General features: G+C 42.5%; 3 protein-coding genes across 4 annotated transcripts; 1 reads left to right on the top strand and 2 right to left on the bottom strand.

Annotated features, from left to right (window-relative positions):
• The first annotated feature begins 123,476 nt into the window (after nucleotides 1-123,476).
• HDDC2 (HD domain containing 2) lies at nucleotides 123,477-145,613 on the top strand. Its single transcript, XM_084624117.1, has 6 exons — nucleotides 123,477-123,849; nucleotides 132,215-132,336; nucleotides 136,831-136,933; nucleotides 138,859-138,927; nucleotides 142,886-143,024; nucleotides 144,634-145,613. Exons 1-6 carry the CDS (start codon nucleotides 123,778-123,780, stop codon nucleotides 144,729-144,731), a joined length of 603 nt encoding a protein of 200 aa, XP_084480243.1. The 5' UTR covers nucleotides 123,477-123,777; the 3' UTR covers nucleotides 144,732-145,613.
• A 2,168-nt stretch (nucleotides 145,614-147,781) lies between these two features.
• Nucleotides 147,782-233,387, bottom strand: TPD52L1 (TPD52 like 1). Of its 2 annotated transcripts, XM_084624801.1 has the most exons (8): nucleotides 233,223-233,387; nucleotides 207,131-207,246; nucleotides 196,821-196,969; nucleotides 169,154-169,255; nucleotides 160,139-160,153; nucleotides 157,422-157,460; nucleotides 154,875-154,935; nucleotides 147,782-149,219 (listed from the first exon to the last, which is right to left on the bottom strand). In XM_084624801.1, exons 1-8 carry the CDS (start codon nucleotides 233,326-233,328, stop codon nucleotides 149,085-149,087), a joined length of 723 nt encoding a protein of 240 aa, XP_084480927.1. In that variant the 5' UTR covers nucleotides 233,329-233,387; the 3' UTR covers nucleotides 147,782-149,084. The 2 variants fall into 2 exon arrangements, with proteins under 2 accessions (XP_084480927.1, XP_084480928.1); XM_084624802.1 differs by lacking the exons at nucleotides 157,422-157,460; nucleotides 160,139-160,153.
• A 3,392-nt stretch (nucleotides 233,388-236,779) lies between these two features.
• LOC311518767 (uncharacterized protein) lies at nucleotides 236,780-284,229 on the bottom strand. The gene is made up of 8 exons (XM_084624803.1): nucleotides 283,842-284,229; nucleotides 275,043-275,133; nucleotides 274,766-274,844; nucleotides 269,872-269,986; nucleotides 261,637-261,821; nucleotides 259,520-259,674; nucleotides 252,585-252,745; nucleotides 236,780-243,512 (listed from the first exon to the last, which is right to left on the bottom strand). Exons 2-7 carry the CDS (start codon nucleotides 275,129-275,131, stop codon nucleotides 252,658-252,660), a joined length of 711 nt encoding a protein of 236 aa, XP_084480929.1. The 5' UTR covers nucleotides 275,132-275,133; nucleotides 283,842-284,229; the 3' UTR covers nucleotides 236,780-243,512; nucleotides 252,585-252,657.
• Between the last annotated feature and the right edge of the window lie 4,129 nt (nucleotides 284,230-288,358).

Genomic DNA, 288,358 nt, shown 5'->3' with positions numbered 1-288,358 from the left:
CAGTAATCAGTTTCTTAATGTATTCGGCTTAGACTTGCGTGTTTTTGCTTGGTGACTTACTTTGTTCTGTCTGATATTACTTGAAACCACTTAAATCTTACTTTTTATACTTAATAAAATCACTTTATTAATGAACCCAGAGTAAGTGATTAATACCTGGGGGAGCAAACAGCTGTGCATATCTCTTGATCAGTGTTATAGAGGGCAGACAATTTATGAGCTTACCTTTTATAAGCTTTATACACAGTAAAATGGATTTATTTGGGGTTTGGATCCCATTGGGAGCTGGGTGTTTGGGTGCTGGAGGCAAGTAACCTGTTGAGCTGTTTTCACTTAAAGCCTGCAGCTTAGGGGGGCATGGTCCAGACCATGGGTCTGTGTTGTAGCAGGCTAGCGTGTCTGGCTCAACAAGAGAGGGTTCTGGAGTCCCAAGCTGGCAGGGAAAATGGGTTCAGAGGTAACTTCAGCACATCAGGTGACAGTCCCGAGTGGGTCTCTGTGACTGAACCCGTCACACTGTGCTTTCGTGTGGAATTAAAAGTTTGCAGAGTTCAGTGTCGTCTTGCTAATATGCCACTGATACACAAAGTTTGAGGTGGAGCAAGAAGCATTGTCCCACTCCTGAGTCCCAATCCAGAAAAGCACATAAGTCCATGCCTAAAGCTAGGCATGTGCTTAAAGTCCTCTGCTGCATCAGGGCACTGCAGAGAAGAGGTTGCCAAGGCCAGTTCCAAGGAGGATTTGTTCCTTTTTTTCCCCTTGGTCCTCAGATTCAATAGGACCTGAGGGAAGTATTAAAGTCTGCACTGTAGACGGAGAATGAGTATTGTATAAAATATGCATGAGAAACTCTTCACACTGGCTTTACAGGAAGGTTCTGTGATGGGTGCCTTACTGTTTGGGGGGACTTGATAGCAAGTGTGCAAACTTTAAAAACACATTATTACAAGGCTGTTTTAAAAAATCCTACATCCAGACCTACAGATCACACTGAAAAATACATATCCTTCTTTTTAATTGTTCTAAATTTTAGATAAAGAGATTGTGCTGGCAGTTGTCTGTCATGAGAATTGATTTTTCATTCCATATTTTTGCTCTTCTGCTTCCTTTTCTTTCTGGAAAAAGAAAGTGCAGAGATGTGTGAACACGAAGAATGAAGAAGCAAAACCTAACTTTTTTCCCAAGAACAGTTCAAAAGAGGTTGGGATAGTTCTGAGACCTGAATAATGTTTGGTCTGCTTCTTATGTTATCTGATTTCAGTGGTGGTGTAACTGAGAGAAGAATTTGGTTCATGATTTTTAACTTGATGCTAAATTAAGCAAAATAATAAAGTTTTCAAAAGCAAAACCAGTTGATTTCATCAGTAAATCCTGCAAATCTTATGGCTAATGCTCTAACATAAAGCAAATGTTTGTAGCTTGATTCTGCAGTCCTGACCGGGGAAGAATTCCCATTGAAGTCAATGGGAGATTTACTGATATCCGGGCTATGGGACTGGATGCAAAGTCTGAGATTTTTAAAGCTACATTAGGGGATTGGATCTTGGGCATTTACATCCGTTGATTAGCTTTGAAAATCTCAGCTAAAGATTTTCAAGGAGCATCTTGCAATTCTTTAAGTAATATGTTACATTACTAATAGATGGCAAGGAGAAAACTGTTCTGTAAATGGACAATTTCACTCAGGTTGGCTTGAGTGATTATTGTTGTGGTTGAGTCAACAGAGCCTGATATGCTGCAAATTAAGAACTAAATCCAGAGGAAGCCTGTCTGAACTACCCCGCCTAGTGTAGGTGAGGACAGTGGAGAGAAGACTGAGTGAGTGTTTAAAACAATGACGCCACCAGAAGAAGTATAAACAAAAATAAATCCTTCTGTATCCTGTTCAGAGTGAACTAAATGCCTGGCACAAGTAGAATATTGCACTGAAAACTTCTGAATGCTTAGTGGCTCTATACAAAAACATGCCATTTGTACAGTTCAAATATCTCTCTCTTGACCTGTTTATTATAAGGGACAATAAATTACTGAGTAATGAATATTCAGTGCCTGAGAGATTTTTATCAGACATTAAATGGTGCTTAAAAATGTGAGATTTAGCAAATTTTATGTGATCTAGTAGGTTGTGGGAAGAATTGCACGTTCAGGTCTCCCATACATCAGCTGACTCTCTTCCTTTTCTAATGCCACATACAGTTTCTATTAACACTCTGCCAATCTTTGGGGAAGTCTGTCAAACAATAGTTTGTAACGTGACTTGCACAGATTGCTGACTGCCTTTCACAGGCTGGACATTTTATGAAGTCCTTCATGGATGACAGTGTTTTGTTTTTTAATGTATTCCATAGTGGAAGAATACTGAACTAAGTCACTGTGATCGCACTTAATCAACTTGCAAACAATTCACAGAAAAGAATTCATTATATAACTATAGAGAATTCAGGCCATTTAAGGATAATGCCGTTATGAATGGAGCTTATTGAAACCAAAATGCTTGAATTTATTTATAGATCTCATGCACAGATGAAGGGAGTAAAAGGGTTTGAAAATGGCCAATGTACTAGCAGCCAAGGCTGCTCCAGTGGAAGTTAGCTACAGCATGTCATAGAGATAAGTCACTAAGGGTGAGATTTTCAAAAGCGCTCAACATTTGCCTAGTTCTGTGCCTGTTTCAGTCAATGCTAACTCTCCCAGAATTAAGTCAAGGCCTACTTTAGACCTTAAGAAGACTGAACTAATATTATGTCTGTTGATCCAGCTGAACTAAGGCCATGTCTACACTTCCAAGCTTACAGCAGCACAACTGTACCAATGCAGCTGTGCCACTGTAAGAGTGATCGTGTAGCCACGTTATCCTGATGGGAGAGAGCTCTATAGTCAACGAAATGAAAATAGCACAACAACTGGTGGTAGCTTTGTTGGCAGGAGAGCATCTCCAGCTGATGCAGCGCTGTGCACACAAGCGCTTATGCCGGGAAAACTTATGTCGCTCAGGATGTGTTTTTTCACACCCCTGAATGACAAAAGTTTTGCTGACATAAGTGCTAGTGTAGACATGGCCTTACACCCAACATTTCAGAGTTCTGAATGTTGTGCCTTTGCGGTTAAAGAAAAGATGCTTTAGACTCAATTGTCAAGGGACTGGCTAGATTGGTCATGTACCTACTTACACATGCAAATACACAAGACAGAAAGTGAGCGTTGCCCCATGCTCAAATGAGTTACTGTTCCTCAGATGTTCTTGTCAACTGCTGGAAATGGCCCACCTTGATTATCACTACAAAGTGTCCCTCCCCCCCCCCACATCCTGCCGGCAATAGCTCACCTTACCTGATCACTCTCGTTACAGTGTGTATGGTAACACCCATTGTTTCATGTTCTCTGTATATAAAATCTCCCCACTGTATTTTCTACTGCATGCATCCGAAGAAGTGAGCTGTAGCTCACGAAAGCTTATGCTCAAATAAATTGGTTAGTCTCTAAGGTGCCACAAGTACTCCTTTTCTTTTTGCGGATACAGACTAACACAGCTGCTACTCTGAACCCTGAAAGAACTACGTAAATCATTATGACAACTATTTTTTATTTATTATTATTTACTTGCTTAAAGTAGCACCCACAATCTGCTAGTCATAGTACAAGGGTAGGCGTTGTGCTGCCCTGGAACTTACAACATGTGGTCTTGCTCCTGCACTCATTGGCTTCAAAGAGAGCGGGGTCAAACTCACATAGAGCTACAGGGAGCTATTCACTTGAGGGTCACATTATAGAGTGGGATCTATTCCAAGCCCAGCTGACTTATGATTTTGGCTCATCTGTGCCCTGGCTTGCTGTGGCTAGGCCATAAGTTTCATGATGGCAACTGAACAGGAGAATTCTCCATGGAATCACCAGAAATGGTTCACACTGTCCTAGATGCAGCCTGGAGCCAATATGACTGCAGAAACACTAAGGCAATTGTCACAGAGTCCATGGGCGATGCTCTGGAACTGCTCCCCATGAAGCCAGTCAGGACTCTGGGGAAATCTCCTTTCTGTGAGCAGCCTGTCTTCAGGACACACAGCTCACACGGCTTCCACCTTCCTGGGTCTGACCTCAGAGCATTCAGCATCCTCTGCCCCTCCTTGCGCTTCCCACAGCGAGTCCGCTCAGGCGGGGCTCCTGGGGAAGCCAGAGGGTCCTGCACCCTAACTTCGCAGTCAGACGTGACTCTCAGCCAACCAGTAAAACAGCGGTTTATTAGACGACAGGAACATGGTCTAAAACAGAGTTTGTAGGTGCAGAGAACCGGACCCCTCAGCTAGGTCCATTTTGGGGGCAGTGATCCAGACAACCACGTCTTCCCTTCATTCCATGTCTCCAGCCAGCCCCAAACTGGAACTCCCTCCAGCCCCTCCTCCTCTGAGCTTTCCCGGTCCAGGAGGTCACCTGATTCCTTCGTTCTCCAACCCTTTAGCTCTCACCTTGCAGGGGGGAAGGGCCCAGGCCATCAGTTGCCAGGAAACATTCTCTGTGTCCAGACTCCTGCACACACCTGCCCTCTAGGGCTCTGCAATGATCATACACCCTTACCCCACCACCTAGATACTTAAGAACTTCATAGGGGAAACTGAGGCACCCCTACAACACTCAGAGGAAACATCAAGAACAGTCCCACCTCGTCACAGCAATATACGCAATGAAATCACTGTACCACACTTTTCTTAGACTGTGGAATAACCTGCTGGGAGAGGTTGTGAAAGACCCATCACTTGAGTCATTTAAAACTGGACAGGACAAAACACTTCAGGATATATTGTAAGAACAATCTTGCACTGGCAGGGGTTGTTCTAGAAGATGATGTAAGAGGTCTTTTTTCAGCTCTAAATTCTGTGGCTCTGAGTGTGGTTTTTCTGTTTGGCACTTGTGGATGGAGGCATGAGCATCAGAAAGACAGACAGAGAAGGGAAGATATGAAAGAAAAATAGCTATTTTATTATTTTCTATTTATTTGTGTAGTCTTTGTCTTTGAGCTGGAGCTTTAATTTCTAGCTCAGGTAAAAGATGTGAGATAGCTCTGATCAAGCTAAGAGCAGAAGCACAGTTGTAGCAATTCTGGTGTTGGGCAGCCTAACTGCCCTGAGTACAATCCCTCCTGGGACCCTAGGTACCTACTTGGGTGGCTAGCCTGTCTCAATGCCTGTGCCACTGTGGGTACACTGCTATTTTTAATGCAATCAAAGCTAGCATTTTGATGGTGACTGGATGTCTAACATAGTGAATGTTCATGAAAATGAGTTAGGATCAGAGGCTAAAATAGGAAAAGAACAAGTTAAAAATTACTCAGACAAGTTAGATGTCTTCAAGTCACCAGGGCCTGATGAAATGCATCCTAGAATACTCAAGGAGATGACTGAGGAGATATCTAAGCCATTAGTGATTATTTTTGAAAAGTCATGGAAGACAGGAGAGATTCCAGATGACTGGAAAAGGGCAAATATAGTGCCAATCTATAAAAAGGGAAATAAGGACAACCCGGGGAATTACGGACTAGTCAGCTTAACTTCTGTACCTGGAAAGATAATGGAGCAAATAATTAATCAATCTATTTTTAAACATCTAGAAGATAATAAGGTGATAAGTAACAGCATGGATTTGTCAAGAACAAATCATGTCAAACCAACCTGATAGCTTTCTATGACTGGGTAACAAGCCTTGTAGATAGGGGGGAAGTGGTAGACGTGGTATATCTTGATTTCATAAAGCTTTTGATACTGTCTCGCATGACCTTCTCATAAACAAACTAGGGAAATGCAACCTAGATAGAGCTACTATAAGGTGGGTGCATAACTGGTTAGAAAACCATTCCCAGAGAGTAGTTATCAGTGGTTCACAGTCATGCTGGAAGGGCATAACAAGTGGGGTGCCGCAGGGATCAGTTCTGGGTCTGGTTTTGTTCAATATCTTTATCAATGATTTAGATAATGACATAGAGAATACACTTATAAAGTTTACAGATGATACTAAGCTGGGAGGGGTTGCAAGTGCTTTGGATGATAGGATTATAATTCAAAATGATCTGGACGAACTGGAGAAATAGTCTGAAGTAAATAGGATGCAATTCAATAAGGACAAATGCAAAATACTCCATTTAGGAAGGAACAGTCAGTTGCACACGTACAAAATGGGAAATGACTGCCTAGGAAGGAGTACTGCGGAAAGGGATCTCAGGGTCATAGTGGGCCATAAGCTAAAAATGAGTCAACAATGTAACGCTGTTGCAAAAAAAGCGAACATCATTCTGGGATAAAAATAGCAGGAGTTTTGCTCTACACCCACGCTGATTAGGCCTCAGCTGGAGTATTGTTTCCGGTTCTGGGCACCACATTTCAGGAAAGATGTTGACAAATTGGAGAAAGTCCTGAGAAGAACAGCAAAAATGATTAAAGGTCTAGAAAACCTATGACCTATGAGGGAAGATTAAAAATATTGGGTTTGTTTAGTCTGGAAAAGAGAAGACTGAGAAGGGACATAACAGTTTTCAAGTACATGAAAGGTTGTTTCAAGGAGGAGGGAGAAAAATTGTTCTTAAATCTCTGAGAATAGGACAAGAAGCAATGGTCTTAAATTGCAGCAGTGGATGTTTAGGTTAGACATTAGGAAAAACTTCCTAACTGTCAGGGTAGTTAAGCACTGGAATAAATTGCCTAGGGAGGTTGTGGAATCTCCATCATTGGAGATTTTGAAGAGCAGGTTAGATAAACACCAGTCAGGAATGGTCTAGATTATACTTAGTCCTGCCATGAATGCAGGGGACTGGATTAGATGACCTCTCAAGCTCCCTTCCAGTCCTATGATTTATGTGTGCATCTACCCCAGCCAGACATTACACTTCTAGGTCTAGATGGACCCTGAGAGAAAGATTAAAAATTGTCAGAGCTATGAGAACAAGCCTAGTGTTGGTCTCATCTTTTGTCTACTTTTCCTGTAACAGTCTTCCTGCTTTTTGGGATGCCACTTTCTGTAATGCCTTCCTTCAATTAGTGTGTAAGGTGACTACCCGCTCTTTCTTCAGATCCCTCCTCAAGATCCATGTCTACTATGACGTCAGCAAGAAATTGTCAACTAATAATAGCTAGGGTTGAGGGAACTGAGAATAGTTCTGTGTGTTTTTTTTAATTGATAGAAATTATACTATCTATCAATATAAAACTGAAAAGAAAAACATATTCTGTACTGAGACATAGTTACAGTGAGCCACAAAAAATATTTAGAGCTAATCACATGTAATTTTTATAAGTGTTTAGCATTTATTTTTCTAATTCTTGCTAATCGCTATCATTCTCTTTTCTGCAGCAAGTTTTTCATTAAGCAAAAGGCATTGGGACAGATTCTGTTCTCATTTATGTTGTTGTAAATTGTGACAAGTCAATGGAATTACTCCTGCTTTACACCAGTATAGCTGAGATGAACATCTAGCCCATTGCCTTGGGGCTCAATACATACTTCCCTGTTTCCACTTTGAGACCTTTTGGAGAAAATGCTGAAAAACTGAAAGGGATGTTTTGAGGCCTAATTCCCTCTTCCTCTTTGTTTCTCTGCTGCCCATGCGAGGCTCCTGTCACTTTCCCTGACTTCCAAAGAAAAGAATCATGATGATTCAGTGAGTTAATCTGGAAATATTTCTTGCATTCCAGCAACTCTGTGGCATAAATCTGAAATACCCACCAGTTCAGAGTTTGTATGGTGGTCTACCTATTCATTCAGCCATCTGTTCATTCGCTTGCTCACCTATTCACTCGCATGCATGTCTGTTCATATGCTAAAAATCCCTTTTGTCAAAATAATTTGATAGTTTTAAGATTTATAAAAGAATGAAACCTGAGACTCCTATAACACCACCAGACTCAAATAGCATGACCTACATTCAGTTTTACTCATTACAAAACATAACCTTGAATTATTTTCTTTTGTATCCCAGTTTTGGGGAATAAAGTATTTGTTTGTTACTCCCTTCTGATCAGCTCTGGGTGTGAAGTACAGTACCATAGCTCCTGAATACTGTAATGCTATTACAATTATTTAAATGTCCTCAATATTTCTATGGAATGCCTGAAAACCTGGGACCTCAAAGATATTGGTTTAAGGAGGATTGGTAATAGATGAGGGGATAGGTCTATGCAATTCACTGGGTAATCATTACGAAAGATGTACCTTAAAAGGGCCTTAAAAAGTTATATTAAATAGCTATTGTAGACAGTGCCATAGAATCCTCTCATGTGGAACCCTTGGTTCCAGTCCTGATTAAGTCTCAAATAATATCCAAATTGCCAGTAAATACTTGTCAAGATCAGTACCATAAAGCCACTGCATATTTGGCACAGTTGGTAATCTCTCTGCAGCAGCTGCCTAATATAATAGTAATTAAAGTTGGAAAAGACCTATAGTATTCTCTATATCCCATGTGGTATACTAACCTAGTTTAAAATTTTTACAAAGTGCAAGGTGATATAAGCTCTTTTACTTGGGGGGAAAGAGCAGGACTGAAGCCTCTAGCATGATCTCTCAATAGTACTTGCAGATAGTTAGGCCCTTTATGAAGTTGGGGTATTTACTTGTCAGCTCGCGCCTAAGAAATCAGATTGCCTTATTGCTGGAAGTTATAGCAGCCTTAATTCTTTTCCCTTCTTGTGCTCCTCATAAACTGTGTAGTTGCTTTCTCTGTCACCCTTACATTTTTCAAGGGTCTCAGAGACTAAGCCAAGGACCCCAATTCCTGCAAAACCCTTGGCTTACCCCCTGCATTTCTTCCAAAGGGTGTAGGAGCCCTCCCTAACCTCTTCACACCTTATAGAGACTGAACTACATCCACCTTAAATTGTGCACTCTCTTATAATTTTCATTACACAGCTAAATTAGACACACAGAGACACGCACACACGTAGCACATACCTTCTTTAGCTGCCCACTCCACTTTTATTGGCACTCTTAGTTTTCTGGTAACCCTTTCATAGTTGATGCAGTATGTCAATTCAAGCTGACAGCTGCCTTATTCTCTTATAAGTAATTGATTTCTGAATGCCACTTACATTGCATGGTCCTCTGGTATAGGCCAGCCTTACTCAAACCTGCCATTGTTTAAGATTGGAGAATGCAGTTTGAGTGTGCATGTTCTTTGTGGACTAATTAAAAGTAGGCTTCCAACATTTTTTCATCTGTGTAGCCCAAGGCCATAGGACATTGCCACGCTTAGTATTTAGTGGATGATAAAGTAATGTTGAAAAAGTGCTCTGCGTTGATTGCTATAATTGCCGGCACATTCCTGTGGTACACTTGATCATTGGAACAGCTTTCTTAAAACAATATTTCCTTTATAGAAAGGAAGTCAGTAATCGAGTTGTTATGCTTCTCTGCTTTGCATTCTGAGCCTTAATATTATGTTGGCATACAGTACATGATTTTTGCTTACCAGAGCATGCTGACTCAAATTTCCAATATCCAAATGCAAGTTGACTTTACTGGATTCCTTTAACCACTTAACTGCTGCAGCATTTCATGCATGAGGCCTTCTAATTTTAGTCATATACATGGTGGGATATTTGAAAATGGTGTAATGTTATGCTACTCTGTGATAAAATGGCTCTGAGACTGATTACATTCTCTTGAATGTATACCAAGACTCAATTACCAAAATTAATTAATTGACAAGTATATAAAGTAGTCCAAACCTAGATGCAGAAACCAGAGTTTTGCCCAGAAAGCATTTTACTGGCTGAGGCTGAGCTAATGTTGAATTATTGGTGAGGTTCAAATGTCAATGGTTATGAAGTGTATAGTGATAGTAGGAGACTGATATATGCTGCTATTAGTGATCTCTTCCTGAAAAAGAGTAATAACAGGAAAAACACAGCTTTTCCTATTCAGACATTAATAGATAATAAGGCCAAAAGGGACCACTAGGATCATCTGCTCTGACTTCATGTATAAAGTAGGCCATAGGACTTCACTGAATTAAATCCTGTTTGAACTACAGAATATCTTTTAGAAAAACATGCAGTCTTGATTTCAAAATTGCCAGTTATGGAGAATCCACCACAACCCTTGGTAATTTGTTCCAATAGCTAATTATTACCCTCACTGATAAAAGTTTGAACCTTTTTTCTTGTCTGAATTTATCTAGCTTCAGTGTCTAGATATTGGATCTTGTTATACTTTCGTTAGATCAAAGAGCCCTCTTATCAAATTTCCATTCCCCATTTAGGTACTTATAAACTGTGATGAAGACACCCCCATAATCTTTTCTTTGATATGTTAAATAGATTGAGCTCCTTGTATCTATCCCTATAAGGCCTGTTTTACAATCTTTTAATTATTCTAGTCTCTTCTCTGACTCCCCAATTTTTCAGCATCCTTCTTTAATTGTGGACACTAGAAATGGACACACACAGTATTCCACTAGTGGTCGTAACAGCGCTAAATACAGCAGTAATATAATTTCTCTTCTCCTACTCGATATTTCCTTGTTTATACATCCAAGGATCGCATTAGCCCTTTTGGCCATAGCATTGTACTGGGAGCTCATGTTCAGCTGATTACCCATCATGATGCCCAAGTCTTTTTCAGATCACCACTTCCTTGGACAGAGTTGCCCATCCTGTAAGTACGGCCTGCATTCTTTTTTTCCTAGATGTATGACCTTACATTTGGCCGTACTGAAATGCATATTGTTTGTTCGTACTCAGCTTACCAAGAGATCCAGATCGCTCTGTATCAGTGACCTATCATTATTTCTTCATTATTTACTACACCCTCAATCTCTGTGTCATCTACAGACTTTATCAGTAAAGATTTTGTTCTCTTCCAGGTCATTATGTCCACCTGGAGTTCTAGGTAAACAGCTTATGCAGATGAAGAGCTCTGTGACAGTTACCCTGCTTTCAGTTGTTCATAATTCTGCTGAAATAATTCTGTTCATAATGGGCTGAAATTTTCCATGCTGGGTGTCTGCCTCAGTCTGCAATGTTTGGAAATATCCATCAAAACTGTTTGCCACTTCTGAGAGTGAAATTTGGGGAAAATATGTTGCTTTGCCATTTAAAAAAATTCTAGTGACCTTTTCTTGTCTATGCCTATTTGACATTGGTGAGGCCTCATCTGGAGTACTGTGTCCAGTTTTGGGCCCCACACTTCAAGAAGGATGTGGATAAATTGGAGAGAGTCCAGCGAAGGGCAACAAAAATGATTAGGGGACTGGAACACATGAGTTATGAGGAGAGGCTGAGGGAGCTGGGATTGTTTAGCCTGCAGAAGAGAAGAATGAGGGGGGATTTGATAGCTGCTTTCAACTACCTGAAAGGGGGTTCCAAAGAGGATGGCTCTAGACTGTTCTCAATGGTAGCAGATGACAGAACGAGGAGTAATGGTCTCAAGTTGCAGTGGGGGAGGTTTAGATTGGATATTAGGAAAAACTTTTTCACTAAGGGGGTGGTGAAACACTGGAATGCGTTACCTAGGGAGGTGGTGGAATCTTCTTCCTTAGAGGTTTTTAAGGTCAGGCTTGACAAAGCCCTGGCTGGGATAATTTAACTGGGAATTGGTCCTGCTTTGAGCAGGGGGTTGGACTAGATGACCTTCTGGGGTCCCTTCCTACCCTGATATTCTATGATTCTTTGAGAACCTGTAATGCACTCATGCTTTGGAGCAGGGACTTGAAATTTGGCAGGGGGGGTGTCAGGTATGTGCCTTGTGCTGTTCCTCTGAAAATTTACACAAATGCCAAGTTATAAGACTTTGAAAAATACCACTTTGCACATGCTCAGTAGAGACTTTTCAGAAAAATGTAGCCGCTCAAATTGCCAAAGATTCCATTTCACTGAGCATGCTTAAGCCATTCACAGCTAGAAGTGCTGACTGGACTGCACATCTACCATCCCCACATGGCAAAGGACCATGCTCCATTTCCTCAGCACTCCTCCATGTGACTGGATTATGCATATCTCATTCCCACAGAGCAACTGAACATGCTGCACCCCAGAGATACAGAGGTGAAATTGGATTTTCCCTGTAATTGCTTCTCTTGGCTATTCTGGGTCAGGGTGATGCTGGGCACTGGAACGGATAGAAGGGAGCCTGTCTCTGCTGTGCTCTCCATGACCCCTGCTGGTGCCTGGGTAGCATGGAGGAGGAAGCCACCTGACTTGCAGCCAGAAAAAAGCTGGACTGGAAGGAGTAGATTGTAACAGTTTTGGCAGTATTTGCCCAGTTTTCCTGAATATTTATATTCTGTCATATAACTCTTTCTTTCTTGTTTATCTGAGATCCAATATTCATTTTATTTTTATATTTCCTTATAAATTCTGTTTCTTTATATTGGTCAATTAAAAATCTCATTGACAACTCAGGAGGGGTAAGTGATGAAGGCTCTACAGACATGGCTATAGTGACTGAACCATGTTTCTAATTAGGGAGGTTTAACCAAAGAGCAATCTGCTGCTAAGAACTATCTGAGCTAAGGTTTGCTAAAATGAATAACAGCGTCATGTGAACGAATCTTTCTCAGCCTTTTGAATGCATCACATTCTCTGGCTATTCCTCCAGTCTGAAAAGCATTGCACCAGCTACCTTTTTTCACATAAATAAACCTTTTTACTGCCATAAAAACACACCATGCTCTCCTTGGAGAAAAAAAGATCCCTGCCCCAATCCTCCAAGTGTTGCTTGTTCTGCAATACAGTGTTTATTGTAAGCTGATATTTTGTAAATGCTACATATTTAAGGCTCCCAGAAAGCTGCTACAAGTTATGAATAACTAGGGAGTGGGATTTCAATGTAATTCAGGAATGAAAAGTCCCTTTGCACAACAAAGAGCAGAATATTCAATCTTTTCATGGAAGGACTGAGTATTCTTTTCAAAGCCATATATCAAAAACCCACATACAGTGAAAACATTTTCCCTTCCTAGAACATAAAAGGCGAGGGAACTTACGCATTCTGAAATGATCCCTTTTCATTACAACTTCAGACTTTTCTCTCCAGCGATCACTGACTGCAAACCATGAGGAGAAGGAGAATCGACATCATACCGTTTCCATTAAAAGCAACCATGCATAGCCTATGGTTTTTTTCCGTTAGTCTTTTTTTCCTATTTCACAACAATATTTGCATGCCAAAAAAGTGATTCTCCTTTTTTGGTGCACTGAGGTTAAGTCAATGAGTTCAAAGCTGAGGACATTGTTCATACCGCTTGTGCCTTCTTTGTTTTGAGCAGGCGACAGAGAAACCAGCAACATTCACCACAGAAGCTAAATTTGTATAAAAACTATTAGGAAACAACGCACTCCATCTTTCTTCATTTGGGCAGATTTTCCTTGTTTAGCTTAGTTAAGTCACAAGTGAAGTATCTAAGCCAAAGAGAATACAGAGCTCTTACTCCTGCATAACGTACATTAGACTTGATTAACCATATAGCAAGCAGTAGTAATTGTACTCTTATGCTAAGTTCAGTGCTATGATTATCTCGTATACAGTTTATCAGGTGAACCAATGGATAGAAAAAAATCAAGACGGGGCAGAGGAGAAAGTAACTCTGAGAGATAAAGGGAGTATGAGGAAAAATGAAGGTGACAGTTTCATTAGAAATGTTAATGGGTTTATAAAAATAAAAACCAATATGATCTGGGTTGTATACAAAGGAACAAGACAATATGGTCCCAGTTGATGATGGTCCTTCTCTTTCTGGGTCTAGTGAGACTGCAGCTACAATATCAGATTTAGTTCTAGGCACCTCAATATCAGAAAGCTGGCATTAAAACAGAGAGAATTTAGATAAGAGAGGCAAAAGGGATTGTTAGAAAATTGAAGAAAGAGTTGGAGAGATCAATACTTTGCTTTGAACACAAAGTACAATATAAATACAAAGTATAGACGTTAACTAATGAATCATAAGAACATAAGAATGGCCATACTGGGTCAGATCAGTGGTCTGTCTAGCTCAGTATCCTGTCCTCAGAAACTGGCCAATGACAGATGCTTCACTAGAAACTAAGAGAACAGAGCAATTTATCAAGTGATGCACCCCCTGTCGTCCAGTCCCATGTTCTGGCAATCAGAGGTTTAGGGACACCGAGAGCCTGGGGGTATATCTACACTATGAAATTCGGTGGATATTATAGAAGTCTATTTTTAGAAATCGATTTTGTACAGTCGATTGCGTATGTCCACACTAAGCACATTAAGTCGGTGGAGTGTGTCCTCGCTACCGTGGCTAGCATTGACTTATGGAGCGGTGCACTGTGGGTTGCTATCCCGCAGTCTCCGCCGCCCATTGGAATTCTTGGTTATGCTCCCAATGCCTGATGGGGCAAAAACATTGTCGCGGGTGGTTTTGGGTACATGTCATCAATCGCCCCTCCCTCCGTGAAAGCAATGGCAGACAATCGTTTCGTGCCTTTTTTCCATGCAGACGCCATACAGCTTTCAGCAGACGGTGCAGTAGGACTGCTAACCATCATCATCCACCACTTCCGCTGCAACTCTGCTCTGCTGCTATTGTCTCAATAGCAAATTTCTCCATGTTGTCTGTCATGGGCTCCCGGGTATGTGTGTTCTTCCTCTGGAAATGTGCCCAGAGCTAACCGTTGTCATCCACCGCTTCCACTGCAACTCTGCTCGCCTGCTCTCATGAATCCACCTCGCAGGTCCTCTCGTCGTTCTCTATAAATATCTATTCTTGTGGCATCTGTCGTCAGCCACTGCTTCGGCTGCAACTCTGCTCTCCTGAAGATGCCATACCACAGCAAGCATGGAGCCTGCTCAGATCACTGCAGCAGTTATGAACATTGTAAACACCTTGCACATTATCCTGCGTTATGTGTAGAACCAGAACCTGCAAAAGCAGGTGAGGAGGTGACGGCAGCATGGTGATGAGAGTGATGAGGACGTGGACGTAGACTTCTCTTAAAGTACGGGCCCTGGCAATTTGGACATCCTGGTGGCAATGGGGCAAGCTCATGCCGTGGAACACTGATTCTGGGCCCGGGAAACTAGCACAGACAGGTGGGACCGAATACTGTTGCAGTCTGGGATGATTCCCAGTGGCTGCAAAACTTCCGCATGCGTAAGGGCACTTTCATGGAACTTTGTGACTTGCTTTCCCCTGCCCTGAAGTGCAAGAATACCAAGATGAGAGCAGCCCTCAGAGTTCACAAGCGAGTGGCGATAGCCCTCTGGAAGCTTTCAATGCCAGACAGCTACCAGTCAGTCAGGAATCAGTTTGGAGTGGGCAAATCTACTGTGGGGACTGCTGTGATCCAAGTAGCCAATGCAATCACTGAGCTGCTGCTATCAAGGGTAGTGACTCTGGGAAATGTGCAGGTCATAGTGGATGGCTTTGCTGCAATGGGATTCCCTAACTGTGGTGGGGTTATAGACAGAACGCATATCCCTGTCTTGGGACCAGACCACCTTGGCAGCTAGTACGTAAACCGCAAGGGGTACTTTTCAATGGTGCTGCAAGCACTGGTGGATCATAAGGGACATTTCACCGACAGCAATGTGGGATGACCGTGAAAGGTTCATGACGCTTGCATCTTCAGGAACTCTGGTCTGTTTGAACAGCTGCAGGAAGGGACTTACTTCCCAAACCAGAAAATAACTCGTTGTGGATGTTGAAATGCCTATAGTTACCCTTGGGGACCCAGCCTACTCCTTAATGCCATGGCTCATGAAGCCAGACACAGGCACCCTGGACAGTAGTCAGGAGCTGTTCAACTCTTGGCTGAGCAAGTGCAGAACAGTGGTAGAATGTGCATTTGGACATTTAAAAGCGCACTGGCGCAGTTTACTGACTTGGTTAGACCACAGCGAAACCAATATTCCCATTGTTATTGCTGCTTGCTGTGTGCTCCACAATATCTGTGAGAGTAAGGGGCAGACATTTATGGCGGGGTGGGAGGTTGAGGCAAATCGCCTGGCCGCTGATTATGCGCAGCCAGGCACCAGGGCAATTTAGAAGAGCACAGCAGGGCGCGCTGCGCATCAGAGAAGCTTTGAAAACCAGTTTCATGACTGGCCAGGCTACAGTGTGACACTTCTGTTTGTTTCTCCTTGATGAAAACCTACCTCCTTGGTTCACTCTACTTCCCTGTAAGCCAACTGCCCTCCCCCCTTCGATCACTGCTTACAGAGGCAATAAAGTCATTGTTGTTTCAAAATCATGCATTCTGTATTAATTCATCACACAAACAGGGGGATAACTGCCAAGGTACCCCGGGAGGGGTGGGGGAGCAGGGAAGCACTGGGTGGGGTGGTGGATGAGGGGAGGAGGGAAGGACAAGGCCACACAGCAGTTCAGAACTTATTGAATGCCAGTCTTCTGTTGCTTGGACAGTCCTCCGGGGTGGAGTGGTTGGGTGCTCAGAGCCCCCACACCCCACGTTCTTGGGTGTCTGGGTGAGGAGACTATGGAACTTGGGGAGGAGGGCAGGCAGTTACACAGGGGCTGCAGCGGTGGTCTGTGCTCCTGCTGCCTTTCCTGCAGCTCCACCAGATGCCGGAGCATATCAGTTTGATCCCACTGTAGCCTCAGCATTGCATCCTGCCTCCTCTCCTCTTGCTCCCGCAACCTCTCATCTTGCTCGTCCCTCCTGTCCTCGTGTTCATTTTCTGTTTTCCTGGACTCTCCCATTGTCTGCCTCCATGCATTCTGTTGAGCTCTTTCAGTGCGGGAGGACTGCATGAGCTCAGAGAACATTTCATCGCGAGTGCGGTTTTTTTCGCCTTCTTATCTGTGCTAGCCTCTGGGATGGAGATGATAGGGGGAGCGTTGAAAAAGGGAGAGTAGTATTTAAAGAGACACATTTTAGAGAACAATGGGTAGACTCTTTCACGGTGAACCAAGCTGTTAACATTACATAGCAGATGTGCTTTCGGTACAAGGTTGCATTTTGCCTCTTATATTGAGGGCCTGCCAGTTTGGTGTGAGCGATCACACACGCAGTGCCGGGCAACAGTATTCGGCTTGCAGGCAGCCAAGGTAAGCCACAGTCTTTTGGCTTCTTCAACCTTCATAACATGTGGGAGTGGTTTCTAACACCAGCTCCCTCCTTTCCCATACCAAGCACCCATTGGGTTGGCCATTTAAAATGATGGCTTCACCTCTCCTTCCAACTAGTGACTAGTATCAGAAAAGATCCCTGCCAGCCAAACGCAAACAGCTCAGCGTGAATGTCCCCTCCCCACCCCGGCCCCACACCCTGTGGTTAAAAGCAGGGATAATTTCTTTTCAGCCACAGGCAGACAGCCCAGCAGGAACAGCTACCTCTGAATGTCCCCTTAATAATGTCTCTGGGGATGGAGCAGAAATCTTCCAGACATGTTAACAAACTTATCCAGTAGCTGTACTGGCTGCGAATGCATCCCAAGTCTTCAGGGCAAATTAATCATTGAACACGCTTCCTTTTAAACCATGTATTATATTTACAAAGGTACATTCACCAGAGGTACCTTCTCCGGCTTCATGGTCCGGGAGCCCTCCTTGGGAGGGTTGGGAGGGTATTGGCTCCAGGGTGATAAACAGTTCCTGGCTGTCGTGGAGAAGGGATTTTCCACTTGCCTGCTGTGCGCTATTCTCAACCTCTTCCTCATCATCATTTTCCTCATCTCACAAATCCTCGTCTCTGTTGCGTGAGACTCCCCATTTGCAGGTGTCCACGGACAGGAGTGGGGTAGTGGTAGGGGCACCCCCTAGAATTGCATGCAGCTCATCCTAGAAGCGGCATGTCTGGGGTGCTGACCCGGAGCGGCCGTTTGCCTCTTTGGTAGGCTTGCCTGAGCTCCTTAATTTTCACGCGGCATTGCTGCGGCCAGGTCCCTGTTACAGCCTCTGTCCATCATGCCCTTGGAGATTTTTTCAAATATTTTGGCATTTCGTCTTTTGGAACGGAGTTCTGATAGCATGGATTCATCTCCCCATACGGCGATCAGATCCAGTACCTCCCATTCGGTCCATGCTGGAGCTCTTTTGTGATTCTGGGACTGCATGGTCACCTGTGCTGATGAGCTCTGCATGGTTACCTCTGCTGATGAGCTCGCCACGCTGGCCAAACAGGAAATGAAATTCAAAAGTTCCTGGGGCTTTTCCTGTGTACCTGGCTAGTGCATCTGAGTTGAAAGTGCCGTCCAGAGCGGTCACAATGGCGCACTCTGGGATAGCTCCCAGAGGCCAATACTGTCAAATTGCATCCACGCTACTCCAGATTCAACCCAGTGATACTGATTTCAGCGCTAATCCCCTCGTCGGGGAGGAGTACAGAAATCGATTTTAAGAGCCCTTTAAGTTGACAAAAATGGCTTCGTCATGTGGATGGGTGCAGAGTTAAATCGATGTAACGCAGCTAAATTAGACCCAAACTCATAGTGTAGACCATTTTAGCTGATGGCCATTGATGGACCTGTCTTCTATGAATTTATCTAATTCCTTTTAAGCCCAGTTATACTTTGGGCATTCACAACTTCCTCTGGCAATGAGTTCCAAAGATTAACTGTGCATTGTGTAAAGAAGTACTTCCTTATGTTTGTTTTAAACCTGCTGCCTATTAATTTTACTGGATGACCCCCTGGTTATTGGGTTACGTGAAGGGATAAATAACACTTCCCCATTCATTTTCTCCACACCATTCATAATTTCATAGACCTCTATCATATCCCCCTTAATCATCTCTTTTCTAAAATGAACAGTCCCAGGTTTTTTTAATCTCACTTCATATCAAAGCTGATCCATACCCCTACTCATTTGTGTTACCCTTCTCTGTACCTTTCCCAATTCTAATATATCTTTTTTGAGATGGGGCAACCAGAACTGCATGCAGTATTCAAGGTGTGAGCATACCATGGATTTATATAATGGTATTATAGTTTGTATGCTCTATCCCTTTCCTAATTGTTCCTAACATTCTGTTAGCTATTTTGACTGCCACTGCACATTGAGCAGATGTTTTCAGAGAACTATCCACAGTGACTCCAAGATCTCTTTCTTGAGTGGTAATAGCTAGTTTAGACTCCCTCATTTTGCATGGATAGTTGGTATTATGTTTTCCAATGTGCATTAGCTTGTATTTATCAACATTGAATTTCATCTGTTATTTTTGTTGCCTTGTCCACCAAGTTTTGTGAGATTCCTTTGTAACTCTCCCCTGTCAACTTTGGACTTAACCATATTGAGTAATTTTGTATCATCTGCAAACTTTGCCACATCACTGTTTACCCCCTCTTCCAGATCATTTACGAATATTTTGAACTGTTCAGGGGAACCCTGGTATTTATCTCTCTCCACTCTGAAAGCTAACCATTTATTCCTACCCTTTGTTTCCTACCTTTTAACCAGTTTCTGGTCCTCCTTATCCCATGACTGCTTACTTTGCGTAAAAGCCTTTGGTGTGAGACCTTATCAAAGGCTTTCTGAAAATCCAAGTACACTACGCTATATCCACTGCATCATCCTTGTCCACGTTTGTTGAACCCTCCCCCCCACCCCCCGAAAGAATTCAAATAGATTGGTGAGGCATGATTTCCCTTTAAAAAAGCTGTGTTGACTCTTCCCTAACATATCTTGTTCATCCATATGTCTGATAATTTTCTTCTTTACTATAAAAGAAAAGGAGTACTTGTGGCACCTTAGAGACTAACCAATTTATTTGAGCATGAGCTTTCGTGACCTACAGCTCACTTCATCGGATGCATACCGTGGAAACTGCAGCAGACTTTATATACACACAGAGAATATGAAACAATACCTCCTCCCACCCCACTGTCCTGCTGGTAATAGCTTATCTAAAGTGATCATCAGGTTGGGCCATTTCCAGCACAAATCCAGGTTTTCTCACCCTCCACCCCCACACACAAATTCACTCTCCTGCTGGTGATAGCCCACCCAAAGTGACAACTAATTAATTAATCACTTTAGATAAGCTGATGATCACTTTAGATAAGCTATTACCAGCAGGACAGTGGGGTGGGAGGAGATATTGTTTCATATTCTCTGTGTGTATATAAAGTCTGCTGCAGTTTCCACGGTATGCATCCGATGAAGTGAGCTGTAGGTCACGAAAGCTCATGCTCAAATAAATTGGTTAGTCTCTAAGGTGCCACAAGTACTCCTTTTCTTTTTGCGAATACAGACTAACACGGCTGTTACTCTGAAACCTTTCTTTACTATAGTTTCCACCAATTTGCCTAGTACTGATGTAAAGCCTGTAATGCCAGAATTGCCTCTGAAGCCTCTTTAAAAAATCAACATTACATTAGCTATCCTCTAGTCATCTGGCGCAGAGGCTGATTTAAGTGCTAGGTTACATACCACAGTTAGTTGTTCTGCAATTTCATATTTGAGTTCCTTCAGAAGTCTTGGGTGAATACCATCTGGTCCTGGTGACTTATTATTGTTTAATTTATCAATTGGTTCTACAACTGCCTCTATTGACACCTCAGTTTGGGACAGTTTCTCAGATTTGTCACCTAAAATCAATAGCTCAGGTGTGGCAATCTCCCTCACATCCTCTACAGTGAAGACCGATGCAGAGAATTCATTTAGCTTCTCTGTAATAGCCTTATCTTCTTTGAGTGTCAATAAGCACCTCGATCATCCAGTGGCCCCACTGATTGATTGTTTGGCAGGCTTCCTGCTTTTGATGTATTTAAAAAAAATTGCTATTTGTTTCTGTGTCTTTTGCTAGTTGCTCTTCCAATTCTTTTCTGGCCTTATACTTGTACACTTGACTTGGCAGAGTTTATATTCCTTTCTATTTTCCTCTGTAGGATTTGACTTCCAATTTTTAAAAGATGTTTTTTGTCTGTAACTGCCTCTTTTACACTGGTATTTAACCATGGTGGCACTTTTTTGGTCCTCTTGCTGTTTTTTTTTAATTTGGGGTGTATGTATAATTTGAGCCTCTGTTATGGTGTTTTAAAATAGTTTCCATGCAGCTTGCAGGCATTTCACTCTTGTGACTGTTCCTTTTAATTTCCATGTAAATAGCCTCCTCATTTTTGTGTAGTTTTCTTTTTTGATGTTTAATGCTGCTGTGGTGGATTTCTTTGGTATTTCCTCCACAAAAAGGATGTTTAATTTAATTACGTTTGTCAAGGTTCCTTCCCCACTCTGAACTCTAGGGTACAGATGTGGGGACCTGCATGAAAGACCCCCTAAGCTTATTCTTACTAGCTTAGGTTAAAAGCTTCCCCAAGGTACAAACTCTTTTTACCTTTTGTCCTTGAACTTTTATGCTGCTACCACCAAAGTGTCTAACAAAAATAACAGGGGAAGTGCCCATTTGTAAACGTCTCCCGCCCCAAAATATCCCCCCAAGCACTACACTCCCTTTCCTGGGGAAGGCTTGATAAAAATCCTCACCAATTTGCATAGGTGAACACAGACCCAAACCCTTGGATCTTAAGAACAATGAAAAAGCAATCAGGTTCTTAAAAGAGAATTTTAATTAAAGTAAAAGAAAAACTTCTGTAAAATCAGGAAGGGAAATACCTTACAGAGTAGTCAGATTCAAAACATAGAGAATTCCTCTAGGCAAAACCTTAAATTACAAAAAGACACAAAAACAGGAATATACATCCCATTCAGCACAACTTATTTGATCAGCCAGTTAAACAAAACAGAATCTAACGCATATCTAACTAGATTGCTGGCTAACTCTTTACAGGAGTTCTGACCTGCATTCCTGCTCTGGTCCCAGCAAAAGCATCACACAGACAGAGAGGACCCTTTGTTTCCCCCCACCCCCTCCAGCTTTGAAAGTATGTCGTCTCTTCATTGGTCATTTTGGTCAGGTGCCAGCGAGGTTATCTTAGCTTCTTAACCCTTTACAGGTGAAAGGGTTTTGCCTCTGGGCAGGAGGGATTTAAAGGTGGTTAGCCTTTCCTTTATATTTATGACAACATTATAGTCATTATTAGCAAGGAGTTCATCTATGTTCACCTCTTGGACCAGATCCTGTGCTTCACTTAGGACTAAATCAAGAATTGCCTCTTCCCTTTTAGTTTCCAGGACTAGCTGCTCCAAGAAGCAGTCATTAATGGCGTCTACTAATTTTTATCTCTGCATCCCATCCTGAGGTGACATATTTAATAGTTGAAATCCCCTATTATTGGGTTTTCTGTTTTTGTAGCCTCTCTAATCTCCATGAGCATTTCACAGTCACTGTCACCATTCTGGTGAGGTGGTTGGTAATATTCTTATTGTTATATTCTTATTATTCAAGCATGGTATTTCTAGCCACAGAGATTCTGTGGTACAGTTTGATTCATTTAAGTTTTGTACTATATTTGACTCTATGCATTCTTTCACATATAGTGCCCCCCCACCAGCATGGCCTATTCTGTCATTCCTAAATATTTTGTACCCTGGCATTACTATGTCCCATTGATTATAATCATTCCACTAAATTTCTGAGATGCCTATTATATCAATATCCTCATTTAATACCAGGCACTCAGGTTTACCCATTTTAGTATTTAGACTTCTAGCAGTTGTATGCAAGCACTATGAAATTTGTCAATATTCAGTTGTCTGACTTCATGTGACTCTTTTTCATGGGATTCTTTTTTCTTTGACTGTTTCTCTTTAGTTTCTACCTATACATTATCAACTGAGAATCCCCATTCATAGATCCTCCCCCAAGGGATTTGCCCCTCTGTGCTATTCTGCACCTGTCAGCTTTACCCCAGCCCTCTATGTCCTTTCTAATTTTACATGCCAGAAGCTTGGTTGTGTTGTGATTTAGGTGGAGCCCATTCTTCTTGTATAGGCTGCTCCTTTCCAAAAGGGTTTCCCAGTTCCCAATAAACCTAAATCCCTCCTCTCAATACCATGATCTCATCCAGGCATTGAGACCTTGTAGTGCTGTCTATCTAAAACTGGCCCTGCATGTGGAACTGGAAGCATTTCAGAGAATAATACCATGGAGGTCCTGGACTGTAATCTCTTACCTAGAAACCTAAATTTTGGCCTCTAGATCCTCTTTTTTACCTGTCCCAATGTCATTGGTACCTATATATACACCACTATGACCAGCTCCTCCCCTTAAGTCTGTCTAGATGTCTCAAGAGGTCTGCAATCTTCATACCCATGCAGTTCTCCTAGTCATAACAAACCCAACTATCTCTGTCTAATAATTAAATCCCCCATTATTATTACCTGTGTCTTCCTAATAAGAGGGCTCCCATTCCCCAGAAGGGCATCTTCAGTGCGAGAGGACACCATGACATCATCTGGAAGCAGTGCCCCAACTATGGGATAGTTTCCCTCCATTCCAGCTTGACATTCTCCTTCCCTGAGACTTTCCTCCTCCTCAACAGCACAGAGGCTGTCAGACTGGGAGTGGGACTATTCCACAGTGTCCCAGAAAGTCGTCTCTATCTACCTCTCTGTTTCCCTTAGTGCCTCCAGTTCAGCCACTCTGATCTCAAGATCCCCTACTCAGTCTCTGAGGGCCATGAGTTGCTCGCTCTGAGTTCACATATATGCCAGCTGCCCACAAAGCAGGTAATCATACATGAATAGCCCCCATTCTGCTGCTGGACTTCCGTCTGCGTTATTTTTACTTGTACAGGGTTTTTTTTTGTGTGTCTGGAGGGGAGTGTTCTTTTAGGGGTGGGGAGGGGCAGTACTGGCCTAAGTTTGGAGAGTGCTTATTAGGTGTATCTGGTTCTCATGCTCGGTCTCTAAACTCCCTCGTAAAATGCCCTTGTTTGCTGCTCCTGTTTGCTAGCTCCTCTGGTCAGGGCCGGCTCCAGGCACTAGCGAAGGAAGCAGGTGCCTGGGGCAGCAAATAGAAAGGGGCGGCGCTCCGTCCGTCATTAGGGCGGCATGTCCGGGTCTTTGGTGGCAATTCAGCGGTGAGCCCTTCATTCCCTCCCTTCCTCTTTGGCAGCACTTCGGCGGCACTCAATTGGGTGTTTCTTTTTTTTCCTTTTTTTCTTCGCTGCTTGGGGCAGCAAAAAAGCTGGAGCTGGCCCTGCCTCTGATAACTTATAAGTTGGCTTTTTAAAACTGTGTTCTCTCTGCATTAACCGCCACTGGCTTGTCAATGGATCCTAAAGGGATTAGGGGTCTAAGTATGGGAGACCAGAACCTCGTTAGAAAGCTCTCAGACTTGTCTAGCAGGCCCCAAGATTGAGCTCACAGCCCCCTAGAGAAACCACATTATAAACTTCAATCAGGCAGACACAGGGCAACGAACAAGCACACAACAACAGACAACACACTCACCCCAATGGTCATGTAGTTGCTTCTCCTTCACCTAGGAAACTCCCTTGCTGCTCCTGTTCACTAGCTACATAACACCTCTCTGAAGTATGTGGGTATTTTTATTCCCGTTCTATAGATTAGGAATCTAAGAAAGACAGAGAGGTAAAGTGACTTGCCCAGAGCCACACAATGAATCCGTGGCTGATTAGAATGAGAACTCAGGCCCTCCTGTGCTCTTTTCTGCAGACTGTACTGCCATTGATTAAAAGTGCTGACTATGTTTAATTTAGGCAAACTACAACAATTTAGAGGGCTGTGATTGTTTATGAACATCTGAAAGCTGTCAGTCATCATGGAGGGAAAGAAATTGTTAAGGATGGTATAATGGGGTGTGGGATGAAACTCAGCAAAAGAAAACAGGCTGAACAGCAGAATAATGTTCCTAAATGTGAGGCCTTTTGCACTGTGGACTAATCTCCCAAAGAATATAGTAGTAGTTCCATTCAATCATTTAAAACTGAACTAGATGTAACCCTTCTGCCAGGCCAAGTTGATAGCAGCAAGGGCCGGGTTTAGTACACAGGGGTTCCCTCTCATCAAAGCAAATGCAAAACTGGCTCGAGCCCCCACCCAGTGACCTGGGAAAATCCTACACACCCTCTGGGCACCTCAAAGAGGCAATACTTCCCCTCTTGCAAGCACAGGGTTCCGGTGTAGCAGAGAATCTGTAATAACATGAGGTAAACAACATCAGCATTAAATTGGGAAAACACCACAACTAGTGTTCATTAACCAAACCATGAGCAAAGACCTACCCCAGCAAATTGGGCCACATCCTTTCCCTCGGGTTCTTGAGTCCCACAACCCAAAAGTCTCTTGAGTCCAGCAATCAAAAAAATCACCCAAAGTCCAAAAAGTCCAGCCCCAGAATTCAAAAGTTCATCTGCAGAGTTGATCTTCAAGATCTTCAAGAGTTCATCTGCAAAGTTCATCTGCAGAGTTAAATTCCCCATTCTGGCTAAAAATGTGCCTGGGGGCGGCGGGGGGGGGAAGAAGAGGTAAGGGGCACCTTACGTGACCTGAAACTGACTGCCCCACAGCTCCACAGGGCTCCGCTCCGCCGTCTCACGAACAGCTCCGATCTGCTCAGCTCCACTCGCCCTCTCACGAACGCTCTGCCAGCCTATCCACGAACAGCACCACTGCACTCTAGATCTTCCGGCTCCCCACTACTTGACACAGCTCTCAGTGATTTCAGCTCATAATAGTGGGAGCCTTAGTGCTGGTGTACCATAAGGCCAAAGTGAATTCAGCACAGCACCTGTAGCAAGACTCTTAATAGACCCAAAATTAGCTCTGACATTCCACAGTAGAGAGAGAGACAGAGGTGCAATTGGTGCTTCAGGCCCTCACAAAGGGGCCCACACCACCAAGTACTAATGCCTGTCTCAAGCTTCTCACAATTCACAGAGTTTTGGAACCCATGTCCCTTGCCTAGCGAGTGCTACTTAGTTGATGGTGAGTACCTCCATCATAACAAAAGGCCAAGTACAGTTCCCATAATCAGGGTAATAACAATTTATTCTTCCTGCCCCAATAACAGAGACTCTGGGGATCCCACAGCAGCCAAAGTGACTATTTGGGCAGCTATAGCCTCATTCTAGGCGGGGTGGGTGTGCCTATGCAAATGAGATCAGCCCCTGAAGTTCTTTTCCACAACTTGCCACACCTCACCACCAGATGTCAGGGTGGAGCTCATCCTGACTCTGCTTACATCGACAAAGCACTGTTAGGAATATACTGTGCAGGACAATCATGCATAGGCAGGGAGATGAGGCATGTGATCTACTGGGTCTCTTTTCTACCTACCTATACTAGCAAAAGTGCATGAATCATATATACAAGGATCAATGCACCGAGTATGCAAAAATGTCTTTAGCTAAGCTATCTCTTTGTGCGTGACTTGCATTAATCATTGCAGCATCCATGTGTGATTCTTGCAATTTTGCCAGTATTCATAACTAAGAAGATTCTAAGAAAGGAGCCTGTTCACGAAAATGGAAAGATATGACCATAGACAGGAGAAGCTGCTCTTAGGTCATAAGAGAAGACCAGTGGGTTGTGGTATGAGGACTGGTTTAATGTTAAACAGTGCTTTGAAAATGTAGAACTCCATATAAATATTCAGTATTAGTAGTGCTATCTAAGAGTATCAAGAACAAGACACTGGCAACACTACGTGGACCAAGTTAATCTGTAAATATTACTTTCGCATATACTCTGCTAAAATAACCACATAATATAACAGCACTAAATCTACATCACCATCACATGAATTCGGGAATTGAATGTCCAATTCTGACAACACTTCAGTTTCTTCATGGTGTTTATAGAGCTAGTCCAATTATTTATCGAGAACAAATTATCTCATCAATTTAGGCCTTTTGTCTGTTGCTGAATCATTCTCAGTTCTGTCCTGATTTCTGTAAATGTGTGTTCATAAGTATTCACTGAATAGCCTAAGGTAACACTTTGAACATAAAGTCAGTTGGATGTTCTTTCTTCAGTTTAGGAATGTTGTGCTGTAGTTTATTCCCGTCCTCCGGAGTGTTTACAATCCTTCCCAGCTGCACATCGGTACATCCAATTAATGTGCTCTCTTTCAAGTCATTCAAGCCTTCTCCCAATTTAACACTGGATCAGTAATAATTATTCTCTTCAGATTTTATTAAAGTTGTGTACCTATTCCCATAGCTACACATTATGACAACAAACAACTGAGATTATGATCTGAGTCTGAACAAGCAGGAAGGACATATGTTCTTAGAGGGCGAAATCTCTGACTCTCAATCTCTCAGACTACATAGTGATATTTTCAGTAAAGTGAAGAGTGGAGAACCTCAGCAAAAGCCTGAGCTTTAAATTGACTTATTTTAAATGCTACTTCCCCCTCATTCAAAAATATATACTTGGTCCAAATGAAAATAGGAAATGGATAGCATGAGACCCAGTCAGACATAGTGCAGGCCAGGTGAAGTGCGTCTGTTACTCAAATAGATCTCTTCCAATGCACCTCAGTGTTGCCATCTCTCATCATTTAATCACAAGTAACAGCTTTTGGCCTCTGCTGCAGGCAGCCTCTTCGTGACCTGAAAAGCTCTGGCTCTCACATGATTTTCAGACCGCCAGAGGAAAGCCGCCCCCATTAGGCTGCCTCCTTACTTCCCTGCCTCTTAGGGAAGAGCAGCCAATCACAGCAGAAGGCAGCTAGTGTTCTCTCTCTTCCATTTGGAGCCAACAGAGATTTTTTTGCTTGAGGAAGGAAGATTCTAGTCAGTAATACTCCTGCTCACTTTGATTACCCTCTTCCAGGGAACACTGAAGGAGGATGTCTTGTAGGGAGAGAAAAGTATAGTTATTCCCCTAGTAAAACTTTCACTGAATTGTTCTGTCCAGGGGTTGGGGGAGCCACAGGATGATCAGGGTGTTAGTTCATGAAACCCCTGGATGTGCTGAGAGTGTTTGGATCTTGAGGAATCTGCTGGAGGTACAGGGCAATCTGTGGTGGTCTTGGGCCTCTCCACATCTGATGTGAAGCCCCCTGCTCCAATAGAGTCTCACTGCCAGGACTACTGCCCATGGCTGCCCCAAATTTGCCTAGGCCAGGCTTTTAGCCTGTGTTCTCACATGCAAACGGCTAATGCATTAATCACCTAATCACCCAAACAACACCATTTGAAATGATCATTAATCATAAAAAGTTTCTATTTTATTAAAAATACCAATTATGACACTGAGCTTTAATATTGTTTTAAGTTAATCCAGAGCTGCATGTGGACTAAAGAAATAGATTATTTTAGTACTGTAATGGAGCATAGCCAGAGGGTTAGGTAGAAAGCTCTCCTGAAGGGTCTGGATCTCAAACTGTCATTTTAGTTACAAAACTTATATGGTGTCTGCGGGGCGGCGGGGGGGAGGGGGGGGCGGGGCGCGCAGGGGGTGAGTCTCCTCTTCCCTGCAGCTTTATAAATCAAGAATGACTTCACTGGAGTCAATGGAGTGTGTGAGAGGAGAATCAGGTCCTACATTTTGAGGGTGAAATTTAAAATAACCCTCTTTTATCTACCCCTCAATCCAAATTTCTAAATGAATCCCCCTTCCTATCCTTTCTCCCCCAAAATCCCCATGTGGTGAGCACTTCCCTGAGCATTTTGCTTACCAATGCACCACTGGCCAACAAAAAGACCAGTGACTCAAACTGTCACGGCTAACTTTCAACCAGTTTGCAAACAGAAGTCTTTTAGCTAGTTTGAGCATCCTTTGCTTCCAATAACAATAGCCAAAGAAATGCACAACAACAACCACAAAGAAACAATTGCCATTGTTAGTAAGGATTTGCCTTTCCCCCACACAGTCACACCTGCAAGTAAACTTTATTGTTTAAAATTAGTGTTGACCCTGAAAGAAGCAAAGGAATGGAAAATGGACTGAAGGTGCAATTGGTGGAACAAGGCAGAATAATGAAGTCTGAAATGTACTTTTATCTTGTTTAGCTACTTGGGAAAATTCTCATCATCTACATAAAACCCAAGAGAATATGAACTTTTTGACACAAATTCCAAACACATCCTAACACTACGTATATACAAAACCAGAGTAATAATTAGAATTTGTACTTTAAATAACATAAACCCTTTTAAAATATTCATATTAAAAATGTTCTCAAATTAAAATATCAGTGAATTGCATGCTTAAGCATTTAATTCACTTCTAGCTCCATTCAAAGGAAACAATTGATTTGATACAAGTATTTTTTAATACTTACAGAGGAAAGCGATCCTAAGACAGAGAAATACTTAAATTCTGTGGTCTGATCCTATATTGTCCGGGGATCTAAAAATATCATTCTTAACATTTCCCCTGAATGGGATTCATTCACATTGAAACCAAAAGGCAAGGAAGTGGTAAGTGGTAAGGTCATTGGGCAATGCTTATTTTTTGTGAACATACAAACACAAGCTAATGTTGGCTTATTGGGTCCGATGATTCTTCTTCATATGAAGGAACATCTTTAAGAAATTAGGAACATCCTTATGGCTTTGTATGAACATTCCATTTGTATTTGAATGCATTAAAAACGCATTTTCTTGAGAAGCAAAAGGCAACTCCCCTCCACTCCAGTCCTCTGATGTTTAAAAGTTTTCCAAGAACATATGGTTGATATGCTTAGGACTTTTGAAGTGATAAAACCAAAATAAGAATGTATCACTATGATCTCATGAATGTTAGGAGATAAAAGAGCCTATTGTTAAGAGGTATTGGTTGATCCAGAATTCTATCTCCTGTACATGGCTATTTAATACAGTAACAAGACAAGGATATTACTGTCACACATCACTGTATGAAAGTGGGGTCAGCAATTCGTATGCAAATAAGTAAAGTGGATGTACAGAGAAGGAGACAAAGAACACATGTGAAATATAAATAAGTAAAAGAAAAACATAATTTTTAACTAACCGAGAAAACTTTCTTCCCAAATCCCAGTTTCCCATTCAGGCCATTTTTCAGACCAATTTTAAAATAGGCTTCTCTGAATAATAATTATACACTCAATCCAAATGTTTCAGACAGCCCTGCACCTTGTTCACACGTTGACAAATACTTAATTCTTTTGCTAGGAAAATAACTTTAAACCACTCAAGACACCTCTATTTGAAATTTGCCTGAAGGTTGCATGGGTTGGAGGAAGTACAGAGGTAGCAGATGGTTCTAGTCATTCTTTGCAATTGGGTATCCTATCATAATGAACCATCCTGTAGCAAGCCTGGAATTGGGCTAGCAGCCTCCAAAACAGCTGTGCCTTTGATTCCTATTAATGAAATATAATAAAAGGTGTTTTTAAAGCAACAGTGGACTTGACTGTCACTCAAAATGTTTCCAGTTGCATGGGGTACACCAATAGTAGAAAGAGTCATTCAGTGGAAGCAGGAATGCTGAAGCACAGATGCGCACGGGTGGGAATATGAAACAAATCACTGGTGCTTCCCACAGTCATGGATGACTGCTGCCCACTCTTTGACCTTTGCTGATTATTTTTCATGTTATACACTTTTCAGCACACCCATTTGTTTATTTGAACAGCCACGTGTTTTCTGAGAGAGCAGGTTTTCGTGGGAATCAAACATGAGAACACAATGCCTCTTGTGTCAGAGAAATGCCACTAATTTCGCTAGGAAGATAAAACTGGACTGGATGAAAATGTTCTATGGTTGTTCATTGGTTAGGGTGGGAGAAGGGAGAAATGAAGGGAGCAAGTCAATGGGGTGGCTGTTACAAAACATCAGTTTTTCATCTTGCCTGCCTGTGTGAATCTAGTTTCCTGTCCTTGATCCTAGATTATTTTATCCAGTCAGCAGACAGCTGGTTTGGCAGAGCCATGTGTTGTTCAGCAGACAGCTCTGGGGGGTACAGGGCGTGGGGTGGGAGGACGAAACCCTTGAAGGCAGCACAGCGCTAGCTGCAATTGAAGCTGCCTCTGGGTTAGCAGTGGCAGCTAGAGGTCCTGTGAAAAATGGCTGGGCGGCCTCTGTTGGCGACTCTCCAGCAAGAACTGTTCACAGGCCTTTTCTCATACTTGCCTGTTCCAAGGGGCCTAACTGGGAACAGAAAATGAATTGCTTTTTTATTGACCTCAAAGAGGTCCTTTTATGGGCAGGCCTACGCCTGTCATTTTTATTTGATCCCACTTGAGAAGCTGACCTCCGCTGCCCGCAGTGCTTGCCCTCAACAAGGCAACAGGTGACATTCCCAGCAAGTGTCAGCCTTTCACGTCTGCTCCCGCCCCTTGTGCTTCGAATGAACCCCAGACAACCTAAAGACAAATGGGCTTTCAGCCTCCACCACTGACTGAAATGCTACCAGAATTGCCTTTGTCACTGCACTGGTTACAGTTGTGTGTTTATAAGGTAATACTTGCCTCCAAAGCAAAGCCTTATGTACTACACCAACTTCTTGTAGAAGTTGCCCCACTGTAGCTATTTAGGAATATGGTGAGTAGGATTTGGTCAGTTATATTGTATTTACCCACGTATTTTTCACTGGCTGATTTTTACTTTCATACAGTAGCAATTAAGGGTGTGTGACTACCCTTTTGAGAGTGCTTGTCTGTCCTACAAGTACAGCAGTTTGCACTATTTCACTTAGCTCTGTAGGGCAGACAGACCTTGCTCCTTTCAACTATAGTTAGAAGAGAGAGTAGTGGATCTTTTCCTTCCATGCCAGAAAGTCAAGACCCAAGATATTCATCCCTGATGCACGGTGTCACAATCAAGACCTCACAGCAGCAGTCAACAAAGTGGTTGACTGGGAGAAGGGTTTGTTTTAAATAGTGTGGTGTCTGGGTTTTGTGGTTGGGTTTTGGAGACTATATATCTTAGCTTTTGTGCACCTCAAGAAAGCAGCAGGGATTAACTCAAGAAAAATAAATGTGGACTTTTAATGTCATGTTTATTTATGGACCTGCTTTCATGCATGCATCTTAAGGCACTTCACATAAAACATAATTAAAACAAGCATCATGCGGAATCTGATTCAGAAAATAAAAATGTCTTTAAATACAACTTAACTGCCAGCAATTCAACATACCTCATTCCTCCCGGGAAGGAGTAACAGAGACATGAAGCTGCATAACTATAAAAGCCACAAGGTTTGGATATTTTTAGGCAATGTACAGCATAGGGAAATAACTGACCTGTAACAGGAGTTCAATGCAAGTAATGCCCTTCACACATCCACCCTCTTAGGTCACATAGTGCAGGTTCCCCATGTGGAAGTTTTTTCTAGTGGTTAAAGCATGCAGCAGGGAGCCAGGGCTTGTAGGTTTTATTCCTGGCTGTGCCCTTGGGTAAGTTACTTAAACTTTCTAAGACTCAGTTTACCCATCTTTAATGATAAATTAATGATAAATCTTTAATTAATGATGGTTTAATTAATGTATGCAAAATAATATGAGATTTCAACGGTTCTAATAATGTTCTTTCTGAAATACTGAGTTTGAATCGAAATGATAGAAGTTTCCAGAGAAGTTTTCCAGACTGAGAATCTAAAAAGTCTGGCACCTTTGGAGAGAGGGCTCCAGTGTAAGGTGAGTAAATCCATTGGTCCTGATTCTCCTCTACCCTACACCAAGTGTTGTCATTTGCCAGTACCATTGTACTACCAAGAAATCAGAATGATTGAGGTTTACACCCACTTGGCATAGGTGTAGGTGTCCTATAAGGTATAAAATCACCACAGCAGCTAATGTCAATTGTCAGTCTCGTTGAGAGTCTCAAAAGTTAGGGTCAAGGATTGATGGGCATGGAGACTAAACTACCCCTATTCTGCATTTTTGCATCTTTCCCCAGCTCCAGATCCTCTTATTTGCCAAGAGAGGAGAGACGCTTCTTTCTGATAATAGATGCATGTTTACTGTCCTCCTGTGCGCAGGTGTAAAAGTGAAGGGGGAGTGTGGTGCTGCCTGATGTATGTCTCATTTTACCAGTGCCCAAAAGCTCTCCTGTGACCTTTTGAAGGCTTTTTGCTGGCATTGTTTCCACTAGACATACCAAGACAAAGCTGTTTCTCATGTCATTTCAACTGTGATTCTTTTTTAAATGCTCCTGACAGTAAACATTCAGTCTGGTGCTGTCTGTGGTTTTCCCGCATTCTTCACAGTAATAACGTGGGGAAGTTTCAACCTTTTCCCCTTGTCAACTTTGGGCGGTTTTTCAGTAGCTGAGGACACTTTTTAAAAAAAAAAAAAGAGAGAGACTGTTAGTTTGACTAGAGCCATAGCTCTACTGCTGGGGCAAGATGAATATTAAAGAGCTGCTGCTATATTGTGGAAAACTGAAACATTCTGAACAGGAACAAATTTACTGATAGTCTATATTTTGGGGAGGAAAGGGTTGTGACGTTTCACCCCATAGTCTTTATGAAAATATTCTTACAATATGAATATGACATATCTGAGATGTACTTTATGCAAGATGGGTCTTGTAAGATATCATTGGAAAGGTTATAATTTACTGAATGTGATTATCCGATGTGTATGCCTGTATCATTTCTGTACCTGAAGTTAGGAATATTGACTGTGTATCTGTATTTCAACTATGCTACTTTGGGTACTGCTAACACTTCAGGTACAACAATGGAAAAGCCAGACAGGGCTGATGGTCCATCAGTGAGGACAATGGACTGTGAAAAGGTTTGGCCTTCCTGCGGCCACTCCATACTGCCACTGACTCATGAACGCTGTGATACTACAGAGTCAGGCGGTCTTATCACCTGATACTAGACATTACCTGGGACTTCTTGTAACTTTCCACTGGAAGGGAAGGGGGGGGGAGGGTCAAGTTTGGGAAACAAAAGATTCCCGCCTTATGTAAATCCTATTTAAGGGTGGGGAGAAAGGAAATGAAACTCCTCCTCTCCATGGCCAATCTGCCCAAGAAGAAAGACTGCTGAAGCCACCTGAAGGGAAGGCAAGGGGGGAGTCCAGACTGAGATGGGTCCAGTCTGAAAAGGAATATAACTGGAACTGTAAACCACAGAAAATTTGCAACCTGCCTAAAATAACATTTAGGGTGAGAATTTACATTTTGTAACCTATTTCTTATGGATATTGAGCTTAGCATGCATATTTTGCTTTATTTGGTCAGTAATATGCTTTGTTCTGTCATCTCTTATATTCACTTAACATTCACCTTTTGTAGTTAATAAACTTATTTCTTGTTTATAATATAACCCAATTTATGTAATTTCTAACTGAGTCGGGGGGAGCAAGAAGTTGTGCATATCTCCCTCCACATTGAGGGAGGGGGCGAATTTAATAAAACCTTTGGGTTTCTACCCCTTAAAGGGAGTGGACACCAGAGCATTGGGGCGAGCCCCTAAGGCTGAATCTTTCCCGGGTTGATGTCTGTCTCTCTGTGCAGTTGGGTGGAGACTGGCTGTGTGCTTGGCTGGAAGAGGCTTCTGAGCCTAACCCAGCAAGCCAGGTAAAGGGGACCCAGGCTGGCAGAATAGGCTGACTCAGTGGCATCCCAGTACATCAGATGACACCCCAAAGGTCCCAGACCCATCACAGGGTTCTTTTTTAGTTTTGTTATCATATGTTATAAGAACATATGCAGAACAGTAGGATCTTTTTAAACTTTCTCATTGGTCTTGCTCTTTATTGCCCTGCCCTTTCTCAGTTTGTGGTGTCCTAATTGTCCCCATAGCAAACATTAGAAGTATCCCAATTGCAACCAAGAGATAAGCAAGCAGCAGAGGTAGGGAAAGAGTTTGAGAGAAAATACCATTCTGATATTGCTCTTGCTCCCTTTGAAGTTAGTAGCAAAACTATCATATCAGTGAGGCCAGGATCAGGCCCTTAATTTTAATCTGCATTTAATTGCAGAATGTTAACATCTATCAAGCAACTCATACTAATGAGAAAATCAAGCTGAAGGCAGAAAAAAACTAAGGTACTGCCTCTATTAAGTATAGTTGGAGATTCTTGAATATTAGGCTTCCTTATTTGATGACAAAATGTGTTTAATGTTTTACCTGTATTTCTTAAGCTACCCTGTAACTGGCTGCTACAACACAATTCTTTCCCAAAAAGTAAATTGTCGGTGCATATATAAGAGTGATCGATTTTCAATAAACTTGACTTCAAGTGTATTGAAAAGATACAAGTCAAATTCTGATCTCACTTATATTTTTGTTCTTCTCCCTATTTAATTTTATTTGTTTTTGTAATTTGTGGCAGGGTTGGTCCAATACTTGGATAGGTGCCCCCTTTTTTATTGCATAAATCTAAACAAATAAACAAGTGTATTTGATTCCTGAGTAACCCCGTTGACTTTCACAGTAAGACTCTGGATTTCAACCAATATAGCTAAAATCAGACTATGGCCCCATACAAAGTATATGTACATGTATATAATACATATGGAGATACAACAAGTGTATTTTTGTGAGGTGATCTTTCCTCTTAGATTTTCTAATATATCAGGGCATCAAATATGAAAATCAAGGATAAAATTAGTGGCAGATCCTACTCTGTTAATGTCAATGGGAGTTTTAACACTGATTTCAAATACAGCACAGGATTGAACCCTGTCTTTATCTAAAATGCCTAGGGTTGACCTTGAACAGCTCAATCAAAGTTAGAAGGTATTAACTTGTGTCTACATGAGGGGAAATGTTGTGGTTAGGTCAAGGTTAGCTAACATGTTTTTGCTAATTTAGAGAAACCCAATGGGAAGAGTCCAGCAAATCTGCAGATATCCTCAGACCATGTTTGCGGATCGAATGCAGATACAAATTTTGTATCCGCGTAGCGCTCTACCAATAGGTGGATATGAATGATTATAGAGGATGACTGGGAATGGGTGTGTGGGTTGTAAGATGCCAAGGCCCTAGGATGTCTTATCTCTGTGGTGTTGTCTGCTTGTGGGCATGAATGGGTGGCGAGTCGGAGATGAAACCGATATTTTGCTAGGGTTGTGCAGAGAGAGGGAAGACATGGAATATAGAGAAGTGGGGGAGAAGTTGTGTAGTTTATCAAGAAGGAGTTTACATTTCTTGTTACTTGGGGTCCTACCGAGAAATTGTTACAGCCATGTCCATGGGAGTTTGGTGGGATGGACAAAGGTGGTAGGGGAATTTGATAACATGCTTGGTATCCAGTAGTACCTTTTGCAGGTGTAACCCACTTGTGTAGGACCTGACACTGCACCACAATTTAAGAAGCCATACTACACTGTATGCTGGTCTCAAAAAAGGAAATCCTTGTGACTCGGTATGACAGCCACAGGGCCCGTATTTCAAAATTAAGTGTGTAAATGGACACTTGGGTGTCTAAATCTTGCGGTACCTCAATGCTGATTTTTAGTATTTATATTTTTGGCTGAAAATAGTTTCCTGTTCTTTACTGATTCACCAAATATCCCAGCTCCATGCCAGAACATGGCTGTGTTTCTCCCATACCTTGAGGGGGTGGACAAAATACGATGCGGAACCCCAGAAGGAAGTGGAGGATCAAGTTACCGTCTGGCCATAATAGCGTGCTGTGACAGAACGTATTAGTCAATGAATAGGTGGTGACAGAAGGGCCTTTTGCTTTGGAATTCACATGATTTCTGAAAATGTGCATGTTTGCTGGGGAGCTGGGGTGGTCATTGCAGTGTTCGGTGTAATCATTTTAAGTCCAGGCTTCCCCCTCCGTCTGCTTTATCTTAGGGGAAGGGAAGGACAGTTATCTATGTTAGATCTCTCACTCACTCACTCACACACACAGAAAGTCCAGTATATTGTGCGTGTGTGTGTACGTACTTACGTATTATAATATATATACACACATACTACATATATATGTATAATTGCAACTGCTTAGACATTTCCTGCTCAAATTTCTCACGTAAACCACCTCAGCCCAGTTCACCCTAAGGAAACGCTTTTTACATTGAGGGCGTGCATTGTGTGGGTATTGGCAAGTGCTCATTAGTTACACAGAGAGGGAAGCAGCAGCTGAGTCAGAGTTGCTGTGGTATCAGTTGGGCGATGGGTAGTCAGCAAGGAAACAGCAGAGAGAAAGCTCTGGTGGCAGCATCTGGTTGCTAAAAAGCTTTCTGGTGGCAGTGCTGTTCTCATCAGCGCTATTTGTTTTTACAGGCCGTCCATTGTTGACTTTAGGCTTGTTTTCCTTATCCTGCAGTAAAAATATTCTCAGGCGTTAAGCTTTCCTTGCCCTGGCTGTCTCCTTTTCATCTGGGACTGTGTAGGAGCTAAATTTAAACTTGATTGATAGCATTTAACCCAGAGAGGGTCAGGATGCTATTTTCCTGTTAAATGTTCTCCAGTCTGCTTCTTTGTTTACAATAGTTTCTTTAAGACACTGCAGTCAGTCCTCCTTCACAATGAAAGCTCTCCTGCTTTTCTTGCCACAGTGGGCAATGTTTTTTTGTTTGTTTATGTTATAAAACCTCATGTTGCCTACATCTGATCATTGATGGAAAAGGGTAACAACTCTGGATCTTTAAACCAGATGATACCATAATCCACTCTCCTTACTTTATAATGGATAACAGGCTCTTCAACCTACTTTACTGAATCGTTCAGATGTTGAAATCAGAAAGGAGTCTTGGCTGTGCTTTTTCCCTGCTCTGGCTGTCCTGGAGAAACATCTCACTTGGGTAACCACATGTTCCACATAACCATCTGAGTTCCTTGTTATAGCTCTGAAGAAGGCAACATCACTGTCAGTCTCAGCACTTCTTTCCCCATTGAATTTTGCCTGCATGGTGCTACGCAGAGGGAAAGGGGTAAAGACAACACCATTCAAAAAGAAGAGAATCATTTCCTGTAGGGCAGAGGACACAATTTCAACAGATGAAAAATCCAAGTGACTTAACAGATGTAAGTGAAAATACTCTTCCTCCTTGATGCCTGTACAGTCTTATTATCTGAAGCTACTCCAAGCACAAGAGTCCTATTGACTTCAGCTAACAACATCTAAGCTTTCATTGACTTTAGTTAGCACAATAGCCTTTCATTGCCCAATCATCATAAAATGGTTGTGAAGACCATACGGGAATTCCAGGATTTTATCAAACTATGGACATTTGGTGGGAAAGCATCTGGACACTTTCTCAATGATGGACTAGGGAGGAATTCAAGATCTGGACCACAGGCAGAAACAGGACAACCAGGCAGTTTGAATTTAACTACCAGTGGCACAGTTACAGAACTGGGAACTGTTACCTACTGTCACCCCAGCCCCAGAATGAATAACTGTGCTTTCACTGTCATTCAGCTCAGAGATTGCTTGCCAGGTTTGGAGTCTGCTCCCAACAAAGTCATCTTCAAAATGACATCATTCCAGAAAAGGAGGAAGGTGAAATGGGGAGAGAGAGAGAGAGAAAGTAGGCAGAGGGAGAGGTAATTTAGCTAAGAGAAGAAAAGATGAGAGTAAAAATGTAAACAGTGAAAATAGAAAAAAAGAGAAAACACTAAACTGCAGAAGCAGAAAACTGGAGGTGGCAAAACACGGAGGACAGGTAAAAAGATGGATGGTGGAGAAAGAAGAGGCAGAGGGTTTCAGTTTAGATTTTGTTCCATTTTCATATTTTGCAGTGCCGGTAGAGTGCATTCTTGAATACAAAAGCTACATTTTAAACACTTTTTTAAATGCCTAGAGCTATTTTCCCAGCCACTCTGGACTGAGTGATTAAAAAGCAATAAGCTGGACCATAAAATAAAAACTGAAATTCCTCTGATTTATATTTTAATTTTAAAAGCTTTGTGTTTGGGAGAGGGTGGTAATCATTGCATTCATGGGAACTTAGTCCTTTTCCCAGATGCCATACTCTTAGTAATATTTTTGCAGTGTTCCTCAAAGTAGAATCCTCCCGGTGGCAGCCATCTGAGTGTAGTTAACTAAGATAATCAGCACCATTCAATGACTTAGTCCATTGGTATTATAAATTAGATTTTCCAGGTTGATGACATACCTATAGTATAAACACATCTACTGACTCAGACTACTGTCACCTCCATTTAGTTGTACTGCACTAAGAAACATGATTTAATTGACATTTAATTTAACATTATCTAATGTATTCACCAATGACCTACTGAACACCATCTCCAGGAAATTCAGGCACACTGACAATATCGGTTTGGCCTCAAGTGACTGTGACTTCCAAAGGATTGAAGAGAACCTGAACAATGATGTGGCTGCCATGACTGACTGTTGCAAGAAATGGAGACACAAGCCAAGTACATCAGACATGTCAACGTACTTCGACTTACACCATGCTCATAGCCAACTTGAGCTTAACTTCTGTTTGAATGGTCAGCAGTTGGCACACGATCCTAAGCCAGTGTATCTAGGAGTCACCCTAGATCTCACATTCCCACGCAAATACCATCTCACTAAAGGAGCTCAAAAGATCAAGAGCAAAAACTGTCTACTGAATAAGCTGGTAGGATCCACCTGGGGAACCAATGCACAAACACTACAGTTTGGGGCTCTTGCGCTGCTACTCATTTGGAGATATTGTGCCCCAATTTAGTTAAACTCTGCCCACACTAGACTAGTAGACACACATCTTAATCATACCTGGACAGGCAGGTTGAAGCCAACAAAACTTGTATGGTCACCAGTCCTTGCCAATATTCCTCTACCTAACATCCAGCATCAGAATGCGACCAACAAACTGATCACCAAGTACAGCATATGCCACACTTGCTACTGTTCAGAGATACATGGGATGTGATGAACCCTGCCACTGACTGTGTAGCAGTAATTGTATCTGGACAGTGTTGCACAATCTCCAACCAGCTGATAACTACATCAGCTCACTGTGGTGCGGGGGGAGTTGCTGCCACTACCAGGAACTCCCACATCATCACCAGACGACATGAACGGCTATCTGGCTTTGGGCTCCCATACTGATTCTGGAGGCAGCTTAACAGGTTCAGGTGTGGCATGGTTTGCTGTGTCAAGACCGACCACGTCTGGAGCATCTGTCATGCTGTGGAGGATGCTGCACACATACTGGATGGTTGCACTTTTTGTGGTGAGCTCCCCAGAGGTCTTCCCAAGCTGAACACTGTTGACTCAGAAACCATTGACTGTCTCAACAATTCAGCTGTTTGGTTTGTTAAACCTTGCCTTGTCCACATGCAGTCGTTTATATGATTGTCACATGCATTCAGAGTATAGCGTACCTTTAAAACAGATCACAGCACAAAGCCTAATCTCAGCAATGTTACAATTTTCTGCCTTCTGGAGTCAGAGTTGAGGGTTTTTTTTAAGTTGTTGCAGAGGAATAAAAAAAACCCCACAAATAATAACAGGTCCTATAGTGACTTGTGTTTTCCTGCATACCTGTACACACACACCTGTACCACAGTCAGAGTGAACACATGTTAAAACCAATAATTATACTGTACCCTGAGTAATGCAGCTGTATTCCATAGTGCTGGGCCACAAATAAGGAAATAAATGGTGTCAGGCTGATTTGTACTTAATAAAAGATATAGGGAGTAGTAATATTTGCCAGTTGGAAGTGAAAAGTTTAGAAAGAGAGTTACTTTTCTGAAATGATTAAACAAGGAAAGTGAATTAAGGAATTGTGGAAAACAAACTTGACAAAGACCCTATAAGCAATAACATCAGCTTGAAAATGGAGGAAAGATCAGCCTATTTCAAGGTAAAAATAGCAGAAAGTAGATAAGCAAATCTCAAATACTATTGTGATGAGTGTTCACCCCACTCCAGCCCTGAAGGGATTAAGGTGGCCCAGAAGAGGCCAATTAACCTTTGCAGTTGCACCTGATGGGAGGCCCTGGGATTTATAAAAACTAATTCCTGATGGAGCCCAGCTGGGGGAAAGCTGGGTAAGGAATATAAAGAGTAATAGTGAGGGGACTACAAGGGGAGAGTCTGTAGTCACTCTCTGGGAGCAGAAAGGTGGAGGGAAGAAACCCAGGAGGGAGAATAAGTCTGGGATCCTAGCCCTGGAACAAGGGTCAACCCCGGAGGAGTTGTGAAGAAAGAAATCGTGAGAAGGAAGGGTAGGAAGCAGTCCAGGGAACTAGCAACATGGAGGGTGACTGTGTAGACCTTGGCTGCTGGTTATAGGGTCCCTGGGCTGGAACCCAGTGTAGAGGAAGGGCCTGGCTTACCCTACCAGCCACCGTGAAGTGGTGCAGGACTGCTGGAGGTGCCATCTGGACAGCTGGTTTGGTGACACTTTGATATCCCAGAAGTGGGAGCAATATAGTGACCTATCCGGAGGACAGAGTCGTAAAGAGAGAGCACTATGAATTACAAGAAGAGAGATCACCACAGCAACAGACTGACCATCGGCACAGGGCACCATACCGAAAGAAAGCTGCTTTCCCATGCTTGACCAGGTGGTGTGCTCTTGCAGTGAGTGGAAACCCATTACAATCACCCATACCAAGAGCCTACAAAGTTCCTGAGGCTCCTTCAGTCAGTTGGAAAAGCAGCAACAGAAGCCAGGGAAAGTTAAGTCACCAGTTGCTGAAACATTTAAAAAAGAAAAGGTGGGGGAATATATGGTGAGACACTGCTGTGGTTTGTGTCTCTCTGTACACTGACTGTAGAAGTCATTTGGCACCAAGGGTATGAAATGGATTAGGGCTGTAGATTAATTGCAGTTAACTCACATGATTAACTCAAAAAAATTAATCACGATTAAAAAATTGAATTGCGATTAATTGCAGTTTTAATTGCATTGTTAAACAATAGAATACCAATTGAAATTTATTAAATATTTTGGATGTTTTTCTACATTTTCAAATATATTGTTTTAAATTACTACACAGAATACAAAGTGTACACTGCTCACTTTATATTTATTTTTATTACAAATATTTGTACTGTAAAATGGTAAACAAAAGAAACAGTATTTTTCAATTCACCTCATAAAAGTACTGTAATGCAATCTCTTTAGCATGAAAGTGCAACTTACAAATGTAGATTTTTTTAATTACATAACTGCATTCAAAAACAAAACCATGCAAAATTTTAGAGCCTACAAGTCCACTCAGTCCTACTTCTCGTTCAGCCAATCATTAAGACTAACAAGTGTGTTTACATTTACAGGAGATCATGCTGCCCACTTCTTATTTACAATGTCATCAGATAGTGAGAACAGGCGTTCGCATTGAACTTTTGTAGCCGGCATTGTATTTACATGCCAGATATGCTAAACATTCGTATGCCCCTTCATGCTTCAGCCACCATTCCAGAGGACATGCTTCCATGCTGATGATGTTAGTTAAAAAAATAATGCGTTAATTAAATTTGTGATTGAACTCCTTGTGGGAGAATAGTATGACTCCGGCTGTACTGTGCCCACATTCTGCCACATATTTCATGTTATAGTAGTCTCAGATGATGACTCAGCACATTGTTCATTTTAAGAACAGTTTAGCTGCAGATTTGACAAAATGTGAAGAAGGTACCAATGTGAGATTTCTAAAGATAGCTACAGCACTTGACCCAAGGTTTAAGAATCTGAAGTGGTGTCCAAAATCTGAGAGGGATGAGGTATGGAGAATGCTTTCAGAAGTCTTAAAAGAGCAACACTCCAATGCGGAAACTACAGAACCCCAACCACCAAAAAAGAAAATCAACCTTCTGCTGGTGGCACCTGACTCAGATGATGAAAATGAACATGTCTGCACTGATTTAGATTGTTATCGAGCAGAATCCGTCATCAGCATGGATGCATGTCCTCTGGAATGGTGGTTGAAACATGAAGGGACACATGAATCTTTAGCATATCTGGCATGTAAATATCTTGTGACGCCGGCTACAACAGTGCCATGAGAGCGCCTGTTCTCACTTTCAGGTGACATTGTGAACAAGAAGTAGGCAGCGTTATCTCCTGCAAATGTATACAAACTTGTTTGTCTGAACAATTGGTTGAACAAGAAGTAGGACAGAATGGACTTTTAGGCTGTAAAGTTTTACTTTTTTTCATTTTTGAATACAGAGGTTTTTTGTACATAATTCTACATTTGTAAGTTCAACTTTTGTGGTAAAGAGATTGCGGTACAATACTTGTATTAGGTGAACTGAAAAATACTATTTCTTTTGTTTTTTACAGTGCAAATATTTGTAATAAAAATAAATATAAACTGAGCACTGTACAATTTATATTCTGTTATAATTGAAATCAATATATTTGAAAATGTGGAAAACATCCAAAATATTTAAATAGATGGTATTGTATTATTGTTTAACAGTGTGATTAATTTTGATTACTTTTTTTAATTGCGCGATTAATCACGATTAATTTTTTTAATCGCTTGACAGCCCTAAAATTAATTTATATGGACTAGATTTAGGTTAGTAGCTTTTTTTGGTCTCTAATTTCCTTCAGTCTTCTTCCGTGACTTTCATTGTCTCAAGGAGTTCAGGTGGGACAATGCCCTTTCCAATGCGACCAAACCAGCAAATCTAAATGGTATGGAAATAATTTCTTGAGGATACGAGAGCTATTCCATCATTCACTGCTGCCTTTTAGTAAATTACAGTAATCAAAATGGAGACCGCTTCCCAACAGTAGAAGGTGAAAGAGAATTTTATGTAGACTCAAAGGACAGGATTTTCTCATTTAGGGGTTGATTCAGTTACCCCTACTCATAATATTTTACTATTTAACACAAGCAATTCCATTATAGTCAATGGAATGACATGTAAACACTATTAAGTTGCTAGTCAGTGAGGATAAGGGTAGCAGAATTAGGCCTTTAATTAGGTGAGCTGACAAAATACACTGCCAGGCAGAATTTATAATTAATTCACTTGAATAAAACCATTTTAAAACGTATAATCTAATTATTCTAGTGATGCCCACTGGCACTGCTTTGGTTCAGGATCTAACAAGATGAAGAAGTACCTGCTACACTCTTAAAGTTAAAGCTAGATTCTTATTAAGCCCAATTTTTAATTCCTCTGAAATGTCACCTGCCTGATCTTATCCTAGGGTCGAATTTTTCTGGGGCATTCAGGAAGAGAAATCAGCAAAGGAGTTTTGAAGTTCTGCAAGGCAGCTATATATCGTGTCATCAGTGGCAGAATTCCCCATACCTGCAATAAGACACCATAACATCAATTATAAAACTCCCAAAGACAAACCTTGTGCCATACTTTGCACTTCATTATGATAGAACATTGTTTCATCTCTACTGGGGCAGATCTCTGGCTGTGGTGGTTATCTGTGTGAGGTTAATACCTTTTTGAGAAATGCAGCTTTAACCCCTTGTTTTCTGGTTTTCTATTTTATTTTAATTCAGATGTTCTTAAAAGGTAACATACACTTAAACCACAGATAGGGCCCAGTTTAATTGCAGTATAACTATTTTTAAAAAACTGAAGAGGTTTTTTCTTTAGTTCATCAAATTGGTAAGTTTCAATCTGAAACAATTAACTTTTATTTTTCAGTTTGTCAAACCAAAAAATGAAGTTTTGGCACAGGTCTATTGGTGGGTCCCTCACCTTTGCCTCCCTGCAAACCAAAAGATGTTCTTCACAGCCCAAGTAGATCCTTCCCTCCCTTCACCGTAAGTCGTAGGCAGCTAGTTAATCCACAGTGAGCTACATGTCACAGTTCAGGGCAACTGCACCTTTATTTCTCCCCAATGGTCTGGCACGGGCACCCACTCTCAGGCTTCTGGGTCCCCTGGCCATTGCTTCTCTTGCGTGGAGACATGCATCTCTCTCCATCCTGACCACTGTATCGCAGGTCAGGACCCAGGCAACGCAGGTCCCAGCCTGTTCTGTGTTGTTCCTCCATAAAACAGATTGCCTAAGCAGGTCTGCTTGCTTTCTCTTCAGAGGCTAGTAACAGTGTGATTGCCCACGGTTTTAAATTACTACACAGTTAACCCTAAGCAAGCACATTTATTTTTAAGGTATAAAGCATTACAAGGAAAACATAAACAATAAAAGAACCTACATGCATGCTAATAAGCTTTCCAGAGATCACCCCCTTTACTAAAGTGACAAGGGCTCTGCTTGGTGATTACTCCTTCAAACCTCACTCAGATCTTTTCCTGTGGTTTCAAGTTCATAACTTCCTTTGCTCTGAGCAATAAGTCAGTTTCATGGGGCCTCAGTAGGCCTAAGCCTTGCCAACTCTTCTCTAAGGATTGGGGCCCTGCATGGACCACAGGTCCTGTCCATTTGCTGGGTCAGGAAGAAGGCCCTGAAACAGTTTAAAAACAGGTTATTTATACCAAAGTCCTTTCTTTGTCTGCTGGTCTCTAGAGAATCTTTTGAAGAGAGTGAATAGGTAATCAGCCAGACAATGTGTCTCCTCCTCAGTGTGAAGCTTCAGGATTTCCATTAGTGTACCCTCTCCTAGAAGTTACATGCAGTCTCATGATAACACAAACAATTACATTTTTAATATAATGGACCCCAAAGTTCTTTAAACTTAATTCAATAAGGTTTAATTTAATTCAGTAACGTTTATCCAGGATATTTTAGGATTGTCACACTAAAATTGACAGTCAGCCACCCAACAACCCTAAATCAATCACTGCATGATCCTGTTTAATCTTTCCAGGATCTCATGACACTATTTAAGTTTTTTGAGACCCGCTAAACCTAATAAAGCTCCCATTGGATGAAGCTGTTTGTTAAGAACCTCAGTGAGCGTCTTCAGGCTTCAGTTTGTGTGTTTGTGTGTGCGCACGCACGCATGCACAAGGGGTTTGGAGAGGCATCAAGTCTACCTAGGGTCCATAGAGGAAGTCCCATCTTATTGACCCCCTTCTCTATGGGCCCACTTTCTTTTGGCACCTTCCATGCCCTCCTTCTCCACTGACCTCCCAAGTTCCATGTTCTCCCCAGCCTACCACCACAAGTCATTCCCACACACATCTCCTGCTGACATCTGAAGATCCACAGGAAGCATGCATTTTAAGGGGTCCACAGAAAGGGGATACAGAGGCTATCACAAGACTCTGAAGTAGAATCAAGAAATCTCAGTGTTGGGAGGGACCTCAGGAGGTCATCTAGTTCAACCCCCTGCTCAAAGTTGGACCAATCCCCAACTAAATCATCCCAGCCAGGGCTTTGTCAAGCCTGACCTTAAAAACTTTGAAGGAAGGAGATTCCACCACCTCCCTAGGTAACACATTCCAGTGTTTCACCACGCTCCTGGTGAAAAAGTTTTTCCTAATATCCAATCTAAACCTCCCCCCCCTGCAACTTGAGACCATTACTCCTTGTTCTGTCATCTGGTACCACTGAGAACAGTCTAGATCCATCCTCTTTGGAACCCCCTTTCAGGTAGTTGAAAGCAGCTATCAAATCCCCCCTCATTCTTCTCTTCCACAGACTAAACAATCCCAGTTTCCTCAGCCTCTCCTCATAACTCATGTGTTCCAGGCCCCTAATCATTTCTGTTGCCCTCTGCTGGATGTTTTCCAATTTTTCCACATCCTTCTTGTAGTCTGGGGCCCAAAACTGGACACAGTACTCCAGATGAGGCTTCACTGATGTCAAATAGAGGGGAACAATCGTGTGCCTCGATCTGCTGGCAATGCCCCTACTTATACATCCCAAAATGCCATTGGCCTTCTTGGCAACAAGGGCACACTGCTGACTCATATCCAGCTTCTCGTCCACTGTAACCCCTAGGTCCTTTTCCGCAGAACTGCTGCCGAGCCATTCAGTCCCTAGTCTGTAGCGGTGCATGGGATTCTTCCGTCCTAAGTGCAGGACTTTGCACTTGTCCTTGTTGAACTTCATCAGATTTCTTTTGGCCCAATCCTCTAATATGTCTAGGGTCCCTCTGTATCCTATCCCTACCCTCCAGCATATCTACCTCTCCTCCCAGTTTAGTGTCATCTGCAAACTTGCTGAGGGTGCAATCCACACCACCTTCCAGATCATTTATGAAGATATTGAACAAAACCGGCCCAAGGACTGACCCTTGGGGCACTCCACTTGATACCGGCTGCCAACGAGACATGGAGCCATTGATCACTACCCGTTGAGCCCAACAATCTAGCCAGCTTTCTGTCCACCTTATAGTCCATTCATCCAACTCATACTTCTTTAACTTACTGGCAAGAATACTGTGGGAGACAGTGTCAAAAGCTTTGCTAAAGTCAAGGAACAACACGTCTTCCGCTTTCCCCTCATCCACAGAACCAGTTATCTCGTCATAGAAGGCAATTAGATTAGTCAGGCATGACTTGCCCTTGGTGAATCCATGCTGACTGTTCCTGATCACTTTCCTCTCCTCTAAGTGCTTCAGAATTGATTCCTTGAGGACCTGCTCCATGATTTTTCCAGGGACTGAGGTGAGGCTGACTGGTCTGTAGTTCCCAGGATCCTCCTTCTTCCCTTTTTTAAAGATGGGCACTACATTAGCCTTTTTCCAGTCGTCTGGGACTTCCCCCGATCGCCATGAGTTTTCAAAGATCATGGCCAGTGGCTCTGCAATCACATCCGCCAACTCCTTTAGCACTCTCAGATGCAGTGCATCCAGCCCCATAGACTTGTGCTCGTCCAGCTTTTCTAAATAGTCCTGAACCACTTCTTTCTCCACAGAGGGCTGATCACCTCCTCCCCATGCTGTGCTGCCCAGTGCAATAGTCTGGGAGCTGACCTTGTTCGTGAAGACAGAGGCAAAAAAAGCATTGAGTACATTAGCTTTTTCCACATCCTCTGTCACTAGGTTGCCTCCCTCATTCAGTAAGGGGCCCACACTTTCCTTGACTTTCTTCTTGTTGCTAACATACCTAAGAAACCCTTCTTGTTACTCTTAACATCTCTTGCTAGCTGCAACTCCAGGTGTGATTTGGCCTTCCTGATTTCACTCCTGCATGCGCAAGCAATATTTTTATACCTGGTCATTTGTCCAATCTTCCACTTCTTGTAAGCTTCTTTTTTGTGTTTAAGATCAGCAAGGATTTCACTGTTAAGCCAATATGGTTGCCTGCCATATTTACTATTCTTTCTACACATCAGGATGGTTTGTTCCTGTAACCTCAATAAGGATTCTTTAAAATACAGCCAGCTCTCCTGGACTCGTTTCCCCCTCATGATGTTCTCCCAGGGGATCCTGCCTATCAGTTCCCTGAGGTTGTCAAAGTCTGCTTTTCTGAAGTCCAGGGTCCGTATTCTGCTGCTCTCCTTTCTTCCTTGTGTCAGGATCCTGAACTCGACCATCTCATGGTCACTGCCTCCCAGGTTCCCATCCACTTTTGCTTCCCCTACTAATTCTTCTCGGTTTGTGAGCAGCACGTCAAGAAGAGCTCTACGCCTAGTTGGTTCCTCCAGCACTTGCACCAGGAAATTGTCTCCTATTCTTTCTAAAAACTTCCTGGATTGTCTGTGTACCGCTGTATTGCTCTCCCAGCAGATATCAGGGTGATTGAAGTCTCCCTTGAGAACCAGGGCCTGCAATCTAGTAAATTCCGTTAGTTGCCGGAAGAAAGCCTCTTCCACCTCATCTCCCTGGTCTGGTGGTCTGTAGCAGACTCCCATCACGACATCGCCCTTGTTGCTCATGCTTCTAAACGTAATCCAGAAACTCTCAGATTTTTCTGCAGTTTTATACTGGAGCTCTGAGCCGTCATACTGCTCTCTTACATACAATGCAACTCCCCCACCTTTTCTGCCCTGCCTGTCCTTCCTGAACAGTTTATATCCATCCATGACAGTACTCCAGTCATGTGAGTTATCCCACCAAGTCTCTGTTATTCTGATCACATCATAATTCCTTGACTGTGCCAGGACTTCCAGTTCTCCCTGCTTGTTTCCCAGGCTTCTTGTATTTGTGTATAGGCACTTGAGATAACTTGCTGTTTGTCCTGTTTTTTCAGTATGAGGCCAGAGCCCTCCCCTTTAGCGCTCTTCTGCTCATGCTTCCTCCCAGTATCCCTCGTCCCCACTTACCTCAGGGCTTTGGTCTCCTTCCCCCGGTGAACTTAGTTTAAAGCCCTTCTCACTAGGTTAGCCAGCCTGCTTGCAAAGATGCTCTTCCCTCTCTTCGTTAGGTGGAGCCCGTCTCTGCCTAGCACTCCTCCTTCTTGGAACTCCATCCCCTGGTCAAAGAATCCAAAGCCTTCTCTCCGACACCACCTGCTTAGCCATTCGTTGACTTCCACATTTCGATGGTCTCTACCCAGGCCTTTTCCTTCCACGGGGAGGATGGACGAGAACACCACTTGCACCTCAAACTCCTTTATCCTTCTTCCCAGAGCCACGTAGTCTGCAGTGATCCGCTCAAGGTCATTCTTGGCAGTATCATTGGTGCCCACGTGGAGAAGCAGGAAGGGGTAGCGATCCGAGGGCTTGATGAGTCTCAGCAGTCTCTCCGTCACATCATGAATCCTAGCTCCTTGCAAGCAGCAGACTTCTTGGTTCTCCCGGTCGGGGTGGCAGATAGATGACTTAGTCCCCCTGAAGAGAGAGTCCCCGACCACCACCACCTGCCTCCTTCTCTTGGGAGCGGTGGTCATGGAACCCCCATCCTTAGGACAGCAGAGGAAGTAGAAAGCAGCAGAGTGGAGAGGAGACACTCCCGCCAACCCCACCCACACTTCTGTCAAATAGATGAATCAGCTAATCTTAACTTGAAATGCCTCATAATTTATCTTCAAGATAAGGAGCTGGCAAAAAGGTGTTAACAAATGTAGTTGTGGTGACCTCAATTGTTTTAATGCCTGAATTTGCAAATTCCCATTTTGGTGGAAATGTTTCCTGTTCTTCATTGATGAGCATCTGCAGGGGATCAGCTTACACTCTGAGGTCTCTCTCTCTCTCTCTCTCTGCAAGGAATAGGGTTCGGGACTGACTTTTAACAACAACTACAATTTAGCAGCCTTCTGATGCTCCATTTTAAGCCTATTGGTATTAAGGCCCCCACAACAATGTTATTTAAAATCTTAATATGTTTGATAAGTCTGTGGCTGAGGCAGACTTTTTGTAACCTGTCATTTTTAAGGACAATATTCCTTTGTTTGCAGATTTTTAGAGAGCTGGGAAAGATCTAAGTTTCTAATGGAAACTCAGCTGTAATCTTGATTTTGATATACAGCAACTATACGTGTATGACCAAAAGTTTCTTATATTCGAGTAATAAGCATTTGAGTGATGACTGTCAGACAAGCATGCAACATACTGGCCTTTTTAGCAAAACTTCAGTTTCTTTGGCCTTTATTAAAACAAGGAAATTGAATATGAAAAAATGGCATTTATGTAGGGCTAATGTTGAGCTACCAGCAGACAAATGCAGGAAATATCACAGCACATGAGTCTTGTTTTCTCAGAGCAACATGTGTTAAGCACAGATCTATATGTCCTCATTTTGAATTTCCTGATTTTAGTCTCTCGTGTTTTAAATGGGGACTTTTTTTTTTGGTCTTTGGCTGCAAGTGCCTAAGCTGCAGGAAAGCTCTTCCACTAGAAACCAAATGTACTGTGGCTGCAATGGAACTCCATTATCCCAGCTTTATGCAGTCTTCTTCCCTCCTATCTAAAGTATTTCGTTTAACAGATGTTTTTTTCCCCAGTCATGACTGATGGATAGAGCATATCCTGGAAGTAAAGGCCTGATCTTGTTATCAGTGGAGTCAATGGCAAAACCCCCACCCGCTTCAGTGTGCAGGGTCAGGCAATAAATGACCTCTGTCCCTTAACATAGCTGGTCATGAACTGCAAACAATCCCCCTTGTTGATTATTTATTGTGAGACATGGTTGATCCTCATGGAGTTTGAGGTTTTGTAATTACTCTCCACATAAATTAGATCTACATAGTAAGGTGCATAGGGCCTGATACAGAAGCCATTGAAATCAATGGAAAACATCTCACTGATTGCAATGGGCTTTGGATCAGGTACTTTGGGCACTTCAGAGCATCTTCTGCTCTCCCTTCCCTAACGTAGGAAGCTGTGCATGGAGTATTTCTCTCTATCACTTTCCATTTTTTAATATTCTGGCCATGGCGGGAAAGCTTAATCAAAGATGAAGGTCTTGCAGTGTGTCCTGCAGCTGGTGAACACTGGATTAGTCCGATTTCTTCTGGAATTTCATACCACAGCCATATGCCATTGTCAAAGTCAGATTCAAGGCTCACAGAATTTGTCAGACCACTCTGTTTATTAGCAAAGTGCTTTGCCAATGCACTCAGGTATGTGAGCCCCCTGCAAAAGCTCAAGCTAACTTATTTATACAGATAAGCGAAAGCCAATTTAACATAAGAGACAAAAGGAAGAGAAACTGACAAATATACATACATATCTTATTTGCATACTAACATTTACCAATCTCCTAGCTCAGTAGGAGCTCTAAGTTAATTAGTTTGAGGACCCATTGTCTCACACTCCTTAATGTTTCTCTTCCTGACAACTATATTTCAACAAACCCTTCAAGCAGCATTTCTTTAATGAATTATAATTTAAATATAATTCATTCTACTTTCACAATCCCTCCTTTTGATCAAGCTATGCAATGACCAACAATTACTGGGTTCCACATATCAATCGTTCTTTATCTCTTTGTTCATCAGTGATATTTAATCATCAAATTAGCACTCTGGTTTAGGGCAGTTATCTGTGTAGCATGCCTGACACAATTTTGAATACAACAGGAAAGTAACTGAAAACATACAAAAATTAATAGGATTCCAAACAGGAGAGTTAGGGTTCCCTGAAACAACCAGTTTCCTATGCCAGAGAAATTGAAAAGGTTACTTAGCCACTTCCATAAAGAACTTGGCTCTTCGTGGGGAAGATATGCAATTTGTTCTAAGTGGCTAGCACGATCTATTACCTCATTGGTGTTGTCTGGTATATGCACACAGCAGTCTCTTCCAATGAGAGCACAAGTCCCTCCTTTTGCCACCAGCGCTATGTCCTCTGCCTGACGGTTTTGGAGGGCAATCTGTCGGATTGCCCCTGTTTCTTTGGCCAGGGCTCTTAAACTTTCTCCGGTTTCATTTGCCATTATTTCAACTACTGCTTGTAACCTTAGGAGCCTTTTTGCATGGTGTATTACTCCCCCTAATGGTATGAAGGAGCTGCCAATGGCCTCTTCCCAGGTTAAGGGGTTTATATTATTTACATACCATTGGGCATCTGTTAAGTCCCTTCTTTTTCGCCTGAAATTGCGGAGGCGTTCTCGAGGGAAGGTTCCTAGCACTCGGAATTTCGGGAAGAGTCGGGCGGGATAACAGATTCCTGACCAATTAGCTGGTAGTGCGGTATAAGCTCTGGTCCCACACACCCAGTGATGGCCTATTAAGGCCGGGAAGGGTCGGTTGCACCCATTTGTCATATAGGTGTTTGCAAAGGAGGAGGAGTATCCCCCAAAGGGTACAGGGTAATTCTCCTTACGAGGAGTGGTGTTATTTGCATGACTGTAGGGGGAACATGAGATTAATTTCTCTGTTTGATCCCAGGTTGAGAAAAAAATTCATATCTCCATACCCGGCCCGCCACTTTTTAGTTTTGTTTGAATAATCCCATACACCATTGGCCACAATATGCTGAAGGCAACGGCTTTTCCCCAGATCCAGCCCGTCCCATTACACACCCAACACCAATGACCTTTTCCCTCCACCACACTTATCCATTTAGATGCATTTATTCCCACTGCTTCCCAAGTGTCATTGCTGTTCCATATTTTGTTAAATGGACGAGGCCCTCCAGTGAGGTCTGGGGACTTGAGTGGGATAGCCAGGACAGGAACACCAGTTTGAGAGTGGGCTGGGATGTGGCTGCAGACCCAGCAATTAGAAATATTAAGGGTCTGAGCTATCCACACCTGCTGCTGGATAAAAGAATTGTCATCATGGTCTCCCCAGACCGTAAGATACCAGCCGCCAAGGAACAGGAAGAGGTGCATGTTGGAGGCAAGGCTCTTCTGGTTCTGACAACCTCAACTGAGGGAACTGCAGTCACAGTTTTACGCCCACCAGGCAGTAGGCGCTAGGCTCGCTACTGCTTTTTTTTGTTCGTAGTCTGCTTCTGGCAATCCTTATGAGAGCGTAGATTGTAAGGTATTGCAGACTGTTCCTCTACATCTTCTTCTGGAGTCAAAATTGACTCTGTGTTGTCCTGAGGTGATGATTGGTTCTCTGGGGATGGTGCCTTCTCACACTATGAAGCATGTATCCACGCTGCGATGCCAGATAGTTTAACAGCCGTCTGTGTAGTAAACAGTACCTGATGAGGACCCTTCCACCGGGGCTCCAAGGCGTGCTTTCGATGATGGTGCCGTACGTAGACCCAATCACCAGGCTCGAGGTTATGGCAAGCGTCGGCGGTGGGTTCCGTGGGCCAGGCGGCTCGAACCTGTGAATGGAAGAGACTTACAGCTTGCATTAGTTCCTTGTAATACTGAAGGAGCGCACTGTGAGTCAAGTTCAAATCTGGAACGGGAGTAATGGTAGTCATAGCTCGCATAGGGCATCCCATAACAATTTCAAAGGGACTTAATTTATGCCTTTGGGATGGAGTGGGCTAATGGTAAGGCTACTGGCCAGCTTAATCCTGTAGAGTCACAAATTTTAGCAAGCTTATTCTTAAGTACACCATTTCGTCTTTCAACTGCACCTGCACTCTGTGGGTGGTAGGGACCGTGCAACAGGTGTTTGATATGCAATATACGGTCCAGGTGTTGAACAAGTTGTCCAGTAAAATGTGTACCCCGATCACTGGACAGAGTAGCAGGAATTCCCTTGGTAGGCATAATATGATTTAACAAACATTTGGCAACAGACAGTGAGTCAGCCTTGTGACAAGGAAAGGCTTCAATCCAACCAGAGAATAAACATACCATAACCAATATAAATTCATATTGTTGACACTTAGGCATTTGTACAAAATCAAGTTGCCAATGCACGAACGGTGTTTGAGGCAGGCCCCGGAACCCCTGGGCCACTTTTACAGGTTTACCAATATTATGGCTTTGGCAAATGGTACAGGCTGCACAGTGGCGGGCTGCAAAAGAGCTAAAATGGGGGGCCCACGATCCTGTCTTAGTTACAGCAGAGACCATCCCCTCCTTTCCGACATGCGAAACACCGTGTAGCAGGGCGGCCAGAGATGGGTAGAGTGAAAAGGGGGCTACAAAGGCGCCAGTAGGCGAGCGCCAAAGAGAATCGGGATGTAGAGAGCAAACTTGGGCAACCCAGGATTCTTTCTCGGTTTCTGGGACAAAGTCTTGGAGCAGGGTGAGGTCAGTGAGGGACGGCGGTGGTATAGAAACAGAAAGGGAACCTAGAAATGCATCTGGGGAAGGTTCTATGGCAGCAGCATGTTTAGCAGAGGCGTCAGCAAATGCGTTACCCTTAGCAACATCAGTATCCGCCATTGAGTGGCCAGGGCACTTAACAATAGCTAGGGCAGACGGAAGTAAAACTGCATACAGGAGGGCAGCGATGTAGGGCCCATTTTTAACAGGGTTACCAGCAGAGGTAAGGAAACCCCGAGTTTGCCAGAGGGTACCAAAGTCATGTACAACCCCAAAAGCGTAGCGGGAGTCAGTGTAAATGGTGGTGGAGCGTCCCTCCGCCAAAAAGCAGGCACGGGTGAGGGCAACTAATTCAGCGACTTGTGCTGAGGTTCCAGAAGGTAAAGGCAAGCTTCCAGGGTTTCAGAGAGTGAAACTACAGTGTATCCTGCAAGGAGACGACCTTGGTCGTCTTGAAAACAGGAACCATCAGTAAATAAAACAAGGTCAGAGTTAGGGAGAGGGACATCAGAAAGGTCAGAGCATGGGATGGTGACAGCTCAGAGACAGTTGCAAGGCAGTCGTGGGGATCACCGTCATTAGACAAAGGAAGGAGAGTGGCAGGGTTTAACTGGGAACAACGCTTTATGGTGATATATGAAGCTGATAGTAGTAAAAGTTCGTACCTGGTAAGGCGGGCAGAGGAGAGGTGGCCTGTGTTATGTTGTAGCAGGAGAGTTTCTACAGAGTGAGGGACCAGGAGGGTAAGAGGAGAGCGGAGAACAAGGGAATCAGACATTTCAACTAGGCCAGCTGCAGCAGCCACAGCACGCAGGCAGGGGGTAAGCCTTGGGCAACAGGGTCTAAAGTGGCAGAGAAATAAGACACTGGGCGGTTCTTTTCTCCGTGCATCTGAGTGAGAACTCCAAGTGCACACCCAGATTGTTCGTGGCAGAAAAGGGTAAAAGGCTTAGAATAGTCAGGCAGCCCTAAAGCAGGGGTAGAAGCCAAACCCTGTTTGAGGGAAACAAAGTCAGAACTGGCCTCGGGGGCCACGGCATGGGGTCAGGCACAGAGAATCGAGTGAGTTCCTGGAGAGGTTTTGCAAGGGAGGCATATTGGGGAATCCACTGTCTGCAAAATCCAGCCATGCCTAAAAACTTCCGGACCTGGCATGGGAAGCGGGGTCGGGGAAAGCTAAGGATAGCTTGGACACGAGTGGGAGAAAGTGCACGGGAACCCTGGGAGAGGAGAAAGCCAAGGTATGTGACAGAAGCTTGACAGAGTTGTAGTTTAGAGTGAGAAGCTTTGTGACTCTTATTTGCTAGGGCAGTAAGGAGCACTAAAGAGTCAGTTTCAGAGGCAGACAATGAAGAGAAACCGAGGAGTAGATCATCTACATATTGGACTAGTGTGGACCTGGACGGGAAAACAAGGTCAGCAAGGTCTCGGGCTAATGCTTGGGAAAAATATGATGGGCTTTCAGTATCCCTGGGGCAGTGTGGTCCATGCGTAGTGTTGCCCCTTGTAAGAAAAGGCAAACAGGAACTGGGAGTCAGGGTGAACCGGGACAGAAAAGAAAGCAGAGCACAAATCAACAACAGTAAAATGAGTTGCATCTGGTGGGACAGAAGCCAGAATCTTTGAGAGAGGCAAGTTTTGATTCTGTTCACCTATGATTTGCCTCTTCCCACCACTGCATGAAACAGTCAACCTCTCCTTTTGCCAATTTAGTTTTAGGTTGGCCGAGTTTGTCTTTTAAGACGTCTACTCGGTCTTTGTCCCAAGATCCTAACAGTGGCCACTGAATTTTGGGATTCTCCTGAATTAGCCTAGACCATTTTTTCAGTAATTTACAGGAGTCCGGACCCTTCCTAAAAATACATAAAATGAGCCGGTGTTCCTTTAGGGAACTGTCCCGACTTAGACATCTGGTTACCAATACAGGAGGACATTACACACCAATCACACTAGAAGGAAAGTCGGGTTTGTCAGAGCGATGCCCGGTGCAACACACAAAAGGAGCCCACAGGCTACTGCCTCAATCACCCTTGCTTTCATACCAAGGATTTTACCCAAGGCGCGGTGCGGCTGCGATTGTGCAGATTTCACTCACTCAGACCGTGGGGACAGGAACCCTTTGGTCAGCCGATCCCTGGACAGAGACGGTGCCCAGACTCAAACACACCACAAGGAGGACAGATAGACACAGAGACAAGACAGTCCTCAGTCCGGACAAAACACAGAAATAATTACCTGACCAGATTCCTGATGTCAGATCCCGGGATCCCTACCAGAACAGAGTGGGAACCAACAGGTTCGATGGCATAGACTTCACTGTGGTCATGCACCCTTCCGTTCTGGTGGAGGACCGCTCGGGCCAAATGCTCAGGTGCCGGCTTGCCACGGCCGTCCTAAGAACGGTCAGGAGTCACACGGCCCCAGTGAAGACGGTTGCCATCTCGGTGGGACCTCCAAATTGTCAAAGTCAGATTCAGGGCTCACATATCTGGGTGCATTGGCAAAGCGCTTTGCTAATAAACAGAGTGGTCTGACAAATTCTGTGAGCCTTGAATCTGACTTTGACACCATCAACTGAGAGCGGTCTCCAGTTCTCATGCACTTCATCCTGGGTTTTATGAGCTGCATAGTCCCAGAGGATCATAGCTGTCTTGGCTTACTGTGGATGGAGAAGTGATCACTGATGTATTTGGGTCTGATCTGATGAGGTCTTTGAAGACAGGAGAAAGGCCTTGAACCGGTAACAAAAGCAGACTACAGCACTGTGGGGATGTGTTCATGGAGGCCCATCCAGTTCTAGAGGTGTGTTGCCAGATTCTACACAATCTGGGGCCTCTGCATTGCTGCCACCTTCAGCTCCAGACATAGTGTGTTACAATAATCCAGTCTAGATATGAAAAATACATGGATCGCTGTATTAGGGAGAGCAGACAATGACATGAGTGGGTGCCCCATATAAAATGTCTATATTGTATGTACATTACATAGACACATACACAATCCTTTTTCATTGGAATTTTTCTCTTCCCCTTTCATCTCAGTCCCTCCATTAGCACAATGCAAACTCAATATAATTCAAATTGAAATTTAGAACTCATGAAGTTTTAGGCTGAAATTAGTTAAAATAATTCCGCCCATTTGGTACAGGACATGACATGGTAAAAATATAAAGGGAGACTGAAGTAACTAACTTTTTATGTGCTGAAATGTTAAAAGCTGGATTGCATGTTGTTAGGGATGGAGTGGAATGTTTGTAAGTAAGTGTAAATGTTTATTATGTTAATAATATGAATTATTATTTCTTTATTGTGCCCAATCCCAAAATTGCTTTCCCAGACCAAAATATGATTGACTGCTTTCACTGAGGGTTGTGTCTGAGTAAGGAGTTCAGGACTAGACCGATTGTTGTTATATGATAATTCTACAAACAGATACCTAGAGCTTTGAATGAAGTCAAGCATCTCTCAGAAATCTGCACTGGTAGCATAAAGTGTTGCCTTCTGGGAATATTAAGCATGAATGTCAGGTATGGTTTCCTAGTTCTCTATGGATATTTTCATACATCTACAATGTGTTGGGTGACAGGCAGCAGATTTTATTATCATTATCCTTTACTAAATACAGTAGCATGCTTATATATCCTCAGTAGGTAGGATCTGGAATTGTTTTACACTTCCCTAGTTTCTCTTCTCTTAAAATTAATTTTATTATGAGGTTTTCATATCTTTTAACATATGGGTACCTAGGGCTTTGAAACCAATGTGGAACAGAAGACTGCGCTGGGAGCATGTACTACATTATCTGTCTCTCCTTGTAGACAAGATGACAGCTGGGGTCTGTGTGCCAAACTGGTGTCTGACACTGGAATGCTTACTGGCAGAGTGCCATGCCACAGGCTACAGTAAAAGGCTTTGAGAAATGCAATGAAAGAAAACATGTTAATATGTACAAGAGTCTTAAAACTTAAGGAAAGGAAACTTTGCCTGTCTTACACAAAATACTTATGAAAAAATGGTTTAGACAAAAGGATTTTCAAAGTATTCTTAGTAGCCTCAAAGGGAAGATTTCCAAAGGGTAATTTTCAGAAATAGTTATCCATAGAGGAACTTGATTGCTTAGGAAATTGACAGTGGGCTTTTCATCTCGGTGTACCGTTCAAATCCATCCCATTTCAGTAATGACCAAATGTCTATTGTACTGCTCTTATTCAGCAATAGAGACAAGCCATCCGCAGAGACGTAGAAATGTTTGGTTCAATAACACTATAAAGATTTTCATTTATGTTTTCTATATAACCCCTTGCAGGCTGCAGAGATATGTGTACACTCACACACACATCTTCCTATGCATTTATGTGGCTGGCAGTTTGGAAAAGCCAGAGCTTTAAAATAAGATCTGAAATTGATTCACTTTCTTCTTGGGCCTCATCCAAGTTCATTGAAGTCAATGTGAATCTTTCCATTGACTTCAGTAGGCCCAAACTTGATCAGGCTCTTAGAGAAGACACAAAACTTTATAGTAATCCTGCATCCTCTGTTTTCTTATACAATATAAAGGGTATGAAGTATTTTGTACAAAATTTAAATCTTGTTTTGCAACCTAATTTTTTTCCTAGACAAGCAACATTAAATAAGGCACCAGACAAGACATTCTGTGTCAACCACTGTATGAAGTATACTAAAAACAACTTGATCAGATTTGATCAAGGGTGAAGTCCTTCTTTAATCCATTGGAGAGGATAGCGGAAGCTTAAATGCTTTTATTAAATAACAAACACACAAAAATATCAGTAGTATTTCCCATTTAACTTTTTGGCAGTCATTAATAATAGCACGAAGGACATTTTCACCACTTGGTGAGTTTTTTCTTTTGAAGCATGTCTCTGTCAAAATGCAGATTTCAATTTCCTTCAAGGGTTGCAACATATGCAGCTCCTTTCCCCTTCCTCATTGTGGTTAGGGGGTTATTTTTCAGTAATAATAAACTCTTTAAATAACATTTAATCTATGTTTTGTTTGTGTTAGGAATGGAATATAGAGGTCATATATTTTCAGCATGGTTTTCTATTGGGGGAGTGGCTAATGGTCACAAAGTGGTACAGAAATAAACCTAAGTTAGGCTGCTATTAGCAACTACACCTACTAATGCAGAGAACATAAAAGAACTACAGGGACTGTTGTATAGAACTGAGACAGGCTTTTACACAAGATTTTTTTAGTTTTAGTTTAGTAGGGATGTGAATTGGAAGTACCAATGGTTTTGTGGTTAAGACACAGAACTCAAAATCAGCTGATCTGGATTCTATTCCCAAATTTACCACGAACTACTTTTGTGACCTTGGACAAGTTATTTTACTTCTCTGTAGCCTTCTGTACACTAGGAAAATTTTCTAAAATGTTCTCCCTGTTGCTAATCTTGGTGATGCTGCAGTGATGTTAGCGATGTTTGGAGCCCTGATACAGACAAGGCTCCCATGGTCATTTTTTTCTACTGTAATTATGTCATATTTATATTCAGGCTCCATTTGATCTCATTCATGGTATCTACCTCTGTAAGTCAAATTTTGCTGTTGCTAGCATGCATGCAACTCACAATGACTCAAGTGAGAACTCCATGCATACAACCTAGGAGAGAATTTGGTGGCAGTCATTAGTATGGCTCATTAATGAATAAAAATGGGTTTGATTTTTTTTTATTGTGTATAAAAGAAGGGCTGGATTTTTTTCTTTATTTTAAGGTGTTGTTTTTTTTCTTCATGTGTTTCACATTACAAATTCTGGACTGGCCTATCATGTTTTTCTTGAAACAATATGTAGTTGACTCGAGAACAAATAGAATTATGACATCACAAAATGAAATCTGATGAATTGAGAAGGAAGGTGATTTTCATTCAGAGTGTTTAAAACTTGGGGGCGGGGGTGGTGAGAGGGGAAGAGAGGATGGTGGTGTTTGTTGATGTTATTTATTTATTTAACTCAAGTGCTGTATAAATATTTGAGAGAGAAGATTAATTTGTTAGAGCCATTCGTTTCTCATTTCAGTGAGAAAGCACCCAATCCGCGCCAAAGAAGACTTTCATCAAAAGCAAGGGAGGCCTATTTTTCTGATATACTATTATTTTTAAGATAAAAATGATCAGGAAGCAAATGTGTGTGGTGTGTGTGTGTGGTTAAAAATCAGGCTTTCTTTCTTTCTACATACCAACAAGCAAAACACATTTTTCCTTTCCATGTCACCTTTTAAGGTGTTTGGGGTTTTTTTCCTCTTTGAATTATTATACATGTTGTGACTGTTACTGGTTCTAAGTGAACCGTAGCAGCAGTTCTGCATCTCTTCATCTCAATAAAAATAATTTGTCTTTAATCTTTCCACCTGGTCCGTCTGACAGTCATTTTCATGTCTCAAGTAATTGTTATGGATTTCATATTGTTTCCCTGTGCAAACACTATCCTTTGCATTTTTGTGTCTATTTCCAGAAATCCCAGTCTCTGTTGTTTTCTTAAATTACTTTTCATCTCTAATTTTGGTCCTTGCATAATGAAAGAGTACTTCAATGGGCCATTTGTACTTTACAGTTGCCAGGTCCATTTTACAACATCATGTCTATTACTTGGTATTTCTTCCTGAGCATCAACTTCAATACTTGTCACTGATGTGAAAACCTGGATTGTTTCATTGTTTTGCCTCTCTCTCCTTATCACTGTCCAACCAGTTAGACCATGAAAATAGGATTCTTCTTGCATATGGTTCTTAACTTTGCCTTTTAATAAAAGTCTGTTCTCAGCTGTACATCTCATCTGCATCCTATTCTGGGTTAATTAAATTCATGTTTCTACAGTTTTTTTAAAAAAGCAAACTAATTATTAATTAATATGAGGATTCAGTTTCCTGGAATGTTCATAGAATATCAGGGTTGGAAGGGACCCCAGGAGGTCATCTAGTCCAACCACCTGCTCAAAAGAGGACCAATCCCCAATTTCCTAAATGGCCCCCTCAAGGATTGAGCTCACAACCCTGGGTTTAGCAGGCCAGTGCTCAAACCACTGAGCTATGCCTCACTGTGAGTCTTCCTGCTACCACATTTTATTGTATATTTTCAATGCAAACAAAAACACACTAAAATATAGAATTTAAATGTAATAAATATGATATGATTTCAGAATTAAAGTTTTTAGCTTGCTAAAGGCTAACATATTCCCTTGAGTCCTGTTAGAGAGCCAGGCTGAGGGATTATATGATATGAGCAACAGACCCCAGGATGAATATTTTTGTACATGGAGACAGATTCAAACCCACATTCTGTGAAAGTTTGAATCTAGATCTGAATTTTGTGGTTGGTTTCTATCTTTATAATGGACTGAACCAAAACTCAAGATCCAAACAACTTCAAGCTTTGGCAAGTATGGGTCTGGGATGAATTTTGTCCCTTTGCCCGATTAGTAAAAATAGCGTTTATGAAACCTTATTATCAGATCTAAACTATCTGCTTCTCAACTTTTGGGATTGCATCTCATATGCTAGATTTGTAATTTTTCAAAAAACAAATTGAGGATAATTGCATAGTTAAAAAGAAATAGGGATGAGGAATAAAGAGCATCTCTAAAATCTGTTCAGGTTTCCAACAATAACTGGAAAATTTTGTGTAAAACACAGAATGACTAAATATGTAACTAACAGAAAAATACACATTCTTGAATGGAAGGTGCTACAATATTCAAGATATTTTTAAAACTGCCAGTGCATATTGTAAAAAACATCTATGTCACAGGTAAATGTGGCTTGGTTTACATGATATGACGCTACAATTCTAAGTTACATCAGGGACAAATTTGGCCCAAGATGTCCTTCCTGTGACAGCCATATCCTCCTCCCATGGTGGTGTGACAGCAGTCCTCTGTTGCTGGATAGCTTCCTCAGCCCTGGATGTCTCCATATGAATACTCTTAAGGAATTCCTCTTGGGCACGGATGCAGGGGACTGGACTAGATGACCTCTTGAGGTCCCTTCCAGTCCTATGATTCTAAGTTTTGAAAATTATTTATCTAATCCTTTCCTCATGTCATCCTTGAGAGAGTGTGATAGGAGATACCTGCCCTTCACTGGACAGGAAGGGGTTAACCCCATACTATGGGCTGAAGAAGCCATGGTCCCTCACCCCTGCTGGGCAAGCTCCAACTGGAACCATAGTATAAAAGGTAGCAGTCTAACTCAGTCCATGCTGACTGCTGAGGAGAGAGAATGCGTGTTGCAGGCACCCTCCCAGGAGCTGCTGGAGCCCAGACCATGGAGGCCAGACATGCTGAAACCCAAGTGGATACCCAGCTGCCCACGAAAGCCCATAAGGGGAAGGAGTCATTGGGAGCTTCACCGGCCAATGACCCAGAGGACCTGTGGACTATGGCCCTGGAAGATAGGGTAGGAAGTAACCCAGGGGAACTAGACATTGTTCCAGTTGTAGAACCAGAAACAGAGGCAGTGGGATTAGGACGGATCCCTGCTGATCTAGTGGTGAATACATTCACTGCTGACACGTCCCTTGGCTGGGACCCAATGCAGTAGAGAGGGCCCGGGTCCCACTACCCAGGATGCCAACCCACCCCTGGATAGCGGCCTATCCTCTACCTGACCACAGGACCCTACTGCCCTGCTTAGAAGGGCCATCTTATTGATTCTGGCCACTAGGCCCCATTGTCCACACATAAGGATGACCCCACTGACTCTGGCCACTAGGCCACACCACCCTGCATACAATGGCAACCCTATTGACTCTGATCACTAGGCCATACTGGCCTGAAGTCATCCCATCATGGAGTAGTCTGATGATGGAAATGAATTTCTGTGGACAGCCAGATCTATACAGCACCTTGCATAGGGCATCATGATTGATAGACTCAAAGGCCATTGGTTAGGTGAATGAATGCCACGAACAGTTCCTGGTGTTTCTCTCTGCATTTCTCCCTGAATCTGTCGTGCCACAAAGATCATGTCAGTGCCGCACTGTGATTAGGGGAGGAGTTCCTCAGCAAGGGGGAGGAGGCGTTTAGTAGGATCCGGGCAAGGATCTTCCCTGTGACAGAGAGGAGGGCAATACCTCTGTAGTTCCTGCCAGAAGATTTTTCCTTTTTCTTGAATATTGTTACAAAGTTGGTGTTCTTAAAGTCAAGTAGAATTTCTTCTCAGGTCCAGATTTTGTCAAGGAGTTGGCAAAATTTGTGCTTTAAAAATCTCATCTGGGCATGGTGCCTTGTGATTTTTTGTCTAGGTGATGGCATGCTGGGCTTCCTCAGAAGATGGTGGATCAGCAAGGTGTTCCATTGCTGAGTGTTGTAGAATAAACTCGATGGTGTCTTCAGAGACCGTGGATTCATGGTTTAGTAGGCTTTCAAAGTACTCCTTCCAGTGTTGTTTAGTGGCTGCATTGTCCTTGAGGAGGGTGAAGCCATCCTGGGAATGCAAGGCGGTTGGGCCTTTGGGAGCTTGGCCCATATATAGCTTTTGTTGCCTGAAAGAAGCTTCCCATATAATCCTGGTCTATGAAACCCTGGATTTCAAAGGCCTTCTCTTGCCACCACTTGCTTTTGATATCACATAGCCTCCTTTGGACTTTGGCTTTGAACAGGTGATAGGCCTCATGTTTTCGTTGGTTAGAGGAATCATTTTGCCAGTTACAGAATGCATTTCTTTTCTGTTGAATTAATTCTAGAATTTCCTCATTGTTTTCATCAACCCAGTCTTGGTGCTAGTGAGTGGAATATCCTATGGTTTCATCACATGCACTGTGAATGGTATTTTTAAGTTCATCGCAGTGCTCTTGAATATCATTGATGTTGTCAGGCAAGTTAGAGAGTTTCTCAGACAGGTGTTGCTGGAACGTCTCGTAGCTGGCTTGGTCTTGAAGTGCTTTGACGTTGTACCATTTTCGCTTAGTCTTTGGGTGTTTGCAGTGTGGTGGAGCGAGCTGCAGATACACGATTGATCATACTAATGGATGGTCTTTCCAGCAGTGATCTGTACCTCTCATAGCTCATGTTATATGGACATCAGTGTAATCTCTGGCTCTGACTAGTCGAGGAAGTGCCAGTGTTTGGACTGAGGATGGTTTCCAGTGGTCTTAAATGTGTTATTCTACCTAAAGATGGTATTTGAGATGAGCAGGTCATCCTCCACACATTTGTGGAGGAGGAGAATACCAGTGGGGTTTACATTTCCTACCCCATCTTTGCCTATTGTGCCATTCTAGAGTTGGGAGTCCTATCCAACTCTGGTATTGAAATCTCCCAGGAAGATGAGTTTGACTGTGAGGACTGCATCGAGAGTGCTATAAAACTGCTCCTTATTGTCTTCCTCATCATCGAGTGTTGGGACGCATGCGCTGATGCCTGTGGCTTATTGGTTGTTGCTGAGCTTGAGCCGAAGAGTCATGAGATGCTCGTTGATTCCCATGGGAAGCTCCAACAGCTGACTGGTGATCTTATTTTTGATGTCAAAGCCAATCCTGTGAATGTGTCTCTCTTAGGGTGGTGCTCCTTTCCAAAAGAAGGTGTAGCCACCTCCATCCTCTTTTAATTGGCCCTCATTGACCCGGTGGGTCTCACTAAGGGCTGCAATGTCAATGTTGAGTCTTGCCAGTTCTCTAGCAATTATGGCAGTTCTTCTTTCTGGGCATTCACTGTGCTGAGAATCCATAAGGGTGCGGACATTCCAGGTGCTGCTGCTGCTGAAATGCACTTCTGTTTCATCCAAGCACAAGATGACCATCACATGGCTGCTGCCTGCATGCAGATTTGTGATTAAAGACTCCCAGAGATCACTGCTCCTGTCTTCACTGCCACTCATCCGTTGTGGCAGGGCTTTGTGCGAGTGTGAGCCCTTTGGCAGAGGCTGCATGTGAAATCTTTTAACACGGGGAAACTGGTGTGCAGGCGGTAACCACATGAGACTTGACAGGAGGAAAAGCCTGACTCAGTGACAAGGAGATCCAAGACAACCAGGGGCCTCTCTCCTGCTACAGTTCTCATCTGCCTACACAGCCACAGAGTACTAGAAGGTCCTCTGTATGCGCCTGTTCCACTGTTGGGGTCTTGTGAAGTTTGGACCGCAGTTAGTCAGGAGCCTTGCCTCAGACCTGCTCACCAAGGGTGACCCTACCAGAAATATGAAAGCTCCGGACAGTATAGCTCTGAGGGTCTTTAGCCCACGCAAGCCTCTCCACCATGGCAAGGTTGAGATCCATCAGATTACTTCATTATGGGACGACCGCCACCATTCTGTGCAACGGCTCAGAGACCGAACCGTTCATCATTCACACTGGTGCCAAGCAGGGCTGTGTCATTGCTCCAGTACTGTTCTCCATTTACCTTGCCATGATCCTGATTCTCATCCATGACCACCTTCCTGATGGAATCGAGATTGAGTATCATATGGCTGGCCAACTCCTCAATCTCTGACATCTCCAAACAAAATCTAAGATCATGAGAACTGGCATCACTGACCTTCAGTATGCAGATGACTGCATCATTCTCGCACACACAGAGGCTGATCTGAAAAGCACCCTAAATCTTTTTTGCAGATGCCTGTCACAGCCTGGGTCTCTCTCTGAAGGTACTCTACCAGCCCTCACCTGCACAAACTACTATTCGTACTCCACAAATCACCATCAGCGGAGAACCTGTGGAAAATGTGGACCATTTTCCATACATTGGCAGCCACCTGTCCCAAATAGCCAGCACTGACACAGAAATCGAATACAGGATCCACTGTGCCAGCACATCCTTTGGAAGACTACTGAAACAAGTTTTCAATGATAGGCATCTGCAAATAGGCACCAAGATCTTGGTTTACAAGGCAGTTGTAACCCCCAGCCTTCTCTATGGGTGTGAGACCTGGGTAGCCTACAGACAACATCTCAAGCGGCTGGAGTGGTTCCAGAAGCTTTGCCTCAGGATGATTCTCAGGATCAGCTGGGAAGACCAACGCACTAACATCAGCATTCTCTCTGCAGGCAACATCAACAGTGTAGAAGGACAGATTATGAAACATCAACTCCCCTGGGCTGCTCACTGTGTACATATGCCTGACACTTGCCTCCCGAAGCAAGTACTCTTCTCTCAGCTAAGTCAGGGAAGAAGGGCTCACGGGGGGCAGAAGAAACGTATCAAAGACATACTGAAAGTACACCTTAAAAAGGGAGGCACCAACCCAACAAACTGGGAGGACTTGGCGCAGAACAGAACAAGTGGTGCCACACCATACACCAAGCCACAGCTCACTTTGAGGAGAACAGACGTGCTCATGAGACAGAGAAGCGACAAAGGAGGAAAGAAAGGGTACAACACTCCAGCCAACAACTATGTCTCCTCCAAGATTACACATATCACTTCTGTGGGAAAATCTATAGGGCACGAACTGGGCTCCTCAGCCACCTAAAAACCGATCAATGAACCCCCTTGGCAGACATCATCCTCACGTTAAGGAGTAGCCAAAGATTGCCCTGAAGCTAAAGATAGCCCTACTGATCCTGGCCACGGGGCCATACTGCCCTGCATTGATAGGCGGTCCTGTTGACTCTGGCCATTAGGTGATACTGCCCTGAGACAAAGGCCAGTCCTACTGACTCTGGCTGCTGGGCACCACTGCCCTGAATCTAGGGGCAGGCCCATTGACTTTGACCATTAGGCAATACCACCCTGAGGAAAGGAGCGGTTATTTGGACCCAGCCACAGCGCTATACCACCCTTCTCTCCTCCCCCAAGGGGTGACGGGGTATACCTGCCCTACAACAGAGAGAAACTAATGATTATAAGGCTGTTCCATATACAACATTTGCCCTCAGAAGGTTAAAGTAATATGATTGGGGAAATGTTCTGTCTGTTTCTTATTGTACAGCAACTGGGCACAACAAGCTCTTTGTACTTTGGAAAACTACCTTTTTTCACATCAACGCTACTCTTTTTTTTGTGTGTGGGTCACTTGGAATTGAAGAAATTGAGACAGAATTTGTTGTGTATGTTGGACCAATTCATCCTTAGTGTAACTTCATAATGTGTGTGTGACGCTGGCAGACTAGGTCATGTCAGTGTGTATTCAGGCCAATTCACTTGTGTATTAGATCAAAGCAATTGTTAAATGTACATGTGTTTTGAGTGTTTAAACGTTATAAAACTAATGGGATGTTACATGCATTGTTTTTACTTATCTGTGTCCTGTCATAGTGTAATAGCAAACGTTTGCACTGTAAATACGCCTGTAACTCAATAACTCATCGGACATCAAAGAAGCCTTGTGGACTGCTAATGAAGGACTTTATGAGAAAAGGAGCTAGTTCCAAAGCAAATGGCCACTGTGTGTGACGACCTGAGGTCAGAGGCTCAAAGTGCATTCCTCACGCAGCCCCATCAAAAGAAAAGCCCCTCGTGGGTCGAGTGACTGTCGGCTTGTCTTCTGTGAGAAGAAGATATAAGAATGGATCCAAAGAAAGATCCTTCTTCTCTGAACTGTTTGGACTCTTACAGGGAAGTGCACCAGATGCATAGTGGAGATCCCCAGAGACGAGTTGGGTACCCTGAAAGACTTTTGGGAAACTGGCAGTTTATTACAGCATTAACACCATTTGGAGCTACAAACTGTGATTCACCTGTACATATATTTTACCTGCTTTAACCTCTCAATAATTCTCATACTTTTTTTTTTTTTAGCTAATAAGTCTTCAGATAGTTTACTATAGAATTGGCTGCCAGTGTTGTCTTTGGTGTAAGATCTGGAGTATCAACTGATCTGGGGTAAGTGACTGGTCTCTTGGGACAGAGAGAAACCTGATGTGGTGTGATTTATGGTTTAAATAACCGTTATTACAAAGTTCAGTTTGTCTGTCTGGCAAGATAGGCTGGAGAGTCTAAGGGGACTGTCAGTGACTCTATGGTAAGATTGATATAGTGGTCCAGAAGTTCACATTTGTTACTGGCTTGGTGAAATCTAATTATAGTTTAGGGTGTCTGCCCTTGTTTTCTGACAGTCTGCACTGAGGTAGCCACTCACAGTTGTGAGCCACTCCAGACAGCATGACCGTGTGTTCATGAGGTAAATCTGGCTCACTGTAAATTAGGTTTGCTTGTACTAACAGGGAAAGCTTTGGATTTCATTAGAGTCTGGCACATGGAACTTTTTGGGAGTAAATATTCTATTTAAATAAAAAAGAGCTGTGATCCTGGATACTAGAAAAATAAAAGGAATTCAAATATGTGAATTAAAGTGGGTTGCAAGTCGGAGGGACTCAGAGTGACATAAAGAGGAACATTTTCTAGAGCAGGGGTTCCCAAACTTGATGTGGTGTGGGAGCTGTGAGCAGCTGTACCTGCGGACGCTCAGGTAAACAAAGTGTCTCGCAGCCCGCCAGGGGCTTACCCTGAACAAGCTGCAAGCCAAGGTTGGGAACCCCTGCTCTGGAGGGATTACTGTAAATTAATCTGCAGCTCACTTTAGTCTACAAAGAAATGCAAGGCCTACAACTGAAGGAAAAGAATTATTGATGGTCCATACAATATAACTACTGAGATCATATAATCAAGAAAGTACTTTCATTTAAATTCTTGATTATATTGCACTGAAATACAAAGTGCATAGAAAGACTGAAGCAAAGCTGAAATTCACTGAAAGTTTGTTTGTTAAAGAATCAAATCCTGCAGTCCTGTTTTTATATAGTCCTTACTCAGGCAAATGCTGATGGAAATTAATGGAAACTTTGACTGAATAAAGACCGAGTTAAAACTAAGAAATAACTAGGGTTAGACAATGAGACTTTCTATCATAAACCTGAGATTTAGTCCACCCCACTTCCATATCAACTTTCTTTAAATATATATTTCCATGTCTGGTCTCTTGCCTGAGGAGACATTTTAGTAAACTTAGAGGCTAATCAGAGATCAGTTTATACCTGTGAAGCATTTAAGCCATTTTATTTCATTTCAGCCTATGTGGACTCACACTCCTGAGTTTCATTTTGAGGCTAAGTTTAAACAAACTCTCAGTTTCAATGTAAAACTCAGTCAAACCATGTGAAACAGTGAATCTTGCCTGATTTCAGTGCAGACCTGTAAATTCAGACCAGGTTCTCTTGCAGTTTGGACTAGGTTTGCTCAACAGCTTGCAACGAACATTTTGCACAGCTCTGCTCTGAGGATGCTCTGATTCAGTGTAGCCTGCTGCAGCCTTTGGTGGGGAGGTTTCTATGGAGCCCTTGGCAGAAACTGAAGTGTTCTTTCCCAGTGGAATAACTAAGGAGAGCAGTGCTAGAAACACTGCCTGCCTGCCTTGGAGTAAATGCCCTCCAGGACACAGTGAGAGGAAGACTATAGCTGCCTGTTCTTACAGCAGTTAATCTGTGCCAGTGACAACAACATATAACACATGACTATGGAGCTTGTAATATGTAATAATATTGCCTGTCTGAGGAGCAGTAGCAAATGTTTGTGGCCTTGCATGTTGGCTTCCCAGTGGAGGAGAAATCTGTGACACAGAGTTTGGGTATGTGCTAAGTGTTACTTGTTTTACTTACACAGGAGCAGAGATGGTCAACGAGTAAGCAAGGCAATCCCTTCTTCCAGAAACCACGGCCCAAAACCATTCAAGAACTGATTCTAATCAGAGACCAAGGCAGAAACTCTCCTGCCACTTGCACAATTGCTTTTCCCAAGAACCTTGCACAACAAAACTAACACCACCACCCAGCATGTCTTTCCAAGACTGAGCCTTTGCTTGCACACTAAGAAAAAGACATTAGAAGACTGGTTTCAGAGTAGCAGCCGTGTTAGTCTGTATTCGCAAAAAGAAAAGGAGGACTTGTGGCACCTTAGAGACTAACCAATTTATTAGAGCATAAGCTTTCGTGAGCTACAGCTCACTTCCTCAGATGCATATCGTGGAAACTGCAGCAGGCTTTATATATACACAGAGAATATGAAACAATACCTATTCCCACCCCACTGTCCTGCTGGTAATAGCTTATCTAAAGTGATTTCCAGCACAAATCCAGGTTTTCTCACCTTCCACCCCCCCACACAAATTCACTCTCCTGCTGGTGATAGCCCATCCAAAGTGACAACTCTTTACACAATGTGCATGACAATCAAGCTGGGCTATTTCCTGCATAAATCCAGGTTCTCACATCCCCCCACCCCCATACACACACAAACTCAATGGAGCCATCTGGTGATACCTATCGTAATAATATCTATGCATATAAATGCTGCAAAGGGGATCCAACTAATCCTGCATTGCTACAAAGTAATTGCTAAATTTAGTTTACTTACAGCAAGCAAAGCTTTTTTGGAAAATTGGTCGCTCCACCCCATTGGTTGGTTATAACCCATGCTGGGTGCTCAGGATAGAGGCCATGTTGAAATAATCAGTACTGAGAAAAATGCTAAGTTTCCATCAGTAACTCCAAGCCTTAGGTTATTGACTGCTATCTTGATGTTTTTCAGCAACCTCTTGCTGCATGAGGCCACAGTTGCATCATTGCTGTCCCAGAATACCTGAGTATAATTAAAATGTAGTAAGAGTTCTTGGTTGTTGTTGCTGAGGACAATCTTGAGCACGAATGTGGTAATTTTGGAAATGTTTAAGTACGTAGTTTCCTTCTGAGTTGCCCTAAATTAAAATTTGGGGAATTTTAGAGAGCCGTGTCACCTTCTGGAAGGCTGAAGTTTTGTCATCTCTTTAAAGCAGTTACTCTAAAAATAGGTTTTTTTTTAAAGCTTACTAATAAATTTCACGTCAGTGTACTATAGGAGGTCCTGTGACATTTACTACATTTTATGTCTAGTTTTAGATTGTTCTTTCTGTCATTCAGTACAAACTGCTACTATTCAGAGGGAGAATATTAAAGATGTGATACAAATAACTGAGCCAGGAGACTCAAAGTTACAGCTGCCACTCTGTGCCCGATTCATCATTGCCCCATGATCCCTTTGTACAAGTGCAGCCATTGGGCAATACCTTAGTGCAAAAGGCTCTCTCTACCATAATCTGCCCACAGCAGGTCCCAGCAAAGGGGGCATTGTTGGGTAGGCTGGGGTTGGAAAGGGGAATATCTAAGGGATTCTTATGCCCCAGTGATTCTGCATAGGGCCAGTGCAGAAGCGGTGCAAAGTACAGCAGCCATCAAGGTATCAAACTGGTCCACAGCAGCCCCTGAATAATTCCCTTCTGTTAGCAATGGCACAAAGATAAATTTCCCTGTCTGTAACTTAAGCTGGCGTGGAGGGGAGACCACAAAAGGGTGAGGGTCACAGCTGAGGCACTTCTGTTAACTTGCGAAAGTCCTGTTTGTGTGCGTCAAAAGAAAAGTATATTAAACTGGATTAGCCATTCGTACAAATAGAACAACATGAGCATTTATTTCAGCTGGGATAAAGTCATAAAGGCGATCAGTTCTCATACTTCATATGTGAAAGAGAACTCACAGAAGGGACAACTTGCCCCAAATATTTAGATACATGTATTGTAAGTATGCACATTAGTTTCTTGAGCCTTCAGACACATCACGGTTTACAAGACCAAAGCTTTCAGTGTTTGAACAGGCCACCAGAAACCACAGCTTGAAGGAAGGAGTAATGATTTTACACTCCCAGTTTACTCTCTAAACCCACTATTTTTGTCCAAGTTGGGATTCTTTTCCAAATGGTTTTAAATCCCTTTTACATAATAACACAAAAATGACATATTTACCCAGTAAATTCCACATATTGTGGAACAAATGTTGGCTTTAGAGTAAACCAGTATTCAGGCGTTTCTCCAAAGCCTTTTTTTTTTATTGTAAAATAAGTTCAATGGTATAGAGCTGTTGCAATTTAGTATGTGAATGACACATTTTTTAGCACAAGGACTTACACTAATACATGTGTGTCTACCATGTTTCGTACCAGCTCTTTTCATTTGCAGATTGTTGACCAAATAGAGACTTTACAGGCTAGTATATTAGTCTTATTGCCATAGGTGATGATGATGGTGATAATAATAATCATAATACTTTGCACTTTTATTGGGCTTTTTATCAGGCAGGTCTCAAAATGTTTTGCAAACATTAGGTAACCAAGCTTCAAACATCCATATGTTAGCGGTAGCATCACTTTACCCACCTTGGAAATGCAGACTCCTGACTACAGTGGAGCGTGATGGTTGTCTAAAGGCTCAAAGCAACACCACACAAGAGGAATATAGTAGAATGTTGTTTCCAACTGAAATTGCAGTGGAGAATTGAAGTGGGCAGAATCTGGGTACCTAAGATGAAATTTGACCAGGACTAAGGTTAAGACCCCTAGTCTTACAAAAACTGCCATGTAATAGCCATATACATGGTCCGACTCTCAGCTAGGTAGATAGCCAGTAGGAATTACTGATATTTATTTCATTTATCTGTTTTTAAATCTTTTAAACATTTACTGAGAAGGATATGGGTGTATACAGAGGGCTTGTCTATACAGTGTGTTAATTCACAGTAGGGGTGTGTAAATGGTAGTCTGCACCAATGGGTTGCATACTAACTGGCCTGTTTGGAACCTGCTGGCGCACACTAAAAGTTCCCTAGTGCATGTTAATGTAGTCCTGTTGCAAAGAGTACGACATTAATGTATACTAGAGAACTTTTGGTGTGTGCCAGCAGGGTCCCCACAGGCCAGTTAGTGTGTGATATGCTAGTGCAGGCTAGAATTTATACACCCCTAATGCAGAGAAGCCTATAGTGAGTCTATTCCCTCATCTTCCTTCCACCATTCTCTCTGACTCTTTGATACACCCAAGTGTTGTCTGGTCTTAAATTAGGCCCTGATCCAGCAAGTTGGATCAGTTCCCATCAGTTGGGCTACAAGTAGGTGCAGGGGTTTGCCCACACAGAACAACTTGCAAGACTGGGACATTCATCTGTTAAACCCTTCATGTCAAGGACTGTCATATTTGGACTATGTGTTTTTACAGTATCTAGCACAAAGGGGTTCCGATCCTGACTTGAGCTTCAAGATACCACTATGGTATAGATAAGAAATATTAATAATCTGCACCTCATGCGAAATATACCATTTCCACCGGCATGGTACCCCCAGACCTTATGCTGGGGGATTAGTTTACTACTAACAGAAGGAGACAGTACCACATCTTGCACCACTCTGGTGTTCTTGGAGGTCTCTGAGCCAAGTATTCTCAGCCCAACCCTACAAAATATGTGGACTCTCATGTGAGCACAGCACAAGGTGGCAGCCTACAGGTAGAGTCGGTGCCTAATCCTGTTCCCGTACAAGCCAGTTGGACTTTTGCCATTGACTTCAATAGGAAAAGGATTTGGCCCTTGTTCTACTTGCTGATCATCCTTATGCACAATATCTATTTCTAAATATATTTAACTTGGGCATTTTGGGGTGTGCAAAATATGTACTTTTTGAATTTCAGAAAAAAAGAGAAGTGTTTTAGTTATTGGAACTTAAAAATCTCTCAGTGATCACTTTTTCTGTGTTGCTTTTAATTTGAAAACAGACAGATTTAATAGAGAATAAACATTATTATTCCAGTTGAAATCTAATATGAGAAGCTTTTTGCATGGAGTAAATTGTCCCATAGAAAATAGGTTTGTACTGGGAACACTGACTCAAATGGAACTAGAACACTGTGATCAGATGAGTGCTAGAGATTAACATAGCATTAAATCCTTATAGTTGTAAAGAAGATACAACAATAAAACCTCTTCTGCCCATGACCCCCTCCAAGGCCAGTTGCCTTACATTTCTCCCTTCTCACATTGTGTGTGTGTGTGTGAAAGAGAGGAGAGGGTGGTGTCAGGCTTTACTTTTGATTGTGCTCTGATTCTGCCTGCTTTCCTCTTTGATGACTACACTGCTGTGCCTTCCAAGAACATCCATACACACTCAGTGAATTATGCAGAGCCACCTTAAGTGCCAGACTGGGAGACGGCAATTGATGAACATCTTTCCCTGCCTGACAGGATATATAGAAACAGCCCAACTGGACAGATAGCTCAATAGTGAAGGAGATTTTTTTACTTATGGGGTTATGTTCAGAACTTTAAAGCTGGGTGTATTCTTGCCCAACTCACTAGAGTTCCAATGTGCATGAAATCCTATGAACACGAGAACAGGCCTTAGAGAGAAGTTTATTTTGCCATCCCCTATTTTTCCATCTATATTACAACAAGCAGAGTGTAGTCAGTTTTAGACTGGGAAACGAGAGTAAAATACACCTTTAATTTACTGGCTGGCAACAACTTGTAAGATGGGTTGGTTTATAGAGGGAAGCAACAGACATTCAAGTTTCTCCAAGTCTCTGTAGGAAGCGACAATAGAAAATCCATGCATGTAATGGAACACAATTCTGGTGGTTCTGAGAAGGAGCACCAGAAACTTCTGCTATCTCTGGTTATTATTAGAACTGTGCAAATAACTGATTTTCTTAGTTCAGTGGCTGAACCAAAAAAGTTTTTGAAAAATTTCATTTGGGACCAAACATTTTTTGTTTGAGTTTTCTTGACCCTTTTAAAAATGAAATTGAGGTAAAAGTTGAAATGAAAAATCCTTTGGAATAAAAAAAGTTATGTTTAGAAAATATAAAAATGAATTTTTTTGATTTTATCAAAACATTTTTGTTAGATGACAACTGTTTTAGGCAAATTTGACACAAATTTGCAAAATGTTTTGGCCAGTCCAAATCTGCATAGGGGGAGAGGGCAAAAAAAGTTTTAGTGGGAAGAATTTTACCCATCTCTAGTTACTGCAAAGGGCTTGTTTTTGGAAAGACAGTCTCTCATTTTGCATGTGCAGTTTTGCACCAGCAATGACTTGCACCTGTGTTTCTGCACTACCCAATAATTGTCAAGATGATAGGATTTAGCTATCTAACTATCCCACAAGTCAGGGATTAGGTAAATAGTTAAATTCCATCTTGTTTGTTTACAGTTAATGGATGCTAAACTGAATTTGCAAAATTAGAAAACCTAGATTAGATCATTTGGAAATTTAGCCCTTGATGTCTACGTTCTTAAAATCAATGGATGTTGTTAATATCACTGCATTATTTTTTTAGGCCCTGGTTTGGGGCCTAAGCTCCAGACGCAACTTCAAAGCACTGTCTACACAGCTATTTTTAGAGCGCTAGCACAAGGCCTGCTAGCCCAAGTCTGTCGACCCCGACTGGGAGGTTTGCTGCGGCAGGCTACATAGACATACCCTGGGAAAAAGGAGTGTGTTCTTAACTCCAAGTTAGCTGATGCATGAGAGCTAACTCGAGATAAAATTCTGATGAACAAAAGGTGGTTTGTAGTTTTCACATGAGTTAATAGATCAAGGTGGACCCTAGACTTCTTCACCATAGTCTTGCCTTCACTTGCTAACTCTTTGAAAAATACAGTCTACTTTGTCTTTACTAGGATTTTATCTAGTGTTAGCTAACTTGAGTTAAGAAAACACCTCTTTCCTAATAAAAATGTGCTGTAAGAGGGGCAGCACAGAACACACAGCAAGGGTAGGGGTGGTGAACCCCCTTCAGAGATGCCCCTCTTAGGGTGTGTTTTCACTAGGTGTGTTCTTAACTCAAGTTAATTAAGGGCCCCCAGCCTAAACTGAACAGTCTTGAGGGCCTGTATTAAGTTATGTCAGCCTCCCTGGGCTACTCTATGGGCTGTAGTACTGCCTGGAATCACCACAGCTTCATTCCCTGGCAAACCTCTCCCATTCCCTATGCCTGAGTTTGCAAAGGGGTCCTCAGTGAAGCCTTACAGATGTCCCTGAAATGCCTGAGATGGGCAAATCTTCCCCTGCAATGTTATAGGGGGTTTTATGACCCCTTTATGCCATTTCAGCTGCTTTACTTGGTGTAAAGGGGCTGGAGTAGCCGTGAAAACCTCACCCCCTGTCTTGATTAGTTCACTGGAGAGGAGCCGAGGGAGAGGGAAGTAAATTGCTGGGAAGGAGCCTGGGTGTAAACTTGGAGGATTGTTGGGTATGGGTGGGAAAAGTATGGAACAGGTCTCCTTTGGGGGGGGGCAAGGAGGGATTGTTAGGGAGCTTCCCCCATGCAGACCCTGGCTGACCCCAGCCTCTCCCCTTCAGTCAGGCAATCTGCCCCGTCCCCATGTGTTTCTGCACCCCCATGTATCCTTGTACCCCATGTCCACATGTGTCTCTCCACCCCCACTCAGACATCCACTACATCCATCCCCATGTGGCTCTGTACCCCCTCCCCCTGTCTCCATGTGGCTCTGTGTCCTTACCCAGCCACTCCCCTGTCCCTATGTAGCTCTGCACCCCCCCATCAACATGTGGCCCTGCACCTTCCTCCCCCTGAGGCCCTGTGCCTCCACTCCCTTTCATCCTCTGCCCCAGTCTCTCCTCCCCAACTAGCCCTTATGAGCCCCTCTCTGACCCCCCCCTCAGCAACCCACACTGCCTGTCTCCCCATAGCCTCTGTCTCCTGACCTGGCCTGGCAGGCAAAGTGAAGAAGGCAGGCTCTTTCTCTTCCCTTGCTGGTCAGGAGTTGCTGTTGTATTTTATTGCCAAAGCTCCCGCTGGTGGGCCAAAGGCAGAACTGCAGCAACATTTCAGCAAAAGCTTTTTTCTGCACAAAAAATTAAAAATATGTGTGTCTCATTAACTATGCACACACTCAGTAGCACAGAATCCCCCTAGGAGTAATAAGTGTTCACAGGATGGGACTTTATTTGCAGCTAAAGGTTGGATCACTAATGTAGCTCTTTTTAAGCATCAGTTCTCAAAATCAGGCCATGAGTGAAAGCCTGACCCCATAGATGTCAAAGGCAAAACTCCCATTGACTTCAATGGGACCAGGATCTCACCTCACCTTTTTTTTTCCATATTGACTTATTGACTCATGTTGGTAATGTCTACAATAAATCTTTTCTGCTGCTTTTATTATCTTGTTTTATTTTAAAATAATTTTAAAAAACTCTCTAAGTTGAGGAAAAGCCCAGATGGTTTCTTGAAAAATCATTTATTATCATTTGTTACAGATGTTTACAGTTCACCCCATCCCTTGGCCACTTTTCCAGGCTTTAGTATAACAGTAACAACATTTCCCAAGTAGACTGTCTGTCCTTTTGGGGCAGTAAGTGTATTTTCGCAGTGTCCTGGAGAAAGCTGAGCACATTGTCGGTGTTTAATAAATACTGATATAAGGAGACAAGTCTTCCACAACCTATTGAAGCAACATCACTTTAGGAGACTGACAGGAACACCTTGCCAGTAGACCAGAGGCTAGGGTCTCTCCTGCTGGTAATAGCTTATCTAAAGTGACCACTCTCCTTACGATGTGTATGATAATCAAGGTGGGCCATATCCAGCACAAATCCAGGGTTTAACAAGAACGTCTGAGGGGGGGAGGGTGGTTAGGAAAAAACAAGGGGAAATAGGTTACCTTGCATAATGACTTAGCCACTCCCAGTCTCTATTCAAGCCTAAGTTTATTGTATCCAATTTGCAAATGAATTCCAATTCAGCAGTCTGGATTTGGAGTTTTTTTGTAGTAATATCGCAACTTTCATGTCTGTAGTCGCGTGACCAGAGAGATTGAAGTGCTGTCCGACTGGTTTATGAATGTTATAATTCTTAACATCTGATTTGTGTCCATTTATTCTTTTACGTAGAGACTGTCCAGTTTGACCAATGTACATGGCAGAGGGGCATTGATGGCTCATGATGGCATATATCACATTGGTGGATGTGCAGGTGAACGAGCCTCTGATAGTGTGGCTGATGTTATTAGGCCCTGTGATGGTGTCCCCTGAATAGATATGTGGACACAGTTGGCAACGGGCTTTGTTGCAAGGATAGGTTCCTGGGTTAGTGTTTCTGTTGTGTGGTATGTGGTTGCTGGTGAGTATTTGCTTCAGGTTGGGGGGCTGTCTGTAGGCAAGGACTGGCCTGTCTTCCAAGATTTGTGAGAGTGTTGGGTCATCCTTCAGGATAGGTTGAAGATCCTTAATAATGCGTTGGAGAGGTTTTAGTTGGGGGCTGAAGGTGACGGCTAGTGGCGTTCTGTTATTTTCTTTGTTAGGCCTGTCCTGTAGTACGTGACTTCTGGGAACTCTTCTGGCTCTATCAATCTGTTTCTTCACTTCCGCAGGTGGGTATTGTAGTTGTAAGAACGCTTAATAGAGATCTTGTAGGTGTTTGTCTGTCTGAGGGGTTGGAGCAAATGCGGTTGTATTGCAGAGCTTGGCTGTAAACAATGGATCGTGTGGTGTGGTCAGGGTGAAAGCTGGAGGCATGTAGGTAGGAATAGCGGTCAGTAGGCTTCTGATATAGGGTGGTGTTTATGTGACCATTGTTCATTAGCACTGTAGTGTCGAGGAAGTGGATCTCTTGTGTGGACTGGACCAGGCTGAGGTTGATGGTGGGATGGAAATTGTTGAAATCATGGTGGAATTCCTCAAGGGCTTCTTTTCCATGGGTCCAGATGATGAAGATGTCATCAATATAGCGCAAGTAGAGTAGGGGCGTTAGGGGACGAGAGCTGAGGAAGCGTTGTTCGAAGTCAGCCATAAAAATGTTGGCATACTATGGAGACATGCGGGTACCCATAGCAGTGCCGCTGATTTGAAGGTATACATTGTCCCCAAATGTAAAATAGTTATGGGTAAGGACAAAGTCACAAAGTTCAGCCACCAGGTTAGCCGTGACATTATCGGGGATAGTGTTCTTGACGGCTTGTAGTCCATCTTTGTGTGGAATGTTGGTGTAGAGGGCTTCTACATCCATAGTGGCCAGGATGGTGTTATCAGGAAGATCACCGATGGATTGTAGTTTCCTCAGGAAGTCAGTGGTGTCTCGTAGGTAGCTGGGAGTGCTGGTAGCGTAGGGCCTGAGGAGGGAGTCTACATAGCCAGACAATCCTGCTGTCAGGGTGCCAATGCCTGAAATGATAGGGCGCCCAGGATTTTCAGGTTTATGGATCTTGGGTAGGAGATAGAATATCCCAGATCGGGGTTCCAAGGGTGTGTCTGTGCGGATTTGATCTTGTGCTTTTTCAGGGAGTTTCTTGAGCAAATGCTGTAGTTTCTTTTGGTAACTCTCAGTGGGATCAGAGGGTAATGGCTTGTAGAAAGTGGTGTTGGAGAGCTGCCGAGCAGCCTCTTGTTCATATTCCGACCTATTCATGATGACAACAGCACCTCCTTTGTCAGCCTTTTTGATTATGATGTCAGAGTTGTTTCTGAGGCTGTGGATGGCATTGTGTTCTGCACGGCTGAGGTTATGGGGCAAGTGATGCTGCTTTTTTATGCAAGGTAACTTATTTCCCCTTGTTTTTTCCTACCCCGCCCCCCCAGACATTCTTGTTAAACCCTGGATTTGTGCTGGAAATGGCCCACCTTGATTATCATACACATTGTAAGGAGAGTGGTCACTTTACATAAGCTTCAGAGTAACAGCCGTGTTAGTCTGTATTCGCAAAAAGAAAAGGAGTACTTGTGGCACCTTAGAGACTAACCAATTTATTTGAGCATAAGCTTTCGTGAGCTACAGCTCACTTCATCGGATGCATACTGTGGAAAGTGTAGAAGATCTTTTTATACACACAAAGCATGAAAAAATACCTCCCCTCACCCCACACTCCTGCTGGTAATAGCTTATCTAAAGTGATCACTCTCCTTACAACGTGTATGATAATCAAGTTGGGCCATTTCCAGCACAAATCCAGGTTTTCTCTCCCCACCCCCACCCTCCCGCACAAACCCACTCTTCTGTTGGTAATAGCTTATCTAAAAAGAAAAGGAGTACTTGTGGCACCTTAGAGACTAACCAATTTATCTGAGCATAAGCTTTCGTGAGCGACAGCTCATTTCATTGGATGCATACTGTGGAAAGTGTAGAAGATCTTTTATACACACAAAGCATGAAAAAATACCCCCCCACCCCACTCTCCTGCTGGCAATAGCTTATCTAAAGTGATCACTCTCCTTACAATGAGTATGATAATCAAGTTGGGCCATTTCCAGCACAAATCCAGGCTTTCTCCCCCCCTCTCCCCCCCACACAAATCCACTCTCCTGCTGGTAATAGCTTATCTAAAGTGATCACTCTCCTTACAATGTGTATGATAATCAAGGTGGGCCATATCCAGCACAAATCCAGGGTTTAACAAGAACGTCTGAGGGGGGGAGGGTGGTTAGGAAAAAACAAGGGGAAATAGGTTACCTTGCATAATGACTTAATCACTCCCAGTCTCTATTCAAGCCTAAATTGAATACTCTGAAACCTGTTCCTTACAGTGAGTAGGAGCTCTGGGTGCTTGGCACATTTGAACATCAATTCCAAATTAGGCACCCAAAAATTGAGGCACCACAAATCAGTGGCTGCTTTTTGAATATTTGGCTCTAAACAATTTATCTATGGCTACAGAGTCAGTGGCACAGCCAGGATTGGAACTCAAGAACTCAGACAGGATTAGGGTGAGTATAGTCAACTAGACCACACAGCTTAATAGAATTCTAATTATATTACTTTACTGTATATGTGCAGCGAATCTTTTATTCCTTATCAAAATCTAAAATGCCACTGTCATTTTAGTATGCCACTTTTCTCTTAGATGTTTCCCTGCCTGTTATATGTTCGGGAATTGTGTCATAATGGAAGATTTTAACTTCCCAGATATAGATCGGAGAATAAACGCTACTAATATTGGTAGGGACCACTTATTCCAGGATGTGATAGATGACAGTTTTCTTGATAAAATTGTCACTGAACAAACAAAAGGTGATTCAGTTTTAGACTTGGTTTGGGTAAGTAGTGAGGACATCAAAGAACAGCTGGTTGTAGTAAATAACCTTGGATAGAGTGATCATGAGTTGATTCAGTTTAAATTAAATGGAAGGATAATCAAAATCAGGTTGTCCACTATGGTTTTTGATTTCAAAAGGGGAGACTTTTGGAAATTAGGAGAATTAGATAAGGAGTCAATTGGACTGAAGAGCACAAGAACTTAAATGTGGAGGAAGATTGAAATTACTTCAGGTCAACTATAAAAAAACTATCTGAAATTTGCATCCCAACAGAGGAAAAAAAACTTGTAGGGAAAGGCTCCAGACCCAGTTGGATGAATAACCACGTCAAAAAGGTTATTAGAAGTTAGCAGGAATGGAAAAGGGGGTTGATCAGCAAATAGTTGGAATAAAGGGAGAATTGCTAAAAGTCAAGATGAGTTAGCTCTTGCCAAGGAAATGAAAATAAATAATAAGAGGTTTTTTAGTTCTATTAATAAAAAAAGGAAGGATGGGGTTGGGTCATAATGCAGTGTGTATGGGAAAGAGATTAAAGATAATCTAAGCATGGCCCAAAAACTAAATGAATACTTTGCCTCGCTTTTTAATAAGGATGATAATCTGGAACATGTGCATGCAGTCAGGACAGCTGATGGAAATCAGAAATGGAAATTACCACATCTGAGGTAAAAGAAAAACTTAAAGAGCTTAATACACTCAAAGCGGGGGTGGAGGTGCGGGTGGATAATTTCCATCCCAGAATGCCAAAAAACTGGCAGATGAGATTGCTACTCTGGTAGTGAAGATTTTTAATATATCTATAAATTTGGGTGTAGTACTATGTGACTGGAGAACATTGTACCAACATTTAAGAAAAGGGAAAAAGGTGATCTGGGCAATTATAAATCTGTTAGTCTGACTTCAGTAGTGCAAGGTTTTAGAACAAATTGTGAAAGACAGAATAATCAAATTCATGGCAGTAAATGGTAAAGGGAATATAATGAAACATTGGTTTACCATAGGTAGTTCATGCCAGACTAACCTGATTTCCTTCTTTGAGAAAATAACTGATTTTTCATAAAGGAAGTACACTAGGTCTAATTTACTTGGATTTCAATAAAGCATTTGACATGGTACCACAGGGGAAATTATTATTTAAAATAGGGAAGATGGGGATCAGTACAAGAACTGCAAAGGTCCCAGGTGCTGTAAAGGTCCCAAGAACTGTAAAGTAGAAAACAAACTAAAGGTGAGATGGCAAGCAGTTGTTCTGAAAGGAGAATTATCTGACTGGAAGGAGGTTACTAGTGATGTTCCTCAAGGATCGGTCTTGGAACCAATCTCATTCAATATTTTTATTAATGACATTGGCGCAAAAAGTAGGAGTGTGATAATGAAATTTGCTGATGTTACAAAGTTGGGAGGATTGGAATATTATACAGGAAGATCTGGATGACTGAAGAAAAGAGTGATAGAAATGGGATGAAATTCAGTTGTACAAAGTGCTCTGTCATGTACTTAAGGTCTAATAAGAATTTCTACTACAAGCTTGGGGCTTATAGTTGGAAGCGACTGAGGAGAAGAGAGACCTGGGCGTGTGGGTAGATCAGAGGATGAGTATGGGTCACGAAAATGTTGCAGCTGTGAAAAAGGCAAATGTGATCCTTAGGGTATGTCTACGCTACGAAATTAGGTTGAATTTATAGAAGTTGTTTTTTTAGAAATTGTTTTTATATATTCGATTGTGTGTGTCCCCACACAAAATGCTCTAAGTGCATTAACTCGGTGGAGTGCTTCCACAGTACCGAGGCTAACGTCGACTTCCGGAGCATTGCACTGTGGATAGCTATCCCACAGTTCCCGCAGTCTCCGCCACCCATTGGAATTCTGGGTTGAGATCCCAATGTGTAATGGGGCAAAAACATTGTCACGGGTGGTTCTGGGTACATGTCGTCAGGTCCTCCTCCCTCCTTCCCTCCCTCTGTAAAAGCAATGGTAGACAATTGTTTCGTGCTTTTTTTCCTGAGTTACCTGTGCAGACGCCATACCATGGCAAGCATGGAGCCCGCTTAGCTCACTGTTACTGTATGTCTCCTGGGTGCTGGCAGATGCGGTACTGCATTGCTACACAGCAGCAGCTTGTTGCCTTGTGGCAGCAGGTGGTGCGTGCAATAGGCCTGATAACCATCATCATCATGTCCGAGGTGCTCTTGGCTGCCTCAGTAAGGTTGGTCAGGAGCGCCTGGGCAGACATGGGTGCAGGGACTAAAATAGGAGTGACTCGACCAGGTCATTCTCTTTAGTCCTGTGCCATCTTCTGCCGAGCAGCCAGGAGATGAGGATGGCTAGCAGTCCTACTGCACCATCTGCTGCCAGCCAAAGATGTAAAATATAGATGGAGTGGATCAAAACAAGAAATAGACCAGATTTGTTTTGTATTCATTTGCTCCCACCTCCCTCCCTCCGTGAAATCAACGGCCGACAATCATTTTGGTGAGGTCTGTCAGGGCACCTTGAAAAGTTTAATGGAGATTCAGTCCTGCCTGGAATACGGGGGGGGAGGGATAGATCAGTGGGTTGAGCATTGGCCTGCTAAACCCAGGGTTTTGAGTTCAATCCTTGAGGGGGCCATTCTGTGTGACAGTTGTTGTTTTTTCTCCTTGATGTAAAGCCACCTCCTTTGTTGATTTTAATTCCCTGTAAGCCAACCCTGTAAGCCATGTCATCAGTCACCCCTCCCTCTGTCAGAGCAATGGCAGACAATCGTTCCGCGCCTTTTTTTCTGTGCAGACACCATACCACGGCAAGCATGGAACCTGCTCAGATCACTTTGGCAATTAGGAGCACATTAAACATCACGCACATTATTGAGAAGTATATGCAACATCAGAACCTGCCAAAGCGAAACCGGGCAAGTAAGCGACATCAGCGTGGTGACGAGAGTGATGAGGACATGGACACAGACTTCTCTCAAAGCACAGGCCCTGGCAATGTGGGCATCATGGTGCTAATGGGACAGGTTCATGCCATGGAACGCTGATTCTGGGCCCGGGAAACAAGCACAGACTGGTGGGACCGCATAGTGTTGCAGGTCTGGTACGATTCCCGGTGTCTGCGAAACTTTCGTATGCGTAAGGGCACTTTCATGGAACTTTGTGACTTGCTTTCCCCGCCCTGAAGCACCAGAATACCAAGATGAGAGCAGCCCTCACAGTTGAGAAGCAAGTGGCAATAGCCCTGTGGAAGCTTGCACCGCCAGACAGCTCCTGGTCAGTCGGGAACCAATTTGGAGTGGGCAAATCTACTGTGGGGGCTGCTGTGATCCAAGTAGCCAACGCAATCAAAGATCTGCTGATATCAAGGGTAGTGACTCTGGGAAATGTGCAGGTCATAGTGGATGGCTTTGCTGCAATGGGATTCCCTAACTGTGGTGGGGCCATAGACGGAACCCATATTGCTATCTTGGCACCGGAGCACCAAGCTGGCAAGAGGGTACTTTTCAATAGTGCTGCAAGCACTGGTGGATCTCAAGTTACGTTTCACCAACATCAGTGTGGGATGGCTGGGAAAGGTACATGGCGCTCACATCTTCAGGAACTCTAGTCTGTTTCAAAAGCTGCAGGAAGGGACTTTCTTCCCAGACCAGAAAATAACTGTTGGGGATGTTGAAATGCCTATAGTTACCCTTGGGGACCCAGCCTACCCCTTAATGCCATGGCTCATGAAGCCATACACAGGCAGCCTGGACAGTAGTCAGGAGCTGTTCAACTACAGGCTGAGCAAGTTCAGAATGGTGGTAGAATGTGCATTTGGATGTTTAAAAGCACGCTGGTGCAGTTTACCGACTCGGTTAGACCTCAGCGAAATCAATATTCCCATTGTTATTACTGCTTGCTGTGCGCGCCACAATATCTGTGAGAATAAGGGGGAGATGTTTATGGCGGGGTGGGAGGTTGAGGCAAATCACCTGACCGCTGATTACATGCAGCCAGAACCCAGGGCAATTAGAAGAGCACAGGAGGGCGCGGTGTGCATAAGAGAAGCTTTGAAAACCAGTTTCATGACTGGCCAGGCTACAGTGTGAAAGTTCTGTTTTGTTTCTCCTTGATGAACCCCCCCCACCTTGGTTCACTCTACTTCCCTGTAAGCTAACCACCCTCCTCTCGCCCCTTCAATCACCGCTTGCAGAGGCAATAAAGTCATTGTTGCTTCACATTCATTCATTCTTTATTCATTCATCACACAAATAGGGGGATAACCGCCAAGGTAGCTCAGGAGGGGTGGTGGAGGAGGGAAGCACCACGTGGGGTGGTGGAGGAGGGAAGGACAAGGCCACACAGCACTTTAAAACTTATTGAATACCAGCCTTCTGTTGCTTGGGCAATCCTCTTGGGTGGAGTGGCTGGGAGGCTGGAGGGCCCCCCTCCCCCCGCGTTCTTGGGCATCTGGGTGAGGAGGCTATGGAACTTGGGGAGGAGGGCAGTTGGTTACACAGGGGTGTAGCAGCAGACTGTTCTCCAGCTGCCTTTCCCGCAGCTCAACCATATGCTGGAGCATATTAGTTTGATCCTCCAGCAGCCTCAGAATTGAATCCTGCCTCCTCTCATCACGCTGCCAGCACCTATCAGCTTCAGCCCTCTCTTCAGCCCATCACCTCTCCTCCTGATCATTTTGTGCTTTCCTACACTCTGACATTGTCTGCCTTCACGCATTCGTCTGTGCTCTGTCAGTGTGGGAGGACAGCATGAGGTCAGAGAACATTTCATTGCGAGTGCATTTTTTTTGCCTTCTAATCTTTGCTAGCCTCTGGGAAGGAGAAGATCCAGTGATCCTTGAAACACATGCAGCTGGTGGAGAAAAAAAAAGGGACAGTGGTATTTAAAAAGAAAAGGAGGACTTGTGACACCTTAGAGACTAACAAATTTATTTGAGCATAAGCTTTCGTGAGCTACAGCTCACTTCATCAGATGCATTCAGTGGAAAATACAGTGGGGAGATTTATATACACAGAGAACATGAAACAATGGGTGTTACCATACACACTGTAACCAGAGTGATCACTTAAGGTGAGCTATTACCAGCAGGAGAGCCGGGGGGGGGCACCTTTTGTAGTGATAATCAAGGTGGGCCATTTCCAGCAGTTGACAAGAAAGTCTGAGGAACAGTGGGGGGAAAGAGGGGGAAATAAACATGGGGAAATAGTTTTACTTTGTGTAATGACCCATCCATTCCCAGTCTCTATTCAAGCCTAAGTTAATTGTATCCAGTTTGCAGATTAATTCCAATTCAGCAGTCTCATTGGAGTCTGTTTTTGAAGTTTTTTTGTTGAAGAATTGCCATTTTTAGGTCTGTAATCGAGTGTCCAAAGAGACTGAAGTGTTCTCCGACTGGTTTTTGAATGTTATAATTCTTGACGTCTGATTTGTGTCCATCTATTCTTTTACGTAGAGACTGTCCAGTTTGACCAATGTACATGGCAGAGGGGCATTGCTGGCACATGATGACATATATCACATTGGTAGATGTGCAGGTGAACGAGCCTCTGATAGTGTGGCTGATGTGACTAGGCCCTATGATGGTGTCCCCTGAATAGATATGTGGACACAGTTGGCAACGGGCTTTGTTGCAAGGGTAGGTTCCTGGGTTAGTGGTTCTGCGGTGTGATGTGTAGTTGCTGGTGAGTATTTGCTTCAGGTTGGGGGGCTGTCTGTAAGCAAGGACTGGTCTGTCTCCCAAGATCTGTGAGAGTGATAGGTGGTCCTTCAGGATAGGTTGTAGATCCTTGATGATGCGTTGGAGAGGTTTTAGTTGGGGGCTGAAAGTGATGGCTAGTTGCGTTCTGTTATTTTCTTTGTTGGGCCTGTCCTGTAGTAGGTAACTTCTGGGTACTCTTCTGGCTCTGTCAGTCTGGTTCTTCACTTCAGCAGATGGGTATCTGTAGTTGTAAGATCGCTTGATAGAGATCTTGTAGGTGTTTGTCTCTGTCTGAGGGGTTGGAGCACATGCGGTTGTATCGTAGAGCTTGGCTGTAGACAATGGATCGTGTGGTGTGGTCTGGATGAAAGCTGGAGGCATGTAGGTAAGCATAGCGGTCAGTAGGTTTCTGGTATAGGATGGTGTTTATGTGACCATCACTTATTAGCACCGTAGTGTCCAGGAAGTGGATCTCTTGTGTGGACTGGTCCAGGCTGAGGTTGATGATGGGATGGAAATTGTTGAAATCATGGTGGAATTCCTCAAGGGCCTGTTCCTGTCTACCTGGCCAGTGCATCTGAGTTGAGAGTGCTGTCCAGAGCAGTCACAATGGAGCACTCTGGGATAGCTCCTGGCGGCCAATACTGTTGAATTGCGTCCACACTACCCCAAATTCGACCCAGCAAGGCCGATTTCAGCACTAATCCCCTTGTTGTGGGTGGAGTAAAGAAATCGATTTAAAGAGCCCTTTAAGTCGAAAAAAAGGGCTTTGTTGTGTGGATGGGTGCAGGGTTAAATTGATTTAATGCTGCTAAATTCGACCTCGACATCTAGGGGAGACCAGGACTTAGATATATCAGGAAAGGCATTCCCAGTGGATATAGAGAAGTATTAATGCCATTGTACAAAACAGTGGTAAGACCTCATTTAGAATACTGTGAACAATTCTGGTCATCCATGTTCAGGAAAGATTATTTAAACTGGAACAAGTGCAGAGAAGAGGCCCTAGGATGATCAGGGGAATGGAGGGCCTATATTATGAGGACACTAAAAGAGCTTTGCTTGTTTACTCTAGCAAAAACAAGGCTGAGAGGGGATGTGATTGCTCTCTATAAATATTAGGAGGGGAATACCAAGATGGGTGAAGAGCAATTTAAACTAAAGGACAGTGTTGGCACAAGACCAAATGGATATAAATTGTCCATGAACAAATTCAGAATACGGTGTCTAACCATCAGAGAGGTATGGTTCTGGAATAACCTCCCAATAGGTGTTGATGAGGCAACTCTAGGGAAGGGAAGAAGGAGGATCCTGGGAACTACAGGCCAGTCAGCCACACCTCAGTCCCTGGAAATCATGGAGCAGGTCCTCAAGTAATCAATTCTGAAGCACTTAGGGGAGAGGAAAGTGATCAGGAACAGTCAGCACGGATTCACCAAGGGCAAGTCATGCCTGACTAATCTAATTGCCTTCTATGACGAGATAACTGGTTCTGTGGATGAAGGGAAAGCGGTGGACGTGTTGTTCCTTGACTTTAGTAAAACTTTTGACACTGTCTCCCACAGTATTCTTGCCAGCAAGTTAAAGAAGTATGGGCTGGATGAATGGACTATAAGGTGGATAGAAAGTTGGCTAGATTGTTGGGCTCAACGGGTAGTGATCAATGGCTCCATGTCTAGTTGGCAGCCGGTATCAAGTGGAGTGCCCCAAGAGTCGGTCCTGGGGTCGGTTTTGTTAAATATCTTCATTAATGATCTGGAGGGTGGTGTGGATTGCACCCTCAGCAAATTTGCAGATGACACTAAACTGGGAGGAGAGGTAGATACGCTGGAGGGTAGGGATAGGATACAGAGGGCCCGAGACAAATTGGAGGATTGAGCCAAAAGAAATCTGATGAGGTTCAACAAGGACAAGTGCAGAGTCCTGCACTTAGGACTGTAGAATCCAATGCACCGCTACAGACTAGGGACCGAATGGCTAGGCAGCAGTTCTGCAGAAAAGGACCTAGGGGTTACAGTGGATGAGAAGCTGGATATGAGTCAACAGTGTGCCCTTGTTGCCAAGAAGGCCAATGGCTTTTTGGGATGTATAAGTAGGGGCATTGCCAGCAGATCAAGGGACGTGATCGTTCCCCTCTATTTGACACTGGTGAGGCCTCATCTGGAGTACTGTGTCCAGTTTTGGGCCCCACACTACAAGAAGAATGTGAAAAAATTGGAAAGAGTCCAGCGGAGGGCAACAAAAATGATTAGGGGTCTGGAACACATGACTTATGAGGAGAGGCTGAGGGAACTGGGGATGTTTAGTCTACGGAAGAGAAGAATGAGGGGGGATTTGATAGCTGCTTTCAACTACCTGAAAGGGGGTTCCAAAGAGGATGGATCTAGACTGTTCTCAGTGGTAGCAGATGGCAGAACAAGGAGTAATGGTCTCAAGTTGCAGTGGGGGAGATTTAGGTTGGATATTAGGAAAAACTTTTTCACTAGGAGGGTGGTGAAACAGTGGAATGCGTTACCTAGGGAGGTGGTGGAATCTCCTTCCTTAGAAGTTTTTAAGGTCAGGCTTGACAAAGCCCTGGCTGAGATGATTTAATTGGGGATCGGCCCTGCTTTGAGCAGGAGGTTGGACTAGATGACCTCCTGAGGTCCCTTCCAACCCTGATATTCTATGATTCTATGATTCTAACTCTGCTTAAGCTTCTAAGTTTCATTTCCATCTCACTTCAAGAATTATGCAAGATGACTGAGAGAATTCAGAGGCTGTAGAAACTGATGCGAAAAGCCTTTCCTTTCATCTATTTTAGTAAAACTTGCAACTGCTAAAAATGTTTCCTCTTTCCTGAGATGATAATTTTGTTCCTCTTCCTGCATGATCGAGCTCTAGTCCTGTAAGGAGGAAGCTATTTATTTCAGTCCTCTTGTTTAAAGTTGCCTCAGCCCTTGAATTCCCCTTCTAATCCAGCCTTTGCCTCATCTTTCACCAGCCCTGGCACTAACCTTCCTCCATTCACACAGCAAACAGGAACAGAGGACTCAGCAGTCTGAATGGCAACCCACACACAATGGGCTGACATGGGCGCAAAAGTCAGGCTTATTTGTTTGACACCATTTCCACAAGATCAATGCTGACAGACAGCCTCCCACCAGCCCCCTCAGGCAACCAGCATGCTCTGACACTGAGTGTAAGCAGCTGAGAGGATGCCAGTGTGCTGGATCTATTACCTGTTGCCTTAGAAACAAACAAAGGGATGTATGCTTTATTTATTCATAGAGTGATATACTGTGTGCCAAGTCTTTTCTGAAGCTTGGGGGAAGTATTTAAAAAAACCCACCACAAGTTAGAATATCAAATTCCGGGAAACAAGTCAATTCTGCAAGCAAATACGAAAGCAAGATGTATAAAGATAGCTACTGGGTTAGATCACTGACTGTTGTCTTTTTGTTACAAATTTTATTAGGTCATGATTGCTATATTCAGAGCAGGTTTCAGAGTAACAGCCGTGTTAGTCTGTATTCGCAAAAAGAAAAGGAGTACTTGTGGCACCTTAGAGACTAACCAATTTATTTGAGCATGAGCTTTCGTGAGCTACAGCTCACTTCATCGGATGCATACCGTGGAAACTGCAGCAGACTTTATATATACACAGAGAATATGAAACAATACCTCCTCCCACCCCACTGTTTCATATTCTCTGTGTATATATAAAGTCTGCTGCAGTTTCCACGGTATGCATCCGATGAAGTGAGCTGTAGCTCACGAAAGCTCATGCTCAAATAAATTGGTTAGTCTCTAAGGTGCCACAAGTACTCCTTTTCTTATATTCAGAGCAGTTTTCTCTATGACACCTGGGTTACACTGAAAATACATAGGGAATCTTAATGCTGGCAGTGGACTGTCAAGGTTCCTTCCCCACTCTGAACTCTAGGGTATAGATGTGGGGACCTGCATGAAAACCCCCCTAAGCTTTTTCTTACCAGCTTAGGTTAAAAACTTCCCCAAGGTAGAAACTTTGCCTTGTCCCTAAACCCTATGCTGCCACCACCAAGCGTGTTAAACAAAGAACAGGGAAAGAATGCACTGGGAGACGTCTTCCCCCAAAATATCCCCCCAAGCCCTACACCCCCTTTCCTGGGGAAGGCTTGATAAAAATCCTCACCAATTTGTACAGGTGAACACAGACCCAAACCCTTGGATCTTAAGAACAATGAAAAAGCAATCATGTTCTTAAAAGAAGAATTTTAATTAAAGAAAAAGTAAAAGAATCACCTCTGTAAAATCAGGATGGTAAATACCTTACAGGGTAATCAGATTCAAAACATAGAGAATCCCTCTAAGCAAAACCTTAAGTTACAAAAAGACACAACCACAGGAATATACATTCCATTCAGCACAGCGTATTTTACCAGCCATTAAACAAAAGGAAATCTAACGTGTTTCTAGCTAGATTACTTACTAACTTTACAGAAGTTCTGAGTCTGCATTCCTGATCTGTTCCCGGCAAAAGTATCACACAGACAGACAGACCCTTTGTTTCCCCCCCTCCAGCTTTGAAAGTATCTTGTCTCCTCGTTGGTCATTTTGGTCAGGTGCCAGCGAGGTTATCTTAGCTTCTTAACCCTTTACAGGTGAAAGGGTTTTGCCTCTGGTCAGGAGGGATTTTATAGCACTATATACAGAAAGGTGGTTACCCTTTATTTTTATGACATGGACAATGTTTGTTTTCTCTTGCTTGAGCAACAACAAAAAGAAGGTTAAGGGGTGACTTGATGACAGTCATGGGGACTGGGGAACAAATACTTAACAACAGGCTCCTCAATCTAGCAGAGAAAGGCATAACATGATCCAATGGATGGAAGTTGAAGATAGACAAAATCAGACTGGAAATCTTTAGCAGTGAGAGGAATTAACCATTGGAACAACTAAACAAGGGTGGATTCTCCATCACTGACAATTTTTTAATCAGGATCAGATGTTTTTCTAAAAGAAACTCTCTAGGAATGACTTTGGGGAAGTTCTATGGCCTGTGTTATACAGAAGGTCAGACCAATTGATCCCAATGGTCCCTTCTGGCCTCTGACTTTATGAATCTACAAATCCTAATCAGAGATTTAATTAAAGAAAACTCAGAAATGTTTCCCAGCTCAAATATCAGGCAGGGCTGTGGAGGGTCAGTGTGTTGTTGGGTTGTTCCAGGGAAAATCAGATGTCCAACACTCTCTCTCTTAGGTGAAGGGTTGATTTATTGGTGCAAACAAACAGAAGAGCAGAGGTTAAAACAACAAACATGTGGATTATACTCTACAGCTATCTACAGTTATTCCTGTGGGTAGTCCTAGTCACCCAGAACGAAAAGTAATACCTGAGAATTCTACTTTCTGGCACAAACCCACTTTCTTCCAACATCTCTATAACCCTAGAGTTGCCTAATCTCCCCTTATTTTATGTAGGCTCAGTTCCATTAGGGAGGGATTTTCTGGCAAACACAAGTTGAACCTTGAGCTTGTTTCATCAATCCCAATATAAGGCAGAGATGGCCCATTCCTCACCCTTATGCAAGTCCTAGCTGCCGCTGTGCTGCTGCATCAATGCCAGCTTCTGAGCTTTCCTCATTAGGGAATGTGTCATCAGGTAATTATAAGTCTGGATAAATTCTTCAGACCAGTTCATAAAAATTCTAATGGTTACTTCCAGCTGGCTAATATCAGCAATAACAGAATAATTGTGAATGCACCACAGCTCCAGAAACCTCCGTAGACTTCTCTTAACCCCATTGAAAGTGCAGTAGCAGATCTACTTGGAACAAACAAAGCCCCAAAGTGACCACATTAAGTACACCCTGAGTATACATTGCAGGGCACTCCTCCGTACAGCTGCATCTGACACAGGCAGCCCGGAGAGGTTCTCTGTCACAGTCAATCTGTAGGAATAACTAAAAATTGGAAATCCTATGCAGAAAAGTAGATACAGCAGTGTGGTATTGATCACAAGAGCCAAAAGAGTGAAAGAGTTTATAATACTTTAACTGTCCAACACTGGAACAGCGAAACACAGGTTGAGGGGGACAGAATACTACAAAGACCTTGGTTTACTCTGTTTCTTAGCAATCATGGAAAAGCATTCATTTTAAAGTTGAAAGTTTATTGAGCAAACATAAGAACATGAAATTAAAATAAGCATTCATATTGAAACCAAAATTGAGTGGTTATCCAAAACAAACTTAATCAAAACCTATTAAAGTCTCTATCCTTTTGGAGGAAAAATATCAGTGTCTTGTTTTCGTTAACAACCTTTTTTGACGAAAAGGAAAGGGTAAATTTTACTCTGTTGAAGGGTATTCTCTTCTTCTGTTTTTAATAAACAGAAACAAGGTGAAGGAGAGACAGGATAGAAAAGGTGGGGGAAATACAGCCTTTGTGGATGTTTTTGGAATGCTGGGTGGCTGGTCAATTGCAAATAGATTCTTTGGCTGGCAAATCAACCACGACAGCTGTTGCTTGGACCCTTGTTCACATTCCAGTCAGGGATGTCATCCAGTTGGGTCATTTCTTCTTAGACAGGGCAGGATTGTAAACATCTCATCTCTCTGTGCTGATCCAGGACAGTAGACTTCAGGATTCGATGAAGTGTCAAGAGGCAGAGAAAGAGGTGAGAAGGACAGAAAGTAACAACAGGGAAGGGAGACAACAAGATCTTACATGCCTCTGGGGTGCTGGCAATTAGGTATCCCCACTGATGGGCTGAGGACTGAATGTCATAATGATATGATGACTTTTGGGACTTACAGATGAAAAACAAAGTTCTTAAACACGAGCAAGGCCTGTTGGTCTTCCTCTCTGGAAGGAAATCCTTCAGTTTGGTCTGCTCCTCTGTCTTGGGGAAGATGAGATCAGTTGGGATGAGACAAGAGCACTCAGATTCATTGAGATGTGTTGGGATGAGTTTTTTTTCAAAGTCTATGTTTAAGAACCCCCCAAAAGGAAAAAGTGGGTGGCATAGTTCATCCCCTCATTATTTTGTCCACCAGTTAGGCCTAATATTTGCTACACCAATTTTAGTCCATAAATTTCTGGAACCATATCTTATTGTTTATGACGTCCAGCCTTGACATGGTCCATGAGTCATGTCAGTAGGCCATTGTTTAGACTAATTCAGCCTTTCTGTATCTTTTCCCCTCAACATTTGTTATTGTGACATCTTATGAACTTTCACTTATTTTTATAGTTGAGCTCACAATTAGAGTAAATTTATTGGCCCAATTATCGCAACAGGGGATACTGATTCACAAAGAACAGCATTAAATGGCTTAAGAATAATGGATGCCATTGAGACTTAGATTCATAGAATATCAGAGTTGGAAGGGACCTCAGGAGGTCATCTAGTCCAACCCCCTGCTCAAAGCAGGACCCATCCCCAATTTTGCCCCAGAACCCCCTAAATGGCTCCCTCAAGGATTGAACTCACAATCTTGGGTTTAGCAGGCCAATGCTCAAACCACTGAGCTATCCCTCCCCCCGACTTCTCTGGCTACTAGTCATGGGACACCCATGCGTAGAGTGCCCAGTAAATGCATAGAGAGACAAGGTAAGTGAGGTAATATTTTTTACTGGACAAACTTCTGTTGGTGAAAGAGACAAGCTTATGAGCTTACACAGAACTCTAAGTTTGTCACTCTCACCAACAGAAGTTGGTCTAACAAAAGATATTACCTCACTAATGTCCTGGGACCAACATGGCTACAACAACACTGCATACAGTTAATGCATAGTCTGTTTGTTTTGTTTTTACGTGTAAGTTCCATAACAGAAGCAAGATAACTTAGTCAGGGTTCATTATTTACCTTCTCAGGTGGCTAAAGTCAGGCTTGGTGGCCTCTAAGGATATGTCTACGCAGCCTGTGCCAATGAGCCTCCCACGCCAGACTCAGGTTAGTGCAGGGTTGTGCTGGCGCTCTAAAATGGGTTGCATGGAGAGCTCTTTCAAATGGTAGCTTAGGCTCTAAAGACGAGGGAAGGGAGTGTAAACCTGCATCGCCTTGTAAGTATGACTTTGACAAAATTACTCTCACTTGCATGCTGCTAGCACCAGACACCTTAAGTAAAATAGGCCTTTGACTTCACTTCAGTAGGTTTTGGATCAGGCCCCAAACTGCTTTCTCAGCAGTGTCGTTACTCTCATACTAATGAGGTGTAGCATGAGAAGCAATAGCAGTGGTAGCTTTTCTTTTTTAAGCCTGTCACATGCTAAAAGGAAAGCATGTCCTTCTGCTGTGGTATAATCAACATTGCACAGCACACTTAACCCAATGAGTTCTTTCATTTGATTTTAAATATATCGAAAGTATTAAAAGAGAGAGCATCCAAAAGTAACAGAAGGAGAGAAGTTATACCTACACACAGAACAATCTGATACACTGAAATTTTTAACGTATAGGGATATGGTTGACTTAGACATATACTTGACCTTTGGAAAGCTCTCTTAGGCAAAATACCATGAGAAAATGGGTTTTCATGACGCTGCTACTGAAAACAATGCAAAAGGCTCCCGCCCTTTCTCACAGCATTTTCAGAAAAAAGGCTTCAGGAATGCTCTTGGTCAGGGAGTTTCCAGCAGAAAGATTCTCAAAACAGCATTTTTTGTGGGTTCAGTAGAAAACTGGGTGACAAATAAAATTCATACGGGATCCTTCGCTCCATAGCAGCACCATCTTCAAAGGCCAAGGCCGGCTGTGGAGTGAGTATGACAGTGAACTGTCACATGGGGAAAGGGGAGAAAACCAACAAAATCAAATCAGCTGACTCCAAATAAGCTGTCCTCTCAGAGGCTGCCGGAAATGGGAGGAGTCTGGTCCTATGGAATCCAGACCCAGATCATTGCAAGGGGAGAAAGAGAAGGTTGAAGTAGCACTCTAGAAGACTGCGAGGCTGAAATAGATCCTAAGAAGGAAAACAGCTCTAGAAAGGGGCAAGATACGAGACAAACACCTGCTGGGAAAAGGGTATTGAGTCTGGCGGGAGTTGAGTACAGACTGGGGCCTCCCTCCCCAGGAAACTGTAGGCTTGTTTTACATGTATGAGGACTATGGGGAAATGGGACTAAAGGCTTTTTGGTGTAGATGATGATAAATTAAATTCTGACACACCCCTTTATAACACTTTATATACCTCTTCTGGCTCCATTTTTGTTTCCCTTTTTTTTTTCCTGTGGTGGTTAGGTCATTCTGGCCCACTAGGTGATAGTTTAATGCCAGAGAGGCAGATGTAAGAGTAAGTCCATATCAAGGGCCTGTCATGTTGGAGATTGGGTGACAGCTAAGTCTGGGTGAAGTTTTTGGCAGAAACTTTTTTCAGACCTCCCAAAATAAAATAAAATAAAATAAATGTAGATTTGGATCAGCCAAAACATGTTGTGAATTTGTTTTACTTCACTAAGTTGTTTAGGTCAAAAGACAACAATAAAACAAACTGAAAACACAAACATATTTTTAAATGAAATATTTTGTTCTATGTGAAATCACTTTTAATTTCAAAATTTGCTTTTATTTTATTAAAGTTAAATTTCAAAAATGAAACACTTTGTTTCAAATGAAATGTTTTGTTTGACCTTAAACATTTTTTCCTTTTTGGTTTGACAAAAACTTTTTTAAAATTTAGTTTTAGGTAGACAGAAAACATTTTTTTCTGAATTAGACTGTGAACCAAAAAAATCAGTTATTCACATAGCTCTAGTTACAAGATGATTGTTCCCTGATATGGTTAAAATAGAGTTCTGTCTTGTGGTGAACAGCAGATAGGACTCACGTGTTTTAACTATGTATACAGTTTGTGCTACAGCCTTGGGCCAAACAGGGCTGTAGTGCGGTCCAAGGGTCTGGTTGAAATAAACGTAAGTTCTTTCCATGCTACAAGAGGGTGCTGTGTTTTAACTGTGTCAAGGGATAATTTTGTCGTACCTAGGTCTCCTCAATCTTATAGTGTAGATGGAAGGCAGTTATGACTAAATATACTGTACAGAAGACAGATACAGCATATTTCTTCCCTTTAAGGCTTTACAAACTAAATATGACAAGACAAATCAAAGACAAGACTTAGGACAAATGTTCTAGAGAGGTAAGAGCTGGGGACTAGTGATGAAAAGAAGGGAGGAAGGAATTTGCCTAGAAGGTGATATTTAACGGGGGAGGGGGAAAGAGTATTTTAACACATCCTATCCCACCCCAAATGGTAAGATATTACATTCTCTACCCAACTAGAAAATACAGAAAGGCCTCTCTGAGGGTGCCACTTCTGATCCTGTATGTCACAAAGCCAAACTGTGGCCCTGTTGTGTAAACGGGGTTGGTTGCAGGGACTGGGCCCAAATATTTTCTTTTCAATATCAAGGTTCTGTTAGGTGGGGAAAATGTGACTCTTGTAACCACCAGACCTATTTGCCTCACTTTGTATTTTGACATTGATAAGCTGTCCTTACCCATTTTCTGGGATTTTTCCCCTCCGATTCTTACAGCTCTAACTCTTGAGACACAGTGCTGTCCAGTGAAGAGGGCACTGTCTGGGGTCAGGAAACTAGCATTTTATCCCCTTCCCTGCCTCTCTGTTCCTCTTTTATTCCCCCACACACCCCTCATCTGCCTGGTCTGTTGAGGTAGTAAACCTGTGGGACAGGGATGTCTATTACTACATATACATTTCATTAATAAAAACACACACACAAAATCCCAACCCCAATTTTTGAACATACATCCACTGCCTTTCCTCCAAGGATGTCAAAGCACTATGCCACGTTGGGCAAGTCTTATTATCCTCATTTAGATAGGGACACTGGTGCACAGAAGGTTACAAGATGTGCCTAAAGTGACACAGTAGGTTAATGACTGGAGAACAGAACCCAGTTCTGACTTCTAATCCCCTGCAGTAGGCTGAAGTAATACTTTCTCCTAAGGAGGAGCAAGCAAAGGCTTATATCTGAGATACAGCTTTTGCAGTAGGATGGATGACAGATGCTACAATGTTCATGAACATCTTTTCTGTAACCAGCCTGCCAGGTTAGTTCATAGCATCTGGCCAGATGGAAAAGTTACAGCTTTTCACAGGCCTGCAGCTGACATCCAGAAGCACTACCATGACGACAGCCTGCTTTAAACCCTTACCTGTGCATAGACAAGGTTTGCTGCTTCCCAAGATTAAAGATGTCAAATCAGGACCCAAGGGTTGTATTGTCAGGGGCAAAATATACACACGACCCAGCCATTCTGAACTACTGCTGGGCACTCTGGATACCCATGAGAAACTCTGCAACGTTAACTTCTCTGCGTCACAGCAGCGTGCAAACTGGAGGCCAGGACAGTTTAAAAATACTGCAACTGCCACAGATTTCCCAGGCCATATATAGTTCACACATCTCGCAGTAGCAGGAAGGAGTTACAAAGACACACAGAGAAACAGAGGGGAGAAAGCAAGGGATGTGACTGTCAGTGTGCAACAAAATGGACTAAAAATAATCTATCACCAAAACAGCTCCGTAGAAAGCTGCAGTAACTCGGAGGCCTTTGTTACTCATCTGCTGTGTCAGACAAACCAAGAGAGTGCCCGATCTTCTGTTATAGGCAGAGGACAGGAAGGAAGATCTTGTTTCCTGTAAACAGAGAGAGAGAGAGAATTATAGCTATTATTGTTTTGACAACGGAAGGGCCCTGTGAAGTTTGCACAGCAATTCATTCCTGATAGACACCAAGTCTGAGCTGCTGGCTCTCTAGAGAAATATCTCCTAAGGTGGTAGTGTGGGAGGGGACACTGAGGAGAGCTGAAAGCTTTGATGGCCTTGCGTTAGGTGTCTAACAGTATAAAATGTAATCCTGAGCAGTCTGATGCCATGTTACCAAAATGGAATGCAGCCCATGCTTTGATGAATGCTCTGAAACAAGTCTCATCTGCCTGCAGTGAGCAGGTTGCATCTTGACCTGAAAATAAACCAGATCTGTCCAGCCTTACTTTGGTGAAACAAGAATGTTTATTCTGTTCACCCCTCCACCTCCCAGCAGCCCACTGTGACTTCCAGATGTGTTTTTAAACTGGCCTTTCTTATATCCACTGTGCAGGGAAAGCAGCAAAATGCCAAATGTTATGTCTCGGCATGTATATCCTCATCCACTTTATACTAGTTTTGGTCCTTTGCAGTGACAAAAAGAACTTGTCAGAGTTTGCCATGATAGTGGATTGTTTAACCTTGGCCTCCCGGAGTGACTTTGCCCATCAAGATTTTCAAAAGCCAAGAGAGCACCATTTAATTTGTGGCTGGAGTAAAAATGAAAAAGTGATGCTATTCACCTAAAAAAAAAAAGCCAGTTAAAAAAATTAAGTACCAAGACTTTTCTTTTACTGTTTGTCATTTATATCCTGAAGGCCTGGCTTTCTGTGCTGCGAACAGCCTCTATCACCTTCTGGGATCTGATGTGAGAAATAGAGAGGGGCCCAAGTCAAAAGCTCAGATGCCAAACATCTGAGCTTTGAAGAAGTTCAGATCTGAAGTTCTCTAGTGAAAAGAGGAAGGCTGTGACATAATCCCAGTGCTGTGCTATAGAGATAACACTAACTAGTAGTCTGAAGGTGACTTCCAGAATATTCAAAATGGAGCAGAATGCTAGAAAAGAGGAAATGTATTAGACATTTCTTAAACTTTAAAATGCAGTAGGAAGAAATCAGATAGGTGTCCTCTACTTGAGGATAAGGAGGGTTTCAAGCAGCTGAGAGGGTAGTTGGAAGGATCCGTGAGACTAGAATCTGGGTTTACAGAGCCTGGGACAGCTGACGTTTCCACATTCCCACGAGGAGTCCATGCAGAGCTATATCTAATATTAGTGTGGAGATTAGGCACTGCAGGAAGCACCACTCCAAGGGACCAGAGTGACAGCATCCTGCAGCTTTTTGATTGGCCCATGCTTACTGTTTAACCCTGGAGGATGGCCCAGGAAGTTGTCTGGGCAACCATGCAGGCTTCCGGCTTGTTGCGACTCCAGCCCTTGCCTTGCTTTCTGATCTCCAGTCTCTGACCCCAGTCTGACTCTGACCTTGCCTCTCGCCTCCTGATTCCAGCCTAGTAACTACCTCTGGATTCTGACCCCAGCCTGACTCTGACTCTTGTCTGCTGATCTCTGCTCGCTGACTGCCACCTTATGGCTGTGCTTGACTGGTGTATCCCAGCCCACCTGTGACTGCTAGGCCACACGCCCTAAGTTCCAGTCCCTTACTGTAATAAGTATGTGAACTTTGAATGGCGATAAGAAGGTATTCTAGGATCTGGATAGGAGTGTAAGAAGGTGGTTAAGAGAGAGCTGAAGGATCAAGGCCACCAGGTCAGGTTGAGATATCCTGAAGTGCATTATCTGAATGTGTGTGATACTAGGTTCTGAAACTGAACATGGCATTCAGGCTCATAGACTGACTGCGGTGAAAGCTTCGTATAGAACCAAACCCCTTTTAATACATTTCAGTTACAGTTCTGTTTTCAGGATTGGAGTATCTCTAACCTGAAGGCATATACTATTCATGGTCAATGGGGTATACAAAGAAAGAACAGCAAAATTCCCTTTGCATGCTGTGGATTATGTACTCCTCAAGAATCTAGTATATAATGGAAGTCAGTGCCTTGTCCTCTCAGGTACAGCTTGTGTTGCATGATATGGGTCTATTTCTCCACTACCTTGCATCTTGTCTAGTTATTTACACTTGTGAAAAGGGGGGTAGCACACTAACACTCTCAATGGGTGATTTACACTCAAGCTGTGCAGGCATCAATTACAGGGTGCAAGGCAGTGACTAATCAAGCCCTATGTGTGAGAGAGAGAATGCGTGTGGGGGTCTGAGTGTGTGTAGGTGAATGTATGTGTGCACATGCATGTACTATAAGCATGTGCCAAAATAACAAATTCTTTGAGATATTCAGCTTCCCTTCTGCCTGCTGCCAGTAGTTTGGATGGCTTTTGTGCCATCCCATGACACTGTTCACAAAGAGTAAAAGACAGCTTCCTGGATTGCACTGCCTCATTTAATGAATACCACCACTAATTAACTGATAGTAACATGTAGCTCTTCTTGGCTGTATGTGGATCTTACTGAGGTCATAATGACTGTTGGTAATATAATTTATTGCTCTGTAAAGCACTTTGGGATACACTGCATGAAGACCACGCGGAAAGTGCCAAGGCAATAATACAAGTCAGGATTTTCCCCAGTAAGATAATATGTTCCATACTTGCTGTGCCTCAGAGAAATAAAGCATCAAAGTTACATTGGTTCCAGTGGAATGCTGTAAAGATTTCCAAATACATCTGTTGAAACAGAGAACTACTGTGTTAAGGAGGTGGGGTCTTTCTTTTGACAGAAAAGTACAATGTTCTTTCTTTCTTTCTTTCTTTCTTTCTTTCTTTCTTTCTTTCTTTCTTTCTTTCTTTCTTTCTAGAATTGCTAGGGCCAAAATTGCATCTTGAGAAAGAAAATTCATGAGCTGAATAAAGGAGTCTAGCTTAGGAAGGCATGCGATTTTCTGCACGCAGCAGCTGGGGTCACACAGTCAAGCCCACGTTAGGACTTGAGTTGTACTCTAGGTGAACTCTACTAAATTAGCTGTATGTGATGCTGCATTCCCTTGTTTCTAGGAAGATCAAAGTTCCTGGATCGAGTCCCGACTTTCTGTAGATAACCAGGTCACAGGATAAGTTTGCACCAATTTGCTGCTTGTAATACATCATGTTACAGATTCCATTGTATTTCCTAGTTTGGACCCATATACAGGGCACTTGTACTCACATTTTTTCCTTCAGTCATCTGAGCTAATCTAGTGACCTGAGATCATTTCTGTGGACTCCACCCTTATTACAGATACTCTAATATTGTGGAGTATTTGATCTTTTATATAAGGCTATGGCTCCCACCCAACCCCTTTTTTATTATTACTTATATATGTAAAAGTACTATATTGTAATGCCCCAGATGCTTGTCTCACAAGTATAGCATTACAAAGGCAGCGCAGTATGTCATCAGTCTGACTTTGATTAAGCCACTTCTGAATGGCAAAAGACGAAACCCTGGGGTATTGAGTTTGGGTAACCAATGAGGCATTCATAATTCCCAAGCAAAATGCCTGATAAACAGGGAGGAATAATGAATGGGAATCAATTCCAGTTGTATAAAAGTGTTAATTAGTTTATCTGGACACACTGCAGGCTTCACAAAGGCACACAAAAGGTATGGGTAATGCTATAGAAGTGTTTGTGGCAATTAATTACTATTAGCATCTAGGATCCCTCTCTGTAACTAACATTTGTGTCAAATCAGCACCAATAGATATAATATTCTCTGGACAATTCAAAGATGAATGATAAAATATTGCTATTTCAATAAAATCTACCCACCTACTACAAAAAGGAAATACGCAATAGTGTCTGAAAAATTTCAGATTAGTTGAAGTCTCTTTGAGATGGGACAAATGAGTGGCACACTTCTAATACGCAAACATAAGCAACAATGTGCTCCCACAAAAATGTCATTCCCTTTAGTGTGTCAGAGAACCCTGCTCACAGAACTGCATGCATTTGCAGAGGATGAATTACAGACTGGAGAATCTATTCATTTATTTTCCCATTTAAACAAATATTTTCTTATAAGAAAAATAGAAGGCAGTGCCACTGGGCAAACAAATATATTACATAGCATTTTACAGGAAATGTTTATACTTTATTTCTGAAAAATACATGGAGTATATTAATAGTTCTGAGTTCAACTTGTGAAATTCTAGTGCGGTTGCAGACATTATGGAAAGTCTGGCATAGAATTTTCCTTTGTTACATTTTTGAAAATATGACATTTTGTGCAACATGGTTTATTCCATGGCTGAAAAAATGCTCCTCAGAAGTATTTTTATGAGTCACAAGGATAAATAACTTCTAGCGAGACTGAGTAGGAGAGCAGTGAAAATGATTTGCCATTAATAATTTATTTGATTCATGGTGCCTCTTTTGGTGTTTGTGAATTGTCCACAAGAGTTTGCAATTTTCTCAAATATATTCATCAGTTGAAATTATTCAGACTCATTTCTACAAATAACTTTTGGTCTGTAGATTGTTCAAGAGCAGTTGTGAAAATTTGATATTGTAAATATGAACTGATGATTTGACACATAGATCACAGAGTATGCTTCTGTTCCCTGACTGGACAAGAATAACACTTACAACCAGGCTTCGGGGTGAATACTAGCAATGATTAATTCAAATTTCCCTTTCCACCTTTATTTTCCAGTAGTCACTTAATATGGGCTGTTTTTGTGAACCAGTCAAATGGTTTGGTAGAATATTTTGCCAAAGCAAACAAAAAAGTGATGTGAGCAGAGTAAAATTCCAACTAATGTTTGCAAAATACATGGTAGTGTTCACTCAGTTTTATTTAGCAGTGTGCAGAGATGGGTCAGTTCATCTCAGACACAAAATCATCCCAACCTTCTCTTCTATGTGGTGGCAAAATACTGTCACAGGGCTCCTAAGAGCTCTCTGCAGCACAGCACAAGGGTGAAGACAGCTGGGGTAGCAATTAGCCCTATCTGAATGAATGATTTACGGCTATGAATATACCACCATATAAAAGGCGATCTGTTTAGAAAGACTGTCCCTCTCATATGTGACATGCCACAAATATGAAGCTAAAAGTAGGATGAACTGGAGCTGCAATTCTATAACTCTTCATAAGATTCCCCCATTGTTTCCTTCTCATTCACCAAGTCACCTGAATTCATAACATAAATATTTGGGGCTAAATTCAGGAGGGACATAAATGGTGATAGAAGGGCAGGGTGGTAGCATGAAAAGCAGCTGACAGGAGGGTGTAAAATAGGTTTTCTGTGGGTGGGTGCAGTGGGGATTCAGCTTGCACTTTCCTACACCTTCCTGTTAGTTTCTTTCCCTGCTACCCCATTCTTCTGCCCCTTTCAAAAATAAATTAGACAATTTTACCAAAGTGTAATTGACACCATTGTTTAAGTCATCTCTGAGGTAGTACTTGTTCCTTAAACAACTCAAAGAACAGAAAACTTCTATAAAACCAACAAGCGGAATCATGGCTTTATGTGCTTGCTTTGGACAATCAGTTTTTGATTTAAAGCTCTCCAATAAAAATCTCCTTTAAAAATTAGTAAAATGAAATGCTTACCATCAGTAGAACCAGAATTCAGTCCAGGGAGGGCCCGAAACACTAAGCCATGAATTCTGTCTGCCTGACATAGTTTAAAAAATAAAATAAAATCCATCCCTCAGTTAGCAAGTCTGAACTGGTGTCAGCTACCAGAAGACGACTCTGTTAATTAAATTAGACTAACAGAACTATCCAGCCTCCTAACCATCTGCAATTCTTTAAATTGTCATATTTGGTTTGGTTGAAATTTTCACTTGTTCAAAATGAGAGCATATTCTGCTTTTAGGCAGCAGGGATCTTACTGACATGGTTTGTAAAAGTCTATCCTATTGGAAAAGTGTAACACAACGAAGCTAGTTTACGGAGAGTCAGAGGTGGTGGGCTTTATCACATCTTGGATTTAATAGTAACTAGTTGACAAAAAGTCAGCCAATTGTATTATCTTAGACAGTTATGAATGTCACTGAAAAAGCTTTATAATTTGACCCTTGTGTAACACTATTTGGAATTGTCTGCAAGTAACTACCAAGCAATGAATATTTTTCATGTTGGATCATTCTTCAAGCATTACTATCATCTTCCTAATGTCACCACAGTGACCTGTCAGTACACTGTAATGAAACATGTTTGCATGGCAGTTTATCAAGGAGTGCCTTGCAATGGAATACCAGCAGTCTTGAAATGCTTTCTTGAGTCTTTGTATATTTGCAATGCAATTTAGCACATTCAAAGGTCCCAACACTGTACTCCCAGCCCATACTCATGATGATATGCAGTATTCTTATTCCTTTGCAAAATGCACAGACATCCAAACCAAAAACCACAAAATACATATTATTTTGGAATAAAATGTAACTGGCACACACTAAGGTACATGTGCAGCACTCCAAATTTTGTGACCAAGAAAGCACAACTCCTAAGTGTACATATGCCCACGCAATCTGTCCAATGATTTTAAACTTACATTTAAAATTACAATACCAAACAAAGGCTGGGAAATGGAAGGCAATCAATATAATAGAGAGCTTAAATTATTTTGAAAAACAAAGTCTCTTTCGGTCTCTGAATACTTGTTCCATGTAAAGAACCTTAGTTTTAAAGGCAGATAAATTAAAATTAGGTGTAAATTTTTAACAGTGAGAGTGATTAAGCATTGAAACAATTTGCCAAGGTTTATGGTGGATTCTCCTAAAAGATCTGCTCTAGAAATTATTTTGGGGATACTCTATGGCTTGTGTTATCCAGGGAGATCACACTAGATGATCACAATGGTCCCTTCCTGCCTTAGAATCTATGAAAATCAATAGCTTTCTGTTCAGCAAGAATTTTTGGTTGATATTACTGTAGTTTATTTCCAACATGAAACAATTATCCTTTAAACCTGCTACAAAAGACAATCCATATTCTGAAATTTCTGGGAATTTCTGTTTTATATGGCTGTATATCTTAGCTTTAAAAGCAAATGAAAATGTATGATCCACTTGCAAAGAAACGGTAAAGAATGTCGGTATAAGAAAGCTCTTCAGAAAATTCTTGCATAAAGTTTTACGTATAACCCAAGAACATGGAGTCAGAAAAACAAAATGTCAAAATGTTTGAAATCTTACTATATCTCATCTGATCCTGAAACTTTTTTTTTTCTGAGTAGGGATGTAGTGGAGACCCCTTTTAAGGATGACAGTAGGAGTTGCTGCTACTTGTAGTCTTTAAAGCCCTCATTCCTTCGATTGTTATGCATGTGCTTACTTAAGCATGTGCATAATCCCATTGACTACATGTATTTGCAGAAGCAGGGTCTACAAGGCTGTGGGGGGGTGAAGTGTGGGCGAGGGAGTTTTCGTTTTTGTTTCCTTTCCCAGACAATTTGTGAAACAAATCTTGTTCAATTTACCCATCGTCACCACTAGACTAGAGTTTAAAATACATTAACTGCATAAATGTCTGATTTTTAATACACTAGACTTCCAAATAAACATTACAGAGTGCATGCATCCTGACTATGTTCTCCACCCATCCTACTCATATCTCTGTACTCAACTGAAATAAGTTTAAGTGATAGTATCCTGTGTGGCTGGCCCCTGCGGGAGTCAAGCACCCAGCCTACATGTGACAGGCTGAATGAGCCAGTAAGAATGAGCCAACCCAGTTCCACCTGTGATAGTTAATTGCCTAAGTAGTTGGATGGCAGTTATAGGTAAGGAATGTGGGCCTAATAAAGGCTTAGGAGGGGAGAGAATCTTTAGGGGAGCTGGTTAGGAAGCTACTCCCAGAGTTCCAGTGGTATCTACCTGGATAGCAGAGCCTCATGGAGAGAGCACTTAAAGCCCTTTTCCGATTTTAGTCTGAACTTACACAAAATTTCCCCTGATTTTTTTGTAAGCTTATTTGCTATGGAAGAATGGTGAAAACAGAAGAATGAGAGGCAAGTTTACATTTTTAAAAGTTGTATTTCAGGACATCTCATTGTTGGCTGATTAACTTACTTGGAAGTTATACTCCAGTCAGTCACTTATTTGAGTTTGTCATGCACACTGTAGTTCTACTGATGATGAATGCTGAATAAGCTGTCTTGGATTTTCCTCACACCTCAAAATACATATATCTATATTTCATGGCTGTGGTATGGCCATACAAATTACAGCCCCCTGATAACATCCTGGCATGAAACATATATGTAACAAAAACCCCATTGGCAGATAGTAACAAAAGACCATAATATTATCTGAGAGATATAATTCATGACCTGATATCATAGTAATCAAATATGACTCTTTAGAGCATATGAAATCAAGACAGCTGTTGCCAAGCATTTCAACCAATAGAATAAGTACAGTATGCAAATGAACTAAAGTTAATTAAATGTGATTGACTGAGTTACTGCTGTCCACATACATACGGATCTAATATAACTGTCCTGAAATAACTTTTTTTAAAAAATCTGTCTTCCTCTTCAATGTTTGTGTCTATCTGTGTGTTTAACAAAGGAGAATTGAACAAAACAAACATGCAGATTCTCACCCAAAGCTTCGCCACAGACTCTCGCTGGTGCCTTTTCACTTCCATTGTCTGAATTCTCTTGGCCAAAGAAATACAATTTAGATATAAGAACACAATTCAGGAGGTTTGTTTCAAACATTTATTATTTTCATTGTCATATAGGTACGGCCCTTTGTTATTAGTATTTACTGATTTCCTTTCATCTGCTCCCTCCTTATCCTTCTTTGTCACATGCTAACAATTTGGATAAAATGAAATTTGAAGATATGAAGATGATATTTTTAGGTTTTGCAAAACCAAAATTGGATTCTCAAATTTTGTACAAATCAAAACCCACCCTTCTTGGCTCATCTTGGCTAAAAATGATACCTTTTCCACTTCATTCCCTTCTGTCTCTCTCATACCATCTCACACATTCATTCTTTACTTTTATCTCCATTTTCTTTCTTTCAACATTATCTGGACCAGATTTTCTGGTCCACTAAGGGTATAAGCTGGATGGGTAATTTCCAGGTCAGTTGATGTAACCACACAAGCACTGGTTGAGCTAACATCCTTAAAGCAGAAAAGTGGAATTTTGGTGTGAACAGTGGGATGGGCAAGTGACCCTGAATAAAATTCCATCTGAGTCCCTAGGCATATACTCAGAATGGCTAGCCAATCCCGCCACTCATGCCCCCACAGCTATACTTCTAATTTTAGCATGCCAGTTCAATCAGAACTAGCATGTGTATGTCCACCTGAGCTGGAAACTACACTTTCCAGCTGCAGTGTAGACGTACCCAAAAGTGGTCTGATTCTAGCCATAGCTGGAGAATGGAGAATTCGCTTTGCACAGGGGAACTCTCAGATGGTTTAACACTGCAAGAGAAATTCTGTCTCACTCAGCCCAATTCCTGCTGAGACTCCAGAGGAAAAGCATGCTGAGGTGGAAACTGTCAGCTTGTAAACAGGTGTGACATGTGTCACCCTCTTTCACCAGGCAGTTGGCTTATTCCTGCCTTATTAGAAGAGGTTAACACCAACAATGATGCAGTCTAGCACAGCACCTGCAGTTCCTAGCCATATTGGTAGTTGCCCCTGGCTATGAGTACAAGAAGCCTTTTCTCCCCGTTCCTCAAATGCTTGTGCCATGTTGTCCCATGAACTTTTAAGCAGAACTCCTTGCCTTTTTTTTTTAACAATCAAGAAATGATTGGGAACCATTTTGTTGCTCTGGTTAGTTTCAGAACTATTGAGCTGCTGTCTGAAGTCATTGACTTACATTGGACACAAGGGCCTGATTCTGGACAGTGCTAAGAGTGTTCAGCTTCCCACTGCAAGCTGTAGACACAGAGAACTTTGCAGGATTGGTCCCATGTCAGCAGTGAATCTGGCCTTTGTTTATACATTTCTTGGACTGGGATTTGTAATTACTGATTTTTATGGTGACCGTTCTTTTTCTATGAAGTCTTTATATACCCTTTGTACTATATATTGGTTGCAAAGTCAAATGCTAAATGAAGTAGAGTCTTAGAGTTTAAGGCTAGAAGGGACCATTAGGTCACCTAGTCTGATGTCCTGTAAACCACAGGCCATTACATTTTACTCAGTTACCCCTGTAGTGAGCCCAATAACCTGTGTTTGTGTTTGGTTAAAGCATAGCTTCCAGAAAGGCATCCCACCTTGATCAGAAGGACTCTTGCTGCTCTCCGATGTGCATTAATATAAGAGGTTTCAGAGTAACAGCCGTGTTAGTCTGTATTCGCAAAAAGAAAAGGAGTACTTGTGGCACCTTAGAGACTAACCAATTTATTTGAGCATGAGCTTTCGTGAGCTACAGCTCACTTCATCAGATGATGCATCCGATGAAGTGAGCTGTAGCTCACGAAAGCTCATGCTCAAATAAATTGGTTAGTCATTAATATAAGACTATGCAATACTTACCATGGATTGTAACTGTTAAGTTAAATCATTCTGAATACTCCTCTGGCAGCTTGGAGATATATTTCTACGTGAGTAAAGTTGTTTCTCAACTGAAAAAAAAGCCCACACATCCATTTATCACTGAAAGGAAAATGAGCCCAGTAGGAAATCTCCATGTTGACATATTCACATTGGTGCCACTATTTTGATCTAATCAGGAAAGGAAATGACCTTACAAGTAAGATTTACAAGCAGGGTCAGCAGCCTCAGTGAGGCAGCAGTCAGGGGTGTTTCCATGCTTGGTAAGGATATTCACATCTTTATAGGGCTTTCAACCAGTCAGTCAATCATTCATATTTTTATATAGCACCTATAAAGCCTCCCAGCTCTATTACAAAAAGCAACACCAAGGATCAAATTAAGAAATATATATTCTAATGAAAGTTAACTAAAAGCTTATTGTCTTCCCCCACTTTTTTTGCCTAGTCTCAGGTTAGTACTATTGAGTTAGATTAATAAGGATTTTCTAACCACCTTCAGCAAAGTAAGTTATGCAAAAATTCACTGGAAATAGATGAAACAAACAAATCTCATAAGACTTGATGCCCTTAAACAGGTAAAGGGTGAGATGAAAGCCACGTATTTTATTAGTAAACCACATAAATCTTAAGTATATGTTAACAGATCTACATTTATGTATATAGGGTTTGTATATGACAAGAGAGACTTAGAACCAAAAAGGCCCCAATAGTTTCTAGCGATTAATACTGTAACCTTCTAAGTGATGTTAATGTTGTGAGGGCAAAAGATACGTACAAAGCTATATCTAGAATAAGGTGTGCAACCTACACCCGGATATCCCCAAATACTCATGCAAATGGTCAAGATGTAGTAGGCGGTGATATGCTGCCAAAATTTTAAGACTCCCTGAAAAACTGGCACTGGCCTAGTCAGCAATAAATGTAGTATTTCTTGAATAAAATACTCTTCTGCCCACCTCAGCCAATCCCACCCATAGTCCACCCTCAATAAAAATCTCCATCAGTGCTATAGTCCCCCTTCTACAAATCTGAATCCACCAATTCTGTGCTTCCCCCACTCCTCAGCATCAATCAGTTCCATACTCTGATCTCCCTGTGTGAGTGAGAGGGAAATCAGGACATATATTGCTAAAGGTAAAGAGATATGGTCTAATTCTTATCTCATTTGTACTTGTGTAACTCCATTGACTTCAGTGGAATGACTCCTGATTTACACCCATATGAGAGAAGAGTCTGATCAATAGATGTTTCAGAATAACCAAGACTATGAAATATAACGGTCTAAATGACTCCTGATTTAAGTGGGTGCAACAAGCTTTTTCACTGGGAAAAATAAGTATGGTAGGTTGTTGTCAGTTCTGCTTTATTCCCTTACAGGCTCAAACAGGTCTGCATTGTCCCTTTTATACATGTTGTTTCTTGCTTGTTTTTACAGCCTTCTGTAGATCACTAATACTTTACTTTCTAATCAAGTGTCAGCTTTGGAAATGCTGTCACCTGCTGATTATTGACATTAATTACCACCACCATGTCAGTCACCAAAATTGAGCAGTGGAGAATTTTTTTTAAAGTGAAAGACAAAGTTGAAAGTGGCAGCCCAGCAAGATATCTAAAACTGCCACTGTGCCAGACTTTGGGGAGGAGGCAGAGAATGACGGAGGGGGGGTCTACAGAATCCTCTGACACTGTCAATAATAGTAACCCACTAATTGACTAATACTGTAACCCACTGAATGTACAGTGTATATTTTAGATAGCAAAGTGCTGGCATCCTACCTGAAATTGAACAGCATACTATGCTTCATAGCCCTATTTGTAGCATCAGGTTTTTCAGTGAGCGCAATTGGTCACTGTCTCAGTTAAAGATGGCAATTTAGCAGCCCAGTGCCCCCTAACACCATGATGGGCATTGGTTCTACATTAACTCAGCAGAGCTGCTACCTCCTGAGGGCAGGGTTAAGCTACAGCTTAAGTCAATCTAATTTACGTCGCTCAAAGGTGTGAATAATACACCCCCCCCTCCCCCGAGCAGTGCAAGTTACAGCGACCTAAGCACTGTCCACACCGGCGCTATGTCAGCAGGAGATGCTCTCCTGCTGACATAGGTTCCGCCACCCAAAAAGGTGAAGTAATTATGCTGACAGAAAGGCGCTCTCCCATTGGTATAGAGCATCTCACCTGATGCACTACAGTGGTGCAGCTGCATCGGAGTAGCAGTACTTCTAGTGTAGACCAGCCCTAAGTCACTAAAACCACTTCCTGAAAGACCATGGAATTCTCCTTTGAAGTTACTTACTGCAACTCCTTGGGTTTTCCTTGGAGTTTGAGCACTGAAGTTTGAAAATATGGAGAAGTTAAACAGTTACTTTACACCCTGAAATGTTAGAAGAAAACCAAAAATCACCAACTCCAACAGACAACAGGGATGGGATTAGCCAAACATCCTATACAGGGTTTCTCTTTGTAGCTGTCATAGAATCATAGAATCGTAGAATATCAGGGTTGGAAGGGACCCCAGAAGGTCATCTAGTCCAACCCCCTGCTCGAAGCAGGACCAATTCCCAGTTAAATCATCCCAGCCAGGGCTTTGTCAAGCCTGACGTTAAAAACCTCTAAGGAAGGAGATTCTACCACCTCCCTAGGTAACGCATTCCAGTGTTTCACCACCCTCTTAGTGAAAAAGTTTTTCCTAATATCCAATCTAAACCTCCCCCAGTGCAACTTGAGTCAGTTTAGAAATGTTTTTCTTAAGGAATTATACAGCACTAATTGAGCCAGAAACAACTGTTTAAAAGTTGTTATAGTGCGACAATTTTGTTTGACCTAACACTGAGCTCTGTATGGCTTAAATGCCAGCAAAACTAATTACTACATAGGCCCCGCATGATTAGTTCAGTGTTTCAGACTACGTCTACACTACTGACCTTACAGTGGCACACAGGGGTGCTGGAATGTGGGGCGGGGCAAAGGGCCATGGCCCTCCCACTTTTGAAAGTAGACGGACCTGTCCTAGGGTTGCCAACTTTCTACTTGCACAAAACTGAATACCCTTGCCCCGCCCCGCCTCTCCTCAGAGGCCCCCCCAGCCCTGCTCCTTCTCTGAGGCCCTACCCGCCCACTCACTCCATTCCCCCTCCCATTGTCATTTGCTCTCCCCACCCTCACTCACTCGCTCATTTTCACTGGGCTGGGTCAGGGGGGCAGGGGTGTGGGCTCTGGCTGGAGGTGCAGGCTCTGGGGTGGGGTCAGAAATTAGGAGATCAGGGTGTGGGAGGGGGCTCCAGGCTGAGGCAGTGGGTTGGGATGCAGGAGGGGGTGAGGACTCTGTCTGGGGGTGTAGGCTTTGAGGTGTGGCCAGGTATGAGGGGTTTGGGGTGCAGGAGGGTGTTCCAGGCTGGGGGGGTGGAGCCGAGGGATTCAGAGTAGGGGAAGGGGCTCCGGGCTGAGGCAGGGGGTTGGGGTGTGGGAGGCTGTACAGGCTCTGGGCTGGATGTATGGATTCTGGGGCGGGGCCTGAAATGAGGGGTTTAGGGTGTGGGAGGGGGCTCCGAGCTGGGGCAGGGGGTTGGGGTGCAGGGGGTGAGGGCTCCACTGTGGGGCCAGGGATGGGGGATTTGGAGTGCTGGAGGGGGCTCCGGGCTGGGGCTGAGGGGAACCTGCCTTAGCTCTGCTGCGCTGCCGACTGGACACCTAACAACCCTAGCTTGTCCTATCCGCTTTTTGCCAAGGGCCCAGCCCCCTGCCCCTCCTCTTCCCCCAAAGGCCCCGGCCAGCCTGGAAGCTGGAGCCTGCCCCAGGTAAGAGCGGCCCAGGCACACCAAGCACAATGGGGCCCTGTTTCTGACCAAGGCCTCTCTGCACTACATTAATATTTGTATTAAAGACAAATAATATATGTAGCATTCCTATTGACATAAATGGGAGTTGTGCTCAAAGACTGTGGGTAGATCATAGCCCATAGTTTGCATGGCTTATACAATGTGAGAATAGACTATGAAAATAATATGGCATATTGATGTTAATTCACCTGAAATGCTAACTTGCATTACTCTGTGAACACATTGGGGTAGGATAGAGGAACAAACAGAATATTTTAGAACAGGCACTTAAAGGGCATTATTATTATTATTTGTATTACCTTGGTAGTGACTAGAAGTTGCTACTATCTGAAAGCGACCTGATGATCTACATGAAATTAATTTGATTCTTTCCAGCTCATAGGGGGCAAGTGCACATTAAAAAAAGAGACAGCACAAATATGACACACACCCATACACACATTACCACCACAGTTGACACTGTTAATGGCAGCCTTAGCAGAGAGATGAAGGACTGAACAAAGCAATGGGACTGAACTAACTTTTAAGTCATAGAAGCTACCCCTATGTCAGGCATGTGGGTGGGGGGAAGGGGTTTGTACATTTCTGCATTGAGCTTTTTCCTGTTGATAAAGAACTTCAGTTTCTAGTGCTGCTAAACTGGCACATTTCACCAGGAGTAAAGGGGAGATTTTGAAAGGTACAAAGTGCAGTTAGGCGCCCAAGTCTCATTGACTTTCAGTGTCAGTTGGGCACTTAATTCCCATTTGTGCCTTTTGAAAAGCTCCTTCTAAACTCATTTTAAAATGTAACTGGTGAAAGGACTATAGACTGCACAAGGAGACCTGGCAAAGGATTTGTTGTTGTTCATAGGTAAAGGAGGGCTTAAATTTCCTTTAAAGATTTCTTACTGCTTGTTTTTATCTTAGAAAAATCAATAATGGCAAGTGTGTTCTCACTTGGTTTTACTTGGAGGCCTATATAATGTTTATTGTCCAAACTTAACTGAAGGGATGATGGAGTTGAAGCTCTAACAAAGGCTTCCTTTTTTCAAAATGTTAACTTGTAATTAACATTTAGGTATTATTTAAAAACAAACAAACAAACAAAAAAAAACCCTATCCTGATTGACACAAACTTCCTTCCTTCTCAATTGCGCAACTTTTACTCTCTTAACAAAGGTTACCAATGGACTAGTTCTCCAGGCTTCATATTCTTGTGGCCCATACAGGACTAGATCTTTTTGTGTGTTTAATAAAACAAGCAATAAAATAAAGAGAAAGCAAAAATCTAGCCACCTCTGTACCATAAAGAAGGAATCACACATGCAAACATTTTCCTTCCTTGCAAGTCACCTTTTAAAAAAAATAAGGCAGAGAGACAAAATCTTCACAGATTGTGAACCTCGCAGAGATTGACGTTTGAGATGCTTCCATTCAGCTTGTAACCTCTATTTGTCATATCAAAATGCAGAGGCCTTCTGTGTTATGATTTGGATGCAACCTCTCATAGCAAAGAGAAACTGATCATTACTGAAGCAAGGAGAGTTGTTTTCAGTTTAGCAGTTTTCTTCTGTCAGATTTGTAGTTTCATTTAAAGTGTGCTTGTTTCCATCCTGTGAGAAGCCCAGTGGCTTAGAAAGGCATGGGACTTTTTCAATAGCTGAAGATCAAATGATGTTGATCAGGCAGTGTGACCTAATCCTTTAATTCAGCTGTCTTTTTACATTAGAAACTTTCTGAGCGTGTAGGATTGATTTGCTCTTGAGTTTTGGGTTCTCTTTTCTCAAGATCTTCTGAGAACCTCACCTTTTATCCACTCCACTGTTACTCCAATGTATTCATAGGAAATGACAACATTTTTTTTCTTTCATAGTTCATGGTAACTTACTCCTTAACTGTCCTGATAAAATCAGAGGGATAGAAACCCCATCTATTCTCCCCTCTCCCCCTCCATGTGGCAGTGATCAGAAGGACACTTTGCTCCATGCTAATTATCTTGCATGTTTCTGTTACTATGTCACCGGCAGGTAATGCAGTTTCCTAAATGACTGTTGGATACAATAACACTACATGCAGAAAGTCTGAAATGCAGACAAGGATCTCAGGAAGATGTTAAACAGCAGCCAGGGTTGGCGAGTTATATGGGCCCGTGGTGCCCATGGTCCAGCAACATTCAGGGCCCAGGGGCCTGGGTCCACCAATGTTTGGGGTCGGGTCTCTCCCCCATCCCCTCCTGCCGCCCTGCTCATCTCCCCCAGAGCGTCCCCCAGCCCCGCCTTCCGCCCCCGGTCGCCTCCCCGGAGCATCCCTGCCTGTGCCCTGGGCAGCGGTTGGCTGCCCTGCCGTTCCACGCTGTGCTCCCTCACTGCTGGCAGCAGGCTGAGGCGGCCGCTGAGCCGCTGCCTGCGGAGGGAGGAGGCGCACATGTGATGGCAGCCCTCCCCCTGGGCACCCACCACAGGGGAGGCGAGGGGGCTTCCTGGACCTGAGAGGTGCCGTAGGAGCATGTGCAGTGACAGAGGTGTGGGCTGAGTGTGCTGCCGGGGAGGAGAGGAGGGCCCCTCCCCCAGAGCTTGCTGCTGCCAGCAGGGAGAGGGCTGGGGAGAGTCCTCCTCTCTGGCCCCAGCCCCCGGGCAGCCTGCCTGCACCACAAACTCCTCATCCCAGGCCCTGCCCCACAGCCCACACCCCTAGCCCTCATCCCCCCACACCCCAACCCCCTGCCCCAGTCCTGAGTCCCCTCCTCCACCATAAACTCCTCATCCCTGGCCCCACCCTGCTCCCCAACCCTCTGCCCTAGCCCTGAGCCCCTCCCACACCCCAAACTCCTCTCATGGGGGTGAGGTGCGAGAGAGTGGGCCTTGGATCTGTTCTGGGCACAACCAAAAATTATACAAACCTGCCACCCCTGACAGCAGCTATAGAAATTAGGCATTTTTAAATCAGCAGGTCCAGACAACTTGCATCCAAGAGTTTTAAAAGCTGGCTGTAGAGCTTGCTGGAATACTAATGTTGGTTTTCAATAAATTTTGGAAGACTAGGGAAGTTCCAGAAAGTTAATGTTGTGTCAGTATTTTAAAAAATGGGATGACCCGGGTAATTATAGGCCTGTTAGTCTGACATTGATCCTGAGCAAGATAATGGAGTGGCTGATATGGGACTCAATAAAGAATTAAAGACTGCCAGTATAATTAATGCCAATCAACATGGGTTTATGGAAAATAGATCCTGTCAAACGAACTTGATATATTTTTTATGAGATTATAAATTTGATGGATAAAGTTTTGATTGATAAAAATTTGATTGATATTAGTGCAGATGTAACATACTTAGACTTCTGTAAGGCATTTGACTTGGCATCTCATTTTGATTAAAAAACTAGAAAAGATATAAAAACACATGAAATGGATTAAAAACTGGCTGATAGGTCTCAAAATGTAATTGTAAATGGGGAATCACCATGGCAATGGGTGCATTCCTTGTGTGGTCTTGAAAGGATCAGTTCTTGCCTACACGCTATTTATCATTTTTATTAATGACTTGGAAGAAAATATAAAATCACTCCTAATAGATTTTGTAGATGACACAAAAATTGGGGGATTGGTAAATAATGAGAGGGCAGGTCACTGATTGCTTGGTATGCTGGCCACAAGAAAGCAATATGCATTTTAATATGGCAGAATGTGAATGTATACATGTACATATGTTGGCAATACTTATACTTACACAGGTCTAAATGGTATATATCACCTATATACAGCTTGACTGTACTGAAGCACTGCACAGGATCTTTGACTATCTTCAGCCCTAGCTTTAATGGGCAAAACTCCATGGAAGTCAATGAAGTTGCACCCATCTATATCAAGACTGAACTTGGCCTGGTATCCACAAAAGGCATTACATTAATGCTCTGCAGCTGTTTTATGTGGCATGGATATTTTCCACATAGTAACAGTAACTTTGCCTACCTGCCTGCCGTGCCACCCTCCACCCCCATCAGAGGAGTCATCATAACAGAGTTATGCAGAAGTGCCCTCAAAGGGAAGAGCCAATACATGAAGCACCACAGATGTAAGGCCAGCCATGCTACTAGCAGTAAGGTGCGGATAGGGGGAGACCAGAGCCACATCACTTATATGTGTAAGGCCTGGTATCCATATTACTTGGCCTGTCTCCACCTGGGGATTATTGGAATAATCAGATTTTGCATTAATCTCTTATGCACTGTTGCTGAGATTGCCTCACAGAGGGAATAACATAGCACTACTGTGGGGAGTAAAAGACTGCGGTGAGTGTCTTCTTCAATGCTTTTTTAAATGCAGGATGAGAGGCTATTGCCTCTGGTTATTAAAGCCTATGAAATGTCATCATAGCATGATATATAACGAACTAGATAACCTCCCTTTCTGTCAACTGGCAACAAATGATTCCAAATGCCTTTTCATGAATCTCATCAGCGAACAGTTAAATATATCCATAATTGCAGTAAACGAGGAGTTTTTAGCTTCTGGCTTTTGGGCTTCCATGTTATTGTTTGAAATGTGTAAAGCATACACCAAACCTATTTTGTTACAAGGATTAAAAATTGATTTAAGCCTGGTAGTCTTTTGACAGCTAGTAGGTGTCTGAGGTAAAGATCTGTTGGCAGAGAGCGCCATCTGTCATCATTAAACAGGAATTACCTCAGCACAAAGCACTGGGTTAAAAACTTGAATATTGCATTTTGGTATTTTCTTTATCTGATGTTCTCTTTATTCAAGAAGAAGCAAAAAATAAAAAAAAATGGAATTAAAGAAACAAGAATGAGCCTTAAACCTTTCAATTATCTTGACTGCCTGTAGGGAAAGCTTTAAAGTCCACTGTCAAGGTTTCTGCATTAAGTAGCACAGTAATCACAAGAAACCAGAAACCCTGACTGTGTTTCTGTTGTTGGGTTACCCAGCTCAGAAATTGGGTTTCACATGAATAGGGGGCTGTCACATGCAGAGAGGAGCGCATGCTGTGCTCAGTAGATAATGCAGCATGTACACTCTACTACACACTCTGGAGTTCGGAGAGAGGTTGTGCCTGCCCAGCCTTCTTTACACTAGATATTTTTCTTAATATTTCCCACAGGTGCTGGTACCAGTCCCCTGAGGGCTAGTGTAGTCAAGATGCTAATAACCACAGATATTTTAACCACCATGTCATCCTGATTGAGCAGGTTTAGACGACATAGTAGTTAAAGTGCTAGTGGACAGTCAACACTAGCGCTCTCATCATCACTACCATTCGTGCAGTGGTAGCAATGAAGAGGACTTTAAAGAAAAAAATGTCTAGTATAGACTCATCCCCCAAAACACAAGTCCTCCTGGAACTTAGCCCCAGCATTAGCGTAGGTCAGTGCTTTTCATGGCAAATTCAGGGCCTGTAGAATTAAATAAGGGTAGCTTAAAAAGAAAAGAAGCTGGGGATTTTCAAAAGGATAATGATTACTGGGGAAAGAGTCTACATTGCCTTTCTCTGAATACAAGTACAGGTCCTGATGCTGCAAAGACTTAAGTATATGAGCTTAATTTTAAGCATCTGAGAAGTCCCATTGAGTTAAATGGAATTACTCACATGCATAAAGTTACAGACTTGCTAAAATCTGTGTGATTTGGCAAAGAGCAGATCAAAATAAAGAATGGAATTTTGCTTACATACAAGTTGTAAAGAATATTAATTCTTTTACATGCTTTTCAAGGTAATTTTATCCCACATAAGTTGCATATGTGTTTTAATTAATACAAACTTTGAAAGACTAGTTTCATTAAACACTTTTAAAAAAATCAGTGATTTTGCTGCTTAAAGGGAATGGATTTATCTCCTCCTGTAAAGTGATGAGAGAAATTGGTCACAGCAGTGACAGTCCTGTTAATAGCTACCCTTAAAGATAAAACAGGGTTGAATGGGACACCTCATCCTGGCCAACCTCATATTATTAAATTCCCATGTCACTTCATAACAGCCTAGAATTCAGAACATACTTGACAAGTTTACAGAAAATTAAGCCAAATATGATGGCCTTTGGGTCTATGACACATGGCCTCTACTTGCTGGAGTCCTGGTGACAGCATTTAAAGGATTGACTCTGAAAAAAAAAATAAAACTTGGATTTTATAATTCATTTAGGAGTGCTGTTTAAATATGCAAGCAAAAAAAAAAATGCTTTGCCATCTGTTGATGGCTGGATGTTTAGAAAAAACAGATCCAACTTCATCAAACTGTTCCAGAAAGCTAGTGGTGTTCTGTTTTAAAACTCTGAAAAAAATTGCCACGTGCAAATCATTTTCTGACATTTTAATTAGCAATGTGAAATTTAGCAAAGAAATCTGAGGGCTTAAAACATATTGAGTGTGAAGTAAAATAGTGTGTGTATTTATTTCAGTTTATAGAAGTGCTAAAAAGGATGCCTGTAAGGAATGTAGTGTAAGGAAACAAACAAGGAGCACTTGCTCACTTACTTTTTTCCTTTATGTCCTAATTTTTTATCTAAACTGTTTTAAGTTCCCCCATCAATACTGTCTTTTCCCTTTATTATTATTAACTAGGTGCCAGCGTATTTGATGCTTGACACTGTACAAAGAACGTAAAGAGATATTGTCCCAGCTCCGAGAACCTTACACTCAATACTGGCAGTTTTAATCATCCACTTGCCCTTTCTGATTTAGTGGTCTATTGTATAGTCCCCCAGTAATTTGCTTCAAACAATACTACCTCTAACTTCAGTCCCACTCTCCTTCCTGGATGCTGTCCACCTCTGCTCCTTCTTTCTTTGACATGTAAAGATTTTCCCCTTTCATTTTGTGTCCCCAGCGTTTAACTGTACTGGACTCCAACATATTTCATTTTTATGCTCAGAATAACAGTACAGTTCTTATTTTTTGCATACATATTGTAAGTAAGGAACCTTAACTCAAATGACAAAAGCCAGTTAGTTAAAACAATAGGATCAGATCTACAAAGGGATTTAGATGTCCAAGTCCCAGTTTTAGTCACCACTGTGATCTACAAAACCCCTGCTCAGTTGCCACCTGAAACTGTACATGCCTAAATTGTTACTGTAAAAGTCCCTGGGCACCTAAGTTTCTGCCTCTGGGTACGCATCCGGACACCTGTCTCCTGCCTGAACCCCAGCGTGACCCTCTAAGCAGGGGAAGATAGGAATTCCTCTGTTCAGCTTGTCTGCGGGGCCCAAATCCTGTAGGAGTGCTCAAAGCATGCCTAACTCCACACAAAATTACCCTAACCATTGAGCTAAACTCCCCTCCTCCTGGCCATTTTGTGTGGAAGTGGGCAGGTGCCTATGCTGTTTCTTGCAAGGACTTAGGTGCAATCATCTGACTCTAGGGGAGGGGCTCCTGGCTGTGGATCACAAGCAGAGATAGGTGTCTCCCTGCAGCCCAGATATCAGGTTGCCAACAGTCCTGTATTATAAGGGATGTCCCTTGTTTAAATAAAAAATTGCTTGTCCCTTACTAAATCAGTATGGGCTGCCATTTCACCCGTATTTCAGCCAGGGGTGTTTTGGTACTGGAGCATCGAGCTGGCATCTGAAATCCAGGATGGAGCAGCAGTCCGACACTTTGCAAAGTGCTGCTAGCTGGCAACTTGACGATGGCACATAGGGTTGCAACTCCACTCAATTTGGCCCACCAGCCCCTTCATCCCTGGATCTCCACTGAATGCCCCTGTCCCCCACCCCCCGAAATCTGAAATGGTATCCCTGCTGGTTGTTGCAAAGCCTCCTCCAGATGCTGCCTTCCTCCAGTCTGCAACCTTCTTTCAACCCCTAATCCTCCAGCAATGGACAGCACTGCGGCAGAGACTAGCAACTGCAGCCTCCAGCTCCGCTCCCAGCACCTGTACAGAACTGAACAGGAGCTGCAGTGGCTACCCAGCCCAGTGCCTGAGGCCCTGGGTTCACTGCAGATCCTAGAGCTGGAGAGAGAGAACCCTTAGGAAGGATGAGAGAGGAGAAGGGACTTGCCTTCAGAGGCTCACGTCAGGACATCTGAGGTCTGTCCCATATTTCGGAAATACAATGTTGGCAGTCCTATTTAGGCATAAAGAAAAGGAGTACTTGTGGCACCTTAGAGACTAACCAATTTATTTGAGCATAAGCTTTCGTGAGCTTTCAGAGCTGTAGCTTACGAAAGCTTATGCTCAAATAAATTGGTTAGTCTCTAAGGTGCCACAAGTACTCCTTTTCTTTTTGCGAATACAGACTAACATGGCTGTTACTCTGAAACCTATTTAGGCATCTAACTCTATGAGAGGGGTAGGGTTTAGGACATAACTCTCTCTTCGGAATCTACCACTGTCTGGTTTAGACAGCTAGTTTGCTGGCTTTTATGGATCCCATTCTACGGCTGAGTCAACACTACTTTGGGATCAATGCTCCAGCAACCGATGCACTGGTGGTCAATTTACCGGGTCTAGTGAAGACCCGCTAAATCGATAGCACAGCACTCTTGGGTCAACTGCAGTACACCACTGGGAACTAGAGGAATAAGGTAAGTCAACAGGAGAGTGTTTCCTATTGAACCAGTAAGTCGACTTAAGCTATGTCAATTCCAGCTATGTTATTCATGTAGCTGGAGTTGTGTAATTTAGGGCGATTTACCAAGGTAGTGTAGACATAGCCAAAGTCACCTATATCTCCCTATGCATTGTATAGGGAGCCTGTGTACACTTAACTCAAGCTTTGTGGATCCCAGTGACTTTCAAGGTGCCTAAAAGCATTGCAACATCCCTTTGTGGATCGAGGCCTTAGTCCTTAAGTCAGCCTTGACCACAGAGACTCCTGAAACAAGCTTCTAGATTTTGAATCTCTGACCAGATGCAAGAACATGTATTCCCACAAGGGTTCTGCTATTCCCCTCTAGTCCCACTACAGCAGAGGTGGGCAAACTATGGCCTGCGGGCCATGTCCGGCCTGCGGGACCCTCCTGCACAGCCCCTGAGCTCCTGGACGGGGAGGCTAGTCCCTGGCCCCTCCCCTGCTGTTTCCCCCCTCCCCCGCAGCCTCAGCGTGCCACTGTTGCAGAACCACGGCCTGACCCAGTGCTCTGGGCGGCGCGGCTGTAGCACCATCAGCCACCGGTGCTCCAGGCAGCGCAGTAAGGGAGTGGGGGCCGGGGGGGAGGGGTGGATAGAGGGCAGGGGAGTTCAAGGGTGTGGTCAGTGGTCGGGGTTCTGGATAGGGGTCAGGGCGGTCAGAGGGTGGGGAACAGGGGGGTTGGATGGGGCAGGGGTTCCGGGGGGCAGTCAGGAATGAGAGGGGCAGGTTGGATGCGGCGGCAGGGGGCAGTCAGGAGTGGGGGGTCCGGAGGCAGTCAGGGGACAGGGAGAAGGGGTGATTGGAAGAGGCAGAGGTCCCAGGGGGAAGTCAGGAATGAGAGGAGGGGTTGGATGGGGTGGGGGGGGCAGTCAGGGGTTGGGGGTTCAGGGTTGGTCAGGGGACGGGGTGGTGGATGGGACAGGAGTCCCGGGGGGGCTGTCAGGGGGTGAGAAGCAAGGGGGTCGGATAGGAGGCAGGGGCCAGGCCACCCCTGGCTGTTTGGGGACACACAGCCTCCCCTAACCGGCCCTCCATACAATTTTGGAAACCTGATGTGGCCTGCAGGCCAAAAAGTTTGCCCACCCCTGCACTACAGGGTTTGATATAAATCTTCCCTACTTAAACACAAGGATGACCTTACTGATAACGTTACCTTTCATTGTATGTGAAGAACACTAACCACCACCAAGAATACCACCAATATGCTAATTTCAATATTAAATAACCAGTCCCAAATCTAAAGTTACCCCCTTTCTATTGTCCCAGTTGTCTTCTGCCAATTTAGATGTTCCCAGGCTCCCAGCAGGCCTACTTATCATGTAGTCCAGAGTCAATTAATTGTATAGCCACTCCTAAAGTATCCAACACTGGACTATAGTTTGAGGATTACACCCCACACTTAATGCTGACATATACTAGACTGTCATGAGCTTCTCCCCAGTCTTGGTGCCAACACTACAATGTAGGGCAACCATACATGAGAAGAGTCCAGTTTTTCCCCATATCCTGTTTGAGCCAAAACTCTTGACATGCATAGAATCCTAAATATTTTAATGCCTGGGCATCCTGACTGGCTTAAAGAAACAATGCAGTAATTACCCTCACTGGCACAAAGATGAATTAAGCCCTACCTCTGCATTTCTGTCTATTAATGCCTGGTGGGGTTGATTAAATTAAAACAATGTATGTAATTAATTTTCTCAGCCCTTTTTTGTCTACTCTGCTTCTTCATGTTGTAGCTTTTTTTTAAGAGCAAACACACACTAAGTAATTAGTAGCTAGTTAGTTGCAATTAACTCACTAATTAACCATGAGCAAGAGAGAGGGTGCTGAAACTTCCAAGGCAAAACTGTACAGTATTTCCAAAGCAGCATTCTCCACAGGCCTCACACCACAGCCAAAGTAAGAAGTATGTCCCCAGTTCTCCATCCTTGGACATTCTGCAGTGAGAGATGAGGATCTGCTCTGACTATGGCTTCTAGCCGATTGACCATTTTCTCTTCAGTCATCTGGCCTGACTCTTATTACCCAGGTTTCTAGGGATTGTATTCTGGAGACAGGTTTCAGAGTAGCAGCCGTGTTAGTCTGTATCCACAAAAAGAAAAGGAGTACTTGTGGCACCTTAGAGACTAACCAATTTATTTGAGCATAAGATTTCGTGAGCTACAGCCCACTTCATGGGATGCATTCAGTGGATTCCACTGAATGCATCCGATGAAGTGAGCTGTAGCTCAGGAAATCTTACATTCTGGAGACAGTTCACTTTGGTTTAGTTTAGTCCATTCGCCACTGCTCCGAGCTGCATGATAACGCTCCGTTATTACACCCTGGCAGCTTTTCTGCAACGTTCTGCTTTGGTCAGGGCTACAACCTCCCCCCCTTGCTGTTCGCTTTCCCGGCAGATCGGGCAAAACGTGCTCAGCCACTTCTCAGGGCCGGGAGAGCGAGCCCGGAGGCTCACCGGCCCGCCCCATCCCTGCACGAGCGCTTGGCGCGTCTCGGCCATTGCTGGGCTCCCCTCCTCGGTACTCAAGGCAGCAAGGTCCCGCCGCAGGAGGCGGCTGGGCCAAGCGCCCTTCAGCGGGAGCGCGGAGAAGGCGCCGGCGGGTGCTTCAGCTCGCCCGGAACAAAGCGGCAGGGGCGGGGCTCGGTCCCCGCTGTGCAGCGCGGGGAGGCGGGTCCCGGCAGCAGCAGCAGCCCCCGGGAGGCGGCCTCCGCGAGCCCCGCTGCTTCTTTCTCGGCCCGCTCCGCCGGCAGCCCCATGGCCGCGGCCCCGCTGGGCGGCGCCGCCGGGAGCCTGCTGCAGTTCCTGAGGCTGGTGGGGCAGCTCAAGGTGATGGGGCTGAGGGCGACGGGAGGCCGTGAAGAGCCAAGGACAGGCCCTGGCCACGGGGCGGGAAGCCCAAGGGCCGGGGAGGGGCCGGTCGGGGGCGAGGTTTAGCTCAGCCAGCCGCCCACCCACCCGGGCGCGGGATGAAAACCAAACCCAGCCCGCCAGGTACTGGCTGCGTGACTCGCTGCCGCGCCAGGTGCCCGCTGGAGTCAGTGTGCGCGGTGCGGGCTGTCACCCCCTTGTAGCAAAGCCGGGGCCGGGGGCCGGAGCTGCCCGCCAGGGGGGCGCGGAACTGACTGGGCCAAAAGCCCCAGAAGCGAGTGGGGGGCAGAGCTGAGGCTAGAAATCGGGAGCTCTGGGTTCCCAGCCTTGTGCTCAGTTTACCAAACCCTGGTGCCTGCTTTCCTTGTCAGTTAATAGACCCCCTGCTGCAGGATCACACTTGAGTCCACATCGCTTCCTCCATCGACTCCCATTTTAAATGTCAGTAGGTGGGTCTTCTCTAGAGCCCTGGAGCTAAATGTCAGTGCAAGTCTCTGGATAAAAAACTTAACTCAGCCTAAAAAGAAAAGGAGGACTTGTGGCACCTTAGAGACTAACAAATTTATTTGAGCAGAAGCTTTCCTGAGTTACAGCTCACTTCATTGGATGCATTCAGTGGAAAATACAGTGGGGGGATTTATATACACAGAGAACATGAAACAATGGCTGTTACCATACACACTGCAATGAGAGTGATCAGGTAAGGTGAGCTATTACCAGCAAGGGGGGGGAAGGGGGAGACAGAGGGGCATTGCTGGCACATGATGGCATATATCACATTGGTAGATGTGCAGGTGAACGAGCCTCTGATAGTGTGGCTGATGTGATTAGGCCCTATGATGGTGTCCCCTGAATAGATATGTGGGCACAGTTGGCAACAGGCTTTGTTGCAAGGATAGGTTCCTGGGTTAGTGGTTCTGTTGTGTGGTGTGTGGTTGCCGGTGATTATTTGCTTCAGGTTGGGGGCTGTCTGTAAGCAAGGACTGGCCTGTCTCCCAAGATCTGTGAGAGTGATGGGTCGTCCTTCAGGATAGGTTGTAGATCCTTGATGATGCATTGGAGAGGTTTTAGTTGGGGTCTGAAGGTGATGGCTAGTGGCGTTTTGTTAGCAAATGCTCACAAGCAACCACACACGAGAACCACTAACCCAGGAACATATCTATGCAGGGGACACCATTATAGGGCCTAATCACATCAGCCACAATATCAGAGGCTCGTTCACCTGCACATCTACCAATGTGATATATGCCATCATGTGCCAGCAATGCCCCTCTGCCATGTACATTGGTCAAACTGGACAGTCTCTACATAAAAGAATAAATGGACACAAATCAGACGTCAAGAATTATAACATTCAAAAACCAGTTGGAGAACACTTTAATCTCTCTGGTCACTCAATTACAGACCTATTAGTGGCAATACTTAGACAAAAAAACTTCAGAAACAGACTCCAACGAGAGACTGCTGAATTGGAATTAATTTGCAAACTGGATACAATTAACTTAGGCTTGAATAGAGACTGGGAGTGGATGGGTCATTACACAAAGTAAAACTATTTCCCCATGTTTATCCCCCCCTTCCACTCCCCACTTTTCCTCAGACGTTCTTGTCAACTGCTGGAAATGGCCCACCTTGATTATCACTACAAAAGGTACCCCCCGTACCCCCCCCACTGGTAATAGCTCACCTTACCTGATCACTCTCGTTACAGTGTGTATGGTAACACCCATTGTTTCATGTTCTCTGTATATATAAATCTCCCCACTGTATTTTCCATTGAATGCATCCGATGAAGTGAGCTGTAGCTCATGAAAGCTTATGCTCAAATAAATTTGTTAGTCTCTAAGGTGCAACAAGTCCTCCTTTTCTTTTTGTGAATACAGACTAAGATGCTGCTACTCTGAAACTTAACTCAGTCTGTGATCTGTTAGAGAAAATTCTGCTAGAGAACCCCACTGCTGCTGTATCTTATTTTGTATGTTAGTTTGTTAGCTTCCAGCGAAGGCTGAGTGCAGCAGCTCACCTTCTGTTCCTGCAGGAGTTTACCTGCTTGAGCCTGCCTGAAGCATATGCTGCTCCTGTGTTTCCTTGACTCATTTGTGTTGCCTGTACCACTGGTCTTGTGATACCTCAGGGGGTTATAGGACTACAGCCTTGATTCAAGTCCCTATAGATGGCTACACACACACGTTTCTCTGGACTTGGCTTTAACTACCATGGTTGTGTTAAGATATGAGAACAATTGAAAAATTCTTTAGTCCCTGTTTTAATGTTTTTAGCCAAAGCCAAAGATTTTTGCTCCCAGTGGAGAACAAAGTGGTCCTGGCAGAAACCGTTTGAAGTAGAAACACTGCCAGTGGTGCAGGTTGGCAGACAGCTGAGGGATGGAAGGCTGATCCAAAAAATGTCATTGACTGAGCCTGGGGCTTACCTCAGAAGCTCTTGCATCTAATTCTAGTTCCTCTGAGCAAGTACTTTAACTGTCCCTAGTATCAATTTCCACCTCTGTAAAATGGGGATAATACAAATTACACCTACATTGCAGAGATAAAGATCAATTACAGTAGTTAATGTGTGACCAATGCTTTGAAGAAGTATAGTGCTATTTAAATGCTGAATATTATTTATTTATACTGAATGCGTGTGGGCAATCAAGCTGAAATGGTCTCTGAAAGCTGAAAAGGACAGATTTTCTGGTGGTGTGTGCTATGACTGTAGTATATTGCAATAGACTCTTGTCACAGGATCAATCATCTGTACTTTCAAACTAACTCTGGCTTTGTAACATTTATTTTTTCACTAACCTTGAATCATAGAATCATAGAATATCAGGGTTGGAAGGGACCTCAGGAGGTTGTTAGGGGGCTTATTCCTTCACCCACTTACTTCCCTGGTCCTTCTCGCATGAATAGAGAGCAACAATACCCGAAGTCCAAAGGTGCAAACAATTCGATGTTTATTGGGGTGAACTTCCAGCAAGCATGATTCCAGTTTCCTTCCTTAGTATCCTCCTTCCCAGCTCTGACACCACAGAGCCTTACACCTGTGTCCCTGTTCCCATTCCTACCCTTAGCCAAACATGATTCCAACTTCCTTACTCCCATTCCCTGTTCCCATTTCCCCCTTTAGCAAAACATGATTCCAATTTTCTTACCCCCATTCCCTGTTCCCATCTCACACACCCACACGCCCACCCCCACCCACACCCCCACCCAGTCACTTCCTCATTGACTACAGATTATATAGTAAAACTTGAGTTCTGCTTAGCTATACCTTAACCAATCATTCTCCTGAAATTTAACTAACCAATCCTAACATATTGTAACATGATTATGTAACCAATTATATCCCACCACCTCAATTAGTTTACACCCAGCAAAATTAATTATACAGCAGACAGGAACAATCACAGAACCAGACAGAGATTATACAGACAAACAACAGCAAAGTGGGAACTATAATGACAAAACAATACAGAAGTGAGGATTTCACATCCCAGCTATTGATAAGTGAGTTCTTGCCAGACAGGATGCTATCAAACTAAGTTTCCTTTTACATTTTCTAGGCACTTCCCTTTCTCTGGAGGTGATAGGAATACAATCCTGTCCTGATAGTGCCTAACAGCCCAATAGCACCTTATTTCAATGTGACTAGTTTGGAATGTGAGGATGTGACCGGTCGCTTCCCAGCTTATGGCTGCCTCTGCTGCTTAGCCAAAGGCCTGAGCCTAAGCACAGGGCCACAAACTGTCACAGTAAGAGAAGGCCCTTACACTGGCAGACAGTGGTTTTGATTCTTTCTTTTATACCTCTATCACTAGCCAAGTGATAAGAATACACCTAAATTCTTAGAGTATAGGCCTTTACAGACAGGCCTGAATATCTATATCCTAACACTCCACCCCTTTTTTTTCCTTTTCTTTTGGGATCCTCCTGCCCAGGTATCCCTGGAAAAGCATAGGACATATGGCGACACATTTCCTGATAGGGCCAGGCATCAAGGTGGAAGGTGTCGATATTCCATTTGTCCCACTGCCCCTTGTGTAGTATTGTGCCCTGCACCTTCTCTCATACGGGCATACCACACCTATTCCAATTAGTGTTCCAGACTTCCCATTAGAGTGGGCCTGAGAAGGTTGGGTCCGGGTTGTCTAGTACACTGCAGGGTTTGGAGGGCTTATTACTTATAGGTTATCTTCCTATGCAACATAACACAAGTACAGTTAACAATACAAAATCCACAGCAACACCGAGTCCTGACCACTGCAGTATGGTCCAACATCCGAGACACCCCCAAAATACTGCCTCTCCTCCTTCGACGGGGTCACGATCTTGTGTCCAGTTGCTGGCACTTGCAACAAGCTGCTCCTTCAAGTTTTGTATGCTTTTGTCTATATCACAAGTCCATTGAATGTTCACAGAGAAATGGGATATTGTCCAAACCAGCTTGACCACTTGGTATGGAATCAGGCAGTAAGCCCTGGCTTATTCACAGCAATAAGATTCACAGATCCATTTGTGCACCAAAGTCCATATAGCAGCATGTAGATGTGTGTAGTTTGGTTATGGGCTGGTGTAATTGTGCCCCCAGTAATATGTACATTCCCAGCAAAACCCCTTATACACAGTACACCCAATTGTCCACCCCTTGCATAGGCCATTGATCCTGCTCCTCTATAGTCATAGGAGAGGGGCACATCCAAACATCTTCTATTGATTTACACTATTTTACACACACCTCCATTAATTCCCAGTGAGCTCCTCCCCTTTCCATTATTTCCATAGGGCTTGTGGGGGCCACCTTAGTTGCCATTCCATTTCCAGGTACCACGGTAGCTATTACACAGGTGCTGGCCTCCTAGTTGAGCATTTTGCATTCCCATACACATCTTCCCCCCAAAGGCCAGCCTTTGGAAGCCATCCCCCACCCACATCATGAGGTTTTCTGTTCATTAAAACACAACAATGCTAGCAACAAGACAAACACCACAGACAAACAACACAAAACATAGATCCATGGTATTCTGGGTTATTTTTCCGCTGGCGCCAGCTTGCTTATAGAGTGTCTGAAAAACAAAAGAAACAATTTCCTTCCCCATGGTAGGGACAGATTATTGCTTAATAATAATACCACTTTCTTTTACAAATGTCCTTGCTACTTGCAGGAAAAACAGAAGAATTACCTCCAGCCTGTCCTTATTTTGTTCTATAGTCAGGCTAGTGAATTACCCCACTCACTGGTCATTTATGAAATTCATGAGATGGTGTACCTCAGTTTCCCTTCTTGTACAACAGACCAAGTTTGCAGTAGTTTCTCTGCTGTACCAAGCTTTAAGTTTATTCTCAGGTAATAGCTGAGACACAGCTTCAGATTTTAGCACTGTACACACACACACACACACCCCTTAAGGTTAACCTGTCCCCCTTATTTTCAGGCTTGACTTGTGGTTTTTTTTTTTTTCACCTCCCTTTCCTGAAGGGCCATAATCTGAGTCTTCTAGTAGCTTGTTTGCTGACCAGATGTATTCAGTTATTTGCAGCTCCTTTGTGCCCATCAGCTAGGTAATTTGCATTTACACACAGAGGCTTACTAGCTTGCTTTTGGATCCAAAGCTGTTAGCAGCTCAGACACTGTCTTAAAAGGGAAGCATTTTACTTCCACCAGAGTTCTGATTACTTTCCACTTTCATCTCCTGCTCCAAAACACAGCGATCTGAAAAAGAAAGCACAACCTATTGTGGCTCCTTTTGGAGCCCTATTAGGATTTTAATGAAGTACCATGTTTTATTTGCATTTCTTTTACTCCTTTTCCAATATACACTGCACATGTCCTGGGAAAATGCAAATTCCTTCCATATAGTTTAACCTCCATAACATCATATTAGCCAAATTAATTTTACACAAGGTATAACTGCCTCCCCCATGCCTACAGAGTTTTCATGCAGAACCCACCAAAGCAACAATCTGATCCCCCAGAGCAATCCCAAGGCTCAGTGTTCCCATCATTCCTCCCCTTTTCCTTTTCTTTTACCTGTGCACACATACACACAAAATTCTGTTTTGCCTAACATCCCTTGCACTGTAATTACTCTTTTTACATAACTGTACCCCGATTACACTTCCATCTTGTACAACTATACACAACCAGGGGCAGCCAAGTTAAGTTCCAAAAGAAACCTCTTCCATCCTTTAGTGATTTTGATTACATTACCCAATAGTCAAATAATTTTGCTCGGATTCTCTCTCTGCCTGCTGCCTGCAGCAGTCCCTTATAGACCATTTCTGTGGGAAAAGGGCCCATTTTCCCTCAGAATAGCTATAAAGGCTCCTGTGGACAGAAGCATAGTGGTGATAGTAGCCACTCTACCTGACCCCCTTGGATAATTTAATTACCAAGCTTCCATCCAATGTGACTGCACAGAGTTGCACATACAGTTACATGTATATAACTGGGTTTTATCATTAAACAAAAACTTCCTTCTTGACATCTCACATAAGTATCCAAAGTACCCTCCATTAAAACTTCAGAAAAACAAAAGAGTGTGGAAAGGCAGGTTGCACTTTGAAACTTTTATTTTTTTTTTTTCCTCCACTCCCCCAGGACCAAGTCTCAGATCCAGTCTCTAAAGGTGGTCTGTTAACTCTGCTTTTGACCTTAAACCCTTTTGTGCCAAATCATCTTTCACTATCCCTAACTAATTTACAACCCTTCAGCAGCCCTTGCTGAAGCAGCACCAAACTTGAAAGATTACTGGCAGCTTCCCATAATGCTGCCCTTACTTCAAACCTCTCAAGCAGACTGAAGTGCCTCTTTTCCCTGGGAGACATTCAGTCCCCATGGGCAGGGACCTTCTTCCCCTACCCATATACCAAGGAGGGTGGGCTCCTCAGCCACCCCCCATACCTCTGGGTCCCCTAACACTTCCTCCATTTCCTTTTTAATCTTATCCCAGGTTGACCCCTGTACCTGGTATGGGCCCTGGTCCTCCCTTATCCATTTATCCAAAAAATCCTTTACCCTGGCTTGCCAGAACCCGCAACTACCATCACGAGAGTTCGCGATACCCCCTCCAAGCAGCTGCGCGGACTGTTGGGGAGGGGGACTTACAGGCTGCCACTCACCTATCCAATGCGATGCATCCGAGTCACCGGCACCAAGATGTTAGGGGGCTTATTCCTTCACCCACTTACTTCCCTGGTCCTTCTCGCATGAATAGAGAGCAACAATACCCGAAGTCCAAAGGTGCAAACAATTCGATGTTTATTGGGGTGAACTTCCAGCAAGCATGATTCCAGTTTCCTTCCTTAGTATCCTCCTTCCCAGCTCTGACACCACAGAGCCTTACACCTGTGTCCCTGTTCCCATTCCTACCCTTAGCCAAACATGATTCCAATTTTCTTACCCCCATTCCCTGTTCCCATCTCACATGCCCACCCCCACCCACACCCCCACCCAGTCACTTCCTCATTGACTACAGATTATATAGTAAAACTTGAGTTCTGCTTAGCTATACCTTAACCAATCATTCTCCTGAAATTTAACTAACCAATCCTAACATATTGTAACATGATTATGTAACCAATTATATCCCACCACCTCAATTAGTTTACACCCAGCAAAATTAATTATACAGCAGACAGGAACAATCACAGAACCAGACAGAGATTATACAGACAAACAACAGCAAAGTGGGAACTATAATGACAAAACAATACAGAAGTGAGGATTTCACATCCCAGCTATTGATAAGTGAGTTCTTGCCAGACAGGATGCTATCAAACTAAGTTTCCTTTTACATTTTCTAGGCACTTCCCTTTCTCTGGAGGTGATAGGAATACAATCCTGTCCTGATAGTGCCTAACAGCCCAATAGCACCTTATTTCAATGTGACTAGTTTGGAATGTGAGGATGTGACCGGTCGCTTCCCAGCTTATGGCTGCCTCTGCTGCTTAGCCAAAGGCCTGAGCCTAAGCACAGGGCCACAAACTGTCACAGTAAGAGAAGGCCCTTACACTGGCAGACAGTGGTTTTGATTCTTTCTTTTATACCTCTATCACTAGCCAAGTGATAAGAATACACCTAAATTCTTAGAGTATAGGCCTTTACAGACAGGCCTGAATATCTATATCCTAACAGAGGTCATCTAGTCCAACCCCCTGCTCAAAAGCAGGACCAATCCCCAATTAAATTGAGGCTTCATTTATGCATGAGAAGGAAATGGTTACCCTTAATGGAACAAATTTCCATTGGTATCTCTTAAGCTAAATTCTTCAGAACATTTATTCAAATGTTTTATATTATTGTTAAAACTTTCTCCAAGCAGAGAGTACCACGAACAGGCTGGGTGTACAGGAATGTAGAGAAACCAGAGAGTGTATCGGATCATATGTACAGGATGGCAGTCATGGCTTTGGTAACTGAAGATAAACAACTTAATAAAGACAGGTAAGAATACTGATGGTGATGATCAGGCCTGTCTCGAGATTTGGGAACTGAGAACTAAATATTCATCACACCCTGGCAAGGAGTTTTAGAATATGGAGGGGGAATCAAAATTGATATTTTTTTCCATTCTTTCACAAGTTGCTATGTGCCTTCTGGAGTTGAGGACTGAGGAATTGTTTTATTAGCTAAAAGTGGAGGCTTGGACAGGCTGCTAAAACAGAATAGCTTCCAGCTTGATTTCTCTCAAGAGATGTACATAAGAAGGCTGAAGAATCCCGTTCAAAGAGGAGTTTGAAGTGCATGGTGAAGCAAAATCCATATTTTATGTAGCTTTTGATAGAGATTCTATTAACACTTGAGAGAAATAAAAAAAATGTAATTAATTTAGCGTATAAAGGAAAACATAATTAGCATTGTATCACCTGTCAAGAATGGTACAGTATCATATTTGCTTTGTCACCTTCCTGAAGTGATGATAATAGACTTCTATAACTTGGAACTCATCTTTTCTAATGAAGCTTCAGGAAGTATAAACCACTTTAAATCATGTTACTGACACTGACTCCTGCACTGTCCACTACAATGGTCCATTGGCCTAGCAGAGAACATGCATGGCTACTTTCATAACTCAGAAACACAGGGCCTGATTGTCTACTGCCTTATTTGTTGTGAAGTTATTGACATCAGTGAGAAGTGAGATTGAAAAGGTTCTAAAACAATAGCATCATAATAGTAGCATTTTAGACTTGCTTTGCACAGGTGTCAATAACTTTGAGGTGCAAGGCACTGTAGAATCAGGCCCAGAGAGTTGAATGACATGGCAGAAGTTCCATAGCCAGTTTGTGGCAGAGGTGGAACAGATTCTTGATTTTCTCTTACGGGCTGGGGGAGAGCTGACAGATGCAGAAGAACACACCGTGTGGACAGAGGCATCCCTTAGGAGACACTCTGTTAACGGGGACACTCCACATCCTAGTGAAGAGGAGAGGATAGTAGTTGACAAAATACAGATAGGAACTGAAGAGAAACAAAGGGAAAAGTCCCATTCAATTACATCACATGGAGGCAGACAACTAAATATTGACAAATTTTATAAGTGCTTGTATACAAATTCTAGAAGTCTAAATAGTAAGATGGGTGAACCTGAGCGCCTGCTATTAAATGAGGATATGGATATAATAGGCATCACAGAAACTTGCTGGAATAGGATGTGGTAATACCAGGGTAGAAAATATATAGGAATGGCAGAGTAGGTCATGCTGGTGGGAGAGTGGCACTGTATGTGAAAGAAAGCATAGAGTCAAATATAGTTTAAAAAAAAAAAAACGGTAAATCAAACTGTACCATAGAATCTCTATGGATAGACATTCCATGCTTGAATAATTAGAGTATAGCAGTGGGAATATACTACAGTAGAACTTCAGAGTTATGAACTGACCAGTCAACCACACACCTCATTGGGAACCAGAAATATGCAATCAGGCAGCAGCAGAGAACAGAACCCCCCCACCCCCACCCCAGATACAGTACAGTACTGTGTTAAACATAAACTACAAAAAAAAGGGGGGGGGAGGGAAGCAGCATTTTTCCTCTGAAGTAAAGCTTCAAAGTTGTATTAAGTCAGTGTTCAGTTGTAAACTTTTGAAAGAACAACCACGTTTTGTTCAGAGTTATGAACAACCTCCATTCCTGAGGTGTTCGTAACTATAGGTTCTGCTGTACTGACCACCTGACCAGGGTAGTAATAGTGATTGTGAAATGCTCAGGGAGATTAGAGAGGCTACAAAAACAGAAAATGCGACAATAATGGGGGATTTCAACTATCCCCATATTGATTGGGAACATGTCGTCACCTCAGGGTGGGATGCACAGGTGAAATTTCTAGACACAAATAATGACTGCTTCTTGGAGCAGCTAGTGCTAGAATCCAAAAGGTGAGAGGCAATTCTTGATTTAGTTCTAGGTGGAGCATAGGATCTGGTCCAAGATGTGCAGTAATAGTGACCATAATGTAATTAAATTTAACAACTCTAGGGTGGGGAGGTGGGAAGGGGAGATGTACCAAAGAAACCCACCACAGTAGCATTTAACTTCTAAAAGGGGAACTACACAAAAATGAGGAAGCTACTTAAATGGTAATTTAAAGGAACAGTCACAAGAGTGAAATGCCTGCAAGCTGCATAGAAACTTTTAAAAAATTCTATAATAGAGGCTCAAACTAAATGTATTTTCCCGCCTCTCTTCTCCTGCCCCTCCCAGGCCCCAAAAAAGCAAGAGGCCAAAAAAACCCCAAAACCATGGCGAAACAACAAGAGTAAAAGAGGTGGTGAGACCAAAAGACACCTTTTAAGAACTGGAAGTCAAATCCTACTGAGGAAAATAAAAAGGAGCATAAACTCTGGCAAGTCAAGTGTAAAAGTATAATTAGGTGGGCCAAAACAAATATGAAGAGCAACTAGCTAAGGATACAAAAACTATTAGCAACATTTTTTTGACTGGCAGACTTCCTGCTTTTGATGCACTTAATCAGTGGGGCCACTGGATGATTGAGGGTACTAAAGGAGCACTCAGGGAAGACAAGGCCATTGGGGAGAAGCTAAATGAATTCTTTGCATTCGTCTTCACTGCAGAGGATGTGAGGGAGATTGCCATTCCTGAGCCATTCTTTTTAGGTGGTAAGTCTGAGGACTGTCCCAGATTGAGGTGTCAGTAGAAGAGGTTTTGGAACAAATTCATAAATTAAACTGTAATAAGTCACCAGGTCCAGATGATATTCACCCAAGAGTTCTGAAGAAAGCCCAATATGAAATTGCAGAATCACTAACTGTGGTATGTAACCCATCACTTAAATCAGCCTCTGTACCACATGACTGGAGGATACCTAAAATACATACTGATTATTAAAAAAGGTTCCAGAGGTGATCCTGGCTGGTAATTACAAGCTGGTAAGCCTAATTTCAGTACCAGGCAAAAGAAATGACTAAGGGGGAGAGGGGAGTGATAGTGGTCTATAAAACCATGAATAGTGTGGAGAAAGTGAATAAAGAAGGTTTATTTACTCCTTCACATAACGCAAGAACCAGGGGGGGTCATCCAATGAAATTAATACGCAGCAGATTTAAAACAAACATAAAAAAGTACTTCTTTGCACAACTCACACTCAGCCTGTGGAACTTATTGCCAGGGAATGTTTTGAATGCCAAAAGTATAACTAGGTTCAACAAAGAATTAGATAAGTTCCTGGAGGATAGGTCCATCAATGGCTTTTAGCCAAGATCATCAGGGATGCAACTCAATGCTCTGGGTCTCCCTAAACCTCTGACTCCCAGAAGCTGGGACTGGATGCACTTGATAATTGCCCTGTTCTATTAGCATGATCATCACAGTAGTATCTCAGTGCATTAAGCAACGTTACTAACATCGGTCACGTTTTTCTTCTCATTCTTTCCCTGGGGGGAAGACCGTGCTGTGGAGTGTTTTGTTTTGGAGTTTTTTAAAAATAAAATATACATTTTTCCCCCTCCTCTTCCTCCACCCCTTGCCACTATAGGTATATGCTAGAGAAGGCAAAGTGGGGAAAAAATGTGCCTTGCATGTAGACTGGAAGGTGGTGAGGTTTGTGATCATTCTTAGATTCTGGGGGAGTTCATTCCACAGTCTTTGGTTGGACCCTGAGAAGCTCTGTCTCCTGCAGGAACAAGCTTCACCCTTATTTCATTGTGCCAGAGGAATGAATGAACTTGAAGCCAACTGAAAAATCAGACTAGTAATACTTACCCACCATTGTAAAGTGCTTTGAGATCTACAGGATAGGGTCAGAGCACAAAGCATCATTGACAGCCAGATTTTTTTGGATGAGGTTGCTACGGCACAGAGAGGTTCACTGACTTGGCTGGAAGCCTGTGAGCCCTAGTGCGTTCCCTAGATCTGTGTTCTAGTCTTGCAACTTGCACTTACCTTGCTGATTGCTTTTAATGCTTTTTACTGCACTCTGTTAAAGAAAGCTGGGCTGTGCCACGACCATGAGTTGCTAACTTAGCTACATAATATGTGTGTATTTTATCAGGTGGCATTTTGAATTTGTCAGGGCTCCATATATCTTTATACTTAGTAAATGCAAACATTGTTATCATCTGAGTAGTGTATAATGTCCTTAGCTTTTATGTGGTAGGAGTTGGTAAATGATCTGCTAGGTAACTACACTGTTGTCACTTAGTATCTTTTGCTTTCTTCCTCCCTCCTCCCCCCCAAAAAAAACAAAAACAAAAAAAACCCAAGGCTTTTTGGTTTTGGATATCTATCCAAATATCTTTTCATACATAACAGTAACTAGCAACTGGGATTCAAATATACTATGGGATAGAAAATTATTTCACTAATACCGATCTATTAAATACAAGGGAGAAGGGAGAGTTTATCAATACTGCTTATTAATAAACAAAGTGTAACTATAAAGTTTATTGGCTGATCATGCAGTGTTTCTCTCCTTATCAGATGTGTACGACTAGCTCTGGTTCATGATATGGCTGAATGCATTGTTGGAGATATAGCACCTGCAGATAACATCTCCAAAGAGGAGAAACATCAGCGAGAGGAGGTTGGTACTCTGTAGAACTTTGTAAAGGCTTTGCATTTTATTTGTAGAGGTGAACAACTAGTTATTAGGGAGACCCTCAAAACAACAAAATACAGAACATGTATTTGTGCATGTATGCCAAGGAGTAGCACTACAAACGCCTGCTAATTTGACTTGTCTAAGTAACACCACAAAGTGCAAGATAATAAAAAGGAAGTTTTTTGAAAGAACCCAAACATTAGGCACCTGCCAAATGAATTGAGTGGATTTTCAGTAGTCTGAGATGTTAGTGAAGTTGCTCGTGTATGTCCATGCTTATTTTCTGGGGAGCAGAGGTACAGATCAGAAGAGAGAGGGACAGATAGTTAATACTTGACACATGGCACTAGACCAGTGGTTTTCAAACTTTTTGTATTGGTGACCCCTTTCACATAGCAAGCCTCTGAGTGTGACTGCCCCTTATAAATTAAGAATGAGGTGGGGGTAATTTAATGTAATGGGGGATCGGGGCTGTCAGCCCCTCAGAGCTGACAGCTCATGACCCCCATGTAACTGCCTTGTGATCCCCTGAGGGTCACAACCCCCAGTTTGAGAACCCTTGCACTAGACACTTCCAAAGTATCATACACACTTTACCTGATTATTCTTATTGTACCCCTCTGTGGCAGGTAATCAGTGAGCCTGACAAACAAATGCAACTGTCTGAGTACATAATCTTTGACTTTAATAATGGCCACAAACATATCCATTAATCACAGTTTTGTCAGTTCTGGCTCTCTGTGTTATTTAAAGCTAAAAGAAAAGTTTTCCTACAATTACAGCTAGAGGGCACCACCTTACTTGATAATCTTTTCCAATGGACAAATAAGTTGTTTAAAGAGTCTAAAAGAAAAACAGTCTTACAGTGAATTCTCTGCCACTCTTATGCTTAGATTTTTAAAAAAAATTCTAGCAATATGTTCCTGGTGAAAAGAAGATTGGACTTAAAAGATTAAACGGCTGTTCAGAGTTCTTTAAATGCTATCTTTATTCACTGTAACATTGACTGTTCTGTTCTACTGTGTACCTGTTTGGAGTGTGCTTTTTAAAAAAAAAAAAAAAAATGGTTTCCCTAATGCCTGCTGGGAATGTTTCTCCACTAAGGGCCAGACTTCTTAATGGCATTTAGGTGCTTAAAGAGGCAGGTAGGTGCCTAATGGAAGTTTCAAAAAGGCCTAGGAAGCTGTCTGCATCTTTAGAACACCAAATACCGATAAAAATCTGGCCCTAGGTGCCTGTTGCTCATCCTGGTCCCATTAAAGCAAATAGGAGTCTTGTCATTGATTTCTTTGGGAGCAGGATTGAGCCCTAAATAGTTATACTTCTGAAGTGCTATCTTTGTATAAAATAACACCTTGAGTGGCAAGTTTCAACGTAACTGTATATTGGCATAAAACTTGGTCTTTCTTTTATGGTTGTTTGTTTTCAATTAGGACCTAAGTATTACTGGGGAAACAGAGTAGGACTCGAATGAAATTGATTAGTTGGAACAACATGCAAAGAGGATTCCGCTGTTCATACCAATAATTTGGTATTGCATCAAAACAGTGTTAAACTGTATCTGGTAACTGGGGTCAGTGCTCTAGCATCTGAGTTTGTTCATTTTGCTCAGAGGTCATTTCTAGATTACTGGAGTCAGTTATTGGATGGTGCTTTAGATTATTTTCTGCTGCTTGGGGCTAGTCCTCTACAATTTATTGAGCAGGTCTGGTGTGCAGAAATTATTTTGTACCCATTGCTTTTATTGTTCCATCAGCGGAGTTAGTACTGTACGTGTGCAGCTGTGGAGCGAGAGATGATTCAGTGTTTATGCAAAGGTGGTGGTGGACAAATTGTTTTCTGGAAAACAAAGGGAAAGATATTATATTCAGATAATGGCCAAATGAAAGCAGGAGTCTGTCTTTCAGGCAGCTATGAAACATTTGACACAGCTGCTATCAGAAGATCTGAGAAAAGAAATCTATGAACTTTGGGAAGTAAGTATACATCACTTGATGCATTTATTCCACATTATTGCTTGCAACAGGACCAACAGATTGTCTTATATTCATGGTATTTGGTGCCTACTGAAGTTCATAATCTTTATTCTAAAACCTTTAGAGCAAGATGGGTTTGGAATTTTTCTTTGGGGGTATGTTTATATGGCAGCAACTTTCTGAACTCTTTTTCATAAAGAAAACAAAATAATTCAGTATAATGACCCAAATTGTGCTCTTATACCTGTGTAGCCCCACTGCATTTGAGGGATTGATTTACATAACTGAGGGTGGGATTTGTCCCAGTATGTATATTTACCTGGTCAGACAGTGCTGTTCCATAAGCAACATAATCTTGAAAAGGACTATGGTTTTATCTTTGACAGTGTCTTAAATGAGAATTTCAACTAAATGAAAATATGAATTGGGAAGTAATACAGTGAAATAATAGGTGATATTTGAATTAAATTAAAATTATGGATTAAATTGAAAAATGATCATGTTGACCTGAAAATATCTTATCTTTATGCTAGAGTAGTTGTTCCCAGACTTGTTCCGCCGCTTGTGGAGGGAAAGCCCCTGGCAGGCCGGGCCCGTTTGTTTACCTGCGGTGTCCGCAGCTTCGGCCAATCGCAGCACCCAGTGGCTGCAGTTTGCTACTGCAGGCCAATGGGAGCCGCTGGAAGCAGCAGCCAGTACGTCCCTCGGCCTGCCAGGGGCTTTCCCTGCACAAGCGGCGGAACAAGTTTGGGAACCACTGTACTAGAGAATCTGTTATACATACAGAGGTGATCTGCTAGGATATTGTGATCTTGCAAAGAGACCTCTTGCTATTTGGCTAAGATCTTGTATTATCTGCAAGTCAGGAAACATTAGGCTGCTTTCTCCAAAAATTTGTGTTTTAAAAAAAAAAATAATAATAATGATATATTTCCGCCAACATATGTTTCCGTTATATAGTAACTTTCCCTCACCAATTTTCTGCTTTTGTGTATTTTATTGTAAGCAGGTAGCTGTGAAGCCTTGACCTCTGTAACCTGAGGCTGCATTTAATACTGACATTCTTACCTGTTCCACTTGGATTGTATTTAAATAGGTTTCCAGATATTTGAAGACAAATTCTGCCCGCAGTTATATCTCCATTGACTTTAATTGAGTTGTGTTGGTTTAAGTGACAGCAGAACTGGATTTTTAAAGTTACATTCCAAAGTTAAAATAGTGAATCTGGGAAAACTGTAGTTAGTATTCATAAAATTAGCCCTTTCCTTTAGCCTTTTTCACTGGAAAGCTCCTCTAGCAGAGAGGCAGGAAGCCATTACAGAAAGAGTTAAACTATACCATGGGATTTCTCGCATCTTTTTTTTTGCCTTGGGCTCCTGTCCCGACTTGTACAGGAGCTGATTCCCCATCCCCACCTAACCTAACTACAGCACACATTAGCTTTTTACCTTTCTCATTAAATATCATTTCTCATATGCACACTTTTTAGTTCATATTGTTAGTTGTATTATTTATTTTTGTTTCTACCTTCAGGGTAACTTAATCAGCATGAGGTTTCTTGCATAGGAGTGTCAGTGTATCACACTGAAAATATACACAAACCCTAGCCTTCACTGCTGTTAAGCAGCTAGTTCTATTTAAAAAAAAAATAAAAAATCTCTGAAATATTCAATCAAAAATCTACTCTCAATTACACAAAGGCAATACCATGGACTTCAATGTTCCCTATGGAAAGTGAGAACGAATTAGCACAGGTTTGAGCTGGGGGTAGGGTGGACAGGGTCTGTGGAAGATCCTCCCACAGCTCTGACAGTACGGTTGGTACCTGACTTGTGACATCCTCATTAGTTTGGTCCTTGAACCGACCGTCGCTTGTTTCCATTTGTGCCAACCGGGTGGATGGTTTTGAAGCGTGAAGAAAGGGGTACCAGAAAGAGACCACCAAAGCTGTTTTCACTTTGTAACCTAATTTAAGATGTGAACGTAACTCACTGGAGGCAAATGAGGACATTAGCACACTGAGTTACTTCCCTCTTTACCGACCATGATAAAGTTATCATTTATGACGTTGCCAAACAAAAATGTGAACTTTACTGACAAACAGAATGGATAAAATGCAGAATATGAAAATAATAGGATTAAACAGATTCACGAAAATAAGAGGCAGTGTTGAACAGCATTTTAAATTAAAATGTAAATTGAAGAAAAGCCCTAGACTTCAAAAAATCTTTTGAAAAAAATGTTAAAATGAAGACTTCAAATCAACTAATAATTAAAGCTTAATTGAAATTTCAAAATGTAATTTGAATTCAAATTGATTCTTACACTAGTATTTCACTGCCGTCAAAATCCAGATCCCCGAATTTGGAACCTACAGCAAAGAACATAATAAATGTGCAGATTTTTAGCAATATGTCACACATCCAGGTAAGCATGACAAGTTCATTATCTGAACACAACTGTGCTGGAATTACAAATTAGGATCTTGCCATTAGGCATGACAGCTCTACTATTATCTTGTTAGAGGCAGGAAATGATGTATATTAATCAGTGTTCATGCTTCCCAAATCATGGGAACTAGAAGTTCTATTTTAAGGGCTGAGAGTTCCAACAGTAGCCCACTTTCCTCTTTGTTTGTTTCAAGGCTCTGCCAAAATAGGCACCTATTCTCTGGTCAGTAGGTGAAATTCTGCTTTCACTTGTGCACAGCTCTCATCAAAATCAGTGGGAGTTGTTGCACGCAATTGAGAGGGGGCGGAAATAGCAAGTAAATCAAAGGACTTAAAAGGAAAAAAATAGGAAGAGAGAGAATAAGCTAAAATGATCAAGAAGGAATGACAGGTTTAAAAAATACCTTTTGAGAACAGTGACAAATACAAGGAGCTGGATAACAAAATGGAGGACCTAGAACCACTGGTGCAGGAAGTGGACCCAGATATTACAGGGATAACAGAAACCTGATGAAATAGTAGTAATGACTGGAGTACAGTTATTGAAGAGTATTTGCTGTCCAGGAAAGACAGAAGTAAAGGTGGTGGAGTGTAATGATGAGGTAGACTGTAAAAAAATTAGAAGTGATGGAATAGATAAAAGGGTCTGTTTGGGTCAAAATCACTGGGGAAGAAGGCTGCCAAAGGCTCCCCTAGGATAGTGCTTTGGATATGTTACAGACCCTCAAGATGTGATTTGGATATGGATAGAGATCTCTAATGTTTTAATTAAATAAATACTACTGGAAGTTTTATAATTATAGGAGACTTTATTTCCCAGCAATAGATTGGAGGGCAAGTGCTACTAATAATGGTAGGGCCCATATTGTCCTGCATGTGATAACTGACAGATTTTTTCACCAGATAATCACTGAACCAACAAGAGGTGATGTCATTTTAGATTCAACCTCGTAGAGAACTAGTTGTGGGGGATAATATTGGTCTAAGTGATCCTGAGCTAATTCAATTTAAACTAAATGGAAGGATAAACAAAAATAGGTCTGCAACTAGGGTCCCTGATTTCAAAAGGGCAAACTTCAAAAAATTAAGGGAACTAGTTAGGGAAGTGGACTGGACTAAAGAAGTCGAGGATCTGAAAGTGGAGGAGGCATGGAATTACTTTCTCAACGTTCCAGAAGCTCTCTGAAACCTGCATCCCAAGGATTTTTAATGAATCTGTAAATTTTGGGGTTTCTTTATATGAGCTCAGATTCAGCAAAGCATTTCAGCATGTGAATAATAATATCCCTACTTAGTAAAGCACATAAACAAGTGTAAAGTCTCATGGAACTTAAGCATGTGCTGAAATGTTTTGCTGAATCAGAGCCTTAAAAAGACATGAGGTCTACTGTACTCTTGAATATCTGTGATACAGATGAAGAAATGCTAAGTCTAAGAAAGGCTTTTAGTTCTGGCACTGTGTGTTCCAGCATAGCAAATCAAATCTCTCTAATTGCACATCTGTTCAGGAATATGAACACCAGTCTACAGCAGAAGCCAGATTTGTAAAAGAGCTGGATCAGTGTGAGATGATACTCCAAGCATCTGAGTATGAAGAGTTGGAAAAAATGCCTGGAAGACTGCAGGACTTTTATGATTCAACTTCAGGTATGAAATCTGATTTTTGTAAACAAGAGAGAGGAGTGTCTGAATACCAGTGGGGCCTGATTCTTGGATTTAAAGTGGCAGATAGGTGTCTGAGTCTCCTTTACATTGCTGTCAGTGTAAAGAGGCCTGAAAGTGGGGATAAACTACATTGACACATTTAAAGGCTCTTTACATTGTAAGAGCGTGTGAAATAGTCTTAATATAAATGAGAATCGAGCCTAGTGAACAGGTTGCTTCAGATGTGCTTGTATTGTGTTTGGTTCCCTTCTATAGTATTTACTATTGTTCATTTTACTTAATCTCTGCAAGATAAGGGAAAATAGATAATTTTATATACAGAGTTTAACAGTAATGAAGGGTTGTGTTCAAAAAGAGAGAGAACTCAACTTGTCTTGAAAAATAAGAACACAAGAATAAAAGAAACGGCACTATATAGTGTCAGTGGAAAGACTCCCATTGGATCAGTATATAGAAGGGGAACATCAGAATGAAATATTTGAAAGTGTAAGTGGTAACTATATCCCTAGCTGTGATCTTACTAGTGTTCCTACTTCCAAACTCAATATTGTGAAACTGGAGATGCTACCCCTCACCGCCTATTTCAGTGAACCTGCAGTTTGATCTGGTGTTTCTCTTTCCAGAAATGAAATAGATTCTTATAATCAAATATTCTGCCCAATCATCAGACAAATTTTAATTTAAGCTTTTGCTGCCAAGCCTTTACCCAAAGATTTAATTTTTTCTCCTGCCAGGGAAGCTTCAGAAAGTCTGTATGCAATGAGTTTTCTTGGCAACTGGCCTGCATAACATACCATGAAACATGCCTGTTTTACACTTTTACATGTCATTATAGCTCCAGTTCAGAAAAGAAATCATGTACTTATGCCATCACGATTCATAGGTTCTCGGGCAAGAAGGGTAATATTACCCCTGGTAATTGTTCCAGTGATTGATTACCCTCGGTGTTCGTAAATTATGCTTTATTTCTAGTCTGACTTGATCTAGTTTAAACTTCTAACCATTGCATCTTGTTATACCATTTGCTCCCTATATCGGTACTTACAGATGACCAAGTGACCCCTTAACCTTCTCTTTGTTAAACTAAACAGATTGAGCCTCTCACTGTAAGGCATGTTTTCCAATCCGTTAATTGTTGTTGCGGTTTTTCTCTCAACTCTCTCCAGTTTATCTTCTTGAACCGTGAGCACCAGAACTGGACACGCTTGTCCAGTAGCACGAGTTCCAAATCCAAAGGATAAGATGGAACGAATGCCCATTGACTGCAGGGAGATGTAAACATGAGCCTTAAGTTTAAATACGATCTGAATCAGGGTCCATAGCATGAATTTTTCATATTCAGACTCTTCCTCCCTCCAAATAGTGTATGGAACAGGACATACTCTGGGGAAATACTTGGATGAACTGTTGAACAGTTGCTCTTCTATAGTTATTGCTGAAACATCATAGATAGTGTTCACAATTAAAGGGAGAACATATGTACTAATGGTTTCTTTTGTGATATAATAGTTTGTGCCTGGAGAAACAGTATAATCTGTTACGTAAAGGGAAAAGCATGATAATGAATTGTTTCTCTTCTTTCGTTTTACAGGAAAATTTAATCACCCAGAAGTAGTCCAACTTGTGTCGTCCATTAATATGGAAAGAAATGCAAAAATAGCTGCTACAACAAGTGAGCCACCCTCTTGAGGCATTTTAAAACTTCTGTAACTAAAATTTATTTTACTCCTTCTAGTGTTTTGCTGCTACAGCATCACTAAGTTTTTTACAGTTTTTTTTCTTTCCATTAATTGCTTGGAATCTATGGAAAAATCTAGATAAGCAAAATAGGATAAATTTTACATTTGATATCATAGCCCTATTTATACATCCTGTATCTTTTTTTATCTTTATGTTTGGCATCCTGTATCTTTTTTTTAATTTGATGCAACCTGTTTAGTCAATTGCTTGATTCAGTTTTGGTTCATCATGAAATACAGTAGAACACCAGAGTTATGGACTGACTGGTCAACCAGACACCACTTGAGACCAAAAAAAAAAGGCAAATATGGTACTGTGCCCATATTGCATCTTAAAGGTAGGCACATCTGGGCTGCCTGTCCCCACCCCTATGTGTGGGGCACCTACTCCCAGGTAGGAGTTGAGATGTGCAGGCAAAGCTGTGAGCCCCTGCTGCCAGCCCAAGGCAGCTGGAGCAGAAGCAACATTGGGGTCTATGCTGCTTTCACCAGCATCCTTTCCTCCCCACCCCCAGTCGGGAGGGGGACAAGCTGGCCTGGACAAGACGCTGCCTCTGGAACCTGGCCTGGAGTGTGAACTGCTGGAGCCAGAGCTATGAACACCCTTTATTCCCAAGGTGTCCGTAACTTGGAGGTTCTACTGTATCCTCAAGAGATCAAATAACCAGTGTTAGTCCGGTTTATGGAAAAAGGTTCCACATGATACCAGTCTCCAAGAAGCCATCTTATGTGGCATTGTTACATTTACCTTACACGTGTGCTCCCAAAGTTACACTCCAAATGCTATCTTTTTATACATTATTTACAAGTAAAAAGGTCATCTAAAACTAGATTTAACCAAGCTGCTTTCTACCTTGTTTTTCCAGTACCATGGTGTACCCCTTAGCTCTGGCCACATGCATTCCAGATACCAAAGGGCATGATGGCACCACCTGGGTTTGTACTAGCATAGAGCAATCATATGTCTTGTCCTATTCCCTTGGGATATTCCAGTACTGGTCTGTGAGAATAACTCCCTACTTGTTCCTATGGTAAAATGATCATATGTCCTGACCCTGACAACTTTTCTACCTACTTAAGCCAAAGTTTACTCTATCCTAAAATACTTCAGCATTAGAGAAGAGGATTATAGTATGTAGCTAATGTAAGGGTATAGGCCAATTTAGGCTATATAACTGTTTGGTGCTATTGTACAAAACATTCTTAATAACCACTACTTGTTATCTTAGAAACAAAGTCATAATTTCCTTGTTTAGCATGGTACGGCTGCAATACAGTCACTTTGTTATATATTCAGTGGTACCCATTCTGCTGAGAGTAAGTTAAGAAAAAGTTAACAGCCACAAAACACGTAAGGTTGACTGGTGCCCCTGCACAGTCTACTGAAAGGGTTGTGAATTTTGACTGGATGTATTCCTTGAGCCTTCTGGCCAGTGCTGGGGATGGTATAGGTGTACATATAATAGGTTGGTCCATGCACGCTTCTATCTTTGGTGTGCACTTAGTGAGGCCAGCATAATCAGAACCACTATATGGGGGGATAAGGCCCCATATGACTTTTTTTTGGCTGTGGCCTATTCAAGAATTTTTTTTTTTTTTAACAGAGCTGGCAAAGTGTACTCTGCCTTCTCCTGTGGCTTTGCTCAGTTTCTGAAGCCCTCAAAACTTTGGTCTGAGACTGTGCATGGAAAATTTTTAGGCCAAATACATTCATCATGCTAAATATTTTTGATGAGTTTAACTTGATTAATCATTTCTAGTGTGGGAGTGCCTAGGGGACTCCACCAGGTTGGAGCCTATTTTACTAGTGAATGGCAGCAGTTCCTTCTGCCAAAGAGCTTGCTGTCTAAAAGAAAAGATGTAAGTGGATGAAACAAACAAGCGGGTTTGGAGAGGAACCAATGAAAACAATAGGAAGTTTTAAGACTAGATAAGGTGGGTGCACACTTTGTAGCCAATCAGCAGCAACAATCCCTCCCCCCCCCACCCCAAATGTAGCCTAAATAACTATCCAGGGTAAGTCTGAAGGAATTCTGATTCCAGCCACAGATATCTCAGAGTCTAGCAAAAGAGGAGTCTACCTTTGTAACAGTTCCTAACAATAATTAGGAAGCTAGGGGTATTTTTTCCTTCTTTCCCAAAGATGTATTACTGTCATAAATACACTGAATTAGAAGAACGAACTTAACTCCAGCCTGAAGGCCTACAGCAATGTGACCCTGTCTTCTACTTACTGTTGCACTGCAAATCTTGTGACTCTCTCTTACAGTCCAGACCCTAGAGTCATGAGAATACACCAGAATCTGATTTCAAGCACTCATAGTTGGAGGGGAAGGCTTGAACATGTGAATCCTGAAGTTGAAAAATGAGGAAGTAAAATAATTAAATCCAAATGGATTTAAAGAATTTCATTTTTTTAAATCTGGTGGGTTATTTTTTGCTTTTAATTTCTGGAATGCTTGGGGTAGACAATACCATAGGGATGTCTCAGTTGGCTACCACTCTTTGTTAATAGTTAGGAAAAGAGGCTGGGGAGATGTTTTTAAATATGCTGTTGAAAATCCACAAAATTTTTGGGTATAAAAATGCCATTCTAGAACTCTTGCACACTGTGCAGGTAGCAGGTACAGTCCTATTTGAAATGGCTATAATAAAGCATGAATTTTATTATCAGGTTTATATGTTTCTAACTATCGATGATGGGGGAAAAATAAACCCATTTCAGATAGATATTATAAACTGTGTGGCTGGCCCAAACCATCTGTCTGCAACTTTTTTTTTTGTATTTCCATTGTAACATCTTATTAGAACAAAACTATTACAAGGGGCATCTTGCTAATAAAAACACACAAGGCAGACACACATTTTAAAAACTCATTTACACAAACTAGAACTTTTTTTTAAATAAAAATTAATGCTGCAACAGAAACTTGCAATTTGTCACAAAATTTTTTTAATGTGTTACACAAAAAGCAAATTAAATCACATTAAAGAGGCATTTGAGATGCGTTCAGAATCAACTTGTCACATGGGAGAATTTTAAGTGTAAGAAATTAAAAACATAACAAAAAAAACAGAACACCTGTAAAAACCATTTTGATACAGGATTTTCCTGACAAGCTTTTAGCAAAGCTTTTAGCAAAGCCTAGGATACTAGAATGGCTAAAGTTGATTTGAAGCTTTGCAGTATGATGAAATTAAAGAGGCCTATTTTAAAAGCAGGCTAAATTCCTCCCTCCCCTCCCCCACATTCATGTTCATACTTGATAGGCTTGTGCTCATCTCAGTCTGGGGAACCAGGCTGCAGATTAGACAAAGTTTTCTTTTGCTGCCACCAATGGCTGGCTGGCAGACAATACTATAATAACCTTACTGTTCCTTCTCTTAAAATAATGCAACAAATCATGCTGCATCTAATCCAAGAGGTTTCTTGGAGATTAAGCAATTAACATTCAAGGATCTGAATTATGCCCTGAAGTTCAGTAACCCAGGATAATTTGGACTAGTCTGAAGCACATACTCATCCAGTGAGATGGTATGGAGGCAAACAGGTAGTTTGTGTTTTTGGTTTAATACTGAAATTGGTTCCCAGCATCAAAAGTCTTATCAAACAGCAAGTAACAGAACATGTTTTTCAACTGTAGCGTTTCCTGCTCTGGGACAGTAACTGTGATCAACTTAGTCTGCATCTGAATAATTGGGTTCCTCTTTAGGAGAGGAAATTCAAAGACAGACTGCGGAAGTGAAAAAGGAATAGAGGCTCCAGTATAACAAGAAATGATTCTGTTTGACTCCTTAAGCAGCTCAGGTCATGTTTGTATTCTTCTCAGTAAAGAGCATAGTATAATTTGGTGGACAGGCTATTGCTGGCAACAGAAATCCTTACACAGTCCTAGACCCATCTGTCTGTTGTGTCACTGAGAGGGGTTACATCATCAGTGGAAACATGCATACTAAAAACACATTCAGTCCTTTAATTAAATAAATAAATAATCAAAGAAATTAACAACTGGACCAGAGGTGTGGAGAGAAAAATACCATAAAGCAAGAACTGTTTGGTTACATTATAGAAATTGGAACATTAAGAAATGATGGTGTGTGCAATTTCTATGGAGTATAAAAGTGCTTAATGGTAAAAATACCAATACATTTGGAAGAATGACCACAGTATCACATGGGTAAGGCCGTTTTCAAGAGGTTACAAAGCCATATGTCTCAAGCTGGCTGTAGAAAGGAAGCATAGAAAAAACTATGGGGCTAAGTCTCACCAGGTAGGATACAGCTGGCCACAAGGGGCTACAGTCTAACACTGAAGTTCCTCCTCGTCGTTCTCAGGAAGCGGAGTGCCTGTGATAGAGCCCCGAGTGCTGGCGTGGGCAGTAGAACTGAGAACTTCTTCAAAACTCCCCCCACTGTGGCTTGTCCCTCCAACCTTTGTCTGAAATATGGCAAGTGAAGAAAACAGTGATTTTTTTCTCATTCCATTCTGCTTATTTCCCCTCCCCTCACACACTGAATGTTTTGTTTTAAAAGGAAGTTGACTTACTTTTCTATGGAGATAGAGGAAGTGTATGTTCTCATACCCTGCAGAGTAGGTAGCACTTCAAAGCATACAATGGGGCTTGTGTTCAGAGCTTTTGATACTTTTGTTTTTTTAAAAACAACATTTTAAATATCAAGGCTGAGTTCTTCAAAGCTGCCTCTGGTATTTGGAAATTAAGTGCCCATTACATTAAATGGGAACTGAGCATCCAAATCATTTAGGTGCTTTGAAAATTTCAGCCTTAGCATAGGGGTGTATGTCGTTGTTTTAATGAGTATGTTTTGTTTATTGTATTTCTCAGTAGGACTAGATTCTTCCTCCCTTTAATATGTTGAGTTGCAGCTCACTGTGTTATTAAAGCAACGGCTCTCTCTGCAAAATAAGGTACCATTCAATGTAGGTAACGGTGGCAGAATTGGGCAGTAGTGAGTAGATGTTGTTACCCATTGAAGTCAACAGAATCAATTTGATAACTGGAGAAATTTAGGCTTAAATAGAGACTGGGAGTGGCTAAGTCATTATGCAAGGTAGCCTATTTCCCCTTGTTTTTTCCTACTCTCCCCCCCCCCCCCACACACAGATGTTCTGGTTTAACTTGGATTTAAACTTGGAGAGTGGTCAGTTTGGATGAGCTATTACCAGCAGAAGAGTGAGTTTGTGTGTGTATGGGGGTGGGGGGTGTGTGAGAAAACCTGGATTTGTGCTGGAAATGGCCCACCTTGATTATCATGCACATTGTAGGGAGAGTGGTCACTTTGGATGAGCTATTACCAGCAGGATAGTGAGTTTGTGTGGGGGGTGGAGGGTGAGAAAACCTGGATTTGTGCTGGAAATGGCCCAACCTGATGATCACTTTAGATAAGCTATTACCAGCAGGACAGTGGGGTGGGAGGAGGTATTGTTTCATATTCTCTGTGTGTATATAAAGTCTGCTGCAGTTTCCACGGTATGCATCCGATGAAGTGAGCTGTAGTTCACGAAAGCTCATGCTCAAATAAATTGGTTAGTCTCTAAGGTGCCACAAGTACTCCTTTTCTTTTTTTGGAGAAAACAAAACGGTGTTAAGGGCTTTTAAAAAAATCAGATCCAAGTTTGTTTAAATTTACTTTCTGAATAAATTCTGAAGTAAGTCCCATGAATGAGGCACCTGAGGGAAATGCACAGCATCAACCTGTCTGCAGAGACATGGATTATGGAGAAACAGTGAGTGTAAGAACTAAAAATAAGTAACTATGTATAAAACTGCTTTGAAGCAGCATTTTCCTGACAAGATTTTAGCAAAGGCTAGGATGTTCAATCTGTAAATAAAGCTTTGGCAAACCCTAGCACATTTGTCCCCTCATCTCAGCCAAGCATTTGCTTTCTTTAACTACTCCTCCGCTGGACAAACAGCAGATTTAGACTTAATTAAACTAGTAATTGCTGCCTTGAATTAACCTGAAAGTGTCCCTTAGTTCTGAGTTGTGGCCGTGGCAGCACTTCTGCAAGTGGATTTAGGTCTGTGGATAGAGTGGGATATTTTTACCCCTTTCTACAGCTGAAACAGCATTTCCAGACACTCAGCCACGTGAATGCTTCGGAAGATGATTATAATTAAATGTACTCTGTGTCCTTTGTCTCCAAAGGGTTAATCCCATGTAATCCTTTGTTTCATTTGCTGATACATGATGATGAACAGGATCAGCTTGTCTAGTTTGAGAGAGCTATAAAATAAGGTACAGGATTGTAAGTACCTTGCCCAGAGCAATACAGGCCACAGCTGGAAAATCTCTATGAATTCTAGGAGCATTTACAAAACATTCCCTCTTTATTGATATTTGCAAATGGAAATAGATGATGTTTTAAGAAAAAAACAACAACATTGGCTGACCATAGATATGGAGACATGTTATGAACAGGCAGCAGTTGCTCCATGATTAAGCCTGCAACTGATTTTCCATTATAAGCCTTATTTTGGACCCATTTGTGAAAGCCACAAGTCACGTTGGCCTGAGATCTAGGACTGATGTAGCAGTTTTCTGCAAAATTTAAAGCAACTCAGACAATGGGGCACCTGAATTTGGACACCCTAAAAACGCAGCTGTTAAATCCAGTTACAATTTTTTTCTTTTTTTGGCCCACAATAGCTAAAACACAGAACTAAGGTGACAGATAAAAGCCGCTTTACTGGATTCCCCTAGCTGAGATCCAGTGTGTAGTTCATAGAACCATAGGTTTAGAAAGGACCACAAGTGTCATCTAGTCTAACCCCCTGCCAAGATGCAGGATTTGGTGCGTCTAAACCATCCAAGACAGATGGCTATCCAGCCTCCTTTTGAAAACATCCAGTGAAGGAGATTCCCTGACTTTCCTGGGCAGTTTGTTCCATTGTCCTGCTGTTCTTACAGCTAGGAAGTTTTTCCCTGAAATTTACTCTAAATCTGCTGTGCTGTAATTTGAACCCATTGCCTCTTGTCCTGCCCACTGTGGCAAGAGAACAATTTTTCTCTCTTTTTTAATGACAGCCTTACAAGTATTTGATGACCACTGTCATATCCCCCCTTAATCTCCTCTTTTCCAAACTAAACATACTCATTTCCTTCAGCCTCTGCTCATATGGCCTGCATTTCCCATCCCTTTGATCATCTTTGTGGCTCACCTCTGGATCCTTTCCAGTTTCTCTACATCCTTTTTACACATTGGTGACCAAAACTGGACACAGTACTCCAGCAGAGGCCTAACCAGCGCGGCATAGAGTGGTTTTATCGCCTCCTGTGGTTTGCACGCTATGCCTCGGTTAATGCAACCCAAAACTTCATTTGCTTTTTTTGCAACAGCATCGCATTGTTGAGGTTGTGATCCCCCACAACTCCCAGATTCTTCTCAGCAGTGCTGCTGCCAAGCCAATTATCCCCCATTCTGTATTTGCACATTTAATTTTTCTTCCTTAAGTATAGCACTTTACATTTGTGTCTGTTCAATTTCATTTTGTTGTCTATAGCCCACATCTCCAATTTATCAAGATCTCTTTGAATTTTAACTCTATCCTCCAAAGTGTTAGCAACTCCAACCTCCCCCCACCGCTGTGTCTCATCTGTAAATTGTGGTTGATTTTCAAAGGAACTCCAGGGAGTTAGATACCCAGCCCCTATTGATTTTCAAGGAGAGTTAGGCAATAACTCTCAGGCCCCTTTGTCCAGCCTAAAGTCTAATTTCAAGGTTATTAACATTTGATTTAGTGAGATCACCAAGGAACATCAGCTCTGGCAATCTTACAACAGGACATCATCAGACTGCTGGAGACCAGTGTTTGCTTTTTAAAATACAATAAAATAAATGCCTCCATCCCCTTTCTTTGCAGGAAGGCTTATAAGGAAGTTCTCCCCTCCTCAAGACCTCATTAGGTCACTCTTCATGGGAGAATGACCTCTGCTCGCCTCCAGACCCACTCCCTGGAAAGTCTGCTGCTGTTGAAAGTAGAGGAGTTCTGGCCCCTTGCAGGCCTTAGCCTTAGCCTTATCTGAAGAGGTAGGGAGGCTAGAGACAGCAAGATGTATGGGAAGAGAGGCACTTGATACTGAGACAGTGGCCACAGCTATCACCACCATCAACCTCCCTGATCACCATGGTGCTGAAAAATCATGACTGTTTTTTCCTCTTGTTCCTTGGTGCCAAGGGAGAAAAACAATGCTGAGTTACAATGTACGTGAAAGTCGCAGTAGGTTTGCCATGAAGGCTTGGCATTGACTTCAGTGTTTCTCTGGATATAGGAGCTGATCCCTTACCCATGACTCTGGGGTTAAGGACCTCAGTTATGAGACTGAAGAGCTCCTAGATGGTGGTTTACTTGCACCCTCAGCACTCAATAACATGGGATGATTTAGCTAAGACCCTGTTTGCCTACTTGTTCCAAACTTAGCAGAATGAGACCAGGATCTCAGGGTCCGTTCCGCAGGCAGATCAGTGTCAGAGGCTGATGCCTTCAGAACGGCCTCTAAGAAGTGAGCTGAGGTGACTTGCCTGCATTCATTTGGTGTAGTTGACACACTGGGCCCTGACTGGGGACTTGCCCCTTGCTGAAGCAGACCCTGAGTACATTTGACAGTGATGGAGCAGCAGGAGGTGCACAGCTTTCAACCAGTAGACTTGGCTTTGGCCATCTTAGGTAGGCCCTCAACATTGCAGGAAAGGCTTAGTGAAGCCTTCACAAGGAGTATAAATACCGAACAGGACTAAAAAGCCTAACACTAGCTCTAGTAACTACCCTCACTATAAGCAAATAATTATGTACAAAACCCACTCGATGGATAAGGGGGACTGACATGAGAACAATGGAAACCCCAGAGAATCCTGCTATGGCCTTTGGGGGTCATGGGAGCCCATGTGATGGTTGCACCTCCTTATACAGGTGTGTATGCTGGGAGCAGTGCTTAATTTGTGCCAGGGCTGAGCCCTGGCACCTCTAGGCTTGCTGCATCAGCTATGAATGTAAAAAAAATTACTTGAGGCCCTGCAATTAATTGCTTGAGCCTTTCATTATAAATTAAGCATGTGGTCAGGGAGGATAAAGATTAAGCAGGATGCGCACACAGCCCCGACTAGACAGCAATTCCAAGCTCATTCATGCATAATGTACAATTTTAAAAGGGTTTCTTTTGGGTGACTGTGGCAGTTGAGCATAGAGAGATAAGTGAAAGTGTGGTAGGAGTGAAGGAGGTGGGAGGATATTTAAGGCACTGGCCTAGGAGCCTGGCGGTCTGACTTCAGTTCCCAGTGCTGACTGTATGCGTCTTAGCTTCCCGCTTGTGGAGTGAGGCTGGGACACTGGCACCCATGCAACAAACATTTTCAGTTAGTCTCAAGACTGAAGGTTGATGAATATAGCTTTAGTCAGCACAAAGAAAGAATGCACTTTGTGATCCTACTGAATCTTTACACCACACTGAACCAAGCAGCATTTTTTATGCACACATTGTCATCAGAGGCACGAGACAGCTTGGAAGATGGCCTCTCTGCTCACCCTCCGCCCGGTGCAAAGGCTAGCGCCTTTCAAATGTGCCCGGCTCTGCTCTGTTCGTGTGGTAACACTAAAAGGTGCTACTGCCTCAAGTCTGATCTCTCAAGGGTTAATCATTGGGGTAGCTCAAGGTTGTCATACTTTACTTTTCCTTCAGTACAGACTTTTACACAGTTTTGAGGCAATCCAGAGAAAAGACTGACGTTAGCTGGGAAGTTAGTACTTGACATTCAAAACTCTGGGCCAGATCCAACGCTGGTGTAAATCGGCATAGATCCATCCATCAGTTCACCCCATTTAAGCACCTGACCTTCCCTGTTTCAATGGGGGCATTGGTTGAGACAGTTTATTTAAGCGGACAGACAATTTAGTTTGTTACTTGGCATTCCAGAAGCAAAGAAAGAATATTTCTCTGCATATTGCCTTCATTTTCTTTCCTTGCACTACAGCTCCATGAAATCCTTCATGGAAGGATGAAATCCAATCTGCCTTTGGCACAAGTGACAGTGATGACTAAGCTGTCATTTTAACAAGCACAGGCTCCTAATCATTACCTTCAGGCTTGTGATAGTGGTCTCAACCTTCTCCTCAAACGATTTGAAAGTTGGAGAATTCCTAGGAGGAAAAACACGATAAAAAGAAAAGTGTCAGTTCTGAACCTGTGTACAGTAATGGCATGGTTTATTTTCCCAATTTCTGCTAGACAATGATCCCAGCACAGAGCGAAGACTGGTTATCAGTGTGCAACCACACATCAGTAGTGTACTACTAGCAGATGCTTGTGCTGCTGTCATTCAAATCCAATTGCACTAATCTGATGAGAATTTTTTTAAGTTACAAATTTGCAAGAGCAGAATCTGTGTAATAATTTAAACTGAATATTTACTATTCTATGACAGCTACTCTATGCTGTGATACATTTATAGTATCCTCCTAAGATCCAAGGGACTGCTGGCCTTAATTCTGCATTTCCTTGATTTTAGCCATTTGTTTTGTCCCCCTGAAATAAACTTGTCTGTGAATAGTAGGAAATTCAATGAAAATGACTTTTTAAAATCATTGTAATTTAGTGCCTGATCCTTCAAAGTGCTGAGCGCCTTCAATTCCCATTGCTTTCAAATGGAAACTGGAGATCTCAGCCTTTCGCAAGATCAGGCCCTTGGGTCTAGAGAGACACAAAGAAGCTGAGGCATGGAAGCACTGAACATTGCCACACCTAACTTTTAAGCATCTAGAAAATCACTGGGATTCACAAATCTTGGGTTAGGTTCCTTGGCTTCCAATACAATGAATGGGAACAGACAGGCACCTCATGGGGTTCACAAAAGCCAGCATGCTAGGGAGCTCCTTGACTAAGCTAATCAATGGGAGATGCCAAACCGAGGTGTGTGCTAAACCCTGCCCCCTATAGAAAAGGGGCACCTAAGTTCCAGCTGCAGAAAAGTTCCTCCTTCTGCTTGTGATTCGCAGCGGCAACTGTCTCTTGGTGTTCGGCGCCTGTGCCATTTTGGCAATAAGCTGGAGGGAAGAGAGAAGGAGAACCTCCTTCATAACTTTTGTGTAAGTTCGTTTGTGGGGGCTCAGTCCAGTAGATGAGCGCTGAGCCTGCTCACTAGATCAGGGCCTGCAGGCACGTTAGCAGAAGAATGCCTATTTCCCCTTGGTCGGTGCATCACTGGTAGGGCGTCGGGACACATGGCATGCGGCTGCAGCATGCATGCACGCACACAGACAGAAACACCGGCGCCTATGGAACTTTTAACAAACATGTAGGTGCTGACCAGTTTTAGACACTTGCATTGTTTGGAAGCAGCTGAGCAGGAGGTTTCTGAATCCCAATGGAGCCTGATTCTGGGATTTAGGCACCTAAAGTGCCTAAGTGGCAGTAAGCCCTTAGTGTGCATCTATCTACACCCAGTTCGGCCCCTAACCAAATCAACTGATGTTCTGTCTCTGACTCCAAAGAGGGTAGAAATGAGCCCTTTGAGTGAGAGTCATGGGTGTGAAAATACCTTAGAAGAAATAAAATGAACATGAGGAGTCTGATTTTTTAGTCAGCACAAGTGACAGTCCTCTTGCCAGCCAGCCTATTTTATTCAAAAACTGAACATAGCTTTTTTTTTAAATGCTTTTGATTTTTAATATTGCCAGCGGAAAAGAAAAATGTATTGATCACAATCACGCTGTGGGCGTAAGAGATGTGATAAGCATATGCTCTGTCTTAGGGTGAGACCATGGATCACAGTCACCCAAGCAGAGGGATTAAGGTGCTCCCTTGATCTCCTAGTTGGACTACTCCCATCATGGTTACAGCAACATCCCTGGGGCTACTACTCCCTATCCATGCAGATAGGTGGGGTATAGGCAAGCAGGCCTGGGGAGTGGGAAGAAACATGTTGGCCTTCACAGCTGAGCCAGGAGATGTAATCCTGGAGAAGTAAGAGAATGGCACAGTTAGTGCCCTCATTTTCTGCTCCTAACTCTACAACTTAGCCACCCATTTACAGTGTTCTGATTTATTAATCATGACCCACTGTCTAACAGACTCCTCTGGCATCACTACTTTCCTTTGGGTACATATTGCCCTTCTTCATTTACTGTAACAAGTGAAGAGGAGACATGGTCTATTGATCCCTGTAAGTCCAAACAATACTGAAGCAGATATCTGATCAGGTATTTAGTCCTTAAGGTTTATTTTTTCATTTCTATTTACTGAAATTTGTCTAATAAAGATACTTAGAAAGAAAAGGGCCAGATACTGCTCCCATTGACATGATAGCACAGTTCCTAGATGCAGTGAAAATATTTAAATTTCACATTCGATAATATGGATCTATAAACATCCACTTCTTCAAATTCTTCTCAGCTCCCTCTCATTTGTCCAACAGCCTGTACAGTACTTGAATAGTTAATAAATTAAAAGCCACCAAAGGGCCCAGTCTTGCAGCCCTTACTCAGATGAGTAATCCCATTGATTTAAACTAGCCTACTTATGCAAGTAAAAGCTGAAAGGTCAGGACCAAGAAAAGCAAATCCCCAAATAAAGTATATATGGTTTTACTTCAGCTTAGTGTATACAAATAATGTTGGCACATTATTACCTCATAGCAGGCATACTTATGGAATGGCGAATAGAGTAACTGCCATGTGAAAGCAAGGGAGAGGAAAGAGAAAAGACAGCACTATAAGCAACAGTTTGCAACATGATCAGCACACAGTCTACACGGCAATTTATTAATTCAGAGCGCTGGTACTCAGCTCCTGCTGCAAAGAGCTCTTCTCCTCACTTTGATCACAGAACATCTGTGCACCACCACCTCTGCACCTGATCAAGAGGCTGAATAGGGCTCAGAAGAACTGCACAGAGTATCTCCTGCTAACAATCCAATAATGGAATCAAACCTTTTCAGTTCACAAAAGCAAGGCATGTGCAGTCTAATATCACGCAGAGGGGTATGAAAGTGCCTTTCTAGTCCATGTGAAGAGTAAAGCCTGTAAAGAACTCCGTAGGTGGTGAATAAATGAAATTCTAGGATTTAAGAGTGAACATAAAACTTTCTCTTATTTGAAATTAAGAATGGCTCCCAACTACATTTAAATATGCAGGCTAGGAGTACTTCATATACTGGAAGAGTATGTACTATACCAAAAATCCATTTATTGCTACTTTCACTATTGATTGACAGCCAAATCCTGGTCTTACAATGGGTGCTTTGCCTTAAGTGGCACCAGGATTTGAGCCTTATAAACCAAAGTGATTATAACAATTAAAACACAAAAACAGTCACATAAATTGTACATTATAATGTTCCTTATAAATTGGACATGCACTTACATAGTCTATCTATGAAACTGCTGTAAGTGGAGGGGGAGAAATCACACACACACGGACATAAAATAAAAAATTAGACGTGGAAAGATCTATTTGGGCATATGAACCCATCTTCCTGCCAATGCAGGTATGTTCTCTATTGTATATTTTCTAGTTAAGATCGTTTAAAAACCCTAACATACTGCAATACACCAATAACCATTCAGTAATAAACGCAAAACAAGGTTTTAACATTCAACTATTTCACACTGCTTTCAACCTTAAAAAGTACAAACCCTACAGCCCAAGCATTCCACAAACGCAATGGATCACATACACTTTTCCTGATCCCCCTACTAATGCCTGCAACAATTAACAATCCAGGTTAAATGAAACAAGCATATTTTCCATGTTGTTCTTGTGCCACATAGCTCCAGTTTTCTGCTCCTTTCCTATCCGAATAATTTAGAGCAGGCTGCTCATCAACTATCATAGACATGTACCAAATATAAGCTCTAAACAAAAAGATTATTTAATCCAAAATTACATTAAAACAGGATTCATTGGGAGGGGCCATGTAATGGATGCCATGAGTATGGAGAAAATTTGCTGAGTTTCTCATACCAATGCAATTTTATTTTCTTTAAAGAAAAATAAGGAGAGCGTATTCGTGCCACTCCAAATTATTGAATTTATAGGATGAGAGAAGCTCTGGCCTAGAATGGTGACTGTTGCAGCTGTTAACGTTACATGAGACACCAAAGAACTCTAGTGAGTTTATTAAGAAGGGGCCTGTACAGCTGTGGGAGCTTCAACCCGTTAGGTGCTGAGCAGAGTTCAGTGGAGAATGGTAATTCTGTTTCCTAAAGGGTTTCAATATTTGGTTCCAGTCTGATTCAGAAACACTCCCCCTGCCCCCAAATTTTGATATTTGCTGTGAAAGGGAACCCAACTCTACTGGAAGCCCTTTGAACATTTTGAACTTAAACACAATTGTGTGTGTTTTGCAGGCTCAGCACCTGCTTATTTTTATTAGTTAGGGCCATGTTCTACCCTTGAATGTGTCTTCAGGACTCATGTGGAAGGCAACAGGAGTTTCTCAGTATATCTTAGGACAGGACTTGGGCATTATTGTTTCACTTAAAAGGTGGTAATTAATCAGTGATATGATAGTTACAAAACTCTGCTGTCCAAACACAATTTGTACTGAGCTTTTGCTGTTTATACGCCAACCTCTACAAACAACAAGGGACAGCTGAGATAACAGAACTGTATGTAAATGGATTTGCCTGAGAGAAACAATGTTTTGAACTCCATTATGTGAATTTTGAATCAAATCCAGGGGTCTCAAACGCGCGACCTGCCAAGCTCCCCTCACCCCCCAGAGTTATTTTCTGTGGCCCGCAAAGCTCCCCTCAACCCCCACTCTCCCCCCTGGAGTTATTTCCTGCGGCCGCCAAGCTCCCCTCCCCCCACAGCGCACCATGTCCCTGCTCCTCCACCTACCTCCCAGCACTTGCCCGCCGCCAAACAGCTGTTTGGCACGGCTTAGGACTTTCCAGGAGGGATAGGGAGGAGTGGGAACACAATGCGCTCAGGGGAGGAGGTGGAGAAGAAGCAGGGTCAGGGCGGGGATTTGGGGAAGGGGTTGGAATAGGAGCGGGGAAGGGGTGGGAAGAGGCAGGGCCTCATGGAAGGTGTCAGCGATGTGGCCCTCGGGCCAATGTACTAGTCTTCATGTGGCCCTCGTGGTGATTTGAGTTTGAGATCCCTGGCTAATCTATCCAAGAATGTGTAAACAACATTCTGAATCCAATCTGAAGGTCTTTTCACATACTCCAGCCATAAACCCACTAGGTTGATCACACTATAAAAATCAAGATGTTGTGGCTGATCTGGAACATGTTTTTATCTGGGATAATAATGTTAAAAGGAAAGAGGGCACAGTGTTAAACAAGCCATACCAAAGACAGCGGCAGTATTTATGAAGGGCAATACACATCTTACCCAGTCGAATGTGACCTAGGAGGACAGCATAAAGAAAGAAGAGCAAGAGTTAAGAGTTGGTATATTATGAAGCAAAACATAGGTAAAAAAAATCCAAACAATCTCCCATTAAAATGCCAAACAATCCTTGGGAGAAAAAGAGTCATATGCATCCATTTCTTGACACTTGGAGAATGTGGATCAGTTGAAAGTCCTTCAAATATACCTTCTTTAAATAAACTTCACCTATCTCTGTGTTACATAATCAAATACTTGGCATGTACCAGAGTTGAGAGCATTAGTCCACTAAACCTTGTGCTGGCTCGGACTGTTTCATCTTCATTTTAAATCATTGTCTGAACAGACTTTCTTGGGTTCAATGAGACAGCACAGTACAACACACTTACAGCCAACAAGACTGGGTTATAGGACATATTTTTTACTGAGAAGAAAAAAGAAATTTTAAAGGATAGTAAAATAATAATAATGAGCATTAATGTTAAGAAGCTTGTGTTTTCAGAACTACCAGCCAGAACAGTGCTTAGGAAAACAGGAATATATCTGCAGTCTCTAAATCCACGAAGCTGCCCTAAATACTGTTGGGAGCTGATCTGGCATACAATTGGTCCCAGGACAGGGGAGCAACATATGGCTCTCTTGTGCCCTGTGCATATGGGGCATAGCTGAGAATCTAGGGCCATGTCTCCTCATTCATATTTATTCTCCTCCTACAACCCAGCCCTTTTTTACCATGCCCTCATAAGAGTAAGGAAACAGGTATGCAAGGGCCTTCATTCAGCATGGAGGGCTGTGACCAATGCTTAACTTTACTCTTGTCACTACACATAGGTTACCCTAGTGCTCCTTGTTGTGTGCTGCACAGGGACTTCCAGAATCAAAGCCTTTATATTTTCTCAAAGGAGGTGTTTGATTATCCACTTTCCAGATAGTCAAAGCAAAGAGCAACTAAGTGATCGCCTTCCCAAAGCCCTTGTATCCTTTAGGGACTCTCTCTCTTCCCTAGATGTATCATTCACTATCTGAAAGTTCTGGAAGATATCCAAATATCAGCTCTACCAACACACATTCACAGATATTCCAATTAACCCCTTAGCACCAAAGGGAAGAATTTCTGGGATTGAGTGCTCGAGTTTTAAAGACTTCAAGGAGATCCTGTCTGAGACAGTCGAGATTTACATAACCTAGTTTTGTATCATAAAACAAACTCCACCAAGAGGTTAATATTATAGAAACTATTATCCACAGAAAGTTTGCAGTATATATAATTGTGTCTCTCATTTGCACTTAACATAAGCATCCTGAAACACAGCTAGTAAAAAGAAAAGGAGTACTTGTGGCACCTTAGAGACTAACCAATTTATTTGAGCATAAGCTTTCGTGAGCTACAGCTCACTTCATCGGATGCATACTGTGGAAAGTGTAGAAGATCTTATTATATACACACACAAAGCATGCAAAGATACCTCCTCCCACCCCACTCTCCTGCTGGTAATAGCTTATCCAAAGTGACCACTCTCCTTACATTGTGTATGATAATCAAGGTGGGCCATTTCCAGCACAAATCCAGGGTTTAAACAAGAACATTGGGGGGGAGGGGGTTAGGAAAAAATAAGGGGAAATAGGCTACCTTACATAATGACTAAGCCACTCCCAGTCTCTATTCAAGCCTAAGTTAATTGTATGCAATTTGCAAATGAATTCCAATTCAGCAGTTTCTCGCTGGAGTCTGGATTTGAAGTTTTTTTGTAGTAATATCGCAACTTTCATGTCTGTAATCGCGTGACCAGAGAGATTGAAGTGTTCTCCGACTGGTTTATGAATGTTATAATTCTTGACATCTGATTTGTGTCCATTTACTCTTTTACGTAGAGACTGTCCAGTTTGACCAATGTACATGGCAGAGGGGCATTGCTGGCACATAATGGCATATATCACATTGGTGGATGTGCAGGTGAACGAGCCTCTGATAGCGTGGCTGATGTTATTAGGCCCTGTGATGGTGTCTCCTGAATAGATATGTGGGCACAGTTGGCAACGGGCTTTGTTGCAAGGATAGGTTCCTAGGTTAGTGGTTTTGTTGTGTGGTATGTGGTTGCTGGTGAGTATTTGCTTCAGGTTGGGGGCCTGTCTGTAGGCAAGGACTGGCCTGTCTCCCAAGTTTTGTGAGAGTGTTGGGTCATCCTTCAGGATAGGTTGTAGATCCTTAATAATGCGTTGGAGGGGTTTTAGTTGGGGGCTGAAGGTGACGGCTAGTGGCGTTCTGTTATTTACTTTGTTAGGCCTGTCCTGTAGTAGGTGACTTCTGGGAACTCTTCTGGCTCTATCAATCTGTTTCTTCACTTCCGCAGGTGCGTATAGTTGTAAGAATGCTTGATAGAGATCTTGTAGGTGTCTGTCTCTGTCTGAGGGGTTGGAGCAAATGAGGTTGTATCGCAGAGCTTGGCTGTAGACGATGGATTGTGTGGTGTGGTCGGGGTGAAAGCTGGAGGCATGTAGGTAGGAATAGTGGTCAGTAGGTTTCCGGTATAGGGTGGTGTTTATGTGACCATCGTTTATTAGCACTGTAGTGTCCAGAAAGTGGATCTCTTGTGTGGACTGGACCAGGCTGAGGTTGATGGTGGGATGGAAATTGTTGAAATCATGGTGGAATTCCTCAAGGGCTTCTTTTCCATGGGTCCAGATAATGAAGATGTCATCAATATAGTGCAAGTAGAGTAGGGGCGTTAGGGGACGAGAGCTGAGGAAGCGTTGTTCTAAATCAGCCATAAAAATGTTGGCATACTGTGGGGCCATGCGGGTACCCATAGCAGTGCCGCTGATCTGAAGGTATACATTGTCCCCAAATGTAAAATAGTTATGGGTAAGGACAAAGTCAAAGTTCAGCCACCAGGTTAGCCGTGACATTATCGGGGATAGTGTTCTTGACGGCTTGTAGTCCATCTTTGTGTGGAATGTTGGTGTAGAGGGCTTCTACATCCATAGTGGCCAGGATGGTGTTATCAGGAAGATCACCGATGGATTGTAGTTTCCTCAGGAAGTCAGTGGTGTCTCGAAGGTAGCTGGGAGTGCTGGTAGCGTAGGGCCTGAGGAGGGAGTCTACATAACCAGACAATCCTGCTGTCAGGGTGCCAATGCCTGAGATGATGGGGTGCCCAGGATTTCCAGGTTTATGGATCTTGGGTAGTAGATAGAATATCCCAGGTCGGGGTTCCAGGGGTGTGTCTGTGCGGATTTGATCTTGTGCTTTTTCAGGGAATTTCTTGAGCAAATGCTGTAGTTGCTTTTGGTAACTCTCAGTGGGATCAGAGGGTAATGGCTTGTAGAAAGTGGTGTTGGAGAGCTGCCGAGCAGCCTCTTGTTCATATTCTGACCTATTCATGATGACAACAGCACTTCCTTTGTCAGCCTTTTTGATTATGATGTCAGAGTTGTTTCTGAGGCTGTGGATGGCATTGAGTCTACAGCTAGTAGACTGCATTTAAGCACTGCCTTGGACTAAGGGTGATGCATAAATTACACCATTCCAGTCTCAGGAGGCATTGTGCTTCAGAGATACCCTTCTCCAGGCTTTACACTTACTTCGGAGAGGGTGGGTACAAATATGTTGCTGGTCTGTATCGGTAGAAGACGATAACACCCTCCCACCAATTCAGCCGATATGCTGAGCAACCACAGTTCCCACTGAAGTCAGTGAGAGTTTCAGCTGTTCAGTACCTCTGAAAATCAGGCCACTTATTTAAAAGCCTAAATATGGATGCAGGTGCCTCACTTTGATCATCCATATCGGGAGATGTCAATTGTAGCTAGAGCTGCTGAAAAGTGAGGATTTTTCCCCTCAAAAAAATTTTTTTCCTTCCAAAAATCCCCTTTAAAAATTTTCCCTGTACGAAATTTAGAAAATATGGAAAACTGTTTCAGTTCCCACTTTCCTAAATTTTCTTATTGTTTCCCAACTTTTTTCAATTGGGAAACAGTAAGAAAAACGAGAGAACATGGGGACTTTGCCACTATATGCATTTTGCACTTTGTTATAGTTTGTCAGCTGGAAATGGCTTGGAAGCACTAAGACAGTGGGGGAAATTGTGGAAAAAACAGTTTTTGCTTTTAAAAGTAACATTATCAGCAATTTTACTCCTTTCCAACTGGCAAAATTTAGGGGACAGTAACAAAATAGTGGATTTCCCCTGAGTTTGACTGGTTTCTAACTGGCAAAAGTTGGAAAAAGGCAATTAAATTGGGAAAAACCTGTAGTTTTGAAACAACAACAAAAAATCCACAAATTAAAATAAATAAATAAATAAATATCCCCCCCCCCCAACATATTTCATTTATAAAATAAACTGGAAAATGAAAAATTTCCTTTTCAATGACACCCTATTATCTTATGAAAACCTTATCAACCAGAAATGGTTTTGATCAGCTGTACCTGGAGCTTTTAGTATAAAAAGTTCACACATCTAAATGTAAAGTAGTATACGTCTTCTTTCCCCTCTTTACATTCCTGCCTGCCTTCATTTTTTTTTATTGCCATTTTTAATACTGTGACAATTTGAGTGAACTTTTTCCCTGTATTGTAAGGGACTATTATTCAGTGTTGAACCTCCCATACACACAGTGATTATGATGTTTAAAGGCAGACTGAATAGAAACAGGTGTGTTTGAACGAAGATGAACATTCACCATTCTTTAAGGATTTAAAAAGTTGCACATTTTTTCCTTATTTCTGAAATGCCAGTTTATTCTAGGCATTTGTGCAACACCTAACACAAAGCGGCCCTAACTTAATCCTAAGGGAGAATTGTAATAATTTTTAAAACGCTAAAAAAAGAAAATTAATTCTGCCAAAACCAAAAAAAAAGGAAAAGGAAAACTGCTCCAGAAACGGCTATAATTCTTCCACACTGATGCAGGATGTAAACTCCCAAATCAATTAGTTGGGATATTACATTCTATAATTAATGAATTTTCAACTGGAAAAGAGAAATACATGCCAGTTTCTTGTCAGTGGTCTTAAAAATCCAATGTATTACTCTAAATAATTCTGTACAACCAAAATAAACCCTGTGGTGAAACAGTCTGCTATATACTAACAACACAGACTTCTCAAATGATCTCTGCTGGCTTTATGATTAGGGACGTGGCTCAGTGCATGTTATTGGGCTACATGTCTTGTTTCACTTTATGCAAAATTTTAAAGGACGGACTCTACCATCCCATCAGTCCATACCCATGGCTAGTGTACAAACTAAGGGCTAGATTGCAATTTGGACTACATACCCCTGACACAGCACAAAGGGGAAGTAAAAGCATGCCTATGCTCCTGAACATGGGCTAGCCATATTGTGGGTGTGGGCGTGCCAGGAGAAGCAGCATCTGCTACTCCTCCAGTTCACAGCAAAGGGGATTGGGATGGCATGGTCCTGGAGTGGTCGAACTACATGCTATCCCTTGCTATGGGCTTTTTCCTTATGGCACAATCTAGTGCTAAGTGACACAGGGGCTAGATGCTACAAAGAGTACATAGAGTTGGTCAGCAGCAGGAATCAGCCACACTATGCCTTACAACACTGAATGTACTGCATGTACAATACAGCAGTCACACAACAGAATCCAGTATTGCTAGAAATATAGGCAGAACAATTAAAGACTAGGTCATTCATTGTCACACTGAACGAAGCCAGGACAGTTAAAGATAACACACATGACAAACCAACCACTGCTGAGCTCATGGATTTGGGTGTGTTATTGAACATGACTGCCTGGGAGTTACTGGCATGTGATATTAATGTCACATATCCTGACCAAATGTATGGGCTCTGGAGTCTCTTGCTGACGGATTTAGTAAACAATCACTCTATAGCACTGGTTTAGCTGCCAACACCAGGACCTGCCCACAGGATTCTTATAGTAGCGAGACACCTACCTACCATGTATCTATGCAGTAGGCACTATTAACACAGTCTGATCTCCTGCACATTGGGGAGGTGGTGTCCATTACTGTTTGTGTTATTCTATGGCTTCTCCACTCTTCTGCGGTTTAACAATTGGACTCCTGACCTTGTACTACCATACGGACACAGGCGCTGACTTATATTTTTCCAGATGGGTGCTCCACCGCTGCTCCACCCCCACTCCACCTTTTCCTGCCACACATGCCACATACTACACAATGCTGTCCTTCCCAGTGCTTTCTCTGAGAATTCAGCTTCTTGAGGACAATAATGGAACATGACTTAGGGGAGAGTCTAGCACAGACCTTGCTCCACTTTACATGCTATTTGCACTACTTTTGATAGGTGACTTTTTTTGTCCATATCATCAGGGGTAATCATGGTGGAATATTCTTTTGGATTATCTACTGGGACCCTTCATCTTCAGGGGGAAAAAAAAGAGTGGGTGGGGGCTTCTGACAATGCCATGCAAAATGATCAGTCCACACTGGGCTCAGGAAACCAATGGGAGGCATGTTCTGCTAATATGAGGCATTGTGAACAAAGCCAGGACAGTTCAAGATAACACACATGACAAACCCTGTCAGCCCTGGCTGTGGAGATAATTACTGGGTGAACATTAGCCATTTGTATCTGTAGTGCAGAAGGCCAGATTCACTCAGCCAGATTCACACATGGAGAACAGTGACTTGAGAGACAAGGAGGGAAGAATGTGTGAAAAGTCATACGGTGCTGAGACCTGACAAGATTCTTGCATTTTACTGTAGAATCTCCAGTACTCTAGACTCTACCCCTATGAGACTAACTTCAAACCCAGTGCAAAGCACAAGGACAGGGATTTTGACTGGGAGGTGCTGAGTGGATGGAATCTTCCCTACCTGTGATCAGGTGCCAGTGCAGAGACTGGCATAGTCACACTACACCACTGTTCTACGTTCTGGATTATAACAGGGGCAAAGGGCTTGTCCATTATTCGGAGGTTGTGCCCAGACCCTGGCCATAAGCCTAACATGCCACAGCCCCAGCCACAGCAAAGCAGAGCTCAAGGGGTACAGATTCCCCTTACACAGCCTCTGGCCTCTCCTCTCTTCATGCTGAACAGCAGCAGTGGTTCTGGTGCTTGCTAAACCTTGCTGTGCTGGGAGGGGGCTGAGAAGGGAGTATCAGGATTTATCAAGCTTTCAAATTTAACAAATAAGTAGCAGAAAAACAAAAATAAAACTCCTTATTCGGCTGCAAAGAATTATACACAAAACATTCACAGCAAAACCTGCCTGCATTTGAAATACTGTAAATTGGGTTAATGCTGCAATTTAATTATATTTGCTTTAGTCATGCATTGTTCAATTACCACAAAAATATTTGTGTGGCTCTTATTCTGTAATTGCATCTGTGAGGGTTTAAGCATCTATGTGGATCCAATGGCAGGACTGGAGCCTTGAGCAGTTAAGCATGAAATCTGGTTGCACTAGTCTACCAGCAATTGAGAAAAATATACTGCAGACTTGATTTCCCCATTGTATAGTGATTCAATTTTTAAAAATAGATCTATTTTGGGGTTTTCAATAGTGCTACCTTTTACAACTAATATACAGCAAGTGATTCAAAGTACAAGAGTATCTTCTACAGAGCTCTTCCCCCTGTAAATATCTCAGTGCTGGTGAACTGAGTTGCTATCAGATCTTTAGCCTTTCTGCTCAATTATGTGATTTGCGCACACATTTCTTTTGAGTTAGTCCACTAACTTTCCCTTTGAAAGGACAGAACAAGGCTTTTTGTGCTAGGACTCATCAAATCTAAAGTGTTAAGAAATTTAGTGTCTGCAATACAGAAAAATACATCACTACAAAAAGCCTATTAACTAAAAATGCTGGAGGAGAAATTCTGTGCGCCTACCCTTTTTAAAAAAAACACACTTCATATTGTTTATAGTTTCTTCCTTTGTTCCTTTATTCTGAGAGATCCTAGTGAAATTAACCTTTTTAAAGATACACTTGTCAGGTAGCTAAAGCCCAACACTTTGCTGGTAAAAAGCACAGATCCTAACATTTTCATAATATTTATATTTTCAATTAAACTTCTTTGGATCTGAACACTCCCAGCAGTGTTTGCAACCAAAACTTTACAGACTTGTGCTAGCATGTGAAAACTGGAAAGTGAACCTGAAATTAAAGTCTGGTTTATATACTGATTAAGCCCAATGAAATACAAATAATAAGCAAACAGTATTTTAATATTCTTTGTTTTAAAAATCAAAGGTACCACTAGTAATTCTTAACGGGTCTGAGGACCAAGATGGGCAATATGAGGTTCCGCACTAGTGGCAAGTGTCAGACTAGGTGCCTTGTTGCCCTTTAGGGCTAGAAAGAGGAGTTTTAGATCAGTGGAAAGGGAAGATTCCCAGAATCCCAATGGGTCAAACAGTACTTGCTTCTAGCTCTGGAAAGGCCCAAGATATCAGATACATTTGGGATTCTTTAATTTTAAATTCAGGCTAACGTCTTGACCTTGCAAAGAGATCTGTGTGCATGTGTGTGTCCTGCAAAGAGTCCCACTGAAGTCAACATGACTCATGTGGAAGAAAGGGTTTGTACCTTCACCTCTCTGCAGGCTCCATATTTTTTTATATAACACCCACTGTATTTCTGGAGTGAGCTGATGAAAGTGCCCAAAATGCTTTTCAATTTATGTTTCCAAGAATAGTTCAGACTGAGGCCTGTGTTCGTAGAAAGAGGTCTGTCTCTAAAATCCCATTTGTGAATAAATTAGAGTAGTGAAAAGTTAGCTGCATTTCCCCCCACTTTTATCTATACACCTCCCTAGGTTTGCAAAGTTATTTAGAAGGGATTCCAAGTTGCAATACCTTTTCTTTCTACCAGGATTCATAACAGAAATACATTTTAATACACAATTTTTTCCTTTAGGCTGAAAAATGTATAAAAATCACCACAACAAGCAGTCTCAGTAGTAATACTTTAAACCCTAATTTTAGAAAGGCAGACAAAAACCTGCCATGTGTTTTATCTCCCTCCCTGCAAATAAAATCAGAAGTGAATTTCTGTACCTCATATCTCCAAATTTCTTGCTGATGGCTGTTCCTACATTGCTGATAGCTGCTGTTGCCTTCTGTCCTGCATGGCTCAGAGTTTCGTGTGTTTTCTTATAACTAGAAATAAAAGCAAAATAGTGGTAAGTTGGTCATATAAAAAGAGACAACAGATGCTCATCTGTGCTGCAATTCATTTTCATTCTCCATATTTCTAAACTTGAAAACCATTTCTACGAAGGGTTAAGAATGGAGATGGTTTGTCAGGTTAAGGTGTGCAATGCATGATTCTTACGCAGCTTTCCAAATGCAGGCTGGCCCTAATATGGCCATATTACTCTCCAGTGGAGTGAATCCCTCCCTGGGTCCCCCTCAGAGACCATATCCTTTAAGTGGGTTGGTGCCATCCATTTAAAGGTGAAATGCAGTGATTCATTATACACCTTAAATTCTGGAATATATTTTAATATAATGAAGATCAAAACAGTTTATAGAAATATCAGACACTATTTCACTAAATCCATCATTGTAAAGTGAGGGGGAAATTGTCCCTCAGCAGCAGCTGATATAGTATTGTACAGATATACATCCCAGCAAAAGTCTGAAGATACAATGTAGGTTTCTAACCATCAGAGGAGTTCTGGAATAGCCTTCCAAGGGAACCAGTGGGGGCTAAAGACCTATCTGGCTTTAAGATTAAACTCGATAAATTTACGGAGGAGATGGTATGATGGGATAACATGATTTTGGCAATTAATTGATCTTTAACTATTCATGATAAATAGGCCCAATAGCCTGTGATGGGATTTAGATGGAGTGGGATTTGAGTTACTACAGAGAATTCTTTCTTGGGTATCTGGCTGGTGAATACTGCCCATAATGCTCAGGATTCAGCTGATCGCCATATTTGGGGTCGGGAAGGAATTTTCCTCCAGGGCAGATTGGAAGAGGCCCTGGGGGTTTTTCACCTTCCCCTGTAGTATGTGGCTCGGGTCACTTGCTGGAGGATTCTCTGCTCCTTGAAGTCTTTAAACCATAATTTGAGGACTTCAGTAGCTCAGACATAGGTGAGAGGTTTATTGCAGGAGTAGGTGGGTGAGATTCTGTGGTCTGCATTGTGCAGGAGGTCAGACTAGATGATCATAATGGTCCCGTCTGACCTTAATATCTATGAATGTATGACTCAAAACACATCTTCTGTTTGAGTGCATGGGAAAAGCAAGGAATCTCAAAAGCTGTTGTAAATTTTGCTACAACTTGACTTATAATTTATATTCCTGGACACATCATCATCATCAGAGCTGATCAAGTAACAAAAACAATTGAGTTGAAATTTTAGCACTTTTTCTTGCATTTTTGGTCTAAATACGAACCTATGAAAAATCAAATTTTGAAAAATGTCAACCAATATTATTAATATTGCAATAGAAAACATAAGGTGTGTCGGCACTACACTTACAGGAAGATACAGTCCCTAGCCACAAAGAGCTTGTACTTTGCCTTTATTAAGTATGTCATAGCCAGTAAAAATCAGGGTGATGACCAGCACATTTATTGTTATCTCTGTACACACACACACACTCCCTACATGTGTAGTTTTATATATACACACACACTCTCTATATAAAAACTCCCCTCAGTTGCTCATATACACAGTCATTGTCTGTGCAATTTTTTTTTGTTATCTGCAACTATTAATTTTGTAACCTGGTATTTAATCCTTACATCTTACTTTTTTAATTCAAGTGTTGCTTACTTAGGGCTTGATTCTGCTCCACTAAAGTAAATGGCAGTACATCATTGACATCAATGGGAGTAGGCACAAACACTTATTGCTTCGGAAAATTAGCTTAATTCTCTCAGTCCTACTCTATATCATTGGACTATCAAAATAACAGCTTCATATTTGACTTTTATATATGTGTGTATATATACACACATTTATTTAAAACACACCCTAAAATGTTTTACTTATCTTTTCAATTAGGTAAAGTAATGCCAATCTTTTGCGTTGCACTTTCTGTTATTCATTAGATACTGAAGGAAATAAAAATGCTAGTAAGATGAAAAAAGGCTCCTGAAGTAATCTGGACAGCAGATGCATATTCAAAGCAGTTCTGAAATCTTTCTTAAATCACTCATGTAATGTATGGCATGTGTGTTCAGACACAATCGTCTTAATTCACATACTGCTGATTTATAGGACATGCTTTGACTTGTCATGCTTTCATTCCCTTTCAATGCTGTTTAACCTACGAATTGTGAAACAGTTTATCATTCCACTTTTCTGCACTGACAATTCTTTTGCTGAGCAGACAAGTTCTGATCACATTAAAGCCGCCCTCTCTAGGGTATAACAGGACGTTTTCAGTGAAGCAAAATAAGCCCCAAATTAGGAATGATGACCTAACAACAAATGAAAGCACTTGCAATAAATTACCTTATACTCTGTCTATGTTGGTGGACAGGAACATGAAAGCATTATTTTGTTGGTCTTATTTATCCTTTCAGCACATGCAACAGAAAAAAACATAGAAAACCATACACTGGAGACCTGTTGGGAAACCTCATTGCCTAGTTCCTTCAGCAGAAAATTGTTGTCTTACTTCCTATACATATGAAAATAATATAGCTTCGGCAGGTGGGGGCCAATGGGGACAAAAGAGAAAAAATAAAATAAAATTTATTCACATTTACCATATAGTATGTCATATATATTACCCACATTACCTCCATGCTATGTCTTTTATAGCATATAATGATAAAAGAAGCAGAATTAAGAATTGCCAGGCAAATCGTGCTCCTTACTCTGGTAAAATCTCAAACTTGATTACTGCATTTTTTCCCAATGAACACACTTTGGTTATATATACTCTGTCCCCCCAAAGACAAATGTTTGCCAGACGATTCAGCAGGTGACAGTTCTAGAACTTCAGTGCTCTGCTCCTGTTCTCAGTAAGTGACTTTGCTATGACGACTGCAAGTGCTGGAGAAAAGAGCGACTTGCAAAGGAAAGAACAGGGATTATGCCTGGTGGTGGTTTTCTGGGGTTTTTTAATGATATGTAAAGAAGGCGCAAAAGTTAGTGTGTTTTTAAAAGGGTCTCATCTCCCCTTCCCACTCCTGCTTGTTTTTCACCTTAGAAATATCAAGAATGTCACATTTTTTGGTTTGAGTCTTACATGTGTATTGTGAGCTCTCTCAGCACTGTATTGAAAGGAGGCGGGTGGGAATGTTGAATCTTTAAAGCAATCTTTTCTCCCAGCTGCATATTTAGATATTGGAGTAAAATGGGTGTTACCAAAAACATACAAAAGCCAGAGAGTTTTAAACATTTTTAACAAGAACTACTTCCCCTCACATTTTATTATGTTTAATTGCTTGGTATCTCTAATACCATAATCTTCCCAGCACTTCTCCACAGACCTGCTCCAAAGTCTATGGAAGTCAAAGGAAGGTCTTTCCAGTAACTTGAATGGGCTTTGGATAGAGCCCCAGCTGTTTAGAAAGCCTTTCAGGGAAAAAAGGTAGACAATGTTTTACTTTTCAACATGATAAACAATTTGGGGGTGAAGGTGGACCATGAAGAAACCTTTTAGGCCTTCTGTATACAACCAAGAAGCTTTAAAAAAAGGGGGGGGGGATACAAATCCATTGTTTTCCCTCATTTTTAGGTCATCTTTCAAAGGCACATTCAGGAACCAGGCTTGCTAAGCAGACCTGGTATCTGGCCTTTCAACCTCCAGGTCATCAATTCAAATCCACTGCAAGTTGGTGACAGAAGGTTTTGACAGTTGATTGATAACATCTGCCAAATAAGTTGGAGGTCTCATTCAAATTCACAGCAGACAGATGCTCACCTCACAGAATGCCATCAAAACTGGCTCCACAAGGGGGTGCCCCAGCAACGAGAGCAGGACTGAATAACCATGGTGACTGAAACCTCATCTTAACAGGGTTGCCAACTTTCTCATTGCAGAAAACTGAACACCCTTGCCCCACCCCTTTTCATAGACCCTGCCTCCTGCCGCCGGCCCCAGAGTTCCCATTGGCTGTGGTTCGCGGACAATGGGAGCTTCAGAGCCGGCGCTCAGGCAGCATGCGGAGCCTCCTAGGCCACCCCTGCACCTTGGGGCCGCCAGGACATGTCACCACTTCCAGGAGCCACGCAAAGCCAGGGCGGGCAGGCAGCCAGCCTTAGACCCGCTGCACCACCAACTGGACTTTTAATAGCCTGGTCAGCAGTGCTGACCACTACCCTTAGGTGGTGCCAAAGCCAGGGGTTCTAGCACACTGCTGGAGCAAAGTAAGGAAGCTCCACTTAGTGTGACAAAGCTCTGTCCTTGCCTCCGTGAGTCCTGCATTTCCTGGCGGATTTTGCTAGCCTCAGAGGCTCACTGTGACCCTCCACGTAACCCTTCTCTCTCTCTAGAGAGAGAAGGGTCACAGTCTAGTGAGCCATTTTCATCATAAGCCAGCGAGGGAGGTGAGAAGTTATCCTTCCTTGCACAGTCTCTGTTGTCTCCCAGTCTCAGTGATTAATGAGGGGGCAAAGTGGGGGGGGGGGGGGGAAGCCCGGGCCCACCCTCTACTCCGGGCTCCAGCCCAGGGACCCTAATAGTATCAGCTATGGTAGCTGACCTTTTAGAAACATGACATGTACAATTCCCTGGGCTACTTGCCCCACAGCAGCTCTCAATTCCTCAAGCTCCACTTCACCCTTACCTCAGGGCCTCCTTCCTTGTGACCGATATGGTGTGTACTACTCAGTCTCTCCAACAGCACAACTTCCTCCCACAGCTCCTGACATGCACACCCACCTGACTAACTGGGAGGCTTTTAACTAGTTTCAGTCAGCCCCTGATAGGTTGATTGGGACACCTGAAGCCAAGCATTCTCCCTGCCTTCTGGAAAGTTAATTGGCCCCAGGTGTCTTAATTGATCTGGAGCAGCTGCCATTTCACTTATCCTGGTACCAGGGATTTATTTAGCCTGGAGCTAATATATCTATCTCCCACTGCTCTTCTATAGCCATCTGGCCTTGCCCCATCACATTAGCTTGTAAGCTCTTTGGGAGCTGGGACTGTCTTTGTTCTGGTTTGTATAGCGCTTAGCACAATGGGGTCCTGTCCATGACTAGGGCTCCTCAGCACTACTAAATAAATAAATAAAAATTGCTGCTTCCTGTGACAAGATTTTTTCTTTAGATAACTGGAAAGTTCGATTCTTTAGCGCTGACAATCTGGCACCTTTTACAAAAACACCCAGGTCTCATTAAATGATAGTATGTGTTTAAAATTGAGAGATGCTATTTTATTAAATTATTCTTTCTAATTTGCCTTATTTTTTTAAAAGTGATTCTCCCATCACTAATGCCAGCTTTATACCTATGTAATTCAAATGATATCAATGAACGTTCTCTAGTGCAAGAGAGAGCAGGATGGGACTTAAAATAACTTTTTACAGCTCTCAGCATACAGCTATGTGGATTGTCTTTATTAAAAAAATCAAATATAAACATTTTAGCATCATGGAAAGATTCATTCTTTCACAGTGGAAGCAAAATATACCCCAAAAGAATGCATTTTTGCACATTGTGGTTGAAATCTTGGCTCTGTTAAAGTCAACAGAAATCTAAATTTCCTCTCCAAGGCACTGCTACTGTGTGCTAGGTTGATGCTGTGAGTGACCAGTATGTTTCCCCCCATGCTACATAAATACCAAATGCAATGGATCACATGTATCTAATGCTCCCCCCACCCTCAAAACAAAAACACACCTGCCTGCCACATGGAATTCACTCTAACCCAGGGGTGGGAAAACTTTTTTGGGCCGAGGGCCACATCTGGGTGGGGAAATTGTATGCAGGGCCGGGGCAGCGGGTTGGGGTGTGGTGTGCAGGAACGGGCTCAGGGCAAGGGATTGGGGCAGAGGAGGGGTTCGGGGTGTAGGAGGGGGCTCAGGGAAGGGAGTTGGGGTGCACAGGGGTGCAGGGTGCAGCAGGGGACTCGGGGCAGGGAGTTGGGGTGCAGGCAAGGAGTTGGGGGTAGGGGCGCAGGAGGGGTGAAAAGTGGCTCCGGGGTGGCAACGGCATGCACTGGGGCCAGGGCAGACTATGTGCAAGCCTGCCCTGGCCCCACGCAGTGCCACTCTGGGAAGCGGCTGGAACCACATCCCTGTGCAGCCCCTCCGCGAGCTGCCCTTGCACTCCTCCAGGTACCTCCCCCGAAGCTCCCATTGGCCGCTGTTCCCTGTTCCCGACCAATGGGAGCCGGGGGGGGGGGTGTGTGCCTGGAGGCAAGGGCAACGCACAGAGCTCTCTGCGCCCCCACCCGCAGGGGCTGTGCAGGGACGTGGTACCTGCCACTTCTGAGAGCGGTGCGGGGCCTGCGGCACCACAGGGGGCAATCCCTTGGGCCGGATCCGGCCCGCGGGCCGTAGTTTGCCCACCTCTGCTCTAACCTCTACTTCTGATCTATCACATACACCGCAAAAGCCCCTGGAAAGTTGATAACATTTTATAAATATGCTGCTGATTAGAGACAAATTCAGAGGCTACAACCCAAATTCGTCAGATTCACACACAACAATTGATTTGTATTTCTAGGGATTAGAGGTTATCCCAAACTGACCAGCCAAAAGCAACATGCAATTTGATGGCTCTTTTCAGTAGAGGTAAAATAAATTCCATTCTCTCTGCCATCAACTTACCTTGGTCTTAAATGATTACATTTTCCAATGCTAAGCTCCATGCTGTCTTAAATAGGAATGCTTGAATAAATCAGGGCCATAATACAGATGAGCATAATTACAAGGTCCGCACTTCCTGATAGCCATATAAGGAGCATGTCACAAGGGAATTCATTTATGGGTTTAATGTAACTGGAAGCCAAGGCAAGAAATCTCTAGGAAATAGCAAGTGTGTTATTTAACAGAGAGAGTGACTGTACTCAAAAAAAATCTCACTGTTATAATTTAGAGCTGAATATTTGAACAAAACAGCTAGTACACGCCTTTTCTTTTTCACATGAGTATAAGCAGCTCTATGCCACAAAGCACCCAGGTGTCTTATCTATGTATGTATTGCAAGTTCTACACATGGCACTGAAATGTTAAAAGGATAATCCCCAAATGCCTGTGTCCAGCAGAAAAGCACTTTAGTTAACAAACATAAATACATAGAAGACGACAAACTCTCATTTGTGTCTATAAAATACTACTTTGCTTAGAGCACACGTTCATTCCAGGGACTAGATGAAATAAGGCAGATTGTCAGTCTGACGAATATAACTTTTTGTAGATCCCATAAGTACAATGTTTCTGTTAGGAAGAAGGCAGAATTTGTGTTCCTAATACTATAGATGTTATATAACACTAAATCCATCTAAGACGGTTATACAAATAGTATTTTTTGAGCTAATGACACCACCAACTCTCTGGAAAGCTGAGCTCAGATGTGGAAAAAATGGCAGGGCTGGAGTAGGAAAGCTTTGTGAAACTGTCAAACACTAACGGGAACAATAACGAAACAATAAATCAACAAGACAACAGGCAACATTGGCCATTATGGAGACAGGAACTTTAACTTGGACTCTGCTAAAATTACTTCAGGGTCAATCTAACACAGGGATGAAATCAAAGCTTTCTCCCCTCAGATTTTTATCCTCCTTTCAGATCACTAGGAGGCATGTAATATTTTTCACAAATGACAAGTCCACACAGTTTAGTGGTTTTGCCTCATTATACATGGTTACTGAATTCTATGTTAACCGTGCATTTGTTAAACATTATTTGTTCAGATGCTTTTGGCGCCTCATATTTATATGCATAAAAGTCTTTCTTTTTAGACCATGTCAATGATACTGGTAAGTGGTGACCTCTTTAGCAGTGTTTCTGACTTCTGGGGACATTATTACATCTCATCAGCATTAATAGCATGAGCCAACTCTTTTCAAATTCTCATGCAACATATACTTACTTGCTGTTTTTTTTAAATACGCTCCACAATTTAAATGATTTTCAGAAGCCTCTAAGGGTAGCAATGAAATTCAGTATTCAGGTTAAGAACTACTAAGGCGAATTCAAATTTGCTCTGAGAAAAAAAGTGTAGAATAGACAGTGTTTATTAATTACCTCCTCGGACCGCCGAATGCTCATATCTGCTGAGTCATGTGATCTATAACAGCTTTTCACTATTGGCCTTCAAGCGACCATTATTTATAATTACTTGGTAAGCACTGACAGCATGGGATCCGTGAACATAAATGATAAGGTCTTAAATGGTCAACAGCTGGCTGAAACAGGGCCAAATGACCCTGAGTCTTCAGATTGAGAAGCCTAAGATGCATTTAGAGTGAAGATATTCAAGAACATTGACTCACTTGTGTTAGTTTCACACGGTAAATTTATTAGGCCTCTCTTCATGCTCACACTGATGTAAACCCACTGAGTTTAATAGTTGCTCCAGATTTACACTAGCCTATGTAAGAGGAGAATCAGACACTGATTTCAATAGAATTACTCCTGAATTACATTCAATTATAAAAATCAGGCCTCCTGTATTTAAGGCATCTACATTTATTTCATGGTATCAGAGGAGAGGGAAGAGGGGATGCATGTCGGGGAGGGGGAGGTGGGGTTTTTTTGTTTTTGTTTTTTTAAATTGTCCATTTTTCACTCTGCTTGCTTTATCCAAAAAGGGGTTAAATAGAATTTGACACCTGAGCAAATATGGTACATGAACCACTACCAGGATTAATCTGTAATTTAAACTGAACTGCCTCAATCTGAGTATTTCTAGTATTTACCTTTTGTTACTTTGTTACCTTCAGCTGTAGCAATTTAGTTTAAAACTTCTTTTTTAAATGAAATTCTCAGCTCATTTTTCTCTGCAGGAGATAGTACTTAGTGATTCCAATAACCTTCATGATGATATTACTGGAGGCAATCTTACAGCAGACATGCACCATGTAGTTAGATGATTTTTTCACAAACTATGTACAGTAAAATAAACTTCATGAATTATTGTGCCACTGTGGTGCTGGATAAACTTACCTCCCAGGGAGCTAAGATATCCTCCATACGTAAAGTAGACTTACAGTATATTTTGATCATATCACCACCTAACAAGCTTGAACGTTATGTAATCCTTCTCGCCTATTTGCATTGTCTTGAATGATGAGAACAAGGCACTACTGCTGATTTTTATGGCAGACTTAATTCAACCAAATAAAGGGAAATATTGCTTCACACAATATGTAATCAGCAAAAAATACTGCTTCACACAATGTATCGTTAGGCTGCACATATTTATGAGGTCATCAAGTTAGATACTGTAACTGGATACTTAAATGACCAACATTTGCAATTACACAGAATAAAACTGGATAATCAAATCTCATGCTTCAAAGTACCAGCTGATCTCATGTCAGGAAGGAATTGCTCAACTGTCAAATGAAGTTTGACCTTCCTTTGTAGACTCAAACATAAGCCAGTAGAAAAAGGATATCAATATATTATTTCTATCTCATATGGCAAGTCATGTATTTGATATGACATTTTGATTTAAAAACTTGCATTCTATAGAATTAACAACATATTAGTTAGATTAAGAATTGGCTCATTGACACATCTCAAATACAGTGAGTGTGGCTTTTCTAATGGGTCTCCCAGGATTGGTTCTTTGTCCAATGCCATTCAATTTTTTTTTTTAAATCAATGATATAGATGAAATCTTTGTTGATAAAGTTGGCAGGTGACACAGATTGGTGGGACTGTAAATAAAGAAAACAGCTTACTGTTACAGAATGATCTGAAATTGCATGGTTCAGTGGTCACAATCCAACAAGATATACATCTCATCATATCAAGTCCCTGCCATTACAAGTGCCTCAGGAATTGGTAACACCTTGGTCTCTCCTGTTCTCTTCCTGTGGCACACAACAGTTCGGTCTCCTGAGGACTGAAATGCTTAGTCTAACCCAATTTACTGTACAGGGGTAACTGAGTGAAATTAATGGCCTGGGTTATGAAGGCTTAATGAGCTAATGGTTCCTTCTGGCATTAAATTCTATGAAACTATGAATAATAGTGTATAATATTTTAAAATCAGCTTCAGTAAAGTGTATGACAACATATACTGTAAATTAATGTACCTTCATTTTGCTAACGACATTCAATGTTGTTCCGTTTCGGTCTTTTCTGGCAAAGAATAATCCATTAGGAGCTCTCCTCCATGATAAAGCTTTCATGAGATGCAAGATGACTCAAACAAACAACAAAACCATACAAGAACAGAGCCTGGTGGCAGAAGCCACGTCTTACAGAGCTTGCTTCTTTTTCTGTTTAAAGCATTAGTCAGCTGAAGAATGAAATGTTCTAGAATGAATGTAAAGCAGCTGCATTTCTGGAAAACACTTGACTTTATAGATATTTTGCTGGGGATTTCATGTGAAAGCTGAGGGCTGACTAGAGCATTAACTAACATTTCATTTGAGCTTTAAAATGCATGTAAATGATATATGTTGCAAGAGTAGTCTATTCTAATAATCCACAGTTAAGAACATGTTCTTAAGAATGTCAGTGACTGAGCTTGTATCTTGCCATCTCATCCATGCAGATAAGCACAAAGGTTTATCAGTGACCTGAACTTAATTCCGACTCTGCAATTGTGTGACAGCAGTTGCAGCTTTCTCTCCTCTTCCTACCTGAAACCTATTATAGCATTTACAGTAACAGTGAAGCCAAAATGTAACTATTTTGCCTAATATAGCATTGTAATTGTCTCCAGTGATGGCCAGCTCACTAAAATGACACCCAGAAGCATCCCATCAGGGATTGATTAAAAAAAAAAAAATCTATATTTAAAGAAAAGGAAAACCCTTTTATCAGCATTCACTGGCACTGCTCTAGTTAAAGCTGTATCAGCACTTTCAGGATAAACCTTTATTTTCAGGGATTTATAATTTGGATCAACACTATCAAAGGTCAAATTTATAGCATCAATTGAATTAATCCATTTGTACCAGGTCAGAATATAGTCCTTCAACTGTAATTTGGAACAAAACAAACACCCCCCCCCCAAAGTTATGCCTGACAGGATTTTTGTTAACAATGTAGCCTCTCTCCAAATATATTAAGACAAATGGAAATTACACAGGCACTCTGAAGGGAGAATACCACCTCAAATAATTCCAAGGAATTATGCCCCAGTTTGCCCTCACCCATGGAGAAATCTAAAGAGCAGGCCAGAGGGTCTGGAGACTTATGTATGAGGTGTGCATACAGCAACCGAGTGTGACTGAAGCTCAGGCACACATCTCCAAGCTTGCTTTGTCTTCCTGGCTTAGGTGGCGGATCAGTGAAGCTGCAGCAGCGCATGCTTCAGTGTGGTCTGTACAAGACTTCCCAGAACCCTGGGTAATTCCTTGGCTGGCTTGCCCAGACGAAGTGCGTACCGCCATGGCCTTACAACTCTGAGCAAGTTACATTAAAGCGAACAGTACAGACACCCTGTGATGTTCTCTTGGTACAGTTCCTTTCCCTTGTCCCCTGTAAAATGGGCAGAGGGCTCTGCCCACAAAACCTGCAGATCCTGGGAGATCTGCCAAAGGCTAGTACTGTGCATACAGCACTCTGCGCTGCCTCTTGGGTCTCCTGCCTCGGCTCCATGACTACACTGAAGTCACTGAATGAAATTCCAGCCTCACTGAAGTCAAAACAGTTTTGCCATTGACTTAAATGACCAAGATTTCACCTATTACATCTGTCTGGATCTCCACTCAGAGCAGGAGGGAGGGTGGGGAGAGAATCTACAGGATCAAGAAGGGTCCACTGAGACATTAATACTGACTGTTATATGTAATACTGTCCACTGTCCTGTCATATTTAAAACTGTGAAATGTTTTGGGAAAACAATTGGAAGACGCAGTTGGCCATCAAGGCACAACTTATATCTAGTCAGACTTGCAGTGAGACACACCAGAAAGAGAATGTGGGTAATGTACAAAAAAAGTCGAGTGCTGTGATTAAGATTTCTTTGAACAAAAGTCACAAAAGGACGTGATCTGCTGTCGGACCTGTGCAACCTTGCAGACTTCAACAGGATTGAACAGGAGTAACAGAGCAGAATCTGATCCAGGATCTATACTCCATACTGTGAACATCATTTTAAAAGGGGTTAGAGTGAGTTTATGCTTGCGATTGATTTTCACCTGAAGTAACAAGTAAGTTCAAATGCCTTTGGTGATCTCATTCGCATCCCCGTTTGTGCTTCATCATATTTGGCACAACTCTCAGATACTATTCAAGATTGACTAGAATAGAAAGGGGGAGGCAAATCATGACAGAAGTGAAGCTAAAGAGGAATAGAAATATAGGGGCAGATACTGCCACCCTCACTCATGCTGAATAGTGCCTTGCTCCATGAGTAGTCCCTTCTGATTTCAACATGACTACTTCTTAAGTAAGGCACTGTTGTGTTGTGAATAAGGATGGCAGAAAGTAGCTTACAGAAAGGTATGAACAGCAGCTGTCTGCATTATGGGCCTGATGCAGAGCTCACTGAAGTCAGTAGGAGGACACCCATGACCGTACTGGGCTTTAGAGTGGGATTCGTGCTGGTGAAACCAATGTTGTTATTCCATCACTTTTAAGAGCACTATATTTACTTGCAAATTTTAAAGAACACTTCTAAAAGCAGTGACACATAGCTAGCAAAAATTCCCATGTAACCCCTTGGGGTTTAGAGAGCATAGCCCCTTTAAATCTTTTTCCTATTGGGAAGTGGGAGCAGAGAGAAAGGAGGGAAACTTGGGGCTGCAGCCGGGAGGCCCGGGACAAAGTGAAGGAGAGAGAACCTGCCTGAAGCCTGGGAAGGACAGGGTGGCCGATCAGGGATACCCCTGGACAGGAGCCAGGGGGAGCACTGTGCCAGGGAGGAATTGCCCGAGAAGGACAGGCTGAGCTGGACCCAGCATCACTGCTGCTCAGAACTGCATGGGGCTGTGAGTACTGGGGCTTGTGACTCTGCACTGGGAATAAGGAGGGAAGCTGCTAGTTAGTTAAGTGGGGAGGTTGTCGCTCTGTGTGGCTTTGCAGAGAGCAGCAGAAGACGGCACCGGAGGGGTTTGTTGGGGAAAGTTCACTGGCGCTGAAGATGACCAGGAGCACCCAAGACTCACCACTGCACTTGAACTTTGCTCAGGACTCCTGAACTCTGTGTGCAGACATTGCTCAGTGTCTGCTCTTTCAAACTGTGCTACCACTGGGCCTGTGGGGCCTTGGTTTGGATATAGCCCTGTTCTACCGCTCCCCCTACATTTCCCCTTGTTGTTTTTCTCCTCTCATCTCTCTGTAAATAAACATCTCCCTTTGTTATATCCATTGTACTTACCCTGTGGGTAAGTCTGTTCACTCTGGGGGCTTTGGAACAGGTGCCCCTGTGGTGGAAGGAATTTTTCCTGCTGCATTCCTGCGCGCGCCCTCTCTTGGCCGGAGCTGTCTGCAGAGCAGACTCCATCTTGGCCACGAGGGTGCTACAGTTACACCCACATTTCCATTCTAATCATTACTTCTGCTTGTTATTAGTCCTGTGTGGGAATTCAGAACACTGCATTCTCAAAATTCCACAGCAGGACTACAATTGCCCATAAATTATGGCTGACTGTTCTAGAGTATCAGAATTCTCTCTCATATTACTGTATAGTTACTGTCATATTAATAAGGACTCCATGTATTGCAGATTTTAAATCCTACAAATGCACACAGAACACCGTGTCCTTATGTTTTCACATTAACTGGTGGAAATCTGCACAACGAAATAAAGGTTCCCACAAGTAGTAAGGTCTGACTCACCCACAGGATTATTGAGAATTCTCCTGAAGTTCCCTGTGAGCAGAGGAGACCTTGTCCACATGGATTCTCAGTAGGGTTTTGGGGAGGTATCCTTGTTCCATCTCTGCAGGTGGGGGTAAGGGCCAGAGGCGTCTGTTGGATTCTCTAATCCCTGCCCAACTCACAAGTAAGTGGCATAAGTTCCTTCAGAAAGACAGTTAAGTCATCCTTTGCACATGCAACACCCCCTGAGGTTTCAAAGGACAGTTAGCATTTGAGTGAGGCCTTGGCACCATGTCTCCTATTGGAACCATGTTGGCTATGGCAACAGTTAGCTAAAGGTGGTGAGCACAGTTCCTTGATTGTGGTAGATCTGCTGAGATGTGTGCACATCTTGGGTAACTCTGGGTTTGGAGGGGGGTAATCCCTTCACCTCTCGCCACTTTCGCAAGACGTGAAAACCCTGCCCCTGCTGAGAGAAGAAATACAGGAATTCTTGGAAGGCAAAACCAAGGGGGCCAATCCTGGGTGGCACTCTGGCAGATCTACACGAGCACAAAGCAGCCCTACACTGGTGGATCCAGCCCTCAGAGGATCACTCCTGAGTAGGGGTATCCTCTGGTGATGTCAAGCCAAGATAGCTGCTCCTAACACCAACTCTAAAGTCGCCCTCATAAGTATCCTAAAGTTGCCATCTGGCCAGTTTTTCTACTGCTTTGCCAGTCACCAGTCAAAAGATGCAATATGCCACTTTTTTTTTTTGCGCTGCACACATGCAGCCACACACATGGTGATCTTAACTACTGGCTGCATGTCTGACACCTGGGAGCACACCATGGCCCAGCCAGTACCCAGGTCCCATGCTGTGTGAATTCTGAGCCCTCACCTGCCAAAACCACAGCAGTGCTTCTTGGCACTGGGGACTGGCCAGGAAGTTGGACGGACGCATCACCTGAGGGCGAGGCTGACCAGCCAGGAGGATAAGCTAAGAAGAAGGGTGGGGAAGGCAGAGGCTTCTGGGCGGGGACAGTAGGCAGACTTCCCTGGACTGTGCTGTCAGAGGTCTCAGTGCCAGCCTTAGAAAGGCTGAAGCAGAGACTATTATGGCAGACCACAGAACTCATATGGACATAGATGCAGTAGGTCTAACCCATACAAGCCTGTTGTGACTTATACAAGCCTGTTGAGTGGCTGTCGGTACAGTCTTGTGCCCTGGCACAGGGTTGCAGAATGATTTCAACTCCCCTTCCCCTAGGTTGTTTGGGGCTGGAGCTGGCCAGTGGCTGGTTTTTCTGAATCTCAGGAGGTGTCAACCCAAAAGGGACATGGCCAAAGCTTTTTGTGCTTTGTTGTTACTATAACAGCCCCTTGGCATTGACAGCCATTGTAGATCATAGCAAGACTCTTTACGCTTTCCATCCTCAGCTGCACTGAGCAGTCCTCATTCTGAATAGTGAAATATCCTGAGAAATTGTTTTTTCCTTGTGAGGTCCAATGTAGGGGAATGGCATATAGATGCGCATATGGAAATGCTATATAGCAGTATTTGCTATTAAATAGCATCCTGGCTCAGTATTCAAGCCACAGATCCTGTCCATGCTAAGAGCCATATTTTCCAAAGCTTAAGTTATTGACATTCATAGCTATGCCCCTAATTGTTTTGGTACAACTAACCGGGGGAAATATAGGAACAGAAGGAATGGTGAAAGCAGCTCTGTGTTTCTCATTCAAAAGTAGGGCTGGTGGAAAATTTTCCATTGAAACCATTTTTGACAGAAAACTGGGTATTAACTATAATTTTTTTTTTAAAGTTGGCTCTCTATATAAAAAACTGAAATTTTCCACAAACACCCCAAATGCCTGAAAACTGAAATATTTTGATTTGGATAGCTCACCCATGGTGCCTCATGGGCATTGTACTTCTGTTTACTCATGTCTTCTCTATGGTCTGTTGTCCTCAGCCAGGCAACATCTCCCATGATGCAATCAAAGTTCCCTTGCCACAATGGCAGACTATGGTGCATCATGGGAGATAAAGTCCAGTCAGGGAGCCTTGCTTATAGAGGAGAATGGGAGCATGAGGTACCTGAAATACAACTCCCAAAAGACACCACAGCTGCATTAATGAATCTAAATGTTTCAGTTTTCAGGCAAAAATATTTTGGTTTTTTAATTTCTGCCAAAAAGTTGAAAATTTCCATGGGAGGGCACGGGGGGAGGGGGAGGGAGAGGGAGCGGGATCCCATTTCACTACTAACTCTAGTCAAAAGCAATAAAACATGAAGAAAGGTTATGAGGCATCTGCAAGAGAATAGGCGTGTAACTTTCAGTCACTTCCTAAAGAACTTGTCTTTCAAAACCCTTCTCTAAAAGTCATTTTCTGTAGTTTTCTGTACTTGCAATGAGAAATACATACTGTAAATTGTCTTTTAGTGGTTAAGGGGAGGAGTCAAGATGAAGCTGGGATTCTACGGTGACATTTTAAATAATTCATTATTTAATAATTTAGTTTATAATCACTGACTTGGGCTTTTAAAACAGTATTACTGCTTTTTATTTCAGTTTCATAAAATGCAATAAATCACCAATATTCTCTATGAATCTCCATACATGTTTTGCTACATGACCTATGGGTTGACTTGCTGTCCATTTAAGAGGAGCTGATTTGATGAGCGGTTTAGGTAAAAGGAGGTTCTGTGACAATTGGAGGCATCATAAGACGGAGTAAAACTGGGGTGTTCCTTGGGAGCCATCAGACTACACTGTGACATGAAAGAAGCTACCACCACATCATCATTAGGAAAAGTTTGGGTATAAGAAATTATTCCCTGGTAATTTACTAGTCCCGATGCTATTGCTACCCAAGATGCTGGAGTGTCCTGCTGCTGCTGCTACCAGAAAGTCCCAGAAGGGCACTGATGGGCAAAACTGCAGGCAAAGTTACCTCTGACTGGATGACCACGGTGAGGATAAAGTGTGGACCAGAGACCTAGGAATCTTTTTGAGATATATTCAGTGCTTCATGAGAGAGATTGGTGTTCACAGGCATAGCAGGATAAATTAACCTGACATCTGTAGTTTTCATCATATGAAATTTAATGGAAGAAACAACACCAGCAAGCACTGAACTCTTTAGAGCTGTTTTTCTTCTCTCTCTTCAACGCTTAGCCAGACAGTTGGCCGTAGTGATCGTTCACCATTTGGTCCATTTCTGCACAACTGTGAAGGCTTGATGGCCTCAGAGTCCAACATCGGAACAGACTTGATGAACCCATATAACAGGTGGTCTGCCTCTGGGACACCTCCACCCCTCGATTGGTGGGATTTTATCCTGGGATGTTACAAGCCACCCAGAGAATGGCGTTTGCTGGCACGTCTTGTGGCATTCTTGCAACATGTCAGAAAAAGTAAGGCGCCATCTGCAGACAATGGCCCTAGTAGTCGGTAGACTGGAGCAGCCATAAACACCTGCATTACAGATGAAGTCATTCCACTTTATGCCCAATGTATGATGTTGGCATTTTGGGTGGAAAGCCTCCAACTTTGCCCAGTCTGAGTGGCGTAGTGTCCATGTTTTGCAGCCATACAACAGTATAGGGAGGATACAGCTCGAATAGATCCTGAACTTGGTTGTCATGCTGAGATGATGTTGGTTCCATATTCATTGTAAACGACCCATGGCAGATGTTGCAATGCCAATCCAATGGAGAACCTCCGTGTGAGAGTTGGAGGAACTGGTGAGTATAGAACCCAAATAGCAAAAGCTGGAGACTGCTTTGACAGTTTCATTATTCAAAGAGATTGGAGTCATGGGTGAATAGATTTTGCAGCTTTGTCTTTGACCGTAAAACATGGAGGCCAATCTTAGCCCACTCCTCCTCCATTTTCTGGAGTGCCTCATGAAACCTGTCGGGGTTCTGTACTAGAAGATCATCATCAGCGTAGTCAAGGTCTGAGATGCCTAGGACCTGACTGAATGCTGCATTATGAAATCTATTGCCTGACAAAAGAGCGCAGGGCCAAGATACAGCCCTGCCTGACACCAGATACTGATTTTAAAAAGGTTCTGACATCCGATTCCCCAGATGTAAATGGGCCGTGGTTCCATTATGTAGCTCTCTAATCAAGTCCAGCAGAGTGGTAGGGACACCTATGCCCTTTAAGGCCTTCCATAGTACAACAGTCAACTGAATCAAATGTAGCCTTAAGATCAATGTATGCTACGTGCAGGGCCTTCCTGAACTCATGGTGTATCTCCGACAACAAGCGGAGGACCAAAATGGCATGGACCTGTTCCTCGTAAAGCCCGACTGTTGGGGGCAATTCTTCCAATGTAGCAGAGGCTCCAAACGTGCCAGCAGAACATGCGTAAACACCTTCCCTGGAACAGACAGCAAGGTGATCAGCCTGTAGCTCTTACATTCACTGTGCGGTCCTTTGCCTCAGAGTGAGATCACAATACCGTCCTTTCAGATGGCTGGCAAGGTTCCTGTTCTCCATACCAGATAAAAGATGGACAGATGTGATTCTGCTATAGGGTCAATAGCACATTTTAGCAGCTCTGAGGGGATGCGATCAGCACCGGCTTCACGATCATCTTTCAGTTTATAGATGACACTCTTCATCTAATGTTGGTGCATCAGTACAAATGTCTGGGTCTGGAACCGCAGTGGGCTGCTCTGAGCAAGCACCAGCCAGAGGGTGGTTCAGGGCACTGTGATAATGTTCCACCCAGCATGAGAGGATGTCATCATTGATTTACATGGATGGCCTTGGCTGCCGTTCAGGATGCTGTTTGTAGCAACTACCTCTTGACTGCTGATATTGCGAATGGCGTGGAATGCTGGCTTCAAGTCGCCCCTGGCTGAGCCAAATTCAACATCCCCCACCACTTGATTATAATATGCCTTGCGATCACAGAGTGCCAGGGTGCTAAATTTTCACTTCAGCTGGTTACGAGCGCGCTTATCACTATGGCAAGCTGTGGCCTTCAATTTAATTATCTGGAAGACCTCCTCTGATAGCCATGGTCAACATGTTGAATGCCTACAGCCAATAGTCTGCTCAGCAGATTGGTAGGAAATAGAAGAGAACAGTGACCAGGCAACCTCCATGTCGTCCGGCAAGTTGGCTAGTGCTGAGAATCTATTGCCAACGTCAATATAAAACCTGTTGACTAAACCTGGCACTTAGCGTGTCAATGTCAAACCTCCTCTTCATCCTCCTCCTCCAAGGGTTTACCTGCTCATCAGAGCGTCAAACACCATATTGGCAACCACTAGGTGGTGATTGTGTCCTCAGCACATTCCGCACCACGATATACTCTACAGGAGGCGAAGAGACGTCTGTCCCATGTGTTGATGTGGTCCAGCTCCTGAGTGATGCCATCATGAGAGATCCATGACATCTGGCATATGCGTCGCCACTTGAACCATGACTCAAGAAGGGAAAGATTCTAGGAGGCGCAGAATGTGAGCAAGTGGCAAGAGTTACCATTGAGTGTGCTTGAACCATAATGACCAATGACCTGTTCAAAACCCATTCACAAGGGGCCAGTATGTATGTTTAGGTGACCCAGGATCACAAGATTGTCATGTGGAGGGACTGTGCATAATAGATGTTCCAATTGATCGTAAAAATGATCTTCAACTGAATCAACAGATTCCTCTATCAGCACACAGACTACTATGACAGTGAGGTAACTGTGCCAACGTTTAAGATGTGCAATAAGTAAACGAGAAGACATGGGCACTGGCAAGGCATCTACAGCTGAGAATAAAGCAGGGGCTTTAACCCTGGTGCTGAGTGCTAAGTTATTCATAATCAAAAGCAAGAGCAAATTATTGTTCTCCCCCACCACCCCAAAAAATATATATATATATACACACACACACACACACACACACACACACCACCTCTTCCCACTGCGATGAGACGGATGCACAGTAATGTGACCCTTTTCTTGGTCTAACAGTAATGCCTTCATGCTATGCAATGCGAACTGTTGAGTCTTTCTCAGCAATTTCCTTCACTTGGGTAGCTAGGTGCAGTTCTGTCCTGCATCTTTGCGGCATGTGCATTTTCAGGGTTCATGTTGGATCTATCCACCTTGCATAATGCCCAAGGCGATATTTCAGACAAGCCTTCATCGCTGATGGCATAGCTCCAACGAGCAATCCCCTACTTCAGATGTTACACTCGCTCCACCACGATGGGGTACAGGTCAGACTGTTTCATTGCATGACTTATGTTACAATATGGAAATGATCAGTGTGTGTTTCTTATTGCTTAGTATCGTATACTGGGAACTGCAAAAAATTCATTTCAAAACATGAAAGCAAAAGAAGTTCACCCACCCAAATGCAAAGCAAATACCTATAACCAAGCAAGAATTCAGATTACATAAGCCCCTTTCCTGGGTAGCAAAATACTAATTAGGAAAATAATTTTAAAAATTATCAGTGGAACATTGTAAATAAAAAAAATTATACCTTAATCCAAAATTGTTAGCTTTGCCTTTAAAACCCACCAACATTGTCCTGCTTCATTAAAAAGTGCAATTATTTATACTTAAACAAAAAAATAATCGCACATACTGCTCTAAGCTAACCAAATTCCTGGCAATCTCTATTCACTGCAAACCTGAGCTCAGGAAAATCATCTTTCTATCTGAATGCCTCCTCACCACCACAAATATGAAATGAATGAAGTTGATTAACTATTCTTTAGGAAGAAAAGAGTACTTGTGGCACTTTAGAGACTAACAAATTTATTTGAGCATAAGCTTTCGTGAGCTACAGCTCACTTCATCAGATGTTTTATATAGGCAAAAAGGCCTGTGAAAATAAAGCTCACCTCCCCAGACATGTAGGTTATGCTAAAATCAACCCATTGTAGAACAACAGAGGAAAAGAATGAACAAGAAAATTGATTATGAACAGATTTGAAATAATTCTAGTCATGACAGAAATCATAGAAACTGGAAGGGACCTTCCTGTCCATCTGGTCCAGACCCCTGCACTGAGGCAGGACTAAGGATTATCTAGACCAGAGTTTCTCGCAACAAAATTTTTGATGGACTCAGAGTGCAGCCACCAACTCTTGCTGACAATTTTTCCGAAAATACTTAACTTTAGGAGAAAAATAATTGTGCACATAAACACATCCAAATCACTGTAATTTATTTACATTATTTTTTATTATGGAGTCTGCAAAAAAAACCCAAAACCCTATGTACAGTCATCTCTATTCTTTACTGGACCTCAACATCATAGAAACACCAATAAGGTGCTTTGCACATTGTCTTTTTTGTTATTGTTTCTTTTGCTTTTTTAGTAAAATGGGGATGTCTGTACAACAGTTCTACCTGGAATTTGCTCCTATTCTTGTGCTCAGCACATGAAATGGAGCAGGAGCCCCTCACTCTGCCCGGGAGCTGCCAAACCCTGCAGCATGCGGAGGCCACTCAACTGCTTGCAACTCTAAACAGCAACTATAAACAGCGAGTGTGGCCCCAGGAGGGGGAAATGCTGACCTCTTTCCGTCTGTCCCTGCCTTCTGCAGCCAGTCAGCGAGACACAGCCCCAGGAAAGATGAGTTGGGAACTCACTGGCTGCCTGCAGAATCCCAGGTTCCCTGTGCTCTGGCCAGATGGGAGCGGGGGAACTGCCCAAAGGAGCACCGAAGTGACCAAAGGCCGCAGCTACCTTCACAGACAAGAGCTGCCTCTGGCACAACTCACACCAGCCCCACGTCTCCAGAAGCACTGCCCAGAGCCCCCAAGGAAGCTGCCCAATGCAGGGCGCCAATCTCTGCTGGTAGTACCAGCAGAAACACCTGTGTGGCGCAGCTTTCTGTCCTTAGTAACAGCTATTAAGGAGCAACAGCGAGGTGCTGCAGGGAGGGGCACTGCTTTGCCCCTTCGCCCAATATCCACCTATGCTTTGGAGGCTGTCGTGGCCACACAAAAAATCCACATGCAGCCACAGTGAGAAACACTGATCTAGACCATCCCTGACAGACCACCCCAGTCTAACCGGTTGTTTTAAAACTTCCAGTGACACATTTCACAACCTCCCTAGGTGATTTGTTTCAGTGCTTAACCAGTGTTTACAGTGAGGAAGTTTTTCCTAATGTCTAACCTAAATCTTGCTGCAATTTAAGCCCATTGTTTCTTGTCTTGTCCTCAGTGGATACGGAGAACAAAGTATCAGGGGGTAGCCGTGTTAGTCTGTATCCCCGAAAAGAACAAGGGTCCGGTGACACCTTAAAGACTAACATTTATTAGGGCGTAAGCTTTCGTGGGTAAAAACACACTTCAGATGCATCAGAGTGGGGGAAGGAACTCTGAACTCTAGAGTACAGATGTGGGGACCGGCATGAAAGACCCCCTAAGCTTATTCTTACCAGCTTAGGTTAAAACTTCCCCAAGGTACAAACTTTTACCTTTTTGTCCTTGGACCTTATGCTGCCACCACCAAGCGTGTTAAACAAAGAACAGGGAAAGAGCCCACTTGGAGACTTCTCCCCCTCCCTCCCCCCCTTCAAAATATCCCCCCAAGCACTACACCCTCTTTCCTGGGGAAGGCTTGATAAAAATCCTCACCAATTTGCATAGGTGAACACAGACCCAAACCCTTGGATCTTAAGGGCAATGAAAAAGCAATCAGGTTCTTAAAAGAGAATTTTAATTAAAATAAAAGAAACTTCTGTAAAATCAGGAAGGGAAATACCTTAAAGAGTAGTCAGATTCAAAACACAGAGAATCCCTCTAGACAAAACCTTAAGTTACAAAAAGACATAAAAACAGGAATATACATCCCATTCAGCACAACTTATTTCATCAGCCATTTAAACAAAACAGAATCTAATGCAAATCTAACTAGATTGCTTACTAACTCTTTACAGGAGTTCTGACCTGCATTCCTGCTCTGGTCCCGGCAAAAGCATCACACAGACGCACACAGACCCTTTGTTTCCCCCCCCCGCTCCAGCTTTGAAAGCAACTTGTCTCCTCATTGGTCATTTTGGTCAGGTGCCAGCGAGGTTATCCTAGCTTCTTAACCCTTTACAGGTGAAAGGGTTTTGCCTCTGGCCAGGAGGGATTTTATAGTTCTGTATACAGAAAGGAGGTTACCCTTCCCTTTATATTTATGACATGCCCAAATAAATCTATTAGTCTTTAAGGTGCCACCAGACTCCAAGGAGAACAAATCATCACTAAAGCTGCAAGTAGTTGGTCACGGCGGTCACTGATTCCGTGACTTTGTGACCTCCGTAGTGGCTGGTGCCAGCTCAGGGGCTGCCCCAGCTGGGCAGCCCCTGGGCCAGCAGCAGCAGTTTGGGTGTGTAGGAGGGGGCTCAGGGCTAGGGGCAGGGGGTTGGGGAGTGTGGGGGGGTGCTTACCTCAGGGTGGGGGACTCCCTGGCTCCCACCTGGCATGGCACCTCTGCAGCAGAAGGGTGTCCGCACCACATGCTGCCCGTGCCCACAGGTCCCGCCCCTACAGCTCCCATTGGCTGTGGTTCTGGGCCAATGAAGCTGCGGCAGCCAGCGCTTGTGGCAGGAGCAGTGGAGCCCCTGCCCTGGCCCCTGCCTCGGAGCTGCAGGGACACGGAGCTGGGTAAGAAGCCCCGCCAACTCTCCCTCCCCCAGTACGAGTGGTGTGGCCCAGCCACTCCCCGCCACCAGTACCAGTGGAGGTCCCAGGCAACCTCCCCCAGCACCATTGTTCCCTCTAAGCTGTGCGCGCGCACACTGATATTAAACCCCACGCACATGGCGAAACACCATGCGCGCTCCAGCTTCGGTGGCGGCTTTTTTTTGTGTGTGTGGTTTTTCTTTTGTTTATTTGTTTGGTTTTTTTGTTTGTTTGTTTCTTTACACACTTCACCAGCAGCACAGAAGAAATTTTTTGCACACACAGCCTGTTAAAAATTAGAGGGAACATTGCCCAGCACCTGTGGCGCCCTGCCCAAGTTTTAGTCAGGGAGAGTATTTTTAGTAAAAGTCATGGACAATGAATTTTTGTTTACAGCCTGTGACCTATCCATGACTTTTACTAAAAATACCCATGACTAAAACATAGCCTTTATCACCACCTTCCTCTTTGTACCAACCTTACACATACTTGAAGACTTCTCATATCCCCCTTCAGTCTTCCTTCTCCAAACTAAATAAACCCAAGTTTTTCCAATCTTTCCTCATAGATCTAGACCTTGAATTCATTTTTGTTGCTCTCCTCTGGGCTTTCTCCAATTTGTCCACCTTTCCTGAAGTGTGGTGCCCAGAAAGGGAAAAAGTAAATAAGTTAGTTCAAACAGAAGGTATTTTGCATTCACGGCTGAAAGATTTGAATAGCCTTCCGGGTTTTCCTTTTGAAAGCTACTTCGCTGCAAAATGCCAGAGCTATTGTTGTAAATATAGCATCCCGCTGGAATTAATGGGAGTTGCCTGTGTGCACAGAGGGCAGAATTTAGCTCTGTGTGTGCTACTGTCCCAGAGCTATGTGGCGACCTTGCAGGCAGCTTGAATCCATAGGAAACATTAGTCCATGTAGCCCATATTTATGGTCTTCCACAGTATGGAAGAAAAGCCATGGACATTTTCTGCTGGACAGAATCCTTTGAAGGTGACATTTCTGGCACTATCAGTAACACTTCAACGAAGCTGGTGAAGATCTAAAATGTTTTCAAATCTAGATGCCTACAGTTAGGGCCTATATCTACAGTTAGGCAGCAAGCAGATTTTCAAAAGGCACAAATAGCAGTTAGGTGCTCAAGTTACCACTAATTTTTGGGTACCCCCCATTTCTAGGAGCCCATTTAGGCTCTTTCCTAAAAATCAATGATGGGTTGGGTGCATTTTTCTTCACGCTTTTGAAAATCTCCCAACATTAAAAAAGGAGCCTTATTTCTGGAAATGCTGAGCGTCTACAAATCCCATTAATCTCGGCTTGAACATCAGGGTATTTTAATTAAGATATCTAAGTATGGATTTACAAGCCTAAATTTGGGCACCCAAATATTTTGGCCTTGGTTCTTTAATTGGCTCCTGATTTAATAAGGATGAAGGCAAATATAAACAAGGAAACTTTGTGGGTGAGGCACTGACTCCATGCTACCACACTGAATTAATAATGTTATTAGGGTGACCAGACCAGGGCTGCCCGGGGGGGGGGGGGAAGAGCAAGTGGGGTAATTTGCCCCAGGCCCTGGGCTCCACAGGGGCCCCCACGAGTATATAGTATTCCAACTTTTTTTATGGAAGGGCCAATGGCGTAGCCAGGTTGAGCGAACAGGGGAAGCGATCACAAAAAAGGCGCCACCCGCTGCGGCACTTTTACTCACCCGGCGGTGCTCCAGGTCTTCGGCGGCAGGTCCTTCAGAGCCGCCAAACAGACCTGGAGCAAGTGAAGGACCCACCGCCGAAATGCCGCCGAAGACCTGGAGTGCTGCTGGGTGAGTAAAAATTAAAAAGGCACTTAATTAAAGGCCCCCTGAATCCTCTGGGCAGCCCTGGACCAGACAGCAAGTGTGAAAAATCGGGATAAGAGTGGGGGTGGGAGGTAATAAGAGCCTATATAAGAAAAACACCCAAAAATCGGGACATCTGGTCATCCTAATTGTTATTAGAATATTTATTCAACCTACGGTCATCTTCTACCACCAAATTTTTGCCGGGAGAGATCCTTCAATGTGAATTCCCACTGAAACCAACAGAAGTCCAGGCTGTTTAGCACTTTGCAGATCTGGATGCTTTATGGGGAGGCACAAATGGGAATTTATTACCCATCTCCAGTTAACTTTCAGTGGGAGATAGGTGCCTAAACTGCCCTTTGTGCTTTGGAAACTCTTCCTTACCGCTCTTAATTTTTAATTGTAATGACTGTCCTGATGATCAGGTCTCATGCAAATCATCCTGCTTATGTGCCCCGTCTATAGAAGCTTAAAACTGACAAGTTTGATTTAGAAATTTTGCCAGGCTGCCTCACTGAAGTTTTAGTTCTGGTGCCTCATGTCCCCATTCTTTCATTAGGCCTGGCTGAACTACATCTTCCATGTTTTGGAGTGTTTGCATTTATTAAAAACGCACACAAAGCCAAACCTTTACATGGAAAACACAATTTTTGTTTTTGCTTTTTTAAAAAATAATTTTGCCAAAACAACAATTTTCTATCACAAAACAGCTTTGACAGAGAACTTCCACAGTTACACTAGATCAGTGGTCCCCAAACTTTTTACCTCCTACCCCCCCCTTTAGCCCTGTCTCCGCCCCCCCCCCCCCACTCCCAGAGCCGGGTCCAGGAATGGGGGGTGCAGAGGGGGTAAAGGCTGGGGTCCCAGCTGGAGCTCGGGACAGGGCTGAGATCAGAGATTTGGCCAGGGCCCTGGGAGAAGGGGCTGGCAGCCGGGGCAGGAGCCAGCAGCGGAGCTGGGTGGTGCTCCTGTCCCACTCCCCGTGAGAGCTGGCCCAGGCCCTGGCCATGACCCCCGGATCGTTCCTCTGTGCCCCCCTACCAGGGCGCACCCAACGGTTTGGGGACATCTACACTAGATTTTCCTTTTTATTTATTATTCATTCAGTACTCAAGTGCTGTAATTTTAGGGAAGATACAATGTGTTCATAAATATTGATGTTGAATTCCCACTCAAAGTGAAAAACTCAACCTTAACTATGGAGCTGAGACCTGCACCTCAATAACGACTGTAGGCCTTCTCGCAGTTTTAGAGCTTGTTGTTTTGTCTGTCTCTTGTTTTGTTGAAATTCCATTTCTCCCAGTCAGCTTTTACCTCTACATAAAAAGTTATTCAGTCAGAGTGCTGCTCCTGCCCTAGGTCTCTACATTTTGTGGCGGACTCAGGGTAGGTCTTATCACTGTTTTCTTTACATGCATCAGTAACTCCTTTCCCCATGCAAGGCCTACGTTAGTTTTACCCGGCAGCACAAACAAAAAAAATCCCCACCCTAAAAACAAGCAACCCCTTTTTTCAAACACACCCTTTTGGCAGACAACAACGAGCTAGACCATGAGGGTTCTACAGTATCATTGGTTTGCTTTTTAAAAGATTTACAGACAGACTTTTACTGAGCTGGTTTGTTAACACTTGAATTTCAATTACCATCATTTATACATTGCAAGTGGTATACCAATACCCTGCATTTCTACAGTACCTTTAATTCATGGATCTCACCTAAATTGAGCTTCTCCACATTCTTGGAAACTAGGTAAGTATTCTTGATATCTATATTACACACAGGTAAACAAAAGCCGACACACAAAGTGATTTAACTAAGCTCAAACTTCAAGCCAATAGCAAAGCTCTAAATAAAGTCAGAAATCATGAAGTTAAGTCCCTCTGTTCTAACCACTAGACACAGCACTGTTTCTCCTATGACTATTGCCCGATTTCAGTTACTGAAGTAAACTATGAAAAACTGTAGAAAATGCCCATATGGAGTCATACATAATAGTTCTGTGAGCACTGGAAGTAATTTTTTTAATTCAAGCAGAAGTATGTTTCTTGTTGCTGCTGCTGTTTTGATACACAGAAAAAAGCTAAGTAGGAAAACAAATATAATGCCATCAGATCAAAAATATTCTCCCACTAATCTGGGGTTCGTGTGATATGGGCAGCATTTGGTGGGGTACTGTAGGATTTTTGTCGTCGTCATCATAGGATTTTTTTGAACCACTTAAGTGCTTTGAAGAACCTGCCATGTCAATTCCTGCAGCTTGCTCAAGTTTGGCCACATTTTTCAGCAGATAGCACTGTACGAGGCCCCAAAATACAAAGTACAATAATATGCTACTTAGTGGAGAAGAATGAATTTGTACAGGTTTTGTACTCACGCAGAAGTCGTCTGCATGTCGTGCCAGCTTTTGCTAAAGTTCTGTTTCAGCTCATTCATCAGGTTGATACCAAGCTTTTGTTTTATTTCTGCCAGGTGCTTTTCTTTGGCTGCTAACACTTGCCGTAAAGTTGAAATTTCATCCTCTAGCTGAATAGAATAAAAAAAAAGTTAGCTAGTCATGGAAAGATAAATAAGTATCACATGGTCAGAGTTAAAAATCTCGACTGAGGTTCACATGAATCTGTATTTGACAGTGAGGCATATGTGGGGGAAAGGGGATTAAAGCAATTTTGCTGGTCCCTGGGAAGCTACCCGGACTACCACATCCATTATTACAATTCTGGTCAAAATGCACATCTCCTTAAATGTATGGCCCCACACTCCTCACATACACCTAGTAAAGGGGAGAGTTCTCTCACCATTGGGAAGCAACTGTGCAGCAAAATCTGCTTGGGGGCATCACCAGTCTTTACATGACACAAGCACTTGATTCACACAGAAAATGGGAATGGGTAGGAGCAGGGGAAGACCATGTAACACAGCCACCTTCCTTTGAATGCGTGAGCTTTGCATTTCCTATTTACAGCTGCCGCTTAAAAAGTATCACAGCCCTCCTGTCTCGGAGCATATAAAATACACATACCGCTCCCCAGCTTAATAGGTTTTAAATAAAGAACATTGTTTTTCAAAAGCCATTATGCTTTTTCTGTGGGAGACTTTTAATCTCTGTTGCTGTTTTATATGGTTGAAATAATAAAAATATATATTTTTAAAGTATAAGATGTTACCAAGGGTGGCCAAGTATGAGTCAGAGTACAACAGAGACTCTTATAGCGTGGATACAGGGACTGCTATTGAAACTGGCCCTTGCCTAAGGGGTTTGGTGTGCATTGCCATAAACCTCCTTGCCCAGCCTAGCCACGTCCTCAGGGCTAGTAACAATCTGGCCTGTAATTTATCAACCCATCCCAAGATAAAGGGGAAGGAGACATTTCTAGAGAAAAACACTTCACTACATTTAAGGTACCAGCTATAGAGCCTAGAAAAACATAGTGCTGAAGACCAGGCTACACATTATCGGCCTGGTTCTCCGCTTCACGGCAGCCCCTTAATGTCACTCCAGCAGCCAAAGGGGCTGACTAGAGAGAGTTGAAGGGCTCACCAGGAATTTTCCTGGCAAAGAAGAAATTCCTGCTTTATAATAAAAGGAGGCGGAGCAGAGCTATACCATCTCCCTCACATCCCCTGGTATATGGACTCGCCGGGAGAAAGGGAGTGGTTGAAGAGCCCTCTCTACTCTGGCTATCCCATTGGCTATAGGGATCCATGGGCAATCCAAGCATAAAAGCTAGAGCAGCAGCCCTGAAGACCTGAGAATACCAAAGGCAAAAAGGTGTCTTAAAATCACTTTGCTTGTCCACACCCAGCTTGGGAGTGGAGGAACAGAGAATCAAGGCCTATGCCTTTAGTCTTCTATTTCTGAAAAGTTTTTGGACTTGATAACTACAGACTAAATTTTACTTGTGGGGGAAAAGTCAGTGGGACTCCTTGCATAGACACAAAACAAGCAGACAGACACTGCCCTGTAATCTGCCATCTAATCTTTAGTAACATTTTAGTTAAGGGGAGAAAAAAGGAAACTAAGAACTGACCTTGAACTAACCAACTTGTGCATGAGTAAGTTCTAAAGAATATGTTCAGTCCAAAGCAATCTATGGTGCTACTGTTCGTACTCTGGCAGACATCTTTTCAAACACAATTTTTCAGACTTCATTTTATACAAAATAATGGGGTTACCTAGCATACGAATAGGACATTTGGCTAAGGAGAGGACAACTAGAAACAGTTCACCATTTATTCAATCTTCTATGCCATTAGTCCGCATAGGGCTTAAAATCTCTACCCCACAGAACAAGCAGCCCCATGTAATAATTAAGTTGCAGTCGTGGTGAAGGTGAAGGACAAATATAGTTATTCTTGACAACACAATTAGAATTTCCATTAAAACGGTTTTGTTTTTTCCTGTGTATCCTATTTATAGATATCTATGTGTAGGATGGCCAACTTTCTAATGTCTGAAAATTAGACCCCCAACCTATCCCTTCCCTCAAGGCCCTGCCCCTGCTCCACTTCTTCCCCAAGGCTCCGCTCACTCCTCTCCTGCCTCCCTCACTGCTTTCTCCCCTCAACTCCAGCCTGAACAGCCCCAAGGGACTTGGCATGCTGGAGCTGGCACCTGGCAGTGCAGGTCAGAAGAGTGCTGCGGCTGCACAGGAGTAGCCAGGCAGCCCCACTGGTGAGCTAGGGCACGGCCCTCTTGCCCAGCAGCCCCCGCTTCCCTCGGCGCTGTCTGCCCAGCAGCCCCCGCTTCCCTCGGCGCTGTCTGCCCAGCAGCCCCCGCTTCCCTCGGCGCTGTCTGCCCAGCAGCCCCCGCTTCCCTCGGCGCTGTCTGCCCAGCAGCCCCCTTCCCCACCCGCTCGAGCCCTCTCTGCCCTGGAGCTGCCTGAGAGAGTGGCTGGGGGAAGAACCAGCTGGTGGGACAGCTCACCTTCCTTCCCTCCTGGGGAACATTCCATGCCTGCTTTTACGGGAAGATCTTGGTGGATGAGCTACATGCAGGACCACTACCAATAACTGGGATATGCATTATCATACTTATTGCCAAAAGCAGCTAAATCAGTAAGCCACTGCAACGGCCTTAGCATAACTAAGCAAGCAGCTGGGGGCAGGGGCCATTTGACCCTCTGTCCTTCCTGATAAGATCTGAAATTGCTGAGGTATGTGTTTTAGAAAAACAGGAAGCTTATCCATATCTGCCCTGTGGGATGTGTTTGTGAGGGCCCTCAAACCATGCGGGCTCTAACAAAACCAAAACACACACCACATCTAATTGATGGTTTAAGAAAAGCTTCTTGCTTAACCTTTGAAATTGCTTGCTTAACAAGTTCTTTTTTTGATTGACAGGTTATTGTTACACAACCCCGAATAAATAAGGAGAGAAAGTATGGGGTAGTTGGACTCTTCAGAAACACTTCGTGGACATATCGTAGGGTCTTGAGTGGCAACTGAGTGACAGGCCAATTGGACAGCTGTTGTTGTACCACTCGAAGACTGCTCCAGACTTTGGTAATTATTGATTTTGGGGGCATTTTACTAACCTGTTGCGGACGTGTCTAAGCGCTTGAGACTAAATAAAGTGGAGCTTTAAGTGAAAGCACTCTTGTGGTGGACTGTTCATGCCAACCACCTATCAGACGGCCTGTCTCCACTGATTTATTTCCTGCCACTGCCTTACCAAGAGTAATCGTTACCAAGAGCTTTGGATGTTTAGAACCACGGTAACACACTGGGAGTCCCTCACCCTGCTCACCATGGACCCCCACACTCCTCAAAGGAGCTGCTTGCGGCCTGAGCTTGTGCATGTATGCCACAGGAGCCACCACTTCAGGGTGGGCAACAGGCTGCCACTCCCCTGCCCCACAGCCCTGCAGTAACTGGACTTTTAGTGTCCGGTTAGTATATCAGACCAGATTCTGCCAGGTTCCCTTTTCAACCTGACTTTCTGGTTGAAAACCGGACATCTGGGAACCCTATCTAAGTGTTCTGGAATCCCCTTGATCCTATTGGACATTGTACGATTTAACCCTCTAAACTGCAAAGAATGAGGCAAGCACTAGTGAATAAAGCAGTGACTTCCAAGTCTGGTTTCATACTACTGATCCCAGAGCTGTTTTTATCTTGCACACTAATGCATTCTCTTACTCTGAAAATAGACCAAAGGTTCACTGGTCTTTTAAAAAAATCTCACTCTTTAATCCCCACCCTCTCAGTTTCTCATTTGCCATTACATGGGATCTAAGTTATTCAAGAAGCTTGGGAATTAATCAGAAATTCTAGGCACATGGGGTGAAATCCTACCCTATTGAAGTCAATGCAAAATCTCCTGCTGACTTCAACAGGCAGGATTTCACCCATAGATGCAACGAAGTGTTATAATCTGCATGATCCAGAATAACTTTTCATTTTTCCAGTAAATTTAGTGGGCACTGGATCGTAAATAACTAATTTAAGAATTCCTTCCTCTTGCCATTGCAGAAACAGCAAAATGAAACATCGCAAAGAATCAGCACCACTAGGGAAGAAACCAGGTTCTGTGAAGGAGTAACTGAGCAAGTGTTTCTAGAAAGAAGAAAATAAACCATTCTGGTTTAAAACTAATTGGATTATGTATGTATTGATTGGATGTTGAATGTTAGAATTCAATTACTTGCCACCCAAAATCAAAACTCCGGGTGCATCAGTTCACCCCACTAACGCTATTAAACAGTTTAAGGTTAAGCCAAAACCAGTATCTTATATTACTTACAGATACTTAAACATTAATGCTTACCATACGGACTAACACCAATTGATCATTACATACCTGTCTGTGGGAACATTCAAAGTCTTTTTGATTAAAATTACTTTCCATTTGTTCCGTTAGAGAGATAACTAAGTCTTCAAGGCTCTATGTAAGCACTAACCCTTTGCATTCTGTTGAAACACGGACAACATTATGCACTCTATTAGAGGAAAGCAGAATGTTTTTTAAAACATCCATTCTTAAAGGAAACCATCGACTTGAAATCTCAACAGTTTAAAAAAAAAGTTAAACAGTTTCAGATAGTTGCTCAGATACCACCACCATGACTGGGGACTTGTAAGTAACTTGCTGAAAGGCTTAGGGATTTCTAATTAAGCATGTGCAGAAGTGTGTGCTAGGTCAGGACCACAGAGAGAGAGGAGACACAGTCCCCCTGATCATTTTTGTGGGTTATAGAATCACATTTATCTTATTTTTTCTCTCCCCTGTTGTTACTTAGGAGACTCACATAACCATCAGAGGAAGCTGATGACCACCAAAATTATGTTACCCCTGAATAGTCTATTAGCTTTCCTACTGACTTCAGTAGGAGCACTCATGCAAGTAAGATTACACATGTGCATACTTTTTTGCAGAAAGAGGCCCTAAGTGTCCACATTTTTTCTGAAACTCAGACTCCTTGTGACGTACATAACTGAACTTCCTTCAAAAACCACGTTCTGACAGAAACTCCTGATCCCATGTGAAATTTTAGGGCAGGTCTGCTATAATTTTGGGATGTGAAGTGGCCCTGTGGTACATTTTCACTTTCAGATTGTTACAGGAATATACAATCATTTTTATGTGCACTATAGAAATGCCTGAAGGCCTCAGTTAGGATCAGGGCCCCACTGTGCTAGCCAATGCACAAATGCAAAGTAAGAGACACTCCATGCCCTGGAAACCTTACCATCTAAAACAGACAAAAGGAGAAAGGGAGTTAGGAGTGTAATACAACATACAAGTGTAACCCACAAAGAGATTACCCAAATTCCTGGGGCTGTGTCTGCTGGCAGCTCAGGGAGAGGCACACTGTCCCTGGTAGGGAGGGGGAGCCAAGGCAAACTCAGAGTCTGCCTGGCAACCAATAGGGCGTGAGATGCCCCTCCCAGGGAGTTCAGGAAAGGGGAGAAGCCATTTTCGAGTCAGTCTGGAGCCAGCCGGGGCAAGTGCAGGACTTGCTGTGTGGGGAGCTGATAAGTCCCAGGCCTGCATGCAGGGTTCCCCCTGAGAACTGGCCTCTAGGGACCTGAAAGCAAGATTTCCTCAGCTGGGCTTTGGTTCTTCTATCCTGATGATTCCTAGTTCATAGAGTTTTGCTGGGAAACTTCCCCGGCCAGGCTGATTTTGCCCTCCAGCTCCCTAGGTGAGACCAGTCACCACATAGTCAGCTCTGCTCTGGCAGCTAGTTCAGGGCTGCTGCCTGCTCTCTCTCTCTGTGTATGTATGTGTGTGTATATATATATATATATATATATATATATATATATATATATATATATATACACACACACACACATATACACACACACACACACACGTACGTGTATGCTGGGCTAGTAGATTACAATTTGGATTTTAGTACAGTTGTGTAATCTGCACCTTGAGCCCTGCACCCCTTTGTGGTGAGGGGAAATCCTGGGACCAAAGTAACCTGATTCCAGCCTGAAGAGAATCCCTGCCAGCAGAGATCAGCCCCTCTGCTGTGACTGAGGAGTCCAGAGTCATCTCTGAACCTGAGGATCATTCATGGAGTTTGAGAGTGCACCACCTTTTAGTCAGTCAGGGAATTTGTTTTGGGACCCCCCCCCAACTCCCTGAACTGTGTCCCCAAGCCAGGGAGTAAGGGTTTTGTGATTTTATAACCTGCTGCATATTAAACCTGTGGAAGGATTTACCACCTTCTCCCACTTGTGAGTGCTTTGGGCTTTACTGAACCCAGTCAGCCACACTGCTAAACCACTGCAGAGAAGAATTTTGTGGTCATAAGTCATCAAGGGCTCCAACAAAGTACGCATACCAACGGGACACTAATCTTACATTTGCTACATCAAGTCACGTGACTGGGGAAAGTCACAGGTATTAACAGCGTGGGCACCGATGAACTAAATATAGTGTTTTACCCGGTTGTGTGTGTCTCCTGTTTAATATAATTATTGTGTTGAATATATTGTATGTGTTTGTGTTCTTTCTTGGAAGTCTCCAACTATCTGGCAAGTAAGTGGGGATTACCCTGTGGTTAGAATTTTCCTCCCAAGCTGCCCTGGTGACCCTGCCAGGAAGGAACGAGGGGGGTGGAGGCACCACCAAATAAATTCATAGGAAAAAATAAAGAAGATACACCCTGCTGAGTGGGTGGCAGGATCCAGAAGAACCCAGACCTGTCCATCAAAACCTGTACGCAGATTGGCATTAAAGAAGGTAACCGGGTGGAGAGGGGGCGCTACACAAGCAACGTGGTAAGTATGATGAAAAGCACACCAAGTAGTGGGTGTGTGTGATCCATCCCCAAGACCAGCAACATACAAGGCAAGGGGGAATTAAAAAAAAAAAAAGAAAAAAGACAACACATTTTATATAATCGGATATATGCATACACACATTACATATCTTATTTTGTTTTTTTAAATAAATACACATCAAGCATACCTGAAAGACACCCATTCTATTAACTGATCTCTTGTAGGCTTCAAGAAAGAAGTGGGCCCTGAGGAAGGATTTGAAGAAGAGGCTAGGTGTCCTTACTGACGGACACAGGGAGAACCCCTCATGTACAAGGAGAATGTGGCATAAAGCACAGAGATAACTGTGAAAGACGTGTACCGTTGGGCTTGTGTGTCAAGATTAGCATTACTGGTGGAGAGGAGGGTGGAGGTAAGGTGGAAGAGAGCTCTACAGGAACGTGAAGCTAAAGCAGAGAGGGGAGACTGGCAAAGGCAGAAATGGCAGCTGCATCCAACTCCCATTGTAAGTAACTGAAGTTACTTTCAATGGGAGTTGGGAGTCTAAAAGCTTGTGTGCCTTAGGGCACGTCTTCATTGGCAACGTTAAAGCGCTGTTGTGGCACTGTTTTAGAGAGCTCTCCCAGCGCTCTTAAAAAAAAAAAAAAAAAAAAAGAACCCACCTCGATGAGGGGCATGGTTCCCAGTGCTGGTGCACTATCTACACTCGCCCTTGACAGCTCTGAAACTTGCAGCGCTCTGAAGTGCCAGCATAGACAAGCCCCTAGAAAAAAAATCTCTTCCAGGAAACTTGATCTTAATTTTAGTCTTAGAACCTCCCCCAAATTCTCCAGACTTTTTCTAAATGCAATGCTCAAGCATTTTCCCTTTGAACATAATTACATGCCACTGGAATGCCATGAGCAATTTAAAACAGTCTTATGAGCCCAGCGACCTAGATACTGTAATTCTAGTGACAACAGAACAACTTTCAGTTTGTCTTTGTATACTTGAATTAAGGGTCTCATCCCGTGTGGTGGGTTCCAAGTGCCCTCAATTCCTGCTGACATCAATGAGTGAAGGGTGCTCAGGACCTCATAGGATGAGACTCTTGGGGAACTCATCATTCTCAGATAACTATAAGGAGTTTTCTTTATTTTCCTCCTTCTCTCTCTTTCAGTCTGTTTGGCCAGGAAAGCATGCAAATCAATGAATCCAAGAGCTACAATATGCAAGCTTACACACATTTTCTTTAAACATGAAATAACTCCTACCCCATCTGCATGTCCTGAGCCGGATATATAAATATAATTAATAGTCATACGTAAGCTTCCTTCCTATTATTTACAGGTGTACAAATGCACTATAGAAGCAAGATGTACCTAACATTTTTGAGACATTAGATCTTCCCACAGCCTTAAAAGCCCAACTGGGCAGAAACAAACAGTTGGCTTTTACTCCTCCAGGAAATCACAAGTCAGAGTACAGAATGAAAAAACAAACAAAATTCTCAGTGGCTAAGTTCAAAAATCAAATAAGGTCATGGAGGATAGGACAATCAATGGCTATTAGCCAAGATGGTTAGGAATGGAACCCCATGCTCAGGGTGTCTCTAAACCACCAATTGCCAGAAAGCTGGGGCAGGATGGCAGGGAATGGATCATTTGAGAATTGCTCTGTTCTGTTCATTCCCTCTGAAGCACCTGGCATTGGCTACGGTCAGAAGACAGGATACTGGGTTAGATGGACCACCGGGCTGACCCTGTATGGCTGTTCTTATGACTATTAACTGCAATTTAAATATTTTTACTGCATAGTGGAGAAAGTCTAGTCTCTGCTAATAATTGTCCTTTGAATTACATCATCTAGTCCTGTATCAGCCTCCCATTGTTGTCAGTACCAGATGCTCCAGAAGATGGTTCAATGACAGAAAAACTTTCCTATGACCCTGCCAACTGTTAGTGTCTACTCATGCACTGAAGCTTGAAGGTTTTTGTCCCTTCCCAAACGTTTGGCTTATTAAAATCCTTAGAATTGGAACTTTTAGTGGTTTTGAATTTCCCACCTTCTGGTTTCACTGATTGCCCCTTTCTTATAGTATTATGAGAAAGTGAATAGAAGTTCGCAATCTACCTTCTCTTTACCCTTCCTTACTGTGAATACTTTTCTCACAATCCCTCATTTGTCTTCTCTAAAGTAAACAATTCCAATTCTTTCAATCTGGCTCCATATGAAGGTTTTTCCATGCTTCTAATTGGCTGCCCCTGAACCTCATCTATTTCTTCTGTATCATACAGCAGACACCATGGGGGAAGACTGCACTCGGACTGGATTTAAGCCTGATGTTGACTCTCTTCCTAATCTCACCAAAACTAAATCAATAGTGCCATGTAATTTCATCCAGTTCAAGCTCCCGCAACTTCCTTCAGCCATCTGGGATTTATTTTTTTGTAAATTCTCTTCGCAGTACTGTAAGAAGTTGTGTTATGATGTTGCAACCACTATCAGTGGCGTTTTCTCTAAGAATCATGTAATCAGTTCTTTTCAGTAAGTGTGTCATAGGCTGGCTGGCCCTTCTAGAGAGAGAGATCTCAGCCCACCTGTGACACAGCTGATTTGCCTCCCCAGGTGGAAAGAATGAATGAGTCAAGTCACTTGACAGGCAGTCATGTGACTAAACCAGGGTTTCTGAGGGTTAGAAAAACAGAAGCTTGTGAACAGCTAAAGTGAGGCACTGCAGAGTGGACCAGCAGGAAGAGAGACTCTCTTGCAGTGGTCCCTCAGGAAGGGAGTCATGGCTGGGTAGAAAGACCCAGCTGAAAGTTGTCTCTTCCATTTGGGGAGTGGCAAAGAAGGCAAGCCAGGCCAGGCCTTAGGTCTTCTCCTGTGAACAGAGAACAAGCCAATACCTCAGGGAGGAGGAGTTGGGCCCAGCTTTAATGGGTAGGAGGATGGAAGACCTTTGATGTTTGTTTTGGAACTTTGTTTTAAAACACACCATACTTCAATAAGAGTGATTGTTACTGGACTTATGAAAGCCTTTTGTGCATGAGTTGTGGTGTATCGGGGAGCCTGGAAGAGGGGAATCCGAGGCAGGGAGCCACAGAGCCAATTCCAAGCCATGAGGGGCTCTCAGGAGGCACTTGACAAAACATCATGCCACAAATCCATGGTCTTGAAAGAATATGGGTTCTTTCAGGGGTCTTTCATTATATGTGCTGCAAATTTAAGACTAATGACACATGGCTCATTTGTTAAAATAGCACACCCACTAATTTTACCTCTGCCTTTATCTTTACTAATAGATTATTAGTTTTCCAAAAATAATCAACAGAATGAATCATCTTGCACTAGTCTAGAATTAAAGGAAACATAATGTACTTGTGACATCTGCACTTTATCCTGCTAATAATATTTATACCTCTGGAATTTGGAAGTTAATATCCAGGGGATCAAAAGCATTACCTTGGCTAGCTCAATCTTTAACTCTTCTTTCTCTTCTTCAGAAATAATGCTTGTGAAATCAATATCAGTGACTGTTTCTTCATCTGTCTCGTGCAATGGCTGTGTTTCCAGCAGACCTTTGAAAATAAGAAAGTAACTGTCAACAAAACTCTTACAATACATTTCACTGAGTGGTGATGGGGAGGGGGCAGAAGGTGGCCAACTGTACGAAACCTAAATAAAGGCTAACTTTTGTTACATGCACTAGAGTTATCCAGGTCTTTCTAATACATCCCATTTGGATTCCTCTTTTTTTTTGCTTTTATAAACCTATTGCAAATGATAGATAATCACAGAATCATAGAAATGCAGGGCTGGAAAGGACCTCAAGAGGTCATTGAGTCCATCTCCCTGCCTGAGCCAGGGTTAAGTATACCTAGGCCATCCGTGACTGGTGTTTGTCTAACCTGTTCTTAAACACCTCTAATGATGGGGATTCCACTTCTTAAGTACTGTTCCAGTGCTTAACTATCCTTTTCGTTATAAAGCTTTTCCTAAGATCCAACTGTGATGACTGGAGCTTGATGGATGCATTACCTAGTGGTTAGGGAGTCATTTTTTTTAAATGAAGCAGGGAATTGGTAGAGGAGCCTAGGCCCTCCCACTCCACCGGGCTACAGCTCCAGACCCCATGAGGGTTACCAAAGGCCAGGCACCCACGAGTGCCTTATGATTGCCATCTCTGGGACACTTACTACCTCCCATGCTATAGTCCAAGCTTTATAGTCTGTAGCAAAACTGGGAAAAAAAAAAAAAGGTACTGACTGCATCTTTAGTCTGTCTGGGCCTACCAGGTAGGTTCCTCTTTTCCCAGAGGAGCTGCTCCAGCATCCTTTCACAGGAGCACCCAGGACAGGTCCTTCTCTCTGCCTTGTCAGCCCCTTTCTGAGCTGTCTGGCTTCCTTTTAAGCTCCATTTCCACCTGGAGCATGCGCTGCAGATGTGGCTGGGCCCAAAATTGTTCTTTAACCCCTTCAGTCCTAGTGTGAGGCTTACACACCTCATTACACCAACCTAGATCTCCCTTGCTGAAACTAAGCGGATTACTTCTTGCACCAACCTTGATGGACATGGAGAAAAATAGTATTTTATTGTATTTTTTGTAGAATATTGACATGAAGGCACCAACAAGATCAAGAAATCAATCATCACTGGATGCAGCATACAACACTACTGCATGATACAGTATAGAAGAAAAGAACATGAAAAAAACCTAGTTTTTTCTTCAAATTAAAAAAATAAATATGGATCACTGCTGTGTGATGTCCACAACAAGGATGACAATATAACTGCTGGTCAGTATAGCACTGTCATACAGTAGATCAATATACACTTTATATTTTTCCATGTGTGTCTTGTTCGAGGTGTTTCAGAACCTCTCACTATTAACTGAGTGTGACGGGTTGGATCACAGAAACCCCCTTGGGGCTGCCAACTGATGAGCTAGGACTACTACTGCCCCTGCTTTCCCTGCCAGCTTGGGTTGTGCCAGACACGCTTGCCAGCTACAAACACAGACCCTGGTCTGAACAATGTCCACAAGCTGCTGGCTTAATGGAAAACAGCTTAAGAAGTGTTCCTGTCTCCAACACTCAGATGCCCAACTCCCAACGGGGTCCAAACCCCAAATAAATCTGTTTTACCCTGCATAAAGCTTATACAGGGTAAACTCAAATTGTTCACTCTCTATAACACTGACAGAGAGATATGCACAGCTGTTTGACGCCCCCTCCCCCCAAGGTATTAATACATTCTCTGGGTTAATTGATAAGTAAAAAGTGATTTTATTAAAGACAAAAGTAGGATTTATGTGGTTCCAAGCAATAACAGACAGAACAAAGTGAATTACCAAGCAAAATAAAATAAAACATGAAAGCCCATGCCTAAAACAGTAAGAAGCTGAATACAGATAAAATCTCACCCTCCGAGATGTTCCAATAAGCCTCTCTTTTACAGACTAGCCTCCTTCTAATCTGGGTCCAGCAATCACTCACACCCCCATGGTTACTGTTTTTTGTTCCAGTTTCTTTCAGGTATCCTTTGGGGGTGGAGAGACACTCTCTTGAGCCAGCTGAAGACAAAATGGAAGGGTCTCGCAGGGGTTTAAATAGACTCTCTTGTGAGTGGACACCCCTCCCTTCTCCCCATGTAGAATCCCAGCTACAAGATGGAGTTTTAGAGTCACACGGGCAAGTAACACACATGTCCATGCATGACTCAGAACTTACAAGTAGAAGCCATTGTTCACTTGCTACCTTGAACATCCTCAGGTAGACTTCTTATGTGGACTGGAGCCTTCCAAGATCCATTGTCCATTAAGTGTTTCTTGATTGGGCACTTAATTTGCAAATTCCTTTCTAAAGAAGCTGCCCAAATGCCTTACTAAGGCTACTTAAAATCAAACAAGTACATTGCCAATATTCATAACTTCGAATACAAAAATGATACATGCATACAAATAGGATGAATATATTCAGATCATAACCTTTGCAGAGATATGTTACATGGCATATGTAGAAGAAAACATTCCAGTTTTGTCATATTTACATTCATAAGCATATTTCCATGAAGCATTATGGGATTCAACGTCACACTGAGTACTACTACTATGGAAAGTGTACCTCTGGGTTTGACTTCACTGTTTAAAAAGGTGCGGTTTTTACCTCAGCTGACTTATGCACATGAGCTATTCCAAGATAAAAATATAGTAAAGACAAAGCATTTTAGTTTTACCATGAGGTAAACTTATCATGCGCAGTCCTATACTGGCCAAAAGTTACTAGGGATGGTGGGGGGGAGAAAGCAGTAGATGTGATACTAAAAATCAAGATGTAAGGTTTTTAACACAGTCCCACATGACAGTCTCAAACAAACTAGGAAAATGTGGTCTAGATGAGATTACTATATAGGTGGGTGTACAACCTGTTCAAAGACCATACTGAAAGAGTAGTTATCAATGGTTTGCGGTCACAATGAGAAGACATATCTAGTGGATTCCCACAGGGGATGAATAATTTTCATTAATCAATCACAGATAATGGAGAGGAGAGTATGCTTATAAATTTGCAGATGACACCAAGCTGGGAGGGGTTGCAAACATTTTGGAGGACAAGATTAGAATTCAAAACCATCTTTACTAATTGGTCTGAAATTAACAAAATGAAATTCAATAAAGACAAATACAAAGTTCTATACTTAGGAAAGGAAAAATATCAAATATACAACTACAAAATGGGGAACGGGAGCGTTATATGAATTGCACTGGAAGTAACTGTCCCTTCTAGCCCTACATTTCTATGATTCTGGATCCCCATCTGAGATTTACCTGATGGTGAAACTAAAGTGCCTTGTCTTCACTGTGTCATTACCTCAGGAGAGCTCACATGGGTTATTTACTCTGAGGTAAACATCACTGCTTTTTTAACAGTGAAGATAAGCCCTAAGATGATGCGATATGGAGGTTTCAGAATGCTGGTAAGTCTGAAGTACAAGCAACAGGTATGGGGAGTGGAATAGTCCAGAAGCTTGGAGCAGAGTATACTTGTGATTATTCTTGATAGCTTAATTCACTGTGCTGTCACACTTAAGCCCTGATCATACAAACACTGATGCACATGCTTAATCTTACTACCTGTAGTCCCATTGGTGGGGAGGGATAGCTCAGTGGTTTGAGCATTGGCCTGCTAAACCCAGGGTTGTGAATTCAATCCTTGAAGCCATTTAGGGATCGGGGGCAAACATTGGGGATTGGTCCTGCTTTGAGCAGGGGGTTGGACTAGATGACCTCCTGAGGTCCCTTCCAACCCAGAGATGCTATGAAACCAATGACAGTACTCATGGTGTTTAAGTGCATGCTTAACTGCTCCCAGGATCAGGGCCATGATTTGTCTCTTATGCTCAGGTGCGCTGAAGATCAGCGGCATCATGTCTTATTCGATAAGCACCAACAGGAAAGAGTTTTACAAAAAAACGGCATCCAGTGACTGTCACAAGGAATTTGGTGGCTTAAATAACTGGTGGATGCTTCCTATTGGTTGCAAAGAGAACGTGGAACTTTACCAGACTCCTCCTTGCCCAGCCTCTCCTTCCCTGTGCATTGCCTAGGGGGCCTGGCATTTGTGTGTTGTATAGCAAAGTTTAACAAAACTGCTTCTTATCAATTTCACACTGCAGTTCACAGGGTTCTGAATAGCAAAAGTAAACTGGACCATAGTTTTGACAACTTCACTCTGGTGCTGCTTGGCAAAGCAATGAATTGCAAGAGAAGCACTGACCTGTCTGGTGGCACCCTCAGGTACAGACCACTGTGTTGATTCATGTTGGAAGCTTACCTTTGCAACCATAAGGATCAGAAACTTTTTAATAAAAATAAAAGTTTAAATTGTGCAAAAATTGATCATTTAGAAACAACATCATGCCAGCTTGCTTGGAAAAGCTAGGTATATGGATTTTTAAAGCCCTGACAAAACAAAAAAATATATTTCACACAAACTGCAAGAAAATAAATTTCCAAATTATTTTTATTAGCCAGAAGAGCCAATTATTGTTTCCAGTTTATTCTGAGATTTTAAACAGTCTTACTAACAGCTTTTTCATAGCTCCAGTATGTGCTTTAGAAAAAGAAAGAATAAGTTAGACTCCAGCAGAAAAAAAAAATAAAAAGACTGTTTAAGGGTCTCGGCTTTGTCCTTCAAATACTCCATCATCAACCAGTATGTCAAAACAACCACTACCGTAAATTTCTACTTTAGACTTGGAAGCCTGGATAAACACAGTGTCCTTCCAATCCACAGCCGCATGTATCCAATGTAACTTCTGACCAAAAATCAAATCTCTGGGTCAGCTATAGCCTAGACAAAAGATACTTTACAGTGTGCATCACTCAGCTGCCACAAAGACAGAGCTATGACTGAGCAGAATTCAGCACAGTTTGAGCAGAGTAAAATGAACTCTGGGGCAGCCAGAGTCTGATCTGGCCCCTGATCTAAGATACAGCATCCAGAGGGAAGCGAGAAAAGAAGGTAAGAGAAGGATGAAGAGAGAACCAACTAGCTTCCTATTTGAAACAGCATTTAATGTTGGATGAGATTTACATAGCTCATGCTCTAGAGGGATGATGTCACAGAATTTAGTAGCATAACAGGAAATGCCCCAATAACAAAGATAGTTGAATGGAAGCAAGTGAGCAGATTGGTAGCTACAAATCATATCAACCAAACATGAATGAACATTGTATATCTATTTGTTACACACACACACTTATGTAAAAAGATTAAGATGGCAAAGTTCAGCACTCAAAGTTATGAAATGCCAGAATTGAGGCTGCCTGTGATCCTCATCCAATTTGGATCTGCCACCATGGCTTCCACTCAATCCGCCACCATAACCCTCCCATATTCTCCATTCTCATAGGCTCTCAGTTCCAAACTCACACTCAGCTCCTTGCTCCAGTCTCTTTGACCTGCCAGTCCCAGTTCTCCCCCTGCATGCAAGTTCCTCATCAGATCTTCTCCTGCCTCACTTCCTTTCCCCCATCCCACATGTCTTCAGTGAAAGGGCCCTAGAATTTGTCACCATGTTACAGTACTGTAAATTAAGCTAGGGTGAGGTTATTTCACTGAAAGCTCCACTGTGCCCAAATCACCAGATCTAGGCAGCTAAGATCCAGGACTTTTATGTGGAAGACCTGAGGTCTATGCACAGAAAATGGTTGTGCATTTTTGCACTTCAAAGAGTGCATTTCTTTACTGAAACCATGTACCCCAATTGCAAAATTAAATACGTACACAGACATTTACACATATGCGAGCACAAATACTTAGTTCTTACATGCACCTGCTGTAATGGAGCAGGTAAACAAAGGTGTGCAAAGGTACATCTTTTTCCCCTGTGGAATTTAGGCCTCAGCCTTTAATAAATAATAATAATAAAATTAAAAAAAATTATTCAGCCCTTATACTTTAAGCCCAATTACCAGAGAAACCACTTCTTGTGTTACACCTCATCACAACAATTAAAGCCAACTTAGAGGAGAAGCACTGAAGTACTTAGAGGAGAGGAAAGTGATCAGGAACAGTCAGCATGGATTCACCAAGGGCAAGTCATGCCTGACTAATCTAATTGCCTTCTATGACGAGATAACTGGCTCTGTGGACGAGGGGAAAGCGGAAGACGTGTTGTTCCTTGACTTTAGCAAAGCTTTTGACACTGTCTCCCACAGTATTCTTGCCAGCAAGTTAAAGAAGTATGGGCTGGATGAATGGACTATAAGGTGGATAGAAAGTTGGCTAGATTGTTGGGCTCAATGGGTAGTGATCAATGGCTCCATGTCTAGTTAGCAGCCGATATCAAGTGGAGTGCCCCAAGGGTCGGTCCTCGGGCCGGTTTTGTTCAATATCTTCATAAATGATCTGGAGGATGGTGTGGATTGCACCCTCTGCAAGTTTGCAGATGACACTAAACTGGGAGGAGAGGTAGATACGGTGGAGGGTAGGGATAGGATACAGAGGGACCTAGACAAATTGGAGGACTGGGCCAAAAGAAATCTGATGAGGTTCAAGAAGGACAAGTGCAGAGTCCTGCACTTAGGATGGAAGAACCCCATGCACCGCTACAGACTAGGGACCGAATGGCTCGGCAGCAGTTCTGCAGAAAAGGACCTAGGGATTACAGTGGATGAGAAGCTGGATATGAGTCAACAGTGTGCCCTTGTTGCCAAGAAGGCCAATGGCATTTTGGGATGTATACATAGGGGCATTGCCAGCAGATCGAGGGACATGATCGTTCCCCTCTATTCAACATTGGTGAGGCCTCATCTGGAGTACTGTGTCCAGTTTTGGGCCCCACACTACAAGAAGGATGTGGAAAAATTGGAAAACATCCAGCAAAAATGATTAGGGGACTGGAACACATGACTTATGAGGAGAGGCTGAGGGAACTGGAATTGTTTAGTCTGTGGAAGAGAAGAATGAAGGGGGATTTGATAGCTGCTTTCAATTACCTGAAAGGGGGTTCCAAAGAGGATGGATCTAGACTGTTCTCAATGGTAGCTGATGACAGAACAAGGAGTAATGGTCTCAAGTTGCAGTGGGGGAGGTTTAGGTTGGATATTAGGAAAAACTTTTTCACTAGGAGGGTGGTGAAACACTGGAATGCGTTACCTAGTGAGGTGGTGGAATCTCCTTCCTTAGATATTTTTAAGGTCAGGCTTGACAAAGCCCTGGCTGGGATGATTTAGTTGGGGATTGGTCCTGCTTTGAGCAGGGGGTTGGACTAGATGACATCCTGAGGTCCCTTCCAACCCTGATATTCTGTGATCCAACTGGGATGATACTGTTTGTTTTCTGGGACTAATCTTTCCAAGTACAGGGCCTTTGCTATTGGAATACATGGCCTTTTATTTGCTAGGGCAGAACACATATTTTGCCTAGTTTTTGATTGACTGTCAATTTTTATTTACATAAATATTATTTGGCTATTAAAATATCCCTTGAGGAAACCAGGATTGTTTTCCACAATGGGCTGTCTATGCAATTTATGTGTGATAATTTTTATAAAAGCTACACTTATTTACAAGATAAACCATTAGGAGTTCAACAGCATCTTACTCTGCCCCTTTCTCACATCCAGTAATATCTTACTCTAGGAATACCTCCCTTCATTTCAGTAGAGCTATATGCAGAGTATGCAACTACTCAGTATGAGATAAAGTGGTAGAATACAGCCCTAAATAAATTAAAAGACCAGATGAAATTTTAGCATGAGTCAATAAGCTGCATTTCCCCTAGAGTTTAATGAAAGAATGAGAGACTGTGAATTGAAATTATGCCTTTTAAATAGATTGTGATATTTATGCCTTAAATTCATTTCACGCCCTGTTTTCCAATATATCCCAGGCACAAAGTTTACAAATATGAGACATTTCAGAATTACTAAATTAGTTTTTCAGATGAAATGAACAAACAGATATGTATTTTATCTCATTACCAAATTACTGATTGGTTTTACATGCAGCAAAATGGAACCAGTTTTAACCGAATGTGCACAAAATTAAAGACGTTAAACAATTGACCATATTAGGATTCTGGCACCTGTACATTTGACTGATTTCAAATTCTGAAAGTCAGTCCAACTCTACGGCTAGAGGATAATTACCCACTTCCTAGCCTGAAGTCTGAAAATGGCCTGGAAAAAGCATAGAATCTGCTAAATCATGAAGTGAGTGTCCGGTGTTCTATGCATGACGACTGGTTTCAGCGTAACAGCCGTGTTAGTCTGTATTCGCAAAAAGAAAAGGAGTACTTGCGGCACCTTAGAGATTAAATAAATTGGTTAGTCTCTAAGGTGCCACAAGTACTCCTTTTCTTTTTGTTCTATGCAGTGGATAATAGTGCATGGGCAGGCATCACCCAAATGGTGCTGTTACAGACAGTCTTCCAAGTTATTTTGCTTGTATGTGAGTAAGTTTTGACTCTTGGGAAGACATGGTTTTGTTGGTGTTGGTTATTTCAAAGTCTGGTGTAAAGGTAGCTGAGAGAGTGGCTAGCAAGTCTGTTCTCTGCCTTAGTCTCTGATTAGAGTCAATTCTGGAGGGTTAATTGCAGGGTGGATTTGATTTAAAATTACTAGTCAGGAAGACTCAATTTAATCATGGATTTCTACACAAAAGTGCATTCTTGTTGGTTGTTATAACCTTAATACATATTATGCACAACTCAGATGTAGGTTTCATTTTTAGAAGGTACACACTATAAATTTTTAAAGTGATTTTGAAAAAAACTTTTCAGATTAGGTTTACAGCTATATCAGAAAATGAATAATTGTTTGATTATTTCATTTTCCGAAAGGTAATTGAAGCAGATATTTATGAAGTCATTGGGAGGTGAACTATCTCCAATTCAACAGGTTAATCATTAATATTTGGAGGATTTTCTTGCCATGCTGTATTAGGAGGAAACCACCACCAGACAGACATTTAAATGGTTTTATTTAACTAAAACAACAAGAAAAGGAGTACTTGTGGCACCTTAGAGACTAACCAATTTATTTGAGCATGAGCTGTAGCTCACGAAAGCTCATGCTCTAATAAATTGGTTAGTCTCTAAGGTGCCACAAGTACTCCTTTTCTTTTTGCGAATACAGACTAACACGGCTGTTACTCTAAAACAACAAGGTTATGTATTCTGGAGTTTTAATTATCCAAAAAGTATGATGCTTCACTGGTCCTGTCGTAGGCTGTACAACCTTCATCCAGGTATCTGGAGGTTACTGGCTGTATTTTTTTTTAAATCAGTGTGCAGTGAGACATTCTTTTAAATTTCATCTTGCAGAGTACTCCATATCAAGCCATGTCACGTACAGTGACCTGGTAATAATGCACTACAGACAATAATACCTGTAGAGTTAAAAGTAGGAAATCCATAGAAAAATTCTCCTGTAGTCCAACAAAATATTTACTTGCATACTTTACTTTATTCATTTTCTGTACTATTTATTTGTTAATTTACGAGATCTCCTATCATAATCTCTGGTCACTGAATATTAAAAACAGCATGCATAACTTGCTGACTACTGCCAGTATTGGAATTCATTCAGCCTTAAATCTTCACAATAATCATGTTATGTTACATTTTACTACAGCTGTGCAAGTCATGCCATTATACTGTAGTTAGTGACATATTAGTTGTGGTGGGTGGATTTCCCCCCCTCCCCCTTTCTTGTTAATGCACTGAGATGTCAACAGTAGATAACTCTGCAAAAACAACAAAATCTCTTCAAACTTAATCATGGCACATAGAGTATTTACTCTTAAAAATCAAATATTTATACAATTTTGGCCCAAATTCTGCAAAGATCTATGCGTGTGCTTGATTTTTTTTTTTTTTATTAAAGAAACACACCCAGTGGGCTTGAACTAAATCCCAAAGAAGTGAATTGAGAGACTATTTTACTACTACAGGCTTCAGATCAGGACATGCGAGTAGTTCTGTTCACTTCAGCAGCACTATTACATGTACAATACAGTTCAAGTGAGCTGGCTGCTGCTTTTTTATTTACTTATTTAAAGTGAATTCTGTGGGTAAAATCCTAGCCACACTGAAGTCAATTGCAAAACTCCCGTTGACTTCACTAGAGTAAGATTTCATCCAGTGAATGTGTATGTACCATCTGTATCATAGCCTAATTCTTTGGGTAGAACAACAAACACAATAAGGTTAAAGTTTACAAATCAGCTTTTGTGCATGTGTAGTGAGGCTACTGGCTTTTTAAATTCATACAGTTGCTTGTGGTGGTTGCATGCAACACGTACAGCAGGCTACACCAGAGTGATGTGATAGAGCATAATTTATATTCTGTCTAGACAATACGGCAAACTAAGAAGGACTTACCAAAGAGCCTAACAGCTGTGGAGAAAGTCTAGAGGGTTAAAAGGTAGATAAGAAAAAAAGTCTAAATTTTGAATTTTCAAAGTGTGTATTTTATTGTAGTGCTCAGAGTCAGCCTTTTCAGGGAAATGAAATCCTTCCACGTCAAGTTAAGAATGTGTGAGAATTAAAGGCTTTTTAGGTGATGGTCAGCAAGAATGATTCTGTTATAGTGTACGTGATTTTGACTTGGATGGCAAGGTAAGCGTCAGTCTATGTAACCATAGCTTGGAAGAGAGAGAAATGGATGCCACTCCCCAGTCCCTTTTTCAGCTGCCCTAATGGAGCAAAGGGCACAGGCAACTCTGGACTATACATACCCTGCAGGGGTAAGCCCAGCTTTTCAGGGCTCTGCTGGCTGCAGTCTGCTACTGGGAGTTCCACTGGAGTCACTGCCCCTGCTTTCCAGAGCTCTGCATTCATTCTAGCCTGGTCTTGCACCCACTCAACTTCCTGCTCTAGGGGGCACGTCGAGAGGCAAACCAGGGGCAAGGAGAAGCACGTACCTGGTATTCTGGCAATCCTCAGCCACTGAAACAGTCTGTAGGAAACCATCAGCGTCAGGACTGGGGCAGTGGACAGATAACTCTGATCTACCTTTGTTTCCCTTCTCCGATCTTGTACCAGCCTCTCTCAGCTGGACACAAGGACTTGGCCTGTGGTGTGAATAGCACTTAATCTGAACTTTAAATTAATGAAGCTTTTATGTGGGATTTTTATAATCCCACATTTAATTATACAGCAGGAAATGGACTGAGAACTCAATCATTTATGCAACTTATGCTTGTGACTTCCCTTTTTACATTGCTTGTGACTTCCTGCACATCTACCAATGTGATATATGCCATCATGTGCCAGCAATGCCCCTCTGCCATGTACATTGGCCAAACCGGACAGTTTCTACGCAAAAGAATAAATGGACACAAGTTTGACATCAAGAATTAGAACATTCAAAAACCAGTACTAGAACACGTCAATCTCCCTGGACACTCAAAAACAGACTTAAAAGTGGCAATTCTTCAACAAAAAAAAAAATTTCAAAAACAGACTCCAGCGAGAAACTGAAGAACTGGAACTAATTTGCAAATTGGACACCATCAAATTAGGCCTGAATAAAGACTGGGAGTGGATGGGTCACTACAAAAAACTAATTCCCCTCCTGCTGATACTCGCACCTTCTTGTCAACTGTTTGAAATGGGCCACCTTGATTACATTGAACTCATTAGCACTACAAAAGTGATTTTTCCTCCCTTCTTGGCAACAGTTGAGAATAGCCCACTTCCACCTTAATTGAATTGGCTCATTAGCACTGACCCCTCCCCCCCACTTGGTAAGGCAACTCCCATCTTTTCATATGTTGTGTATTTATACCTCTACTGTATTTTCCACTCCATACATCTGATGAAGTGGGTTTTAGCCCACAAAAGCTTATGCCCAAATAAATCTGTTAGTCTCTAAGGTGCCACAAGGACTCCTCGTTCTTTTTACATTTATCATCTTTTGGCTTCCATGGCAATCAGCCTTGCACTGAATAGAGTCATGGGATCAGCCTCTATGGCCCTCTGAGAATTCTGCGGCGCAGGGTCAGACATGATCCAGTCCACCACAAACAGTTGTTTTAAAATCCCTTAGCCTCCAGTTTAAGTTTGAAACTTCGCCTGGTCTACACCTAAAAAGTGTTGCTGGCCGAGCCATGGCTAGGCATTTGGGAAAAAAAAAAAAAAATCACTCCCTCCCAGACATAGCTGTGCCAGCAAATGCCCCAGTCTGGATGCAGTTCTACCACCAATGTAGCCTACTTCACCCAGGGAACTGGCTCAACTGGCAAAAGTCCAAAAGAATTTTTCCCACTACAAACTGCATCTCCACTAGGAGGAAGTGCCAGTATAGCTGTTTCAGTAAACTCTTTCTAGTGTAGACAAGGCTTTATTCGTTTATTCATGTTACACTCTTACTGTTGGAATTCAATTCTGTCACCTAGGAGAAGTATCAGTTTTTATGCAGAATTTCTACTTCTGCTGCCTCTAAGAAACTGACAATTGTATACAATTGTTTTTAATAGTATCCTGCTATGACTGCTGGAATGATGTAATTGGGTATTTGCTGCCTCTTTTCCCTGTAGATGGTCTCGGAAACCCCTCTACTCATCCGAATGGGAATGGTCAGGTTAAATGTTATAATTGCAAGTATACATGCTGGAATTATCAGCCAAAATACGTTTCCAGTCAAGTTTTACCTTCAAATTATTCAAACTCAGTTACATTTTAAAGATAAAAAACAGAGACAACAGCATCAAATATTGATTAGCTACATCTTCTGTTTCCCTGAGCACTTTAATGAAAGATAGACACTACACCACACCTAATGTCTAAAAGGCAAACATTTATATTTCTTTTTCTGTTAGGAAACTAAGCAGGGGGAAAAGACTAATTAAGCATTCAGATTTCAGGAACTGTAATTAAGAACACTGGAGCTGTCCAGATTACAATACTGCATTAGTGTCATTCATATTCTTTTTCTCATCATCAACACACAATGCCAGGAAAGGGACATCTGAAATGCTTGCAATAAAAATTAAAAAGTGGTCATAAAATCCAGTTCAAATTGCAGCAATTACCACTGCTCTTATTTTTTCATTCCTTAAATTACACCAGGAGGATCCAAGCAGGAAGAGAGTCATTGCTCATTCTAGTCCATGTGGACCACACAATTTCTGTGAGAGACACAGACACAGACTGACTTCCCTTCTGTGCATGGTCCTAACCATATGGACCTAGGATGCTTGATTCTGAAGAACATCCTAGAACTTGTCCGTTCTCCTGTGGATAGTACTGCCTTATTTTTCCTCACCTCCTCCAAGCTTGAAGCCAATGCTGTTTTGTGGCTTGGCTTGACCTGCTTACAGAACTGAAGGAAGAAAGAAGGCAGAGGTGGAGGCAAGTGTAGGGGATGAAAAATCAAAAGCCAGGTTCCTCCTGGCTTGTACATGGGTGCACATAGGAGAAAATATACAAGAAGCCTTTTCTTCACTCCTTGCAAGGACCAAGCAGAATTAGAGCTTCAGCCTTCTGAGGAAGGCAGGGACTGGTGGGGGTTGGGTGGGACCAGTGCTTTAATTTCTTCCTTGCACTGGCTAGTTGCATAGGGGCTAGTATTGGGAGCATAGCCTCTGTGCGCTCAGTGCTCCAGGAGGCATTCTATCTTCTCAAGGCAGAACATGCCTCCTAGTACTCTTTACAGCCCCTTATCTAGGCTGTTCCTAAGCAGCACAATCTAGCCCTAATTTGGAAATAGCCTTAGAAATATCATTGTTTAGCGATTCTCAAATTACGGTTTGTGGAACACTTGTTTGTAGTCCCTGGCCAACTTGCTGGTCACAGTATGTAAGCACTGGTCTTTGTTTTCAGCTACAAAGTCACATTAAAAGAAGCTAAAAATACATTAAAATACTTTCCTAATATTGTTTTCCTGTAGAAGGAATTGCTGCAGATGCCAGAGGGCTGTTATTCCATCCCTAATAGAAGGTAGCTTGTGCAACAACCAATGACAGAACATACTCCATGACATGACCTCTATGCTAAGATGTGATATGCACTCTGAAAGAGTTTTCCCGTCTTGCCACAGATAAATCAAGCGACAGTTCAGTGGGTAAAAGTAGCACAATTCCAGCTGCTGTAAAGAGCACATATTACCAATGAAAAACAATTACCAGACTTCAACACAAGATCTAACCCTCCAACCAAAATCATTTTCTGAAATATCCAGTGTACATATTAGTCATGTATGGCCGTTAACATCTTATGCAATCACGTCTAGCTCTCTCTGCACAGTAGAATACTCTTGGCTGCCTGAGGGAACAAAGATGGCTTTGATTTTTAAGTTGTAGATATGATAATACAATTGTGAAATGTAACAGTTCAAAGCCAGCAGAGGTTTCTTTCCATTATATCAATAGTGAAAGTAATAACAGTATTGTACCATTCATTTTGCTATTTATTAATCATTCTTCACAACTTCCTAAGGGGTCATGGAAAGAAAAAATGTGTCACAAATGGAAGGGGCATTTTCTTTTCTATAGCCAGTAACAGAGAAAAAACAGAGTCCTGGCTGAATGATGGGAGATGAGAAAATAGGTGTCATTTTGCTACAAGATTGATTTGCTCTCTGCAAATCAGCTTTTTTTTTTTTTTTTGGACAACTCCTATTCAACATATTTATAAATGATCTGGAAAAAGGGATAAACAGTAAAGTGGTAACATTTTCAAGTGATACTAAACTACACAAGATAGTTAAGTCCAAAGCAGACTGCAAAGAGCTACAAAGGGATCTCAAAAAAAAAACAACTGGTGACTGGGCAACAAAATGCCAGATGAAATTCAATGTTGATAAAATTCAAAGTAATGCACATGGGAAAACATAATCCCAACTCTTCAAATAAAATGATGGGGTCTGAATTAGCTGTTACCGCTCAAGAAAGATCTTGGAGTAATTGTGGATATTTCTCTGAAAACATTTGCTCAGTGTGCAGCAGCAGTCAGTCAAAAAAGCTATCAGAATGTTAGGAACCATCAGGAAAGAGATAGATAAGACGACAGAAAATATAAGGCCACTATATAAATCCCTGGTACACCCACATTTTGAATACTGCATGCAGATCTGGTTGCCCCATCTCAAAAAAAATACATTAGAATTGATAAAGGTACAGAGAAGTACAACAAAGGTGATTAGAGATATGGAACAGTTTCGGTATGAGAGATTAAAAATACTGGCACTTTTCAACTTGGAAAAGAGATGACTAAGAGGGGATACAATAGAGGTCTATAAAATCTGGTGCAGAGAAAGTGAATAAGAAAATGTTATATACTCCTTCAGATAACACAAGGACGGGGGGGGGCGGGGGTCACCCAATGAAATTAATAGGCAGCAGGGTTAAAAGAAACAAAAGGAAGTACTTCTTCACACAACATGCAGTTAACCTGTAGAACTCACTCATTGTCAGGGGATATTGTGAAAGTCAAAACTATAACAGGGATAAAAAAAAAAAAAAAAAAAAAGAACTAGATAGGTTAATGGAGGATAGGTTCATCAATGGCTATTAGCCAGAATGGTTAGGGATGCAACCCTATGCTCCGAGTGTCACTAGCCTGTTAGCCAGAAGCTGGGAGTCGACAACAGGATGGATCACTATGACCACCGGTTCTGTTTATTCCCTCTGAAGCACCTGGTATTGGCCGCTGTCAGAAGACAGGATACTGGGCTAGATGGAACATTGCTCTGACCCCGTATGGCCATTCTTATGCTCTTAAGTCATTTCAAAACTCAGGTAAAAAAAATGTGATTTTTCTCCTTTGTCTATAACCTCTTAATTTCAGTTCCCAGCTGATACAATTTATTACCTAACTCTGCAATGGTGTTATTTAACCCTGCAAATTGTTTTGAAATTCAGTAAAAAGAAAAAATGTAGACTATGTAGAAAAGTTGCATTATATTGATAGTTAAGATCACCTCTCACGCTAGCAAGTGTATATTTCTAAGAAAGTCCTTCACTATCACCTTTCTTTTTCTCTGCTTAAGTTCCCTTCCTTCATCATCTGCATTTACTCCACTATGCCAGATGTTTCACTTTTTCTATGTGCCCTCAATCACAAATACTAACATCCATCATGCACAGCACAAAGCAACAATTTGGTAGTTTCATTACATGGCATACCAGTCCTCCTGGTTATGCCTTTGATTCTTCCCTGCTACCATAACTTCTACCATCTGCCTATAGTGCAATCCAAGGTATGTTTTCAACTCAGATAAACATACCTAAAAATAACAGTAGTTGTAGTAGCACAGGCTTCAGCAATGCCAGTAGACACTCTTGGTTCCCGGCATGCCTGTACAGCCCGCGCTGAAGCTCATGCCACTACACCTGCACTGATATTTTTAGTCATGCTAGTGTGAACAAAGCTAGCATGGGTAGGTCTACCCGAGCTGCAATCACACCTTGCATTAAAGTGTAGACATACACTATGTTTTCTGCTCAAAGCACTGAGAGCCTGCTGTGATTGCCCCTCTGAACACAAAATATACAGATAATATTCGTCTCAGAGGCCTCTGAGACAGATATTTATACAATTTGTTGAAAATTCCCAAATTACCCTGATCACCCTTTAATGAAATTTTTGCACTTATCCACCATGTACAGAAAGAACACGCACAAAGAGTTTTGAAACTACCAGAAAATAGCCTATAAATGCCAATTAAATAGTGCAGAGCTCCTGGGGATGGCTACAACTGACAGGCCTTTTGCAGAGTGTCTTGGTTTAGGTCAGTGAGAAGGAGTTAAGAAAGGTGAATACAATGTGTGAAACATGAATCAGGAATGAAACAAGTACTTACAGTATTTGCCTCAACGACAGCATGGCCAATTATTACCAAATTCATCCAGTAAAAGATTACAGTAATTATTCCAAGGAAGTTATACAGGAGTATATCAAAGCATGGAGATACCTGTTGAAGGTGTGAGCAGTCATTAAGGGCGAAGCAGTCATGCTGAAACAGAGGCCACTCTAGCCTGAGGTGACTTCTAGTCCTCTTACAACTTACAGGACAATTCCATTGAGGATCCAAAGATGGAAATGTCACTAGCTTTTCCTGACAGAATGAACGTGGAAGCATCTGTGGTAGAAACAGAGGGGTAAGTCGCTTCACCCACCACTCATAAGTGACTACCGAAACCCAAATTCAAAATCATACTTTTGACCAATTTCATGGTGATTCAACTGGAGATCGCTTTCTAGTAGACAGCCAATACAATATGTATGGGCAGTGTTTACCTGTATGAACACTGATGATTATTTGGTGGACAACAAAAATATTGGCATAACAAAACATGTCAGGGGTGGTAGTAAGACAAGCTTATTAAAAATAAATAAGCTCAAGTTATTTTTCATATCAGTCTTCTTTCCTTCAGAACAGTCAACTTGATCCATGGCAGTGTTACCTCCACTTCTTGAACCCAGCGCCCTGGCTAAAGTTAATAATGCTACTCCTGGTCCTCTGAGAGATGTGAAAGAGAGTAGGCACTCCTTCACTAAAGTTTGCCTTTTTTGTACAGTGAAAGAAATCTGAGGTTTTTCTTAACTAACTAAAGAACATACAATCTAGGTAAAATCTGTGTAAGCTCTTTGCTGCAAGGGCCATCTTTTTGTTTTACGTTTGTACAGTGCCTAGCACAGTGGGGTCCTGGTCCATGACTGGGGTTCCTTAATTCTGTCATATTACAAATAAAAAAGAATACATGATAGACATCACTCCCTTTTACTGGAGCAACCACATTTTATATAAAAAAACAAAAGTATACGAAAGTAACCTTCAAAAATTGATTTCTAGGAGCACTATGTGTATATGCAAAGGTGACAAGCAGGGGTGCAGGCAAATCTGATCCTAAGAGCTTATCATGATGATCACCACACTTAAAACCATGCTCTCTTGTACCTTGCCTACGTGCTGAACTTGCTGGTATGGGAGTTTGGAAGCAGTGGGGCTCAATACTTACTTTTGATCAGTATAGAAGCTTGGTGTGTGTGTGTTGGGGGGGGGAGGGTACTAATGTTCTTCTAACATACAAGAAAGACAAGGAGAAAATGAGAAAGATTTTGGATCTGAGACAGAGACTGTCACACCTTGGTCACATCTCCAGTGACATGTCACTGTATCTTGGATATAAAAATGTAATTGCAATAATAATACTTCATCACTATGTTCTGCTTTTCACCCATAGAACTCAAATGGCTTTATGAAGATGATTAAGTATCAAAATGACTTGCCTGCAGTCATATCTAAGGTCAGTAACTGATCTACTATTAAAACCCAGGCCTTTTGGCTCCCATTCCAGTGCCAGATACATTAAAAAGTTCTTTGAACAAAGAGCCCACTTTTAGAGAGGCACAGTGTAACAAAAGAAATATTTACTTTTAATTTAATCTGTTACATGTATACTGTACTGGGTTTTTTCACTGACATTTAAATAAAGTCAAATAAAACTAGCTTACCCAGATCAAGTCCCTTTACTATATTACTGCATAGAGTATATCTGTTAAATCAGAAAGATCTAATTTTCCATTCAGGCACTTTTTGAAATAGAAAATTGAATATGCTCTTTCTAAACCAAGATTCCTAGAATACTCTACCTTCAAGAATGCTGCTAAACAACAAGCATCCAAATTCCTAAATACTACCATCTACAACATAGCCACATATTTCTACTGCTTTGCATTCTAGTACCAAGCCTGCTCTGTTGTAATCAACCTTTAAGCAGGAGGTGGCCTGAAACAAAATTCCTCAGAACACCAAGTGCTAACATTTCTATACTTTATTGATTTGGGAGGCACATTAATAGAAACCTTTCTTGATACCCTACTAAACTACATTGAGCACCCATATTTGCACTGCCTCCCCAGAAAGAGCTCTTATGAAAAGTATTTCCAATGTAAAGTAATAATAAAATAGCAGAGAACAATTACAGCCAGCATTTATGAGCACATTCTGTTTCTCTCCATCATCATCTTTGTTTATAAAATTGGCAAAGTTGCAAAGTCTTGTATAACTGGCAATCTATTTAAGATGGGGGAAGTCTGTTTATATCTGGTATCCAACCAGATTATATTCTCATTGCCCAGGATTAGCATTACCCCACTCAAATTTCTTCAGCCTCAGACAATTGGACTTACTTCTGTGACAAGTACCTTAGCCATGCTGAAAAGCTGCACAGGTTCAAAAGCTTGCAAGAAAAGTACTGCATTTGGTTTATTGACATTTATTTGCTTAAAATCCAAGGATAATCACTGGTATTTTGTTCTAGTTCTATTTTTTCTTCTGAGTTGTACAAAAAGGTTAAAAGATAAAAGAACAGCTATCTCAGGCTCTAGGCCACCTTGATAAATATTTTAAATTCAATTCTTATAAATCACAGCCCCACCGATTTCACCTCACCCCATCTTCATGTGATGTTATTAATACAGCAGCCAAGACATCCAGTTTTAGGGGAAAATATGCTAATTCTCCCACCACCTGGAGGACCTTTTGCAGTTCCCCCTCTCCTGCTTTCTTCCCAGCCTAGGCAATGAGAAGCTGGAGAGAGCTCACAGTAGGTCATGCATGCCCAAGGTTAACAGAGCTGACTTCTGAGCCCCATAAAGAGAAATCTCAGAATTCATTAAAACCAGACAAAAACCCCTGTATACCTAGCCTTCTTCCTTATGAAAGTAGCCTCAGGAATGTATGCCACTCACTCAGGTTAAAAGGAACAAGTAACTGGTGGCTGCCCTTCTGCATCAGGAGGCTGGGTGGGGAAGCTAGATACCCTACACTATCCTCTCTCTCTCACGCACTACACACACTTTATATAACACACATCTGTAAAGGTTGGGGTGTCTCTCAAAGATGGATTTCACTAGCCCTCTCATGCTCCTCAGGCAGGCCCTGTTCCTAATAGGGTGGTCATGGTCCACAAGGTAGATTACATTTGGGGCAGCAAAAAACTTTTGCAGGCCACTTAAAAATGCTAAGGCCAACTCTGCTTGTTAAAGTTTCCAGCCCCCTTTAGGAAACAGGAACAGCAGCTGGCTTAGACCCCTCATAGCCATAGCCAGGGTGTACCTACTAGTGTTGAAGCCACAACAGCTCTGCAAGAGGCACTCCCTTCAAAAGCCCACCATCACTGCTAGGAGTACAGCAGTGAGACAATGTAGTTAGTCCTCACCTTTTTTCCTGTCAGTCACTCCAGATGTGAGGTGGAGGAAGGAGGCGGCAAGCCAACCTGCCACTCCACTGACCAGGAATCCCATCCACCTCAGGAACTAAAGAGAACATTTTTGAATAGACATTCAAAACCACCACCAAATGGGACCCACTCTTCATTGCATACCCACCCCACAGGCGGGAGCTGAGAGACGGCTGCCTTGCCTACCAGAGGCTACAGGACACCACCACTGCTGTAAGGAAGAGAGATGCCAGGTCAGGGGAGCCACCTAGAACCTCCATGAGATGTTAGGGTGGACAAGAAGCATGATGGGCCTAGAGAGGTAGGGTGGAAGGACCAATGCATTTGAGGGTGGGAAAAGAATACTGGATTGATGGGATGTGGGTGGGGAGAGAATGGAATTGATGTGTGTGTGTGTTGTGGGGAGAACACAGAGAACAACTGGGGTAGAGGAGTCTTCTGCCCAGGGGATGTCACACGTACCACCAGCTGAGTTGGCAAATATTAAAGGAAAACCCTCTTTAAAGTGTTGGTAGCACCTCACTGTAGTTAGTGCCATTTTTCCTTGCTCTTATCCAGCTTGTGTTATGAAGGAGCTTTCTTGTTTCCTGTCTAGTATCTCTATGTACCCCAAAATCTTTTGCATCAGTTGCCAAGGTGGTTACATGGAAGTGCAACAGCAGCCTGTGCAAAAGATTCTGGGGCATATGCAATGCCAGAAGGCATCAAATTGCAGACAGCTGAACTAGAAACAAAGTCCCATTAGAGAAGAAATCAAAAGAGGACGGTAGAGGTAGAAGGCTATGCACAAGCCATGTTAGAAGGTAGGACAGAAGGCAAAGTAGGCTGCTCAGTTTAGGAAAGGGACAGAAGGGATTCATGGGACAATGTAATTTCAGGAGATTTAGGATGGGAAGGTGAACTGGGTCGGAACAAAACAATAAGATTCGTGTTGTATGATGGGAACTGTAGATGGCTAAGCAGGCCTGACCCTCCAGACACAAGTCCCTCTCCTGAGACGCCTCGATCTCTGAAAATATGCTTATTTCTGAAGCCAGACTATTTGGAAAATAGGTATTAAGCATTCTACGGTATTTTCAGCACTTAGCATTGCCATTACTGAATGGGAGGTTCCCAGCATCAGCCCTATGCTTATTCAGACTGCCAGTGATGAAAGATTAAAGTAGACAGAGGCTCAAAGATTGGGAGAAGAACGGTTTGTATTTCATGATGTTTATTATTTGAATAAACCTGCATCCCTTTCTAATTTTATATGGGCTCTTATTAATTAATATTGCTTAAATTGAAAGTAAGGATCTAATTATGTATTTTAATAATAATTTCTCCCATCCCTCCCTCCCATTATCTTGTCTTGGCCTTGCAAATGCTTTTGTGCGCTTAAATGAGATTACTCATGTGCTTAAAGTTAAGTCAATGGTACTTCTCTAGTGCTTAAAGATAAACATGGGATTAGGGATTTAGTTTGTAAGGTCTTTGGGGCACAGACGGTCTCTTACTGATGTATGTGTTCATACAGTGCCTAACGAAATGGAGTCCTGAGCTTAGCTGAGGCCACCAGGAACTACCACAATGCAAATAATTAATAAAAGGGCTTTTTGAAGTTTCATGAAAATTCACAGAGCCCATCAAAAGTCTGATTTAATTCAGAGAGTCTACAAATCATAGCACATGCCGATTTGCAGATAGACTGAAGATGGTGGCCAACTCCCTTTTCTCTGCTACATTTTATATTAATATACGTGTGTGTCAGGGGGGCATGTATGTATTTCTTGACTTATTGCACATTTTACTGATTTATGTCACCCCACACTGTGGCAACATAAAACGGCACAAAGAACTAGATTGTGTAGAAAGACATTTTTGAAACAGGCAAAAAGTCATTTAATTTCCTGAAAGTTGTTAAATAATGGGGCATTTGTGAGTGCTTGCAAATTTTTAGCATTTACCTTCCTTTCAGTGGGAATGCAGTCCCCACCAGCAGTGCATGTTGATCTGATTAATCAGATACTTTGAACTCAATGGATTTTTCAAAGTAAACAGCTATAGCAGGTAACAAAGTAGTAGCAATGTTCTGAAAAACTGCAGAAGATAATATGACAAAAAATATTCAGTTTTCAGTATTTAAGTGTCTTTAATTGAATCCCACTGTGCTAAAAGCATGGAGGTTCAGTACGCTCTGCTGCTGATTAGACTGAAGACTATAACTGCAGTAATAAGGGTTAAAAGTTAGGTCAGTCAGAGGTCTCAGAATAAAAGATTTACAGATATAAAAGTCCCATGAAGATTTAGCATGGGATCTATTTGCACGTTAACATCACTGGAAGATTTTTTTTTTCCCTCTACACTGTGAACACTGTCCTGAGGGAGAATGAGACACAAGATACAAATGAGAAAACAGTGGGAAAACGTAACCTAAAAAGAAATGGGTGAAACCTTGGGGCATCCCACACCTGTTTGTTTTCTGATTAACTGCAGTACCTTTTTCATAACCAGAATATAAAATTTATCTGGGCACTAAGACCCAGACAACCTCAGGGCTAAAAACGAATCATGAACAGAACAAAACTAAGCAACATGAAGTGGCTTAATTTAATCTCTGTACCCAACACACACTACTAAGGCATAGTAAAAGACCAGTTTGACAAGGACAGTCTCTTCTGGGGCAGCAATGGCAGCAGGGGGAATGCTATGAAGAGCTGCTAAGTGAAATATACTTTAGCAATACATATTATTGCACTGACTTTTTGAACTGTCCCATTAACATAGTCTTATTAATTACAGAGAAAATAATTGTAAGTGACAAATTGGAACATGACAGTTTACACAAATCCTACAAAGCAGAAAAAGACTAAGCAATGTTGTCATATCAAACTCTTTGAAGAACAGGATCACCTATCATGGCATTTGAAAAGATAAATTTAGGAAACAGGGATCCAAAATAAACCACATTACACTGCAGCCTCAATGTAGAGCATTAGAAAAGTCCAGGAGCTGAGCTATATAAATCCATTAATTTTGTCAATAGCTTCTGTAATAGCAGCCTACAGAACATGCTTTTACTTCAGAATCCCTGCTCCTCAGCAGGCACTGAACGTCTAACGACAATGACATTTTACCTTTTTCTTTAAAAACTAAACAAAGGCCAAATTCCCCATTGTGTTACTCCAAGAAAATACATACAATCCGGTTCACAACCAACATTTTGCCTTCCTTTGGGGCACCTGTTTAACACAATTCTGGTAAGTATGAATGCGGCCTATATTTACTTCAGTAAATTTCAGCCTTCCATTTCTCTGTCCATCCCCATTAAATTGTGTTTTCTAAACATGCCACCCTCAGTGGAACGATAATACTCCCCCTTGTGTTTTAAGAGCCCTGTCCCGCCACATGCTGAGATTCCACAACTCCCATAAAAGCCAATGGGAGTTAGAAAGATTAGTTTCAGAGTAACAACCGTGTTAGTCTGTATTCGCAAAAAAAAAAGGAGTACTTGTGGCACCTTAGAGACTAACCAATTTATTTGAGCATGAGCTTTCGTGAGCTACAGCTCACTTCATCGGATGCATGCCGTGGAAACTGCAGCAGACTTTATTTATACACAGAGAATATGAAAAAATACCTCCTCCCACCCCACTGTCCTGCTGGTAATAGCTTATCTAAAGTGATCATCAGGTGGGCCATTTCCAGCACAAATCCAGGTTTTCTCACCCTCCACCCCCCCACACAAATTCACTCTCCTGCTGGTGATAGCCCATCCAAAGTGACAACTCTCTACACAATGTGCATGATAATCAAGTTGGGCCATTTCCTGCACAAATCCAGGTTCTCTCACCCCCCTCCCAAAAACCACACACACAAACTCACTATCCTGCTGGTAATAGCTCATCCAAAGTGACCATTCTCCCTACAATGTGCATAATTAAGGTGGGCCATTTCCAGCACAAATCCAGGTTCTCTCACATCCCCCCACCCCCATACACACACAAACTCACTCTCCTGCTGGTAATAGCTCATCCAAACTCTCAGAGTGGTCAGTTTGGATGAGCTATTACCAGCAGGAGAGTGAGTTTGTGTGTGTATGGGGGTGGGGGGGATGTGAGAGAACCTGGATTTGTGCTGGAAATGGCCCACCTTAATTATGCCACAAGTACTCCTTTTCTTTTTAGAAAGATTAGTGAAATGTATCCCTGTGAAGAAGGCCTTATGCTGACCCCAGGCACCTTTTAAATCCTGCATAAGCCTTCAAAATAAACTGGCTTTCTTCACAGTGGTGAATTTCATCCAGTGTAAATTATACTTTCTATAACTGGACCCTGAGATAATTAAAAAATAAATAATAAATAATCTTACTGGTAGTATTGTAACTAACATTAACTAAAACTGTGTAAAGAAAAACCTAACAAAAATATCTTGGGACATATTATGCAATCAGTTTTTAAACAGAACTCCCCACTGACCTCAATTGAGATCCGTTTAAAAACTGGTCGCATGATCTGGCCTTTTATTGTGTGCAACTCTCACACGCATTGGCAGTATCACAAGACCAGGATTATAATTCCTCTATGTGAAGAAAGCTCAAAAAGAAGTGAACACTGAACCAGAAGGCTCTAGTTTAAACTGAGTATTTTTTATATATAATGTTTTAAATAAACATAGTGCTTTGCTTTTTAAAAAAGGTCTCTGTTAATATGTTGCTGTACTACATTTACTGTAGCTATGGGTGATGCATAGAAGAAGTGAGAGGAAAAGCAGAAATTAGAGTGGCAAGACTGTAAAATGGTGATCCCAGAAGAAACAGATCTGGAATCAGGACACATGAAGACGGGGAGGGAGATTTTTTTCAAGGAGCTATCAGGACACCCTCTACATTTTGGATCCTGTTACACAGCAATCCCTACAAAACCTTTGAGAGAGAATACAATATCCCCCCTCCCCCCACTTGTAAACAAGGCAGACAAGCATGTCATTAGTGACACAAAAGCCCACAATTTACTTTGAGAACTGTTTAAACTCTAAGAGGTAAATAAAGTCTTTAGTTATTCAACAAAATGGGCTTCATTCACCATCCCCCAAACACAGAAAATGGGGGTGTGCTTTGTATTGTAACCAATAGGCTTTTATTTACCTTTAAAGTTCCAGTAAACAGATTAATAAAAGACAGACTGAAGTACAAATGATTTGTGAAATGGATTGGGGGAAGGAATAAAGGAAGCCACACAATGGTCTGGAAGCTGCAGAGCAAGGTAAATAGCATGTTCTGATATATTTAGTACAGTATAGGTTAATGCAGACCCCAGCAAATTATAGCCAGAAAGAAAGAAGAAACAAAAAACATTTCTTGTACAGAAAGGTCTTTAACACTGTGAAGAGAGGGAGCAGAGCCAGTGCTTTAGGAGAGTCTCATTTCCCTGGTTTCCTAACTCTCTCCAATTCGGTTTTAAACCAACCCAAATCTATTTCTTCATCTAACCTGTAGCATTGGGTTAAGGGGGGGGGCACGACGAGGGCCCTCTCCCCCAAGAAAAGGGAGAAACAAACACACCAGAAATAACCTCTCCTAGCCCTCAGGTGCTCACCCAAAGTTGATTTACTTGCAGGAAGGGGGTTTGTTTGCAGGGGTGGGGACAGAGAGGCTGCATCATCTCCGTAGTTTAAGGAGCATCGCTTGCTCAAAAAGAGCCCCCAAGGCGGAGCTGCACGTCCCTGGGGCCAAGGGAATGAAATTTCCCCCCTCTGGAGCCGGGACCTGCTGCACCAGAAGGGAAAAGCGAAGAGAGCAAAATACAAAGCGACTCCCAAGAACAACCCCCAAAGCTCCCGCCTCCCGCGGACTCCGCTGCCCTCCCAGGGACCAACCTTGTGCCTGCTGCGCCTCCATTGTCCAGGGGACGGTAAGGCCGGGTCGGGGTCGAGGTTGAGAAGGAGCAGCCGCCGCCTGGCACCCACCCGCGCCGCCCGGCATCCAGAGGAAAAGGCGCAGCGCGGCTGCGGTCACCGCCGCAAGTGGCCCCTGGTTACCGCTTCCCCCGCCCTGGAGTCCGGAAACCGCAGCCCCACGCCCCCTAGCGGCCAGAGCCGGCCGGGGGCGGCGCGCTACACTCATGCTGCTCACCTGGCGCCGGCCGATCGGCCTCTCCGCCGTCCGCTCCCCACAGGTGCTTGCACCATGCGGGTGTCACTCCGGCCTTGAGTGGAAACAGCCGGGAAGTCACGGAATCCCCAGGCTGGGATTAAAAAACCACCAGCAGCACAAGATGAAAAGCGAGTTCCTGGACAGAAGTCTGCTATCGGGAAACCACCCCGATGTCCTCTTACAGAGCAAATCTGCTGACAAGGGACCTGTGCAGGGAGTAAGAGCTGGCGTTTCAGCTGCTTTCTCAATCTATTTTAAGACACGTAAAGGACATGTCTTTGTTTAATGACACTGGCTGTGCTAAAGAGATATTATCAATTTATAAATCACTCCGGTAGGATTTCTATCTATTTATTATTGTTACACGCAACACCTAAAATGGCTGTGACGGAAAGAGATTAGTAAATACGTTGCTGTTCTCCCTCCCCACCATTTGATTATAGGTACTCAGTTTCTTCCAGTCTTTCATTCAGCAAAGGGAATAAATTTTCCTCTTTAAAAAAAAATCTGATTGTAAAACTGGTGGGGCAGGGGACTCAGGGGCAGATGTACCTGGAACTATTTAAAAAAATTAGGGGTCAAATATTCAAAAGTGCATAAGGTACTTAGGAATGTAAGTCCCATTTTTAAAGGTGCCTGGGGTCCTGACTCCCACAATGAAAATGGGCTTTTGAAAATCCCACTAGGCACATGTCTCTTTAGGCACCTTTAAAATGTGGTGATATGGGTCTATGTCACTTTTGAAAATGGGACGTATACTTCTAAATCACTGAAGCACTTTCACTAGGACTTAGGAGCATAAGGCCCAGATCCTCAAAGGTCCTTAGGTGCCTAACTACTTTTGAAGATCTGCACCCTAAGTGACATAGGAGCATAAGTTCTATTTTCGTAAGTCACTTAGGTGTTTGACGGCAAAATTTTCCAAATCTCAAGGTGACGGTCTTCCTTAAAAAGTAATTTCAAGTATGACACTTTCCTGAGTGTCACTGTCAGCTTGGGTGGTTTTACAAGTTCAGGGTTTTTTAAGTTCTCTCCCTTGTTGTTATGTGAAAGACTCACAAACCCTTGGGGAAATTGACTGGTGAAAACAGTGGGAGTGAGGATATGCAGTGCTATCAAATGCACAAAGTAAACAAAATGAAAAAAGAACATATATTTCTAATTTCTTTCAGTTATAGTCATTTTATGTGCTACAAGTAACAATAGTAAGAAAAAAAAGTTGCTTTTTTTTTTTTTTAAGTTGCCAGTGACTCTTTAAGACCAAATGATTCAAATTAAACAAATAAAATATACCAATAGGCAGTCAGGCTGGAACACAGAAGTCAGTCAACAATGACAGATTTAGGCCCCAATCCTGAAAATAATTATGCACATGAGTTGTCCCATGTAATCTATACATAACGTTAAATCTTAATTTTTTGCAGGAGTCGGACTATCAAAAGCTCCTCATTTCTAGTACTGCTCACCAAGATAGAAGAATACATGTACAGTATAAAGTTCAAAAATAGGTATACAATAAATTAAGCAAAGAAAATTTAGACTGAATACTAGGAAAACATTTCCTAAAAGTGAAACGAAATAGCCTTTTCGAACAACAGAAGGAGGTCTATTTGAAAAATGTTAATAAAATGGAGTTACACATAATTTCCACTACATTGATCTTGAACACTGTTAGATGGCTGGTGTGTATAGGGTCAAACTGTGTTCAAAACAATTTTTGAAGAAAACCATAAGGCTAGGAGTCAAGTACCATTCACAAGGATGGGAACTCTGTTAAGGTCCATCCAGATCAGCTCCCCTCTGCTTGTTCAAGATGGGTCTGATGGAAACCCACATTTGTGAACTATTTTAAACACTGTTTTCGAATGTAGTTTATTTCTCATAGAAAATGGTGAAAGTCCCATCACTTGTGTACTTTAAAACTAAGACAGAATAATGCATTCAAAGATAGAGTGTTGGTAAAATCCTCTAGTGGCAGGGGATGGCCTAGATTATCTTGGTCTTCAATTTCTATTCTACGTTTAGTAAACTATGTTTGGAAACACTATTCTCCCACCCAACCTTTCAATGGTTATGCATTGTGTATATCAAAAAAGTAACCCTTTTACATTGCATTTATTTCAGCTGTGCTAGATAGCCAGTAAAATAGCTCAGAGAGAGTCAAGAGAAAGTAATTCTTCTTCCTGTGCTTGTTGACAAGGCCACTCTCCTAATTTAGTTCCCTCCTTAGTGGAGCTATTGCAATGTCTATAAGACACTATCCAATCACCACAGCTATTTAACAAAACCATAGCTTCTTTACTCTATGATGTTATGCTGTACACTAGCCTCTGCTGAGTACCCAAATTTAGCATCTTAACTAAAAATGGAAAGTTTGTCAGGACACCACTCTATATGCTCTAGTGTAAAATGGCAGCTGTGGCCCGTTTAAGTGTGAGTGTATTAAAGAATGGAGATTGTTAGTACATAGTTTGAGGCAGACTGCACATTTGCTTCAATTTATGCTAATGCCAGAATATTTCTGAGTCCAGTATCCAGGGTAATCTTGTTTCTTTTTTCTTCATAATTAACGTGACACTGGGATATAATGAAATTAGGTGTTGCCTCTTTCTTATATATACATTTGTTGGATAGAGACTGTTACTTATTGTGTGGACCTCACCTGAGCACGACGGGAGTTGAAGGCACTCAGAACTGCGCAAAAAAAAGAAAAGTAGATTTGGTGACACTGAAACACTTTGCAAATCTGTGTCAATTTTGCATATTGCTTTGATTTAAAAAAAAAAAACTTTTAAAAATTTTCCAAAAAATCAAAACAGTTCTGACATTTTCTAAACAAAATGTTAGAATTTTTTGACTTGAAACAACTTTTCATTTTGAAATTTCCTTCAGTTTTATTTTTTGACTTTTTGGTTTGCTAAAACATAACATGGAAAATTGAAACAAAAATATTGTGTTCTGGGTCAACCTGAAACAATTTTTTTGTGTTTTCTAGAATTGCCAGCAAACTCAAAAATCTGTTATCCAGCCAGCTCTAGCATTCAGTACATTGCTGCCTGGACTTGTTGGAGGCTAAAATGAGAGAGTAAAGATATCAGGGCAATAAGGTAACATGAGGTAAAGAACATATTGGACTCTTATTTGTGGCTCTAACAACAAGATGTAACATTTTTAAGAAAAAATAATGGAACTAAATGAAAATGATTATAGATAGTCTAAACTGAAGATTTATAAGTAAGAAAAATGATTGTTTATTGGAAAATATTTTAGAACACTGCAAAGTACAAACTTCATATTACAGCTCAACTTTGTTTTTTGAAGACAAAACTTGAAAGTGCCAGATCTGCCCAAGGCAGCCTTAATTCATATACATTTGAAAAAAAAAAGTTCCTTTTAATATCCATAGACTGCTGCTTTTGAATATGAATTATTGTAAAATATGAATAGCTTTTTTCTGGCAAGCCCGCCCCATTTGTGATTCATACATCTCTTTTGACTGCACAGAAGAGTTTACTACTTATGCAAGGGTGACAGTAGTATGCTGAATGTGAGAAAAACTGATTTTGCAGTGTTTCATATCTTTTCAAATAAGGAGACATTCTTCCATAAATAGATCTCTGCACAGAAATACTATTTAAGTCAATATGCAGTGCTGGTGTAGCTGTGTTAATCCTAGGATATTAGGGAGAAAGTGGGTGAGGTAGTATCTCACGACCTGAAGAGGAGTTTGGTGTAGCTTGAAAGCTTGTTTCTCTCACCAACAGAAGTTGGTTCAATAAAAGATATTACCTCACCGACCTTGTCTCTCTAATTTATGTGAACAGATATTTTGAAATTTTTAATTCAAAATACACTAATGCCAGGATATAGTGAAATCTGTGAAACAGCAGAGCAGCCCCTCTCTATATATAACTGTTCACTGAATAGAGCACAATTAGTACATTTGCTTTTAAATTTAATGAGAATTATGCATCTAAATCCATTCAATCTGCTGAAAAATAGGTTATTTTATTCATATTTTTATGAAGCCCTATTACGGGTGAAATCTTTTTCACTCACATATCACTCATTTTTTCACACAAGAAATCTTATTAATTACTGTGTAAAGAGAAACTGAGTAACATTTTACTCACCAAAATTACAATTTTTGGCAATCACCAAAGCTAGATCCACATTTATTAGATTTCAAATACATTTGAGGAACCAAATCTATATTGTTTATTGGCTTCATGAAGACAATCTCATGTCTATATGGTATAGCGAAAAATAAACTGCTCCATTACAAGTATTTTGATAGCATTTAAAATCTCTGAAATCAATTTTGTTAAAAACAAAAGTGATCATAAAGCCAAACAGCCCACTGAAATTAAAGTCATGTTGTACTTAAAGGATTAATTTTCTATCTACTGTGTAGCACCTCTAATTGTGTCACCCAACCTAATATTTCCCCATGCTATCCACTACATCTGTCACTGATTTGGTAAGTTTCCTCATCGAGCTTGCCATTTTGGAGATTTCCTGCCATTTTTCTGACTGAAGAGACTGACGTAACACATGCTTTGATTTCAGTGCTGACATATCCTAATCAAGCTGCAGCATCTTAGTAGATGTTTGCAAGAGTTCATTGTCCCTCCCAACAAGCTGTAACGGGGAAAATATTGTCAGTTGAAAAAGAAGGCCAGATGGAACAAAACCAAAAGCAAGTGAGTTAAGATTTTTAAAGTCTTATGAGTTATTGGATAGATATGTACACATTTGATATTGTGTTTTAAAAACAGAGCAGAGTAATGAAAGGTTTCAGAGTAGCAGCAGTGTTAGTCTGTATCCGCAAAAAGATGAAGTGAGCTGTAGCTCACGGAAGCTTATGCTCAAATAAATTTGTTAGTCTCTAAAGGTGCCACAAGTCCTCCTTTTCTTTTTGCAAGTAATCAAAGACAGTGATTCAATTTTGTTAGAGATATTTAGTACATTTCACAGGCTATTTTTTGCCTTCTGATGATACATATATTAAAATTACACCATTTGGTTTAGTGAGAGCCTTAAGTGGTTCTCTGTTTGTCTGTCATTTGTGATCAACCTTAAATCCATTCTGCAGAGAGATTAAGGGCAAGATTCTACAGGATGCTGAGCACTCTTAAATCCCATTAACTTCCCACAGTTAATACTGAGGGATTGTGATGCATGGTTCACAACACAGCCCTAAGGATGAGAATAAAATATCAGCACTGATTGTCAGTCCCCTGGGCTGAACGATCACATAGTAGGATGAAGCTGCAGCATAGGCATGAAGAGACTGCATGAGGAAAATGGCAGTCCACAATGAAAGTAGATGAGCCTTAACTCCTGTTAGGCCTGCCAAAAATTAGATCTACCACCAATAGGTGGGACAAGAGACTCCAAGGGTATGTCTACACAGCAAAGAAAAACCCAAGGCTGGCCTATGCAAGTCGACTCAGGCTCATGAGGCTTGGGCTGTGGGGCTGTATCATTGCGGTCTAGGCCTCTGGGCTCGGGCTGGAGCCCAGGCACTAAGACCCTGTAGAATGGGAATGTCCGAGAGCTCAGGCTCCAGCCCGAGCCAGAAATCTATACAGCAATGAAACACCCAAGCCAGCTGGCATGGTCCAGCTGTGATTTTTCTTTTTTTTCCTGTGTAGACACATCTTTAGTCACATGCTTTGGCTGGAAATGCCAAGGTCATGCTTTGATTACTTCTACTCCAATAGGAGACTGGGAAAATATTAAGTTATACTTTAGGGCACAGCACTTATAATTTACTCCCTTACATTCATATTCAAAATGAGAATAAAAAACTCAATGTAGTTTTCATTTTCACTTGTTCTAAGTTCTTTTGCTTTTTATTTTTGTATCTCAAGTATACGTGGTGTTTAGCACAGTTCTGAAAAATAAAGAAACACAGGTTCCTAGGAAATGTCTATGTTACAAGTTACAGCAGACAACAGTCACAGAATAGTTGATGTAACGGATGCAATTATAATACTAGAGGATAGATTTACGGTCTTCTGTGCTTAGTGGGGATTTCCCCCAGGGAAAGGGAAAGTAGGGCTTTCCACTTCATCCTAATTTGAAGTTTTAGTAAGGGGGAAAGTGTGAACCTGTGCCAGGGGCTTTCCAGAAAGCCCTATCAGTGGGGTCCTACCAAATTCACTCTCCATTTTGATCAATTTTGTGGGCATAGGATTTTAAAAACAGTACATTTCATTATTTCAGCTATTTAAATCTGAAATTTCAGTGTTATAATTGTAGGGGTCCTGACCCAAAAAGGAGTTGTGGGGGGGGGTGTGGGGGGGGTCACAAGGTTATTGTAGGTGGGGGTTGTAGTAGAGCTACCCTTATTTCTGCCGGCGGCGCTGCCTTCAGAGCTGGACAGCTGGAAAGCGGTGGCTGCTGGCTGGAAGCCCAGCTCTGAAGGCAGAGCCGACACCAGCAGCAGTGCAGAAGTAAGGATGGCATGGTATGGTGTTGCCACCCTTCTACACTGCCTATGGAGCTGGGTCTTCAGTCAGCAGCCGCCACTCTCCAGCCGCCCAGCTCTGAAGGCAGCAGCTCAGAAGTAAGGGTGGCATGGTATGTTATTGCCACCCTTACTTCTGTGCTGCTGCTGGCAGGGTGCTGCCTTCAGAGCTGGGTGCCTGGCCAACGGCCACTGTTCTCAACCACCCAGCTCTGAAGGCAGTGCAGAAGTAGGGGTGGCAATAGTGCAATCCCCCAAAAATAATCTTGTGACCTCCCTGTAACTCCCTTTTGGGTCAGGACCCCCAATTTGAGAAACTCTGGTCAGCCCTGTGAAATATGCACACAAAAGACCAGATTTCACGGTCCTTGACGCATTTTTCATGGCTGTGAATTTGGTAGGGCCTTACCTATCAGGGACAGTGGGAATGCACTAAATCGTTTAATCAGTCTACCACTCACTTCAATGAAAGTTAGATTGGGCCCTATGTTTATTTTAAGGTTCGATTTCATCATATAGATTAGACAAAGCAGTTTACCTGGTTTTGTAAACTAGATACAAGATCTACCAACAAAGCTTTATCTCTTTGTAGTTCAATATTATCCTGTTCCTCTTTGTCCAGCATACCCTTCATTTCAGCTATTTGACTACATATTGTTGCAACATTTAAATCAAGAGATGTGCTTCCTTGTTCCAAAATATGAATCTGTGAGAAGAACAAGCCAGGGTCAAGATCATAAAAGACAAAAATATATACGTATGCTAACTATGTACATGCACAAGCCCACGCAAGCTGGAATATTTTTCAATTTCAAATACAAGTGACTCCTTACAGAAATGCTTCCTGTCATGTAAGCTTTTGGAACATTTGGGATTACCTCTCCCATATTTTGTTTATCTAAAACAAACAAACAAAAAAATCAATTTCCAATTTAAGTAAAGGGTGATACTGATTTCTGAGCTTGGGATCACTCTCTGGGATCAAGCATCTGCAATGAAAGTTTGGTCTTCCTCACTTCGGAGGCCTAAAGACATAGTTTTTCTCATTATGCACCTACCCACATGCCGCCAGCATCAACAAATGTTACTTTCAGACTGTGACCAACTTTTAGGAGCACTGTGAATGGTGAACTGTAAATTAAACAGAATGTTAAACTAACTGCAGCTTACAACCTCTTTACCAAATAAACCCATCACCTCCATGACAAGTCTGTGTTCTGCTGGCCTGGGGTGTGAGAATCCAGAACTACGTTCCCATTCCAGCTTGGTTTTATATATGACAATTACTTTGCAGTAGTGGGTTTCGTTGCCAACTAATTACCAAACTTAGGGCCAGTTATCAGAGCTCTAGTTTTGTCCTCAGACAGACTTGCTGCATGGTATCCAATTGGGACAATTAGGGTCTGCCTACATAGCTGCTGGGAGCAAATCTTGCAGTCTGAGTCTACAGATTTGTGCTAGTGGGGCCATATTAGCGTGCTAAAAATAGCAGTGGAGACAGATGTTCCAGCCCAAGCTTCAGAGCCTGTGCTCCAGCATAGGGCGGGAGGTGGGCTTCAGGGCCTGTGCTCCAGCATAGGGCGGGAGGTGGGCTTCAGGGCCTGTGCTCCAGCATAGGGCGGGAGGTGGGCTTCAGGGCCTGAGCTCCAGCATAGGGCGGGAGGTGGGCTTCAGGGCCTGAGCTCGAGCTTAAATGTCAAAGCAAGGTCTATGCAGCTATTTTTAGCACGCTCACTCAAGCCCCTCTAGCATGCGACTGTCAACCCAGGCTGCAAGACTTGCTCCCAGCAGCTGTGTGGACATATCCTTAGGATCCCCAGAGAGCTGCTATACCACTTCTTTATTTTGTGTTTGTTCAGTACCTAGCACAATGGGGACTTGGTCCATGACTAGGTACTATGATAATAATACTACTATATCAAAAGGACTAAAGACTTGTTAAGTGATATTCAGAGCTTCCGTAGAAGTGGTATTTGCTGTTACCTTTATTATAACAGGGAGCAGTTCTCATAATGCCATTAGCTGCAACAATAATAAATCAACACTGATTTTCTTCAAGAGCTATAACTAAGGCTACGTGTCTGTCACGGAAGTCATGGATTCCATGACTTTCCATGACCTCTGTGACTTCTGCAGCAGCCGGTGCTGGTCCAGGGGCTGCCCGAGCTGGGCAGCTCCTGGGCCAGCAGCAGCAGTTTGGGTGTGTGGGAGGGGGTTGGGGTATGAGGCGGTGCATACCTTGGGCGGGCTCCCCGGCTCCCAGCAGCATGTCCTTGCAGCTCCTAGCCGTAAGGGCCAGGGGGCTTCGTGCGCTGCCCATGCCTGCAGGCACCACCCCCACAGCTTCCATTGACTGTGGTTCCTGGCCAAGGGGAGTTGCGGAGCCAGCACTGGTGGTGGGAGCAGCGTACAGAGCCCTCCAGCTGCCCCTCCCCCTAGGAGCTGCAGGGACATGCCAGTTAGAGCTGAACAGGGAGCCTACCAGTCCCGCCAACCCTCCCTCCCCAGCACCAGTGAGGGTCCCGGGCCGCCTCCCCAGAACACCCACAGCCCCCTAGCCCAACGTTTAGTTAGGGGTATATAGTAAAAGTCATGGACAGTCATGGGCTGTGAATTTTTGTTTGCTGCCCATGACCCGTTCACGACTTTTACTAAAAATACCCGTGACTAAAATGTAGCCTTAGCTATAATCAGAGCTAGAAAGAAGATTCAATCCAGGGACTTGGTTATTTTGTATTAATGACTACTTATGCAATCACATAAAAACACCAAGATCTGAGGGCAACAACAAAAAAAAGGGTGCTATTACTTGAAGGCAAACCCCCGAACTGGCTGACAGCATCCCTAGAGATGTCATATTCTGTCTTTGCATATTCTGTCTTTCTGAAAAGTGGGAAAGTGCTGCGATGGTAGCTACATATAGCAGGAGTCACAGGTAAACTGGGATAAAACACAGTGACTGGCAAACACAGAATGGCAAAGTCAGCCATGAAGAGATGACTCCAACTTCAGATCATGAGAAAGAGTCTGGAGTCATGGCTTCTGGAGGCCCGTGACCTCTGAATAATAAATAAAACGGCTCCAAACAGAAAGAACCAGTACACTTTTGATTCATGGTGCTGGGTCAGCAGTACCATAAATGGAAAAAATAAATCTTACCACTAGACCTTCCTTCAATTAGTAAGGCAGAGCACTATGGATCTGTTCCATTTCCCATTGAAATAAATGAAGAGACTCCTGTTGACTTCAATGGGAGCTGGATCAGGTCCTGCAAGCAAAGTGGAGTATACCTCTTCTTAACAAACGAATCTAGAAGAAAAGAATATGATTCCCTATCTTTGGATGAACAGTGAAGATGCATTTAGAAAGCCAGTGTAGTCAGAGACAACCTTTTCCATAAGGTCTTGCAAGCTTTTCTTTTCCTGCTGCAAGAGCTCTTGGTGCATCTTGATCTCATGTTTCAGATGCTCTTCTTGGTCTTTTACTGTGTAAAGCTGGAAGACTGAAATGTATAACTCTCTTCCCTGAGGGCTCTCTCCTGAAATACATCATAAAAGCACAACTGGATCAAAATATATTAAAATGAAGTAAGGTTGTTGTGATGCTTCCTAGAAGCCCCCAGGATTATGAAGAAATTCGCTACCACCTGTTCTTAGCATGAGGAAGCCTTGCCTGTGCCTGCCATGCGTCAATTCCCTGACTCCACTGGCCACAGGTAATGCAAGCACTCCCCTCTTAGCCTATGCAGGCTCTGCTATAACCTCTGCAAGTTAGTGACAGGCACTCTCCAAAACCTGAGCTATCTGAGCATCTCCCTGGACTGTCCAGCCCCTACTCCAATAGACACTCACAGAATTCAGAGATTTGCTGTTCCCAAAAGGAACAGTACCCCCATCTTACCAGTTAGACCTTAGGTCACTTCTCCTTTTAACACACAGCACTTAGCTATGTTTATAGTGAAAACAAATATCAAGTATTTAAAGAATAGAGATTTGAGAAGTCACAAGTAAAAAGTATTGGAAACAAATGATTACCTGTAAAAAAAAAAAAACGTAACACACATTCTACAGCCTAGGATTAATTAACAAGATATCTTCCTGTCTAATGAAGTTTAGCTCACCCAAAGTCTTCGCAGTGTTTTCCAGCCAGGTTGGCTATAACCCTCCTTTCATAAGCCAGAAGACACTGACAGTTCATCTCCTTGGTGTGCCTCAGTAGTCCCCAGTTATTCCCCAAAAGTCTTTACTCAAACAGGATACCCCTTTGTGGTTTCATTTTTTTCATGCAGATTTTCTCTCATGATTTCACAGTCTCTTCATTAGCTTTAGGCTCAATACAAATAGGCTTCCATTGCGAAGTGGACAATATACAGAAAGATAACTGTCTATTACTCCTTGCCTGATGGAACCTGTCCAAGGCATGTCACCTCCTGGTGGCCTGGCTTACCTTAAGAACATAATTTTCAGTATAGATACATAACTTTAATATTACACTTCAAAATCTTTTTTTCTAAAATATATGTAAGACTAACTAGCAAAAATCTCAAAAAACAACAGCAATTTTTTAACCAGAAGCAGGAAGCCTGCCAAACAGTCAGTGGAGCCACTGGACGATGAAGGTGCTAAAGGACCACTCAAGGAAGACAAGGATGTTGAGTGAAGAAGCTAAATGAATTCTTTGCATTGGTCTTTACACACCTGAACCATTTTTTAAGGTTACAAATCTGAGGAATTGTCTCAAGTTTGAGGTGTCAACAAAGATGGTTTTGGAACAAATTGATAAATTAAACAGTAATAAGTCACAAGGACTAGATGGTATTCACCCAAGAGTTCTGAAGGAACTACTAACTGTGGTATGTAACCCATCACTTAAATCAGCCTCTACCAGATGACTGCAGGGTAGCTAAGGTAATGCTGATTTTTAAGAAAGGCTCCAAAGGTGATCCTGGCAATTACAGGTTGAGGGAAGAGGTTACTATACCCTTGAGGAACCTCTTAGTGGTTGGGTGTGACAGCATGGAGTACCCTTCTACAGGTTGGTGAAAAGCTGTTATAGCCTCTAGGTGGACCCTAAGAGAGCTTAGAGATAGACCCGACTTTTTTAGGGTCAAAGAATAATGTGGAAGAGTCGCAGATGTTGGGGAGATTTATTGGGACATGCACCAAATCTGTAACCTGGAGCATTTCTGCAGGTAAGTTACATCATGTCGAGGACTTTCTGCTGTGTAATTAGAACCTCTTGTACCTCTCGAACAGGAGCTTTCTAGGTGTTGGAACCAAGCAGTAGCCAAGCCTTGAGGCAGAAAATCCCCAAGTTGGAATTCCAGGTACATCCTCTATTCTAACAGAGATGCAGAATGGCCGGGAGAGAGATCAGCGGGCACATCGCGAGCTGTGACAGGTAAGGATACCACTAAGTCTGTCTTGACCAAATGGATAATCAAAATGACATGAGCTCCATCCCTTTTTATTTTCAGCAGGACATTCAGCAATAGGAGTAATGGGGGGAAGGCATAGAGAAGGACCCTGTCCCAGGGGAGGAGGAGATCATCACCCAGGGAATGTTGTCCCATCCCTGCTCTGGAGCAGTAGCATGGACATTTCTTGTTCAGGGAATAAGTCTGTGGACAGAGTCCCCCATTGTCTGAATAGGTTGTGAAGTACTGTCGGGTGTATCTGCCGCTTGTGGTCATGTGGGAATTTGTGACTGAGACTGCCTACTGTCGAGTTTTGTGCGTGCAGGAGGTAAGCCACAGAAAGTGTAACGTTGTAGGAGATGCACCAATTCTATAGCCTCATTGCTTCTGTGCATAGGGAGGGTGACTTGGCTCCCCCCTTGCTGATTGATGTAGTATATGCAGGCTATGTTGTCTGTTAGGATCTTTGTGCATGATCTGGTGATCAGTTGGAGGAAATGGGTGCAGGCATTCCTGACCTCTCTAGCTCAAGATTCGTGTGAAGGGCTCTCTCTGTGGGCGACCCTTTACCTTGCATCGTGAGGCTGTTTACATGCACGTTCCACCCTATGAATGATGTGTCGGTGGTGAGGAGCAAAAATGGCGATGCTTGTGAGAAGAGGATCCCCTTGCAAATGTTGGCTGGGTCTTTCTACAAGTCTAGGGAGTCTTTGCCATTCTCTTTGCCAGCTCCTGGAAAAGACAAAAGTCGTCTGTCAGAGATAGTGGGGAAGGCACGACAGCTTCAGCTGGAGAAGAGGATATGGTCCTCGGTGTCACTTCCTCCTCGGTACCGACTTCCTGTTTGTCTACGTCTTAAGGCAGTTCTGAAGTCCTGGATGCTGTGGCCAACGGGGTGTGCCTCAAGGGTTCTCAGGTGAGGCTCGAAGCCTGAGAGGCATGCTGGTGGTGCGCTGCCCAAGGTTCCCAATATGGCCATTGGAGTAGTGGTGGCATAGAGCCCAGTGGTGGTGCCCGTTGGGTAACCAAGATAGTGGCAGTGGGGCCATCTGCGGGTATATCCTTGGGCTCTTCTGGTAGTGACAACCATATGGAGCTCCAGAGGAGTAATGCAACACTACCTCCTCTGATTCACTGTCTGAACACCTGCTAGAGAGTGGAGGAGCATGGCATGGCAGCGAGGATACTTCCTGCACTCAGCAGAGGCTCGGTGCAGAGGTCTCGGCACTGAGGGGCAGAGACTCTAGTACATCTGGCATGTAGAGGTCCCTGGAATGGGGTACCAATACGTCCCAGTGTTGGTGGTGGTGCCTGGGAGGAAGGAGAAGGGAAGGGAGAATCTTGTCTGCACTGGTCGCTTCTGTACCGAGCAAGCCATCGCTGGTGGTGCTGATGTGGAGTCGTACACTGAGAGCGTCTTTTTAGAGGAGTGCTTATCCTGTCCTTCAGTGCTGATGACTCGGTGCCCATGCCCATCAGGTCCGTGGGCCTGTCAATGGTGCCAGTTGTGGTTTTCCCTGAGCCATGGGTGCTGAACTGAGATGGTCTTGGTGTTGGCAGTGCCGATGATACTGAGCAAGATGGTGATCACTTATGGCTATCTTGGGGCTCACTGTGGGGCCTTCCCACTCTCTTCTTAGAGGATTTATGAGAGGGGTCCATAGCCGGTTTCCTTGACCCAGAGCCCTTAGGTATAGAAGGCTTTGGGGAAGACTCACATCTACCAGGCAACTGGAGTCAGAGAGCTGCCTCCATGATGATCTCATGGCAGATCTCTCTATCTTTGAGGGATCTTGGCGGGAGTTGTTGGCAAAGACCACACTTTTATTGTATGTTGCCTTCCCTGAGGCAGCAAATGCACTGAGTGCTTGTCTGCAACTGGGATCGCCACTTTACAAGTAAGGCATTTTTTGAAGCCTGGTGGACTGGGCATAGCCCATTGTGGGAAAGGGTTCCTGATGGGGAGAAAAAGTGGAAAAGAAATTAAAGGTTTAGGGTGGCGGGGTTGTTTTTTCCCAAGGGTAAAATAAGGAGAAGGAGAAGAATACTATGACTACAACTAGAACTAGGAGACTAACCATAGGTATGTAAAATTAAACAATGGACTTAACGGACTGCTAATGCCTCCGTCTCTAGCTAGGGCAGTTGAGAAGGAACTGAGGGAGGTTTGCCTGCATGAACTGGATAGCTTTGTGGCGCAGCACAAGGAGAGACTGCACGTGTGTGGGCCTAATGGACACAGCTACCAAAGTTCTCCAGTCAGCAGTGCAGGAACACAAACACACCTACAGTAGAGCACTCATAGGGACACGACTTGAGAAGAACTGATTTTGTTTCTATAGAAGGTAAAAATAAACTACACAACTGGATTTGGAGAAAAAACAAAAACTCTTAGGAGTCCTTTTTAAGGGAGTCAGTCAAGAAAGTTTAGCCAAGATTTATCTTACATATCCGGAAATTCTTACTAACTTGCTGCAAATATTCTCAGATGCTAAAATATTTTTCTTTTAAAAACCAACACACTGGCAATGAAAATGTAAAAAACTAATCATTTATCTAGTACCTTCACATCTGATTAAGCAGCTGCCATCCCCTCAGTTACTAAGGAGTCCTAGCTGCCACTACCTAAACTGTCATTTTAACAATACCCACCCAAATCTGTCATCTGATTTTGTGGCCAGGTCAAGGGGATTATTCCTAATGGCTGATCTCAGATATGGTGATTTCTGAGGCAGCCTGAGTTCTAGTAGAATGAGCTTTGATATTTGAAGAGACGAGTGTTATCAGCCATGTGATAAAATATTGAAATATACTGCGTAATCAATTTAAATATTCTCTGGGAAGAAATGGCTCATTCTTTAGAAGCACAATTTTTGGTTTTGGAAAGAAAATGAAGAGATAAATAGATTCATTTAAGTGAAAATCTGAAACAACTTTGGGAATAAACTTAGAATGAGGTCTCAACAACGGCTTATCTCTGTTGAAATTTGTGTAAGGAGTGTTGTACGCCTGGCTTGATATGAATAATTAAACATAGGAGAGGCCTCATTTCTTGGAAGACAAGATTAGGGAGGTAAATAGATCAGCAGGCTGAAAACAGAATGTTTTTGCTAACTAGGATAAGTAAATGGGTCAATGCACTAGAGACAGAATGTCTGAGCTAGCTAACATAAGAGGAGAAACACCGAGGGAACCATTTACTAAGAATAAGATAAAAATGGACAAGATGTGTCAGGAAAGCATAAGGATGAGGTAAAGAGTAAAGTCATACATGGATAGCATGTGGACTAAGCATGCTGTATGAGAATTGGTTCTTGCAAAGTAAACAAGCCAATCCCAAAACATGTGATGCAATGTACAGTAAATTTAATGAGATGTGCAAATGTATATAAAGGAGGAGGGTTTCTGTGTACCTTTGGATCTGTGAAGTACCCTGCAACCACCTCCTATGTTTGAGTCTGATCAACTCAGTGTAGCTTTGCTGTATGCCAAATAAAGACGCATGAGTGATGAAGTCCAGAGTCGAATTGAGTTCTTGAGAAGCTGAGTGAAAGAGGTCTCTGAGGGAATTCCAACAAGGAGGAGAGCTTAGTGTTCGCTGACCCTTGTGACTGACATAATGGTGACCAAATGGTCAGTCACAAGAATAAAGTCTAGACACCATCCAGAAAGAATGAGACCTGAAAGGGAAACATTAAGATCCCACATAGATTGGGCTCCTCCTAATTGATTCATAAGTGTGAAGCAATCCTTTTAAAAATCAGGTTACAGTAGGGTGGTAAAATATGGCTGGATGTGAGAGTTGCATGCCAAAAATCTCTGCAAGGTGGACTTAAATGGAACTGACAGAGTCCAAAGATGCAGGATGTAATCAAGGATCTTAGGAAAAGGAGCCTCCAAAGATCAAGGTTGTCTTGACATGATTAAACTGAAAACCTTTTCCACTCTGAGGACTAAGTTTTTCTCATGGAGGGCTTCCTGCTTTGCAGCTGGATTTTCCTTGTATCTGTAGTGAAGTCTCTCTGAGTAGCACTTAACAAGCCTACATCCAGGGTTTGGGATTAGGAATTTGACCTGCAATATTATGCATGGAATGACATAGCGAGTGGGGTCCTGCAGGGATGAGTACTGGGTCCGGTTCTGTTCAATATCTTCATCAACGATTTAGATAATAGCATTGAGAGTACACTTATAAAGTTTGTGGACGATACCAAGCTGGGAGGGGTGGCAAATGCTTTGGAGGATAGGAATAAAATTCAAAATGATCTGGACAAACTGGAAAAATAGTCTGAAGTAAATAGGATGAAATTCAATAAGGACAAATGCAAAGTACTCCACTTAGGAAGGAACAATCAGTTACACACCCACAAAATGGGAAATGACTGCCTAGGAAGGAGTACTGCGGAAAGGGATCTGGGGGTCATAGTGGACCACAAGCTAAATATGATTCAATAGTGTAACGCTGTTGCAAAAAAAAGCAAACATAATTCTGGGGTGTATTAGCAGGAGTGTTGTAAGCAAGACACTTAGTAATTCTTCCTCTCTACTCCGCGCTGATTAGCCCTCAACTGGAGTATTGTGTCCAGTTCTGGGCACCACATTTCAGGAAGGATGTGGACAAATTGGAGAAAGTCCAGAGAAGAGTGACAAAAATGATTAAAGGTCTAGAAAACAACCTATGTTGGAAGATTGAAAAAATTGGGTTTGTTTAGTCTGGAAAAGAGAAGACGGGGGCAGGGGGAGATGATAACAGTTTTCAAGTATGTAAAAGGTTGTTACAAGGAGGAGGGAGAAAAAAATTGTTTTTCTTAACATCTGAGGATAGGACAAGAAGCAATAGGCTTAAGTTGCAGCAAGGGAAGTTTAGGTTGGACAACAGGAAAAACTTCCCAATGGTCAGGGAAGTTAAGCACTGGAATAAATTGCCTAGGGAGGTTGTGGAATCTACCTTCATTGGGGATTTTTAACAGCAGGTTAGACAAACACCTGACAGGGATGGTCTAGATAATACTTAGTCCTGCCATGAGTGCAGGGGACTGGACTAGATGACCTCTCGAGGTCCCTTCCAGTCCTATGATTCTATGATTATTATGCCTGGACAATCTGAAGTTGAAGGCTGAGTGGACATTTGGAGGAGAGCCATTAGCTCCTTATTGGCCAAGGCAATTCTGGCTATTAGGATCAGCGTAGCTACATCCTGTCTGACTTTCCATATCACTCTGGGTATCAGAGAGATCAGAGGCAATACATACATGAGACCTTGATTCCATATAAAGGTGTCTTGCTTGATGGGGATCGGAAGGAGGCAGAGACTGGTAGTGAATACAGTACCCATGAGGAAGGTGCTTGTCTGTCACTGAGGTCATGGAAATCACAGATCCCGTGACTTTCTATGACTTTTGCAGCAGCCGGTGCTGGCTCAGGGGCTCCCAGAGCACACAATCCACCAGAGATTGGATGTGTACAGAATTTTTCAAAGCCCCTCACTGGAATTTGGTATCTTTTTTTCTTGCTTGCTTTGTAGTTGGGGTAAATATAGCAGGGGTTTGCCAGAGATATTTAGCTGGCTCTAAAATGCTTTCATATATAGGCATTGCTAACTTGTGGAGAATAACCAATAATTTATGGGGCTTTTCCTTGATCACAAGAGTCCCAGTCCTCCGTGTCAGCAATTCAAGGCAGCAGCTATTGAAAAGCTCGAAATTATCAGGAGCTGGTTCTACAGATAAAGAGACCGCCTCCTTGGCAAATGATGATAACGATGGGTCTTTGGGAGAAGTTGAAGGGCCCTAGTCCAGTGGTTTGGAACCGGACTCTTTTTTTCATTATTCAGGAGTTCTTCATTCCCATTCCTATGAGCTTCTGTGGGAGGTCTTGAAACTAAGGCCAAAGAAGAATGAGACCTTCTATGTTCGGGAGATACTGGGAAGGGGACTCACTTCTGGAGGCTCTGGAAGATGAGCCCTGGTTAGTCCCGTATGGCCATAGTGGAGAGCTGTTATGGATAAGATTGACTAGGTTGACCGGGTTGGTTAAGATATTGTTGGCTGGGCCATTCCCATCTCTGCAATGGGTAAGCTGGGGGCTCTGAAGGGATGGAGGGATGAACAAGCTTCTGATCTTGTTGAGCAAGGTGGTGAAGATCTCCAGCTCGATGAGATGGGGTGCAGCAAGAAAACGTAGTCAAGAGAAGGGAAGAAAGAATAGATTTCCTCTAACCGCAGTGCTGAGATGCTGCTATTCATAGATTCTGAACTCGCATGCATGGGGCACACATGCACCTACTATGAGATCAAATACACTTGGCCAATATTGGCAGGGCCACAAAAAGCCCAGGAGCCGCTTGGTATGGAGTATTTAGGAACCCAGATACAGGGAGAAGAAATGAGAAGTAGGCTCAAAGACGCTTCCATGAAGCTTTTGATGAATCTGGCCCAAATGTCTCAGGAGTTGAAAAAGAATGCAATGTATCATTTGAAAAATTGTCTTCATCTTTCAGTTATGTTCTACAACCTCATTCCAATTAATGACTTGAAACTCATTCTATATTTGAGAGCAGGTCAATTCAGTACTTCTTAACCTTCTTTGTTTTTTCACACCTATCCCACATATGGAGGATTGCTGTAGCATTTTTTGCTTAGGGTTCAGAAGTCACTGCCATCAAATGAAATTTAAAAGGCAGAGGGAAGTCTTTAAGCAACATCTCAGGTGAAAATTAGGCCAAAGCATTACAGATAGAAATAGCAAATGCAAGCTTCAGGGAACTGCTGATTTAATAAGAACATACATATTTAAATAAAAATGCTAATTTCTCAGTTTGAATTGCATGCTGATGTGTTCATATTTAAAAAACAATAGCAGTTTACCACTCTAGAGAGGGAGGAAAAAAGAGAATTTAATTGCCTACTTTTATCATGTGCCTTCAGAAATTTTAAGATGTTCTCTAATTTGGATCAGATTTCCTTTGTAGTCTCAACTGTTTATTTTACTAAGAAAAGTGAACTGAGTGTAGTCTGAACATTCCTGAAGTGTAAAAATATAGAATCTTAGCTATTTTAATGTAAGGCAGTGGAAAAGGAACATCATGTTAATCTATGCTGTCTTCATAGCATTAACTGTTTGTTAGTGGTTTTTTTTTTTTAAATATATATATATTTTATATGACCAATTGGTCATTCCCTATCCCATTCTTACTATGTTCAGTTGCTTGTTAAGTTCCAAGAGGTTGGAACGCAGCACAGCATTCTCTGCAGTCAGGGATGCATAATCATCCATCATTTTGCTTCTTAAGAAACGATCCTGCTCTGCCAGTAGATCTTTCTCTCTCAGTTGCTGATGAAGAAAACTTCTCACTTCTGATAAAAAAAAATGCAGAAAAAATAATATTAATTGTTAAAAATTGTTCCATCTGAAAATGACAAGCCATATTTTTAAAAGATATATATGACATTATTCTGAAAATTGTATCAGATGTCCTAACATTAGGATCCAATTTTAAGGTTTGTATAATAGGATCTTAATGTTAGGACATTTTATACAGCTTTCTGAATACTCTGAATTATCTCATTAAAATCAGCCCTTTCCATATACTTTGTATCCTAAATCTGGCAAAAAGCAACCTAACATTGTTAGTTATATTATACAATCTATCTAGCTCTGTTTATTAAGAATTAACTCTAAAAACAAGGATGAATCACTAGCAAGGCACATCTTGCTTGTAGAAGGACATACTGTTGTAACAATGGAGAATTACTGTAATGTGTGTGCACACACACATATTCTCTTTTTCTCTCAAAACAAGGAAATTGAGGAAATTAGCTCTACTCAAGTAAAATATATTACACAATTTAAAAGTCCTCAGGACACTCAAGTAAAAATGATAAAATCAGTTACAACTATTAAAAATTTCATACCTGAACACTAACAAGAATCACCCCCCAGAATGCTACCATGTGACATTTCTAAAGATCTGAAAGTCTGTACTATCAATCTTAAATCATTTTTATGTTCTATTTTGAGGTCAGATTTGATCTGACTGATTTGGGGCATCTCAAGCACTGCATAGCAACAAGAGAATACTGGTCAGTTAAGCTGGGTTTACAGCTGTTTTGCATTGCCAGAGCAGCACAAAATAGCTGGAGTGCACACCCTAGTTTTCCCCTTCTACATGTACTCCTCTTTTCCCTGCCCACACACATACCCCCTACTTGCCCCCTCCCTCCTACACCTCACATTCCCGTGCACACACAGCTCCAGTCTCCCTCTTTCTCCTGTACCTGTTTCCCCCTACACAGAAAAGTTTCCCTCCCCATGTCTCCCATGTCCCCCTGTTCTCACACACCCCCGTTTCTCCATCCTGTCCCTTGTATTTCCCAGTTCACATATACTCCCTTAGCCCTGGTCTACACTAGGACGTTAGGTCGAATTTAGCAGCGTTAAATCGATGTAAACCTGCACCTGTCCACACAATGAAGCCCTTTATTTCGACTTAAAGGGCTCTTAAAATCGATTTCCTTACTCCACCCCTGACAAGTGGATTAGCACTTAAATCGATGTTGCCGGCTCGAATTTGGGGTACTGTGGACACAATTCGATGGTATTGGCCTCCGGGAGCTATCCCAGAGTGCTCCATTATGACCGCTCTGGACAGCACTCTCAACTCAGATGCACTGGCCAGGTAGACAGGAAAAGAACCGCAAACTTTTGAATCTCATTTCTTTTTTGGCCAGCGTGGCAAGCTGCAGGTGACCATGCAGAGCTCATCAGCACAGGTGACCATGATGGAGTCCCAGAATCGCAAAAGAGCTCCAGCATGGGCCGAACGGGAGGTACGGGATCTGATCGCTGTTTGGGGAGAGGAATCCGTGCTATCAGAACTCCGTTCCAGTTTTCGAAATGCCAAAACCTTTGTCAAAATCTCCCAGGGCATGAAGGACAGAGGCCATAACAGGGACCCGAAGCAGTGCCGCGTGAAACTGAAGGAGCTGAGGCAAGCCTACCAGAAAACCAGAGAGGCGAACAGCCGCTCTGGGTCAGAGCCCCAAACATGCCGCTTCTATGATGAGCTGCATGCCATTTTAGGGGGTTCAGCCACCACTACCCCAGCCGTGTTGTTTGACTCCTTCAATAGAGGTGGAGGCAATACGGAAGCAGGTTTTGGGGACGAAGAAGATGAGGAGGAGGAGGAGGTTGTAGATAGCTCACAGCAAGCAAGTGGAGAAACCGGTTTTCCTGACAGCCAGGAACTGTTTCTCACCCTAGACCTGGAGCCAGTACCCCCCGAACCCACCCAAGGCTGCCTCCTGGACCCAGCAGGCGGAGAAGGGACCTCCGGTGAGTGTACCTTTTAAAATACTATACATGGTTTAAAAGCAAGCATGTGAAAGGATTACTTTGCCCTGGCATTCGCGGTTCTCCTGGATGTACTCCCAAAGCCTTTGCAAAAGGTTTCTGGGGAGGGCAGCCTTATTGCGTCCTTCATGGTAGGACACTTTACCACTCCAGGCCAGTAACACGTACTCGGGAATCATTGTAGAACAAAGCATTGCAGTGTATGTTTGCTGGCATTCAAACAACATCCGTTCTTTATCTCTCTGTGTTATCCTCAGGAGAGTGAGATATAATTCATGGTCACCTGGTTGAAATAGAGTGCTTTTCTTCAGGGGACACTCAGAGGAGCCCATTCCTGCTGGGCTGTTTGCCTGTGGCTAAACAGAAATGTTCCCCGCTGTTAGCCACAGGGAGGGGGGAAGGTTGAGGGGGTAGTCACGCGGTGGGAGGAGGCAAAATGCGACCTTGTAACAAAAGCGCATGTGCTATGTATGTAATGTTAACAGCAAGGTTTACCCTGAAAGAGTGTAGCCACTGTTTTATAAAATGTGTCTTTTTAAATACCGCTGTCCCTTTTTTTTTCTCCACCAGCTGCATGTGTTTCAATGATCACAGGATCTTCTCCTTCCCAGAGGCTAGTGAAGCTTAGAAAGAAAAAAAAACGCACTCGCGATGAAATGTTCTCCGAGCTCATGCTGTCCTCCCACACTGACAGAGCACAGACGAATGCGTGGAGGCAAATAATGTCAGAGTGCAGGAAAGCACAAAATGACCGGGAGGAGAGGTGGCGGGCTGAAGACAGGGCTGAAGCTCAAATGTGGCGGCAGCATGATGAGAGGAGACAGGATTCAATGCTGAGGCTGCTGCAGGACCAAACCAGTATGCTCCAGTGTATGGCTGAGCTGCAGCAAAGGCAGCTGGAGCACAGACTGCCACTGCTGCCCCTCTGTAACCAACCGCCCTCCTCCCCAAGTTCCATAGCCTCCACACCCAGACGCCCAAGAACGCGGTGGGGGGGCCTCCGGCCAACCAGCCACTCCACCACAGAGGATTGCCCAAAAAAAAGAAGGCTGGCATTCAATAAATTTTAAAGTTGTAAACTTTTAAAGTGCTGTGCTTAAAGTGCTGTGTGGCATTTTCCTTCCCTCCTCCACCACCCCTCCTGGGCTACCTTGGTAGTCATCCCCCTATTTGTGTGATGAATGAATAAAGAATGCATGAATGTGAAGCAACAATGACTTTATTGCCTCTGCAAGCGGTGATTGAAGGGAGGAGGGGCGGGTGGTTAGCTTACAGGGAAGTAGAGTGAACCAAGGGGCGGGGGGTTTCATCAAGGAGAAACAAACAGAACTTTCACACCGTAGCCTGGCCAGTCATGAAACTGGTTTTCAAAGCTTCTCTGATGCGTACTGCGCCCTCCTGTGCTCTTCTAACCGCCCTGGTGTCTGGCTGCGCGTAACCAGCAGCCAGGCGATTTGCCTCAACCTCCCACCCCGCCATAAACGTCTCCCCCTTACTCTCACAGATATTGTGGAGCACACAGCAAGCAGTAATAACAGTGGGAATATTGGTTTCGCTGAGGTCTAAGCGAGTCAGTAAACTGCGCCAGCGTGCCTTTAAACGTCCAAATGCACATTCTACCACCATTCTGCACTTGCTCAGCCTGTAGTTGAACAGCTCCTGACTACTGTCCAGGCTGCCTGTGTACGGCTTCATGAGCCATGGCATTAAGGGGTAGGCTGGGTCCCCAAGGATACATATAGGCATTTCAACATCCCCAACAGTTATTTTCTGGTCTGGGAATAAAGTCCCTTCCTGCAGCTTTTGAAACAGACCAGAGTTCCTGAAGATGCGAGCATCATGCACCTTTCCCGGCCATCCCACGTTGATGTTGGTGAAACGTCCCTTGTGATCCACCAGAGCTTGCAGCACTATCGAAAAGTACCCCTTGCGGTTTATGTACTCGGCGGCTTGGTGCTCCGGTGCCAAGATAGGGATATGGGTTCCGTCTATAGCCCCACCACAGTTAGGGAATCCCATTGCAGCAAAGCCATCCACTATGACCTGCACATTTCCCAGGGTCACTACCCTTGATATCAGCAGATCTTTGATTGCGTGGGCTACTTGCATCACAGCAGCCCCCACAGTAGATTTGCCCACTCCAAATTGATTCCCAACTGACCGGTAGCTGTCTGGCGTTGCAAGCTTCCACAGGGCTATCGCCACTCGCTTCTCAACTGTGAGGTCTGCTCTCATCTTGGTATTCATGCGCCTCAGGGCAGGGGAAAGCAAGTCACAAAGTTCCATGAAAGTGCCCTTACGCATGCGAAAGTTTCGCAGCCACTGGGAATCGTCCCAGACCTGCAACACTATGCGGTCCCACCAGTCTGTGCTTGTTTCCCGAGCCCAGAATCGGCGTTCCACAGCATGAACCTGCCCCATTAGCACCATGATGCATGCATTGGCAGGGCCCATGCTTTCAGAGAAATCTGTGTCCATGTCCTGATCACTCACGGGACCGCGCTGACGTCGCCTCCTCGCCCGGTATCGCTTTGCCAGGTTCTGGTGCTGCATATACTGCTGGATAATGCGTGTGGTGTTTAATGTGCTCCTAATTGCCAAAGTGAGCTGAGCAGCCTCCATGCTTGCCTTGGTATGGCGTCCGCACAGAAAAAAGGCGCGGAACGATTGTCTGCCGTTGCTCTGACAGAGGGAGGGGCGACTGACGACACGGCTTACAGGGTTGGCTTCAGGGAGCTAAAATCAACAAAGGGGGTGGCTTTACATCAAGGAGTATTTCAGGCAGGACTTCACGGAGGGTTCCAATAAGAAATGGTGCACCTAAGTTATTGTCCTTATTGGAACAAGAAGGTTAGCCTGGCCTCTGATTGATACATGGCTAGATTTACCTCGCTGCACCTTCTCTGTAAGTGACTGCAGTGTGATCTAGAAGAATGAGTCCCCTAGACAGGGGAGGGGGGGAAGCAAATGAGTACAAAACAAATCTGATCTATTTCTTGTTTTGATCCACTCCATCTATCTTTTACATCTTTGGCTGGCAGCAGACGGTGCAGAAGGACTGCATGCCATCCACATCTCATGGCTGCTCAGCAGAAGATGGTACAGTACGACTGCTAGCAGTCCGTATCGCCTGCCCGCTCACCATAAGACGGTTCAATAGGACTGACTGCAGGACTAAAGAGAATGACCTGGTCAAGTCACTCCAAAGTTAATCCCTGCGCCCATGTCTGCCCAGGCGCTCCTGATCGACCTCACAGAGGCGACCAGGAGCACCTCGGACATGATGATGACGGCTACCAGTCGTACTGTACCGTCTGCTGCCACAAGGCAAGGGGTTGCTGCTACTGTGTAGCAATGCCGTACCGCGTCTGCCAGCACCCAGGAGACATAGGGTGACGGTTACCTGAGCGGGCTCCATGCTTACAGTGGTATGGCGTCTGCACAGGTAACTCAGGAAAAAAGGCGCGAAATGATTGTCTGCCCTTGCTTTCACGGAGGGAGGGAGGGAACGGGGGCCTGACAATATGTACCCAGAACCACCCGCGACAATGTTTTAGCCCCATCAGGCATTGGAATCTCAACCCAGAATTCCAATGGGCAGCGGAGACTGCGGGAACTGTGGGATAGCTACCCACAGTGCAACGCTCCAGAAGTCGACTCTAGCCTCGGTACTGTGGAAGCGCTCCGCCGAGTTAATGCACTTAATGCACTTAGAGCATTTTCTGTGGGGACACACACACTCGAATATATAAAACCGATTTCTAAAAAAACGACTTCTATAAATTCGACCTTATTCCGTAGTGTAGACATACCCTTAGTTTACTACATCTCTGTTGAGCCAATCAGGTGCAATGATTACTTTTTAGAATAATTATTTAGGATTAATGTTCACTTTTTCATTATTTTTCATAGCTGAGAAGGAAAAGTAAAATGTTGCCTTTTAGAGAAACTCAAGAAGAATTCCCCCAGCCTCACCACTGCTTCTCCTATTCCTGGGGCTCTTCATCCCACTCTCCCAAGCCAGAGGCAGAGGGCTGATGCAGTGTTCTTTTCTTCCCCTTCCCGGCTGAGCGAGTGGGGCAGACCCAGGAGTTCTTCAGCTCCTATGCCCCTTCCCAGGCCAGATGTTAGAGGGAAGCGGGGAAGGGGTGCAGAGAAGAGCTGTCTCTTTGCTCACAGAAGTGGAGGGGATGGATTAAAGCTGCCCTGAGCTGCTGGGCTCTTTTTGTTCCCTCCTCCCTTCCTGTGAGAATCGTGTCTGCTCCTGAGGGGAGAGGGAGAAAGCTCCACTTGCTTCCTGCAGTAGTTCCAATTGGCTGCTCTTCCCCAGAAGGAACCTTCTAATTTTAAAATCAAGCAAATTCCTGAAGGGTGCTAAATTGTTAACTATGGGGACTAAAGCTATCATTTACCCCTTAAAACGCTACAAGTGGAGCTACCGTGCAACCTCTCTTACACTTTGTGCTAGTCAATCCTGAACTGAAAGGACTACCTCTGTGGATGAGAGAGAGAGTACCTTTTGTTTCAACATGTCCATTTTCTCTGTTGTCTTTCTGCTGAAAAGCCAACAGAGTGTAATATCTTTTGGTAGATGAGGATGAACTGAAAGCAGTACATCATGACTTCCTGCAACGTGTCAGAAAATGGGTGCCAGCTTAAAGTGACCCAATCCGTAGTGAAGACAGAAACCAGTAACCTAAAGCTTAATGGGTTAGTAAATTCCAAATCATCAATACCTGACCATCCGTCGAAAAACTGCCAAATACTTTGGCTAATACCTGATGCCATGTGTGATCTGGTCTTGCATCATTGCTGTTTTTTTAAATATTTTGTCTTCCATTTCATGCACAGCAAACTGCACTTTCATAAGTTCCTTTCTCTTTTCAGAAAGCTGCAACTCTACTGCCGTCTGCTGCTCTGACCGTTGCTTTAACTTGGTGTCCACATACATAAAAGGAAACAAAGTTAGAGCAGAATGAATACTGAGATTCAGGCTTATTTTATGTTTATTTCTAAAATAACTGCAAAAAAATACATCACTCATTAAGTAGTTCCAAAAAGTAATCTGGTTTTAGTTTGACTACTGCAAAACTGTCCAGTAGTCTGATTCCTTTATTGTCTTACCAGCTTTATATGACGACTCTTGACCAGGTACATAAAGCTCAAGTGGTAGGGGCTTGTGCTTTTGGTGCTGAAAGTTCTAAATTCAGTCTCAGCTGATGAATGTGGTGTTTGCATGTATGTGGTTAGGGTTTGTTATATGGATGCTTGAGAAAATTTACTTATAGTGAGAGCATGGAATACATATTTTTACATGTCTATTATTTTTAACATTTCCTGATCAACAAAAACTTTTTTTTTCCAATTCAAGTAAGTGTCTCTATCAAATTTCACCACACATACAAATATTTGATCAATGAACTACTGTTTATTTGAAGTAACCACTTACCAGAATACTGAAAAAACAGATGGGGGAAAATGAAGATAAGAAAGGGGTTACTAGCATCCTGCAAACACTTATACATGCCAATAATTTAATGCACGAGTAATCCTATTGAACTCAACTGGACTATGTGTGTGTGTACACATTTCATGGACTGGGATTTATATTATAGTTATATAGTATATTTGAATTTGCCTTGGCATTATATATAAACTAGTAGCAGTTCCTGAAGAAAAAATTGTGCTGGGCCATTCTTCATATTTTCTATACAGTCATTTACAATATGCAAGTAGTGAACTTCAGACTAGCTGGAGAAATAAAATTTAGATAAAGCATTAGTACCTTTTAAACCCTGCTAATACTACTTTGCATTTTTGTTGCTTTTTTGTTGTTTCTTTGACATCACAAAAGTATCCTAAAATATTTAAATTGTTTTTATTGCCTTATATAAATACACAGATTGAATTCAAGAAATATATTCCTAGCCAAATATTGTCATTTATTATTATTTAGAACATTGCAGCACTCAGAAGCTTCAACCAAGACTAGTTCCCCATTGTGCTAAGAAATTTACAAACACATAGGAAGTCAGACACCTTATCTCAGGGAATTTACACTCTACAGGATCAGTCCTGTGCCAGCTGAAGTCAATGCAAAACTCCCAATATTTTCAGTGGTGCAGGATTAGGCCTTTAAGGCCCCAGGTGGATGCAAAGGTCATTGCAGGATCAAGGTTTAAAACTCAATCCACTCATTTGAACCATATAGCAGTCACCATTACCTCTGCAGGTAATTCATGTTACTGTGATATTCACAGTATCCCTTTCAATACTAAGTACAGGGAATACTATGAACATTGTGGTATAAATCTACTTGGAAAGGCCTCATAAAACATGTTGTACTGGAAATGTTGAGGGGGCAAGGTGTGGTAGGCTGGACTCTCTGCTGATTGTGGGTTGATTGCTAATGAAATAAGAAGTATGTGCTGGGTGTGAATTCATTTCGGGGGGGGGGGGGGAATGGCTGAATTCAGAGGTGATGTGCAAGGTGGTACAAATCAGTTCCCCTGAGGCTCATCTAGACCTTATTCATAGCCTCTGTACCATTTTCAGAAAAATGTCAGTGGAGTTTGAGGACACTCACTACAATGCAGGATCAGACCCCTAGTCATAATAAATAGTGATTCCACACAAAGCTCATAGCATGATTTTTCAGTGTATTATGAAAAGTTTTTATTATAATAGCTGTAGATTTAACAATGAGAATCTAAATTGCTAATAGACAATAATAAAAATGTTTTTCTGATCAACTGAATTCCATCCGCTATATTAACAGCAATAAATATATAACTTATTCCTAATAAAACCTCTCCCCTAACATCATATACAAGAAATAAAAATCCCATAAATGCTGCTGACTGATGTAATAAAACAATGATACTGTGCAGTGTACCTTTGACTGTATCACAAGGATTTTCTCTTCACAATTACTCAGGCTGGTTTGTTGCTGTTCTAGTTCCTGCTTGGCACGCAATAGCTCCATTTCCTTTTCAGAGGCCTGTCCATCTGTCTGTTCCTTCCTTCTCTTCAGTTGTATGAGCTCCTCTACTAAAGTCTGCTTCTCTCTAGAATGAAGTTCTAAAGAAAGGAAAGAGGGATTTTAATGGTTTCAAGTTTTTTTCAGCATAGATAGGTCAACATTTTTATTTTTCAGCAATGTTTGCTTACATTACAAATATTTATATAGCAGTCATGCAGGTTAACTACATATTATTTTACCCAATGGGGGTCAATTATTTCTTTAATCAAGTTAACACACTAACTGCTACATGTATCCAGATTGGTGCTAACTAAAATGATGCATGATTACCGCATTTATTACTCTCCTCGACATGAGGAATTGGAAATGAGGAACAAAAAGGTATTTTAAAAAAATTACACAAATAAAACAGGTTTATATGTTCAGCAAGTAACAGTCAACATGGATTTGTCAAGAACAAATCATGTCAAACCAATCTAATATCCTTCTTTGACAGGATAACAAGCCTTGTGGATGGTGGGGAAAGGGAGGCAGTACATTTGATGTATTTTGACTTTAGGAAGACTTTCGATACTGTTTCACATGACCTTGTATTAGCTAACTAGCGAAATATAGCATAGACAAACCTAGTATAAGGTGGGTGTACAACTGGTTGCAAAAATGCCCTCAGAGAATAGTTATTAATAGTTCATAGTCAAGGTGGAAGGGCATATCGAGTGAGGTCACATTGGGATCTGTCCTGGGTCCAGTTCTATTCAATATCTTCATAAATAATTTGGATAATGGCATAGAGCGTACTGCTATAAAGTCTGCTGACTATACCAAATTGAGAGGGGTTGCAGGTGCTTTGGAGGAAGGGATTAGAATTCAAAACGATCTTAAACTGGAGAAATGGTCTGAAATAAACAGGATGAAATTCAATAAGGACAAATGCAAGGCACTAGTCATAGGAAGAAATAATCAAACAAATATAAAATGGGAAATAATTGCCTAGGAAGTAGTACTGCAGAAAAGGATCTGGGGGTTATAGTGGATCACAAACTAAATATGAGTTTAAAAAAAAAAAAGCAAACATCATTCTAGGACGTATAAGCAAGACCCAAGAAGTAATTCTTCTACTTTACTCAGCACTGGCAAGGCCTCAGCTGGAATACTGTATCCAATTCAGAGTACCACATTTTGGGAAAGATGTGGACAAATTGGGGAAAGTCTAAAGGAGAGCAACAAAAATGATTAAAGGTCTAGAAAATACGACTTATGAGGAAAGATTGAAAAAATTGGGTTTGTTTAGTCTGGAGAAGAAAAGACTGAGGGGGGACATAACAGTCTTCAAGTATGTAAAAGGTAGATATAAAGAGAAGGGTGATAAATTGTTCTCCCTATCAAATGAGGACAGGACAAGATGTAATGGCCTTAATCTGTAACACAGGAAATTTAGGTTAGACATTAGGAAAAACTTCCTAACTGTACAGGTAGTTGAGCACTGGAACATGTTACCTAGGAAAGTTGTGAAATCTCTGTCACTGGCTGTTTTTAAGAAAAGGTTAGACAAACAGCTCTCAGGGATGGTCTAGTTAATACTTAGTTCTGCCTCAGTGCAGGGGACTGGACTAGATGACCTGTAGAGGCCCCTTCCAGTCCTAGATATGATTCTTTTATGTTTTCTTGTTCAAAGAGAAGAGGGGAACTTGGGGGATATTAAATACATGTAACAACATGAATAAGAATTACAAATTAATAATGACATGGGGGCACTTGGGAATTGGTTATAAGTTTAATAAAATAAAACAAGGGAAACATTATACATTTTTCCTATTTCTGCTACCTCTCAATATATTTATTTTGTCTTTTTAGAACATAAGCTCTTTAACGCAGGGACAATGCATCTCCATAAGTGTGTCTATAGTGTCTACCACATTCAGGGCACTATTGCAATTCAAACACATTACAAATAATTTGAAAGATCTGACTCAATTACAGCATGTAGCTAAGGTCTTCAGAAGCTAACTGGGACCAGAGAACAGGTGGGGGCAGGGTCACAGGATCTCAAGTGATAAGGCCACAGGTTCTCCTTCAGTCTCAAAGCTGCAACAGCTAGAACAGCCCAGGGCCTGGGGAAAGGTAGAATATCATCCACCTGGCTCAACAGGTGGAAAACTCAATTGAATCTGCAGGAAGGGGGGCAAGTTCTGTGAAAAAACGGTGGAGGAAGTGCCTACCAGAGGGAAACAGGGATAGACACTCCTGCCTCATGAGCTCTCTGCTTCCCATTGACAGCCAAAGGAAGATGGGAGCTGATCAGCTTCCTCCTCTCCCTTCTCATTAATTTAAACCCTGGCCAATGGTTTTACCATTTTTGGAAACTCCTATTTCAATTTTAGCTCCTATTCCATCCTGCTCTCTGTTAGGATACTGTGGTTTTTACTGATCACCTGTTTTGGCGTTTCCATTTGAGCCAAACTGTCAGAGACAAGGTAGATTTTTCCACTTTCCTCATAGCATCAAGAACAACACAATTAGATTAAATAGAAATAGGACTTAGAATTTAATATCAGTACTTTGTGTGATTGTTTAGCTTGTTGGAACTTGTAGACTGTGCCCAGTGCAGATAAAAGGCCAAAATGGCCAGCTACCAGAAGTAAAACAGATCTGGAATTTGGCTAGTGGACCTTAAGAAAAGGGGATCATAGAATCATAGAATATCAGGGTTGGAAGGGACCCCAGAAGGTCATCTAGTCCAACCCCCTGCTCAAAGCAGGACCAATTCCCAGTTAAATCATCCCAGCCAGGGCTTTGTCAAGCCTGACCTTAAAAACCTCTAAGGAAGGAGATTCTACCACCTCCCTAGGTAACGCATTCCAGTGTTTCACCACCCTCTTAATGAAAAAGTTTTTCCTAATATCCAATCTAAACCTCCCCCACTGCAACTTGAGACCATTACTCCTCGTTCTGTCATCTGCTACCATTGAGAACAAGTCTTCACAGATCAAGGTCCCGCTTTTAGTACCCTCTGTCTCCCTTTGAGGCATGTGTATAAGATGATTCAGCAGAGTGAACTGAGTCTTAGGGGTAGGCTGAGGAGAAATATGGGTTATGTGGTGGGAGCCCACTAAACCCATTCTGGGCCACATGAACGTCTGGCATGGGTAGATGGGACAGACAGCTGTGAAGAGAGGTGCTACATGAATAAAGTTGCAGCCTGCTGCTGTAATCCATCCCTGTGTCTGTACTCATTCACCTCTGTCTCCTGATAAAATGAGAAAGATTTCTTCCCTCATCCTGCCCCACACTCTCATGCATCTTCATAGCACCAAGCCCAGTTACTCTAGCTAGACAAAGCATACTTGATTAGCCCTAAAACTGTTAGTTTTTTTTTTTTTTTTTATTGAAGTGTAGTCATACCCTATGGCACACCCATTGCTAGCCCGGGTCAGCTGACTCAGGCTCCCAGGGCTTGGGCTGCTGGGCTATAAAATTACAGCATCTAAGTGCGGGCTCAGGCTGGACCCTGACTTCTCAGACTCCCACAAGGTGGGAAAGTCTCAGAGATTGGGCTCCAGGCTCAACCCAAACATCTACACTGCAATTTTATAGCCCTGTGACCCCAAGTCACTGAGACTAGGTGCTGTGGGTTTTAAATCACAGTGTAGGCATACCCTTAATGTAAGAAGATTTTCTGAAAATTACCCTTAAAACACAAGCATTTTACTTCAGGCAATTTTTCGGTTTGATTTAATAAGAAAGCCCAGAAAATAGGGCTGAACAAAACAAAACAAAAAGTCCTCCATGTATGTATAGTTATGTTGCATATTACTACGAGTGGGGGCTCTACCAAATTCATGGTCCATTTTGGTCAATTTCACATTCATAGGATTAAAAAAAATCCTAAATTTCATGATTTCAGCTATTTAAATCTGAAATTCCATGGTGTTGTAATTGTAGGGGTCCTGACCCAAAAAGGAGTTGTGGGGTGGTCACAAGGTTATTGAAAGGGTCGGGGAGTTGCGGTACTGCTACCCTTACTTCTGCGCTACTGCTGGCAGTGGCCCTGCCTTCAGAGCTGGACAGTTGGAGAGCGGTAGCTGCCGGCCAGGAGCCCAAATCTGAAAACAGAGCTGCTGCCGGGAGTAGTACAAGTAGTAAGGATGGCATGGTATGATATTGCCACCCTTCTTTCTGCACTGCTGCTTGCACAGCTGGGCACCTGGCCAACAGCTGCTGCTCTCCAGCTGCTCAGCTCTGAAGGCAGTGCAGAAGTAAGGGTGACAATACTGCAACCCCCCTAAAATAAAATTGAGACCCCTCACCCTGCAACTCCCTTTTGCGTCAGGCCCCCCCATTTGAGAAACACCGGTCTCCCTATGAAATCTGTATAGTACTGCATAGAGTAAAAGCACACAAGACCAGATTTCACAGGGGGATACCAGATTTCACGGTCTATGGCACGTTTTTCATAGCTGTGAATTTGGTAAGGCCCTAACTATGAGGTTTGATCTGGCTTTTCCCTGCTTAGCACAATGAACTGTTAATCTGAAGTGGCAATACCCAATTTTACCACTTGATGGTGCCAAACATATTTTTTAAAAGCCTTTCAAAAAAGTCACATTTTGCAATGCTGTTTAAGCTGCATGTGAACCTCTGTGGTTCTATGGAAAAAACGTACAGTTATAGTTTACTATAACAGACATTTGTAGATTAAACTTGCTTGAAATTCACCAATCCCCTTTTTTCTTTACGTCTCTATGATCATCTTTCTTCCTTTTTCACGTGACTAGAATTGGATGCAACTAAGAATGCATTAAAACTGCCGTATTCACAGCTGTTGTGCAAAACATATCCATATTCACTAACAGAAAAACTAAAGGTAAATCTTTTCAACATCATCTTAGCAAGCCGTAAACTGCATACTGTATCTGTGAATGTTTTATTTGATTGCCCTCTATTATTATATGAAAAAATTGTTCAACAATATTCTTGGAACACTTGAGGTACAGAACCCATTTATATACTTCATATATATAGTATAGAAAATTTAAATTATACTCTAGTGATCATGCACTGAAAAGTGACATTAACCTGTATGAATTCTGCAATATTTACATATGTTCATGTACAAACCCAGTAACCTTCATACTTATATACTGCCTTTTCATGTCTAAAATCCTTCACCGACATCTAATTAATCATATTACCATTAAGAATTAACACCACTGGACTAGGGCCACTGCTTATCTCTTTGCATTTGGAAACATCATTCCTTTAAGCAGCCAGGGTTGAAAACATAAACCAAAAAACAAACAGCCCAGCCTCTCCCTTCCTCCCAGTATTTGGGACTGCTGCAGGTAGAAATTAAGGTCTCAGAATTTCTTTTATGGCTAAGAGACCTAACTAAAGACAGAGAATTATACTAGAGATGTTCCCCTATCAGCAAGGTAGCCAATCAATTCTAGTCTTTCAATTCACTGGGCTGAAAAATGAGGAAAAAAAAATCCCTTTTCCAGGCACCTCTAATACCCTTCAGGTAGTTGAAGGCCGCTATCAAATCCCCCCTCACTCTTCTCTTCTGAAGACTAAATAAGACCAATACCCTAAGCCTCTCCTCGTAAGTCATATGCCCCAGTCCTCTAAAAATTTTTGTTGCCCTCCACTGGGCTCTCCAATTTGTCCATATCTTTTCGGGGTAGGGGGGCAAAACTGGACACAATACTCCAGATGTGGCCTCACCAGTGCCAAATAGAGAGGACATATCCACAGAGCCAGTTATCTCATCACAGAAGGCAATCAGTTTGGTAAGGCATGACTTGCCCTTGGTGAATCCATGTTGACTGTTCCTTATCGCCTTCAAGTGCTTCAAAATGGATTCCTTGAGGACCTGCTCCATGATTTTTCCAGGGACTGAGGTGAGGCTGACTGGCCTGTAGTTCCCCGGATTCACCTTCTTCCCTTTTTTAAAGATGGGCACTATATTTGCCTTTTTCCAATTGTCCGGTGCCTCCCCCAATCGCCACAGGTTTTCAAAGATAATGGCCAATGGCTCTGCAATCACATCAGCCAACTCCCTCAGAGCCCTGTTCTGCCTATGCTGTCTTCTATGGTTCTTTGAAACTGTGATCAAAAGATCATTTTTCAATATGAAGCATTTCCCAGCTTATTCAATGAGAGTGTTGTAGCTGTGTTGATCTCAGGATATTTGAGAGACAAGGGAGGTGAGGTAATATTTTTTCATTGGATCAACTTCTTTTGGTGAGAGACACAAGCTTTCGAGCTATATAGAGCTCTTCTTTAGGTCCATTGACTGGTCTGAGTGGGAAAGACTACTGGAGGTGCCAGGCCTGGATAGAGGAGCTGATAGCTGTGGCCCATTAAGCTGTTAGGAGGAGGAGTTGACAGCTGTATCTTCTGGTCAGGAAAGCCAAAAAACCTGAAGTTTCCAGTGTAGTAGAGAGTAGCTTTCTCCCAGAGAACTGAATATTGGAGCCTGGGAAAATCATAGTCTTAATAAAGACACTGGACTTATGGCTTATTACAATAATCTTTAACCCACTGTGACACATGGCCAGAAAGGGTTAAACATCCTGCAAAATAAATGACTGAAATTCCACCCTTAAAGACATATGGGGAGATAATGTTTGTGTTTTTGTGTATTGACATATATATGGGTAGTTGTCAACAGTGTAATCAACAGTCCCTGTCTATGCTGTATTCTGATAATTCAGAGATCAAAAGAACATCCTAACATTTAAATGAATTGTAAACATGGGATATCACTGCATTCATCTCTAAAATGCACAGCAAATCATCTGTGAAAGGTCGAAAAACAGGCAGTTGCCTTTTGTTAATTCATGTAGCTAAGTACCAGTGATAGACTGCCTAATGGATAAATTGACTTATGTTAATCTATGTGATAATTAATGATGATGCTTAGGAAAAGAGGGCCTATTGTTCCCCAAGGGACTCCAACTTGTCAAAGAAGGCCTGAAGTTGTATAAAAGATACTTAGGACCCAGTCCTTTGTATCTCGGATCTGCTTAAGCTTCATTAGGGGAAGTTTGAGTCGCCAGATTGAGATCCCAGTTATGCTGGTACTCCCTGAACAGGATATTGTACGTTGGACTATAACCTATGGACTAAATTCTAAAAACTCTTTGCAACTACAAAGCTCACCATCTCTGCTATGTATCTAAACCTCAAGAATTGAATTCATGTCTGTATGTATATTGATCTTTTAACCATAGTGTCTCTTTTTTCTTTTTTAATAAATTTTAGTTTAGTTAATAAGAATTGGCTGGAGTGTGTATTTGGGGAAGATCTGGAATATTAATTATGTTGGAGGTAATGTGTCCGATCCTTTGGGATTGGTAGAACCTTTTCTTTAATATGATGAAATAAGATTTTCAGAAATCTTCATAATATTTGACTTGGGTACCTGGATGGAGGCCTGAGGCTAGGTTACTTTAAGAGAACTGTGTTGTTGGTTTCTGGGTAACCAGTAAGGTATAACAGAAGCTGTTTAGTGCTGGCTTGGTAAATATAAGTATTGACACATCCACCAGCTTTGGGGTTTGTCTGTCCCATTCTTCGCAGTTCACCCTAATTGAGTGACCTCAGCTGGCCCCCAGTGGGACCCCGGTGACACCCACTGAGCCTCCTTTTTGACCTATGACTACAGGTGTGTTAACAGGCCACTTCACCTTCACCCTTTGAATATGTGCTAACTACTTATGCTAAACCATCTGTTCAATCTTATATTTAGCTGTGACACTCTGAATACCTTTCCAGACGTGAAGAAGGGGTCTGTGTAGCTCAAAGGCTTGTCTCTCTCACCAACAGAAGTTGGTCCAATAAAAGATATTAACTCACACATCTTCTCTCTCTAATTATTCACTGAGAGACAGAAAGGAACTGGACAACCAAGATACAGAGTGCCTGTAAAGAGCAAGGGATTGGCACCAACTCTTAACTGATCCATTTCTACCTGACACCAAAGGAAAGAACCCATTGTCCACACTAGAGCAACTGCTACAGAACTTCGGCTGCTTTTCTGGAACCTGAAACTCTGCAGTTTGTGCCCCTCAAGGTATTAAGAAGAAGAAAAAAAAAGACCATAGACATTCAGATGTTGACATTTGATTCCTGAAAAACAATTACCAACTGCAACATTGATCCGGTTATTAATTCGTTCTCTGTCTGTTTTCAGCATATTTAAACTGGCTTCCTTTCGCTTGAGTTCCAAATGGAGGCCATCATCTTGGGACTGTAATTCCTGTAAAAAAATAAATATTTTTGTGGTGAAAGTACATTTATTACTAAATATTTCCACAAATGTCAAATGCTCATTTATTCTGGTCGGTTGCATCTCAGTTCAAACCAATAAAAATTTAAAAAGAAACTAAACACAGATAGATGCATTCAGACACAAATTGCATATTTACAGTGCCAGCATTCTACACCAACTGCTTCAAATGTCTGCTGAATGCAAAAAGAAAAGGAGTACTTGTGGCACCTTAGAGACTAACCAATTTATTTGAGCATAAGCTTTCGTGAGCTACAGCTCACTTCATCGGATGCATACTGTGGAAAGTACAGAAGATCTTTTTATACACACAAAGCATGAAAAAAATGGGTGTTTACCACTACAAAAGGTTTTCTCTCCCCCCACCCCACTTTCCTGCTGGTAATAACTGATCTAAAGTAATCACTCTCCTTACAATGTGTACGATAATCAAGGTGGGCCATTTCCAGCACAAATCCAGGGTTTAACAAGAACCCTTGTTCTTGGGGAGCGGGGGGTAGGAAAAAACAAGGGGAAATAGGTTACCTTGCATAATGACTTAGCCGCTCCCAGTCTCTATTCAAGCCTAAGTTAATTGTATCCAATTTGCAAATGAATTCCAATTCAACAGTCTCTCACTGGAGTCTGGTTTTGAAGTTTTTTTGTTGTAATATCACAACTTTCATGTCTGTAATCGCGTGACCAGAGAGATTGAAGTGTTCTCCGACTGGTTTATGAATGTTATAATTCTTGACATCTGATTCGTGTCCATTTATTCTTTTACGTAGAGACTGTCCAGTTTGACCAATGTACATGGCAGAGGGGCATTGCTGGCACATGATGGCATATATCACATTGGTGGATGTGCAGGTGAACGAGCCTCTGATAGTGTGGCTGATGTTATTAGGCCCTGTGATGGTGTCCCCTGAATAGATATGTGGGCAAAGTTGGCAACGGGCTTTGTTGCAAGGATAGGTTCCTGGGTTAGTGGTTCTGTTGTGTGGTATGTGGTTGCTGGTGAGTATTTGCTTCAGGTTGGGGGCCTGTCTGTAGGCAAGGACTGGCCTGTCTCCCAAGATTTGTGAGAGTGTTGGGTCATCCTTCAGGATAGGTTGTAGATCCTTAATAATGCGTTGGAGGGGTTTTAGTTGGGGGCTGAAGGTGACGGCTAGTGGTGTTCTGTTATTTTCTTTGTTAGGCCTGTCCTGTAGTAGGTGACTTCTGGGAACTCTTCTGGCTCTATCAATCTGTTTCTTCACTTCTGCAGGTGGGTATTGTAGTTGTAAGAATGCTTGATAGAGATCTTGTAGGTCTCTTGTAGAGATCTCTTGTAGAGATCTTGTTTGTCTCTGAGGGGTTGGAGCAAATGCAGTTGTATCGCAGAGCTTGGCTGTAGACAATGGATTGTGTGGTGTGGTCAGGGTGAAAGCTGGAGGCATGTAGGTAGGAATAGCAGTCAGTAGGTTTCCGGTATAGGGTGGTGTTTATGTGACCATCGTTTATTAGCACTGTAGTGTCCAGGAAGTGGATCTCTTGTGTGGACTGGACCAGGCTGAGGTTGATGGTGGCTGAACTTTGTGACTTTGTCCTTACCCATAACTATTTTACATTTGGGGACAATGTATACCTTCAAATCAGCGGCACTGCTATGGGTACCCACATGGCCCCACAGCATGCCAACATTTTTATGGTGGACTTAGAACAACGCTTCCTCAGCTCTCATCCCCTAACGCCTCTACTCTACTTGCGCTATATTGATGACATCTTCATCATCTGGACCCATGGAAAAGAAGCCCTTGAGGAATTCCACCATGATTTCAACAATTTCCATCCCACCATCAACCTGGACACTACAGTGCTAATAAACGATGGTCACATAAACACTGTTGCCTTGGCTCCTTAATGTCGTGGAGAGCCTTTGATGTGCCAACACCTTGGCACAGAAACATGGAATTCAGCCACTCTAGGCCCCCCACCACTGCACACAATCCTCTTTCTAACAGAGGACCCCACTTGCTGGCAACCCCCCCCCACTTCTCATTGAAGGCCCATTCACTCTGCCTTCCTTCCCTCAACATCCACCTCCAAGCCATTGACTGCGTAAATAGCTCCCTACTGACCAGGAGCGTGCATGGAATATGGCTGGCAAATCTGAGTGTCGGACTGGCAACATCAGAAAAAGGAAGCAACTCTCAGATCTGACCAGTCCCTTTGCCTAATCTTGGCATAGTTCAATGCTTTTTGTGTTTAATTTTAAAAATGCCCGTGTCTGGGATGTTATCAAAACACATGTGGGTGTGAAGTTTGAAATATATGGGAATTACTGAACTAGTTGAACAGTTAGAGGAACCTTAAGAAAAGCAAGAAAAACAAAGCAAAATTTAAAAGAGGAAACATTTTAAAATTTTACTCTGCCAAAATTATCAAATATTTAACTAAAATTATTACATGGAAAACATGACAGTCCTCTGAAGTTACCATGTCACATTCGAAAGATTTTTGTCTGGCTTTGAGAGGTCTCATTGCATCTTTATAAAGTCATTACCGAGGTCTTCTTTGTAATTCCACCACAAACCTGCATACCCAATACACAAAAAGGCACTTTTCCACATTTTAGACTTATGATGAGAAAAGAAAAAAAGTTAGGAATATTTTCAAATAGTCTACAGCGGAGAAATTTTTCAAACACACCTTAACTCCTCTTCTGATTCTCAACTCCCTCCCCCCGCAAATCTCCCAGAAAATATCTACTCTAAGATGAAATATGACTTGAGAATTTAGGGAGATTGTTTTCTTTTTTTATTATGGCTATAATATGGGGATTCAAGTTTTGGTAGGCCCTAAAGCAAAAAAAGTGGAAAGACCCTCAAAGCGATTGCAAACATATGCAGAAGGCCCCTGAGCCAGTATGACCTGTTTTAAAGAAACGGACATATCTTATATCATGTATACATATTCTATTATTTATTACCAACATGTTTGGTGATGTACAAAAACAGAGACACTCCCAGCCCCAAAGACCTTGCAGCTGATGTACAACAAAGCACATAGTATAGCTAAAATCAACTTCGAATATACCACTGATGAACCTTTATTGTCCACAGTTCTGGGAAAAATCTTCAAAAGGATGTAAATTTTTTAAGTCATTGGAAGATTTCACCTCTTTTAAAATGTAGTTTTAGGCTACCTTTTTAAAAAACAAACAAAAAAAACCAAACCAAAAAAACCCCAGAAAACAAGAGCCTAAAATCAGGCTCCTAAATAGATGGTCAGATTTTCAAAAGTGCCAAGCAGTCCATCCAGCTCCCATTGCAGACCCATGGAAGCACTGTCCCACTTCAATATATTTCTGAACTGAACTCCGTAGCTTATGTCTACTAGTGATTTTACTTTCCAATTCATAAGCAAAGAACACAATATCCTTATTCAGTCAAATGGCTGCATTTTTCCTTTTGTTTATACACAGAATTGTCTCATAAAAATTCCTTCATTTGATTTATAACAACCTATATCTGATGTGCTGTTCCTTTACTAGTTTGTTATTCGCTTTAGTTAACTCCTCCACAAATTCACTGAGAGCACGGCAACAAACCAGCATGTCATACAAAATTATTTAAACATTGGTAAACCACCACCACACAATAAATCAAATGTCAGCTCCTTTAACCCACTTGATCATTTCCTTTTTCTGTCATGGTGAGCTATCAATAAAACATTTATGCATGAACATGACAGACTTAGCAAAGTTGTGAAGCCCTAGGAGACAAAATACCTCATTTTGCTGACATAAGCAAAGTGAACAAAAATGCTTTTTCCATATTTATTTACATAGAAATATACTGAAACTTTTGAAAAATCATCAGTTTTCCTCACTAAATATATTCCCTCACCTAGATTAGTACATAGATTTAGGTGGGCTGCATGGCTCCTTTCTGCATCAAGACCTTGTTTTATTCTGCTATAGCTATGCCAGTATAGCTCCCCATGTGGACACTGAATTCTGGAATAGTAATTTATTGTGGAGTAACTATTCCAGAATAAAGTAATGTTTTCTCCTAAACAGAGTATACCCACAAAAAGTTATACTTACATAGCTATAGCAGAATAATTATTCCATTATAGCTATGCCGGTCAACTTCCCCATATAGACAAGTCCTTGGTTACTAACTTTAGCTTTGTTCTCCTGGTAAGATCAGGGCCATATATTGGTAGATATGGCCAGTTTAGTCAACAAACTTTTTAAAGGGACACAGTCAACTTAAAAAAAAAAACAACAAAAACTAAAAGTTCTTCATTATTGTTACAAGTAATACTTAAATTTACTATAATTAAAAGATTTTAGAAAGTATTTATTGTCTTTTTTCCCTGTTTATACATATGACAGCATTTTTGTAGTCAGGCCTCAAGCCTTTATACACATGCTTAATTTTAAGCTCATGAGTAGTCCAACTGAGTATGTGCACGTGTCATTGTAGAATGAGAGTCTTAACAATTCGGTTTCCCATTTTGTCGTCTTTCATTCGACAACAGGAGTAAGGAATTTTTTTAAAAATTGATTGTAAAGTCAGAACACTTGGCAGGATGACTTAGAACAAGTGCAATAGCTGAAACTATTTTAACTCATTCTTGGATACTGTGTTTCAAGTTGACACAATATTTCATTTTATTTACAAAAAAAAAAAGTGCAAAAAAGCTACAGTATTTGATAGAAACAGAATAGACCACAGAGTTATTCACATGAAAATAAAGTTGTATAACTGGAAAAGTTACCTGTAGCTTTTGAAGCAAGTGCTCAGTTTCAGAGGTAATGCGGGGCTGAAGATCAGTGGCTTTTTTAGTCTGTTCACGCGTGATAATGAAAAGTTAAGGTCAAAAAGTGATTTTAAATTAATTACATAAAGTGCAGAAAAAGTTTTTTTTTAATCAAAATCATGACACTCAACAGTTAAAATGTTTTATTCAGCTTGTGTGATCTTAATGTATTTCCAAGATATGTTTTTCTTGCATATATTTATCTCATTTTTTAGCAAGGTATATTGAAGGATATAGAAAGTTGGCTTCCAGTTCAAGGAAGTAGATTTGATGCTGGAGGTTCTTGATGTATTCAGATTCTATACTTAAAGTTGTATTCTCCATTGCTAGAATAGATTAATTCAAAACTATGTTTACATTGTAATTATCAATCAACAAAATATTATACTCATAATGTAGTCTCCCTATGCTAAAATGTCTCTATTAAGCCTATTTCTTCTACTTATCCTAGTATATTTTCACACTTACTGATGATAATGGTGTGAAGTACACTGTAATGCACACTTCCTAAAGGTTAGTCAGTTACTACCGTTATGTATAATATAAATGCTAAGAACAAGATGACTTCCAACTCAAACAACAGGAAAAACCTTATTTAAGTTTACCCAAGGACCAAAACCTGTTTTTTTCTAAAGAACTTATGCCTAATATGTAAAATTTATAAACAATGCAGGCAGAATTACAAGATTCTGCTTCTCAACAATTAGTGAAGCTAAGGTTTAAACACACATCTCCTAACCTGGTCAGTATTTAACACACACGAGTATATGCTCCTGTCACGGTTCCTCCCCCACTCTGAACTCTAGGGTACAGATGTGGGGACCTGCATGAAAAACCTCCTAAGCTTATCTTTACCAGCTTAGGTCAAAACTTCCCCAAGGTACAAAATATTACACCTTGGACTGGCCGCTACCACCACCAAACTAATACTGGTTACTGGGGAAGAGCTGTTTGGACGCGTCCTTCCCCCCAAAATACTTCCCAAAACCTTGCACCCCACTTCCTGGACAAGGTTTGGTAAAAAGCCTCACCAATTTGCCTAGGTGACTACAGACCCAGACCCTTGGATCTTAAGAACACTGAACAATCCTCCCAACACTTGCACCCCCCCTTTTCCTGGGAAATGTTGGATAAAAAGCCTCACCAATTTGCATAGGTGACCACAGACCCAAACCCTTGGATCTGAGAACAATGAAAAAGCATTCAGTGTTTTACAAGAAGACTTTTAATAAAAAATAGAAGTAAATAGAAATAAAGAAATCCCCCCTGTAAAATCAGGATGGTAGATATCTTACAGGGTAATTAGATTCAAAAACATAGAGAACCCCTCTAGGCAAAACCTTAAGTTACAAAAAAGATACACAGACAGAAATAGTTATTCTATTCAGCACAATTCTTTTCTCAGCCATTTAAAGAAATCATAATCTAACACATACCTAGCTAGATTACTTACTAAAAGTTCTAAGACTCCATTCCTGTTCTGTCCCTGGCCAAGACGACTACAGACAGACACAGACCCTTTGTTTCTCTCCCTCCTCCCAGCTTTTGAAAGTATCTTGTCTCCTCATTGGTCATTTTGGTCAGGTGCCAGCGAGGTTACCTTTAGCTTCTTAACCCTTTACAGGTGAGAGGAGCTTTCCCCTGGCCAGGAGGGATTTCAAAGGGGTTTACCCTTCCCTTTATATTTATGACAGCTCCCTACAAAAGGTGCCAATGACAATGATCTCTTCCTTTCATCCTTCTTAAATCTGCTACTAGTTAAATTCTTTACCCAATGACTTGAGCTTTTCACCACTCTTCTGCCCTCGAATCATAAGACAGGTAGGGACCTCAAAAGGTCTTCTAAGTCCAGTCCCCTACACTTGAGACAGGACTAAGTATTATCTACGCTATCCCTGACAGGTTGTGTCTATCCTGCTCTTAAAAAAACAGAATGGTGATTCCAAAAACTCCCTTGGCAATTTATTCCAGTGTTTAACTACCCTAACAGTTAGGATTTTTCCCTAATGTCCAACCTAAACCTCCCTTGCTTCAATTTAAGACCATTGCGTCTTGTTCTATCCTCAGAGGTTAACAAGAACAATTTTTTCTCCTTCCTCCTTGTAACAATATCTTACGTACTTGAAAACTGTCATCTTGTCCCCCTTCAACCTTCTCTTCTCCAGACTAAACAAACCCAATTTTTTCAATCTTTCCTCATAGATCATGTTTTCTAGACCTTTAGTCGTTTTTATTGCTCTCTGGATTTTTTTTCCAATTTGTTCACAACTTTCCTGAAATGTGACATCCAGCACTGGACACATTATTCCAGTTGAGGCCTTATCAGCACAAAGTAGAGTGGAAGAACTACTTCTTGTGTCTTGCTTACAACACTCCTGCCAATACATCCCAGAACGATTTTTGCTTTTTAAAAACAAACAAAAAACCAGTGTTACACTGTTGACTTATATTTAGCTTGTGATCCACTATGACCCCCAGCCTACCCCTCCCTAGGCAGTCATTTCCCATTTTGTATGTGTGCAACTGATTGTACCTTCCCAAGTTGAGCACTTTGCATTTGTCCTTATTGAATTTTATCCTATTTACTTCAGACCATTTCTCCAGTTTATCCAGATCATTTTGAATTTTAATCCTATCCTCCAAAGCACTTGCAACTCATTTCAATACTTCCATTAATTCGTTTTATCCTAAAAACGAACAATCCCCCCACCCCCCAAAATTCCTTGTCCTCACCTTAAAGGCACTATATAAATTTCACCCCATACCTATAACTCTACTCTTATTTATCCAACCTGCAAATCACTCTCTCTGTTCCTTCCAGTCCTTTCTCCCTCTCCTTTCTTTCATGCTGCTTTCTAAGAAAGCAAGTCTCCCTCTCAGTTTGCATTGCTCGCTCACTCACTCTGTCATATTCCTCCAGAAAACCAACCTACACCAACGAATGCTTTCTTACTTCTCCCCATATCCCCATATACAATGTTCAATTTCTAGCATTCAGATCAAATAATTACAGGTGTGTACAGCTGAATATGTAATTATACTGAAAACTCACAGGTGCCTTTTGTTGGTCAGCTGGAAATGATTCAATGCTTATTTTTTTACATTTTTAACTGTTCCTGTAGTGCAATGCATATCAGTATAAACAGATTCAGGAGCCATGCAACAGAACTTTACCTTCAATGACATTAAAAATGGCAAATTCAAAACTGATAAAAAGAAACACTTCTCCAAACTATGTGTAATTAGACTGTGGAACCCCTTGCTATATTATCTCACAGAGACCAAGAACTTAGCAAGAGTCAAAAAGTTATTGGACACTTATACTGATAAGATTAACCAGTTACAATACTAAATGCTAACAAATATTTTTGAAGGGATATAAAACCTCATGCTTCAGGTTTTAAACTAATCTGTATTAGGGATTAAGATGAAACCTTTGGCGCGGGGGGGAGGAGGGGCAGATTAGCCCGCACCTGCCTACTGCAGGGTTTGTTGCACCTTCTTCTGAAGCATCGGATGCCGGACATTGTTAGAGACACGATACTAGAAGAGACGGATCATGGATCTGATCTAAATGACAATTCTTATGTTTCTACTGTTTTTAATAATTCCAAACATTTACCCCTGGCAGAATTCTTCACCACTGCGCATGTGCAGAATTTATGTCCCCAGTAGATTTCTCTGCTTCCCTGCAGAAAAATGACTCTGACAGGGAAGCAAAGGGAAGCCACAACAGTGGTCATGCGACCCTCCCCAGCAGTATGTTTCGGGTGCCCGGGGCAACCGGCAGAGAGATAATTCACTGTGGGGCAGAGAGCAGGACTGTGGAAGACCCAGCTCGTGGCTCCTATCCTTTGCTGGACTCAGCTGCTAGTCCTGGCTGGGCTAGGGAAGACAGGACTTCCTCTTCCCCTGCACAGCATCCGGGGCTGGGTCAGACCCACCCCCAGATTTCTCTCCCAGCTTCAGGAAGCTCTGCAAACTCCCTCCCTGTACCCATTGCTCCTCAGCTGCAGGGCAAGGGATCCCTGTACAGGGAGCTGATCCCCCATCCACCATGCATCCAGACACCCTCATATCCAGGCCCTTCCACCGAGCCTCACACCCCTGCACTCAGAACCTCCTGATGAGCCCCACTCCCACTGCACCTAGACCACCCTGATGAGCCACCCACACCCAGACCCCCCACCAACCTCTATATCCCCCACACCCAGATCCCACCTTCACCTCCTGCAGAGTCCCATTACTGTTACACCCAGAAACCCCCAACAAGCCCCTGTACATCAAGATCCTCCCCCACACTCAGGTCCCCCACTAAGCCACCTGCTTCCAGATTGTCCCACACTGAACCCTCTCACACTAAGCCCCTCCACCCTTGGAGCCTGCCTTGCTGAGCCGGCCTGCCCACACCTGGTGCACCTGGCACAGAGGGGCAGGGCCCTGGGTGTTTCTGGGGCAGGCCTGGTTCTCGTGCTGTGTCAGGGTTGGATGCAGCCTTCCCGCTGAGTCCATGTCCCGGCGGGAGCTGCACAGTGATCTCCCACCTCTATGCAGCCAGTGGCCTGTGCTCCCCAGTGCTATGTTGAAGCCTCCACTTTTATTTGACAAATAAAATTTGCAGAATTTTAAAATAATGTTCACTGAATTTTTATTTTTTTGGCATAGAATGCCCTCAGGAGTAATACATTGTAAAGTACATCTGACATAGCTCCTAAGGATGGAGTAGTGCCTGTTTTATCATTAAAATATTCATTAAAGAAAAAAGGCACCATAGTGTTATATCATGATATAAGAATACCTTGGCCAAATTACTTCAACATAGTTGTTTCACATCATAACGTGAGATTGCTTTAGCTATAAGAGAACAGCAAAATTATTTGTAATGAAGAAACTTTTGGTGCAATATTCTGCTCATCCTACTCATATAAGCTAATAGGCTATGCATAAAACTGCATCTTTAGAAATCTGGTCTCAAGAGATCAATGGGTGTGAGTATGAAGAAGTGTTTCTAAGATTCAATTTAAGGATACATTTGGAAACAGTGGATATAGGGTCTCTCTCCTAGCACAGTCTTCGTGCAAATGAAGATTGCATACTGTGCTTTCTTGGATGTACCCTGTACTGACACGTGGCCTGATATGCCTTAGTCTTGCACTATGATCATAAGTGCTAGAACTAGGGGTGCTGACGTACTCCCTGGCTTGAAATACGATTTCCATTATATACAGGATTTATAATTTGGTTCAATAGCTCTCAGCACCCACACTATACAAATTGTTCCAGCACCCTTGACTGTGATATACATCACATAGGGGATATGTGAAATCCAGCATAAGAGTTTTCAGTTCTAAAAAAAATGAGGATTGAGTCCTTATAGTGCAAGATCATAATGACAGAATTATTTCAACCTAGAGAGACTACTTTGTGACAAAAGGAAATCAATTTTTTTTTAGCACTCTATACCTTTTGCCCTTCTGTTACAGCTAAAGAAAAGATGGCATTGTTAGATTATACAAATGTTAAAAGATCATTTATAAATTCTAGAATTGCTAAACTACTCATGAAACAGCTGAATTTTATGAGTCAATTCAGAATGAAGTAATAAGCAAGAGTTTTAAAAATGGTACAGCTTACCTACCTTCGATGAAATGTGATTTTTAGAAGCAAAATAATCAGTGCTGTGGTGTTAGGTACTTGTAAAGGTTATTAAGGAATTTGAGGGAAAGGCAACAGCAGATTTATTTGAAAATACAAAACAGCTGAAGGCCTTATGGGAAAGCTGTACCGAATTAATGCTTGTTTAGTTTGGCAAAGGGTTGCCACCTGGGCAGTTTATTGCTAGCTCAGGCTGGTGCCTCACCTTATAAAAGCCAGATGACATTAAGATGAAGCCAACTTTTTAAAAATGATGTTTAATAAATAAAAATAAAGCCATTGTATAGCAGAACATGTAAGATTCCCTTCCCTTGCTTTTCTGTTTGGAAAAAAACCCAAGCAAACCCCAAAACTCTGAAGCAAGCAGGGATTTCCCTAGACCACCTCCCCTAATTTCCCTGAACTCCCCCCCCCCCGAGTTACACACAGTGATGGCAATTTAGTTGTTAGTTGGAAATTTGAATTGAAATTGAAACATTAATACACACTTTAAAAGCATATACAGTATATGAGAAAATACTTATACCTGAGAAAGCATAATGGGTTTGAAAACTATGAACAAAGACTAACATCCTCATACAACTGTTATTTATGACAATGTCAGCCCATTTGTTTCAGCTATATTGGCCTACCTAATAATTTTAAATGATTTATAAGCAAGGTCTGAATGAGCTTTCCCCTAACAGCTAGTGAAGAGCCAGGGGACAGTGGAAAGGCTTCAAGAGCAGATTGCATTTAGATGAACACACCTACTCTGCCTAGGTATCCAGCAGACAGAGCTGTGCTGCCCAAGTGATCAATTTTGGCTGGTGTGGGTTACAAATCACTTAAGTATTAAATGTGTGGGTCATGAAATTGTGTTACCCTCATTGTAAGAATAAAGGGCAGCAGAACTGTACTTAGCCTGACTGAATGAGGGGGTTCTCCCTCCCTCAGTGCTTAATTTGTGCTAGGGCTTGCCAGGGCTGAGCCCCAACACCTCTAGGCTTGGCAGTTCATAGCCCTCAGACCTCTGGGCTTGTCACATCAGTTATGAAAGTAACAAACTTGCTTGAGCCCTCGCACCTTTTTCATTACAAATTAAGCACCGGTCATCCTCTGCTTCATCATCAACTGAACTGCACTCCCTAAGCAGGAGGTTTGGATGCCATATCCTAGGGAAGAAAGAGAGGGAGGGCACAGGTGTTTTGCTTGGTGGTGTGGGCTTTGTCTAAGTTAAAGGCATTATTTGACCTGCCCCTCTCTCCTGTTTAGAGATAGAGCTGATTAGTCTCCATAGAGACTCTTTTGGTTTGTTAAGTAACCACTAGAGCTGAAAGCACTGATAATCAGGTCTAGGTGCTTAGACCTGCTGTGGGACAGTGTTTCTGTGGAAGAGAAAGCTCAGCCTGCACTCGCTGTGAAGTTCCCCCACTGAGAGCTGGGTGGAAACTTGAGAGACCAACTTGCAGAGGTCACAGTAGCAGCAGAAGGTAACAGTGCAGGGCCATTGGGGATGGATCGGTAGAGTGAACGGTGGCACAGCAAACAACAGCGGCCAGAGCATTGGACTATGTTTTAGTGACTTTGCTCCAGAATGCTAGATTTGTGACTGGGAAACTTATATAAATATGTTTCCTAGTAGGCCAAGATTTTTAAAATGCCTTATTTGCCAAGGTATTTATCTCACAACATCGCTAACTCCAAGTGGTCATTATCTTGGAGTTTACGTACAAAAATATTTACAATAATAAAAAGTTTAGTACAGAAAGACAGCCATACTGGGTCAGACCAATGGTCCATCTATCCCAGTATCCTGTCTTCCAGCAATGACTATTCCAGGTGCTTCAGAGAGAATGAACAGAACAGGGAATCATCAAGTGATCCATCCCCTGTCGTCCACTCCCAGCTTCTGGAGAACAGAGGCTAACGGACACTCAGAGCATTGTGTTGCATCCCTGCCCATCCTGGCTAATAGCTATTGATGAACCTAACATCCATGAATTTATCTAGTTCTTTTTTGAACCCTGTTAAAGGTTTGGTCTTCACAACATCCCTGGCAAAAAGCTCCATGAGTGACTGTGCATTGTGTGAAGAAATACTTCCTTTTGTTTGTTTTAAACTTGCTGCCTATTAAGTTCATTGGCTGATCACTGGTTCTTGTAAAGTGAAGGGATAAATAACACTTCCTTATTCATTTTCTCCACACCAGTCATTTTATAAGCCTCTATCATATCCCCTCTTAGTCGTCTCTTTTCCAAGCTGAAAAGTCCCAGTCTTTTTAATCTCTCCTCATATGGAATCTGTTCCATACCCCTAATCATTTTTGTTGCCCTTCCCTGAACTATTTCCAATTCCAATACATCTTTTTTGAGATGGGGTGACCAGAACTGCACACAGTATTCAAAATGTGGGCATTTCATGGATTTATATATTAAAAGTGGAGGAGCTTAGTTTGCCAGACTGATCAGCTAAATCAATACTGAAAACCCATATGAAAAGACTACAAAACACCATGCCTCTGGACTGCATCAACATGCAGAAAGCCTTATAAGCCAGTCACTGTCAAAGCCAATTTTAGAAGAACTTAATGAGGCTGTTAAGAATGCTGGAGATGCAACTCAGTTTATGTGAACCAACATGGCTGTTGCATCATACCACACACTACAAAGGGGAGGCCAACGTTAAGTGCATTGTCATTTGTTAATCCTGAAGTTGGACACTTAGGGTAACCAGATGTCCCGATTTTATAGGGACAGTCCCAATTTTTGGGTCTTTTTCTTATGTAGCTCCTATTACCCGCCACCCTCATGCTGATTTTTCACACTTGCTGTCTAGTCGCCCTATGGGCATTGGTTTCGAACAAGACTGGCAAATGCTCGCTATCTTTCTGAGAAAACTCAGCTGACTCTCCAGAAGCATGTGATGCAACAGTGAAAGACTCAGCAGCTGAAAATGTGAAGAACACGCTCCCCATATTCAAAATATGCGCATACATGGCTGATGAATGCCCCAAGGCGAATAGGCATCAAATATTAAGACACTGTGGATGTTATCTTGATGTCCGTGATAGGCCAGTAGATGATTTTTAGGTGCTCAGGTTATAGAAGACACACCAGCTGCGTCTGCGACATCTTAGAAGAGATGTCTGACCCCAGAGGGGGAAAGGGGACAGCGCCTCCCGCGGTCCCAGCCAGGTCGGGCCGGTTCCCAGGACCCGCCCGTGGCGTCTCCTCACGCCGGCGTGGCGGGAGGCTGAGGGCTCTGAGCCCCCACAACGGCCCAGGCCGGGCTCCCCCGCCAGCGCTGACGTCACGGCGGGAGCTGCGAACGATGGGAAGCTCCCACCTGCCAACGCCGGCAGCCGCCCGGCGCCGAGTCACCCGCCCCGCCCCCTCACCTCGCTCGCGGCAAGTCTCGTCGCTGGGGGCGGGGGTCTTAGCGGAGGGACAGGCTGGGCGCGACTGGGCAAGTTGGAGGCGCCGCCGCACGCGGTGTTGGTTGCCAGGGTAACCAGCCCGGCCTAGGGAGCCAGCCGCCTTCCGTTGCCGGGGGTGCGGCCGCGCGCCGCCTCCGGCGGTCTGTGGGGTCCCCGCCCCCGCGCAAGGCGGGGCCGACGGGCCGGGCTGGTTCTGTCCCGCAAGCGCCGAACCGGCCGCTGTGAGGTCCCCGGCGCGCTCGCGTGAGCTGGGCCTGCTCGGTGACGGCTGAAGGCGCTGCCCGCGCGGGGCGGGGCAGCATCTGTGCGGGGCAAACCCGCACGCAGGAGGAGCCAGGGGCCCAGCCCCTGGGTGGTAAGAACGAGGGCGATGCGCCGCCGCCAGTGGGGGCGGGGAAACCCCGGGCGGGGGCGTAGAGGGGACAGCCGCCCACCCACGCTAGGTGAGCGATCTGCCCTGGGGGCGGAAACCGGGGGCGGGGGCGGCCCCCGGCAGCCTCTCAGCCGCTGCGGCGCCGCAGGGCTGTGCTCTGAAAGGCGCGGGGGTGGCCCAACGCCTCGAGCGAAGGCTTCGCTTCTCTCTCTCTCTCTCTCCCCGAAAGCAGGTTATGAGCTGCTCAGGGATATTGGTTTCAGGGGAAGATTTTACATACCTGCCCCCGAAACACTAGTCTTGTCATACATGATTTTTTTAGTGTTGTTAAGAATCCCTTTCCAGTTACTATGTCTGCCTAAAGCTTCAGAGCAGTATCCACATTTGCCTTCGCTAATGCTGTTTGCCTGAAGCACACACTTGCCTTTCTCCACTAAGTATCAGAGTAACAGCCGTGTTAGTCTGTATTCGCAAAAAGAAAAGGAGTACTTGTGGCACCTTAGAGACTAACCAATTTATTTGAGCATCAGCTTTCCTGTGCTACAGCTCACTTCATCGGATGCATCTGATGAAGTGAGCTGTACCGGAAAACTTATGCTCAAATAAATTGGTTAGTCTCTAAGGTGCCACACGTACTCCTTTTCTTTCCACTAAGTATAGTTTCACTCCTTTTTATTTACTTTTTAAAATGTTTTATTAGTTTTAGCACTTCATCATTTACCTTCATTACTTTTGTGCAGATGGATGTCATTAATTTACATTTTAATAATCAGTGGAAAATATTAATAGCTACTAGTAGCTTCAGCAGTCACACCTACAGTATTTCTAGTAACATTTCCTGTTTTTCAATTGTGATTTTGTAATCTATAATTTTTATTCCTAAATTAGTGTTCATATTCCTTTTTTTTTTATAACACAAGTCTGTTCTTTGGGCTCATAAAACTTCCAGGCTGCCTGAGTTCTTGGGTTGGTGCTAAAACTTCTTTGCTTTCCTTTGATCTATCATTGGCCCTTGGCAACTGTTTTGTATCTGTACCCAGCATTTGAGTGTATTTCACCACTTGTGAGTAGAATTTGTTTCCCAAATATTCAGTAAAGGCCAGATTTTTAAAGGTTGAAAACACCCAGCTGCTTCTGAAAATCTCACTAGTGACCCTAAATATCTTTAGAAATCTGATCCTAGGGGCACTATGCTATCTTGTATGAAATCTTTCTGAAAGGCAATTTCTACTGTAATTTTTACTCAATATAAATACACAACTACAAGATTGGCAACCACAAGAATTAAAATATCATGAGTTATGCACCCCAAAGTCAGGGAAGCACAGAGGCAGGAAGCAGGGCCATCCTTACAGCAGAGCCCCCCACTGGAAGCAGAACAGAACAGCTGATGGCTGGTAGGCCAAATGAAGGCCCTTGTGGTCAAGTTGGCCCATGGGGCTGCCTTCTGAAGAATACAGCTAGTGAGATTCCCTTTTGATTTTAGCCTCTACCTGCTAGTTAGCCACTTGTGATTAAAATCTTATCTTTTACTCTGTGCTCCCAGGAAAATTTAACTTACAAACTCCCCAAGTCCCCATCATCTCTTACGCTTTCCTTACATTGATAGTAGTGTTAATGAGTCCATGACTGCGATATCAGCAATGGTGTGAGGAAAGTCTGGTAGACTGCAACAAAAACATTTAAAGTTAGCTGAAAACATTGTGATATTGTCTCAGCATACATGCATAGTTCATGCAGGACTCATTACCTGACCCAGAAACATCCAGAAATAAGGTGTGGCAGCTACTAGATATACTCTGTATTTGTTTCTGAAGCAGTAGCATGTTTTCATTGTAGGCAAGCCACCTGGCTGGTTTACTTACCCACTGGTTGAGCCAATCAAGCCTCACTGGGAGAAATGTTAGAAATATGTCTCCTTAGGCTAGCCAAGTGTCTTCAATGGCTCATCAATGCAAGAGCATGCAGGTTGTCTCTGAGTGATGGTTTTGTTGACAGCACTGGGAAGTGTTTTGAAAAGAAGGCTGACACTGACATTCTTAAGTAGCCAGGTACATATACTATAGTGTATATTATGGCCACATAATAGAGGTTTATGGCTGGATTAACAAAGGTACTTTGGCAGCTAAATCAGGGGTTTAGGCTCCACAGCAATTCACAGAACTCTCCCTGCACCCTGTAGGTACCTAAATGCACTCATTTGACACTATCTTATATATTTGACTCATTTGGGCTATCACTAGCAGGAGAGTGAATTTGTGTGGGGGGGTGGAGGGTGAGAAAACCTGGATTTGTGCTGGAAATCACTTTAGATAAGCTATTACCAGCAGGACAGTGGGGTGGGAATAGGTATTGTTTCATATTCTCTGTGTATATATAAAGCCTGCTGCAGTTTCCACGATATGCATCTGAGGAAGTGAGCTGTAGCTCACGAAAGCTCATGCTCTAATAAATTGGTTAGTCTCTAAGGTGCCACAAGTCCTCCTTTTCTTTTTTCATTTGACACCTACATTTTCAGGAATAGAAGTTCCCTAGACACTGACGTTTTTACCTCTGATCATAAACACTTTGTCCTGTGGATGCCTACTTCCCACCTAAGACCCAGAGCAATTCATGAACCAGGGAAGATAGGCAGGCAAATACCTAAATTGCATGCAGGGCCTGATCCAGTAGGTATACGCTGAGACTGCCTACCGGAGCTGGTCTCATTCAAAATCTGCCCAGATAAGGTGAGCAGTAACACCACCTTGTAACTTTGAGCCCAGTGGCTAGAGCACTTACCTAGGATGTGGGAAATCCCACATTTAGTTCCCCCCTCAGTAGAGGGGGAAAAAGATTTGAACAGGGATCTCCCACATCCCAAGTGAGTCCTCTAACCACTGTGCAAGAAGTTGTAAGATGGGCACCACCGCATCATTCAGCCATTTTGTGTGAAGCGAGGCAGACATCTGCCTAGCTCATTCTCCCAAGCAACAGTTTAGAAGCCTATGCTACCTGACGTGAAAAGAGGGGTTCCTGATTGTGAATCATCCACACAGCTAGGCACCTCCCTGCAGCCCAGACTTAAACTCTGTGAGAAGGGCAGCGTTTAGAACCCAGGCCTCTCCTCACCATCTCCCATTGGCTGGCTTAGGCAGCTCCATATCTAGCATGCCATGTTTTACATAGGACATTCTTGTTAATATACCTCAGAATATTAGCCTTTATTGTGACTGCATCACAGGCTTGACTCATATTCAATTTGTGATTTACTATCACCCTCAGATCCTTTTCAGCAATACTGCCACCTAGCCAATTATTCCCCATTTTGTAGTTAGATAGGGGGAAAAAAATCAAATTTACAAGTGAAGTACTTCGCACTTATCGTTATAGATTTTTGTCTTGATTTCAGACCAATTCTCTAATTTGTCAAGGTTATTTTGAATTCTAATCCTGTCCTCCAAATCACCTCCAACTTCCACCATGCTTGAGGTCATCTGCAAATGTTATAATCATACTCTCCACTCCATTATCCAGGTCATAAATTAAAATATTGACTAGTAGTCCAGATACTGGAATGACCCCTAAAGGATCCCACTTTTATGCCCTCCCAGTTTGACAGTGAAGTATTGATAACTGCTTTTTTAGTATGGTCTTTCAAACAGCTGGACGCCCACCTTATAATAATTTCAGCTAGCCCACATTTCCCTAGTTTGCTTATGAGAATATCATGTAGGACAGTATAAAAAGCCATACTAAAAATCACCTCCTGTTCACTAGGCCAGTAACCCTGTCAAAGAAGGAAGTTAGGTTGGTTTAGCATGATTTGGTGTTGACAAATCCATGTTGGCTCTGTCTTATAACCCCATTATCCTCCCACATTATTAATAATTTGTTCCAGTATCTTTCCAGGTATCAAAGTTAGGCTGATTGGTCTATAATTCCCAATGAATCATCATTAATTATGCCAGTTATAATTAACTCGGAAATGGGCTTCAGCAACCATTATGGACCAAATATTTAGGTCTGTACACAAAATGATCATAATTATACAATCACAAGAACTGTACACATTAATAGCCTGCTAACTATTTGTACAAGAAACGGAGTGCACATTCATTAGAAA

Source organism: Lepidochelys olivacea, assembly GCF_965140295.1.
Source record: "Lepidochelys olivacea isolate rLepOli2 genome assembly, chromosome: 3".
In the NCBI taxonomy this organism is placed as follows: domain Eukaryota; kingdom Metazoa; phylum Chordata; order Testudines; family Cheloniidae; genus Lepidochelys; species Lepidochelys olivacea.
Note: the sequence above shows the minus strand (reverse complement) of the source record. Positions and strands in the feature narration are given on the sequence as shown.

Coding starts and splice junctions, on each gene's coding strand:
- LOC311518767 (XM_084624803.1), bottom strand. CDS start 275,131: ATGGAGAATACAACTTTAAGTATAGAATCTGAATACATCAAGAACCTC. Junction 269,987..274,765: donor ACTTGCTTCAAAAGCTACAG/GTAACTTTTCCA, acceptor ATTTTTTTACAG/GAATTACAGTCCCAAGATGA. Junction 259,675..261,636: donor TCCTTGTGATACAGTCAAAG/GTACACTGCACA, acceptor GTGGACACCAAG/TTAAAGCAACGGTCAGAGCA.
- TPD52L1 (XM_084624801.1), bottom strand. CDS start 233,328: ATGCCGGGCGGCGCGGGTGGGTGCCAGGCGGCGGCTGCTCCTTCTCAA. Junction 207,247..233,222: donor GGAGGCGCAGCAGGCACAAG/GTTGGTCCCTGG, acceptor TTATTTTCAAAG/GTCTGCTGGAAACACAGCCA. Junction 154,936..157,421: donor ATAAGTATGCCTGCTATGAG/GTAATAATGTGC, acceptor TTTTCCTCCTAG/GAATTCTCCAACTTTCAAAT.
- HDDC2 (XM_084624117.1), top strand. CDS start 123,778: ATGGCCGCGGCCCCGCTGGGCGGCGCCGCCGGGAGCCTGCTGCAGTTC. Junction 123,850..132,214: donor GGCTGGTGGGGCAGCTCAAG/GTGATGGGGCTG, acceptor TTCTCCAAGCAG/AGAGTACCACGAACAGGCTG. Junction 132,337..136,830: donor AAACAACTTAATAAAGACAG/GTAAGAATACTG, acceptor TCTCCTTATCAG/ATGTGTACGACTAGCTCTGG.